This window comes from Halichoerus grypus, chromosome 10 (genome assembly GCF_964656455.1).
Source record: "Halichoerus grypus chromosome 10, mHalGry1.hap1.1, whole genome shotgun sequence".
Classification (NCBI taxonomy): Eukaryota; Metazoa; Chordata; class Mammalia; order Carnivora; family Phocidae; genus Halichoerus; species Halichoerus grypus.
This window is the reverse complement of record NC_135721.1, coordinates 103534485-103774217: the sequence shown is the minus strand read 5'-3', so window position 1 is coordinate 103774217 and position 239733 is coordinate 103534485. Positions and strand designations below refer to the sequence as shown.

Here is a 239733-nt window from a genome sequence, read left to right as displayed (position 1 = left end):
CAGTACAAAACAGGGGCACCTGGGTGGCTGAGTCAGCACCTGGTGGCTGAGTAGGTTAAGTGTCTGCCTTCAGCTCAGGTCATGATCCCAGGGTGCTGGGATCCACCTCCAAACCGGGCTCCTTGCTTGGCAGGAGTCTGCTTCTCCCTCTCACTCTGCCCCTCCTCCCACTTGTGCTGTCTCTCTTTCTGTCTCTTGCTCACACTCTCTCTCTTAAATAAATAAATAAAACTTTAAAAAAAAGCCAGTAAAAAACAGTCATATAATGGAAAAAATTGAACTGGATTATATTAAAATTACAAACTATTCATCAAAAAGCACCATGAAGAGAGTTAAAACATAACTTGCAGAAAGTACATTTGTAATATATATATCCAACAAGACTTTTTTTTATTTTAAGATTTATTTATTTATTTATTAGAGAGAGACAGAAAGAGCACAAGCTGGTGGGGGGGAGGGGCAGAGGGAGAAGGAGAAGAGCAGTCTCCCCAGGAAGAGGGAAGAGAGCAAGGAGTCTGACGTGAGACTCGATCCCAGGACCCCAAGATTATGACCTGAGCTAAGAGCAGATGCTTAACTGACTGAGCCAACCAGGCACCCCAAACAAAAGACCTTTATCTAGAATATATAAAGAACTCCTAAGAATCAACAAGAAAAAAGATGGTAATCTGTTAGAAATAGGCAACAGACCTGAACGGACACCTTACTAAAGGTAAATGGCCAATAAACATTTGAAAAGGTGCTTGGCTTCATTAGCCATGAGTGAAATGCAAATTAAAGCTACACACAAATCAAAATACACCAGCAAGGCTAAAATTAAAAAGACAGAAAATATCAAATGTTGGATAGGATGCGGAGCAACTAGAACTCTCACACTGTTAGTTGTGAGCCACCCTGGTTTTATCTGCTAATGCTGACTATAAGCATAATGCTCCATCAGTTTCATTCCAAGTTATATATCCAACAAAAATATGTACATATGTTCACCAAATGACGTGTACAAGAATGTTCTCAGTAACACTATTCATAATAGCCAAATACTGGATACAACTCAAATGCCCCTCAACAGAAGAATGGGTATATAAGTCGTGGTTTATTTAGACAATACAATTCAAAAATTGCAACAAGAATGAAATATTTACTACAAATTCACAAAACATGGATGAATCTCCCAAACATAATGACGAGTGAAAGAAGCTAGACACAGAGAGTCCTTACTGACTGTATGATTTCATTTATATAAAGCACAAAAAAAAAGGCAAAATGAATCCATGTGTTAGCAGTCAGAAGAATGGTTTGTTTCTTTTGGGAGGAGGTAGTGACTGGAGGGGGACACAACAGAGAAATGTCCTGTTTTTTGATCTGGGTGCTGGTTACATGTCTTTGTCCAACTTGTGAGTATTCACCAATTGTATATTGATGTGCACTTTTTTCAGTGTATGTTATAGTTCAATAAAGTGTACAACAAAACAAAAATACTGTCCAATCTTTTATTTTTTTTTTTAAAGATTTTATTTATTTATTTGACAGAGAGTGACACAGCGAGAGAGGGAACACAAGCAGGGGGAGTGGGAGAGGGAGAAGCAGGCTTCCCGCGGAGCAGGGAGCCTGACGTGGGGCTCGATCCCAGGACCCTGGGATCATGACCTGAGCTGAAGGCAGACGCTTAACGACTGAGCCACCCAGGTGCCCCTACTGTCCAATCTTTTAGAAGATTGTGGCTCAGAATGTAACTACGGTTATTCTATCTAATGGGTGTGTTCTTAAAACTGGTCGAGTTAATCAAATTTGGGTTATTTATTTTACATGCTCAAGTGGAAGCAGCCATCTAAAGTAAGGCTGAGGCCAATCTTTCAGTAAAATGAATCATGATTTTTGATGACATTTCAGAGTGCAAATGTTCTCAGAGTGAATCTTTTCTCAAGTCTCTTTTCATATTTTGATTCTCCAATCAATAGGTGCAAAATCAAGTTAAATGCTCTTCACTTGGGAGCCTAATTGTTTTAAGACCTTTTGAAGATTTCTCAATCATGACTCCACTTTTCAATATTTATTTCTAATAACTGCATTGGTCCAAGGTGACCAGAAATGTTCTTTTCAACTTCATAAATTATAAGAGCAGTTGGCGGCAGAAATTTAAATGTAGGCTGTATAAATATTGTCATGTCAAAGATATCAGAAATGTGAGAGGATTAACATGACATTCAATAATTTGAGAGAAAAAAAGCATTTCTAATACTGAATTGTTTGGACTTATATAAACTGTTACTGCTCTATTGTGATAGCCAAGTATTTTACTTTTCAAACATATACAGAAAGAGAGGTTATAGTATAATGGACCTCATGTACTCATCAAACAGTTTCAGCATTTATTAGCATAAGGTCCGTATTGTTTCATTCATACTCCACCTGCTGCCTCTTTCCCCTCACTAGATGATTTTAAAGCAAATCCCAGACATCATATTTTAACTGTAAAGGCTTCAGTAGAGACATACACACATCTTTTAAAGACTTAGATAAAGACCGTGATATCATTATCATATCTAAAATAAATTGACAAAAATTCTTTAATATCATCAAATAGTGAGTCAGTACTATAATTTTTCTTATTGTTTGGGATTATTTTTTTTCCAGTTAGCTGTTTTTGATTCAGGATCCAGTCAGGGCTCGTATACTGCATTTGATTACTGTATCTCTTAAGTGTCTTAATCAGTAGGCTCCCCATCCCCTTTATCTTTTTCCTCTGCCATTATTTGTTGAAGAAACAGGCTGCGACACCACAGCTTAACAGGTTGACTTTGGTATTATAATTCTGTGTGGATTCATATTTTCTGTTATTCAAATGTAGTTTCTTTGTAGAAGTAAGAAACCAATATTTCTATTAAATGCTATGTCTCACCAGAAGTCCACTATAAAATGGGATTTTACTGCTGTCCCATTAGTCAGTGGCTCTATCAGCAAATATTTATTAAGTGCTTACTATCTGTTATACATTGTGCTAAGCACATTACAAGCATTATTTCGCTCAATCCTCCCAGCCCTTCATGAGGTAGCTATGATTATTCCCATTTTACAGGCAAGGAGACTGAGGCACAGAGAGTTAAGTCATTTGTCCAGTGTCTCTTACTATCAAAACTGGGAGAAATGGGATTGCATTCAATTTGTTTAACATAAAATCCATGCTCTTAACAACGGCACCATTCTTAAGCTTTTAGAAAATATCCTTCATATTAGAAGATGTTAGTCTCCAGACTTGACTTCCATATTTTTCCAGTTGTTTCGTTGTACCCTTATTCTCCATTGTGTGGCTTGCAGGCCAGCAGGAGAAAGGCAGAATCTCAGACCTTCTGTTTCAGAATCACTGAGGGTGGGGCCCAGAGAACCTGTACCAAGTTCTCCAGGTGATTCTTAGGCCAGCCAAAGTTTGAGAGCCACTGCTATATGCTGTACCAGGTTGGTGGACAGGATGGCTACTTAATTCTTCTACCTACTACTCTGGGGCAGTTTAGAGAGACATAAAGAGAGTTGCAACTCTGGATTATGTCTTTGGATTTTATTACCAGAGAAAGTAATAAAAATAAATGCTTCTTTCTCTTTCTGAGAGCTTTTCCCTATTTATCTTTATTTCCGCTACCATTTTTCCATATATTGTTCCATTTTCTTCCTTTTTCCACCCCCCGCCCCCGAACTCTGTGAAGCTATTTTGTTAGTTTAGAACTCCAGAGTTCTTAGAAATACATACCCAGTGTGATGGATGTAGCATGAGAAGCCCCTTCTTCTACATGTTTTGTCTGAAGTTGGCATAGCAATCATCTCCAAGGCTCAGCCCAAATGGCATTTCCTGGGTGACCCTGCCTGGACTGCTTCCTTTTCTCAGACAAAATACAGTCTCGTTTCCTTTCTCCTGACAGCTGTCATACACACATACCCCACACCTTCACCAACACTTTTATCACAGGGGACTGTACCAGATGTTTAAGTGCCTGACCCTACCTTGACCGGTGCCTTTTGAGGGATGGCACTATCTTTGTCCCTTTTTCCTCTGTACTTTGTTCATCTGTCTAGCACACAGTAGGTATAATGATTTCTGCATGAATGCAGTGGGTCTGGGCTTCAGCATTCATGTAATGGGCTTACTCTCCATGATATAGGGGTAGGAGTGTGTATGTGTGTGCAGACACACAGGCAGTGGTAGAGAGAGAGAGAGAGAGAGAGAGATTGATAAATAAACCCAGGGAGGCAGCGTGATTTGAACATCGCAGCAACCAACCAGTCCAAATGCAGGTGAAGAGGTGGGAGACAGGAGTGGGCATTTCCTGCTGGTCAAGGCACTGTTAACCCTAAAAATAAAACTACCAGTTATTTTACCAGGAGAAGATGGGTTTATTTGGGAGTCACAGAGAATTGCAATCCACATAAGCAAGCTTCAACGAAACCATAGGCAAATCCAGCAAACAAAACAGAGGAATGTTATTTTATGAAGAAAGAGGAAGTCGGGAGGGGTTGTTTTGAATAAATGCCCATTGGAGAGAAGCCAGAGGAGTTCAGGTTGATGACGTTGTCATTGGCTGAGTTGCAGGGGTGGTCCATTTCTTGTAGGAGAGGCAATGTACATCTTTCCCTGTTGGGACCTGTAACTGACGACTCTTTCCTACTGAGATTCTTCTGTTAGAGGTCTGTAATTGACAATTCCTGTAGTTGACATTGAGCGATAAGGCTCCCCCTACCAGCCTCCCCTTCTAGCACCCCGATCCCGCTTTAGTCGTTTCCCTCTATTACTTTTCACAGCATTAAGTGTTGCAACCACTTTGGAAATACTTGATAAAAATTCTACCAGGAGAGGGGCACATGGGTGGCTCAGTTAGTTAAGCATCTGCTTTCGGCTCAGGTCATGATCTCAGGGTCCTGGGATCAAGCCCCATGTTATGTCAGGCTCCAGCCCCCGCCCCCATGTGTGTGTGCATCCTCGCTCTCTCAAATAAATAAATAAATAAAATCTTAAAAAACAATTCTACCAGCAGAGTTATTCTGCCCATTCCCTCCTGTCTCCTGTTTCTGTTTCTGAGTGGTCAAGTTTCACCCTATGGGGGGTTGGGGGAAGAGGGGACAGAGACCTGAAGAGTTCAAGATTTGACTCACTTCAAGATTTGAGCACAAGATTTCTTCTTCTTTTTTTAAATTTATGTTTATCCAACACAGAAAGGCTGTGTGGTTTTGTTTTTGTTTTTGTTTTTTGAGAGAGAGAGAGAGCCGGTGTGGGGGGCGGGAGGGGCAGAGGGAGAGAGAATCCCAAGCAGGCTCCACTCCCAGCATGGAGCTCAATGCAGGGCTTGATTCCACGACCCAGAGAACATGACCTGAACCAAAATCAAGAGTTGGACACTTAACGGACTGAACCACCCAGGCACCCCCAGCACAAGATTGTTTCTAACTCAGCAACTTATGCAAAACTCCTAGATTTGGGAAGCTTTACTCTAGCAAACGTATTTCCTATTGCCCTGAATCAACTTCTTTTTTTTTTTTTAAAGATTTTATTGATTTATTTGTCAGAGAGAGAGAGAGAGCACAAGCAGGGGGAGTGACAGGCAGTGACAGGCAGAGGGAGAAGCAAGCTCCCCACTGAGCAAGGAGCCTGATGTGGATCAACTTCTAAAAAATAATAGTTTATTATTATTATTATTATTATTATGAAAGTAATATACACTCACGTAACTGATTTTAGAAAAGCGGAAAAGTTGATAGGGCCATCCATAATTCCATTACCCAGAGAAAATCATAATTAATATTTCTTATGTAATTTTTGCCTTTGCAATTAGGAAGAAAATATTACAGAATGATTTAATTGAAGTATCATCTAAAATTTCCAATCTTTTATATATGTTTAAAATGTATGAAGTGCAGGGCACCTGGGTGGCTCAGTCGGTTAAGCATCTGCTTTCTACTCAGGTCATGATCCCAGGGTCCTGAGATTGAGCCCCACATTGGACTTCCTGTTCAACGGAGAGCCTGCTTCTCCCTCTCCCTCTGCTCCTCCCCCTGCTTGTACTTTCTCTCTGTCAAATAAATAAATAAAATCTTTTAAAAATAAAATGTATGAAGTGATATGGGAGTGTGCAGTGTTGCATAGGACTTCTAAATTCTTGATAACAGGAGAGTATGTATAATTCAACAAAATGAAAGCTGCTTGCTCTGTGGTTTAGTTGAAGTCAGAGAGTAGTCTCAGTCATTTCATAATTTGAAAGTCAGTATACATTTTAACTGAAAATATTGGTAAGTGACCATTTGGTCTAAATGTTTTCCTCTTTACAAAGTGTATTTTTCTGGAGATGCCTGTGTGGCTCAGTCAGTTAAGCTTCTTACTCTCAGTCAATCTTGGCTCAGGTCTTGGTCTTGGGGTTGTGAGTTCAGGTCCCGTGTTGGGCTCTGTGCTGGGCATGGAGCATACTTAAAAAAAAAAAAAAAAAGTATATTTTTCTAGAAGTAAACAATTTGTTCTTGTCTATAGAGTGGCATGTCAAAATCATCATAGTTATATTCATTTTGACATTAAATGTCCCTAAACATTATGCAATTTGGCAGGCAGGTCTTGACAGTCCTAGGTCCATCAAATGTTTTGCAGATTAATAATGATAGCTATGCTCTTCATCGATCAGCCTAGTTGACTGTATCCTGAATTCAGAGCCATACAATGGCTGTTTGACATACTTTTAGGTAAATTTATTTTTGTAGCAATTGGAAATATATATAAAAAAAGACAAAGTCTGTAGTTTCCACTTCACTGAAAATAAGAGCAATATTTATCTTAAGAGTAGTACTCATTACACTTTACATTATTCTATTTAGAAGGCAAGCTATTATTAACAGGAAGCAAAATGCTATTCACAGCACATGTTCCAGGGTCATCATTAACTGTGCAAGACTAGTGCTTTTCAGACATACGTTCCAATTTGGCTTGGTTATCCCTGCTATTTTCTAAAGCTTGCTTGATATATTTTAGGATGTAGATCTCAAACAGGAAAACCAAAAAGATCTTTCTTATTTGGAATTCCCAGGTCCATGTTATATCAGTAGTTTTTGGGAAAATCCATTTAAACAGTAAAACTTCATGTTTTGAAATTTTATAATAATGACAGTAGAGCCTACACCTTAAATCATTTTATATATGACTCATTTTCAATATAAATTCAAGCATTTGGGGACATTACCATAGGACATATATTTCTTGGTTCTATATGTCAAAAGGTATGTTTCTTTCTTTTTTTTTTTAGATTATTTATTTATTTATTTGACAGAGAGACACAGCGAGAGGGAACACAAGCTGGGGGAGTGGGAGAGGGAGAAGCAGGCTTCCCACAGAGCAGGGAGCCCAATATGGGGCTCGATCCCAGGACCCTGGGATCATGACCTGAGCCAAGGGCAGATGCTTAACGACTGAGCCACCCAGGCACCCCTTGAAGGGTATGTTTCATATTGACTAGCAAAGGGTACAAATCTGCAAAACAAAAGAAACTAAAAGAAGTTCTAACTATCCCTCTGACTATTCAAATTGTACTCTTAGTCCTAGCCAATGCAGTGAGGTCAGAAAAGGAAAGAAGGAACAAAACTGTTTTTATTTGCTGATAATATAACTGTTTAGCTCCAAAGGCCAAGGGATTCTGACTTATTAACTCTAATAACTGACTTATTAGAACTAGTAAGGGAGTTTAGTAAGGAAATTGAATAAATGTTCAACATACAAAAACCAATGCCCTTTCTATAGGTCAGTCATAATCAATTGAGAAATGTGACATAAAGATTCTGTTCACAGCAACAAAAAAACTTACAAAATATCTAGGAATAGGGGTACCTAGGTGGCTCAGTCGGTTAAACATCTGCCTTCTGCTCAGGTCATGATCCCCCGGTCCTGGTCCTGGGTTCTAGCCAGGGTAGGGATCCCTGCTCAGCCGGGAGTCTTCTTCTCCCTCCCCCTCTGCCCCTCCCCCCACCCCATTTGTGCTCTCTCTCTCTCTCTTTCTCAAATAAATAAATAAAATCTTTAAAGAAAATCTAGGGATAAATTCAACAAAAGAAACATGCAAGGCACATAATGAAACAAATTATAAAAGTATTAAAGAAATAAATAAGTCTAAGTATATATATATATATAATTTTTCAGGTTGAGCTGCCTAAATATTACATAGATGTCAATTATGTATAAATTATGAAATCCCAACTAAAGTCCCAAAGGATTTTCATGGACCTTATCAAGCTGATTTTAAAATTCTCCTGGATTCCAGAACCTAGAACAGTTCCTGACACATGGTAGGGTTGTAATAAATGTGTGGTGAAAGGGGCACCTGGGTAGCTCAGTCGGTTGAGCATCCAACTCTTGATTTTGGCTCAGGTCATGATCTCAGGATGGGATCAAGCCCCGGGTCAGGCTCTGTGCTTAGTCAGGCATCTGCTTCTATCCCTCTCCCTCTGTCCCTCCCTGCACTCGCTCTCTCTCTCTCTCAAATAAATAAATCTTTAAAAATAAATAAATAATGTGTGGTGTTTGAATAATCAGTGAATGAACAGCTTCAATAACTACTTATATGCAAATGACTCATATATTTGTATTTCTATCCCAAAGTCATCCTCGGAGCTCCAGACCTATATATCTTATTGTCTCCTTACTCTTTTCACTTGATTAGCAAGAAACCAATTTAAGACTCATTATGTTCAAAACATAATGTCCTATCCATCTTGCAAATCCTGTCCTCTACCAGTCATCAAGATGGGTAAACTAAAAGCAGGGAGGTATCTCTAACCATCCAACTGTCCATTTGTGATTATCTAAATCATCACAAATCCTGCTGAGTTTATCTGCTGAATTTTTCTTGAGTCCATCTGTATCTCTCATCTATAGTGCCACCACCATCTGCCATCATTTCTTCTTCATTCTGGTGAATAACTTCCTAACTAGTTTCTTCTCCTCAAACTCAGTACTTTTCCCTCTGCTGCCCTCCTACCTCAAAACAATGTCATGATTTTCATTGCTTTTAGGATTAATTCCAAGCTCTTCATCATGACTTACAAAGTTTGGCCTCGCCTGGCCTTCCATGATATTTGCCCTGACTCTAAGCTTTGGCCACAGTGACCTTTCAATTTTTGAAATATGTGATGTTCCCTCCTGCCACAGGGCCTTTGTATATGCTATTCTTTCTGCCTGGAATCATCTCATTTCTTCTTTATCCTAATTAACTCTACTTCTTAAGATCTCATCACAGTCATCTTTTTCTTAGGTAAGACCCTCCTGATTCCCATTACACTCTTATATCACTCTGCTACATAGCTCAAATTAAATTTACCCTTATGTGGATGATTTTCAGACTTCAAGCTTAATCAGAACAGGGACACTGTCTTTTTGTACTTGCTATGGTGTCCCTAGCTATGGTGCTAGGTCATGAATAAATGAATGGAAGAATGAGGCTAGATAGGCAAATAGGTGCACTATGGCTTGACGTGGTCAGCAATCAATAGCTCTTCATTGAATGAATGAGGAGAAACTTTATCTGGTTCTAAGTAATTAAGAATCATGGGTCAGAAAACCAACTGCAAGTGCTTTATATTTAATTTCACATTTTGAAATTGTTTCCACAGAAGAGTCCCAATATTTATGTCAATGCATTACAATGAAAATAAACCAGAAAGGATTCAAATATGAGAAGAGAGATTCATCCATGCAGATAATCAAGATTTAATTTATAATAAAAATGATGAAGATATTTCTTACGATGCTCAATTAAAAGCAAAAAAGAATATTTAAACAAGAACTTGAATTCATCTGTGTTGTAAAGATTTTGGTTTCATGTGCCATAAATATAAAGATAAAATTTTCCATATACTTCATCATCATGTAAGAGTAGCCTAATTTAATAAGATGTTCATGCATAGTAAATTCCTAAGTAAAATAAATAAGAATGGCTGATCGTTTATCTTGAAAAACTGATAGAGAAACTTTTGTCTTAGTTTTTAAAAGTTCTTTAATTTTGATGAGTAATTTGAGAATTTTCAAGTTGCTTATATAATCGTAAAATAGATTCATACTTATTTCACATATATTTATTAATTTCTTACAGCCCAAAACAATTTTTAATAAGAGTAAAGAGATGCAAAATAGCAGTTTTGATAATAGTTTAAGCACGACTGAGATCAAATATTAGTAATTTGTTGACACAAATTAAATGCATTTTTCTTAATTTCAGGGAATATTAATTCCTTTGCAATGAAATCACCTGCTCCATACTCATAGATATATCTGATACACTGATACAAAGTAAAATGTAGTACATTTCTCTATGTTTCTAGTGAACCAGGACTGTCAGGGAAGTTTAATAAATATGCCCATTGTGTAGTCCCTGACATAACCCAAGAGAATCATAAGATTATACCCAGTTAAGTTACTAAGCCTATATAAAGACTTCAAAATAAAGCAAAGGATTGAATATCCTTGTAACCACTCCATCCAACTTTTTAAATTTGTAATTTTGCCTTTTGTCAATTAAAATTTTAAATTTGTCAATTAATGGGTTTTGACAAATGTATAATGACATGTATCCACCAGTGCAGTATCGTACCAAGTAGATTCATTGCCCTAAAATCCACTGTGCTTTGCCTATTTATCCCTCCTTCCCCCCAATCTCTAGCAACTATTCATTTAAGTTTCCTCTGTATCTGTTCATGGCTTGAAAGCTCATTTCTTTTTAGCACTGAATAATATTCCATTGTCCTTCATCTACTGAAGGACATCTTGGACCCCTCCAAGATTTTTCCCCCCTTAGTTGAGACAGGACAGCTGGAGAGGGCTGGAGGTGTGTATTTCCCTTTCTCCACCTGGAAGGATAGAGGGGGCTGGAGTTTTTCCCTTCACTCAGGTAGGTTTGGCTCTAATAAAATCCCAGCAGGTTTGATAAAATAGACTGAAAATTAATAAAAGGAAACCTTGCTGGGAATGGAGTCCTCAGATCAGCAGGGGGAGCTCTCCCACCCCGCTACAGTTTGTCAATTGCAGCTCCAACGAGAAGAGATGTGCCTTCCAAGTCAATTCTACTTTAGCTGCTACTTTACTATCCCAGGAGGAGGAAGAAAGGTTCTTTTCCTCCCCTGGCAACAGCCCAGCCAATGAGAGTTGCCACAACTCAGCCAATGAAAAGCCACTATAGGGGCCCCTGGGTGGCTCAGTCGTTAAGCATCTGCCCTTGACTCAGGTCATGATCCTAGGGTCCTGGGGTGGAGCCCCGTGTCGGGCTCCCTGCTCAGCGGGGAGCCTGCTTCTCCCTCTCTCTCTGCTTTCTGCTCCCCCTGTTTGTGCTCTCCCTCTCTTTCAAATAAATAAATAAAATCTTAAGAAAAGAAAAGCCACTATATTTCGAACTCCGAGTTTACTCCAATGGACTTTTTGCTCATAACAGCCTTTGCAATTTCCCCCTGCCTATATAAAAGACCATTCCTTTGCTTTGTTGTGCTGTCTTGCCTGTGATTTTGCCTGGTTTTGGTGTGTAGCTTGCGTGTCCCAGAAGAATGCAATTCTCCACTATTCCCAGATAAGCCCATTTGTTAGTAAAATAACGGGCAGTTTTATTTTTAAGGTTAACAGGCTTTGGTAAAATAATTTCTCCTGAGGACAGGCCTTGTTAAGAAGAACCATTAATCCATGGTGCCTCTTCCCCTCTCCCGGTTGAAAACACAAGGGGATTTTTCTTCAATATTCAGTGTAAGTACCCAGTAGAGCTCTGGAATGGGGTGAGGGTTAAAACTCACAGAAGTATGACTTCCCCTGACTCGGTCCCCTTGGAGTTTTTAGTATTCAGACTTGTCCATATTGAGTGGACAGCAATTCAGTAATTACACTTCTGGTTCTCCCATCTTGGCACTCATTCCCACAATGGTTTCTGATTGTGGGTTTCTCCTCTGATAAATTGTGATTCTCTGTTTCTTTTTGTCTCCAGTTTTGGGGGTAGCTGTTTGCTCTGTGACCTCACTTTTCTGATGGACCGTGATTACTGGTGGTTTATAATAAATATATTTGGTTTTTGTCTCATGTCTGGCACAGAGCTCCTAAAACCCTTGGAATTTTCTAAATGATGAGAGCTAAGGTGTCTTTTGTTATGTTAATGAGATGACTTTGGGACTCTACCTCAGATGGGGGCTGGTTGCCAGGGGAACAAACCTAGAATATAAGTGTGGAACTTTCAGTCCCACCCTCTGACGTCCAGACTAGAGAAAGGAGCTGGAGGTTGAATCGTTTACCTCCTATCAATGATTTAATCAATCATGCCTATGTAATCCAAAAGGATGGAGTTCAGAGAACTTCCGGGTTAGAGAGCACATGGATTTGGGGATAGTAGAACACTCAGAGGGCATTGAAGCTCTGTGCCCTTTCCCCATACCTTGCCCTAAGCATCTCTCCATCTGGCTGTTCCTGAGTTATATGTTTTTATAATAAGCTAGTGATCTAATAAGTTTTTTGAGTTCTTTGAGCTGTTGTAGCAAATTAGTGAACGCAAGGAGGGATCATTGGAATCTTTGATCTGTAGCCGTAGGTGAGAAGCAAGGTGCTATCCTGGTTTTGCCAATGGCATCTTGAGTGGGTGGTGGTGGTGGGGGGTGTTCATCTAGAACTGAACCCTTCGCCTTTGGAATCTGATGCTATCCAGGTAGGTAGTGTCAGAATTGAGTTGAATTGTAGGACATGCTGCTGGTGTCCAGGGAATTGCTTGTTGTTGTGGGAACCTCTCCCTGACCAAAAACACACACATTGGGATTTGGTAAGCAGGACCACCTTTTACAGATCTAAAAATAGTTGTTGATTTGTAGTTTGTTCAGTTTTCTACTTGTTATTAGGATGTAGTGGTGACTTTGAAGCTCCTCACATATGGGATGAAAAATGGAAGTTGTAATATATTTTTAAAATGTTTAAATTCACTAATAATTAGGAACTTTAAGATAAAATAACCACAAGACAACAATTGGGAAAAACAAGAAACATAATACATATTACATATTATAGGGGAAGAGGTTATGGGAAATCGTATTCTCATGCATTGCTGGTGGAAAACAATTAGGCAGTATTTATTAAATGGTACACATTTTTTGTGACCTAATTCATTAGAATCATTAGAACCTCACACTTATAATGAAAACATAAGTAGGTTAGAATATGTGTACAAAGTCATTGGCTGAGGGTCCTCCGTCCACATACATACACACAGGAAAGGGTCAGGCATAATGATCTCCCAGGCATAATCTCCCTGGGAAGGTGGATTTTGTTTGGGTTTAGAGGAGTTCCCTGGAGAAAGGGTTAGCTATAAGCCCTCGGTAGCCAATTCACTCACAGCATTTAGGGATGGGTGCAAAAGGGACAACAACATCATCCACTACAACTTAGAAAATCATATTATGTGACCATGAAAATAATGAATTAGTTTCAGTTGACTTAGAGTCATTCCTGAAAAAGCAAAGTTACATTTTTGACAAAAGCAACTTATTTTTCTCTATATATTTGTATGTAAATTATGTGGGCATAGAGAACATCCAATGGGTAGTTTATATGTGATTCTTGGGGAAAGAGAATAAATGTGAAAATGATGCAGATAGTGATGCAGAATAGACGAGAATGTCAGGTGTAGGGTAATTTAAGGGAAAAGAGAATGCACTTTGATTATAATTAACAAAAAATAAATGGAGACATGGTTTGAACTATTTGGTGGTAAAACCTGGCCCTAGTGCTTCTGTCCCAGTTAGGCATACTTTGCTCTCTGTGCAGCCGTAATCTGGGGAAGGAAGATTTACATCTTGGCACATTTTTACCATCTGTAGTGAGTTGAATGGTGTTGCACCCAAAAGATAATGTCTAAGTTCTAGGCCACATACCTGTGAAGGTGATGTTATTTGAAAACAGGGTCTTTGCAGATGTAATTAACTTAAGGATCTTGGGATGAGATCATTCTGGATTGGGGGTGGGCCCTAAATCCAATGACTGGTTTCCTAATAAGAGAAAGGAGAGGGAGATTTGGGATACTGAGACAGAGAGTGGAAGGCCCTGTTTAGATGGAGGAAGAGATTGCAGGGATGTGTCTACAAACCATAGAATGCCAAGGATTGCCAACGGGCACCAGAAACTCGAAGAGGCAAGGAAAGATTGCCCTATAGAGCTCCTGTGGGCAGTGTAGCCCTGACAACACCTTGATTTCAGACTTCTAAGGCTCCAGAACAGTGAGAAAATGAATTTGTGTTGTTGTAGGCCACCAAGTTTGTGGTAATTTGTTATGGCAGCCCTAGCCAAGTCATACAGAGTCCATGTCATGGATACTTTGTCACAGAGTTAGATGGCATTAAAAGACAGAGACAATAGTTAATCTACTATTTTATATTATTCACAGTACATAGGTGTTTTGCTGCTGCTTATGCGTTATAAATCAATAGAAATGTGCAAAACTGTGCCATTGAGCTTGGGCCTGTGGAGCTGGTTAGAAAACTGAGACCATGAAGAAAGGCTATGCATTTGCTTTAAAAATGTACCTTTCTGATATGTACATATCTTTAATACTGTGTATGAGAAAATAAATATAAATATATATGGAAAGATGAATTTACTGATAGAAAACATGGAAGGCCTATTAAGAAAAATTTGACTACAGAAGGAAGACATTGGCCAACAATGTATACAAAGTGTTTACCTCATTAATAATTTTAAAAATACAAATTACTAAAAGGAGTCCATTTTCAGCTATTAAATTGGCAAAAAATAACTAGTGTTGGCCAAAGTTCAGGAGAATGAGCACTTCTACACACTGTGGTCAGAGTATATTGATGCAACATTTCTGGAAGACTTAAAAATTAAGACAATGTACATTAATGGTCTTTCCATTTCAAATAAATACTTGGGCCCAGAAATCTTAATTCTATTTATTTATCCTGAGGAAATAATCAGGATATGGGAAAAGGATATATATAAGATGTTCACTGAGGTTTTGCTTATATTGGTACAAAAATTAAAAACAGCCTAAAAGTATACTAATAAAAGCTCATTGACTAAATTATGGTAGAATCTCTACAATGGAAATTTCCTTAGGAATTAAAAATGCTGCAGTAGTAGAATATGTAGTGATTGTACATGTTTATGATGTTCATAACATATTAGGTAAAAGGACCAGATTATAAAACAACATACTATGTGATCACATTTTGGAAAAGTATATACAGAAAATAAACTGAAAAGATGCACATAAAATGTAAACAGTGGTTCTTTCTGGGTAGTAGGACTACACTGGACTTTATTTTCCTTCTGTGTGTGTCTTTCATACTTTCTTAATTTTCTATTACCACATAATGTTTATGAATGATTTGAATGATTATGAAATAATTTTATGCAATTGCTTTTTAAGAAAGAAAAATATTAAAAAAAAAAGTCTCACTGGCTAGGTGATCAGCTCCTTGAGGTCAGGGACTGTGAACAAATCTTTTTTTTAACCTCTAATACCACTGACTATTGTGTCTGGCAAACAAAAAGATGTCAATTAATACTTCTCAAAATGAAATCATAATACTTCAAACAAAACCTATAGGGCTAAAATAGGATGTTCATTATAAATATTTTCTCAGTGTGAGTTCTTTCTTTCTTTCTTTTTAAGATTTTTACTTATTTATTTGACAGAGACAGAGACAGAGAGAGCACCAGCAGGGGGAGCGGGAGAGGGAGAAGCAGACTCCCCGCTGAGCAAGGAGCCTGATGCGGGGCTCGATCCCGGGACCCTGAGATCATGACCTGAGCCGAAGGCAGACGCTTAACCAACTGAGCCACCCAGGCACCCTCAGTGTGATTTTTTAATAGGAAATTTTCAAGTTACTTCATTTCCCTCTAAAGTCACAATTTATTGCAGGTAATGGCATGGCACTGTTTCTAGTGCACCTAGTCTACTAATTATCTCTCCAGCAAAAGGACTGATCTATATATAGGAGTCGTTTTCAGGGGCTGCACCCTTTTTTATGAATATTACTATATTCTTAATAACAAAGTATATAAATTTTCTTGTAATCTAAAGATACAAGCTGACATTGGGTTTAGATACATTTGAATTCAAATTTTGTAGGTAAGGGGCAAAAATTTCCAAGGATTATGCCATAGGTACTAAGTGGAAACATTTAACTACATGATAAAAAAAATTATAAAGATGTCAGATGTTCAAACTTGCCTTTTCCTTCAGAGAGGCAGATTTATTTAAACAGCTGAAATAGGACCCTGTAAGAGATGTTTTGTCTCCTTGACTATTCCCCCAAGATTCTCAGAAAGGAATGAATAACCTAATTGGATGTTTGACAGGGCCTGTATTAATTATATAAGTGATTTTTGTACATGATGCTCTTACATAATAACCTGCATAGTTTATGTGACTGTAAACAATATTGTTTTATTTTAAAGTTATCCAAAGAACTGTTCACCAGTGTGATGAATACAGGATATGATGGATCTTACAGAGGTACTTAAGTTTACTATCATGTGAATGCCTAACTAGCTTTGATTATACAAACTAAATGAGCTCAAGGATACTATGATAATACAAGATACTAATAATATGTAATTTAAATATCCCGGGGAAAATACTTCACTGTTATGGCTGATTTAAAATATCTAATATGTAAAGATTTTTAAATATAGTACAAATGGAAGAATTAAGGAGTGGGGTGTTTATAAGACCAAGTAAGTATTTTGACTTGAAAGACTCTTTTCATTTGCTTTAGTTTTCCAATGTTTTCCTTGCTGCCAAAATCCTAACCTCTTTTGATTAATAAGATGCTAATCCTGTTGGACACTTATGGCTCAATAAACTTGAATGCTGCCCATCCTGTAAGTCCCATAAAAGCGAGCAGCTGTCACTGACTTCATGCTCTTGTGCATTATTCTCCCTTTCCTTTTCTGTAACTATCAGGGTTTCCTGTTCTGTCTCCTGAGGAACCTCGTAAGGCAATATTTAGACCTCAATTTTATTTTAAGTCACGCAACAGTGCCTGAGGCTTAACTTAGTTGCTGTTTTTTCTTTTCATTTATTTCTGTCAAAATGAGTTCCTCTGAAATTATTTTCATCAAGAATTTTCATCTCGGGGTGCCTGGGTGGCTCAGTTGGTTAAGTGCCCGACTCTTGATTTTGGCTCGGTTCATGGTCTCAGGGTCGTGGGATTCAGCCCCGTGTCAGCTCCACGCTCAATGGGGAGTCTGCTTGAGATTCTCTCCTTCTCCCCCTCCCCCCGCTCACTCATGCTCTCTCTAAATAAATAAAAAAATCTTAAAAGAATCTTAAAAAATCTTAAAAGAATTTTCATCTCATATGTTACCATCTGAGTTTGAATGATGATTTCCTTGAACTACTAAGGAAGTGGATTTTTTCTTTTCATTATTTACAGTATTTTCTACTAAGGATTGTACACAACTTCAGGAAATGACTTTATGACAATATTTCAACAAATTTATGACATATTAAAAAATGAGAGCCCTGATGTTTCACCAAGGTATGTAACTGAATTTTATGGCAGAGCCAAAAATGACAGAACTAAGGCTATCATGGGAAGTAGAAGTTCTTAACCTCTAGGGTCAACTAGAGAGATTCACCATGGCATCTTTTTGTAGAGTAACTTGGAAATGCAATAGAAGGCCAAAGAGACCCAGGAGAATTCTCGTATTTCCATCTGACTTCCTTCCTTCCTTCCCTTCTTTCCTTCCCTCCCTCCCTCTTTTTCTTTTTTCTTTTTCTTCTTTTTTTCTTTCTCTTTCTTCTTTTTCTTTTTCTTTCTTCCTTCCTTCCTACCTTCCTTCCTTCCTTTCTTTTTTCTGATTTATTTATTTATTTGGGAGGAGAGTGAGGGAGAGGGAGAGAGAATCTGAAGCTGACTCAGCACTGAGCACAGAGCCTCTCTCACAACTGTGAGATCATGACCTGAGCTGAAACCAAGAGTTGGATACTTAACTGAGCCACCCATGTGACACGCTTTCGTAAATGAACGTAAAAACCCCACTGGGAACGTGTATGATAAAGAACACTGCCTTTATGTTTGGAGGGGTGGTGGAAACGCAGAGGCATGGCATCCAGAATGCTTTTTCCCATTGTGTGACCAAGTTTTCAGTATGTAATTATAAAGAAGCATTTGCTCCTGCCTTTATTATGTCTATTGCTGCATAACAAATTACACCCAAAACTTGATTTAAGATTTATTATCTCACAGATTCTGTGGGTCAGGAATCAATCTGGGTTCTCTCCTTCAGGGCCTCTTGAGTGGCTGCCATGGCAGGGGCTACTGTTGAGGCTTTCACTAGGGAGGATATGCTTCTACAAACACTCTTGTGGTTATCAGTAGGATTCAGTTCCTTGTGGGCTGCTGGCTGGAAGCCTTTCACAGTCTCTTGCTATGTGGGCCTCTCAATAGGTGGTTTCCAACCTGGCAGGTGGCCTCCATCAGGGTGAGCAAGTGAGATCGAGAGAAGCCCATCTTTCTACAACATGACGTCCTGTCACTTCTGCTGTATACTCATTAAAAGCTAGTCATTATGTCCCATGCACACCGTAAGGGTGCACTACCAGGAAGTGAGATCAGGGAGCCATCTTAGAGGCTGCCCATCACATGCAAAATACATTCACATATTTCCCAGACTCCCAAAAGTCTCACTGCATTACAATATCAGCTTAAAGTCCAGAATCTTATCACTGAAATCAGGTCAGGGTGGGTGAGACTCCTCAGGTGTAATTCTTTAAGTACAGCTTCTGGAACTCCTCTCCATCTGTAGACCCAAGAAGCTAATGGGACAAGTCCACTCCCAACATACAATAATAAAGCAGGCATAGGAGAACTGCAATAAGACATTCCTGTTCACAAGGAGAAAATGGAGACTCAGAGGAGTCCCTACATCCAGCCCACCCACAAGGGGAGGGGATTGTGCAAGTCGTGAAAACCAGGAGTGGGAGGGGTCACTGGCGGCCATCTTAAAGGCTGCCTACCACACTGCCCTTCTATTTGACTCTAATAATAAAAGAAGTAAAATTTAAGAGCAGTATTTTATGAAGCATGAGGTGCAGCTGAGTTTTCAATATATAGTGCATTCCTGTGAGTTTATATTGCATTTTTTTCTTTGGCTCAGGGTAAAAATTGTTTTGCATTACAAGAATATTGGAGGAAATTGCTTAAAAATTCTGTCTCCTTCTATCATGGCTATAGATCTGATCACTGACTCTTACATTATTTAATTTTCCAAAAATGTTCAAAATGTTTTCCTAAGGTTTAATATAGCATCTGCTATAGCTCCATACTTATTCCTCAAGCTGCATTCTGTATTTCTTCTTCAATTTATCAATACATTGATTGCATTTGCATAACATTCAAATTACATTCCCTGGTGAAACATCAGTCTCTACTTTGAATATGAGAGCTGTTCTGGCTTCTTCTTTACACTACTGAGTGAACTAGAGAAGTAACTTTTCCACTTCTTTTCTCTATACTGCTTAGTTACTACATAAGTAATTTTTTCCCCTAATCACACATTTCTTTGAAATAACACAAATGAAGAACTGTGACACAAACTAGAAATTATAGGTAGGTCAGGTTCGACATCAGTTACTTAAGCCCTGAATGATAGTACCTCATGTAAAGAACATCAAAATTTTACTAAATGTGCAGTTTGAGTACTTCTCTTAATTGAGCAATATATGTTGGGTGCTTTGTGATACTTTAGAATCTAAACATGTATAAATACTACTAAAAGGTATCTATAATAAGCATATCCAAACCAGAGCATAGGTTAGGAAATTTTTATTTCTGTATATTCTTTAATGATGTCAAAATAATAACAAAAATTTAGAACAATATACAGTGGCATCTGTGGAAACCCTAAGATAACTATAATATCTTTAATAATAATGCTTCATAGTTTTAATATTCTATGGTATTTCTATTTAAAAATCAGACTTTTCCCCATTATATAAGTATCTCTATAATTTTATGAATAATCTATCCAAATATGCAGAACAGGCCTTTGGGAGAGAAAAAAAATACACTCAATATTTTTCTTAACTGACACCTGACTAGGTTTTTTGTTTGTTTGTTTGTAACATAAATATGCTATGCTATCAGTTTTTATCTTCAATGATATATGAAAGATCCAAAATCAAATTGGCTGTCTCCACAGCCACCTGCAGGCCACTAAGCTTAGCAGTAAAACAGTCCAAGGTCAGGTTGTTGGCTGAGCCCGTAGCCTCATGTGGAAGGCAAGTTTGTGGTGCAAAGAGATGCCGAGTAGTCTTCAAGAAAGACCAGTGGAGTTCTTCCTGGCTATTGTATAGTCCACAGCCACATCTTGAAAGCAAATCTGGCCAGTTAACAACAGAGGGAGACTCTGCCTGAGCGGACCAAAAGTGTCCATACTTCATGTCAGTAAGAACTTCACCTCCATCATGTTCTAAAGAGCCAGCGACAGATTCTAATGCACTGCAGAATGCTTCAGTGATTAATTGAAGTTCTGTTTGAGTACATCCATCATCTTTGAGAATGCTTTCTGGCTCGTTACAAGTCTAAAGAGTAATAAAACCATTGAAAACACATACAGAGCAATATTATAAAAATGTTTCTTAAAGATAAAACACTTGATCAGACGCTTATCATAATGTTACTATTTATGTTCAATTTCCTTAGGGGTTCAGCACAATGCTAATGGGCAAATATGGGTCAGCTGGCCAGGCTATTATCCCTTAATTGGGTTGGTTATAGTATAAATATATGCTAGTCATGTTATCAGAATAAATGAATCAGAGTAAACCCCATCATCCAGCTTACTCTGAATGACTGCCCAGTTGTGCCTCCTCAATATTTGAGGGACAAGGCATAATGCATATATCACAGGTTTTTATACACACAGGAGGAGGTTCCTGAAGGCTAACGTCCAAATACAGTACTTATTTATAGCTGGCAAAGTGTTTGAGATTTGTTTAAAATGAGAACACACATAATTATTAAGACAAAAGCCATTGAGGGACATGTGTAATTTTCACAGCAATGTTTTAAAAATAAGTAATTTCTTTAAATTAATGAAAAGGTAATATAATTTTAAACTTTTTTTTTGGTTCCACCATTCTAAAAAAGTTTCTCCTAGGGGCGCCTGGGTGGCTCAGTTAGTTAAACGTCTGCCTTCGGCTCAGGTCATGATCTCAGGGTCCTGGGATCGAGCCCCACGTAGGGCTCTTTGCTCGGTGGGGAGTCTCCTTCTCCCTCTGTGTTCTCTCTCTCTCCCAAATAAATGGAATATTTATAAATAAATAAAAATAAAAAAGTTTCTCCTAGCAATTTCACTATAGAAAAATAATATATTAGCAAGCTAATAACCGAATGATAGTTAAAACCCATATCCAAACTATTCCAAAGCAGTGGCTGCTTTTTTTTTTCTGCCCAGGAGGTGTGAACCAGATAAGACCATCTATGCTGCCTGTTCTTTTCCCATATTTTCAATGCTATATTGTTTCTTCAAAATCCTACTCATAAAACCTTCCTCCTCCAAAAAACTTTTCCAGTTTACTTAATTCCATTTGCAGACTATATTATTGTCATCAATACATGGGCACTCATTTTGTTTTTCAGAATGTACATTCTGATAACTTTTCATGAATGTGCTTTATCATCAAATAGATTTTAAATCATTTTGGGAAAAAGGGTGGGGCATATCTGTAAAAAAAACATTTACTCTTTCTCTAATCCTAGTCAGCCGCTGGAAGCTCTGCAGTCTCTCTCTCTCTCTTTCATTTTTAAAGTTCAATGCAGGGCTTGAACTCCCAACTCTGAGATCAAGACCTGCGCTGAGGTCAAGAGTCAGATGCTCAACTGACTGAGCCACTCAGGCGCTCCCTGCAGTCTCTTGATAACACTCCTGACTAACCAAAGAATCAGTTGCAAATATCTGGAAAACACATACTTTTTTGTATCCATTTTCAAAGAAAATAGGTCAGTATTTATGAAATAATCAGAACTATCATGCACTAAATTTATCTATTATCAGGAATATAGTTTCCTAAATGAACAAAAAAACATTCTATTTGATAGAACTTATAAATAGATACCAATTTAAAAATTATAATAGAATCTAATACTTGGAATGCATTATTAAATGAAACTAAGTCTTTTCTTGATAGTCCAGAAGGTACTGAAGTATTCTGTAGAAACTTAACACTTTCTTTTTTTTTTTTTTCAAGATTTTATTTATTTATTTGACAGAGAGAGATAGCGAGAGCAGGAACACAAGCAGGGGGAGTGGGAGAGGGAGGAGCAGGCCTCCTGCCAAGCAGGGAGCCTGATGTGGGACTCGATCCCAGGACCCTGGGATCATGACCTGAGCCAAAGGCAGACACTTAATGACTGAGCCACCCAGGCGCCTGAATCTTAACACTTTCATTATGACTATCAATTATGATCGTACCACAGCAGTTGAAATCTCTAATACAACTTCCATTAACAGAATGCTCATTTCAATATGCAATATTTCAACAATACTCAAAGAATGTGATCATTTGGTGAAAGGATGGATTAATAATAATCATGGTGATAAAGATATTACCTTATATTTGCAACTGTTATTTTCCTCAAGTGTTTTCAAATACAAAATTTGAGTTAGACTACTGAGAAATTAAGCATTAAAGGCTCCAGGGTCATGTTACCCTGGTTTGGTTTATTATCTCATAAAACAAATGTCGCTGAGAATTCAGATAATCTGAGCAGGTCCATCTAACCTACCTTGTGTCTGATATATGCTGCCAAATGAGTTTCAGTACAGCCGCCTCCCAACAAAACACTCGGTTCCTTGATTGTCAACTGCAAAACATGCAGTGCGGTTTGACATGTGAGCTAAAAAAGAGGTGAATCATCAGAATCAGACATTGACATCAGATTCACAAAGAAATATAACCATGTTTTCAAGGGAACTTAGATAGTAGACTCAAAGAGCTGGATTTTAATTGCAAAAGAACAAAGCTTGTGTTGCCAAGGTTGTAATGTAATGAATACATTTTGGAATAATAAAGATTAGAGATTAAAGAAAAATATTTTAGCCAGATGTTTGTTTCCAGGGACCAGATTAATATCACCTTTCATATGCACTTAGCTCTTCAAACTGAGATTCACAAATGGATGGCCTCAAAATAACTGGGTCAGCAAGGTTTGCTAGTATTTCTACTAAAAAAAATTATTTCAGTCTAAATAAATTAGCTGTATACATGGTATAGAATTCCTTGCAAGTTGCTATGGAAGTAGTAACAGCTACAACCCAGTAGTAATAAAAAGAAAAACATAGAGACCTTTCATATTTATCAAGGATATATCCTTGAGTATATATAATCTTTAAGTTCGTGACCAATACCATAGGTTATCACTTCTCTTAAATAAGTTGCACGTGTTATTGCTGGTAGAAGACAACAAACTCTATCAAGAGGTGGATGATGGGTATGGCTGGGGAATTCATTTTTCTCAGTGAATTATTCATACACATTAGCATCAAAGAGTACACAGTTCAAGTTAATTGCTAAAAAAAGTTCACATGTCAAGGACTTTTAGATTGCATGTAAATATCAGAAATAACTGGTAGTGCTCGCCGAGTCTACTGTAATATCACAGGCAAGTAAATCTGCTTACTTGGGACTTTAATTCTGTCAGTTTTGTTGTTTTTGCTTTCTAAATCACCTGGGAAAGTTATGAAAAACAAAATACATAGCTCACACAAATTCTATTGTGTCTGACTATTTAACCGCGGCCTCAGCCCCTAAATAATGGAATTCAGAGTCTGTGACCTACCTTCAGCTCATTCCAAGCAGTGTCGTTTCTGCTGCAGAGCAGCAAGCTGCAGATAGTTGCTTCATTAGGAATAAGATGAAGAAAATGTTTGAAGCCAAATTTTGCAGGGCACAAATCTTTCACGCTTCCATAACTACTAGGAGAGATTGAGCCTAGGGAACCAATAGGCTGTGTTCCTGTTTTTTAAAGTTTAGAAAACACAAAACATATGAGTAAAGATGGAACATCCAATCATTAAAACTGATTCCTAGCCAATATAAAAGTCCCACACGCATACACTTTAAAACATGAAATATAGAATAAGATGCTTCTAAAACCTATAAAATAAGTAGTATTCTGCTATTAAGATGATATAGAAATAAAGCAAAGCAGAGGTTCTTTTGGTTTACAGACTTTGAACATCTGTTAGGAGCTATTTTATACTCTCTAGAAAAAGGCTCACAAAAATGTGCATACATTTTCTGGGAGCTTAAAAAATTTGCAAGAACCCAGAAAATAATCACCGAACAATTAGACTTCTTTGAATATTCTTTCTTCTGAAGCCTCAGAGTAAGGAATACTTGAGTAATCTGAAATTTAAGGATTAAAAAAACAAAACAAAACACCTACAGGATGTGTTACTTCACTTGGTGGATGCAACAGAGAGGGTCTGGCTCTACCGCTTACGAGCCACTGGACATGAAGCAAGTCACTCATATCATTTAACTTTTCTGGGTGGGCCTCCCCATAGGAGAGTAAAATGGGGATAATAATGTCTGCTTCACAAATAAAGCAAATCAAATGTTCAATGCTCTGTATGCCATGACAAACTTCAAACACACCAGTGGCCCATGGACAATAACCCCACTACTTAATCCAGACCAATAAAGAGGAATTTTGTCTGAAAGAGGGAGAAAGGAGGTAATGTTAACCTAGATACACTAAGGAGGGTGGAAAACATAGTTTACCTAAGCCATGGGCTTGGTATAATTATTTTTTTCCCTTCCTTTTTATCTCAAAAGGTCACTGCTCCCAAGATCCAGGACTAAAGTTCTGGCTATTTATACCATGTTCTAGTTATACGTGGGATAAGTAAGAATTGTGGGGGTATAGAAACCCAGTGCCCACTTAAATTATTGTTTCTATGGCAAAATGTTTCACATCTTAATTTTTTTAGAGAGGGAGAGAGTGAATCTTAAGCAGGCTCCACGCCCAGCACAGAGCCTGATGTGGGGTTTGATCCCACAACCCCGAGATCATGACCTGAGCTGAATCCAAGAATTGGATGTGGATGCTCAACCGACTGAGCCACCCAGGCACCTGTTTCACACTTTTTTTTTTATTTTTGTTTATTTATTTATTTATTTTATTATGTTATATTAATCACTATACATGGTGGCATCACAATTCCGGACTTCCAGCTCTACTACAAAGCTGTCATCATCAAGACAGTATGGTACTGGCACAAAAACAGACACATAGATCAATGGACCAGAATAGAGAGCCCAGAAATGGACCCTCAACTATATGGTCAACTAATCTTTGACAAAGCAGGAAAGAATGTCCAATGGAAAAAAGTCTCTTCAACAAATGGTGTTGAGAAAATTGGACAGCCACATGCAGAAGAATGAAACTGGACCATTTCCTTACATCACACACAAAAATAGACTCCAAATGGTTGAAAGACCTAAATGTGAGACAGGAGTCCATCAAAATCCTAAAGGAGAACACAGGCAGCAACCTCCTATTTCACATTTTAAAAACTAAATAATCTGTAATACCCAAATATTCACAACTGGAAAAGTCATGAAAAACCAGTAAATATTTAAAACTATGGGTCTGATCCAGAACATCAACCACAAGAGTTCCATGGAACTATTTCATTATTTCATAATAATTTCCACTTTGACAATCATGGGACATAGAGACAGGGCAATAACCCAGATATTAGGTATTCAATATTGGCATATGTACTACTACTTTTTGATGATTTATAACAACACTAAAAATAGTGAACTTTAACAATGGCTTAAGTCTGATAAATGTTGCAATCAATCGGAATAGAATGACTGCTATGTTGTCAATGCAATTAAAAAGATATTGAAAGTGGCTCAAATCATGAACTCTTTACATTGTCATGTTTCTTTGGCTGTAATAGGTGAACATCAGCCTTATGTCTGATTTTAATTTGTAAAATACAGTGAATTTCTTGCCTGTTGCAATTCTGTATCTTACCAAATATTAGTCAGTTCAACAAACATTTTAGAACACCTACTGTGGACCAGGCCTGTTGTCAGTGCTAAATATAAAAGATAATCCTGATTCTCAAGGAGCTCAGCTGGAAATATCTGGGATATTTAAAGGTAGCGTGCATGTGTGCCTGCACACATTCACCCACCTACCCACCCCTAATTAGGAATTACTATTTAGGCAGTACAGTAGTGAAGTAGAGAAGTGAAGAAAATTTTAGCTGCAAAATTACCTTCTGAATATAATGTGATTTCTACTTGTAAAATTCAAGTAGAAGAATTTTGTGTAAAGTATGAAACACCTTAGGATTATGAGGCTGTTAAACTTCTCAGTACTCTAAGATGTTTGGGGGGTTAATGGTTTTAGATTATAATAGACCCTAGTCTTTTCTGGGGCTGGAAAATACATAGAAATTGCCATAATCACTCAAGTTTTAGGAAGCGAACAGTACAGGGTGTTTCTTAGAAGCCACCTTTGCTGGCAGAAATGATACACATGCTGCAAGGTTGGCAGCTTCTAAAATTTTTCAAGATGTTAACAGTGACGCACACCAAGAATGTCTCCACTCAAAAAAAGAGTGTGATTATTAACTGTAAGGGGCAAAAACTGAAGGTGCTTTTTACCTGTCACTTTACTCAGGGGTTCCATCAGAGCCACTCCAACTCTGTCTACAGCAATTACACGGTGCATACTGAGAAACTGTTTTAAAGATGGGTGTATAACTTTTTGGCACATGACAAGATCTACGTGATCACCAACTAGCTGCCTTCCTAGGTTAAGCAACTGCTCCAGGGCTGCATTTTCAAGAGAGACCCCGGAACTGACCACCACAGTTCCTTCTCCAGTATCAGAGAGATCTCCAGATAAAGAAGCACAAAAGAGTGCCACCTTGAAGGCATCTGATTTTTTGATAGGTAAGGTCTTCATCAGTTGAACTTCTGACATTTCAATAAGTATTCCAGGGAATACAGAAGAATCTAGAACTCTTTGACCTTTTAAAGGCACAATTATACTCTTTCCTAAAAGGAGGCGGTCTTTGGCGTTGTCTGGAATTGTAAGCAAAAAGGCTCTCAGAACCAAAGCACTGATGTGGTCTGTTTCCTCTCTGGTGAGCATACCAGCGGGTTTACTTGTTACTATACTGCGCACCAAACAAAGGAGGGTCTGAGGCCTGCTAAAGTCAACTAGAATTCGACAACCACAGGACTCGGACTTGAGGTAACTGGTGCAGAGGCGTAAAAGGTGCTGGTTTAATTTAATAACAGTGGTGGGTGTCAAGCCTGTTCTCTGAAGATTTTCAATCAGATTGCAGCAAAGAATGGCCGTGAATAAGCCACAGTCACTGAAACACGACACATGATTCTGCATGGATGTCGTCAGGATCTTTAAAATGGGGTGGGTGACGGGAAGGCTGGAGAGCAGGGCCGACGAATGTGAGGTGGTGCGCACATAGCCTCCAAGCCCGTTGTGCACCTGCTTCAGCCTCCCCGAAGGGCCATAGCTGGATGTCAGGACTCCTTTCAAGACACAAAGTGTGGCCCTGACTCTCTCACTTGTCAGTGGTTCACTTTTACACAATGATGGCTTTTTAGCTTCTAAACGAGACATCTTACTTCCGGTGGCAAGTGGTGAAGACAGTTTTTATTTTGTTAGACATATTTTTCTATTTACTTCATTGTCATGGGTCTTGACATTTAGAGAAAAAAATTATCCTTCAAGAATGAAAGTCTTGAATATGCAGCACTGTGGCTTTAAAATTAAATAGCTCCAGGCTTATGAAGATAACTAGCATGTAATGACTTAGTGACTATTAGTAATTCCAAATATTTATTTTTATTTCATTCTTCAGTACTCTGTTGTTTGCCTCTAGGTTGAGATTTTATAGATTGTTTTGCAGCCTTCTGTATAAAGTATGTTCCAAGATGGACACCTACGAAAGACACCCCAGCTACAAGAAGCCAGTTCTTTCTAATCCAGCTGGTGTTTTTCATCTCTTCTTTCAATATCAAGCTCAGACTCAAAGATGCTTCCTTCTATAAGAAATAAAGGAAAAACATTTTAGAGAAATAAGTCCAAAACATTTAATAGAATGCAGCTTAATATTTTGATGCTCTGCTCCCTCTTTAGGAAAAGGAATTACCAACTGGCACAAGCCTCCACAAAATGAGAAATGTAAATCCACTCAGACTAAACAGTCGTTCCTTTTTTCTTCAGTGAATCCCTCCAAGAAAAAGTACTGATATTTGAATGATTTTGGAATGCAGAACAACATAGCTAGAAAGCTTACAGTACAATTATTTGAATATGATATGCTTCTAGAAAAGAAATCCTACATTATAAAACTCATTATAAAATGCTGAGTCTTAAAAAAAAAAATCCCAAATGTTTTTATTCTCTTACATCAAGATTTAATGTTATGTTTTCTTCTGTAACTTTGGTTTACTTGGAAAGCGTAGATCTGAACAAAGATACATGTACATCAAATCCTGCTTAAAAATAATTATGAAATAAGAGAACTGTCAGTCTCCCTACTATAGACACACTCTGTATTGTATAGGCCATCTCTAGCTGTATAAATCTGCATAGCACATTGTCCCAAAGAATAAACCATGTTTTCAATGTTGGGCTAACTTCAATGTAATTTTCTATAGTTTTATTCTATCAATCAACGATTGTCAGTTTTAATGTCCTACAACTGAATCCTCTCCAAGACTTTGGTTAATGACAGTAAATACAAAAACCAGGGGATATGCTATTTGACAAAGAGAAAAATAGGATCTGATTTGCAATTTGATCTCAAAAGGTCTAAATACCATAAAATGTAACATGTGCTCTCCTACTAGCTTTCTTAACAAGGTTGTAAATAAATAGTGTGCCTTGGGGCATAAAATCCTGACACTTTAATAATGTGTGGAAAAAATAAAAAATCTCAGGTCATGGACCTTATCTGTTGAGGTTAGGTGCTTTGAAGGTGAAGGTCCAGCCAATTATTATTTTTAGGAATATGGTAATTATGCTAATTACTTGGACAGTATTCAGCACAAATAAAACTAAGTGGACTACCAGACCATAGTACTAACTGAAGTAGACTATGGCACAGTGTGATACAGACCAAAAAGGTGATAGAAGAAGTGCAAAGAAGAGGTGAACAGAGGGAGGGAATGTTATTCGAAGCGTTATTTTGGTTACCACTCCTCCCCATTTAAAGGACTGTAACCATGGCAACTGGGCCCAAATAAAGGGAAGGCAATGATGGCTAGTTTTCTCTCTGCAATAAAGCTATAGTCATCTTTTTTTTATAGGACGAGGAAAAAAATCTTTCATCTTATGCCAGGAACAGCCAAGGTACTTAAATGTTATTTCAATGGTTATTTTAGATTCAGGAAAATCTGTGACATACATTTAAATGAAATCTTAGTGAAGTGACTTCCATACATTATTTTACATGTTACAGCACACATCCACACAAACCACAAATCATAACAAACTGTGATCAAGAAGATGACTTCTCCAGTTAAAAAAAAAAAAAAAGCATTTTCAATACCTAACAGTGACATGCAACTTTTCAAAAGTGGAATGTTAAGTTGGCACCTCTAACAGTCTTGTGGTGGTGAGACCAGTAACTACATCTTTTGGCTAGTATCTCTATAAAATGAGAAAGGGAGAAATCATTGAAAGTGTTGGTGACTCCCAAATCATTTTTAGGATGTCAAAACTTGCCGACTTGTGGGTCTAGATCCGGACAAAACAAGGTACAATTGAAAGAAAAGAAATGAACCAAATACTGGGCTGGCTTACAGAATATGTTTGGAAGTGCCAGTTTAGATCTGTTAAGACTCTTTTTTCCTAACACTGTGACCCACAGTTCCAAAGGCTACCATCACATGAACGACTCTGACTTCCTGGATGCATAGGCCTGGCAGATGGGCTTTTGCAGTAATGGATAACCTAATTAAAATATTAGTAAAACTTACATGACTGTATTCTAAATTTAGACACACATTATAAATTATGATTTAAAAAACTATAAACCATAATTTTCTCCTAAAAGGAACCAGGTTTCCTTGGAGAAATGGCTGATTCTAGGTCTGAGGCAAGAAATACACAAGATGAGCTGACGACTTTTTTTGCCAAAAAATATACTTGGGTCATATCAAAGAGCACAGGAAAAAAACAGACACAGAAGTCAACTTGGAGGGCATCCAAGATGGTACAATTTGAGTCTTAAAAAGAATACTGATAGTAATACCTTGAGATAACTCAAATAATTTGCAAACTCATGAATTCATATTGTCATCAAACCCAAAAACCCTCATTGCTATTAGGGCACTAACTCACTTTTATAAAAACTGATAGAGGAAATAAAGCAGTTTTCTTGCTTTTCCTGATAAATGCATTTTGAGGGGTAACTGAATAGCTGATGAGGGGAAGTTGTTCTAGCTCATAAATGGAGAAGGAATGATAGAATTTGAACAGCATCATTTTGCAACCCCTAAGGAAATAATGGATTGGACCTTCATGGTGGTTGGCAAATTACAGTCCGTGGGCCACATCTTGCCCACCGCCTATTTTTGTAAATAAAGTCTTATTGGCTCATGCTCATGTATCATGTATGAATGCTTCTGTGCTACAACAGAAAGTTGAGTAGTTGAAATAAGAGACTGTATGGTCTGCAAAGCCTAAAATATTTACTATCTGGTCATTTATAGAAAAAAAGTTTCCAATGCCTAGATTAGAACAATGATCATAAATAATTTTTTTTAGAGAGTGTGTAGGGGTGAAGGGAGAGGGAGAGAGAGAGAGAGAGAATCCCAAGCAGGCTCCATGCCCATGACGGAACCTGTCACAGGGCTCAATCCCACAAACCTGAGATCATGACCTGAGCAGAAATCAAGAGTCAGACGCTTAACTGACTGAACCACCCAGGTGCCCAATCATAAATAAATTTCATAACAGATTTTATAATGGAGAGATCAGACTGATAATGCACTTAAATCTTAGCAACACTGAAAGTGGATCAGACATTAAATGTGAAACAATGTGATTCACTAGGATGTATACCACAGCACATACATGAAGTATTCTTTTTCAAGAAGAAAAAAAAGTAAATCAAAGCAGGCCTTCTGATCTAACTACCAGATTACAGGAGATATGGGAGAGCAAGAAACTTGTTAAAGGACAAAATAAGGACTCAATCAACCAAATTCAGAATGTGGGACATTCAAAAAGCAGACTGGGAGGGGAAATGTAGTGGTTGAAAAGATATATCTTTAAAATGCAATGTGTGGACCTTGTTTGGATTCCAATTCCAACAAACCACCACTAAAGGAGATTTTTTTATTTTTATTTTTATTTATTTATTTATTTATTTATTTATTTATTTATTTATTTATTTTAAAGATTTTATTTATTTATTTGAGAGAGAGAGAGAGCACATGAGAGGGGGGAGGGTCAGAGGGAGAAGCAGACTCCCCGCTGAGGAGGGAGCCCGATGCGGGACTCGATCCTGGGACTCCAGGATCATGACCTGAGCCGAAGGCAGTCGCTTAACCAACTGAGCCACCCAGGCGCCCTAAAGGAGATTTTTTTAAAAGATAAATTTGGAAATATGAACATGGCCCTGGGTATCCAATGATAGGAGTTACCATTAGTTTTTTCAGTGTGATAATGCACTTGTGATTGTGTGTGTATTTATCCTTAATGTTAAAAATACACATTGAAGCCTGGGATTTGCTTTAAAATACTGCAGTAATCAAAAAGGGGGTGGAGACAGAAGGATAGATAAAAGAAGATGGGCAAAATGTTGTTAAGTGTTAAAGCTGGGTGATGGATACTAGAGAGTTGAATATACTATCCTCTCTTTATTTTGGGGTATGTTTGCAATTTTCCATAATAAAAAGTAAAAATTATGGGGTGGCTCAGTTGGTTAAGCATCTGACTTGATTTCAGCTCAGGTCATGATCTCAGGGTCCTGAGAATGAGCCCCGCGTTGGGCTCCATGATCAGCAGGGAGTCTGCTTGTCTCCCTCTCCCCCTGCTTGCACCCTCTCTCTCTCTCCAAAATAAATAAATAAAGCTTTAAAAAAAGTAAAAATTAAAAAAATAATAAGGGACAAATAACAGTACATTCTTTTGATAGAATCAGTGTTTAACTCACTCTAAATCTGGTTTTAACATTTGCTCACCCCAAAGTTGTTCTAATATCTGTTTCTGCTTGCTTGATTGGCAGTGTTGGTCACTTAAGACTTCTAAATACTGCAGCACTGACATCCAAAATCTCTATTTTTACCTTAGTGTTTTAGAAAGATGCTTTCTTTTCTCAACTTTACTTTTTCTCTAGGAATACCTCAATAATATTCCTTGTATTTCTTTTCACAGAAGGAGAAACTACTTCCTTTCTTTTTTCAAAGTTTGGCTATAGCAGGGCCCCAAACTCTTATGAGAAGAATTAAAGGAAAAAAATGTCATAAGTAATATACCCACACACTATATCACACTATGTATGTATTCTCTCTCCCTCTCTCTACACACACACACACACCCACTCTCTCTAATGATCTCATTACAGTCTAGGAAAGCTAAAATCAAGCATCTAATAAACTCCTTAACTCTCTGCTCATGTGCACTAAAACTCCCTTTATGAACACAAATCTTACACAGAATGTCTTAGGGTTACTCTTTTACGTTATTAAGGTTCTGATATTTTACTATCTGGCTTTTTATTATTAAATAATTGTCTAATATTTTAAGCCATGCTCTTCCCTTTCTCTTTAAGAGCATTTAAAAATAAAATCTTGATTTAAAATAGTGTAATAAGAAATTATAATTTTATCATAAATCAAAATCATAGACCTCTTAAGAATGAGGAAAATCTTACTGAGGTCTTCTTTCTGTAAGAAGCAGGCCCTAAACTGACCTACCTTATGCCAAAATTTAAAGCATATTATTACTCACCACAAGGTCAAAATGGTATATTAAGGTAGAAAATGCTCCACAATTATAGGGTCACAGTTCTCTGTCTGGGGGCAGATGAGTTTCATAATTCAGAATTTCTGGGATTTTAGAAAAATAGTATAGTGTCTAGCACCCATTAATCAAACACAACAGTATTTCTGCAGTGAAACTAAATATTTCATATTGAGTGGAATAGACTGCAAACTGCCTCGTGTATTAAGGTCAAGTTTTGCTACCAAAGGAGTTATGACAAAATCTTTCGGATTTTGGAACTTTTGGATTTTGGAATTATAGTTAAGGGATTATAATCCTGAATTTTGTAACTATATTCTCTTATTTCAGTGACTCTCAAAAGTAACAAATTATTTTGAAGGTAAAATATTAGATACTAGGGGTGCCTGGGTGGCTCAGTCGGTTGCGTCTGTCTTTCAGGTCATGATCCCGGGGTCCTGGTATTGCACCCTGCATTGGGCTCTTCGCTCAGTGTGGAGTCTGCTGGAGGATTCTCTCTCTGCACCTCCCCCACTTATGCTCGCTCTCTCTCTGTCTCAAATAAATAAATAAAATTTAAAAAAATTAGATACTAAAAAAATAGATACTAAAGATGAAATACAATTAGTTTTATTTGCCTTGGGAAGAAACAGAACAATAATAACAAAGGAGAGAACTTTTGCAAGTTATAGATTTGTATGCTCTGGGATGGATTTATGGCAGGTAGACAACTGCTCTTTTGGACACACTCATGATCCTGGTGACATTGTTAATGAAAAGGACTGGACAAGTAATGGACTGTCCTCCTTTCATCCAAATGACTCTGCGAGGCAGCTGTCAAAGGTCTCTATAGAACAAACTTTTCTAGAAGCAACTGCAGAATAATATTGTGTCAGTGGGTCATAATAAAAACAACAGGTAACTTACCAACTTCAGCTTTTTCTTGCCAGAGCTCTAATTTTTAATTTTTTTAAAAAAGATTTTATTTATTTATTTATTTGTCAGAGAGAGAGAGCGCGCGCACAAGCACAAGCAGGGGGAGCAACAGGCTCAGTAAGAAGCAGGCTCCCAGCTGAGCAAGGAGCCTGATGTGGGACTCAGCCCCAGGATGCTGGGATCACGACCTGAGCTGAAGGCAGATGCTTAATCGACTGAGCCACCCAGGTGCCCCTATACTTTATTAAAGATTGTATTTCCCATTGTTGTAATATACCATTTGGTTAACCAGATTAAACTGAACTTACCTGAAGATTCCAAGCCTATTTCCCTTCGATGTGATTCTTCTCAGGACATTCAAGTGCTGGACTATCTGGTGCAGAAACATTGTCCTTATTAGGCATTTGGAAAACAGGGCTGCTCTTGATTCTGTGCCATCCCAAATGTATGAACCCAACTAAAGGTACCATAACAATCAGAACTTTGTAGTTTCTCCAGAAGTTCTGAAAGCTCATAGTACTTCAGCAACAGTGCACCTAGGAAAAGGCCAACAGGTAAAGAAGGTAAGAACAAAACAACTCCCTCAAGTTACATCTACGAACTGCCACAAGGAGAATATTGCACTCTAATAAAAGCTGACTATTAAACATTTTTGGGTGCAATACAGTGTGATATTCATTAACAAAAAAGGATATGTTGTAGGCTCAAAGGGACAGCAGGAAGTCAGGCTTCAGAAACTTATAAAGCAATACAAACCTTTAGTTAAAGATTGTTAAAGGGGCCACATCACCTGCTAGAAAAGCTATATAAATCTTTGGAAATGCTCATGCATAGATATCATTTTCTTTATATAATTAATTATATATTCTCTGAGCCACAGTAAAATTAATTTAAAAAATACATTTAGTCAGAATTTTAACAGAAGAATCAAATGGTAATCCTTAAATATGCAGTAAGAATTGAGATTCTGCATTCTGACATGTAAGTGATGGTGTTTCAACTGAGATTGGGACAGTCATGCATGGATTCCAGTTGTAACAGGTGAATATTGGCATGGACTCTGAGTTAGGATGAATTAATGCCATTTCTATTTATGTCCTGAAGCAAAGGATTTTAGTGTTTACACTTATTACCTTTTTTTTCCCTAAAGATTTTATTTATTTATTTATTTGACAGAGAGAGACACAGCGAGAGAGGGAACACAAGCAGGGGGAGTGGGAGAGGGAGAAGCAGGCTTCCCGCAGACTCTACCCTACAAGGTTTACTCTCTACCCAGTTTACATAGAGAAATTGGGGCTAGTAACCTGCCTGTAGTTATAAAGCTAGGTTGTATTAAAAAAGATTCCTTTCCTCTGTCTGGTCTGAAATGCATGGGATGTGGTCCAAGAAGTCTGTTTTTGATGATCTGTTGGGTTTGGGAACTCGAGTCTGGACAACCTCTAAAGACTAATTATGTATTTTTTAATTTAAGGGACGCTCATAAGGCTTTAGTGATTAGCTTATAGACTTGTGATGGTATGAATGGGCCCACTTTCAAAGTTCCTTTCTGAGCACAGAAAGATAATAAATACTGCTCCATCATCTATGGAATATACTAAGAATTAGGTTCAATAGCATATATATGAGTTTCAGTATCATGCAATCTATTATGTTACAATAATTTTGTATGAGGGGCTCCTGGTTGGCTCCGTCGCTGGGCGTCTGCCTTCGGCTCGGGTCGTGGTCCCGGAGTCCTGGGATCGAGCCCCGCATCGGGCTCCCTGCTCAGCGGGAAGTCTGCTTCTCCCTCTCCCACTCCCCCTGCTTGTGTTCCCTCTCTCACTGTGTCTCTCTCTGTCAAATAAATAAAATCTTTAAAAAAAAAAAAATTTTGTATGAATGCCACTAGAAAAATGTCTGAACAGAACTTTTACTTATTCTTTCCCTTTTAAGTCAAGATTAAAATCTACTGCTAATGAGTTAAACACCTTAACCATCTCAGTGTTCCATGTGTATGAGAAACAAACTGAGGGTTCTAGAGGGGAGGGGGGTGGGGGGATGGGTTAGCCTGGTGATGGGTATTAAAGAGGGCACATATTTAATGGAGCACTGGGTGTTATACGCAAACAATGAATCATGGAACACTACATCAAAATAAATAAATAAATAAATAAACAAACAAATAAATAAAAATATCATACAGCTTTGTGTATGTATATGATTAAAATTTATACAAATGTTAAAAAAAAATAAACAGGGGGGCACATGGGTGGTTCAGTCAGCTGAGCATCCGACTCTTGATTTCCGCTCAGGTCATGATCTCAGGGTCGTGAGATCAGCCCTGTGTAGGGCTCCCTGCTCAGTGGGGAGTCTGCTTGGGATTCTCTCTCTCCCTCCTTCTGCCCCCACTGCCCTGCTCTCACATGTGCTCTTTTTAAAATAAGTAAATCTTTAAAAAAAAAAAAAAAAACAGAAAGCTTAGAGTTATGCCTATGTACATATATCATTTCCAACATTAGAAACCATTTCTCCCACTGTCCAAATTCACGTTTTGTAAGGACTTTGTTGTAAAACTTAAACTACTAGATGGCCTACTTTGTAACTGAAGTATTTTTGCCTTTTTCCTGTTCTATTTTTTTTTTTTTTTTTTAAGATTTTATTTGTCAGAGCTCACATAAGCAGGAGTGGCAGAGGGAGAAGTGAACTCCCCGCTGAGCAGGGAGCCCGATGCAGGACTCAATCCCAGGACCCTGGGACCATACCTGAGGTGAAGGCAGACACCTAACCAACTGAGCCACCCAGGCATCCCGCCTTTTTCCTATTCTTTTTTTTTTTTTTTTTTTTAAGATTTATTTATTTATTTATTTGAGAGAGAGAGAATGAGAGAGCAAGCACATGAGAGGGGGGAGGGTCAGAGGGAGAAGCAGACTCCCTGCCGAGCAGGGAGCCCGATGCGGGACTCGATCCTGGGACTCCAGGATCATGACCTGAGCCGAAGGCAGTCGCTTAACCAACTGAGCCACCCAGGCGCCCCCGCCTTTTTCCTATTCTAAAGTGCTCTTGTATCCTATGACTTTTTGCAACCTTTAGGGACTGTACCTTTTATGGACATACTTATGTTCTATCTTTGGAGAAAGCCAATCACAATTAACTGTATCATTAACTTTCATTGTGAAGCCCACTGTACAAAATGCCTTTGAGATTTGAGGATACGCTAAAACCCTGGGTGATTTGGGAGTAATGAGGGAAGAACTATAGTAAGGATTACTTCATAGAGAGAAAGGACAGAGGCTATACCAGTTAACTGTCTTGTGTTGACTGATGTGACGTTTTTGTCCACAAAATACCTTCAATTAAAGGTTTTGAAGATACTGTCATTCATATCTAGTCTCATCAATACCTAAGGTGACTCCAACACCTTTGACACTCTCAACATGAGGTTATCAAGTCACATTACTTTTAATGGATGGCACCTCTTCTATTCACAGTTTACTTCTCCATGATCACTAACACAATTCAGTATTTGTCAGCTTTTTCCTGAATTATAAACTTCTGGGAAACAGCTTATAGAAAAGAGAATTGTTTGTATAAAAGAATAAAATAATAAAGTTGGGGTGAAGAACTCAATAACTAAAATGCAGAACAAATTAAACTATATAACAGCAATGTTTGGGAAATTGTTGTATAGAATATTCTTTCCATGTAGAACATAGTATGTGATGTGATGTATCGTGAACCTACTTTGGGAAGAGTTTTGGATTAGCATCAAGATAGCTTACACTAATGACTCTTCAGGTCATCCAAGGGTTAAGGACAAAGGAGGCATTCCATTTTATTTACATTGTGTTTAACAGTCTATTATTCATTTCCATTAGGATTACTTAAGGAACTATGCATCTTTTTCTACATTTAGGCTTAGTTAAATCTGGGAATTATTATCTGTTTTGGTTGAAAACTCATTATTGGCCATTATCACCGAGGTCCAGTAACAGACTTCCTGGTTAGTAAATGATGTAGACTGATCTAATGATTAATTGCTTTAATGTTTATGCAACACCTACATGTCCCCATTTCCTCAAATTCTCCATATCTCATATACTGATTTGGCTAATGGGAGTGAGAGGCAGGTAACTATTTTCCAATGATTATTCTGTTGTACTCTGAGATGCTTGGAAAATGATCAGGATCAGGATGATTCGGGCTTTTTACTATGTAAGATACTTTTAGAGTTCTCACATTTAATCCAAATAAAAACACTACCACACTGTATGTATAACAGTCCATCACCACCAAGCCGGATGGAACTAGCAATCTTTTAAAATGGTACAGTAACTTTAACCTCCTTCATTTCTTTCATTTAATAGCTTTCCAGCACATCACATGTATCCAATTGCATGAAAAACCAACTTCCCAAGACAAGACACATTAGACTTTACTAAATAAGGCTCATTAGTTTTAAGAAAAAGACAACATAGTTTTGAAATTTGACATTCCATGTGGTAGTGAGGTAATGTGTTCCTTATTTTGTTCACATCTTCTTGTGGAGCTTTAAAATAAAATCAAACATATTTTGGGGATACAATTTTAACACCTTTTCCCTTCTCAATTCTTTTGAGGGATTTTTTCAAAATGAAAATTAGCATCCTGCCATTTCTAATATAACATAGACTTGTTTTTCAAAGTTAGAAAATACAGAAATAAGGAAAAGAAAGCTAAAAATGTCTGTCATCTTTTTGGTTTTAACAAAAATGTGATGACAATTTACATGCTGTTTTATAATCTTTTCTTCCCCCAAGAATATAAGTCTTCATTATCATTTCTGATAGCTGCATAGTTTTTGATTGTATGGAGGTAAGCTAATCTGATAGATAGACATTTGAGATTTGTTCAATGTTAAATTTATTGCTAAATATGTTATGGCAACAAATATTCTTGTAAATATTCCAGAGTCCTTGTTTACAGTCCCTATATGCTGCTTCTCAGGATAATATAAAGAATTACCAGATTTCTTCATTAATTCATTTTCCAAATGAACTTATGAGGTTTTTAAAACCTTGACTTTTACAAAGGTTCATGGTGCTGAGCAGAAGGGATACGGAGATTCAATTTGGGAAATGGGAAATTAGGCTGAATACAACTTATCTTGAGATGGTCCTTCCCTCAAAACACTTGGCAAATCAGTCCAAGTGCGATGGAACTATTTTACTGACACCAGAGATTTCTGAGTCTGAAACAAAACAAGACGGCACTCAAAATGATCAGATTTGATGAGCAGTAACAGGTTGATCGCTAAAAATAAGTTAGTCCTTGCTGTTTATTCATTGAGCTTTTCAATTGTGCTTGGAGTAAAGCCGCAACAGAAATGAGAGCAGAATGATTTTTCCTTCTCCTTACCCCTCTTTGGTACCTGCAACTGCCTTTTTCTTATCTTTTCTGAATCTTCTTTAAACGCACTCCTAAACAAACAAAGAAGGTATGGGACTCTTGGAAAGATGAGAGAAAGGAAGAGAAATAAAATTACTAAGTTTAGGTCAAGTAAAACAGCATTTATAGTTTTATTCATTGAAATGCCTTCTGTTAAGTTTAAAATATGTTTAGAGGCAATCTTTTTTTTTTTTTTTAAAGATTTTATTTATTTGTCAGAGAGAGAACATGCACAAGAAGGGATAGCGACAGGCAGAGGGAGAAGCAGGCTCCCTGCTGAGCAAGGAGCCTGATAGGGGCCTCGATCCCAGGACCCTGGGATTATGACCCGAGCTGAAGGCAGATGCTCAACCAACTGAGCCACCCAGGCGTCCCTGTTTAGAGGCAATCTTAACACAGATTATGCTTTTATATACTCTCCTTTCAAAAATATGTATCTTGAATTATTCCAAAGGTTCCACATTTTTTATCTCATTTTGTTTTCATAGCAGTTTTATGAGGCCACTTTATAAATGAGGAAACACTAATAGATTGATTCCAAGATTATCGTCAGTTAATTGTGGTACTCAGCTTGGATTTTGGAGTCCTAAAAGTCTTGGCTGGTATTCTTTTAGGCTATTTTCGAAAGTCAAGAATTAGTGACCCAGCTTCGGCAGCAGAGTTAATCAGAATTTCCAGTGCATGATGATGGATGAGAAGAACATTCTGAGTGCATCGTGCACACCTGTAAGAGTCACTGAGGTCAACTATCCTAATGCATTAAGCCTGGCATGTTCTTCTGATTCTCATGTCAGGTATGTAAGAGGTTAACAGTGGTCTTGTGTCAACTTGTCCAAAATTAGAGTCTATATCCTCCAAATACACATCTGTGACCTACTAATAGTTGAGATTAGCTGCACTAATTTTAGTTTTCTTCAGCTCAGTTCTTAGAACAGAATGAATAGTAAGAGTTAATGAACAGAATGGGGAGAAGCTTGCTACATCTCCACCTTAATAAAATACTGTAATCTTCTGAGTACCTATAAATATAAAGGCCAAGAAAGGAAAACACTGAGATATATTACTTCAGACCACAAATATTGTTTAAAGTCAAGGCATTACTGTGTCTAAAGTAGCAACTTTCCCTCCCCCTAATTTGTATTACAGAAATTATTATCTCTTCAATTTCTACCACTAAGGCCTCTCACAGGCTTTTGTAGCTTGTTACATTCCAAGCTAAATGAAGGTTTCTAGGTGACAGAACTGGACAGTAAGGCAAAGGACAGAAAGGCAATTAAGCTTCCTACAAAATCCTAAACAGCCTAGCTCTAGATATCAGTTTACTCTTTCTATGTAGCATCATGTCAATTAAAATCATCAAGTTTTGTTACTGGCCATTACTAAATTAGGCCTACAACAACCTGGATGCAGGAAATATTCTGTAAAAGGTTATCATTTTGCCTACTGGGCTTGCTGGGCGCCATCTGCTGGTCTTTTGGACACAGTGTAAGGTAGATTTTTCTCAGGTTTTCAGTACTGCTCTGCTAAAAGTATTTGAAAAACAGCAATTTTTATAGACTTCCACTGAATGTAATTTAAACGTGAAGAGGACATTAGACAGAATGTTACACAATTAGCCCAGATCTTGTGACTGTGATTATGTGATGAAGTTTACTGAAGCTGTATAATGCCTTTTATGACAATGTTGGCTTAGATATTTGAGAATTCTTCATTTCTGAACTCCAATCTCTGATGCTAAAAATATCCTCAGTTTTTAATATGGCAGTTCAAATGCTGGCATTTTTTGTGTACACATTAGAAGGACTGTGTACTGTCTTCATGCTTATTCAACTGACTGGCATACTAGAAAGACCATCAGTTTCCTTTTTTCCCCTTTTTTATCTGTATCACCTAAAATAACACAGTTTTGCTGAATTTACATCTTGTAAAAACACACACATCAAATACAGTACTGTCGGCTCTTGAACTGAATGGATCATACCTGAGTTCTAAAGTTTCCATCTGCAAAATCCTACCACAATTCCCTCCCCTCCCTCAAGGTCGGCTTGACCTATACCCAGGAGCTATAGTGCTGACAGCACAGCTGGTCAGGAGTAGTCAAAAACACAGTGAAGGTCAACATAGTTATGTATAAGTATTTTGTGGTCTCTGCTACCTCTCCCATTACCGTGAATTCAACGTCTTTATGAATAAATAATATACTGAAAGCATCACAAGTTTTGTATGGGAGCTTTACTAATTGTCGACAGTCCAAAATGTGAACAGTGAATGAGTGATTAGGGGCTAATGAGGAAGAGAAAATCAGCTTACTGCAGGCTGTGGCTTATCAGAAAGGTTGTGGTGTTGTTTTACAGAGTTTAGACTTAAATGCATTCATGCATTCTCTTTTAAGTATACTTAATTTAAGTCTAAACTCTGTAAAACAACACTACAACCTTTCCATTCCCTTTCTGTTTTTACACCTGGCTGCCATTTGATGCTGAGGTTTGTGGGGGAAGGGGAGTGGGTATCATGCTGAAAGCCAGCTTGTTCCAGATTAAATGTGCAGTTAACTGGCCCCTTAGTGCTACAGCAATGACTATGTACCCCTAGTTAGCTCTGAATCCCTAAAAAGGTGATTTCTATCTTCATCATTTTCAAGAGCTCTATTTTACTCTTCACCTCTGTTTCTGCAGCTAACCGAATGTCCAGAAGAAATTATGGCTATTGGGTAGTAGCACCCTTAACTTCCTGTCTCACATGAAAAAACTGCTCCATCTCAGCTCTCATCTTAACCTCCTTCCCTGCTGTCTCTGAAGGGTTCTAACTCCACTATCCTTCTCTTACATCTCCCACCTCCCACTTATAACGGGTCTTTTTCCTCCACAAAACCTGACCATTTTTCCCCATTAAAAAGAACCAAAACAAGTTTCCTAAAGCAACTGCCCTTTCCCAGTCTCCCTTCCAGCTACTATACAATCGGATTCCTTTCAAATAATGAATCTTTTCCTAGAGTCACTTCCCACTTCCATTTTCAAACTCAACTAATCTGCTTTTGTTCTACTCTCCATGGAAACTGCTCTGACTGTGAAGATCACCTATCTCTCCCCTTACTTGATCTCTCAAGCATTTTGATGTGTTCCTGAAACTCCCTTAAGTACTTGGGACTCTCTGGTCTGTTCCTTGTCAGTCTCCTTTAATGGCCCCTTGGTTTCCATCCACCTATTCACCCTTATCAAAGATCTGTCCTTGGTCGTCTCTTCCCGTGTTCGTTCCCTGGGTGGTCTCATTCACATCCAAAGCTTCTATTACAGCACATCCATTAATGACGGCTGCACCTTCAACCCACATATCCAACTGCTACTGTTCACCTCTACCTGTACCCACAAACAGTCTAAACTCATTTCATATACATATGAATCCTCTTTCATTCCCAAACTGCTGTTCTACCTCTATTAACTGTTTCAGTTAAAAAAAAAAAAAAAAAAAAAGCATTACCCACCAAGCCTTTCAAGTCTGAATATAGTGGTCTCTGCCCTTTTCCTTGTATTCCTCATCAAATCAGTACCCCAGCCCTGACATTTGACATGACAATCTCAAATAACCTCTCCCCACAGTCACAGTCCAGACCCTCATCACTTCACATGACGTCCTTACTTATAATCCAGTGGCTCTCAAAGTGTGGTCCCCTTACCAGTAGCATTAGCATCATCAACTTATGAGAAATACAAATTCTTGGGCTGCCTCTGACCTACCAAGTCAGAAACTCTAAGGTGGGGTCCAGTAATCTGTGTTTTTTAAGTTAAAGTTAGAGAACCACTGCTCTAGTTTGCTCTTCACTAAATATACCCCACCCACTTAACAGCCATCTTGCAAAAAACCAAATGTGATTGTTTATGCTCTGCTTAGAAGCCATTCGTGATATTTTTGATTAGAAGGTGAAATCTAAATTTCTTAGTACAGCACAAGAGGCCCACCAGGATCTAGTCCTGGTTACCAGTTTTCAGAAGGTAAAGCACAGCAAATCATCTTAGTAAGAATGCACTGTCGTGTAGTGTCATTAAGGGGATGAACTGTGGAATCCTACTGCCTGAGCTTTCAATCTCCACCTCAGCACTTTACAACTAGCTGTGACTTTGGATGAGTCCCTTAACCTCACTCACTATGCCTCAGTTTCATCATCTGTAAAATGAGCGTAATAATGACTTCCATATCACAAGGTTGTTGTGAAGTTAGCACAGTACCTGGTACTTAGTCTGGACTCAGTGATTATTAGCTATTACTCTTGTTTTGGTTATTTCAAAAGGAATAGAGCCAATCTAAAGTATAGCAAGAAGAGGAGAGGACTGGAATACCTGCCCAGACTAAGGGAAGTGGTCCCCATAAAGGAGGCCCGTTTCTCTGGGCAGTTTCAGTTAGTCTAGATGTGAACAAAAATACCCCGATTCCCATGTAAGAGCTTGAGATCTCTAGGGTTACTTTGATTGGGGGGGAGGTGGATCTGTAATGATTCCAGGATGTTATAGGAAAGGTAAACTCCTACCAGTGAGAGCCGGGAAAGCTAATTGTGAAGGAAACAGGAAAACTCAGAGCAAAGCAGCAAAAACAGGGCTAGTAATTTTTTTCTTTGATAACAGTTAATAGAGTCCTAGTGGGCTCTATTTTCAGAAATGTTGGTTACTTTTTTTTTTAAAGATTTATTTATTTTTAGAGAGAGAGAGAGGGGGAGAGCGAGAGATAGCAAGCGTGGGGGGAGGGGTAGAGGGAGACAGAGTCTTAAGCAGACTCTGTGCTGAGCGCAGAGCCCGATGGGGAGCTCGATTTCATGACCCTGAGATCACAACCTGAGCCGAAACCAAGAGTCAGGCGCTTAACCCACTGAGCCACCCAGGAGCCCCCAGATATCTTTGTTACTTAACAGCAGAGGCTTTAAGTAATGATGGGAATCCAATTCTAACCACCCAAAATTAATTATAATTTTGGGCAAATCACTTCTCTCCTGCCTCAATTTAATAATTTGTAATATCAGCTATGTTATGAAGATCACTACATATATACTTATATATTTATTGCTTAGTACAGTGTCTAGTATGTGGGAAGCACTCAATATATGGCAACTATTACTATTGGAAGTATATTATCTTTAATACAAATTAACAGAAATAGGCACCTCTGGAGATTCCTGTCTGACCAAAGCAATTGTGTATTATCATCTAATACTTTAACTAATATTGGGTTATAATTTATAAAACTGAGGGATATTGTAAAGACAGATCCCAAAACAGTGTTTCTATCACTTAGGGTTTATCAATTTTCACTTCAAATATGTTCGAGATTAATTCTATTCAAATGTTTATACTTAGTGTCTACTAGGTGCTAGCAGGACATTAGGCTGGGTGGGGGCTGGGTGGGGGCTGGGGTGGGTGTGGTGGGACAACTAAGATGAATAAGGCATGATTCCTGTGCCCAAAGAGAATATAAGCTTAAGAAGAGAAAGGCAAAATCCAAATAACACATGATTAAATGCTGTATACGAGCAAAAAAAAAAAAAACAACACTGTAGAGATTAAAAGTCTTTACCAAGTTGACTAATTTTTCAAAACTTCTGGACTTCTCAGTTTCTCCTCTATCTTCCTCTGTTAGTCTCCATCTATTTTTATGTATCCATCTTTAGTTATAGTAGTCAGTATGTATAAAAACCAGTAACAGCCACCCACTGTAACAGAAGGTAGCAGCCATTTTTTTTGTTTCTCTGTTATATTCTCAGTGCATAGCAAAAAGTGGAGCATCTTCCTCCCCTTGTCTTACAGGGTGGCTCATTCTTGTGCTTCAGCTCTTAGTTCAGATGTCACCTACCCAGAGAGCCTTTCTCTGAGCACCCAGTCTATAAAGTTTCTTCCCTCTCCCACTCCCATTATTCCCTAACACATCCTGCCATTACCTTCAAAGCCCTACTGTTGTAGTGAATGCTGTGATGGGCCACCTTGATCCCCTTTAAGAATGAAAGGCTTATTTCCCCAGGTCTTGGGACTGCTGAGACAGCCCTCAGTTGTTAGTCCCCTTCCAGGACTGACCTGGCTGAAAACAGCAGAGGTCACACCGTCTTTTCAGGACAACAGGCATCCAACGACTGCCCATGTATAAAGGCCTGGCTCTTCCCTCCAACGTGGAACACCTCTGAAGGGACAAACCAACACCAGAGTTCCCTTGGGACTGCACTGCAGCTTAACTTTTTCTATCTGCCAATTCCTGCTTCCTTTATTCCTTGGTAAGATCCAAAAGAGTCCTTGCTAATAAATGTCCTGCCCACAAATCTCCTCCTTAAGAGTCTGCTACCCAGGGAATCCAACCTAGGATAATCTGGAAACATCCTGTTCATTATCAATGTACTTGTTTATTGTTTCTTCTCCCATCACTAGAATATAAGCTCCATGTGGTCAGGGACTATATCTGTCTTGGTCACTGCTGTATCTGCTAACTCAGCACAGTGTCACAAATATATATATGAATATAAATATAAATTGACAAGGTTAGTGAATGACTGAAACTGCCAGAATTGAGAGCCTCTGTAACAGTAACAGTATTTGGGCATGGTCCTATTCGGGGAAAAGATGAGTATGACCCAGGAGGTTTTCATCTCAAAAGGATTTCCATTCCCATAACGTCAAAAGTCCTGTGAGTCCTGCTTCTGCTTTCACACGGGGGGCACTAACCATGCTGTACAACAGTTCTGACGTCCAGTTCCACGTCAGAAAGTGGCCCTCACCCCCCAGACAGACACAGGCATACAGTGCCCTCTCCCTGCGAAAAAGTGACCGACGAATCACAGGTTCCAGCTAGCAGGTGGCAGCGCAGGTGCAATCGGTGCTTTCACTGTAACACCTTTTCCATCTCCTCCACGGTGTGGCGGCGCAGGTGGGAGAGGGAGGAGGGTCTACACCTGGAACTGTACCCACACTACTGGAAAACCTCCTAGCCATCCACATTCCTTCCCTCAACAAGCATTTACTGCCTATGGCTACGTTAAGGGTAGGTCTTTAGTTTTCCAAGGAGCCAGACTCCTCCTTGTCCCCGCCCCCAAATATCCTTCAACGAAGACACCAGTGACCTTCCTGAGAGGGGGCAGGGGGCACCAACAAGCCCACCTCCCTTCTCTTCGGCCAGGCAGAAAGCAGGTTTTCCCACCTGAGGTTCTAGCGCTCTCACCTGCCCACCAGCCGCTGAGTCTCCCTAGGCCGCCGCCACCAGCTAGCCCCATAGGCCGAGCCGCACGCAGCCGCCGCAGCCGGTCCTGCCAACCTGCGCTCGAAGCCTGGAGACAGAGCATGCGCAGCGCTGTGGTTGGCGCCAGCGCTGCTGAGAATCCGCTTTTCCGGGTTTTAGCGAGGTTCTCAGTCCAGAAAGCCTTTGCCAGAGACCGGAAAGAGCCGGGGGCGGAGCTTATTCAGCGTCAGTCTCAGCAAATGAGTTGAAACTAAAGAATTTAAATAATATGAAATGGACATGTTAGGGCACAGTATTTGCCTTACGGCGCGCGCTTAAGAGCTATTATTGAATGAATGACAAGGTAGTCAACGGTTCCCCGCAGCACTCAGATTTGACCAATCACAAGGCGCCTGATTTGTTGTTTGGCGCCAGTTCCCCGCCCTCTTTTACGCCTGCCTCCGAAACCAGGAAAAAAGGAATGGCTCATTACTACGTCCCTGGATCGGGTTGGAAAGTGGACATGCTCAGTGAGAGCTGGTCCTGGTCCCTTTCAGAGAGCTTTTGCCCACAGTCCTTCCGATGGGGGCATTTGGGAAGGTCGGGAGTCCTCCAACTCTTTAGCTTCACAAAGTGGGTAATTTTGGCACTATCTCCCCATCCTATTTCTTAGTTCGAGGACAAAACTTTTATTTTTCTGTAGCATTCGAAAGAATTATAAAGGAAGTTATGTGTATCGCTATTTCAAAGTTTGTCCAGCATTGTGAAAGCCACCTTTGCTTTCCGACCTTTTTTATACCTGATTCTTGGCGCTAGTAATTTTCCGGTATCAAGGTGCTCTGAACCACAGAAACGTTGGGTTTTAGTTTTCTTTTCTCTCGATCGCCTCCGCCGTCTAGCACTATGGGTAACCGTGATTCGTTACCTGCCAATCATATTCACGGCGTTCCTAGCGACTGAATAGCCGCCTTGGTCGCCATTTTTGTTTTGGGCTCTCCTTGAAAAATGGGCGGAGGCCATTTTTATTTGGGGTAGATTCCTTGCGCTATCCCGGCCCTTCACTCAGTGTTTCCCCGCCATCTTAAGTCCTGGTTTTGGCTTCAAGCCGACGGTGAGGCCGCTCAGATCGTCTTGTGTTTGGGCTGCGGCAGCGTTTTCCCCACGCACGGGGAGACCCTGGGAAAGGGGAAGTAAGGCCGAAGCTTGAATCCCCAAAGCGTCTGAAGGTGGGCTTGAGAGCCTGCTCCCTGTTTAGTCTGAGTTTCCTCAGCCAAGTACTACTCCACCAGTGACCCTGGACAGTAACAAAACTAATAAAAGCCCGAACCCAAACCCTGCCACCATCATAGGTAAGAACGTGGAACTCCTGACAACCTAAGATGTTCCTTCACTTGAACTGAACTATTTGCCCATCTCCTTTCCCACCCTCCGTGGGTTTTTTCTTTTGTTTTTTTAGCCTTTTCTGAATTCTTTTCCCTATGCTTCCACCTTTTTTCATTGTTTTCAAAGTGCTAAAGAGTTGTTAACATAAGCCTGCGGGAAATGGCATAAAAGTGGAAAGTATTGGTCTGGAGAATTTTTTGCTTTTGGGGGGGAAAATGGAGCACAATGAATGGGCCAGGTATTTGTATCAAACTGTGGCTGCCCACAACCATTTATACACAGTCTCTTCTCAGACGTTTTTAGGTTGTGACGTAAGTATGGATTGTGTTTGTATATACTGCCCATTCACTCATTTATTCATTGCATTTTTATTTATTTATTTTTAAAGATTTTATTTATTTGACAGAGAGAGACAGCGAGAGAGGCAACACAAGCGGGGGAGTGGGAGAGGGAGAAGCAGGCTTCTTGCTGAGCAGGGAGCAAGATGAGGGGCTCAATCCCAGACCCCCCCCCCCCCCCGCACTCATGGCCTGAGCCAAGGCAGAGGCTTAACCGACTGGGCCACCCAGTCGCCCCTATTCATTGCATTTATTGAGTAGCTAATGTATGCTAGGCCATAAGGATTCTGCAGTAAACCAAAACAAACAAACAAAAAAAACCCCTTTCAGTCTTGGAGTTTACATTCTATCTGACCTCAACAGCTACTAGGTTGGGGCAAGTAACAATATTCTGTGGTTCTTAGCACTGTTGGACTATGACAGGTATCCCCTTGCTTCTACCTTGATCTCCTCACCTTCCTTTTTTTTCTTTTTTTCCTGTACTAGGAAGAAGTTGTATTGACACTTATTTCTTGGGTCCTAGATGCCACCATATTTGTAGGCCAGGTGGCTAATTTTATGACCAATATTCAAGTTACTTAGGGTTGCTCAGTGCTGTCTACTGACCAGCATCACCTGGAAGCTTCTTAGAAACTTTAGTCTCAGATCCCATCTCAAGATACACTGAGGGGCGCCTGGGTGGCTCAGTCGTTCGTTAAGCATCTGCCTTCAGCTCAGGTCATGATCCCAGGGTCTTGGGATCGAGCCCCGCATCGGGCTCCCTGCTCAGCGGGAAGCCTGCTCCTCCCTCTCCCACTCCCCCTGCTTGTGTTCCCTCTCTCGCTGTGTCTCTCTCTGTCAAATAAATAAATAAAATCTTTAAAAAAAAAAAAAAAGATCCACTGAATCAGAATCTTTTCTAGGGAGTGCACCTTGAAATTCAAGGGGCATTAATTCAGGACATGAACTAAAGATACAGAATGCCTCTTTTCAACCTGTGTTTCTTAAACAGTTCACAATATATTGTCAGTTTATTCCATGTTTTACATGCGGTGGGCATATGACATGTTTTCCTGGGCTTTTATTTTTCTACTTTTATTTATTTATTTTTTTTAGAGAGAGTGGGAGGGAGGGGCCAAGGGAGAGATTGATCCCCAAGTCGGGCTCCACTGCTATGGAGCCCGACTTGGGGATCAATCTCTGGAGCCTGAGATCATGACCTGAGCCGAAACCGAGAGTCTGACGCTTAACCGACTGAGCCACCCAGGCGCCCCTTTCTTGTGCTTTTTATCCATCAACTTGATGTCAAGAAAACAATTTAGTGTTCTAAAAAATCGAGAATTTGTCAGTCTGGTATATTTTTATGTAACTGTTGTCACGGCAACACCTGTGTGCATATTTTTTCTCTGTGCATATTTTTACTTTTAATTTATTACAAGTTGAATTCAAAAGCCTGCATGTGTTCAACAGTTCAGTATTGACTTGGAAAACCTTGGGCCATGCTTTACCAAAGTTTTTTGTGGCATCTAGCTCTCTTCTGTCTTCCTCTAGTGAGAAATCTAATCATTTAAAAAAAAAGATTCCTGACCAGTATCTGCCGAGTTTTAGACCCTGTGGATGGAATTTAGGAACCAGTAAGGTTTTAGGAATTTAGGAATCAGTAAGTTGTCCAGCTTTTCTTGTTGTCCTTTTTCCACCTAGTAATTTGGAAAAGAATGAAGGTTGTGTTGTTTTTTTATTTAGCCTCATGTGAGTTTTTCAAAATGCAGCAAATACTGAAGTTTTGTGTAAGTATAGTATGTATTGCTTTTGATCTTCACATATTGTATCTTATATTGTGTGTGCCAGTAGAACACAGTCCGTAAGGAAATAAACTTCAGAGCCATATTCCCTGGGTTCAGATCCTAGCTCCTCCAGGTACTAGCTGTGTGACCTTGAACGGATTACTTAACTCTCTGTGCTTCCATCTTTTCATCTGTAAAATAGGGTTGATAAGAAGGTTAAATAAGTTAATAAAAGAAAAGTGCTTAAAACAATGCCTGGCGCGTGATCACACCTATGTACATATTAACCATTGTTTTTTGTTATTATAATTAAATCTTTGGGTTATTAAAGTTTTGTTCATTCATGAAAATCACTAAGGGAGAAGGTATTACAGTTCCATGACTTTAGGACATGTACCGGTTGGGAAGAGAGGCAGGTGGTCTAAATGTACTAGGAATACAGATTTTTTTTTAAAAATGGTCTTTTTCTTTTTAAATAGCCTTATTGAGGAATATAGACATATCTTGCTTTATTGTGCTTTGCAGATTTTTTTTTTTTTTTTTTTTTTTTACATATTGAAGGTTCAGGGCAACCCTGTGCTGAGCAAGTCTTTTGGTGCCATTTTTCTAACAGCATTTGCTTGCTTCATGTCTCTGTTATATTTTGGTAATTCTCACAGTATTTCAAACTTTCTCATTATATTTGTTATGGTGCTCTGTGATCAGTGATTTCAGCTTGCTGAAAGCTCAGGTGGAGGTTAACACTTTTTAGCAATAAGGTTTTTTTAATTAAGGTATATGCATTGTTTTTTTTTAAACATAATGCTGGGCCACATTTAATAGACTATATGGTAAAACTTAAACATCATTTTTTTTTTAAGGAATATAAAACTTTATTGACCATTGTTTACTAGTATTTACAATAAAGTAAACAGTATACAGATGGATAATATTCTGACTACAAAGTTACTGTTTTTCCTGGTTTCTGCTGAACCAGTAACTCAAATACTGAGAAGATTGAGACTACATGTCAGGAATAAGCTGGGGTAGGGACGCCTGGGTGGCTCAGTGGTTAAGCATCTGCCCTGGGCTCAGGTCATGATCCTGCGGTCCTCGGATCGGGCCCCACATCAGGCTCCCTGCTCAGCAGAGGAGTCTGCTTCTCCCTCTCCCTCTGCCCCTTCCCCGGCTGTGCCCGCTCTCTCTCTCTCTCACTCTCTCTTTCAAATAAATAAATAAAATCTAAAAAAAAAAAAAAAAAGAATAAGTTGGGATAAAGAAAAAACATGCAGGCCAAGAATTCAGATTATAGAAGTCTGTCCACCCGTTTATTCTAGCAGGTGCTAAATTGCCAGTATCTCTACCCATCTGATTATGATTAGGTTTCCATGAACGAAGTCTTAGCTATTCCATGAATCATGACCTTTTAGGCAGTACAGCACAGGGATTTCAACTTCTTGAAAAGGAATGGTTCACTAGAAGGAACCTTTCAATGTCCATTTAAGTTTGTCCATTTAAGTTTTGCTTACCTAATGTCTAGTTTTGTCATTTGAGTGGGGAGGTTGTTGGTGGCGATAAAATTTTCCTTTCAGGGATCTTGCAAATAAACTTGCATTTATATGACTATAGATATGGATATGTATTCTGATGTGGCTTATTTTAAATTGCCCAATTTAAATTGTTTACATAATATTTTAATTGTCCAATTAATTACAAAACGTGAAAGGTTAGGGCTTCAGGAAAAATTTCAATTTAATTTTAAATTATTTCGTTTTTTAAAATTTTTTTATTTTTAAAGATTTTATTTATTTACTTAGCACAGAGGGAGAGGGAGAAGCAGATCTCCCACTGATCAGGGAGCCCGATGCAGGGCTCAATCCCAGGATCATGACCTGAGCCCAAGGCAAACGCTTACCTGACTGAGCCACCCAGGCACCCCTTAAGTGTTTTATTTCTTAAGTTACTGAAAATGATAGTATCCCAGAAACACGGGTTTATCCATGGTTATAAAATGCTTCCCATTCAGTACACGTCGGTCCAGTACTTTTTCCACCACAAATTCTTCAGACTCTGCCTCTTCTACTTTTTTACTTTTTTCATTCTCTTTCCCATTTTTTGCAATGTAGTAGTCTTATTTGAGGCCATTTTTTTTATTGCAGACTTGCATAGCTATTATTCACTGCCTCTGAGCTGCTTCAGGTCCCTGGTCTTAAACATCACTTTTATATGCACTGGAGAACCAAAAATTCATGTGATTCACTTCATTGTGATAATTACTTTATTGTGGTGGTGTGGAGCTGAACCAGGAATATCACCATGTTATGTCTGTAACTGTCGTATAGTAAACTGCACATATTTAAAGTGTGTAGTTTGATGTGCTTGACATATATACGGGTAAAACCATCACCACAATCAAGGTACGTTCCCCCAAATGAACATATCCATATCCCCCAAATTTCCTTTTGCTGTTTTATAATCCCTCTTCCTGCTCTCTTCCAGGCAACCACTCATTTGCTCTCTGTCATGATAGATGTCACTGTAGATAAGTTTGCATTTCCTAGCTTATCTAAAAAGAATTTTACAGTACATGCTGTTTTTTGGTCGGAGTCCTGAGAGTCTGGTTTCTTTTCATGATTGAGAGCCTTCTTTGTTGGAAGTATCAGTAGTCATTTTTTTAATCGCTAGGTAGTATTCTCTTGCTAGATGTCCTGTAATTTGTTTATACATTCACTGGTTGAAGGACTCTGAGGTTGTTCTTATTTTCACAGTACTCCTTTTCACTGCTTTGTTCTTCAGCTTATTTAATTGGGAAAAAAGTCCAATTATTTGGTGTCCATGCCTTATATGTACACGGAAACCAGGAGTTGACAGTGGTAAAATGGGTATGTATTGGGATTTTTTTTACCTTTGCCTTTGTTAGTTTATGGATTAATGTTTTCTGAGTGAAACATGTTATGGCTTTTTAAAAATGCAAAATGCATTCGTTGACTTCTTAGTGGGCTGTAGCTCTTGATGTATACATGCCTAGTCATTTTGAGCTGTGTTAAATCTTTAAAGCCTACTATTTGTATATTACTTTTTGGAGACTGAAAACAGTAATGGATGCACACTAAGAAACCTACCCATCAGGCAACAAAGTAGAGATCTAAATGGAGAGTACTGCTCATTTAATGTTGGTGTAGGTACATTTCTAAAGTCTTGGCTTCTCTTATAGAAAAGCAGTGCCTCCTGGTTATTATGGTATTGACATTTTGTGCTTGAATATGTCAGAACTGGTAACTAAAATTGGATTTGACTTATGTTAGTTATAGGATAACATATAGAATATTGCTGTTATAATATCTTGGACATTTAAGTTCATGTGTGTCGCTGTTGGTTCTCTAGTTAGAAAAGTTTGGATTTTTTGTTTTGCAATTAAAAAATTATTTTAAAATTTGCATATGCTAAAATTCATTCTTTTTGGTATACGCTTTCATGAATTTTGACCAGTGCACTGAGTTTTGTAACCACGGTGTCAGTCAGAATGCAGGACAAGTTCATTATCTCCCCACCTCCCCCCACCCCCTGCCAAAATTCCTTCCTGCTGCTCCCTTAGTACTAACAGTTTCCCATCCCCGGCTTAGCAACCAAAGATCTGCACTCCATCTCTGTAGTTTTCATGAAAGTTGAAAGGATTAGATTTCAAGACAATTATGTTAATAATTATCAGAAGGTTTTTTTTGTACTGTGAAGGTGACTGGAAGACAGTTATCAGAGTGGGGCTTGAGGCTTGCAGTACGAAGTGAGTTGATTAGGTGCTCTTTGTGCCCTGCGATGTTGATAATGATTATGGTTAACAGAGACCAAGGAACTGATGTAGGAAAGATGTTAGAGATCGAAGCCAATGGCCAAGATAGAATTCTTGAGACGTCTTTGGTGCAAAAAGGTGACTATTACAGCACGGGGACAGGACCTGTGGGCAGGAAGAGCTGCACTGGTGTCATGAGGAGTGGCCTCATTATATACTTTCAAGTTGGGAGGGGGTTAGGGATAGTGTAAGCCTCTCAGGTATTTTGGAAGCAAGGTTTTCAGGATCCTGAGGGGGCTAGCTATTGTTAGGTAAAGGTCATTTATTACTGTTTAGTAAAAACTCAGTCATGAGACCCTTCAGATGTATATCAGTGGGTCATATGCTTGGGACTGCCCACGTGTGTATCTTGGGGCGTAGAGATAAAGGAAATTTCCAAAGGATTTTTTATATGTTAAAGGAGACTTACAGGGTCCTGAGACCTTATAAGGTCCCCCAATTAAGATTGCCAAAGTGGCAACATCAAGGCAGTTGCGTCTCTAGAGGAATGTCACTCTGCCTGTTTCAAGGACTTGTCAATGGCTGTAAGTATAAGGAAATTTCATAATTGTTCTTCTGCCTTTGTTTCCCACATCACCACCACTGATGTCTCAGCAGGTCTACCAAGTATTACCTATCAGATCTTACCTAGTTCTCGCAGGACCTCTAGATAGACACTCATTATTATCCCACTTCATAGATAAGAAAATGGGAGACTTAGAGGAATTGAATAGCTTGTCTGAGATCACTTGAAGAGGCAGGATTTGAACACATGTCTGTTTTACTAGAACCTGAAGGCTGTGACTGCCCCTGAGCAGGTGCCTGTATCTTTCTGACAAAGTATTAAATAAAAATTAGACTTTGCCTATTAGTGAAGCATCCCATGCCAGGATCAGTGAGGATTTTCTGTGTGCACAGCAGGAAGTGAGGGGCCCAGATCTTGGGCCAATTGGCTGGATTAAGGGCGTAGAGTGACTGAAAGGTAGGACCATTCCATGGAATTATTTTTGGTAGAGAATTTCAGTATTTGACCTACATTTGAAGACAAAAGGAAAAAAAGCCCTAATGTTTTTGTCACTTGCATTATCCTCCTTCCACTATTGGAGCTTCCCTGTTTGTTTTTTGTCTTGTTTTGTTTTCCTTTTTTACAAGCTGATTTTGGCATTCAAAATTACCATAGGAAGAATAGGAAAAGCTGATTCTTTCTTACAATGACAGTGCCTTCTTAAGCTTTATCTAAGTTGTCAACAGCAAGATCTTTGCTCATTTGTTAGTTTTCCTTGGTATTTTTGTTAAAGTTTGTGATTCCTTCTTTGATATTGATTTTTGGTTTTTGTGGGTTTTTTTTGTTAGATTGGGGCAGGGAATGAAATGATTTCTCATTCTTGAATTATGGTTGTTCCTTTAGGAGTCTTAGGGTCTTTATTGTTTTCTGTTTCTGCTCCCATAGTTAGCATAAGTTTTTTTTTTTTTTTAAGATGAAAAAGGAAGTATAATAATTTTCTTGATAAAGTTTGAAATCCAGCGATTAGAAACCTAAAGTTAATTTCTAGCCTTCGTAATCTGGAGTAGTTGCTTTGGCTATGACACAGGCCAGCAAATCTAAAAGGAAGACAGATGTGAACTTCAGAATGTCTTGGATTTTCCCACAGAATAATCTAGAAGGTCACTGACTTTCTTTATTAGCATTTATCTCTGCTTTGTATTTAAATGACAGGACAATCATGTGATAATGTTTAATCTACTTCCATTCCCTCCCAAAATTAATTTTCTTAAGGATCTTAGGATCTTTCCGTCTCTATGAAAGACATTAATGCACACATATTTTTGGTGGGGTCATACTCTATCAAAGTCTCCTCTTTGTGAAAAGAATGACTGTTTTCAGGCCAGAGAAAGTGCGCTCAAGAATGCAGAATAGAGGATGAGATGTTATTTGTAAGATTTATAATACACTTTAACTTCCCAGGCTACTTATGTAAATTATATGTTTCAGATATTTGGAAAATTGATCTTTCTGGAGATTGTCCTGAACTTCTTAAAATCAGGCAGTAAACTAAAAATTCTGCTGACCTTAGACTTCAACTGGAAGCTCTGACAGCAAGACTTTTTTTTCCCCAAAGATTTAATTAATTAATTTTTTTTTGAGAGAGAGAGCGAGCGAGAGAGAACGAGGTGGGGGGCGGAGAGGGAGAAGCAGGCTCCTCACTGAGCAGGGAGCCTGATGTGGGGCTCCATCCTAGGACCCTGGGATCATGACCTCTGAGCCGAAGCCAGATGCTTAACCAACTGAGCCACCCAGGTGCCCCTGATAGCAAGACTTTTTAACATAACACTTTAAACCCTGGGCGCTGAGCTTATTGCTCCCTCTTGAAAGCAACTTTAGGCCTAGGAAAATAGTTTTTTATAAGATGCATACTTGCTTTGTGTGTGTGTGTGTGTGCATGTTCATGATGATCAGTAAAGCAAGTCTAGAAAAACTTAAGGATGTTCCCAGATTTAAAATTGAACGAATACAGAGGCTAATATCTTTTCCATTCAAATGAATGTTAGAATGTCCGTATTTTAAAAATAAAAAAAAAATTACGCAGTGAAAAACTCACATTTATGGCCTACACTTCAACAGTACCTCTGATCTGTTGCCCATTATTTTCAAGAGGAAACACTTTGATCTTCTGTTTACAAGTTTATGTGTATTACAACTCATTCAACTTAGGCTGCATGATAGATTTAACTTAAGTGTTATTTATGTATTGAAATAGGTCCAGAGTGCTTTGACCTCTTTTTAAGAAAGCTTAATGTGGAATTTGAAATTTGGGGACAGTAAGGATTTATTAGATAAATAGGTATGAATCTAAAAAACAGAAGTCTGTAGCCCCGTATTTAGTACCATCAACAGGCACAAATCAGCAAACTTTTTTTTTTTTTAAGATTTTATTTATTTATCTGACAGAGGGAGAGTACAAGCAGGGGGAGCGGCAGGGAGAGGGAGAAGCAGGCTCCCGCTGAGCAGAGAGCCTGACGTGGGGCTCAATCCCAGGACGCTGGGATCATGAGCCGAAGGCAGATGCTTAACTGACTAAACCACCCAGGTGCCCCAAATCAGCAAACCTGTGCCATGCACCAGGTGTCAAAGAAGACAGGGATGGACCTTGTCCTCAAGACACATATAGTCAGAGGAGAGAGACTGAGGGCTGAAGTTACCTGTAATTCGCTGAGCTGAGCATGGGAGTAGTGATGGTGTGAGGTGCCCATGTGGCCCAGAGAAGAGAGTGATTCAGTCTGGAGATTTATAGAGGCCTCCAAGCAGCAGGTGGTGCCTGAGATGGGTTTCGGAGGATAGCTCCCCTTAAGAAGGAGAGGACATTCTCTAGGACTGCCTGTATGGGTGATGGTGGGGAGAGCTGGAGCTGCATGTTCAAGGACAGATGGTGGAGGTGGCTGTGTGGGGGTCGCTGAAGCTGCCGAGTTGCCTGAGCCGGGAGATGGAGGTGTGGGCGGAGGGCGTGTGAAGTGTGGGAGATCCCAGCCAACAGTTCTGATTGGAGGACTCCTGCTCAGTTACCTCCAGTTATGGCTTTGGGGATAGAGAAGTGCAAAGATGGAAACAGGAGGTACTTTAAAAGGCTCTGGTTGTGGGGAGCTTCAGGATAACCAGCTCTTTGGGGTCTGGGACTTTTGGCATCTCTAAGTAATGATTTTTCCTTCTCGTGGGAGGCAGATGGGTCCGTCTTTGACTTTCATCTGTTCGGTCCCAGGTGATGGGCTGTGTGCCTGAAGTAAGACAAGAGAGCAGAGTGTGTGCTTTCCCCAGATTCCCTGGTAAATGGTCTTTCTGTATTTAGACTTCATGCTTCTCAGCTTTTAAGAAAGAATAGTGAGAGACATACCCCTCACCTCCCCAAAGGAGGTAAGAGTTATGATTGGTTGTTGTGCAGTGGTTGTAAAGGCATAAATAATAGAAGGGATCAGGAAATTCTTCCAACTCCACTCCCCACCACCTTACCAGATCTGCAGACTTGGCTAGGAGACAGGGGCATCTTGCTCTGGGTACCGCCTCTGCCTATTTTTCTATTGGATTGTTTAATTTTGGACTGTCGTCCTTTGCTGGTTATATGTCTTATAAATTTCTTCTCCCAGTTTGTCAACCCCCCCCCATTTCTTTATGGTGTATTTTGATGAACAGAAGTTTTAATTTTTGTAAGCCTTTTATTTTGAAATAGAGATTCACCAGAAGTTGGCAAAAAAGGGGGGGGTCATCCTGTGTACCTTTCACTCAGTTCCCCCCCCATGAGTAGTATCTTGCATGCTTATAGAGCAACTATTAAAGCCAGAGAATTGACATTGGTACAATACATAGAGTTTATTACATTTAAGCAGTTTTACATGTATTTATTTAGTCCTGTGCCATTTTATCACATGTGTTTGTTCATGAAACCAACACCAACCACAATCAGGGTACGAACTCCACTGCCATAGGCTCCTTCCTGCTATCTGTTTACATAAAGCCACATACTCCTCCCCCATTCTTAATCCGTGGCAACCTTAATCTTTTATGCACTTCTATCATTTTGTTATTTCAAGAATGTTATATAAGTGGAATCGTGCATTGTATAACCTCTTAAGATTGGCTTTTTTCATTCAGCATAATTCCCTTGAGATCCCTCCAAGCTGTTACCTGTATCAACAGTTCATTCCCTTTTTTGCTGAGTAATACCCTATGGTATAGATATACCACCGTCTGTTTAACCATTCACCCATTGAAGGACATCTGGGTTGTTTCCAGTTTTGGGCTATTATGAATAAAGTTTGCCGTGAACATTTGTATACAGATTTTTATGTGAGCCTAGGTTTTCATTTCTCGGGGATAAACTCCCAAGAGTGAAATTTTTGAGTCATATGTTAAGTGCATACTTAGTTTTACAAGAAATCTACCTCTCTTCCATTGTGGCTGTATCACGTTTACAGTGCCACTGGCAAAGGGAAATCCATTTTCCCTGCGTCCTCATCAACATTTGGTGTTACCACTATTTTTTACTTGCCATTCTGGTAGATACGTAGTGATATCTCACTCGAGTTTTATTCGCATTTCTCTGATGGCTCATGGTATTGAGCATCTTTTCATGTGCTTGTTTATCATCTTTGGCGAGATGTCTGTTCATGTCTTTCACCCATTTTCTGACTGGATTGTATTTTTTTATTGGTGAGTTTTGAGAGTTCTTTATATGTTCTAGTTATAAGACTTTTGTTGGATATGTGAATTGCAGATATTTTCATCCAGTCTGTAGGGAAGTTTTAATTTTAATATGGCCAAATTTACCATTCTTTTTCTTTATGGTTTGCACTTTTTGTGTCCAGTTAAAAAACTCCTCCTTTACCCTGAGTTCTTGAAAACATTCTCTAAGAGGTTCTGTTTTTTTACATTTTAGTTTTTAGCCCATCTGTAATTGACTTTTGTGTGTTGTGTGAAATAGTGCTCCAATTTCATCTTTTTCCAAATGGATAAACAGTTGTTCAACCACAGTTTGTTGAATGAATAATCTCCTCATTTCCCACTGATCGGCAGTGCTGCTTCTGTCATCTATGTCCATAAGTGTGGAGGTTTGTTTTCTAGTCTGTGTGGTCTGTCCCCTTGGACTGTTTACCCCTTTGCCAGTACATATTATTTTATTTACTGTAGCATTGTAGTTTTGCTATATCTGGTAAGACAACCCCCCTCCTTTGTTTTTCTTCTCTTCTCCTTTACAAGTACCTTAGTCTTCTTTGCTCTCAGATTCCCTGTTCAGGATTGTGCTAAGAATTGCATTAAGTTACTGGGTGTTATACGCAAACAATGAATCATGGAACACTACATCAAAAACCAATGATGTAATGTATGGTGATTAACATAACATAATAAAATTAAAAAAAAAAAAAGAATTGTATTAAGTTAGAAGAGCAATTTGAGGAGGTCTTCCACATTTCCTGTTAAATTTGTTCTTAGGGACGCCTGGGTGGCTCAGTTGGTTAAGTGTCTGCCTTCATTCAGCTCAGGTCATGATCCCAGGGTCCTGGGATGGAGTTCTGCATCGGGCTCCTTGCCCAGCAGGGAGCCTGCTTTCTTCCTCTGTCTGCCGCTCCCCCCTGCTTGTGCTCTCTCTCTCTGACAAATAAATAAGTAAAATCTTTTAAAAAGATAAATTTATTCCTAGATATTTTATATTTGCCAATGCTAGTTTAAAAGATATTTTAAAATCGACATTTTCTACCTGTTTCAGAGAAATTGCTTTTAATGGTTTGTCATGAAGCATGTTTGCTATATTTTTTGTAGATGCTTTTTTATGATTAAGAAATTTCTTTTTTTAAGTTTGTTTATATATTTATTTACTTTTAATAATATAGTAATCTCTACACCCATTGTGGGGCTTGAACTCATGACCCCAAGATCAAGAGTTGCATGCTTTTCTGACTAAACCAGCCAGGTGCTCCACAATTAAGAAATTTCTTTTCTCAGATTTCTAATATTCTTTATTTTTTTCCTACCTCTATTAAAATGACCATGTCTTTTTTTTCCTACTTTAATTTTTTAGTATGGTGATTTTTCTAGTGTTAAACCAACCTTGCACTCCTCTGATAAACCTCACTTGGTTCTGGTGTATTTTTTAAATGTTGTTAGATTCAGATTGCTTCTATTTGTTTAGGTTTCTTGCCTATATGTTCATGTATAGAATTGGCTGTGATTTTCCTTTCCTGTACTGCCCTTGTCTGGTTTTGCTATCAGGGCTTCATATAATGAGTTGTTGGGGGCTGGGCAGGGTTCCCTCTTTTCTGGGGGGATTTGTAAACTGGTATTATTTGTTCCTTGAACTGCCGTTGGATTTTGGATCACAAATATTTAGAAATAGAAGAGACTTAAGAGTCCACCTCTGTAACATCCTAGGCCTACTGAGGCAGAAAGAATTAAATGCTGAGGCTCAAATCCAGAGGGCATGGTTCTTTGTACCATGACTCAGCCATTTCATCATTTCAGAAACCCTAAAGTTAATGTAATATCCATTTTATTACCTTCACACTGAAGTCCATGCAAATCCATATAAGAGAGGCTTGGAAAATACCCCATTAACCCGACACACTTGGTCTCTTAGGTTGCTAGCCTTATCTGATTAGGTTGCAGAACCTAGCGGGGAAAAGGAGCCTTGGAAGACAGGCACCCTGACAGCTCAAGGAAAGCCTAGAAGAGCTGGCGGGAACCGCGCTGGTTCCACTGTTGAGTAGCAGCTCCGAGGGGCATTAATCTGTATATTGCCCAGTGGGATGATGGGTGATCACTTTCTTCTGAATATCAAAGAAATATTCACCATGTGGTATTTTTTATGAAAGTCGTAAAGCTTCAATATGCTTTTTGGAAAATTTCCCTAAAAACAGCAAAAATAAAATGGTTGGGTGTTCCCCTGCTCCTATTATCCGGAATATTTCTTCATCCAGCAGACATTTCTTGAGCAGCCTCTAGGGTCAAGTAGTGCACTTAGGGGTGTTCACCTTTGAGAACCTGTTCCTACCAGGATGGATAAGAGTGCTTTTACCATATTTGGGAATTAGCAAACTGCTTCAGTTCACCAGTTAGTTCATTTCTAGCGCTTGTCCCTAATGATGTAAGGAAGCAAAAGAAATGTATCTTCCTTATCTAGAATGACTTCAGCAGATTTGCAGGCTCAGGGTCTATCCAGTTGGCTATCCAGATGTGTTTTGGGCTTTATGTTGGTGGGCTTTATTTTTTGTTTATGAAGATGTGTGCCATGTCACATAGCACAATGGTATATTAAATTCATTCAGACTGCATTTCCTCAGCTGTGGACTTCCTTCCTCTTCCATTAGCAGGAGAAAACCACCCATCACTCATGTAGCTTTATTTGAAATCTAACTCTGTTGGGATCTTGTGCCTTCGTGGTGGGAATGTGTGTGTTGGGGGGGGGGCGGAATGTGGAGGGAGGGAGGGTACACATACCTTGACAGTCCAGTTAACAATCGACCTTGGCAGTTCTGCAGTTGACAGATGGTCTTAGTTTGCCCTCAGCTGAGTTGACAAGACTCTTCTCTCGCCCTTGACTCTCAGCTGTGAGACCCTGACCTGGTCTGACAAGTATACTCTTTAGGGGAATAGAGGGCAGGGTTGAGAGTAGATAGTTTGTGAGTTCTCTCTTAGCCCTAAAATTGTGACTTTTTGAGCCTCCAAACATTGTGGAAACAAATGAAAAAATGATATACATTGAGAGGCAGAATGCCACATGATATTAAAATGGATTAAAAATAAGCAAAATGTAAAAATATCAAATAGGCAAAGGGAATTAAGAAAAAATATATGTGCAAAATGTATAATACAGTTCCTTTTCCCATGTGGCCTATTTTTACATTAGGGGACCATATTATGTAAAAATACATACTATTTGGTCCTAGATTCCTACAGATCATATTTTTGAGATTGAGCTTTGATGATACTTTTTGAAGAATCCCGTCCTTAAAAAATTGCTTTACTGATAGAAGTAAAAAGAAAAAAAAAGTGAGTACTTGAAGAAAGAATATTGGAACCTTATTGTGAGTTGAAAAATGTAACCTTCACTGTAATATGGCCCATAATCTAATGCAGATATGGTCTGAAAGCCTTGCTGCAGCCTCCAGTGTGGTCCACCTGTCCTTCGGGAAAGGAAGGACATGTGGGAAAACCAGTGTACAATTAAAAAATAATTTGATCACATGCTTCAGCTTGGTTGGGTACTTGCTGACAAAACTCTCTCTCCCTTTTCTCTATCAGCTGAAGCACTTAAGCACCCTCCAGTGAGGGATTCCCTAAATTCTTGGCAGAAGTTATTCAAACCTAATTTAGTAAATTTAAGGGGACCAATTTTGTTTTTATCAGGCTCAAATAACATAAAGATCTACCTAAAGTTTTCAGGGCAACCTTTACAAATGTTGTTTTCAAACACATGTTCCTGATTCTCTAGGAGCTTATTTTTTCCATTTACACCTATTTCTAAATGGGGTTACTAGGTGAATGACCTTCAGAATTTTTCTAAATCATATGTACTACATCATTCAGAGAATAGAAATGAATAATTAAAGTGATTTGGGGTTTGGATAAAGATGTTTTTGTCCATTAAAAAAAAAAAATAGCATCGGGTGCCTGGGTGGCTCAGTTGGTTAAGTGTCTGACTTTGGCTTGGGTCAGGATCCCAGCCGTTGTGAGACCAGGCCCCTTGTAGGGCTCTGCACTCAGCAGGGAGTCTGCTTCTCCCTCTCTCTGTGCCCCTCCCCCCGCTCGTGCTCTTTCTCAAATAAATAAAATCTTAAAAAAAATAGAATCAAAGGTTATCACATTTTGAAAAAAAAATCATCCGATTTTAAATCATCACCATTGACTAAGTAGTTGTTAACACTCCTCAAGGGCCTACTGTTTTATACAAGTTTCATCAGGGGTTTTCATATATCATTTTATTTAATCCTTTTGATAATTTTGAGTTAGGTATTACTATCCCTGTTTTTTAAATTAGTAATCTAGGACACAGAAATAAGTGTTTTTCTTGTAATGAAACCAAGTACGCTGAAACCGCACTGTCCATTATGGTAGCCACTGACCACAGGTGTCGAACACTTGACATGTGGCCAGTCCAAATTAAGATGTGCTGGAAACAGAAAATAACACACCTGATACACCTGACTTCAAAGACTAAGGTAAAACACTAAGAATGTAAATACTTTTGTAGTGATTACATGCTGAAATGATAATATGTTGGATTTATTAGGTTAAATAAAAATATTATTAAAATGAATATCCTCTGTTTCGGTTTACATTTTTATTAACTGCACCTGCTAGAAAATTGAAAACTACATCTCTGGCTTGCATTCTGTTTCTGTTGTACCGTGCTGCTCTAACATCCGTACACACATTGGAACGGGCAGATAGTTCCGTGTACGAGGCTTATGAGTTATGGCCTCCTTTTCACCTCATTCCTTCCTCCAGAGCAGCTCTCTTCACCTTGCTCTTCATGGTGGAGCCAAGTTTAGCATTTAACAGTTGGTTCCATATCACTAAATTACTTGCTGTATTTCTGCTTAACTATTAATCAGTTGCGGTGGTGGTTGTTACTGTTTTATATTGATTTTAGGCTTTGCTTCTGAAACATCCCCTTAGCATTCAAGGGAGCTCTCGCTCAGTTTAACCTCTATGCCCCTGCTGTATAATATGCACATACACATATATTCCCCATCCTCGTAATTTTGCTGTAAACGTAACATTGCTTAGGTCAAGATTCAGTGTTTGTTATCATAACTACACATGCTAGCCGTAACTGAGCTGTGTATGAAGTACTCTCTTTATTTTTGGCACAATTTTTATTTATCCTAGGATCAATAATTGCCTAGCTTTCCATGTTCCTGTCCTAATTCAATCTCAGATTCTCCACCAGTTGTCTAAAGTGAGTTTTGCATGCTCGCAGATGCTTTTGAGGATGCATCTCCTGGAGACGTTGAAACTGCTGTAGCGCCCACTCATGGTTCTCTCCTGGTCTAGCCCATGATCTCATGCAGGGATCTGCTTTCACCAGATCCTAGGATTTCCTCTGCCTTTTGCCTGTCTTGGCCTTCCTCTTTCCTGTATCTTCCTCTTTCTTGGTTAATTTCCTCATTTTGGTGAAGCACATCTTCAGTTAAGCTTCCTGAGAAAGGATGCATGGGACTTAAATTTTTTAAGACCTTGCATGTCTAAAAATGTCCCCTCCCCGTCATGTTTAAATGCAATTGGAGGTTGGAAACAATTTTCTTTAGAATTTTGAAGATACTTCTCTATTGTCTTTTAGTCTCCGGAGTTGCTTTGAGCCATTTGGAGCCAAACATTCACTGACCACCCCTTCCACCCACCTCCCACCCTTTTTTTAAAGATTTTTTTTTTAAATCTCCAATGCCTGATGTTTTACAGTGATATATGCCCTAATATGAGATGTTTCCATCCTAACTTTCATGTATGGGTCCTTTAATTTTTAATTAAATTTAATTTAATTGTACAGTCCTTTAACTTATTCTCTCTTATTTTTCATCTTTTTTATTTTTGCTGAAGTTTCTGAATGACTTCCTGAACTTGGTCCTCCAGCACTTCTGGTAGGTCTTTTTATTTCAGCTATCACTTTAATTTGTTGTTTTCTGAAAGTTTCTTATTTTTTGTTATTGTGTTTATTGCTTTATGGTTAAAATATCTCCTATCTCCCTGATAATAATGATAGTTTCTTAAAAAATGGTTTCCTGCTCCCTGCATAGTCTCAGTTTTGGCCAAGTAGTTTCTTTCCTGTTTGTTTTGTTTTCTTTCATGATAGAGTCTTTCCTTAGATGGCAGGTGATTCCTGGTTGTTTACTTGTATTCGAGAGTGGGGTATTAAAAAGATGGAAGGCAGTTGTCCATGCAGATGTGGGACTTGTGGGTGTTTGCTTCACTTTAGAACCATCCATCTAGGCTGTTTCCTTGGGGAATCCCTGATGTCAGTACTTCTAGATCCTACCTTTTAGGTTAGTCCAGTCCCTGAATGGTTTCAGTCTCATATTTGGAGAGGCTAGGCAGTGTAGAGGGGTGTATTAGACAAGGTTCTCCAGAGACCCAGAACCAATAGAAGGTATATATAATTATTATAGGAATAGGCTCATGCAGTTATAGAGACTGAGAAGTTCCATGATCTTCTGTCTGCCAGCTGGAGAACAAGGACAGCCCGTGTGTAATTCATTCTCAGTCCAAAGCCTGCGAACCAGGAGTGCTTAAGTCTGAGGGCAGGAGAATATGGGTGTCCCAACTCAGAGATCGCGAATTCACCCTTCCTGTACCTTTTGTTCTGTTTGGGCCCTCAGCGGATTGAATGATAACCACCCAGACTGGGGAGGGCCATTGGCCTTACTGAGTGCACCAATTCAAATCATGATTTCTTCCAGAAATACCCTCACAGATATGCCCAGAAATAATATCTTATTAGTTGTCTGGGCATCCCTTAGCTCAGATAAGTTGACACATAAAATTAACCATCATAAGGGACATGCGGGTTGGGGAAGATATCAATCAGTTTGTAAATGTTCCCTTAATTTTCTCTTTTTTCAGTAGGGTACCCCCTGCTTTATGCTGTGCCTGGTGTTTTCCAGACCAGAGATCCTCTGTCTTACTCTCTCCAAAAAATAATTCTCTACGTTTCTGCAAGGGTGAGAGAGGGCAGTTGACCTGGCTGAGCATAGTAAAGGGGAGTAGACTCTTGAACGATACAGGTTTGAACTGTGTGGGTCTACTTATACATGGATTTTTTTTTTTTTTTCGATAAATACAATACGGTCCTGGGGTGCCTAGGTGGCTCAGTCGGTTAAGCGTCTGCCTTCGGCTCAGGTCATGATCCCGGGGTCCTGGGATCAAGCCCCGCATCGGGCTCCCTGCTCAGCAGGGAAGCCCGCTTCTCCCTCTCCCTCTGCCTGCTGCTCCCCCCTGCTTGTGCTATCTCTCGCTATCAAATAAATAAAATCTTAAAAAAAAAAGTACTATAAATGTATTGTCTCATGATTTTTGGGGAGCAGAGGCAGAGGGAGAACGAGAATCTTAAGCAGCTCCATGCCCAGCGTGGAGCCCAACGTAGGGCTCAACCTCACAACCCTGAGATCATGACCTGAGCCAGAGCCAAGAGTCGGACACTTAACCATCTGAGCCACCCAGGCGCCCCAATGGTATTAACTCTTTAAATGTCTGATAGAATGCATCTGAGCCTGTGCTTTCCTTTGTTGGTGGTTTTTAAGTTGCTAATTCAATATTATATATATATTTCAATAATTTATATATATAAAAAAGTAGGCTCCACTCCCACCGAGCAGCCCAGCATGGGGCTTGAACCCATGACCCTGAGATCAAGAGTCAGATGCTTTACTGACTGAGCCCCCCAAGGCCCCCAGTATTTTATATATATATATATATATATATATATATATATATATATATTAAGGTTTTATTTATTTATTTGAGAGAGAGACAGACAGAGATAGTGAGAGAGAGCACGAGCAGGGAGAAGAGGGAGAAACAGGCTTCCCGCTGAGCTGGGAGCCTGATGCGGGGCTCAATCCCAGGATCCTGGGATCATGACCTGAGTCGAAGGCAGACGCTTAATGACTGAGCCACCCAGCCGCCCCAATATAATATTTTTTTTTTTTTTTTTAAAGATTTTATTTATTTATTCATGAGAGACAGAGAGAGAGAGACAGAGGCAGAGGGAGAAGCAGGCTCCCCGCGGAGCAGGGAGCCCGATGCGGGACTCGATCCCAGGACCCTGGGATCATGACCTGAGCCGAAGGCAGATGCTCAACCGACTGAGCCACCCAGGCGTCCCCCAATATAATATATTTTTAAGACTAGTTTTAAGTAAACATTTATCTTGCAAATACTGTTATTTGATTATTCAGCCAACCTTTCTCCTATATATTATCCAAATAGAGATTTTGATATACCTACTTGTAACTTTTTTTCTTCTATTTAAAGGTCTGTAATTACTCTGGAATCAGTAAGACATGGCGTCAAAGAAATTTGCCGTTAAAGTAAGTAGTGCTTAATAGTCTTTAAAATGGTTAATCATTTTCTAATATAACTGAGTTCTGTGTTCATTGACAGATGAACCTCTGAACTTGCCTTCTACTCTTTAAATTAGTGTCTTTACTGAAAACTTTAGGTGATTGAAGATTTGCATGTTAAGAATGGGGAAGAAAAAAATAGTTCATATGGTTATGGGAGTTTCTTGCTTCAAGTCTTCTGTAAGATGCCATTAGGTCATAACTTGGTCCTTAATGTTAAAAATTGTCATTCACATACGTATGTGCGTGACATGATTTTTGATAATGACAAAGCAGATAAAAATGAAGTAGGCAGCAAATGCTGCAGGTGGGTGAATGCCAGGAGAGAGGTCTCTTGTCCGGCTGCGCTCTTTTGTTTTCTTTTTATAAGTATCTCTTCTCTATCCCTTGATGGCTGAGGCTGAGACCTTCTCAGGTGTGGGGGGCTGGGAGAACTATGTGTGAAGGGTGGTGGGAAAGGAGAGGGGAAGAATTGATAAATAGTGGCTGTGAGGTGTCTGAGATGCCTTCACCTATGCTGGCTGTTGAGGACATTTTTTCTGTGCTAGTGTTATATTAAGTAGGTTCAAAACACCAAAACAGACAAATTACAGTAGTTAACCAGATCAGATACTACTTAATATTGTAGTTATATCTTATTTTTACCAAGTCCTGGATTTACAATGTATTTATAAATTTCATTGCTTATCCACGTGTTCTGTAGTATTTCTTTTTATGAGAGATTATAAGTGGTGAACTTTCATCATTTGTCTTTCTAAAAAATGTAGCTTTGTCTTAACTCTAGAAAGTTGGTTATAGAAGTCTAGGTTGAGCATTATTTTTCCTTGGCATTTGAAAGATATTTTCCATTGTCTTCTGGGATCTGTTATGGCAACTGAGAAACTCTGTAGTTATTGATTGATGTTTAAAACCACCTTAAAACTTAGTAGCTTAAAACACAAGCCATTTTTTTCTCTCTTGTGATTGTGTAGGTTGCCTGGTATCATTTGGGTCATTTCTCTTTTTGATGGTGGCCAGGGCTGCAATTATCTGGGACCCCAGTTCAGCTGGAACATCAAAGATGACATGCTCACACAGCTGTCCCTTGATACTCGCTGTGGTTGGGAGCTCACCTGGGGCTGGTGATTGTTGCCCGTCACTTCTCATTCACATGGCTGCTCTCTGTGGCTTGGGCTTCTCCTAGCGTGGTGGCTGAGTTTGAGGGATGGTGTCCCAGAGCAAGAGTTGCTAGAAGAAAGAAGAGAATTTGCCAGTTCTTTGAAGGGTTGGGCTCAGAAGTCTCACTTGGCATTTATACTACATTCTGCTGGTCAGAGCACTCAAAGGGCCCAGGCGAAGGGAAGCTGCAGCTTTTGATGTGAGAAGCAGCATGTGCCCACAGGGAAGCGAGGATTTATGGGGGGGGGGGTGGCACACATCTGTGGAGACTAGTAACTACAGAAGTCTCTCACCTGCCTCATTGTGATTTCTTTTTTTTTTTAGATTTTATTTATTTATTTGACAGAGAGAGACACAGCGAGAGAGGGAACACAAGCAGGGGGAGTGGGAGAGGGAGAAGCAGGCTTCCCGCAGAGCAGGGAGCCCGATGCGGGGCTCGATCCCAGGACCCTGGGATCATGACCTGAGCTGAAGGCAGACGCTTAACGACTGAGCCACCCAGGCGCCCCTGTGATTTCTTTCTTGGTTATCTTGGTTATCAACTTTTTTCTTTCCAGCTGCTTAAAATTTTGTTTTTGGCTTTGATGTTTTACAATTTCACTATGAAGCCTGAAGCCATAGACTTGTTTTTATTTATCTGGCTTGGGATGCAATGCACATCTTTATTTGAAAGATGCAAGTCTTTTATCAGTTTTGGAAAATCTCAACCATTTTCTCTTCAGGTACTGCCCTTTATCCTCTCTGTTCTCTTCTTCTGGAACTCTTATACTAAGTTTTCTGGGTAGTCTCATGTAATAGTTTCTTATGTGTTGCTAGGGTGATCTCAACTTGTCCAAGGTGGAGCCCCTGCAGGCTGTCTGTCTGCAGAGCTCTGCTAAAACTGGCAGTGGCCCAGTAGAGCAGACAGTTCTGGTCAACCGCAGATTTTGGACCCGAGGTGCCTGATTATGTCAGAGATGAGTCTCTTGATTTCTAGGCCATGCACACTGATGGGGCAGATTCTGCTACCTTATTGCCCCATCTCACAGCCGCACCAGCAACTTGGAACTTAGCTCCTCGATCGTGCCAGACAGGGGAGTTACTCCAACCATGAGTATCAAATTAGCAAGTTAGGGATACAGACAGCATTCTGACACATTATGTGGAAGATTGTGTGCATCATGTTGTGATTGTCTCTGTGCCTCTGATCACACAGGCAGGGGGCCAGTGCTTCCCAATCATGCAGCTTAAAAAGCACCACAACCCAAACATTGGGATCTCATTCTGAATGTCTGACATCCTTCCTGCCAGATTGTTTGTGCTGGCCTAGGGTATCATGGGCAGCAGGGAACCCGCACACCTGCCACCAGTGCTGACATCACGTGCCTTTTCTGACGAATGCTGCTCCAGTAGGCTTGTATGAGTGCCCCTTGGCCATTTGCCTTTTCTTGTTTCTCTTTATGTCTCTGTGTTGCATTCAGAGTGCTTTTTATTAGACCTCTTCCAGTTCGTTAACATCCTCTCATCTGGATTTAATTTGCTGTTTAATCTGTATTTAATCTACTCTTTAACTTGTTTATTTTTAGTGACTATATTTTTCAGCTGAGAATTTGTTTGGCTTATTTTTTTTTTAATTCAAATTCTACCAGTCCTTTTTTTATATACTTGCCCTATTTTTAAAATATGTTCCCATATCCTTTTATCTTCTTTATAATTTTAAAGTAATTTGTTTCATAGTGTCTTGTAGATTGTTCTATTATTTCCATTATTATTTAGTAAGTGTGGAATAAATTGGTGATTGAAATTGCTGGATTGTTCATGGGTGTAATTTTTAATTGTGTGCTCATTTTCAGTCACATCCTACACATGCATGCGTGCACATTCACGCGCATGTGTGCACACACACACGCACACACACTTTAGGGGAATTGAGCAGTTTCTAGTTTACTTCTGCTGGAGCCACTGGCATTTCAGTGGTTTTGGACCAGGCTTCACATTAATTTCATGGCTTGGGATTCCACCACCTTGTGGGTAGTATAGCTTTGCAAGCCACAATGGAGTCTGGTGCAAGGTTGGTGTTTTTAGTATTTTCTAGTATTTTCCTTGCTGTTCTCCTTTCCCTTCCTTCGTGCTAAAGCCCTGGATGGATGGCAAGCTTCCGTGTTGCTTCCCTTGGTCTGCAAGCAGTGATTTTTTTTTTTTTCTAGTTGCATTTTCATGAAGGTCACAGTTTATCAAGAGAATGAAGGAAAAAACTCTATAGAATAGTTCCTGCTCCAAGAAATTATGGACCTGTATGAACCATAGAGTATTACATGAGGACGTCTGCATATCCAGTACTTATTTATGTGTCACGCATTGTACAAAGAACTGAAGTTGAAGTTCTTTACAGCTCTGGGCTTAACTGGAATGAGTTCCTTCTGAACTCTTCTACCCCTTTTGGGCATTAGGATTCCAGCTCTCTGCTATCCTGGCTCCCACATATTCTGACTGCCAGGCTCAAACCTGCCATCAGGGTGATTTTTTTTCCTCCACTCTCCCCACTTTATTGAGATATAATTGACATATAACATTGTGTAAGGTTACGGTGATTTGATAAGCATATGTGGTGAAATGTTTACCACGATAAAGTTTTAACACATCCTTTACCTCACATAATTGTTGTTCTTATGGTGCAAACATTAAAGCTCTACTCTTGTAGCACCTTTCTAGGATACAATACAGTATTGTTAATTGTAGTCACCATGCTATACGTTAGATCCCCAGAACTTCCTCATCTTGTAACTGGAAGTTTATACCCTTCGACAAGCATCTTTCTCTTTTCCCCACCACTTAGCCCCTGGCAGCCACCATTCTATTCTATGAGCTTGATGTTTTTAGATTCCATATATACGTGAGATCATATGTATTTGTCTTTCTCTGACTTGTTTCACATAGTATAATGCCCTCAAAGTCTATGCATTTGTCACAAGCAGCAGGATTTCCTTTTTTTTAATGGCTAAATAATACTCCATTGTGTATTTTCACCACATTTCTTTATTCATTCATCCATCAGTGGACACTTAGGTTGTTTCCCTGTCTTGCCTATTGTGAATAATGCTGCAATGAACATGGGGTGCAGATGTCTCTTTGAGATAGTGACTTCATTTTCTTTGGATATATACCCAGAAATGGAATGGTTAGGTCACATTGTAGTTCAATTTTTAGTTTTTTGAGGAAGCTGCATACTGTTTTCCATAGTGGCTGCACCAGTTTATATTCCCACCAATCATGTACCAGCCAAGGTTCCACTTTCTCCACATCCTCACCAGCATTCCTTATCTCTTGCCTTTTTGATAGTAGTCATTCTAGCAGGGGTGAGGTGATATGGTTTTGATTTGCATTTCTAAAGGAGCGATTATTAGTACTGTTAGGGGTTTGTTTATTTAGGAGTCTTTCCAAACAGAGAACCCTCTTTTGGCTTTGATTTTTTTTTTTCCCTATAGTGTACTTGTTTTCTCTTTTATGGATTTTTTTTATGATTTTCTCCCTTATATTTTCTTTGAGCAAATTTGCTCTTCTCTGTCCAGTTTAAGGTGGGAGCTTAAATCATGGAATTTGAGCATTTCTTTTCTAATATATAAACACTTAAAGCTATAAATTTTTCTCTCTAAGCCTTTATTGCTTTAATTATATTCCTCTTGTTTTGTTAGAGATGAAGTTAAAGTAGAGATTTTGTTTGTCAAATAAACATATTTTCTAATTCTTGCTGTTATTTCATTTTTTTTCCTCTTTGAGTGAGAGAGAGAGATTGAGAGAGAGAGAGCAGAGGGTGAGTGAGAGAGAAAATCCTAAGCAGGCTCCATGCCCAGCATGGAGGCCAATGCAGGGGTTGATCTCATGACCCTGAGATCATGACCTGAGCTGAAACCAAGAGTCCCAATGCTTAAATGACTGAGCCACCCACATGCCCCTGTGATGACATTTTTGATCACTGGGTTATTGAAATGTATATTATATTGTTTCTAAGTATTTGGGAATTTTCTAATCATTTTGTTGTTTGGCATAATTCCTCTGTCTATTTTGGAAAGTGTGCCATAAGCACTTGAAAAATGTGATGGTTGTCAGGTGCATCTGTCATTTAGATCAGGTTTGTTAATTTTGTTGTAATAATCTAATTTTTTACTAGTTTGTAAATTAGTAATCTAATATTTACTAATAGTGTTTTTGTATTCTTTGGGTAAATACCTAGTAGTTGAATTACCAGATCATCTGGTAATTCTATTTTTAATTTTTTGAGGAACCTCCATACTGTTTTCCACAGTGGCTTTACTGGTTGCATTCCCACCAGCAGAGTACGAGGGTTCTTTTTTCTTCACATCCTTGCCAACACTTGTTGTTTCTTGTGTTTTGACTTTAGCCATTCTGACAGGTAAGGCAGAAGAGAGACATTCTCAGAGATGGAAAGTCTAGAAAAATTTCCTTCTAATGTACCCAATTTTAGGAAGAATGTGGTTTTCCAAAGTGAGAGAGTAAACAGAGAAGGAGTGAGTTATAGGGTCTGGGAAATATGGAATCTGGCAGGTGAGTGCCTGAGCAAATCCCATGGTGATCAGCACTGTGTCCTGCCTAGAAAGCAACCAGTCAGATTGGCACAGGACATAGGGTTTCATGAAAGATGTCTCCAACAGGAAATGAAAGGATGAAATACCTAATGTATTTGGAAGTAGAGAGGAGGTTTTCTTTGGTCTGTCAGAGAGTGTGGGAATGATTAGTGATAAGAATATGGGAAACTAAACAAAAGAAAAATGAAGCAACTCTTCCCATCTTGTGCAAGATTAGAAAGTAAGCATAGTACACTACATGGCTCAGCTTTGAACAGAGGGTACATTTCATATGTCATGAACTCCAGCTGTTGGAAGGCTGGAGAAGGAGATGTTTGGGTGATGGTTGTAAGCGTTGTCCTCATTTTCAGTAGAAAGCATGTGAAGCTGAAATAATAAGAAATTGGTAGTAATAACATAGTATTTAGAAACATGATAGTAAATACCAGATCAAATAGCTGAAGTTTTCAGTGTGGTTGCTCTTGGTGAGAGCTGAGGAGGGTGGTGACAGGATAGGGCAGAGGAGGCCTGTTTTTGATAAGGCATTTTAATCTCTGTGTATACATCAGTATATTAATCAGTAATTAAATGAGTAAAGTTTAAAAGGAATTAACTTTAGCAAATTTTCATGTAGATGCATGTAATTTTGGCTCTCTGGGTTGAAAAATACTTGGATAGAGCATGGTTTCTAAAGTAATAGAAAACCAGATGAAACCCAAATAGCTTGCCACTTGCATCTCCGTTGTTTATTCTGAGACTTTCCCTGGAATGGTATTAATTACCCATGCAAACAGCTTATCCTTCTTCAAATGCAGCAAAGTCTTTTGACCTTCCTGCTATAAGAGGGTTTTTTTTTTTTTTTAAACCGCTGTGTTCCTGTCCTTGAACTCTTTCTTATAATTGTCTCCTAGGCCAGAATTCCAGGAAATGGCAGCAGTGAATGAGATGACAGAGTCCTTGGAACCACAGCTTTCAGGGTCTCTTCACTTCTGGGTCACTACAACTTGTGGCAGGGAGATAAGTCCTACACTTCCATGACTCCTTTCTCAGTTGGGTGTAGTGGTGACAGCCAACACATGTGTCCCCAAGCCTCCTTCGTGATCTTAATTCTAGCTCTGCACCCACTCCAGAATTTTAGAATTTCCAAAATTATACATTGTTTAAGTTTTATTGGAACGGCAGCCGCTCCCATTTGTTTACATATTGTCTCTGGCTGCTTTTATACTACAGTGGCGGAGTTGAATAGTTGTAACAAAGACCTCATTGCCTGCAAAGTCTGAAATATCTGTCTATCTATATCAGTAAATCCTGGTTTAGGTGTATAAATCTCTCTCTTAAAGCACATCTCAATTCCTGCTAGCCACAATTCAAGTGTTCAGGAAGCACACATGGCTAGTAGCAGCTGTATTGGACCCCATGGGACTAAATCTGTGCATCCTTCTGTGCTCCTACCTGCTTGCCCCTTGTCAGAGTAAGCTTTCAGTGAAGTTACCTTGGGTTAAACTGGTTGCAAGGGTGGGTAAATTAGTAAGGCCAAGACAAGGCCGTTTCCTTTGCAAGTGGAACCAAGAAATAGACATGGACATAAACTGTATTAATCATGGACTTTTATCCATGTTTTGGTAAGAAGTTTTAGTTTTAGTAAGAAGATGTAAGTAAAGAAATAAATAAGAAAATAAATTTGAATAATAACTTATGGTCGAAAGTGTCAAATCAGTATATATGGTGTTTGCCTCTGAAAGTTTATGGGTCCATCCCCTGCTTTAAAGGTATTTTTAAAAGTATGTAATGCTGCCAGGTCTCACTCCCGATAATAATTACATTTTAGGATTTAAAATTTTCAGCTCTGGTTCCAGCAAAGCAGTACTTTGAAAGGTTCCTACCTCATTGTCTGTCTCTGTTTGTAGATCATTTCCTCTGCTTCCTGCATCTGTTTTCTTGGATTAGTTAGGTATTACACCAAAGTCTAGAATTCTTTTGGCTACAAAGCCTGCTCTGCTGCTTCCCCTCCCCCCAATCTACTTTATTGTGGGTGGGAAAATTTTTGTTGGGAGGGCCTGATTAATTAGAAGGGATTCCTGGCTTCCCTAGCAGTGGCAGCCTGGGAAGATTACAGAGCCTGGCTTAGTGACAGGCCAATCTGTATTTAAGGAAAAACTCGGACCAGACAGATTTCCCTGGAATGTGGATCTGGCTTTGTCTTCTTTCACAGAGAATGTGTAATGACCCCCTCCTCCTCCTTCCCACCCACTCCAGGAGACTTAAAGCTTTTACTTTTGCTGTTGATATTTGTCCACTCTTTATTCTGGGGAGGGTGGGGAGCTGGAGTTTTGGGGTAGGAAGACTGAATCATTTTCTGAATCTAAAGTAGTAAGTTTAAGATTTTATTAATGTTCAGGAGGAGAGGAGAGATTTTACCTTTTTTTTTTTTAATTTCCCTGCATCTTTACTATCGGTATTTTTCTTTCTACTCCTTTGTAGCTATTATAGTTTTATGTACTGCTCTGAATTTCAGTTAACCTTAGTCTCTGCATTCCTTAGAACAACCACAAAAAGAGAAATATGTCCAAGAATTGACAGTAATTTCCCCTTTGTAGTAAAAGTAAAAGTGAAGAGCAACGCTTTGAACTTCTAGAGAAAGAGAGAAAATTGAATAGCAAATGGGCTTTTGTCTTGCTGGCTTGCCTTAGTGAACCACTTCAATTCTGTGTCCTAGGTTTTTTAGTCTGCCTAAAGGGGAATGTGGTACTGACTCTGTCATCAACACTCATTTGAAAACTGATGCATTAACTTTATGTATGACATTAAAAAAAAAAAAAAGATTTATACAAATATTTTCATACCAGTTGAGTTCTAGGTAATGATTTTCTACATTTTAAGAATAAAACTGAAGTGTCCTAACAAATCACAGAAGTTTTAAATGGTTACATTCTTTATCAGAAATGAATTTGAGGGGCACCTGGGTGGCTCAGTTGTTAAGTGTCTGCCTTCAGCTCAGGTCATGATCCCAAGGTCCTGGGATCAAGCCCCGCATCAGGCTCCCTGCTCTGCGGGAAGCCTGCTTCTCCCTTGCCAGCTCCCCCTGCTTGTGTTCCCTCTCTGGCTGTCTCTCTTTCTGTCACATAAATAAAATCTTAAAAAAAAAAAAAAAAAGAATTTGAATGAGGAGTGTGTAACCTTTATCTCTGGGAATGTTTTTACAAAGGCATTTGTGTTTGTCTTTGTCTTTTTATCAAGGTAAAAAGAAGTATCTCTGTATTTCTTCTCCTGATACTTAAACTCTTCATCTTCCAGTTCCTCCTTAATTCTGTCTGTTCTTTGGGAGAGCTTTAAGTTTTCAAGACCTAGAGCCAATAGGAGTTTGCCTAGTGGTAGATGACATGTTCCAACTAAAATAGGCTGCTGTTTTTCCCCTGTTGCATATTATCTGTTTTATTACACTGGCCGTGCTGGAAACTGTAGTCAACTAAATGTGTCCTGACTACTTGATAGACTCCAGATCAAATTCACCAAGTTCACCAATGGTCACCCAATTCCCAATTAATTCTGCCTAAGGCTTAAAAAGCTCTTAGGTTCCTTCTCACTCAATAGGGCATTTGCTCTGAGTGTTGATGACTTTAAAACAAAGTTCTTGTTGGTTTTGAAATGAAACTTCCTTTTCCAAGTGTTCTGTCTGTCTTTCTGGCCAGACACCCAGTTTCTGGGCTTTCTTTTCCCAATCCCTTCCTGTGTGTATAAGCTCATGTATTCTTTTTTTGGATGATTAGAAAGTGCTTAAATACAGCCCTGGCTTCTCATCCTCTTTTCAATTTCAACTTTCCACCTGCCTCCATTAAATCTCTGCCTAAATTGATCCCTAAAACCTCAGACGAAGAATTCATTGTGTCATAGTTTTCTTCTAAACTGGCTTTTGCTTTGAATATCCGTGATGCTACCCTCACGCATCCAAGCATGTCAAATTATGATGTCTCCTTGTCCCGTATTCATGGTAACCTGTATAATGCATCTACCCTCTGCAGAGTGTCTTGGGCTTGCTGCTTCTGTCTTCCTTTCTTACAAATTCAGCCTTTATGATCCTTATGGTTTGTATTTCTTCATTAATCTCTGGACGATCCTATTCCTTTCCTGTCCTGCCATTCCAGTTTATCTAGATAAGTGCCAGGATACTGTTTTCTTAACACCATTTTCATCATGTTACTTCCTTAAGTGATCAGAGTAATTCCTTTTGTTTTAATCAGATCTGATCTGAACTCTCTGGCTAGATTTAAGGCACTCTGATAACTGTTCTCTCTTCCTCTTTAACTTTGACCCATGTTTTCATGTTGGAACTTGGGAACATGGCCCACCTATTCCTCTGCAGCTGATGCCTTTGCATTTCCTGCAGTGATCTAGCCTGTGGTTTTCTCTCTTCCTGTTCTCTTACCTTTTCTTCCTTAGTTTCTGTACAACAGCTTGTACCAGGCTTGATTAATGACTCACTTTTCCTTTGACACACAATCTAAACTTTTCTCACATCGATTATCCTTTTTTCCTTGGACTGCCATGTGCAGCTTATGTTTTCTATATGATCACCAATTTTTTATATAAATGTTTACACAGGGCTTTGACAACGTACTATCCCAGCCACATTCCCTAAGAAGAAGGACCTGTGCTTCTTTCGTATCCACACAGGCCTTGAGTAATCTGGAATATTTTTGAGGTGCTCAATATCCCCTCACTTTCCTTATTACGAAGATGAGAAGTTTCTTTCCTCATGGCTCATGGAGAACAGGGAAGTCATTGAGCTTAGAGTTATTTCTTACTGGTGTTTTTTCAGTTCCAGACAGGGAATGAATGTTGTAATCCTCAATTCGTAGTATATTTCTTTTCTTAAAAAAAAAATTTCATCTTGACCTATTTCTCTTTTTAGGAGTCCACAGTTCCACTTTGAAAATATTTTAAGTAATTCTTTTGAAATAGCCTCTGTCAATAGCCAAAATGACCATGTGTAGAGTTTGCTTCTGTAGGTCTTTTAGGAAAGTGAATTATTTCAGTATAATGTTAATTATTTGGACATTATTATATTTTATTTCAATTAGCACCTTAGCTTTAGTCCTTGATATTTTAATTTTTCCAACATACATACATGTGCTTTGTATGTTATAACTTATTCTAGTGTAAAAAATAGATCTCTGTTAGAGAACAGTAGACTCAGGATCTTTCACCAGATACAAGAACTGAGTAAGTTCCTTGGATTCTCTCTGAAGGCTGTAGAGGGCATCATTGTTCTGTGTTTCGTTAAGTACGTGTGTCTGCAGACGTTGTGATTCAAGGAAACACAGCAACTAAAATGCTTTTAAAATCGCTGGCTCATTTCTAAATTATCATGACATCCTAAATGCGGGTGTTTGTTTGCCTGGGAGCTGTGTGCATGCTCTCATCCGTAGCCTGTTATGCCTGTGGATATTTAGTTTGCTCTGTCTTATAATTGTCCTCACCAAGAAACAAACACCACCATTAATGGCAGCAGTAGAAACAATCACGACAACCCAAACTATCCAAAGTGGCCTTAGAGAAAACATTTGCAGAGTGACATAAGACGGCCTCTGGTGTGCTTCCTTTCCAGATTCAGGAACTGGAAGTGATGGGTTGAGAGTGAGGATCCCCCTTGTCCTTGGAAAGCTTTGGCAGCCCGGCCCAGCCCTGGTCCTAGCAGTAAAGGCTGGAGGGTTTGTTGGGAGTGGTACAAGTCCTTGAGGCCATGGTGTTACTACACTTACTGCTCTTCCTACTCACCTTCCTTATTGCTATCATCACTGTTCCTTTTGGGGCTGCGTGGTTGAGGAGGTGGGGTGGGGGACTAGAGAGCCTTCTTGCATTCTTCAATCCCTGGGAATTACATGCAGATGACATTCTGCTGAAATAGCTATGTGTGCAGCAGTCCAGTCAGCCAAATCATGGAAGGGTGTGCAGTGTTCGCTTACTGTCCTTTAAAAGTTTCTCTTGTAGTAATGTCTTGGAATACCCATGATTAAGTAATATAGGAAGCTAGGCCACTGCATATATCACTGTCGCATATGAGTAGCATGTGACAGTAACATTCTGATTTTAAAACTACAAAGAAACATCAAGTAATGAGTTTTTCATGGTGACCCTACATACTCACACAGGCATGTGCTGTATTTTGCAAGTGTGGTCTGAGATGAAAAAGAATGTTACACTATTTGTTTCACAAAGGTGTAGTGTCATTATAGATGCTGGCAAGGCATATGCCAGGCCTCATATCCCAGTTCCTCATTACCTGAAAGTTCACTATATATTATGGATGATTTTGAGGTCCTGTCTAGCCCTAAATTGCTGTGATTGGCTATATTCTATTCATGTTACTTTAAGTTCTTTTATAGTACTTCTTAAAATTTAGATCATCAGGTTTTTTTTTTATTTTTTTTTATTTTTTAAAAGATTTTATTTATTTATTTAATTGACAGAGAGAGAGAGAGAGACACAGCGAGAGAGGGAACACAAGTAGGGGGAGCGGGAGAGGGAGAAGCAGGCTTCCCACTGAGCAGGGAGCCCGATGCGGGTCTCGATTCCAGGACCCTGGGATCATGACCTGAGCCGAAGGCAGTCGCTCAACCAACTGAGCCACCCAGGCGTCCCGATCATCAGGTTTTTGAGGAGAGGATTCTAGAAGATGAAATTAGCATCGGACATTTAATCAGGTTTCCTGCATTCACATTATGGTTTCAGTTGTGAAAATTGGATGATTTGGGGCAAATCCTTTTACCTCTCTGGGTAACTTCATTTCTTCAACTCCAAGAGAGAATAATAGCACTATATGTTTGACAGGGTTTCTTATGAGTATCAGATTTATAATAAAAGACAATGCTGTCAAAGTGTTTGGGGAAAATAACATTTTATACATGTCATGGCCCTCAGTGATTATTTTATGGTGACAATTTATACAGTAATAGAGGGACTTGGTGTCAGCATCTCACTTGTTCCTGGTCTCATAATTCTTTGAGTGAGGACTAGTCTAGTTCTTTTCATATGGGAGGTGTCACTTAGCAAACTCTCATTTATGCTGACACGCAGGGCCCTGGGTTAGGCACCAGAGACACAGGCAGGGCTGATGATCGCCCTTTCCCTATCCTCAGGAGGATTTGCAATGAGAAATGAATGTGCCAAACTGTAAATAGTGGTAGGTTTGTGGAACACAGATATGCCAGAGTGCCCTGCTTAGTTGAGTTGTGAACAGATGAGTACAGTAGTACCCCTTTACCCATGGGGGGGTACATTCCAAGACCCCCAGTGGATGCATGAAACTGCAGGTAGTACTGAACCTTATATATACTATGTTCTTTACTCTACGTACATACCTATGATAAAGTTTAATTTATAAACTAGGCACAGTAAGAGAAACAACAACAATAATAAAATAGAACAGTTATAACAATATGCTATAATAAAAGTTATATAAATGTGTTCTCTCTCAGAATATCTTATTGTACTGCACTCATTCTTCTTGTGATGATGTGAGATAATAAAATGCCTACATAATGAGATGAAGTTAGGTGAATGACATAGCATTAAGCTACTATTGGGCTTAAGCTACTACGTATTGTCAAAAGGAGGATCATCTGCTTCCTGACCTTGGCTGACCGTGGGTAACTGAAACTGCATAAGGTGAAACTGCGGACAACTACTGTACAGTGATTTTGTTCAGATTTGTTGTGAATGGGTTGTTGTGGCAAGGCCATAGGTCAGTCCGTCGGTTTGGTATCCTATTTATGTGTCAGTTTACATGGTGGACTATAGTGGCAGGTGGCCAGGGCTAGAAGTCAAGGGGCTTAGATGTTAGTCCTTGCTATCCCTGACTACGGCCAGGTGAGTTCACTGTATCTATAGCTGTGTAACCAACCAGCCCCAAACTTCGTAATCCCATGGGTCAGAAAATCCAGCCGGGCAGTTTTTCTGCTTTACATGACATTGGCTGGCTCTCTTGGATGCAGTCAGATACCGACTTGGCTGGAAATCTCAAGAAGGCCTCGCTCACATGTTTGGTTTTCCTCCATGATGCCCCCTTTCTTTGTTCACAGGATGTCTCATCATTCAGTAGTCTAGCTTGAGCTCCCTTACACATGGCGGCTGGCTTCCCCAGAGAACATGGCAGTGGAAACTGCTAGGCTTCTTAGGGCTGTGTCTGGAAGTAGTAAACTGTTTCTTCCACCATATTTTATTGGTCAGCAGATCACAAGGTCAGGAGGAGAGGAAATAGGCTCTGTCTCTTTATAGGAGGAGCAGCAAACATATACAGAGGAGGTGAGGAATTGTTGATGGCCATCTTTGGAGATTTTTTACCAAAGTTCCCTTATCTATTAAATGAAGTGTTGAGTTAGGGAGTCTCTAAGGACATGCTCGCCCTACATTTTTATGATTCTATAAATTTTTATTTGAGGAATTTTTTGTGTATGTTATAGTGGAAAGAATTTGGTCTTTGGAGACAGAAAGGCGTGGATTTAAATCAGGACCTTAACATTGACCTGCACTTTTGAAAATGACTTACTCTTTTCTGAGCTTTTGTATTCATCTGTTAAATAGGGTTAGATGAATAGCATTAACATAAATTCCCTTCTGGGATAATTGTCCATCATAGCACAGAATCATCCCTCAGAATGTGTTAACATTCTCCTCTTTCTCTTCATGTTACCTGATATGGGCCTTTTTCAAAGTCAGTAGTAGTTGAAGACATTAATTGCAGGTCTTTTTGTTTAATTCTAAGAAGAAGATGTTCAGGTATTTAATCATGTTTTATGGGTGCTAGGATATTTTTGTGAGATCAGGAGCTCAGACAAGACTATTCAGTTTGTTTAGCCATGTTGGTGTTATGAATTATCCCTAGAACACCACTGCTATTTAGAAAACATGCTTAAAAATAACTAATTTGAAAATATATTTTGGCCTGTGAACAGCCGACTTATTTGGCATTTTTACTATCTTTTGTCTGGAAGAAAGGAAGGAACCATGTGGGGTGGCCAGCATTCTGTCTGGTGGTTTTGGACTGTGAGAGGACCTCGCCCACGGGCCAGGACTGATAGGTGAACTGGGACATGTACTTCCACCTCCATGTGAAATGGGTCCAAAAGCTCAGAGACTAAGGGGAGTAAGAGAAAAGAAAGATTATATTCTCTAAAGCACTGGTTCTCAAATTGTGTTCCTTGGACCAGCAGCATTAGCATCTCCTACACTAATGGCGCTGTGTATTTTTGTCATAGTGTTATTGTGAAGGTTAAATGAAATGATTAATACAGAGTGCTTAGCAAAGGTAATCACTTTAATAAATATTAGACATTATAATGATACCATCATCAAAAGTGGTAATCATTTTGATTAATTTTTTCTTCCGGGATGTTTCAGGCAGCAACTTATTTCGCACTTCTTAAAGCTGCCAGAGTTCTTATTAGTCCTTTTAAAAGCTTTGCAGATGGTCTGTCAGTCTAGCAGTATTTCATGTTGTTAAGTAAATGAAGACTTGTTTAAGCAATGTCTCAAGGTGCTTCTTACAAAAGCTCATAATTCTGAGGAAGATATTCCTCAGTCTAAAGTGATGTTGAGAAATCATATAACATAGTTATGCAAATAGGTTCAAAGCCCTAATGTTTGTGGGAGTCATTAATGCTGTTTAATGAGTCCCCAGGCAATGTCTGAACTCTGGAGTTTGCTTTTAAGAGCCATTCTCTCTCTAGATCTCCTTTCTTTCTTCATTTTAGATCTCGATGTCCTTAAACAAAAGTCTCTGTGGAGGTTTTTTGGTTTTTTTTTTTCCTTTTTTTTTTTTCCATTTGTGGTCACATAAGGATCATGGTTAACCCCAAAAGAAAGGCCAGCTAGGCTGTGGGGGCCTGGGTTGGGGCCTGGAGCCTCTACACCTCAGCCTGCTGCCTTATTCACTTCCTCTTTTCTCCCCCTTACCACTATGTTTAAGCCAGATCCCAAAGTGAAAAGCAGTTTATTTGTCTTTGGGGCTTGCTGATTCAGAGGCATGGGTGCTCTCTGGGCTGTCACTGTCTGACCGCTGAGCTGTCCACCATCCTTTGGCTGAGCTGTCAGCTTCCTTCTGGCGCCTCCTTCTAGGACTAGAAGTGATTGCTTTCCCCAAGGAAGCCTTGGGTTCAGGCCATGGCCAGTGATTGACAATTTTGCTTGTACTTGCTCGTCTTGGCTTGAGTGTTGGTGCTCATCCTCTTGTTTCTTGCCTTCTCTGGGCCAGCATGTAGAGTGGCTCATATAAAACTGCTGTTCCCTTGAAGGATGAGATACCAGGGGTCCCAGAGAGCATTCTGCTTAGGATTTTCAACAGTAGTCCCTGGAAGCACTCACTGTGTTCCATGGAAGGACCCAACTTCCCTGTCCCTGCTTCAGCTGAATGGCCCAGCTCCTATCAGTTTAATGTATTGAGGTTGTGCATAGAATTTAATGGGGAAGGGGAGGCATAAAACACATTGAAGGGCACTGATGTAGTCCAGCTCTTTCACAGAGGAGGTCAGAATCCCTGTGGAGTAGAAGATGAAGGTCTGAAAAGTTGCCCAAGAGAATTTTGTGCCCTATGAAGAGAGTAAGGACTATTGGACTGGTGGTAGTGAAGGTTCATTGGAAGAAGAAACAGACCTGGCAGACTGCCAGGGCTGAAAAAGAGTACTTTATGATAAGGGAGCAGAAATGTCTCAGAGTCCCCTAGCGTGAAGCTTCATGAAGGCCTGGAGACAGCTTTCGGCCACCCATGGCCCAGCGCCACCATGGGCCTTTCTTTGACAAGCAGGGCGCTGATCTCTGCATCTTCCTGTCATTCCGCCTCTGCTGGTATCTTTCTGTTCCCCTGTGCACATTATAGAACATGATGGCTCCTCGCCTCCCAAGTGTGATATATTTTACAACTTCTGAAGGTGAGCTTGGGTAGGTATCCACCTTTGCTCCAATGACTGTGGAACAGGGGCGGGGTCACTTAGTACATATGTGGCTGTCCATGCCTGTACTTACCCTAGGGCATGGCAGTTGTTAGAAAAAGGGGCACAGAGAACCTCAAAAGTTATGCAGTAGTACTTAGGGTTTAGAGACTTTACTATAAAGTTTCTCCTTGGCAATCCTATAGACAAGCTTTCTTACAGAACATAATAATGAGTACTTAAAGTTTGTAAGAGGCCTCAGGGGCATCCAGGAGGTAGCTGGAATAATCTGACCCTTGAGAAGTTTCTCTTGGTTACTGGGGATGAGGATGATCATAATTAGGGCTTTACTTACAGTTTGCAACTTGCTTTATTGTTGGGATGCATGTTGAGGTGTTTTAAGGTTGTTCCTATCCCACAGTGTTATATGTTATGGTAATTAAACCAAACTATTGCAGCAATCAAGAAAAGTATCAAAGAGGTTGTCGTTCCACTAATATTTCTGAATGTCTGCTCTACAGATGACATTGTGGGTCAGGAGAGGACCCAACCTTCAGTAGTGTGAATCTATCATTAAATCTTAAACTTCAGAGCACTGAATACATTCCAAAGACTCAGCTCTGAGTCTGCATATTTGATTTTGACTCAGCATTCCATTTGTACTTCCTCCAGTGTGTGAAACAACAAAAACTGAATTGTAGCTTTAGTATTTTTAATTGTCACCAAGTTATGTTGCTAGCCACTGTGCAAAGTCTTTTAACAGCTGATGAAATGCTTTTTTAAAGATGGCCTGATGGGATCAGATGTTGCTGCATCATTTCCAATGCTGCCCGAGTCTGTTTCACTTCCCACAATGACAGATTCTCCATCTGCCATGACAGTGCATTCCTGAGCTACTGCCCCCTCACTGGGTTGGTGACTAGAATGTTTATTTTTAGGAAAAATTAAAATTATCCAGAGAAGGGTGTCTTCTATAAAATTTACACGAATCAGCCCTTGACTACAGGAATCAGGGAGGATTTTGTGAGTGTGTAGACCTTAAAACACTTTTCATGGAAAATTTTAAAGCTACCAAAAGGGAGGAGTATAATGAACACTGATGTACCCATCACCCATCTTCAACATTGTGGACAATTTTAAATTAAGTAATACGCAAGTGGAAGATTTAAAAAAAAGTGAGCGGTACCATGTGACATTAACACTTGTGTGTTGAAACTCAATTTTCCAAATTTCAACACTGTTAATACTTTTTCACAAAATCAAAAGAGCCTTTGTTCTTTCCTTCAGTTTTCAGTTTAAATTCTAAGAAATATTATTACAAGTATATTAGTACAAGAGATCTTATTAGGGTGTTAATGTGGGTAGCCCATGACAAAAGCAGCCACTAAAATTGTTGATTTTGGTTGTCTAGTTTCTGAAAATACCAGTATTCCTCAGATTTCTGATTTTGCTTTGAAGGGAATTCTTATTGGAGTGTTGCACAATAGTGACATGGACCTCACTGCTTTTCCTACCTATGGGATCTTTGGTTTTTTTTTTTTTTGTTTGTTTGTTTGTTTTTTTTAAGATCTTTGAGATTTATTTGAGAGAGAGAGAAAGGGTGGGAAAAGGGGCTGAGGGAGAGAATCTTCAAGCAGATTCCCTGCTGAGTGCAGAGTCCCACTTGGGGCTTGATCTCATGACCCATGAGATCATGACCTGAGCCAAAACCAACTCAGACGCTCAACCAACTGAGCCATCCAGGCGTCCCCCTACCTATGGGATACTGATTCCTTTTCTCCAACATGGGGATAATGTGTCAACCTTCACAGCATTGTTACATAAAAAATGTCTAACCCAGTGCCTGGATATTAGTAAGCATTCACTAAGTAAGTCTTAGCTATTAGTAATCACATCAAAGACACACACAGCTGGGAAGCAGAGCAGTTCTAAGATTGTGTAGGCTCCTTCTTGCCCTCGTCAGGTATTTCATTTCCGCAGCTTAATGTGTGAAGCACGAGCGGGTTGTGGTGGTTTTATGGTTTTTTTTTTTTTTTTTTTTGTTACAGGCTCTCTTTTAAAAGCTGTTGTGACAGGAAAAGAGGGGTACTCACATTTACTGACTACCTATAATATGTTTGTCACATATTAACCTATTTAATTCTCACAACACTGCCAACTACGCTTTCCTGTTGACAGTCATGGAGGTAAAGGGCAGTGAGATTGAAGAATTGGCTCAGGTCGGAGGTCAGAATGTTGAAGGCAGGTTTCAAGCCTGGGATTTCTTAATGAAAGTTGTATGCTTTGATGAAGAGGGTAGAGACTGCTAGGTGCAGTCTTGTAAGCAATTGGTTTAGAATTGCCCTTGACTGGTAATAATATGACTTCTTATATGGATTATAATTTTTGGTGTTAATAACTATATTACTAACTTTTAGTAGCTGTATTAAAACCCCTATCTTGGGAAATAAGCAGGACAGATGCAGTTATTAAAGAGCCCCCGACTCTGGTTCTTTATTGATCACCCCTTCAAAAAAGTCTTTTCAGGAAAAAGATGCATTGAAGACCATGTTGGTCAAAGGTCAGTTTTGGACCCCACTCTCCTTAATGAACCAGGCCACTTCTGCCAAGCCCTTCTTCAGGTAGGCGCCCCTCTCAAGGGAGAGATTCTTGAGCTCCTTTGACTTACTAAATGGCTGGGGTGAGAGAGAGAGTGAAGAGGCACAGTGAGAGAGGGAAGAGGTCGGTCCTAGAGCAAAAGGCATGCTGCCTCCCTCCATAGTTAGGTAGAAGCAGAAGAAAACTGCCCGAGAGCTAGAATTCCAGTGACAAGCTGGTCAGTCCTCCCTGAACTAAAGCCTCTGCCTAGATCCTGAGCTAGTTTTGGGGAAGAAGTTAGGGAGACCTTGAGAAGTGGGTGGGCTCATTGAGCTCCTCCTAGATGCCAGCAGTGACTATAGCTTATTCCCAAGATGACAAACCTGGCTCTCAGGTTGGGGACAATCTGGGTAGTCAGCTGGTGTGGATGCAAAATAAAAATCAGTGTCCGATAACCTCTAGACTCTTTGTATACTTCTTTTTTCCCTTCGGAAAATAAAAAAAATCTTGAAATGCATAAAGAAGAAAAATTTTCTTATGCCCACCACTCAAATTTATATTCTATTACTGTTAACATCTTGCAGTATTAGCCTCTACGCTTTTATTTAAAAACAGACAGTAGACTTGTTTTATAAAAACTTGTTTTCTAAACAACAAAAAAAGACCCGTTTTCATTATGAAGAATTCAAACGTGGAAAAAAAAATCACTCCAGGGGTGCCTGGGTGGCTCAGTAGGTTAGGTATCTGCCTTTGACTCAGGTCATGGTCCCGGGGTCCTGGGATCAAGCGCAGCGTCAGGCTTCCTGCTCAGCGGGGAATCTGCTTCTTCCCCTGCCCCTCCCCTGCTCCTGCTCTCTCTCTCTCAAATGAATAAATAAAATCAATAAATAAAATCTTTAAAAAAAAAAAAATCACTCCAGATCTCTTGGAAACAACTCTTGTTAGCATTAGGTGAACGTCATTTCAGATGGATACTGTGGATATATCGTATGCACAGATAGAATGATTACAGCAAAACATAGAAACACTTTTGCTAAATATTAGGTATAATAGCTGTTACTTTAATTAGAAAATGTAATTTTACTTTAATAGTAGAAAAAAGCTGAATTGAAATGTAAGAAACTGTTGAACCTCAAATTTCTTCTCACATAGATTTTATTTCCTAAAGATATCCCTAAGATTAAAATAGCTTATAAATAAGCAGTTGGACTCATTTTTTTTTTTTTTTTCAGTCTTAGACCCCAGGGATTGACTGCTTGCTGTAAGAGAGGGCAACAGCATCTCACTCACCCTTTCTCCTCACCTCCCAATTTTTATTGTTATTTTTATGTGTTTCAGTTTTGTATTAATCACATTTTTGTCCTATACTATTCAGTATGGTAGCTGCTAACTGTGTGTGGCTATTTAATTTTCAACTTAAATTTACGTAAAATTAAAAATTGAATTCTTCAGTCTCACCACATTTCAGGTGCTCAGTAGCCACAGGTGGCCAGTGGGTTAGTGCAGGTATTGCAGAAAGTTCTGTTGGACAGCAGTTTCTCAAGAAGGGTTTGTTGGTGTGGCTTACTCCGAATTCTTTCATGTTTGAGAATTTCTCTTATTTGCCGAATGCTACCTTGGCTCATACTTTCTTTCCCTCAGAATCTTGTAGCAAAACTTTCACCAGTGTCTTCTGACATTGAATATTGCTGTGGAGAAGTGTAAAGCCAGCCCAGTATTTCCCCTATTATACCGATGACTTGTTTATTGTTCTCGGACACCTAAAAGATTTCATAAATATCTCTCAGTCTGGAATACTGTCACATCTTCTAAAAAAATTTTTTTTTCTGGAACATGTATTTTTTTGGTCTACAAATTCTGTTCATTCTTCATTCCAGAGAGATTCTTCTGTTGTCTCTTACCCAGTGTTGTCTCATATTCTTAGTTGTCTCATCTCTTGCCTGTTCCATTTCTTAAGTTGCCTACTTCAGGGATAGGTCCTCCTATTAAATTATTTTCATTTGCCTTCTGTATTTATTACTTTTCTCTATTTGTTTTAACGTCCTCGTTTTTTTTATATTTTAATCTGAAATGATTATACAAACCATATCACCATGATTGTCAGTAAATTAATTTTCAGCGTTATCAATTTCTTGTCTGTTTTCTTTTCACTTATTTATTCCATAATGATAGTGATTTTTTTTTAAGATTATTTATTTATTTATGAGAGAGAGAGTGCGTACGCACGCGCACAGGAGCGTGCACAAGTGGAGGGGAACGGCAGAAGGAGAAGCAGACTCCCAGCTCAGCAGGGAGCCCGGTGAGGGACTCGATCCCAGGATACTGGGATCATGACCTGAGTAGAAGGCAGACGCATAACCGACTGAGCCACCCCGGCGCCCAATGATACTGATTTTGATTCTTAATTTGTTTCTTTATTTTCCTTATGTTATCTATTCCTGTTCACCCAATTATCCCCCAATTTAGCAGCTTAAAACAATAAACATTGCTGACTCACAATTTCTAGGGATCAGGAATACAGGCATAGATTAGCTAGATAGATGCCTCTTGTGTAGGATGTCTCACAAGGCTTTAATCATTTGTCAGCTGGGACAGCAGTCTTCTCAAGGCTCAACTGGGGGAAAATCTGATTTCAAGGTCACTCGTGATATTGGCAGGATGTCTCAGGTGCTCACTAGCTATTAGCTGGAGACATCTGTTTCTCTACACATGAACCTCTCCAGAAGGCACCTCACAACATGGCAGCTGGGTTTCCTCAGAGGGAGCAAGAGAGGGTGCCCAAGATGGAAGCCACAACCTTTTTGTAACCTAACTTCAATGTGATACCACCTTATCACCTCTGCCACATTGTGTTTGTTAGAAGCAAGTCATTAAATCCAGCCCAAAGTCAAGGGAAAAGGGTTATAGAAGAGCGTGAAAACCGGTAGACAAGATTGTTGGGGGCCATCTTAGATGCTGCCTGTCATACCTTCTTTGCCATTTTATTCTGTTTTATCATCTGTCTTTGGGTTCTTGAGTTAATGAATTTTCTCCCTAACCCTGAGTTGCTTTGTTTCTTGAAGCAATTAGATACTCTTGTTTCTCACATTATGTTTCCTTTTAAGTTTGGCATATGCCTTTTGCACATTTGTTCCTTTTTTTATATTGTGCTTTTCATAGAAACCCAAAGCCATGCCATTTATTTCTGTCTCAGTTTTCTATTTCTCTATTCACACATTCTATTTGCTTTGATATAGTGTGAATGACTTTTTTATGTTCTTCCCTCTATCTGATGCCAGTTTGATTTCCCTTCAAACTAAAGTTTGAGGATTGGGTATTTTGGCCAGTCCATTTTTATAAAGCTGTAAAGGATGGTCTCTGGAGGAAGAAAGCTCAGTTGCAGTGAGAAGTTAATACCACTATACCTGGATCCTCCTCTCTTCTGAGGTTCTGTTAGAGGTCCTGTGCCAGAGTTCATTCCTTGTTGGGGAGGGGTGGGGCAGGGCTGGATCCTCTTCCATGAGGACGTACTGTTGTTACCTCTGCTTCCGAAAAGGCCGTTTCCCATATTTAATAGAAGGAAAGAAAAGCAGGTTTGCTGGAGTAAGCAGATGGGCTGAGGGAACATTTTGGGGTGATTACTCTAAAACTAAATTATGATGATGGTTGCACAACTATATAAATTTATTAAAACTTATCAAATTGGCAATTTAACACAGGTAAATTTTATGATATGCAAATTAAACCTAAAGAAAGCTGTTTTACAAAAGCATATTTGTTCAGTGTTCTTTTTTTTTGAGAATTAGAGGTAATAATTTTCGGGACGGTGATGACTCAGTAGTCCCAACCATTCATGTTTATTAGTTTAGTGGACATGTACTACCATGGATAAGTAAAACCAGGAAGATAGTTCTGTAATTATTATGGAATGAATTGGTTGTTTCTCTTTAGCTTCACTAGCAGACAACATGCTAGTTTGCTAGTATTGATTGGATGGTATGTAAATGAAAATGTCCTACCTAAATGTTGCAAAAATGCAAATTAGATTTTACTTATTTCCCAACTGTAAAAGAAACCAGTAGCAAAAAGGAAAAAAAAAAATTGAAGTAAAGCTTTCCTAAAAATATTCTATGATGAGCTGGCCTTTTATTTATGTAGAGTCAAGTAGAGTCAAATCTTGATCGTTTTAAGATTACAAAGATTGATATATTGTGGATAAGGAATTACAAAATAACCTACATTTCTTTTAGCAGGAGCTTTATTCACTTATCTAAAGTGTCTTTATTGGGGGCTTATTACTCTGGTGATCAGTTAGATGCAAAAAGGTACATGGCAGGCTTCCTACCGGTCAGCCTTCCAGCAAACAGATGGGTAAAGACTTATTTGTGCTTGTCACTGTTAGGTACTGGGACATACTAAAACCATGAGGTCCTTAAGGGAAGAGCTGTATCTTACGAATTCCTTTTTATATCTCTGATCCTTTGTATATTATAGGTGTTCTGTAAATATTTAATGCATGAGTGAATGAAAGAATAAGTAAGATGTACTGCTTCTCCTCCAGGAAAGTATATTCTGGTTAGGAGACTAAGCCACACACATGAAAAAGATAGCTGATAACACAAGGCCCCTTATGGATCCCAAGAGTTCACATTGTCCCAGTTGTGCCTGAGAAAGGTGAAGGGTGGTGGCTAGGAGTGCTTGGAAAAGCTGGGGGAGTTAGCGATAACCAAGTGGGTCCACCTGCATCCCTGAGTAAGAACAGAGAATATACTTGGGAAGGCTACATGCACAGGCTCCAAGGTAGAAATGAAGATAGATTTTGTGGGGACCTGGGAGACAGGACTGATTCTGGTTCTAGAGGAAAGAATTGGGAAAATCGAGTTGGATGGAAAGAGTGGCTGCAGTGCCCAGGGGCTTTTAAGGTTGGTTTTGTTTCATTGGGCGCTAGGGAGTCCATGGGTTCTTGAGCCAAGAAACAATTAGATTAAAATATATAAACTCACTCTTAAAGTTATTGATCAACCCTGTGGATTATTTGGCTCTTTTTTGCATCTCTTATGTGCAAGATGCTTATGGATTTAAGGTTCGTATATTTGGTTGTTGCATTTCCTTTTTTTTTCTGGCACCTTATGCAAACTCATTTTTTAATTTTCCTACATAGGGATTCTAAAGTAGTCTAATATAAACAAAAATATTTTATTTGAAACAGTGAGACAGAAATTCATTGAGGGTGTTGTGTGCAGGACATAAGTGAGGAGTTTGGACGTGAGGTACTACACAGGATGTTCAGACCATCATCAAGGGAATGATGAAATGCTTCTGGAGAGAAAGAGAAGGTGCTGCTTTGTCCTTGGGAGCCTGGGGCTAGAAGATGGGACCTGTGTGCTAGGCACTTTTCCTGTGTTTTCTTTTAGTTCTCACCACCTCCTGGTAAAAATTGTAATCCCTATATACAGAGGAGAAAGGAGGCTTAGGGGCTGATGTATATGGACATGAGAATCTCAGTCATAGGTCTGGATGAATTTGTTGCTAGCATGTTGATAGGAAAGGCAATCGGGTCTTATAAATAACTCAGTATTGTTACATCTCTCCTGGGATAATTGAGCAGGCAGAGGATATAACCAGGGCAGTCCAGTGTCCCTGTTTACAAAATGTTCACTCTAAGATAATTAATAGTCCTTTAAATGTTGCTTAGAATCAAGTTAGTTACCCTAAACACTCAACCCTAGCGTTTTTCGAAAGGTTTAAAAATTGCCCTTTGAAAGGATTTCTGGTCTGAAAAAGATTTCTCCTGTTGGAACAAAGTAATGCCCCAGAGTTTGCATTCAAAAGTACCACCACCACCACCACCGCCACCACCCCCTACATCCCATCTAATCCCACCCCGCTCTTACTGCTCTTATTTACTCAGACATTTTTTGGAACTGTAAAGACTTGTTAGATCTTGTGCAGTAAAACGTAATTCCCAATTTTCCAAGGCCAGCTGTAGATCAGGATTCTAAAGGCCTTAATGGAAAAGGGCGGGTATGTGTTTGTTAAGAGGCCATTTAGAGAAATCAGTTCCATGTAATTTTTAATACAGTTCTTTGGATAGACTTTGTTATGACTCACTGTTACAGATGTCATTAATTTATGATGGAAAATAGACAGTATGACAATTATCTTCAGACTCAAGAATACTTAGGCACCAGGGTGAGTGATGACTGAACAGAGACTGCTGTGAAATGCCACTGTCAGGACGCAGCCCTAAGCTGAAGGACGGGCCTGGACCTTGTTGCCTCTGACCCTGCTCAACGGGCCAGCTGCTCACCGTACAGATAGCCTGCGAGGCAGAAAGAAACCCAGGTCTGCTGGAAACCCAAGGCCCTCGAGGTGTCTTCTCACCAAAGGAAATTCCTCACGTGCATTTTCTTTCCTAGGCCGGCTGAGGTGTGTGAGATGGGCCGTCCTGGACAATGTGGGAGATCTTTCATCTGTTCTTCCTCTGTGGTCCTGTTTCCCTGGACTCCCCTCCTCTGAACAGCAGACATTTTAGATGCGGGCCGGCCTGGGGCAGAAGTAGTTCAGGCACTTTTGTGAGGGAGGATGTTAAAATACCTTGGTGAACATTTACTGACCAAATGGAATAAAGTTTTTCCCTCAGCTGGTTTTTGAATGTTTTATAGGCTTTGGCAAAATCATCTTACTGTGGCTGGGGGAAGTCCTGCCTGGATTTGCAAGTAGGGCCTGTCATCTCTGGACCCAGCAATGTGCAGTATGTGCCAGTAGCAGAGAGAATCTTAGAAATAAGAAAGGCTGCTGGCATGGAAGTGGGAGACCTGGGGTCCCCTCACGTCCTGAGTGGCGTTCTCTCATAGTCCTTGATATGTGTTGAATTATGTCCCCCCTGAAAGAGGTACGTTGAACTTCTAAGCCCCAGTACCTTAGAATATAACCTTATTTGGAAATAAGGTCTGTAAAGAGGTAATCAAGTTAAAATGATATCTTTAGGGTGGACCCTAAGCCAGTGTGACTGGTGTCCTTATAAAAAGAGGAAATTTGGGCACAGACGGGCGCAGAGGGAAGAAAGAGAACACCATCTACAAGCGGAGGAATGGGGGACATGGAATCTGTTCCATGCCAGGAGGGAGGCATGGAATAGATTCTCCCTCACAGCGCTCAGGAGGGGACCTACCTCGTGGCACCTTCATTTCAGACTTCTAGCCTCAAGAACCGTGAGACAATACATATTTGTTGTTTTAAGCCATCCACTTTTTGGTACTTTGATATGGCAGCCCCAGGAAATGAATACAGTCCTAACTGCCCCCCCCCCCCGCCCCTCCCCCAAAGCCACAAAACTTTGAGCGAGCCTGTCAACCTCCTGGACTTCTGCTTCCTTATTTGTCAAGTAGCAGCCTTGGAGTAGATGATGTCAGGACCTTCCTGCTCTGACATTTGATGATTAATACCTCAAAAAGTGTGCTCCATTTCCAGCAAAATAATAATTGTTATACTTCTTAGTATAGCTAAAACACGCAAAGAAGAAGTTTTTTTCAGTTCCCAATTTTGTTCTTTTCATTCAGGAGTCATTCTTGATACTTCCCTTAAGCCAAAAGATTGGGCAAGGCTGTCCCTTCCAAGTTGACAACTAAGCAAATGACAGCTTGTCTAGTCCAAATGTAATACGTAACCAAAGAACATGTCACTTGAAAGCATGAAGCTGTATTCTACTAGTTGGAAGCTAGCGTAGTTTGAAAGACATTTCATTGTTGGAAGTTAGTATATTTTGGATGACATTTCATTAACTTTTCTTCCTTACATCTGTCGGGTGATTTCTTTTAGACATCCACAGGCTTATTCTGTTTTTCCCCAAAGGAACCTGCCGCATAGATACAGGCCACTCAGGTATTTGCTAGAAGCCTCACCTTGGGGAACAATAGCGCAGCAAGCGCTTGAGTCTCACATGTGTCCAGAAGTTCTGCTTGGGGGCTTGGTCTCTTCTTGCTTGACTTGTCAATAGGTGAGAGTTGCGTCCACTGATGAAGCAAAATTATCACATTGTATTTGGTGCTGTCCTAAAGGAATGCAGTGAGGAGACAGTTGCCCACCTCTTCGAGAAATGTCTTTCCTCACAAAATCGGCAACTGAAACCTCTAAGACATGTTTGAAATAATGCTCCCTTTGGATCTTCTCTGTAGTTTACTTTTTTCCCTTAGTCCCTATATGATAGTGAATGTTTTTGTTTTTTTTTCTTTTTAATGTGCCTTAACCCTGTTAAGGAAAGATTAGTAATGTAAAATTATTTCCCCACTCTAAAGAAAAAATGTATTTGATTCAAGGTACAGAAAGGAAGTCTTTTAAAACAAGATTAATGTTTAATAGCACTTGCTCTCCTGTCTGAGGCTCTGTCATGTTCTTCCTATTTTCCTCAGAGCCCTTTTCTGTCTTCTAACTCTATTAGGATATTCCCTCTTCTCAATCTGTTAGGATTTAAAAGACCAGGGGATCAAGTTAGGCCTGGGGAAAGAATTTCAAAAGGGAATGGGCATAGCTATGGTGAGATATGACTGGGTGGGCCTTAATGGCTCTATTTTCTTTTGTACTCCTTAGTGAAAGGGGTAGAGAAATGATTAACTTGAGGACAGTTTCACTATATTCAGCCAAATTAAAGGCAATAATTTTATTCACATTTATTCACAAGCTTATCTGGTTTTTCAAGAATTACTGTGCTGTCTTCTGAAAGTGTTTTAACACGTGGTGTTATCATGGATGATGTCTCACTCTTGGCTCCAGTCTGATTGAAATTATCTTCTTTACTTAGTTCTACCCCACGCATTTATATCTATAGGTCAAAGCTCAGGGAAGGGCCTAAGAATGTCTTTAGCCTTAATAAGAGGCTCCAGTGAATCACCTGTATGGATTAGAAAGAACAACACACCTTAGAAAAATACCATCACTGTGAGAAGCCTTCGGAAAGAATTTCTACATGAACCTAAAAACATGGTGTGTTTTGAAAGGACATATTTTTAGTACTTAAAGTAGTGAAAATCTCTCTTTTTATTTTAAAGATTAAAACTTTCTCTGTATGTCTGTGTGTCAGTTGTTATGACTATAATTTTATTTTGTTTCTGAATAAAATATAATAATTAAAATCTTCCATTTCTGGCTCTGTGCCTGGTTCTTTCTCCATGCTGGGTCTAGGCCTCTTCACTGGCTTAAGCAGAGTAGCAGTGACAAAGGAGATGGTCAGCTAATTGGTGCATGTTGTTTTCTATAACATTTTTCTTGTGTCATATGTGGATTAAAAATAAATAAAACTGGTGAAGAGTCATAGTCTCATAGATTCTTTAGATTAAGATTCACAAATCTTTAGATTTAGATTAAGATTTAACATCACATTGTTGAGAATTTTACCAGCTCTTTAATTCCAGAGCCTTTTCTGGAGACCTAGTGTTTTGGCATTTTATTTCTCCCTTTGTGCTTTTTCCAAAGGACTCTGAAAGAATGGAAGGTCTGGAAACCCAACCACCGGTGTTGCTATTAGTTAATACAAGTTGAAAAGATTTGATGGGTCTGCAGTTTAAAATTATTGACCAAATAGCGACTTAGATTTTTTTTTTCATTGTTGTTTTGTTGTTTATTTTAAAGTGTCCCTGTCACTTTTCCTTCTCCCTGTGAGTATAGTTTCTCATGGTGAGAGTCCAGTTTGCATTCATTAATTTGATTTGAATGCTCTGATTCAGTGCCTCTCAACTTGTTTTCTGCTACAACACAGACGGCTTTCACATGCCTTCACACCCGCACAGGGGGGTATCCAGGGCTATGCAGAATTCAAGCAAGCTACTTGTAATTCCATCCCCTTTCTTTCCCATTCAGGACAGTACAGTGAAAAGCAAGTGAAAGAATGGTTTTATCGCATTGCTGTCAGTTGGCTCCACTTCTTAAAAAGCAAATGGTTACAAACTTTGGCACTCAATTATTGTCTTTCTTTAGTCATTTGTAGATTTGAACAATTCTTACTAACAATTTATTTGTATCTGACATACTTAGTAAAGCGGATAATGACATAAGCAACACCTTTGTACTCATTCTCCAATTTGAACATTTCATAACATTTTGCCAAATATAGGCAGTCTCTGTCAACTTCTCTTTAAGAATATGGAGTTAATAGTTTTATGTTCTCTATTTCTCCCTCAACTTCCCTATTTTTTTATATTATGATTTTATGCAGCTAAGATTGTTCATGTTTATCCCCTGTAATCATGTTTATGACATTGTTTGGTCTTAGTTCTTTGTGTAAATGGGTTTCATGCATAACACCCCTTCTTCCCCTTGACCATATCTTCTCCGTTTACCCCTCGGTGGCCAGAGTTACTCATGCAGAAGAATCTTTGAGAATGGCTCCTGGATACTATCTTCCCTGAGGGTTTTTGCTTTTTCCTTTTTGACATATGCCTTTCTGTTGTATGTATTCTGGACCAGCAACTCAGATGGGTCTCTTTCCTGCAGAGCTTTTGGACTTTGTCCCATTGTCTTCTCCATTAACCAATGTAGGGAAGCATTCAAATGATCACCTTGGGGTTTCCCCCTAATGACTGGATTTTTCTTTGTGCCCGAGTTCTATAACCTAAACATCTTTTAAGCAATTTACCTGTATCAGTCTTCCCCAAAACATGATATATCTTTTAGATCTGAAGATTTATTTCTTAATTTCAGAGGTGGTTTCTTCTATTACATCTTTAAACTTTTGTATTAGGTAATAGTTTGATACATACAGAAGAACATCTGTAATGTATTTGTAAACTATGAAGCACTAATTCAACAAAAATTCATGAACTCATCACCCAGCATCATAGGTAGTACAGTGCCAATATCATTGGGTTAAAAACATGACAGACACATTGGAATCTCCCTGTGTACCTCTCCTCAACCTGTAATTCTTAGGCCCGCCCAGAAATAATAATTAATATTTATTATTTGTATGCTTTCATGGCTTTTCTACAAGCGAACATGTCTATAAACAGCATATAATATTGATTTGTATGTTTTCAGACTTCATATAAATGGTATGCTGGGCATAGTATCCTGCAGTTTGCTTTTACCATCATTCTTAGGTCAGTGATACAACCACATTGGGACATGTAGCTCTAGTGAGGGATCTGCTGTGTAGTTTTGTTTTCTCTTTCATGACTATATGCCATTTTTCTGTTGAATGTTCAAGTTTTTTCTTTTTTTTTTTAAATCTTTATTTATTTATTTATTTATTTATTTTTTAAAGATTTTATCCATTTGACAGAGAGAGACACAGCGAGAGAGGGGACACAAGCACGGGCAGAGGGAGAGGGAGAAGCAGGCTCCCCGCCGAGCAGGGAGCCCGATGCGGGGCTCGATCCCAGGACCCTGGGATCATGACCCGAGCCGAAGGCAGACGCCCAACGACTGAGCCACCCAGGCGCCCCTCAAGTTTTTTCTAATGCTGTGCTATTCCCAACAGTTTGTGATACGCATGCTTGTGTATTTGAGGGAGTGGAGAGTTGTACGCAGGTGCTGGTTGCTCTAGGAAATGTGCCCAGGATGGAATTGCTGGACTGCAGGGAGCCGCTCATTCTTCACTAGACACTGCAAAGTGCTCTTCACACTGAAGTGCCAGTTTTCCCTACCACCGGCAATATTTGAGAATTTCCTCTTCCTCACATCCTTGGGAATTCTTGGTATTGCCAGAAGTTTTACTTTTACAGTCTCACGGGTATGAAATGATAATCTTACAGTTGATTTTTATTTCTTCTACACGTAGTCAGTTCATATCTTTTACTCATTTTTCTGCAGGATTATTTGTATTTATCTTTTGATATGATCTTTATCCTGTATACTGATCTTTTGTCATTTGTATGTATTGCAAATACTGATCTGTGACTTGCCTTTTTTACTTTGTCTCTGGTGTCTTTTGTGCAAGCCAAGTTTTAAATTGCAATATAGTTAGATTTATCAGTCTTTATGGTTTGTGTTTTTTAGGTCTGGTTTAAACTATCCATCTTTCAACCAAAATGTATCCTATATACAAAAATTTTAGAGTTTGTGTTTTCGTATTTAGGTCTTTAGTCCACCTGGTATTTGGTTTTGTGTACGACATCAGGTAGGTATCTACTTTTATTTAATTCCAGATGGAAAGCCAGTTGTCCCAGAAAAACTTATCCTTTCCCCACTGATCTGTAATGCTCTTCTGTCATACATTATGATCTAGTTATACATAGATGTATTTTTGTATTATTACGTTTGTCTCTTCATATGCCAGTGCCAACTTTTTTAAAAATTCAGATATAATTGACATATGACATTATATCACTTTCAAATGTACAACATGATTTGATAATGTATATATTGCAAAATGCTCATCATAAGAAGTCTAGTTAATATCTATCACCACACATAGTTACCAGATTTTTTCCTTGATGAGAACTTAAAAATTTTTTATTATTTATTTATCAATTAAGATTTTATTTATTTGAGAGAGAGAGAGAGAGAGTGTGAGCACGAGTGGTGGGGAGAGGCGGAGGGGGAAGCAGTCTCTCCACTGAGCAGAGAGCCTGAGGTGGGGCTCTATCTCAGGACCCTGGGATCATGACCTGAGCTAAAGGCAGACGCTGAACTGACTGAGCCACTCAGGATCCCCTAACTTTTTTTTTTTTTTTAAAGATTTCTTTATTAGAGAGACAGAGTGTGCGTGGTACACCTGTGTGCATGGGGGAGGGGCAAAGGGAGAGGGAGGGAGAAACTCAAGCAGACTCTATGCTCAGCGTGGAGCCCATGTGGGGCTTGATCCTATGACCCTGAGATCATGACCTGAGCTGAAACCAAGAGTTGGATGCTTAACTGACTATGCCACCCAGGCACCCTTTTTGATAAGAACTTTTAAGATGTACTCTCAGCAACTTTCAAATGTACAGAACAGTATTATTATTAACTAGAATCACCGTTGTACATTACATCCCTAAGACTTATTTTATAACTGGAAGTTTATACCTTTGACCACCTTTAATATCAACTGTTTTGATTCTAGAACTTTATAAATATTCCACTTTTTTTCATTTTCAAAATTGTCTACTCTGGGGCCTTTGATATTCCTTAAAAATTTAGGATTTTGATTCAAGTAACGTTGATTTAGTTCATCAGTTGGAAAGCATTGCCATCTTTATGATTCTGAGGCTTATCTTTGAACCAAGTCCAATCTGGCCTTATTCAAGGTCTTTTATTAGTAGTTTTATTTCTGGGCTTTTTGTTACTATGGTTGCTACTGCTACTATAAAAGAGATCTTTTAGTCTGTTTTGTTTTGTCATAGGTTATCACAAGGTTTAGGAGAATTCTTCATTTTTTATAGATTGATATTGAAACCACCAACCTTACTGAACTCTTTAATAGTTTCTCTGAGATTCTTTTTTTTTTTTTAATGTACATACTCATCATTTACAAATAAGTTCAGTTCTCTTTCATTTAATTCTATATGTCCATTTTCTATTTCTTGAATCGTTGCATTGGGTAGGACCTCTGGCACAATGATGAATAGATGTAGTCTGTGCTTGTGCCTGACGTGAAAGAATTTTGGTCTCAGTATCAAGAATAGCGTTTGTGTTAGGTCCAGATAGATACTGCTTTTCAGATCAAAGAAGTTTCCTACTGGTCTGGTTTGTAACCATGCTGTCTCATGAATGAGTGTTGGAATTTGTTGAAGATTGCTATAAAAGCATTTATTGAACTGATTATATTTTAATCTTTAGTCTTTTGATATGGTATATTTTATTAGTAGATATTCTGATTTTGTCGATAATATTATTCCTGGGATAAACTCTGCTTTGATTGGCCAGCGTTACGTTTTAGGATTATTATAACTATTTTAATAAATGAGCTTTATCTTCAGGATTTGTGGGTTTTTTTTTTTTTTTGGACTGTCTTTGTTATTAATCTCACTAAATGAGTTGAGTAGATCACCCCCTTTTTAATATTCTTTGGTGAGTTTGCTTAAGATTGGGATTATCTGTGTCTTGAAGACTTGGTAAAACTCTTGTCAAACTGCCTGGGTCTCGGTCTTTGGGGTGAAGGATGGATATGTAGATTTTTGATTATTGGCTTGTTTTCTTTATCACTTACTGATTTGCACACATTTTAGTATTTATTTTGAGTCCATTTAGGAGTTAATATTTTTCTAGAAAAACAGCCATTTCGTCCATATTTTCACATATATTGCCATAGAATTGAGTGATAGGTCTTTCTTTCTTTCTTTCTTTCTTTCTTTCTTTCTTTCTTTCTTTCTTTCTTTCTTCTTTCTTTTTTTCTGTCTTTCTTCCTTTCTTCCTCCCTCCCTCTCTTTCTCTCTCTCTTTCTCTCTCTTTTTCTTTCTTTCTTTCTCTCTCTCTCTACTTTTGGGGTGCCCAGGTGGCTGGTGGCTCATTTGGTTAAGCATCTGACTCATGATCTCAGCTCCCAGGTCTTGATCTCAGGGTCATAAGTTCAAGCCCTGCACTGGGCTCTGTGCTGGGTGTGGAACCTACTAAGAAAAAAAAAAATCTTAAAAAAAAAAATCCTGGGGCGCCTGGGTGGCTCAGCCGTTAAGCGTCTGCCTTCAGCTCAGGTCATGATCCCAGTGTCCTGGGATCGAGCCCCGCATCGGGCTCCCTGCTCTGTGGGAGGCCTGCTTCTCCCTCTCCCTCTGCCCCTGCTTGTGTTCCCTCTCTCGCTGTGTTTCTCTCTGTCAAATAAATAAATAAAATCTTAAAATCTTAAAAAAAAAAATGCTACTGTATTTAAGGTTCTATCAGTTTTTTATCCAATATTATTTATTTGTGCTATAGGTTTGCCTGCTTAATTTGGTTTTGTTAACAATAGTTGCTATTTTTTTTCATTTTCTGTTTAATTTCTACTTTCTTTATTCCTCTCACTTTTTCCCCCTTTTTCTGTCTTTTCCTCTTTTCTTTAGTTTGCTTTGTCTTAAATTGAAATTATTTTGGTTCCTTCTTGTGTCTTAGAAAATACACAAAAGGCTTTAAAATTACATCTATGTATCACTTTAACTGCATGTTATATTTTTTGATATGTAGTACTTTAATCATTGTTAATTTCTAAATATTTTTTACTTTTTTTATTGTTATTTCCTAATTCCTGATTTATTTAGGATTGTATCTTAAATATTTCAAACAAATAGTTTTAAAGAGCATTTATATTGTCATTTTCTAATTTAACTGCCTACATTACAATTAAGAGGATGTGGTCTGTATGATCGCATTTGTTGGACATTTGTTGAGGTTTCCTTTCTGATGTGGTACTTGTGCTGTTTTTGTAAATGTTCCATATATAATTGATAAGAATTAGCATTTGGCATTTATAAATGCAGGATTCTACTTAAATATCAGGTCAAGCTTATAAATTTTATTGCTCAAATATTCTGCCTGATTTCTCAGCTTCTGATAAGTATCTCTCACTGTGGTTATAGAGTGGTCATTTTCTCCTTACAATTTTGTCAGTTTTTGCTTCATATATCTTGAAGCTGTGTTGCTAGGTATAAACAAATTTGTAATTGTTCCATTACCCTACTGTATTTCTCTATTTTTATTATCAACTATTCTCCTTTAGTGATATTAATGTTTTTTCTCTGTGATAATATTTTGTTTGATATTGATATTTCTTCAGGTTTTGTTTTGGTTCAAATTTGCAAGATAATTGCTTTTCCAACTCTTTGCCTTTTTTCCTTTATAAGCAACAGATAGCTGTTTTTTTGTTTGCTTCATTATTTGCGTAGTATAATAATATGACCTCTTCATTGGTTACATTTATTGCAAATATTGATATATTTGGACTTATTATTTGGACTTATTTCAACGACAGTATCTTTTTGCTTACCATTTATTTATTTATTTTTAAAAGATTCTATTTATTTGAGAGAGAAAGAGAGTGAGCATGAGCTGGGGTTGGGGGGGGTGCGGGGGGAGGGTGGGTGGAGGGCAGAGGGAGAGGGAGAAGCAGGCTCCTGGCTGAGCAGGGAGCCCGATGTGGGGCTCCATCCCAGGACCCTGGGATCATGACCTGAGCTGAAGGTAGACGCTTAATGACTGAGCCACCCAGGCACCCCACCATTTATTTTCTTTATATTTTCCCCTTTCCTGCCTTCTGCCGGATTAATCAAAACTTTGTTTCCTTCCCTCTTGAAGTTCCTCTTCTGTTTTAGAATATATATATATACATATATATATATATATATATATATATATATATATAAAATCCTATTCTTATGGAGCTTATTCTTAATTCTTACTATATGGTTAAAATGATATTCAACTACAAGTTATAGGGCTCCTGCTTAGAAACAAACAAATAGGCATTATTTTTCTTACACAACACAAATCTGGAGGTGGGCTGGCCATCAGGGACTCAAGCTCCACCCAGCTTTCTGCTCCATCAACCAGAACTCTTGGCTTCTCCGCATTCTTGCTGCTTCACTGCTGCGGCTGGCGGCTGCATTTCCAGGCATCACATCCATCCATCAGGCAGCAAGAAATTGGGAAAGGGCAAATGGGTGAAGAAAGACGCACTTACCAAGGAGTGTCCCCCCCCTCTTTTTTTTGTTAGAAAAACAGAGGTTTTTCTTTTTTTTTTTTTTTTTAAGATTTTATTTATTTGACAGAGAGAGACACAGTGAGAGAGGGAACACAAGCAGGGGGAGTGGGAGAGGGAGAGAAGCAGGCTTCCCGCCGAGCATGGAGCCCGATGTGGGGCTTGATCCCAGGACCCTGGGACCATGACCCGAGCCGAAGGCAGTCGCTTAACGACTAAGCCACCCAGGTGCCCCAAAACAGAGGCTTTTCTGAGAGCACCAACCCAGAGACTTCCATTTCGTTGGCCAGAGTTGTGCCATGTAGCCTTCCATAGCCGGAAAGAGGTGGCGCCGAAACTGAGAATAGGCTTTGAGGTGAGGCCATCAGCAGTGTCTTCCACACATACTTTAATCTAAAATTTTCTGATAAACTCTTAAGTCTGCTGTAAGACTTTATGATAGCTTTTAAGCATCACAGCTTTCTTTTAATTCCTGATATTTTATGGTTTCACTACAGTGTGTCTAGGTGTGGATTTATCACTTTGTACTCAAAGGTATTTTCATCTGTTGAATCATTTCTTCAGTTTTGAACATTCTCCAGTATACTCTCTTCAGATGGTGAATTTCCACCATTCCCTCCTCTTTTCCTACCTGGAACCCTTATTCCAGACTTATAATTCATCTTCTATGACAGATGTGTTCTGTCATATGTACGTATTTCTCTCTTTCTCTTTCTCTCTGCTGTGTCCTGGGGAAATTCCCCAGCACTATCTGCCAGCTTACTAATTTTTTTTTTTTTTTTTGTCATCTCACTTCAGTCTAGACTTGATGCTGTCTAAAGATATTTCCTAAAGATATTTCAAAATATTTTCCAAGATTTCTAATTTGTTCTTTTGGTATTTTTCGTATCAGTTTCTTTTTTTTTCCCTTCCTGTATTTTTAATTTCTTAATATTTTTAATGAAAACTGTGCTTTAATTAATCTCTTTAAACTTCTCAAACATACTTATTTCTAAGTCTACTAGACTTTTCCAGAAAATCATTTTTCTTATTGACTTTGTTGTTCACCTTTCTTAACATTAGAATTCTTCATATACTTTGGAATTTGGGTTTGTCAGCTCCTTTTGAGTAGGTGGTGGGCATGGCTGCTCTTCTGCTGGTTTTTGGGTCTTTGATTTTCCTCTGTTAACCTCTGTATGAAGCCTTTATCTCAGTTCTTACATTTTCTTAAAAGCTCCTGGGAACCAGCTCTCTCTTCTCATGTCTCCGCCAGAATGGGGTCTAGAGCCAAATCCCAGGATATGTTTAATTAGTTCCAAAGCTCACATTTTTCATGTTTTTAAAATCTTTCAGATTAGGATACACAACATGCACCCACACATGCATTCATACATACAACCGAAAGTAGCACAAAACAATATTCAGCTTTTGTAATGTTTTAGGAATGGGTCTTCTTTTTAACATGTAGTAGTATACTTTGTTTTATTCAGTTCTGGAGTGTTCACTATACTCAGTTAAATAAAATACTGATTGTAAACCCATAGCTGATTTCAGGACCCGCGAATGGGTAATTGTTTGGAGAATAGTTTCTGCTGTATATGTGATAATTTCTAGGAAAGGTAACTATTGTGCTTTATCTTCCCAGTTGTATTACTGGCACAGGAAATATTGAAACATATTAAAACTATTACCTACAGACAAGAGAAACTTTTTGGTGACCCTGAAAATGCTGGAAGGTATTATTATACATGAGAACAAAGTAATTATTTACCCCTTTTCACAGAGTGTAGCATAAAATCTATTTGCTCTAAAATAAAAGCTATTAAAAAAACTTTAAAAATATCTTTAAAAATCAAAATGATAAAAGACAATTAAATGCTTCCATCGTAAACTATCACCTGGACTAAAAGAGTAAATATAGCTAACTGTGATGATTGCTGTGAAAGGTACAAGTAAACTCAATAACTGAATGCAAGGAAAGGTCATGTCAATGAGTATCTGTGGTTAAAACATGGTTATTGCACAATTCTTAGATGATTAATTTAAGAAACACATACCACTTCATCAGGAGACCAGAAGATTATTTAAAAATCCTGACCCTTTATTACTGTCTGAGTTCTGGGGATAGAAGGAGAGGAGAGAGCCTTGCATTTTTGATGTTCTGTGTCAGGATTCTGCATGTGGTTTTTTTACATGTGTGGCAAAAGAGGGACTTTTCTAAAGGTCTACCATTACATCCTTTGCCCCTCCCCATGCCCCAGGTATTCCTTTTGGGATTCTGTTTTGTAGCCAACTTTGTTTTCAGGGATAATGTTCTTGGTAAAGATGCTTCCAAACCCAGGCATCACATGCAGAATGTATGATGGGAGCGCAAGTCAAGGCCAGTTTTGTGAAGGGATAGAGCACCACAGTGCTCTAGAACCAGTCGGTCTGTTCCTGAGTTCATTTGGCCTGGGCTTCTATCTCCCCTGGCCTGATGATGTTTGATGAGATCAGCTGGTTGTTTTGTTTACATGAATAATACCTAAAAGTAAATCATGGAAGTTCTCCTATGAAGTGCTTGTGCAGCCACATGTATCTGCATCGATGGTGACTAAAATAGGTGAAGCTCTTGAAGTCACTATGTAACTAGAAACACTAGTGGTGGTGGCAGTGATAATGATGGCTAGCATGTATATGTGTGAGCCCTTTCATGCACATCCGTCAATGAACTAATAAGCATTTTACATGGACTATCTCATGTAAGAGCCACAACCACAGCTGTCTTGTGACCTTTCACCTTTTCTTCAGTTGGGAAATTGGGTGTGATGTTTAATTTTAGGTGTCAACCTGGCTAGGCCCTAGTGCCCAGTTTCTGGTCAAACACTAGTCTAGATGTTACTGTGTCAGTATCTTTTAGATGAGATTAATATTTAAGTCAGTAGACATTGAGTAGAGCAGATTACCCTCCATAATGTGGGTGGGTCTCATCCAGTCAATTTAGGGCCTTAGAAGAAAGGATTGAGGTCCTCCGGAGGACACAAGAATTCTACCTTCAGATTGCCTTGTGGACTCAGGCTTCCCACTTCAACTCAAACCTGGGTAACTAGACTGCCGGCATGCCCTGTATATTTTGGACTTGTCCGCCCCCACAGTTGTGTGAGCCAGTTTCTTAAAAACAAATCTCTCTCAGTACACACACATGTCCTATTCTGTTTCTCTGCAAAATCCTGACTAATACACTGAGATAGCCCCCGTGCCATCTCAAGTTATTTAATTCCAGAACCTATGCTCTTAACCAATGTAGAAGAATTTCCAGCATATACTGATGATTCAATTTAAATTTGAATTTTATTTGTTCTCCCCCTCGCCCCCCCATGGTCTATCCTCTCAAAAAATGTGATAGTAAGTAGAAGGAACTCGAGCTGAAAAAAAAAGGGGTGTCTTCCTCATAAATTGAGTCCACCTTCACTGAAGAGTTGCAAGTTGACTTGTTTGCTGTTGCCAAAGAGCTGGTAGACAGAGAAAAAGTGTTCATGTACCACAGCAAAATATCCTTCCTCCAGGACTGCAATTGCTAATACGTACTTCTCTGTCCACAGAAGTCTCCTGTTTTATCTGCTCTCCACAGTTCCCACTTAACTAGGTTCTTGAGACTGGCAGGCAAAGGCCTTCACCTGTCAAAGAGCTCAAGACTTACTGTATGGCCACAAAGAGATGGTGGTCATGCCAGATGGCAGGTTATACTTGCTTCTACTTACCCAGGTAAACAGACTTAAAAAGGTCTGATGTTGAAATGAGAATTGTTGTCACCATCAAGAAAAACTTATGTTCTAACGTATTTCTTTTCATTTTCTTCTGAGACACAGGTAACTTATTTAAAAAATTTAATAATTTAACAACATAATAATTTAATAATCATTTTAGAAAATGTACTTCTACCTTTCAGTGTTTTGACTGTCTATATAAAGATGTAATTAATGGGTACAGTGTATCAGAATTCTGATGAATAAGGTAGACCATTTCTCCTTAAATAAAGGTGGACATGATCGTTGATTTGCATGTAGTTTCACTAAGCAAAGAATGGCCAAATTTTTCACTGGGTCGTGCTGAGAGATCAGTTAATGATTTTTTTCATTACTCAGAAGGGGAGTTCACTGATTGTACCACATTGGCCAAGATTTGTAATCCTCCGCGCTAGCAAAGGTGTGGCTGTTGCTGCACGAGCCTCCTCCCTGGTCTCCCCTTGACTGTGCCCTTGCCCTCCATGTAGCAGCCAGAGTGATCCTGTTAAACACTTGTCAGATCACGTCACTCCCACGAAGTCAGAGCCCATGTCCTCAGAGCCCTGTGAGATCTGAGGGTTGCCTGTGTGCATGTGCATGCTTGCCCACATGTCCATTTGGTTTCAGCCTCATAGGCCTCCTTTTTATCCTTTGAAGGTTCCAGCCCACATCTTGTGGCCATTGCTTTTGCTACTCCTAGAATGCTGTCTAGAAGGCCCTTCTCCCAGATAGCTGCAGAGCGTATTCTCTGTCCTTGACCTTCTCTTTGAGGCCTTCCTCTACTCCGTTTAATCCAATACCGCCCCTGTTCCCAGCATTTCCTGTCCTTTCCTCTGCTTTATCCTTCTCTACTACTCAAATCCTTGTCTAATATTTTGGGTTTTTTTTTGAGGGGGGGGGGGTCTGTCTCCATTACAATGAAAACTCAGGCAGGGATTTTTACCTGATTTATTCACTGCTATATCCTAATGCCCCAGATAATGCCTGGTACATAGTAGGTGCTCAGTAAATATTTGGTGAATTTGCCAGTGTGTACAAGTAGCTCTTCAAAATGTGCATCTAGCTCTTTAGACTTGATTGTATGTACCACCTTTCTTGCTATTTGACCTTGGTGTTGGTGACTGTGACCTGGTTCTCTTTCTAATTACAGTGCCCTGGGCTGCCTTAGATATATGTTACGACTGTGGGGCACCACCATTATGGCCTACCCTGCTCTCTGTCCCCCTGCCTCCTGTTAACTTAGCAGGGTTCTCTCTGGGTGTCAATGGGGCCCTTCTATGTGCCAAGGTTTAGGTGGGGCCCTAGTATGTATATGTTGTAGTCCTCTTGGGAGCTCCTAGGTCTCCAGACCTGCTGTCCTCTAGAGCTTCCCAGGGGTAAAGTAGCTCCTGAGTCTCCTAACAGCTGGCAGGTGGCTGATGGGCAGATTTTAAAGATTTAAAAAAAATTTTTTTTATTTATTTGAGAGAGAGAGCACGTGCGCACTTGTGTGGGGAGAAGCAGAGGGAGAGGGACAAACAGATTCTGTGCTGAGTGTGGAGCCCGACGTGGAGCCCAATCCCATGACCCCGAGATCACGACCTGAGCTGAAATCAAGAGTCGGATGCTCAACCTAGGTGCCCCTAATAGGCAGATTTTAAATTTGGAGCCAGACATTGCCAGGGGCTGAGCTGCACCCCGGAGAAGTAGCTGCACATGCCCTTTTCTGTAAAACTGCTGTTGAGGCCAGCCTGCTGCCTCCTGGCACAGGAGTATCTGCTGTGTGTACCCTATGCTTTCACAAGCAGCTTTGCTTTCATTCGAAGGACATTCCATTCACAAATGTCCTGACTTTCTGTGAGAGAGAAACTGCTCTTTATATTAGTTTCCTGGAGCTGCTGTAACCAAGTATCACAAATTTGGTGCCTTAAAAACAACAATTTATTGTCTCACAGTCCTGGAGGCTGGAAGTCCAAAATCAAGGTGTCAGCAGGCCATGCTTTCTCTCTGAAGGCTCCACGGGAGGTTACTTCCTTAACTCTCCTAGTTTCTGGTGTTTGCTGGCAATTCTTGGCTTTCCTTGGCTTGTAGATACATCATTCTAATCCTTGCCTCCATCTTCACACAGCCCTCTTCTCTCTTTGTGTCTCTTTTTCTTCTTACAAGGACAGTGGTCTTATTGAATGAAAAGTCCACCCTACTAACCTCCTCTAACTTGATTACATCTGCAAAGACCCTGTTTCCAAATCAGATCACATTCACAGGTACTGGGAATTAGGACTTCAACATATCTTTTGGGGGGACACCGTTCAACCAATGAAGAAGGAGCAGCAACCAGGAAGAAAGCCTAGAAATGTTGTATGGGTGGAGAGCTGAGTCTTGGCAGCCTTGAGATTCTGTGAATATGTTTGCCTTTACTGTTGGCTTATCCTAGGACTGGGGTCTCTCATCTTCAGACCCTGGAGTGGGATTCAGTTAAGTATGTGTACCTTCTCTATTCTTTGGGTTCCAGGAGCCCTGGGAGAATGGACAGATTAACTGTGAATGGAGAATTCTCTGAAATGACAGGAAGAACCCCCTCCTGCAGGCATAGGCTGGTCCCTTGTAGGAGTTCCTGGACCTCTAGTGAGATAGATCTGGAAAGCTGCAGTAGGACAATGGACATGGTGGAGAGATGGTTAGAGCCTTTTGAATATAAAGAGCCCCTTCTCAAGTGCTCTCCCAGACTCTTTATGCTGCCCCTCCAAAGGTGTTCTTAGTGCTCCTTATTTTAATCATTGCTCTGTAGCATCGTGTAATAAGTGGGAGGCACCAAAGATGCTTGGCGGAGTTGGAGAGGCATATATCCACCATGGTCCTCTAATCTCGGCTCTGCATTTGGGGAAGTGTAACATTGGACTTACATTCGTCTCCTTTTAGTGCAGGAGACCCATTACCGGATGTGTGTGTGTAGGAGTCCCAGCAGTTAGAGAGGGGCCTCTCAGAGGCTTGTGGGATTTTCCTGGCCAGAAAGATGGTGGCTGCAATGGAGGGAGGCCAGTTAAATGGCCATGATCCACCGTCTGCAGGGAAGAGTGCAACACACACCCAGCAGGGCTTAGGTAGCTGGAAATGTGGCAGCTCCATACCCCCAGAGTGAATTTTAAAGTTGACTTATTTACACTGTTGTCCTAGCAACAGGAAAACTATTCTGACCTATAGCTGTAGAAGACTATAAAAGAAACTGTAGAAGGAAAAAAAAAGAATGCCAGGAAAAAGAAATCGTAACGAAGTACCAATCTTTCACTTATTCAGTCAACTGAGAATAACAGTTTGTGCCTTTGGCAGTCAAATGGGAAATGGCATTTCAGGTTGCAACATGAACCTGCTTACATTAAGTGATTTATTTTTTTGTTTAGATATAGTGTACTGAGAACCTTTTTCAAGTGGAGAGCTATTAAAAATGTGAGAACCGGCAGTCCTCCCTAACCTGAAGCATTTGGGGACCTAGAGGAATGATAAATGCAAACAGCCCAGAATCCAGAAACTGTCTTGAGCATTTTAAACCCTAGACTCTAGGAATGAGTGTCTTCAGTTAGTCAGATGTAGATAATTTTTCTTTCTGTGAGGTCTTTTTTCAGTTATATCTTGTCTGGACAGGGTGGAGCCCCGGCTCGAATTCTATTTCTAGCTTGAAGAAAGACTGAATTATTGTAGACCAAAGCCAGTACTACTTAGAAAACGGAAAGACAGAGGAGACAGGGCATGTCTTCTCGTTTGGCCGGGCTATGAACTTGGGGCCCCTCCTCTGTTGGGTGCTCTGTGCAGGCTGCACAAGGCCTCGGTTGCACCACTGGCCCAGCCTAAGTAACGCCTCTCATCTCCAGCGTATGAAGGTCCGTGCTTGGGAAGCTTTTCCTAGATCTTCCTACCGCTTGAGTCCGGGCTTCTTGTTAACACTGTGCTCAGCAGATTTGTATGTGATCGTGAGTAGAAATCTGTAGGCCAAAGACCTTATGAGCTATTTCCGTCCTCTCTCTCGTGCTCCTTCTCGCTCCGGATTTAATATAGATGTAGATGTTTTTCTGTATTATGTATATGCGGATACAACCCAGAGTTCTATCAAATTATTCTTCAAAAATATATTAAAATTACATTATTGGACACTCCCCTCTCCTTCCATTCCCCCACTACTCCCCACTTCTATTAACCTGCCCATTTATGAGTTAGTCCTTGCATAGTAACATCTTGATTCCCAATTTGGCTGTGGAACGACATCGCCTAGTTTGTTGCATGCTGCTCCACTTTGTATTCATGGTTATGATATTGAAACTTCAGGACCACACACAGATAGCAAAGTCTCTGGCCACTTAAGCATGTAAACAGTCTGGCTTTTTATAAAGTGGAAAAATATTTCTTGTGCACTATTTTAACATGATCAGCATGTTGAAACTTGCAACTGTGTCAACATTTCTTTGGCTGGAGAGAACAAACCTGGAGAGCCTCATGGTAACATATAAAATGCAAAGCTGGTTTGTTTACTACTGGGATTTGGGCAGCAATTACAGTCTGAAGTTGACTTCCAAACTTGGGATACAGAATAAGTGAAATAATTATTTTTGCATCATGATTATGCTAGTTAAAATAATGATTCCTTTTCAGATGGCTATGATTCTTCCAGGGAATTAGAGGAAAATGGGTAGCTAAATTCCCATGAAGTCCTTTTATAGAAAAACACCCATTAGACCTAGCCCGATAGTGTCTTCTTTTGTTTCAGATATTTCCTGAACACCTCAAATGTGTCAGACTCTTTTCTACATGCTGGGTGTGGGGATTAAACAGGACAAGCTGTTGCCGCATGGTGCTTGCTCTGGCTTTCTGACTCTCCTGCGGAACATAGTAAATAAGTAATCAGGTAAACAGGAAAGACGGTATTTGTGATTGCTCTGAAATGGGTTTGTTCAACATCAGATGTTTATTGAGGGCATTGTTGAGACACTTCAGATACGTCAGTGAACAAAATCAGTTTCTTCTCTGACAGGTCTTACGTTCTGGTGCAGGAGACAGGCAATAAGCAGTAACCCAAATGAATACATAGATTATATTGTGTGTTGGTAGGTAGTAAGTGCTGTCCAACAAGAAAAGTAGAACAAGGTAAAAGGCTTCAGGAGGGGAGGGGTTGGGAGTGGACAGGCTGCAATTTTATTTTATCTTTATTATTTTTTAAAGATTTTATTTTTTTATTTGACAGAGAGACACAGCAAGACACAGCGAGAGAGGGAACACAAGCAGGGGGAGTGGGAGAGGGAGAAGCAGGCTTCCCGCAGAGCAGGGAGCCCGATGCGGGGCTCGATCCCAGGACCCTGGGATCATGACCTGAGCCAAAGGCAGATGCTTAATGACTGAGCCACCCAGGCGCCCCCAGGCTGCAGTTTTAAATCGGTGATCCCAGAAAGCCTCACTGAGAAGGCTTGAGGAGGTGAGGGAGTTAGCTTCAGCGTGTCTGTCGGTAGAAAGTTCTAGGCCTGTGGGAGACCAGTGTGTTTGAGAATAGCAAGGAAGCCAGTGGGACTGGAGGGGAGTGAGCCAGACAAGGAGAGGAGGGGCTACGGACACATAACTAAGCGTTATCAGCATGAAAGCATGTAGGGAGGTGTGACAGTGACAGAGGTCATCGTGCTGCCCTGTGAAAGCAGGAGGTGGGGACATGGAGCAGGAGAGGAAAGAGGAGGCTTGGGTAAGGTCGTGTGGTCTAGGTGAGGGCTCTGGGTTTTACTCTGAGTGGAAACAGAGGTAGAAGGAGATGAGATAACCCCTTCTTCTTGTCTTCTAAGGTTTTAGAGAATGGAAAAAGCATGCAGCTAAAGCACAGAGAAGGATGGAGGCTTTGGAGGGCTGGGAACTGATCTGCTCTGTTCACTGTGTCCCCAGCTCGGTCCAGCCTAGCAGTTGCCAGGCCCTGCAAGGCAGGAGATACCTGAATGTATGGACACATGCACCAGTGATTTAGTGACATAACCTCCTGGGGGACAGAAACCCATCATCTTTTATTTTTTGAGATACTTGAAACACACATACACAAAATCCCAAGAATAATATAACAGTACTATTTATATACCAGTCACTCAGACTTTATAGCACTTAACATTTTGGCATAGTTGGTTTCAGCCTTTGTAAAATTAGTGTGTGTGTGTGTGTGTGTGTGTGTGTGTGTGTGTGTGTGTGTATGAAATTTCTTTTCAATACCAACTTCAGTTGCTTTCCCCACCCTAGAGGCAGCCATGTCGTGCGTCGGCCTAATAACTTTTTAGCAGATCTTCTGTTTTTGGTTTGTGTCTGGGGAAGGGGAAGGTGGAGAGGAGAGCCAGTGTTTTCTGAGAGGCCCATGGCAAGTGCTGTGGCTCAGCATTCCCCTGGCTGGAGTCAGCAGGAGTGTCTGTGTACGCAGACCCTGCTCTGGAACATCAGCCCAGCTCAGCAAGCACCCAGCTTGGGCTTACCATAGTATTAGGCATGATGCCAATATGGGCAGAGCGTGCAAGAGCCCAGCCCTGAAAATCCCTGCCTTTTACCAGCATCCCTTTAACACGGTATGTCCTGAATCAGTTTGCCCTGACTCCTGATACCCTTAGCAGATGAGGTGCTTAACATGGGTCATTCTCTCAGATAACTGAAACTTACCCCCTTTAAAATTTCGTTTTATTATTTTTTTAAAGATTTATTTATTTTAGAGAGAAAGAGCATGTGAGCCGGGGTAAGGGTAGAGAGAGAGGGAAGGGAGAGAACCTCGGCTGAGCACGGAGCCTGACTCAATCTCAGGAAGACCCAGGCCAAAACCAAGAGTGGGGGCTTAACCAGCTGAGCCACCCAGGCGCCCCTCCCTTCTTTATTTGAAACACTTTTGTTGGAAATTATCCTCAAATGTCTCACAGATTTAGATTTCCTTGTCTTCTCAAATGAAGTCTGTTAACCTTTGGTGTGAATTAACCAAGATCATACCTTTGAACACCTATAGCCATATCCATTAATGCTCGCAAGGGCCACGGACAGCTTGCTCCTACAGTAAGTGACCCCAAACTGCTTTGCTAGAACTCTTCTGCCTGCTTTTGTTAACTTGTGCAGCCTCCCTCTCCATCAGCCTCCAGTGCTCCCTTCTTGCTGTTGTCAGCCTGCCGCTAACTCTCCTTCAGTCCCACTTCTCCTTATTTCTGCGTTCCTGTCTGCTCTGGCCTGGGGAAGTAGATAACCAAATTAAGAGAATTCTGGGTCAGGCTAAGGAAGACTCCACGTGAGTGGCTCTCCACTGAGCTTGCTTTGGGCCTCAGGGGTTAACTCAGGGCGTCTGTTAGCCTTCGCAGTCTGACATCCTGATACTGGCCAGCAAACTTCTTTGGACACATGGTCTTTTCCAGACAGCTGATGCTCAGAGCAGGACATCCATCTGAGGCTCTGTAAGCATTCTGTACTTGCTCACCACAGTGGGTTCATTTTCCCCCTACTGTGCCACACCGGGGCTTTTCCTCTCCTTCCCTGAGTTTCTTCCCACAGTGTCTGACTGAGAGCTTGGGGCACAGGGCCTCACGGTAACGGCCATGATAGCCTCAAGTTGTAATTCAGCATTAGAGAAATCCAACTATAAGGTTGTTGAGGAAAGTCATTGTTGGGTCTGTAAAACTCATTCTCTTTTCTAAAGCCAGCCATTCAGTTCTAAAGGCAGCAGGGAACATTGAGATGATCTCATTCCAGCTCCCAGTTTTACAGCTGAAGAAACCAAAGCCCCAAATGAGAAATGACTTGACCAAGATCACCCAAGTCAATGGCCGCTGACTGAGGAGTGTTCCCACCATGGTATAGTCTGGCCACTGTCCTCATAGGTGCCCTGCTTTTGCTGCAATGTGTCTGAGCCCCCTGGCTGCCAAGTGGGAATGCCTTGGCAGCAATGTCAAATAGGTGGTCTTCTGTGCATCGTTTCGAAGGCTTGGTGGGATATCACCTCTGTGTGGACCAGATTTTCTACTGCTTAAAAAAAAAGTGGTTTGGAACCTATTCACTTTGTGTAGAAAGGTTTATCCAGAAAGATGTTCATTGTGGCATTATTTATAATAGTGAAAAGTTGGAGACAGCTGGTCTAGTGTTGAGCTGATGAATAAATTTTGAAATAGCTATATAAGTATGCAGCCATTTTTATGCAGCCATTAGAATTACATGTACCGAGTTGCTAATAGCAAGGACTGTGGCAAAGTCGCTGATCATTTTTGAGCCGGATGTTACAATATTAGGTCAAACAGGCAGAATTAAGGAAGAAAAAAAGTAGAAAAATTATATATACTGTGACCCTAACAATATAAAAGTTTAAAGAGAAAAAAGACTGGAGAGGAAATATTTCAAAATGAGGCTGCCTTTTTTTGTGAAGAGCTTTCTTTTTGTTACTTCCTTTCTGTACTTTGCAAAATTTCTAGAATGCCCATCTATTTTTATAAATTAAAAAATATTCTTTAATGGGATAGCAGGGGTGGGGAGGCAGAAGCAACTCTGGTTAGGGAGTCAAGGTGAGAAACCATATTTAAAGTTCCCTGGACACAATCGTGAGAAGCCGCGTGGCTCACGCAAGTGACACACAGCTGTTATGCTGTACGTACCCGGGGTGAACTTCTCTTATAATGTGATCCCTAAGGTAAGCTAGTTACATTGTTACTTAACCAAAGAAACTGTGATTTGTTTCAACACTAGAGGGAAGATAGAAAAAACTGGCCACATTGGATTGATTTCTATACAGACAGTACTAAACTTGTGTTTTATTTATTTTGTGTTTAAGATATTTTCAGGAGTAATTATTTATTTATTTATTTATTTATTTTTAAGATTTTATTTATTTATTTGACAGAGAGAGAGAGGACAAGCAGGGGGAGCAGCAGAGGGAGAAGCAGTCTTCCTGCTGAGCAGGGAGCCCGATGCGGGGCTCGATCCCAGGACCCCGGGATCATGACCTGAGCCGAAGGCAGACGCTTAACCGACTGAGCCACCCAGGCGCCCCGAGGAGTAATTTTTAATATAGTCATTTCTTGGTGAATTGAGAACCCAATCATCATATAAGCTGTGATTCTGCTCTATGTGCCTAAAAAATGAGGCCTTGAGGCCTTGCAATGTAATCTTTGCCCTTGCATGTTGCATTTATCAGGCTCTGAAATGAAGCCTGAGAGGGAAGGAGAACATGGATGAAGGGGTAGAGAAGCCAGGGGAAGAGAGGTTTGTTACCTTGTACCCCACATCACACCAGGCCAGCCCACCTCCCCAGTATTGGGGGAAGAGGGAGAAAATAGAGAGAGCTAATGTTTATTCACTAACTACTGTGTGCTAGATGGATAGTACCAGATTCTAGCAGATGCAGTCTCATTCAATCTTTCCTGCAACATTTTGAGGTAAGAATCATTATCCCCATTTTTCAGATAAGGCAACTGGGACTCAGCTAGCAGTTGGTAGAGTTGGAATTCATACCTAGGTCTGCATAGGTCAAAGCCCAAATCATTCCTTCGCCTTCTATAGCACCTTCAGGCAGCTCACACTGCAGGGAAGTCAGGAGAGAGCCCCTGGGGGTTCTGTTGTGGCAAGGTGGCCATTTGTTGCCAGGATGCACAGTAGTGAGGTGGTAGGGGGGCTGCCTGGTTCATTGTAGCCCCAGCCTACTGGACTCAGTGTCCACGTTGTTTGGCTAGGACGGCAGACATGGAACAGGGGTCCAGAAAGCTGCAACAGAGATTCAAACCCTCGTCTTCACCTCCTGCTGGCTTTCTAGAAACTGTAGAGAAGCAGAGGGGAAAGGATCTTCAAGGGGTCAGGACGGCTCTCCCAAGTGGCAGTGAGAGCATGACCATGGATGGGAGCTTGGGATGGAGAGGAGGAGGCACGTGCTGCTCCCGACGGTAAGTTGTTTTTGCTTCATTAGGGTTGAACTTCCTCTTTCCTTAAATCAAAGACTAACTACAAACCACTGATTGGTGTGTTTCCCATGACTGCTTTCAGATTGGATTTTTAGAGCTTTGACTCCACCTGCTGTGGTGGGTAAGCATGTACCTGAGGTCACTTGCTAGGAGACATGGTGCTAGGTCCTCCAGACCATCTCCTCCCTTCACTCCTCCTACCCCCACCCTTACCCCCTTTCCTTCTGCCTAGATCCCTGGTCATTTCTCACCAAGTCCCCAGCGCTGCTCCTGCCTGGGCTCTGGCACCCTTGTTCTCCCCAGCTGGTGAGCATCTCACTGTGGCACAGAGCTGCCTTCAGAGCTGCCCCCAGTGTTTCTCCTGCCTTGTTGCCTCCACACCTGGTTTCCAGGCAGCTTTGGGGTAGGGAAAACAGCCTGGAGTAAATGCCATCAGCTAGTCCATATATGATCTTGAACTTGACCCCTCAGAGTCCACTTTGCCATGCTGAGGAGTCCTACACACCCAGAAGGGTTGACATCAGGATTGTGTGAGGAAAAAATGTCTGAGAAAGGGCCTGGCGCTCCTCCTTCCCTGTCTCCCCACTTCATCCTCTTCCCACCCTGTCTGAGGATCCTAGCTCTGAAAAGCAGTCTGATAAAAAGTACAATGGGTTGGTGGACTGTGGTCTCCTTTAGCTGTGGGACATCGGCCAAGTCACTGGTCTTTTTTGAGTCTGGGAGTAGAACTACCCACCATCCTAGTTTTTTTTATCGTGGTTGTGCTTTATAAACTGTCAAGTACCACACAAAGGAGTAGCACTTGTTACACATTCCAGTGCCTGTCCAGCTGGGGGAGGGACTTGAGAAGGATGGCATGGAAGATTTGATAACCCGTGAAAAGATATTTCATACTTGTAATTCAAGAAGAAAACACGGACTGTGTGTATTCTCATAGTATGCTTACTTTTATCCACTTATCTACCCCCAACCTCATTGGCCTCTTCATAGTGTTTCAACTGTGATTTTCTGTAGTGAGCCCATGCTTTCTCCTACTCCTCTTTCTATTCCTCCATTTAAAAACACAAAACCAAAACCAAAAAAAAAAAAAAAAGGAAAGAAAAAAAGAAAACCCTTTTGATTTGTATTCCGGTCCTGAATTAATAACCCTCAATCCCCTTAGACTCACACTAAGGAGCGTGTGAGTCTGTACTCCTCGTGGCCACACTTACCTTTCATCCTGGGTAACTGGCAGCTGGGACTGCAGGCCTGTTACACAGCTGGCGCTCTTCCACCCACCATGATCCATGAGGAAGCCTCTGTTGGAGTTTGTCCACAAATGATAAGGCAGGCTGTGGTGAGAGGGAGCCTGGGCCTAGCCTCAGGTGCCTGGACCCAGCCAGAATTGGGCACAGTGTGCCTCTGTAGGATCCCGCCAGCCAAAACCATCAGGTCTGTTGTTTGGGAGTGGGCCACTTCCTGGGTTAATCCGTCAGCATCGTGGCATCCGTTAGTACCATATTCTTGCCCCTCCAGTCACCTTTCTGGTGAAATGGAACCAGCTTGCTTTCTTTGTTTGGAGTTGCTGGTGGTCCTTTAAAATGTCAAAAGTTTGCAGTACATTGTCCTCATAATCTGCCGACGTCTGTTTAATCTCTGTTGTGTCATAATTCCCTATCAGTGAGATGATATGTACTCATCTCTCAGGAACATATAAAACGTTCTTAAACATGGTCACAGAAAAAAACAACATTGAAGTAATTCAATACCAATTATTAATCTTCTACAGCCCCTCCCGCATTCTCTCTGTCATAGGGTCATGACCCCACTGGGGGCAGTGTCAGGGATTTTGAACTCTATGAAAGTGTCTGTTTATCTGCTTATCAGGCAGGCAGGAAAGTGGTAAAACTTCCCAATGTTGAGCTGAAATCTGCCTGTCTGAAACCTACCCCTGGTTGTTTTAATTTTGTCGACAGAATATGTCTACCACCTCTTCAACAAGAATAATAATACAAAAAATAATAAAACAATAATAATACAAATAATAAAAGCAACAGCAGCTGGACACTTTCCATCTCATTTGGTGCTCTCCACCAACCTTTGAAGAAGGTACTGTTAACACCCTAGTTTCGCAGATGAGCCTTGGAGGCGAGGACCTCAGTTAGGTGGCCACCCTCAAGAGCAGAGCACTGAGTCACCACATCGTGCTGGCTCCCACGCTTCATGACAGCTCTCCTTGTGTGCCAAGACCATAGTCCTATCCTTTCCAACCCCAAAGCTTTTCTTTTTGTATTTTAAATAGTTTTTTTTTAAAGATTTTATTTATTTGACAGAGAGGGGGAGGGAGAGATAAAGAGAGAGCACAAGTAGGGAGAGGGAGAAGCAGGCTCCCCACTGAGCAGAGCCTGATCCCAAGGACCCTGGGATCATGACCTGAGGCCGAAGGCAGACGCTTAACCGACTGAGCCACCCAGGCTCCCCTATATTTTAAATAATTAAGTTCCCTTGACCATTCCACATTTAATAATATTCCTAAACATGACACTCAAGTATTCCTACTTCTTTGGATCCTTTCTAGTTTGACAGAATCTTCTGAAAATTTGGTGCCCATGAGGAAGCTGTATTTTGATAAATTTTAGTTCATTTAAAATATGGAATTGCTATATAATAAGAATCCATGCTTATCATAAGAGAAGTAATTTGCTATTTTATTCTTGTCAAAGAATAGCACACAACTGTGTGCCTGTGGGCTTGGAAGGCAGTGTCTCTGAATTACTTGAACCTAGAACAGGGGTTGGCAAACTTTTTCTGTGAAGAGCGAGCTACTAAATATCTTAGGCTTTGCAAACCATCCCGTCTCTGCATCAACTTAACCCCACCCTTGTTGATGAAAGCAGACACTGACAATGTGTAAACAAACGAGAATGGTTGTGTTCTGGTAACACTTTATTTATAAAAAGCAACAGCTGGGTTTGGACCCTGAATCATCGTTTGCATTTAATGGGGTTTTCCTTGATGGTGAGAAAGTGTTTACAAGTGGGTGTTAAGTAGGACAGTCCTAGTTACTTTGGCATAATTATTAATAGCACCCTCTTTCAGTTTCAAGTGCCTTGGTCATAAATTAATATATTGTTGCCCTAGTATTATGTCACCTTAAGGTTATTAATGAGACTAAGATGAAATAGAAACTTTGGTTTCTCTCCTCCCTTCACTCGGTTGTTTTGTGTTACGTAGTCAGGACCTTACTGCATCAGGTGGCCTTTCCGTAGATTCTTACACTGTCCCATCCAGGAAGAGGGCCTGGCCGTGGGAGGAAGGAGGGAGGGAATACAGAGACCTCCCACAGGAATTTCTATAGCTCACCTTTTCTGCAATACTGCCTATGTGCTGGGCCCTGTACTGGGGCTACACAGGGACTGTGTTATGAGATATACCCTAATCTCATGAATTAAGTATGATTATTATCTTCACTTTACCGATAAGGAACCTAAAGCACAGAAGGTGAGGAAGTTTGCCCAGAATCACAAAGCTAGTAGTTGGATTTGGGTTCAGACCTGGACTGTGATCCCAGAACCTGAGTAAGCTCTGAGGCTGATCAAGTGTAAAAGTATTAAATCTAAGAAATCTAATAAATAAGTCAAATGCAAGCAGGACAAGATTGGGATCAGGTGAAACCATGCTCTTTTCCAAGGCAGAAGAGATGGCAGACATCACCTACCTTTTTCATTGTAGGTATAAATATCTTGAAGGTCAGTGAGTCTTAGGTGGGACTTTTCAGTAGGAGTAAAGGAATTACAACATCGTTAGGCCCTTTTGGTTGAAAGAAGCCTCAGGGCATTGTAGGGACTTGAGGCCAAAAGATGCCAGATGGACTAAGGACATCCTTGAACTTTAAGGGATGTAGAGTTTGATGGGTTAGGGGCTACTTTTGATTAGAGCTACCTCTGGCTGGCTGGCCAAAGGGTGAGAAGTCATGGCTTTGCTTATCACTTCCGCAGAGCAAAGAAGTCAGTGTTGAGCACAGCATCTGCCTGGGAATTAAGATGTGTGTTTCCTTAGGACACCTGTGGCTTCCAGCTGGAGGGGGAGTGGCACACACTGGTCTCTGGACTCATACAGGTTAGACCCCCATATTTCCAGCTCAGTGATTTAAAGAGAACACCAAGTTGTATATAATTTTCAAAGGGAGTTGCCTTCTTCAGATAAACCTGTGCCAAAAGGAAATCTTTAAAAATAATTCCCATCAACTCTTATTTCTGGGTGGTATTTTTTTGTACAGTTTCTAAAACAGTGACCCTAACCACCATGAGGACGGTCATTTGGAGCTTTTGCAAACTACTTACTCAGAAGTGCAAAGCAGGGTGCCTATAGGTTTGGTTACAGAACTCCTCCCGAGGGTGGGAGGTGAGAGTGGAAAACCAGTGGGTATACCTCCTGACCCCTGCTTTTTAACATGTATTCTTCGAGGTGTATTATAGTTGGTGTATTTTCCCAGACTTTCAGTGTTGCCCCAGGACAATTGTCTAAGTTCATTTTGGCATCAGGACAAATGAGAGGATGTTTCCTGTTTGCCTGACTCTTGTCCCAACTTCTTTCTCTGTTCTGTTAAGCTTTTGGCTAAGTTCTTTCCTCTTGTATTCCACATTTTAACTGATGTTAGGGCACCAAGTATAAAAATCTGCAAACAGTTAGCTTTCATGTTTGAGCATTCGGGTTGGAGCATACTAAAGTTAAAGTTCTCATAGCATGGAAAGATCACCCTCTGTATAATGCATTAAACATTTAATAACTGTACTAATAATCCCAAACACTTTTAATGGGCCACATGGGAGCCTTAATGTGGTAAAAATGTATTTCTTCACTGTCGAGTTAACTTGCATCAAATTGAGAGAAATTCCTCGAAGCAGCTTTGAGGAGTTGGAAGTTTATAAGCTTAGAAACAAATAGCATATTCAGAAAGTAATTTTTATGTAAAAAAGAAAAACCAATAGAAATTAAGTGGGTATTATTAACCTAGTGCTTTGTGCATTTCTTTGCAGTTTAAGACTTCTGAGGTTGGGGAGAGGTGTTCCACCAGTGTGGTACATCTGCTCTGTGTCAGGTTAAGTGATCATGAGTGCGGTTAGCGCGGCAAGACCTGTACGAGAACACAGGTCTCTCTGGCCCCGAGACCTTCCGCTTCGGTTGCAGAATATGGATTGTTTGAATTTGGCCCCTCTTGAAGTATTTTTAAAAATACAGGACTTTTGGAAGGAAAAGTCAGAGGCTGATGCATATATTGTGTTAAATTGAATTCACATTTATTTCTAAGTGGAAGCATTTTTTAAGAAATTGTTTTCTAGTGAAATAGGTGTGCATTTGACATGATCGAGCCTCAGAAAGGGTTGATTGATACAAGGACAAAGTCCAATAATGTAATTACTAATTTTATGTTGTTTTGGCTTATTTAAAATAGCCTTGGCTCCTGACTGCTAGTAAAATCCAGTCAAAACACTTATAATTATAATGTGCATAAATGAAGGACTTAGGAAACTGATATTTCTCAAGTGTTGGGAAGGAAATGATGTCTTCTGAATAAAATTCATGACATAAATGTAGCTTATCAGTTCACTAGCCTGAATATTATACTTGAATTTTTTTTAGCTTGAAGATTTTGTTGTTTACTTGAAAATGTCAGATATTTGCATATATCATCATCATTTTAGGTCTGTTTGCATGATCGGTATCAGAATATCGATGAGTTTGTTCTAGCCTTTATTGTAAGGGTGATAAAGTCTTTACACCTGATTTTGCTGTGTTGTTAGTTACCTGGGATCCATCTCTCTCTCTCTCTCACCCTTTGAGGCGATTTTTATCCACTCCAATATACCTGCCCTGGTAGCGCCTTCTTTGCCATGGTTAGGTGCACACACACACAAAATGTAGATGCTGACAAGTTTTTAATCTTTCAGGGGAGATTGAGTTTTTCACTTCAGAGAATATAATAGGCTGTTGACTATGGATGACAGATAAGGTAGATAATGTTACTGAGCAAAGCGGGGGGTTATGCCTGTGAGGCTTATAAATGGACTCTGGGGGCTGTTCCAGAGAGATCTCTGCATGTTGGCAGCATTCAGAATAGGACATTATGCTTTCTAAGACGTGTGTTTGTTTGCATGTGTCAGTTTTTGGATGTCTTACAACAGGTCAGGTTCTTGCTTAAATGGCCCTTCTCCATCAAGGTAGCTCTAATAGGGAGAAACCCAAAGCTCACCCCGCTGAAGACAGCCATGAGACAGACATCAAGCAGTAAGTTTGCTGCTTTGTTTTTTTAGAAGGAATTTGCTGGCATTAACTAAGAAAATCCTGGAGTGGCTTAGGTTGTCTCCATTGGCTTTTATTCATCTTTCCCTTTAACAGAATGAAAAATGTCTGGGCAGTTACAGCTTTGTTCTAAAGTGGCCCATAATTTTGTCTGTGTTTTACATCGCAGTGGATTCCTAAGACCAAATATGGGATTGCTTCTCTGAGAAGTCTCCGTTTCTTTCCCTTCATTCTATACAATATTTAATAGATTTATTTTGAGGTCAAGATTATCTTTTAGGTCAATGAGCAGCCTAAAACCTGATAGACTAATGGGTTTAGTAGAATGAACGTGGGAGGCGTGTGTTGTGTATGTCTACTCTGATCACTTTTAATTGTCAAGCCATTGCCTTTGAGAAAGCATTCATAAGAATTTGTGAAATTGTTTAAATCAGTCATTTCTCTCGACTCCATGCCATCATCTCTTACTGGTTCTTTGTTTTCATATAATACCACACAAAAAAGACTGCTTCTCTAATATCTGTTGTCTTATGGTCAGCGCCAAGCTGGGCACCACCAAAGGCCAGGTGTAATGTTGCACCCCTCAGTCTGGCTTGATGAGGGGAGATTCAGAGAGAGAGAGAGAAGGGGCCGGATTCAAGACTTAGGCCAGAACTTAATTTGAGGTAGGGATAAACAGGGTGTTCTAACAGAAACGATGTGTCAGTAAGTATCTTTCCATATATTAGAAGTCTAAAATGCCAACATTTATTGAAAGAAGTGTAGATGTAAAATGTTTGCTTTTAGGAAGTAGGTGTATCTTGTTGGTTAGAAGTTCAGGTTCTAGAGACAGATGGCCGAAGTGGACCTCCTGGCTCCCTTCGTACAGCTCCTTGATTGTAGGCCGCATACGAACCCACTGGCGTCTAATTTCTCACCAGTTATTCGGAGAGGGGGCGGTGGGTAATAGTCCCTGCTTCATAAGTCAGTAGAGGAATAAGTGAGGAGAGCATTCTGTACCAGTGCAATACCTGGACTCTAGGAAGCCTTAAATGTGTGCTGATCATGGAGGCCCTGTCTCTGGGGTTGCTGATAAGTGACCAGTGCTGGTGTTCGTGGACAAGGAATCTGGTTACAGCTTCGTCAGTTTACCATCAGTGTGATCCTGAGCAAATCTTTTTTTTTTTTTTTTAAGATTTTATTTATTTATTTGACAGAGAGAGCACAAGCAGGGGGAGTGGGAGAGGGAGAAGCAGGCTTCCCGCCGAGCAGGGAGCCCCATGTGGGGCTCGATCCCAGGACGCTGGGATCAAGACCTGAGCCAAAGGCAGACGCTTAACCATCTGAGCCACCCAGGTGCCCCCCTGAACAAATCTTTAACTTCTCTAGGCCTCAGTCGGTTTCTGCGTCTGTATAATAAGGGGTTTGATACCCAAGTTCCTACCAGAACAAAAATGTTATGTTTTTAAGGTGAAATTGTGTTTCTCCCCAAAGCAGACTGAGAATGAATAGTACTTTAATAATTAATAGTTCTGGGGTGGCTTGGCTGGGTGGTTCAGTCGTTAAGCGTCTGCCTTCAGCTCAGGTCATGATCCCAGGGTCCTGGGATCGAGCCCCGCATCGGGCTCCCTGCTCTGCGGGAAGCCTGCCTCTCCCTCTCCCACTCCCCCTGCTTGTGTTCCCTCTCTCGCTCTCTCTCTCTCTGCAAAAAATAAATAAAATCTTTAAAAATAATGATAATAATTAATAGTTCTATTTAGAAAATTAGATGTTCTGCTAGGAAGTCGCTTTTGCTAACTTTAGGAAAATGTTGATTAAATGGACATTGTAACTTTCCTGCTGGACATTGAGTCTTGTCTCTTCTGACAGATGACCGTTGTTTGATCTGTATTAGAGGCCTTTCTAATGAAGGCAGACGATGTCTGCCTAATGATGATTAATGCTAGTCGTGGAAAGGTAGTAATGAGTTTGATGTTCTTTCTTGCTTGGTGTTCTGAAAGTATCCTTTGTCTAGTTATTGCATTGGAGACATTTTTTAAAAGTCTGCTTTATTGAGGCATAATTTATACATAGTCAAATGTGCCCATTTAAGTATATGGCTGGATGAGTTTTGACAAATGTTTATATCTACATAATAACCAATGCTTTATAGACTTTTTTTTAAGAGTTATTTATTTGAGAGAGAGAGTGTGCATGCTAGCACATGGGGAGGGACAGGGGGAGAGAGAGAATCTTAAGCAGGCTCCAAACCCAGTGTAGACCCTGGTGTGGGGTTTGATCCCACGACCCTGAGATCATGACCTGAGCCGAAATCAAGAGTCAGACCCTTAACCGACTGAGCCACCCAGGTGCCCCTGCTTTATAGACTTTTAAAAACAGCTTTATTGAGATATAATTCACATACTACAAAATTCTATGAGAAGTGCATATAATTCAATGGCTTTTAGTATAATCACAGAATTATACAACCATTACCACAGTTTAATTTTAGAGTATTTTCATCACCCCAAAAAGAAACCCGTAACTATTAGCAATTACTTCTTATTTTTTTCCGCTACCTCCTGCCCTCACTCCTAGCCCTAGGCAACCATCAGTCTGCTTTTTTTTATAAATTTCCCTGTTTTGGACATTTCGTATAAACAGAACTGTACAACATGTGGTCTTTTGGGACTAGCTTCTTTTGCTTAGCAAATTGTTTTTAAGGTTCATCCATGTTGTACCATGTATCAGTACTTCATTCCTTTTTTTGTTTGACTAATATTCCATTGTATGGATATACCACCATTTATTTATCCATTCATCACTTAATGGACATTTGGGTTGTTTGCATTTTTGGCTGTTAGGAATAATGCCACCATAAACATTTGAGTTAAAGTTTTTGTGCACACTTGTATGTTTTCATTCTCTTGGGTGGAATTGCTGGCTCATATGGTAACTGTGTGTTTAACTTTTGGAGGAACTGTCAAACTTTTCCAAATAGGCTGTACCATTTTACATTCCCACACACAACGTAGGAGGGTTGCATCTTTCTGCACATCCTTGCCAATGCTTATTACTGTCTGTCTTCTTGATTATTGCCATTCCAGTGGTGTGAAGTGGTATCTTATTGTGGTTTTAATTTGCATTTCCTTCATGGCTAATGATGTTTTCAGGTACCTATTGGACATTTATTGATCTTGTTTGGAGAAATGTCTATTGAGATCTGCTCATTTTTAAATTGGGTCATCTTTTTATTGTTGAGTTGTAAGAATTCCTTATATATTCTGATTAGATACATGATTTGCAAATGCCATCTCCCATTCTGTGCATTGTCTCTTTGTTGATCATGTGCTTTGAAGCACAAAGGTTTTTAATTTTGACAAAGTCTAATTTACCTTTTTTCTTCATCACATGTGCTTTTGTTATCATATCGAAGAATCATTGTCTAACCAAGGTCATGGAGGGCTATGTCTATGTTTTGTTATAAGAGTTTCATGGTTTAGTTCTTAAATTTAGATCAATGATCCGTTTTGAGTTAATTTTTGCATATGGTTTGAGGAATGGGTCCAACTTCATGCTTTTGCATGTGGCTATTCAGTTGTCCCAACCCATCTGTATGAACATATGTTTTCTTTTCTTTCCTTTTTTAATTCTTTCCTCCATTTAATTGCCTTGACATCACATTATAGACTTCGAAAGAAAAACAGTAGTTGCCTGTCCCACCTCTCTCTTTACGCTATTCTCCCTAGAAGTGATCACTCTGAACTCTTAGATATTTCTTTTGGTTTTTACCTCCATATGTCTAAATAGCATGCTTACATGGCAATTGCTTTATAATTAAACTCAGTATATTTAATTTCGACACATTTTATAAAAATCCATAAAGTGTCTCATTATTTTGACAGTATTTTATGTTGTTATGACAGTGTTTACTGCTGAGCCACCTAGTATACTCTGACTACATTTCTTTTACTGTATCATTTCCATTTTCCTTGGAGTTAATTCCTGCCCCCACCATTTTCAATCCCCTGCCCTCTTCAGCAGTCAGGCTGATCTGTCCTTACCCACCAGCAGCTCTTTAAAGTGCCTGCCTTTCCAATTTTCCAAATGATCAGACCCAACAGATAATCTTTCTGTTCCATTCTTTCCCTTTGTCTTTCTGTCTTTTTTGTTCTGGGAGTCATCTGTCCTGGATTCCTCTCTCGCTCCATTCATTCCAGGCTGGTCATTCTCCAGGATTGCTGTCTTCCAGAGACTTCCTGTTGCTTTTTCTTTTAGGAGTTCCCTTCATTCTCCCCTGTCTTGGATGCCCTGCTTCCTAGCCTAGCATGAATATTTCTATCAGAGATCCTTTCTGTATAGTTGAGGTACCTGATGCCCAGATTAATGAAGTTCCTTATTAATATCCTTGAGCTAATTAGCTTCTCCCCCCTCCCCGCCCCTCCTCCTGGCTACTGAAAGTGAAATAAAGTCAATTAAAAATCCCAAGTCAAGAACAGCTCACTTACCTAGAAGGGCAGTCTTATTCACCAGAACTATAACTCTAAGAACCAAGAAGCTACCAGGAAAAGACCAGAAATGATGCCTCATCCCCAAATATGGCCATTGAAGCTCAAATACTTTCCTCACCATATCTCTCTTCTTTCAGGTCTGCTTCTCTTTTGCATGCAGTTCTAAAGTACTTGACTATTTGGCTTTCTAGGGTACAACAGATAATAAGTCAAAAAATTTAAAAATCAGGAGTGGAGGGAATGCTAGAGATAGACACACTGTGAACAGTAAGAAGTGCCAATTAGGTAAGGGAATAGATGGGGACAGTATTTTAAAAATCAGTATATAATTAGTAAAGAGTATGTACAGAGTATACATCATGTAACGTTATTACAGAAAGTCCTTTGACTGTCAGAATCACATGGAGATATCCCTTCATTATGGTGCTTCTCAGTGGCCTGCCTCCCCCCAACATCTTCCTTTCTGAGGTGCTAAACAGCTCCTTTGAGCTAGGCATTATGCCTGGTGTTCTTGATGAACACAAAGTGTAAGGAGTAAGTTTTAATTATCTGGAAAATAATTTTATATAGAATAATGCATTTGTCACAGTTACAAAAAGAAAGGATTATTACCTTATATCCTTATGAGAATAGATACTTGGTGGGCTCCAGACTTAAACTCCATTATCTGCTTTTGAAAACACATTATAATGACTATCTTTATAAGTGGCGTTTGTCACTAAAACTATTTGTGTTCAGTAAGTAAAAAAAAAGTGTATATACATATGTATGTATATATATTAGCATATCAGTGATTTTTTTTTTTTTTTTTGAGAGAGAGAGAGAGAGAACCTGCATGTGTGAGCAGTTGGGGGAGGGGCAGAGTGAGAGAGAGAACCCCAAGCAGGCTCCACGCCCAGCGCAGAGCCTGATGGAGGGCTCAACGCAGGGCTGGATCTCATGACCCTAAGATAATGACCCAAGCCGAAATCAAGAGTCTGATCCTTAACTCACTGAGCCACCCAGGCGCCCACATTAAATTTGTTTCTAATGATGAAGTTGCACTAAGCTAGTTGGTAGGAGGGGAGTTGATTGAATTCATTCAAATCACATTTCACTGATTTTCATGCTAATTGTTAGATTGGCTAAATTTATCTCCTTCTCTGTATGGGGACATAATGAAATGCTTTTGTATTTATTTCTCCATATTTATTGAGGTACAATTATATGGAGAGAGATTAATTATAGGATAAATAAGGTCATATTCCCTTCACCCTTTTAAATGTTATGTTAAACCATAATAACTGTTTCTAAAATGAGACTCTAAGCACCAGAGAAGGTGGGGACCATGACTGCTTCTTTGAATCATCCTCCCCAGCACCTGGCATGGTGCCTGACACCAAGGCACCCGGTGCTGCCTTATTGAATGAGTGAAAAATTATTGCAGGAGATGAGACATTGGACCTGTCTGCTGGAGGATGTATTATGTAAGTAGCTCATGTTAAGCTTTAAAATTATGAGCAGATTAGGAAATCTTTGTAAGAGTTATCTCCCATATAAACAGTAACTCACATTATCAGCTACAACTGAATTCTTTTTTGAATCTATTAAGTCCATTTTTTTAAAGGATGTGAACAATAGGTGAAGTATTTTTTATAAAATGAATCAGGAGGAGGGGGCAGTGAAGTTTGGTGGTTTGGTTTTGTTCCTGCCTGGCACGGGCCCGGGAGGGTTGGGCTGGCTGGTCCAGCACAGAGCCTGCAGGGCTGGCTGGGGGCCCCCCGGAGAGCCTTGAGATGGGAGATGTGGAGGAAGCAGAAAGGTCTGGCAGCAGGGGCAGCCTGGGCTCAGCCCCAGGCTGTGTGAGGGAAGTGAGCTGCAGGCCTCCTGGGGTTATTAGTAAAGTGGACCGGCTGTGTCCATTTGGCATTTATTACCTATTACAGGGATGGTGCACAGAACTCTGTGGCAGTGGGGGGGACTGTGTGGCATTTCTCAGATCAGCTCTTTGGGTTTCAGTGTGGTTCTTCTCGGGCTCGCATGCAGCCCCAGCATTTCCCAGTTCACAGGTTACAGATATGGCCAGGCGGGAGACACTCTGGACCACCTGCCTTGCCCTAGTTCCACATTGCTGAGAGACATGAAATGACTGTTCCATCAGCTATGGCCAGGCCTGGGGAGGAAGTCAGACATACCCAGGGCTCCACCCAGGGCTCCCGGGGGCCCGTTCAGTGCTGCCAAGAGGATGGTCCTCGGGAAGACATTTAATTGGAAATTCGGTTTACTATGCACATAAAAAAGTCTTTGATGTTTAAAATAATTAATATTTTTGTGAGTTGCTTTCAAGTTTTTACTTGACCTGAGGGGGGTGTGGGATGGTACTGGAGCCACAGACACATTAGGCAAGGTACGTATGTTCAGGAGACAACAGAGCAGTGTCGAGAAGAACTGGGCATCCACTGGTTACTTGCCATTTGATCTTTTCAGAGCCTTAGTTAACAGCTCTCCAAAATGAGGATGATGATTCGTGCTTGCCCATATTTTAAGATACTGTGCAGATTAGGCGACATTTTGCCCCAAACCCTCATCTTCTCTCACTCTCTATACTGTCCCCCGGTGTCTTAGTTTCCCAGCATCTGTTGTTTCACTGATGATATCAAGTAAGTACATCCAGCCTAAATCTCCAGGCGAGGCCTCTGCACCTAACATGCAGAAGCCTTATCTCCTGCCCTGCCTCTTGAGTGTTTCTGGAATATGCTCCCTTCTCCCTTCTTTCCGTTGCCATTGTCTTGCTTCCTGGCAGCACCTTCTATTGTCAGACTCTCTAGTGGCCACTTTGCCATTTCTCCCTTCTTGCAGCCACCCTGCCCCGTGGAGCCAGGGTGATCTTTGTGACTTATCTGTGTGGGTGTGTCCGTGTGTGAGCACATGCACGTGTGGGTACGTTCATACTGTATGATTAAAAGTCCTTAGCACATTATTTAAAATAGAAATAACGAAAGAAGGAGAATGAAAGAAAAGCTTTACATTCTTGTCCAGTCTACCTTTTATCCTTCAAGTGTGTTGTCTTGATAGTTGATGTATATATTTTTTATCCTTTTATATATGTTAATAGTTTCACATGTGAAACAGTACTGCAGGGACTTAAAAGTAGCAGGCCCCCAGCCCCCACTTCTCCTCATCTCGAAATCCTGTACCTCAGAAGATACTTCTTTTTAGCTGCTTATATTATAATTTCTTGATTTGCCAAATTTCAACATTATCTATGCACTCCTGTAGATGGGAACTGGCACTCTTACACCTCTTGCTTCCCACCGACCCACATAGAAACTTGCCCTGTGTCCTCCATAGTTGTATCACACTGTTTAGCTAAATCTCGCTTTGGTGTTTATATTATTGTAACTGTACAAGTATTTTCACTGCTGTACCTAACTATACCATGGATATTTTCTTAGTGTTAAAATACTTTGTGTTTCCTAGAATTTAGAGTTGCTTCTGTTTGTTAGTTACAGTTTTCTTTGTTTCAATCACTTTTTCTTCCCAAATTATCCAAATGAACTATAAAGTCCTTCCGAAGAATATTTTCCCATGATCAACCCTTTTGGGTAATATTATTGGTACATTTCTTTGTCTCTTCCCAGAGATGTTATCCTACTTTTTGTACTGGCTGCATTTGAGACTCAGTGTACAGGCACCATTCTCGATTTCTTCTCACCTCTGTCCTATGTTAGATCCTCTTTCTCTTCCCTTACTCTTTCCACTTTGTATTTGTTTGGTGGGACAAACTTCTAGTAAATTCCTGAATAAGGAATGTGGATGTAGGAGGTAAGGACTTGGGGTTTTGTGGTCAGTGCTTCTCTGTCAGCATCCCTGGAGCTGAGCATCCAAAGGGTCTCACTGTCCCCTGAAGTCCTCTCTCCCGCTCCTTGCTGGGCCCACGGGATGGTCCTCTTCATCGTTGCCTACACGTAGAGCCTCATCTTCTCCACTACATCCCCCTGCATGTTTTAGCATCACTGTGTCCTTTCACACCTCTACATTTGTTCATGCTGTTCCCTCAGGATGAAGGGCTTTTCTCCAATTGTCTACCTGTAGAAGTCTAGTGAGCATGCTAGATGTCAGTTCAGGTGATAAAAATATAATTGAGAAAGAACATTATTTCTACTTCTGTTTAGCAAAGCACAAAATGACAGTTCTCAAGCAGGCATATGGCAGCTGTTGGGTTAGGGTTTGTCAACTGCCTTAATCCTTTTTGGAATGAGCAGGGTAATCAGCAAATACAGTTAATACTGTTTCAGCATAGCAGGTGACTTTAGAAATGGTAAGCAAACTAACAAATGCTGGCTGTCTGAAATACATCTTCAAGATTGCCATTCAGGTATTGTTTCCATCAAATTATTTTTGATCTTCTGAGATAGTTTTAGTAGGCCTCTGTATTAGTTTCCTGGGCCGCCATAACACATTACTTTCACTTAGGTGACTTAAAACCGTAGAAGTTTATTCTCTCGCAGTTTGGGAAGCCAGATGTCTGAAATCAAGTCTGAAGTTGGCAGGGCCTTGCTGCCTCTGGAGGCTCTGGGGGAGAAACCGTGTTCCGCCTCTCCCAGCTTCCAGTGGGTGCTAGCTTCCTGGTTTTCTGACTGCATCCCTTGCTTTGTCTTTCCATCACCTCATTTGTGTGTTTGTCTTCTCTGTGTGTCTTTTGTAAGGACACTTGTGATTGGATTAGGGCCCATCCAGATAATCCAGGATGATCTCTTCATCTCAAGATCCTTAATAACACCTGCAAAGACCTTTTTTTCTAAATAGGGTAGCATTCGCAGGTTCTAGCAATTAGGACATGCACAGTGGGGGGGCCACCATGCAACCCAGTATGGCCTCTAAAGCACAGTGCCCTTTGAGATATGTCATCTCTGCTGATAAAACTGTTCTCTGGTCATAGTGATCACACATCAACCAGTATTTTCCTGGTTCATTCATTAATTCACAGATAAACATATCGTGAACCAGACCCTGTGCTAGGTGCTGGCTTTATAAAAGCCAACACAGACAAAATCCCGACCCTCCAGAAACCACGGTATTATCAGAAAGGCCAGCTTTCTCGTGAGGATTCTAATCTATTATTTGAGTACATTGTTGAATAACTATAGACATAGATTTGGAAATACAAAGGGAAATGCTGGCAAGTACAGTAGACACAAGTGGAAAGTGCAGAGAGGTTTAGTCAAAGGACTACTGTCATGTTTCACTAACCAGAGGTTGGTAGTGTGCATAGTGGTTTGATGATACAAACGTAAACTCTTCGGTAAAGCCAGGTGTTGAATCTGTCTACGGAATCCTCTGATTTTGTTTAATATGAGCCCTGTTAACTTCTTGCCCTAAAAATTTATTCTGTCCCCAAGGAAGATGTTTTTAACAAAGCAAATGGAACGTACCCTTCAGCCTTTGGAAATGCTTTATTGCTTTCCGTTGTTTTAGGGTACTTGCTTGTACTCGAAACTGTTTCTTTAGGGTATTCTTATAAGGCTCTCTTGGACTCAGTTAATAAGGAAGATAACTTATAAATCCAAAATTATCACTTCTATTAAAGGTTCTAATCCAAGATTTCTTAATAGTGCGGTGTGTTATAGACAAGTTGTTATCATGAATAAAGAACCTGAGTTTGTCAGTGATTTCTTTACTGGGGAAAAAAAAAAGAGATTGATACACATTTAAGGTTATCCATTAACATAATTACACCTTTTGCGTTACATTCTGCATTTTCATTTGGGGAAGAAAAGGTGGAGGGACAGCTGGTGCCTCTGTAATTGCACATCACAGCCAGCCTACCTTATCTGTGCACTCCTGGGAGTGGGTCACAAATGTCATCCTCTTTCTTGGATGTTCTAATTAAAAAACCAGAAATGAAAACAAAAACGTTGACAGACCTGGTGGTTCTACCTTCCCCAAATAATTGATCATTATGGGTATTTGAAACCATTTACCAGTTAGGAGTAGAATTAATTTTATTTTTAACTTTTGAAGCTAATTAAAAAATAGTTTTAAGTTCATAGAAGATAATTCAAAATGTGTTATTAAGAAATTCTCCAACATTGTACTGTTCTCACAATTTTTCTGAAGTTTGAAATTATATCAAAACGAAAGATGGGGTGCCTGGGTGGCTCATTCGGTTAAGCGTCGGACTCTTGGTTTCGGCTCAGGTCATGATCTCAGGGTCATGAGATCAAGCCCCCCCCTCAAATAAATAAACAAATAAAAATCTTTTTAAAAAAGAGCATCAAAGCAATTTTTAAAAGCTTTGTGCTTATTACAATAACTGGACCCTTCATGGGAACATGACATTAGTTTGACAAACATCATTTTCAAAACATAATTAATTTTCATGGTGTGATTAAATTATTCAAGTGGGATTTGTACCTTCCATAATCACTCATCCTCTTGCTCCTCTTTTTTCCTTTCCATCAGATACTCATGAGTCATAACAAATGCACCCGCTACCATTTATGAAGTAGAAAATAATTTTACTTACGTTACCTGGAAGAGTTAAGGGGATTGGGGCCTTAAGCTTCATTGGCCTTGCTGTATTTGTAGATTTTTCTTTTTCTTTTTTCTTTTCTTTAAACTCCTGGGAGTGTGTGTTACTCTAATAGACTAGGTCTTTGGACTGAGCTCTGGGTCTTTCTCCTTATGTATCAGGACAAGAGAAGAGGGCCTAGACTTGAAATGACAGATGTTGGCGGGGATGCGGAGAAAGGGGAACCCTCCTACACTGTTGGTGGGAATGCAAGCTGGTGCAGCCACTCTGGAAAACAGTATGGAGGTTCCTCAAAAAGTTGAAAATAGAGCTACCATATGATCCAGCAATTGCACTCCTGGGTATTTACCCCAAAGATACAAAAGTAGGGACCCGAAAGGCTACGTGCACCCCGATGTTTATAGCAGCAATGTCCACAATAGCCAAACTGTGGAAAGAGCCAAGATGTCCATCAACAGATGAATGGATAAAGAAGATGTGGTGTATATATACAATGGAATATTATGCAGCCATCAAAAGGAATGAGATCTTGCCATTTGCAACGACGTGGATGGAACTGGAGGGTATTATGCTGAGCGAAATAAGTCAATCAGAGAAAGACATGTATCATATGACCTCACTGATATGAGGAATTCTTAATCTCAGGAAACAAACTGAGGGTTGCTGGAGTGGGGGGTGGGGTGGGAGGGATGGGGTGACTGGGTGATGGACACTGGGGAGGGTATGTGTTCTGGTAAGCGCTGTGAATTGTGCAAGACTGTTGAATCTCAGATCTGTACCTCTGAAACAAATAATGCAATATATGTTAAGAAAGAAAAAAAGAAGAAGAATGTAGCAGGAGGGGAAGAATGAAGGGGGGGAAATCAGAGGGGGAGAAGAACCATGAGAGATGATGGACTCTGAAAAACAAACTGAGGGTTCTAGAGGGGAGGGGGTTGGGAGGATGGGTTAGCCTGGTGATGGGTATTGAGGAGGGCACATTCTGCATGGAGCACTGGGTGTTATGCACAAACAATGAATCATGGAACACTATATCTAAAACTAATGATGTAATGTATGGGGATTAACATAACAATAAAAAAAATTAAAAAAAAAAAAAAAAAAGAGGGCCTAGACTTGTCAGCCCCCATCCAAAGACCCAGAAGACAAACCCCTTGAGTCCACATGAAGACCCATGCCCAACCAGAGTCACTGGACATGTTTGACTGGTCATGTTCGATGTTTTTGCAGTTTGGGATTTTCCTTCTGAACATGGATGCAGACATCTCAGATACCCTCAAACTATGTGACCAAATGCAGCCTAGCTCAAAGTTAAGAGGCCATCAGTGACTCCTGGGGCTATCCCTTCATGTGCATGACTTACAAATGTGGTGGTATTAAATTTCATTTTGATCTGTGCAAGGAAAATATATGGTATTCATCAGTGATTTATTCAGATGGATTTCTGAGTCTTTTTGCTTTGTTTAGTATGGTGTCTAACAAAAAGTAGATTCAGGTATTGTCCACTGCTTTCCTTTTATTACAAGTCCAGTTTCAGGTGGAATATGGGGATATAATTTTCCTCTCATGGTGATAAGAGTTACTTAATTTTTATAATTTGATCTATATTTTGTTCTTTAGCCTTGTGGTAGAAGAAGATAAAATAAACGGCTCACCATTGGAAACTCATTCTCATCACTTTTTTTTTTTCAAATACTAGTTTTGTTAGAATTTCATATCACTAAGAAAGAAGGAACAGCAAAATCATTGAAAATTCAAGGATCCTATTCAAGGATTCAAGGACCCTGTTCCATAATTGCTGTCATGTGAAGTGTTCTTTTCAATTCTAGTCCACCTGGATAGAAACCAACTTAGGCCAAAATTAGCATTATCCTTGTTGCCAGGTTGAATTTCATGAGCGCAGGAAGCCTTTTCAGTCTCTACCCTCAGAAGAGACTCACTATGGCAGTTGTTTCTATTTCTCCACTGATAGAGAAGTCCAAGATGATGTGCAGCACCCAGAGCTGCCACTTATGGGACAGGAGTGGGGAGTCAACCAGAGGAGTTGGCACTATGAAGATTCTAGTTTTCTCTGCTGTAGCTTTGGCTGCCGAGCCAGTACTTGGCCATGGAATGTGGTGCTTACCGGAAGTTCTAGGAATCCATCTTGGGACCCTGTTATGAACAGGCTGACACTTCATTTAATATTGAAGGGAATCTACTTCATAGTAAAGACAAAAAAAAATGCTAAAAGCTTTGCAGGGGGATGAACAAAGACTGTTTTTGGAAACAAAAAGAGCATACAAAGGCTTTCTTATGTTACCTGCCCCAGAGTTAGGCAAAGCAGTCTCTGAGATACAGATTTGGAGTTTTGAAGCACAGTACTGTACTGGTTGGAACTGTTGTTTATTGGTTAGTCTTTATGTTTGTGGTATAAGTTTGTGTGTTCAGATGATTCAGTGAATCTTCGAGCTTTTTCCTTTGTGAGGTCTGTTTGCACATTTGGAAAGATCTGTGAACATGGTACCATTGGTGTTTTGTGGCTTTGCGCTTTTGATTTCCTTCTGAAGCTGCCACCATGACGTTAACCTTTGAAGAAGTTAAGAGTGTAGAAGAAAATGATTACCAGTGGTTAATAAGGTCCTGAAGTTTTAGGAGTTTGGGAAGAGTGCCCATTTCCATGAAGGAGTCTGAGAGCTCACGTGGGGAGAAGCTCCCTGGCCACATGTAAATTGAGAAAGAGATTTCAAAATCAGTTTTGATTAAAATGGGAATTTGAGCCTGTTGCTGAGAAGCAGCCATTTTCTATAAATTATTTATGGCATGAGCATAAGGGTTTGGTGTAGAGGCTGTAGGCCTTTTTCCGTTTCGCTTCAAGAACTGGTTTGATTATAAAGAGAAAATAATGAATTTTGGTATTGAAACAAATTTTTTAAAGGAGGTTTTAGTTCCTAAAGTGGAAAAATAAATGATTAGTAAACACTTTCACCAGTAATAACAACCAGTGTTGCAGCTGGATTTTAGGTAAAAATAGAGATGATGGAACCCTGTTGAACATACTTTATCATATTAGACACATATTGAGACATTTCTCATAGTGAGTACATCAGTGGCTTAAGGGGTATGTATTTGTAGAGTCCTCTGCTTATTAATACATATTTAGATTTATTCCTGGCTAACTAGGTTATAGCATATCTTTATGTTTAGACCGTACATGGAGAGCCCACTGAGCAATGTGACATGAGGGAGGAGGGTCCTAGGAGACAGGTTCTGGGCAGTAGCCCAGCTTCTTGTGGTGTTGACCCCTTTTCTGGGCTTGGACCTCTCCCCACACCTTGGCTGCTATCTTGCTGTGGGATCAGACCCTCATTCTCCACCTGCCGCCTGCTCTGCCTTTTCAGTGAAGTTCAGGTTCATTTGGGAAATTGGAAGTTTAGACTGACAGATACAGAAACGGTTTATGCTTGAAAAAATGAATGCTTGAAAAGATGGTGTATTCTCTGCTTTCATTGTACAGGGTTTGATATATATTTTACAGGTCACCATTGTATATTCTATGTCCTCTATGGTCTTATTTTTGCCTCTCTGATCTGGCATGGGCTGAAAGAAGTGGATTCAGTCTTCTATGACTTCTGTATTTCTCTTGCTGTTTTCAGGCATTTTATTTATTCAATAAATATTTAGTGCTTGCTTCCCATGTACCAGAACGGTTCTCAGCTGAATGAGACTGACACGTTCATGATCTTATGGAGGTGACATTTTAGGGGAAGACAGACATTGCACAAGACAAAACACAAGATAATTTCCGATACCAAGATGTGTGATGAAGAAAATAAAAGCTGTAGTTTGATGGCGAGTGACTAGAGGTGGCTCCAGTTTAAACAGGATGGCCAGGGGTGCCTGGGTGGCTCAGTTGATTGAACATTCGACTCTTGATCTCAGCTCAGGTCTTGATCTCAAGGTTATGAGTTCAAGCCCCGAGTTGGGCTCCACTCTGGGTGTGGAGCCTAGTTAAAAAAAAAAGGACTTAAATAGGATGGCCAGAGAGCCTCTCTGGAGGAGGAGCATTCCAGTTAAACAACCAAGTAAAAAGAGCTAGGTGCCTCCGCAGGGGTCTGGGAGAAGTGATTTCTCCAGAGGGAACGTCAGGAAGAGGCTTTGGGATGGAAACACAAATGGCATTTTAGAGGAACAGGTTTTGTAGCTTTTCCATCTGCATTTGTATGCTGTCTCTTACTAGGATTCTCAGGAGAGTTTTCATTTCTTTATAGCTTTTATTCTCTGTCATTATAAATGCCCTCCTTTGGTCCCATTTAATTCTCATTGCAGGCAATTAACAGTTTCTGACATTGCCTCCTGGAAGTTGTTAGGTTTTCATTTGCTGCCTTTATGTAACTCCTGGTCTTCTTGGAGTCATCCAGATGTTTCTCTGGTTGACTGCAGTGGTCTCCAAAGTTATGTGTGCACATGCCACTGTGAGGGGGCACTTAAGTAATCCACTGTGCTGTGGAAGAAATATGAGAACTTTTACCTGTATTTAGTTTGATTGACGTCAGCCCCCTCACGATGTGGATGCACCTGAAGGTCCTCTGGGAAGGTGACATGAGGGAGGGAAGGGCTCCCCTTGTGGAGGGCATGACTGTGGTTATCTTCAACCTGCTGGCTTACTCACATGGCTGGGATGCAGTGAGGTTGTTTCAGAAAATACAACCGGGGCGGATTGGTTAGCCTGGTGATGGGTATTAAGGAGGGCACGTACTGCATGGAGCACTGGGTGTTACACGAAAACAATGGATCATGGATCACCACATCAAAAACTAATGATGGGGTGCCTGGGTGGCTCAGTTGGTTCAGCGACTGCCTTCAGCTCAGGTCATGATCCTGGAGTCCCGGGATCGAGTCCCGCATCGGGCTCCCTGCTCAGCAGGGAGTCTGCTTCTCCCTCTGACCCTCCCCTCTCTCATGCTCTCTCTCTCTATCTCATTCTCTCTCTCAAATAAATAAATAAAATCTTTAAAAAAAAAAAAAAACTAATGATGTATTGTATGGTGGCTAACATAACATAATAAAATTAAAAAAAAAAAAAAAAAGAAAATACAACCAGTCTCCAGGCCCCACCTCATGCCACCCCCATTGATGTGGCATTTTGTGAAAATAACCAACGTTTTGAATAGGGGTTCACATCCTTTTAGTATCCCCCTGCCGCCACCAAGGTGGGTGGCTATACACAAGCTGAAATTTGTATTCAGAGATTTTAATCCATAATGGGTAGAAGCTGACCAAAAAAAATGGACTCTTATAAGCCACAAACAATATTTTTTTGTCAAGAGGGAGAAACTTCAATATTTCAAAACCTCATAAAAGATGGTATTTCAGAATACCTGCTTTTGATGAGGTATTTTGGCTCAGTTTGCTCCTTTGGCAGTGGTTTGCCAGGTAGACCTTCCTCCAGCCCTTTTCTGGGAGTGAGAGTCTTTGTGCATCTCAGCTAAGGGGTGATGATGATGGTGAGGGGGTGGAGGGCTTCTGCTCCCTGCCAGAGCGCATGGATCAGGTTTGAGCCTAGGAGGGTGGGGTGAACAGGGCCAGAAGCTGAGATCAGGAGAGGATTTGTAAGATTCTGGGCACCCTCAGGGTCACACTGGGACCCAGGAAGGAGAGCCTGGCCCAGAGTTGAGGAGTGGGGTACACTCATGCCTCCTTCCTTCCTTACTGCAGTGCACTCATGAACACCTTCTATGGGCCAGGCACTGCTAAACATCAGGGCTTTAATAACTAGCGAAAATAGATGCAGACCTCATCATCTCTTGGAAGAATCTGGTAGTCAGGTCAATGACACTGAAGCAGGAAAAATTGCTGTCTTGAACTGTTGTTTCAAAGAGAGGCACCTGATGCTGTTGGCAAGGTAAAGGGTGGGACGCCTGGTCTGGAGACCTCAAAAGGTTTCCCTGAGGAAGAGGCATTGAGCCAAGTCTGAATGAAGCCCCATTGGGAGCCCAGGGGGAGGTGGGTGCAGGCAGGGTCGGAGAGTGCCTTCCAGCAGAGCCAAGGTCCTATCTCTTTTGTTCTCTGCTCTGTGTTCAGCTCCTGGCACAGGGCTGGTGTCTGGTATGTGTTCAGTAAATAAAAATTAAGTGACTAAAGGCCAGCAGTGAGTGCAGAGACAGTGGATTGACATGAGGCTGGAGGAGTTGGCAGGAGCCAGACCTCAGAGACTTGTAGCTAAAGAGACCATATATATGGGTTGTTGTGGAAATCAGGACAAAAGCGGGGTGCTATTAATAGTTATGTTTGGATCCTAGGGCATAAAATGAGACTGACGGGCAAACTAGGATGTACGGTCAGCCTCTTATAAGCCACTATAAGGAATTTAGTCTTTTTTTTTTTTTTTTTTCCTGAGAGCTGAAGGCCTTTCAGAAGGTTTTCAGCTTGAGTGGAGGGGTGGAGGCAGGGCCAGACTTGATCACTCTGGCAACAGGCTGGTAGCAGGTTGAAGGTGAGCTGACTTAGGGGATCCTGGGAGACTGGTGCAGTTAAGGGCCAGGCTGGTAGGAGGGTAGTGGCTTGGCCTGGAGGCCGGGATGGTGGGGGTGGGGAAGGACACACGATGTGGTGAGGGGTTGCACGGGGCTGCTCAGGAAAGGGAGGCGACAGGGTCTCAGAGGTGGACAGATGGTGGGGGCTGCTGCCTGAGCCAGAACAGGGAAAAGGAGCAGGTCTGGGGGGAATGTATAGTTTTGGACAGGTGGAGAAGTCAAGGTATGAACTTAAGAACTTCCGTTCTTTGGCTTGTGAATTCCCAGCCTAGGAGGTAATAATGCAATTCCACCAGTGTTGCATGCATTCACGTCCCATCCCTCTTCAAAGTATCCCCAGCCCCTCCCACCCGTTCACTACTCGCTTCTGCCTGAAATCTGATGAACCAAAACCAAATCCTTTCCTTCGTTAGAGGTAGATGTGTTTAAAAAGCAAACACTGAGTTAAGCCTGCAAAGTAAAGTGAAGCGTTTGTGAGGGAGAGGAGGTTGGGTAATGCTTCGTTTAGAAAAGCTCGAAGACCCTGAGCTGGAAAAGGACTGCTGGAGGAGAAGAACTTGGAAACACTTGTGAGGCAGAAGAGGATCACAGAATTGAAACTCCACCAAAGGGGTCTGAGAAGCTCGGGTACTACAAGTGAACGTGAATCTGAATTTAGAATGGCTCTTACAGCACCTCTAAGTTGCAGGCTTCTAATGTACTATTTCTATAATATTTGCTGTTTGGAGATCTTTGACAGACCCTCTTGTTTTTGGAGTGGGAAGAGTTTTGTGGCTGGTATGAGCAGGGAGAGAGGATAACTTTAAAATGTGTTGGTTGGGTTGCAGTGAGCAGTAGTTCTCCATCATCGATTGGAAATACTGGAATGATTTGGTCTTGCAGCTGCCTGTTAATTCCTTCCAGAAAACGGAAAGGCAAAGGGGCTGGTCTTTGCCTGCGAGATACTTAGAAGCCAGCAGTTCTGCAAGCCATTTGCTGAGGTCTGACTCCCTTGGCAGGTGATGTCTGGACTGGAGGTGTGCCACAGCTTGGCGGCATGCCAGCGGGGCCACCATTGCCCTCTTCTGGTAAGGGGCTCCTGCTACAAATGTATGGAGCTGTACGGAGCAGGATAATTCAAGCTCGTTTTTCACTTTTGGTCAACTGTGCTTTGCCAGCTGGCATGAATCCCTCTAGTGAAATGAGTGTTTGGTTTGAAACGTTGTAACGTATACTCAGACCATGGAACTATGTGAGGGTCTAACCTTATTTACAGTTTTGGCTTGTGGGGGCTACCTTAGATATCCATATCATTTTCCACAGTTGGGCCACTTTCTCTTGGGCAAAAAAGATTCCTTTCGGCCTCTGCCTATGAAACCCTGTCTGACTGCTTCATTAGCTAACACATGTGTGAATTTGCATCATCGATAATGGCAGCAAATGCAAAGAACATGGTTTTAATAAAATTTTAGTATCTAATATCTCTGAAGCATTAGGGCACAGAACATTATAGGCCTGGGATAAACAATTCCTATTCAATAGGGGCTTTGTAGCATTTCTTGGTGACATATTTACAAAATTTATAATTTAGAGATGAGTTTATATTACATGGTAAAATTTAAGAATATATTAAAACAACTCCATTGGAAAGGGGCAATGAGAAGATGGGGTTACTGTGACAGTTTATGCCATAGCTAAAGGCCAGTTCCTCTTGTCCAACTGGTGCTTATTCTTCTCTAATGTGTCTTCGAGTGTCAACCTCTCTTTCCCTCCCCAACAGAAGGTGAGCGCTCAGATGAACTCAGTGGGCTTTGCTGTTTAAAGGAACCCTGTCGTGAATCCCTAGAATGGAAATATTATTTTGTGAGGCATTTAAGCATGTCCTTAGCACACTATCCCTTTTAAAATTTAGGTTTTTCAGTAAACCATTAAGAAGCTCTTTGGCATTTAAAATCTGAAGAGTATCACAAATAAAAGCTAGCTACCATACTTGTTTTGGTCACTGAGATCTAAACACATGGAGTTGATCTTTTTAAGCTGGAGCAATTTGATATTTACAGTTCTGTTGATCAGTGTAATTTTTCTAGGTATTCAGTAGTCACAGGACAGGCATGTAATAGTCACAATCTCGTTACGATATGAATGATGTGTTAGAAAAGTCCTTACGTACTACCCCATCCACCCCTATGCAAAGACCCCAATGCAGATTGCCTAAAATAAAAATAGTTAGATAACTGTCTCTGAAGAGAATGGGCAGTACTCATTTAGATTTTTATAAAATTAAGGATATAGTCTATTTCGAAAATATCTGTTCAAAATTCCTGTATTTGTCCTTTCTCATTTGTTTCTTTTTTTCTTTCTTTCTCTCATTCATTCATTCACTGGTTTAGGCTTTGTTAAAAGTTAATACTGATATAAGAATGCTTCATAGAGTGAGGGCAGTCTGTCAGTTGGTCAGGTGATGAATCATGGTATTGAATTGTTTTACCAAATTAAACCTTTAACCCTATATATTTAAAAAGCCCTTATTGACAAGGTCTGGCAAGGTCAAGGCTAAGAGGACCCTCTTCTAGACAGTTGGCAAGATGAGCAGCAGCCTCCACTCTCTCTTCTGGCTGGGCATTTTGTAGTACTTCTTTGACTCTGGACCATTCGCCCCTCTCTCTCTTCCTCCTCCTGGGTAGCCTCAGATCCCGGCAAATTCTCCAATGCCTGAGAGGTTAGCTGGCTTCATATAGTAATTTCTAGAGCAGGGTTTCTCTGCTTGGGCACTAATGACATATGGACCAGGTGATTCTTTGTTGTGGGCTATTCTGTGCATTATAGAATGTTTAGCAGCTTTTCTGTGCTCTCTCCCACTAGGTGCCAATTCTGACAACCCTAAATGTCTCCAGACATTGCACATTGGGGGTGGACAGGTGGTGGAAGATGGTGGTGATTTTGCCTAAGAACCACATATCTGGATTATTTTTTTTTTTTTTAAAGATTTTATTTATTTATTTGAGAGAGAGAGTGAGAGAGAGAGAGAGCACAAGAGGGGGAGCGGGAGAGGGAGAAGCAGACTCCCCGCTGAGCAGGGAGCCCGATGCGGGACTTGATCCCGGGACTCCAGGATCATGACCTGAGCTGAAGGCAGTCGCTTAACCAACTGAGCCACCTAGGCGCCCCTCACATATCTGGATTATGAATGATATATTCCTTCTTCTTTAGCCTTAAATACTTGGAGGTACACTTTACTGTCACACTTAATCAGTAGGTACTGATGTAGGACACACGGTGTATTTAAGCCAGAAGGTTTCTTAATTTGAGGAATTCAGGGTGGGAAATAGGTTTCCTGTTGAGGGCTAATGCCCAAGGCAGAGTTAATCAGGAGGTACATACCAAAAATAATTTGATTTAGCTTCTTCTCACCAAGAAAAATATTTAGTTCCCTTTTTTATTAAATTAGGAGCAGGCATCATAAAACTATTTCATAAGAATAACTCTAAACTTTATACTTGTCATTTTAAGGCAGAGATAATGAGGGAAGACTAGAAGCAGGCAAATGATGTGTAGAGATGAGGAAACAATCTGATTTGCAAAGAAGGAAAATGAATTTGAGGAGAAGAGAAAAGAGATTGAAGGAAGGAAGATGTTAGATGATTTTGAATGTTTAAGAATCATTATGTGCTATTCATCTTGTTGTAGGGTTCTCATTTCAAAATTTATTCATTCGTTACCCACAGTATTTTCAGGGGATTAACAGACTTACCAGTGTTCATAGATCTTCAGTTGCTGTAATTAGTAAATCTTCAGAGAATTCTTGGACAGAGAGAAAGAGAGAGAGAGAGAATGAATGTGTGGTTTGCTGGTACAAGAAGGATTATACTTTTGTTTGTGGGGGGAAAAAAAATGACTAGTGAAATATCACCACTAAGGGTAAGTGGAGTCAAGCAGATGCCAGGATCTGCCTCCCTGTCTATAGTTTGTGAGAGTGTGTGTAATCTCCAGATTTAAATAGTTCGAACGTGATCTTTTCAGCAGTGGTTCTCAACCCAGCTAGCTTACATCAGATAGGGAGCTTTTAAAATATAGTGGTACCCAGGCGCCATCTCAAGAGAATCTAATTTAATTGGTCTGGGGTAGAATTTGGACATAATCTTTAAAAATTCCCCAAGTGATTGTAAGGCGCTGCCAGGGTTGCAAACCCCTATTTCTAGGCCAGTGATTCTCAAAGTGTGGTCTCCGGACCAGCAGCATCAGCATCTCCATCACCCATGAGTCTGTTAGAAATGCCAATTCTTGGCCCCACCTCAAGCCTATGAAATCAGAAAACTCTGGGGGTGAGCCTTTGCAATCTGCATTTGTGATGCGCCCTCCTGGTGAATCGGATGCACGCTCAGGTTTAAGAGATGGTATTTCAGGCAATGGGTAGTGGTGCTTGGAAGACACCGAATCCTGAGACTCAAGTGTACATATATAATAGTGGTTGTTGGAAATACTACTGTAGAGTCAATGCTACTGTCTTCAGAGTTCAGTTGCCTCAGGAGACTTCACTCATCCAAGGAGGAATGCCTGGGAGCTGTAACTTTCCACTGAGAGCCTTCACAGGGCTTAATTGCTAATGTGTAGGTCGCAGCTGATACCGAGTTGTGCCTCCTACTTGTTCCAGCGAAGCTTTCAACCTCACTCTCAATATTCCTAATTAATGATCTTCAGCTTCTGAAGCCATTTCATCAGTGGGTCTCCTGTCCCAGCACGTTTCGCCTCTGAGTAGTCCTTGAAGAGGGTGTTATTCCCAGCAGTCAATTAGAAAAGGAAAGTAGAGGTGGCTCTAAAACAAGTCCTGTGACCAATTAACCACCTCCCTTTATTCCTCTTTGTAGTTCTTTAAAAATGGGTCAGGGGGAGAAAAAACTCGGGCTCTCACCAGCGGATCTCGCCTGTGTTTGTCTAACATTCTTCTATTGCACTTGGTATTTCAATTTCCTGCCTTAGGCATGAATTGGTTGAAAATTCCCTTTGAACTCATGCTCATTTTGTAGAAACTTGATGAAGTAGTGATGAGAGTGGTTAGGGGATTGTGTCCTGAGCTCTGAGAAGCAGAGCAGAGTAGGAAGGGAAATTCAGCACCAAACTTAAAAGGTTCATTCTTGGAGAAAGCCATGGGATTAGGAACGATTATTGTGGCCGCAATAATAATTTTAAGAATTCTCCTTGAATCTTGTTCTCTCATTGGATAAAACAGGGTCACAGTGAAAGGGGTGAGAGGTGAAGGGAAACTTAAACTTCTTAATCCTCTAATTGGCAGTAACAGTTTTTATTGCTTCATTTTCTGTTTACAAGGAAAACACCTTTACATAAAACAGTTCTATTGGATCAGCACCATCCTTGGTAAAGTTCATAGAAATTTCCCAGGTTAGTCCCTGTCGTTCCCTCACATGCTGTCCTGAGGAGGCTTCTGGAATTCCCTGCGGGATGGGAATCCCCTTGCATCACTGGGCACTTCCTAGTATGGGGTTCCCAATTTTGTTTGCTCTTTTGGTTTTATTCTCTCACTAAAGTAACAGAACCAGGATTTCTGAACAAGGAGTCACTTTAGGGAAGTATCTTTGCTGTCCAGTATGGTGGCCACTAGCTTACATGCAGCTATTCAAGATAATAAATTAATCACAAATAAACCAATTTAAATTAATAAGAATGAAATAAAAACCAAAATTGGCACTAGCCTCATTTCAGGCCTTCTTATGGCTTGTGACTTAAGGTATCAGACAGCACAGATAAAGAGCATTTCTAGGGTACCTGGCTGGCTCAATTGGAAGAGCATGTGACTCTTGATCTAGGGGTTGTAAGTTTGAGCCCTGTGTTGGGTGTAGAGATTACTTAAAAATAAAATCTGAAAAAAAAAAAAAAAAACATTGGGGCGCCTGGGTGGCTCAGTCGTTGGGCATCTGCCTTCGGCTCAGGTCATGACCCCAGCGTTCTGGGATCGAGCCCCGCATCGGGCTCCCTGCTCCACGGGAAGCCTGCTTCTCCCTCTCCCTCTGCCGCTCCCCCTGCTTGTGTTCCCTCTCTCACTGTGTCTCTCTCTGTCAAAAAAATAAATAAAATCTTAAAAAAAAAAAAAAAAAAGCATTTCAGTCACCAAAGAAAGTTTTTGGGCAGTGTTGGGCAGTTTTGTGACCCTCATTAGTTGGAATACTGAGACTGAGAACAAGGTATCATTATTTGTTAACTATTCCCTATTTGTTCATTAACTGCTGTTTGTCATTGTACTCTATTTTCTTCTCTTTGAATTTAATCCTAACAACATCTCTGTAGGAACCCTAACCCCCTAACCCCATTTTACAGACAAGGGGATGAAGATGCGGAGGCTGAAAAACTTGCCCCAGACCATATAATCATAGAAGGTGCAGCCAGTGTCAGGACACTCATCTGCCTGATTCTAAAGTCCAAGCTTTCTTTGTTAAAGTGGCCCTTTTTTAAAAAAAATATTTTATTTATTTATTTGTCAGAGGGACAGAGAGAGAGAGAGCACAAGCAGGGGGGATGGCAGGCAGAGGGAGAAGCAGGCTTCCTGCTGAGCAACGAGCCCTATGCGGGGCTCAATCCCAGGACCCTGGGATCATGACCTGAGCTGAAGGCAGACGCTTAACCGACTGAGCCACCCCGGCGTCCCTGTTAAAGTGTCTCATAAGAAGATAAGTTCTCTGGTTCTTGAGGTCAGTAAGCCCATATCTTTAGGGGTACACTAAAAAACTCCAAACCAGTGACCGATAGTGCTTTGGAGGGTTTAAGTGGCTAATTGATAAAATGGAGCAAGTCAGTAGCACGTCTTTTCTTGTGTGATTTTCATCACTCCTCACAATTAGACCAGTGACCTGTGATAACAGTTTATGCAGTTACCCATTTCATGTGCTTTATGCTTTGATCTCCTGGGTTGGGTGGTGAGCACACCTCTTCTCATGGCATATCATTTTCCCATCGGAAAGTCTTGCTAATGTGGTTTCTCTGCTCCCACCTGGTTCTCTATTTCTTAAGGCCCTAAAGAACTAAAAGGATTGTTTTTCCACCTTTAAAAGTCTTGTTAAGGAGTGCCTGGATGGCTCAGTTGGTTAAGCGTCTGCCTTTGGCTCAGGTCATTATCCCAGGGTCCTGGGATTGAGCCCTGTGTCAGGCTCCCTGCTCAGCGGGGAGTTGGCTTCTCCCTCTCCCTCTGCTGCTCCCCCTGCTTGTGCGCTCACTCTCTCTCTCTCTCTCTGTCAAATAAATAAATAAAATCTTTAAAAAAAATAAAAGTCCTGTTAATATTATTTCATCCTGGTTTTCCTTCTTTTTAAAAAAGTGATTCATTCTACTTTCTTCACTTGATCCTTATGTTTTTAAGTGCCATTCTTATTCTAATACAGTTTGTCTCAATATGTATGTTGAAACTAATTGAACACTAAATGCATAAAGCATAGCCATCATAATGTTTATTCTAGCTGCTACTGTTAAAGTAACCTAAAATGAAATTGCCATCATTGACTGCTACAGCATTATGCTGCCCACTCATAGAGCTGACTCTTGCTTAAGAGTACCTCTGTGCTCGGATGGTTGGTTTTTTGGAGCCAAAGGTTGGCCCTTACATATATCCTTGTTAAATTCCATTTAGTTAGATTGATCTAACTACTTACTTTAGCTCATCCTCATAACCCAATTTTAAGTGTCTCTGAGTCACAGAGATTCAGTTTTGGGTTTTTTTTGCCAGATCATTTTTGCTACCCCAAATATTCACTATTCCATCCCATGCAGTATCAGCCACCTTTTTTGTTGACACTGTATCTTCATACCTTCTTCCATGTCACTGCCAAGAAATTGGACCAAGACCAGGGTCAAGGAAAAAGCTTTTTATCATCTCCCTCCATGTTGTTCTTTAGCCATTCATGGCTCCAGTAGTTATGGCTGTTGAACTAGTTATGAATCCACCTAATCATTGTTTCTTCCACCTCTATTTTTTCTGGTTTTTCTTCACCAGCATTCATTTGTTCATTCAGAGATTCACTCATTAATATTTAGTGAGCTCTTTCTGTGTCCCAGGAAGGCCCTTTTGGAAGTAGAACTGGTAGGGTTTTGCTAACAGATTAGCTGTAGACTATGAGAGAAGAGCGGCATTAAAGATGACTCTACGGTTTTGGACCTGAACAACTGGGAGAACAGAGTTGCCATTTACCAAGCCAGCTTTAGCAATACCTGGTGGGAGCAGGTTTGAGGGTAAAATATCAATAGTTTGGTTTTGAGCTTGTTAGGCTATAGATGCCTGTTTGACATCCAAATGGACATGTTGAATGTATATATGTAGGGCTTGGGGGAGGTCTGGGCTGGAGCAGGAACTCTAGGTGTCTTCAGCATGTGAACTGAAACCTGGACACTGGTGAGGGTGTAGGTGGAGACAGGAGAGGTCTAAGGACTGAGCTCTGGTCAGTTTGGATTCAGTGTGATGGGGATGAGCCAGCAGAAGAGACTGAGAAACAGTGGCCAGGGAAGGAGGAGGAGAACCAGGAAAGCAGACTATCCCAGAAGTGAGGGTTTCCAGGGGCACGTGGAAGAACCACTTTCTTAGATGGCACTGAGAGGTCAAGTAACATGAGGACCAAGAACCGACCGTTGGACTTGGCTACATGAAGGTCATCGGTAATCTTAACAGAAGCCATTTTGGTGGAGTGGTTCAGGCAAAAGGACGTCTGGGAACCTTGTTAAAGAAGAGTATGAAGTTAGTTTTTCGTATTGGGTTTTCTTCCAGATCCCTCTGATCTGTTAGGGATTAAGTTTGTAGTTGCCAAATCTGTCTTTCTCCCCCTTCTGCAAATTGCAGTGTCATTTGCCTCTCTCTAGGAGCTCATTGCAACTGCAGTGCCCCCTCATCATCTCTGTGGCCGAGCCATGTACAGTGCCCATCCTTGAGCCCCGGGACAGCTTCCCTCCAAACCAGTGATCTAACTTCATTTAAAGGACTGAAGTGCCACTGTATCACCTCCCCCTCTTTGTGGGGCTTACAACCTCCTTCCTTTCTATTTCTGCCCAAGGCTCCATCTCAATCTGATAGATAGGTCATGTTTTCCCATTGGATTTCTGTCACCATCTTTATCATCCTAAGCCAGAGATGAGTTTTTAAGGTTCTCAGCAAGACATTATTGTATCTGTGGTTCTCAACCCTGGCTGCACATCACATTCACCTCTAGAAGGATTTTATGTTTTCTTTTTAAGGAAAATCATAATTTGAGTTTCTTACAACTTTAAGGGAATTATTTTATCATTGTGATAAAATGGTGATGTTCTTTACTTGTGAGTTTTAGAATTGTAATATTTTCACAGTTCTGGTGTGTTGCCTGCCACCTTCCATTCTTTTACATGGTGAAGCCTGATCGGACTTTTTTTTCCTTTTTATTGTAGCCTCCAAAAATGTCCTGTATCATCCTGAGAATGCCACAAATGGTCTTCAGGGAGACACAGTGACCTACAGCAGTGGTTCTTAAACTTGATCTTGCACCAGAATCACCTGGAAAACTTGTTTTTAAAACACAGGGTACCCCTAAAATTCCCAATTGGCTAGGTCTGAATTTGCATAGCAGACAAGCTCCAGGAGATTCTGATGCTCCTGGTATTTTGAGAGCCAAGGCTCTCTATCTAGGCTCCAGTGGGTAAATATCCTTAGGGTTGTGCACACAGATTGCTTTCCTGAACTGGCAGAACCAGGAGAATAAGTATGGCCAAGGGCAGAGATGAGGCTTGCGCTTGACTTGGTTGGGCCTCTCCGAAGCTCTAGTAAGCCTGAGCCGTGCAGAGGTGGAAGCTTTTCATGTGCCATAGGCCTCAGGAAGTCCTCGCTCTGAGCTTGTGTTTTGGTTTGCAGACATGTACTTGTATTCTTTGTGCCCTCCTGTCAAGGTTACATGTAGCCTTATCTTTGGCCTCTTTAAGCTGCCTTCGGAAGCACTACTTACCCTGACCCAGTTTAGAAGAGCAAATGTAGCCCCCTTTATCAACAATATTAATACCCCCACAAAAAGTTAAATGACAACTAGATTGAACAGAGAGTACATGCCATAGCTTCATCTGGCAAGTCCTTTGTTATATTTGAAAGTAGATGAGAGGATTCCAGAGGAAACATACGGATGTGGAGGATTCCTTACATTATTTTACATTTAACCAAATAAACAGAATTCTTTAAGTCACCCAGATTCACCACAGTATTCATCACTCTTTGTCCCCACACCAAGGAAGTTGGAAAATTGTGCCATCTATCTTGTATCTCCCTTCCTCTTTCAAGAAATTTCCCTCCAAGATTGACCACCCTGTAGAACAATCCACGAATTCTAGGCATTGATCACTAGAGGAATATTTACAGAGGTTTTCTTTTTTCATTCTGATTCATTTATAATTGGTGGCAAATTTCTTTAACTCAAAGGCTGCACTGCTTTTATTCTTCTTGAGGTTGAAGAATGTCAAGATTCTTCAGGGATATGAAAGAATATTTTCTAAGATGTTAATTTTTGAAGAGTTTAAAATCAAACCCACATTCCAAAGTTTCTTGATAACTCATATGCTAGTTAAAGTTGTGAGGGGAATTTGTGGGGACTGACGCCCCTATTGTTTATCAAATTCCATTTTCAGATTGCTAAAGTGGTTGGCCGTAGTTGGTCCTGAACACACTCCTGATGGTCTATGTGTTGCTAACTATGAATGTTGCGTTCTTTCCAGCCATTTAAGACTCTCTCAAGACAAGTTCCCTATAGACAAGCACATAATAATTTCTTTCAGGTTATCTTTTCATTTCACGTTCTCTGTTGCAGACATATATGAGAGGAGAGTTCATATTTTTAATCTGCTGTGATTACAAGCCATCTGTTCTTCTTCTAAGAAGCAGTGTGTGGCCAGAGTATAACTGAATGAAAGAATTATGAGGCATTTATTAGCTCTTAGTAGGAATAGGTGGAAACCTGTGCCCTGTTTGTAAATCTTACGTAACTGACAATTCAGAGTTCATTTAATATGCCCTGGAATTGGAAGCAAATTCTGCCTTGGGAGGGGGAGAAACCCCCAGAACAACCCATTGAGCTCTTTGTATGGCTGGAGCCGTGCTGAAGCTTTGCACCTGCATACCCTCATTTCATGTTCAGATACCATCTTAAGGTGTTTTCATTGCTCTTCCCATTTCCCATTGCAGGTGCTTCCTCTGGCCTGGGAGAATTGAGGTGCAGGGCAGGGGTTTAAAGTCAGGTCTGGCCTACCCCCCAATTCACGGTGCTCCTCGTTGCTGCACACAGTCCGCACACACCACAGGCCACTCCCCTGAGGAACAGTGGCCCGCCGGTTACATTTGAAAGAACAATTTCTTGAAAATCGTCAGGGAGAGTGTCTCAAGAAATGAAGTCAGTCTTTATCTTTCAAAAGGAGTGGCTGAGGGCTTATTCCTAACTGCACTTTTCCTGCCACAGTGGATTTTAGAGCCTGTGATTCAGCCCCAAATGCTACTTAAAAGTTCCAGTGGCATCTGTTAAATTTAAGCATTATTTTATAATATATACCACTTTAGTTGGCCTTGCTTTATTCCCAGCAGAGCTTTACTTCCCTTCCCAGATCTTACCCAGGAAGACTGTGAGCCACTGTATGAGCACTCTAGGCCAAAACCCCCAAACTCTTTCTTAGTAGGAGACCAGAGACAATTTACTGAAGGACATCAGCCTCTTACTGTATTTTACCTCCTTGTCATCAAACCCATTAGCTCTGCTTCTCCGTGTTCTTTCTCATTCCTTTGTGACTTGCTTCTCACCCATGTAGAATCTTTCCCCATGCATGACAATAAATCTGTTAAGAAAAACAAACAAGTGACTGGAAAGGTGTACATCCCTGACCTGTAGCCAAAAGTCCCACAACAGACACTGAACAGGAGACAGAAACTCCCTCCCCTTCTGATTCCTTTTCACTTGAGACAAGTCACTTCCTCCCCTGCATCCCATTCAGCCGGTAAAACTTGAGCTCAAAGGACTAGTCATCTGTTTGCAACCAACGAAGCCCCCACACGTTCCCGTTATGGGGTTTGAATTCACACAGTCCGCCAGGGTCTTACAGATTGTTCTGCCTGATTGGAAGGTGGGAAAATAACTGTGGCACGGAGGAGCGGGCATCACAGCCTGTTTTCTGGTGTGACACTATTCTATTCATAAATGAGTCAACTTAGTTGCAAGCCGTGAGTTTGATTCTGTGGTGTTTCTTATTCTGAGGACAGGGTGCAGGTAAGAGGGAGGTAATCCCTCCTAGACAGAGAACAAGGCAGACATTAAAGTAATTTTTATCATTGATGTATTTTTTTTTAATTCATTTAACAAGCACTCCTCACTGTCAGGCCCAGTTTGAGGCAGTGAGAGCCCAAGGGTAACAGAAAGCAGCTCCTCCCCACAGGCAGCCCCTGGGGGATGGATGTATGCAGCCATGTGTTTACAGCCTATGATGATTCCACAACGGAGTCATGAATAAAGTGCTGTGGCAGCAAACAGGAGCTTATTCCTGCCTGAAAGGTGTCAGAGAATGCTCAGGGGAAGGACTTGTTGGTTGCTAAGATTTTTCCTATTAACGCTGGCGTGGCCCGTAGCGAACTAATTCAGGACGAGACAGTGCGCCAGACTCAGTGTGGCTCTTTCGTAACCTATGCATTGGGGCAAACGTGTGCAAATAGAATCCAAACAATGGTGGTAAACCGAAACACCACCAGGAGGTGGGATCTTAAAGTGGAAGGCACTGGGGCATCATCAGAAGAGATTCGTGGCCTCGGACTTCCTGCGTGAGGCCCTTCTCCTGTTTGTCGTCAGAGGGCTTTCTCCAGGCCTTCTCTGTATGCTGTGATCTTGAATTCGGGCTGTGTCTCATTCTGTTACTAAGATTATAGTGTTCCTTCTACCTGGCCTGCCAGGTATTGCCAGGTTGGCAAGGCACCACACCAAACAAAACCTAGCCATGATCACTGGGGATCTTCGACAAGTGAAAGAGAGCAGAGCTCTTCAGTTTCTCGATGTTTCCAGAACACTGACTGGTAATCGTTTATGACTCTCTGGGTTGTCCTGAGAGTCAAATGCAATAAGGTACAGAAAGGGCTTCACACAGTATGTGGCACACAATCAATGCTCAAGGAATCTTAACTCTTGTTATTGCCAATTTGTTCACCCTTGAGTTTCTGCAGTTAGGTTAAGGAAACAGTGTATATCCAATGGAATGACTCTTTATTCTCTCCTTCCCTGACCTAACTGTCTGCTGGTTTATCGTATATGCCATCCTAAAGGTATGCTGCTTGCTTTTGTTGAATGTAAACTGCAAGCTTGGATTCCTTGGGCGAGTATTATAGTAAGGAGCAGGCCAAGGGGGTTAAATTGACAAAAGATTTGTGTCGACTTTTCTTCTGCTTTAACTCCGGGTAAGGATTGTTACTGTCCAGGGATCACTGTTCCTGCCCCCCAACCCCCACCCCACCTTCAGTGTGATTTACTGCCCTAGTGCTCTGCTGCTTTCTTTACTTTCCCCTTTCCTCCTGCCTTCTACCGAACTAGCCCTCCCACCCCACTCCTTCTGCAGTGGGGCTTTGCCACTACCCTGCTCTCTTACCCAAGAGGGCATCCCACACCGGCAGCTTCAGCATCTGAACTCTTTTAGTGCCTGGCTTCCAGGATGGAGTGAATCACTCTGCTCAGGGAAGGGAGCTGAGTGACTCTGTGCAGCATCCTTGGTTCAGTCCCGTGGCACTAATGGATAGACACGGCTGCCAATGCTCACTCTAGAGGGAATAGGTACAGTGGGGTGGGTCCAGGCTAGGCAGCCTTAAATGTGCCTCCACATGGGTTCTGGAAGCAGGTCCTTTGAAGTAATGCATGGCAGTGGGCTTTGGAGTATTCAGAGATTTGGATTTGATTCCTGGGTCTGTCACTTACTATGTCATACTGGACCAGTCCTTACCTTCTCAGATTCCACTTCCTTATCTATAAAATGTGAGTAACAGTTGTGTTCTTTCATAGGCTAGTGGTGAGGATTAAGTTGAATACTCTAAGTAAAGCTTAGCACAATGCCTAGAACATAGGTGCTCTGTAAACTGTGCTTTTTCTTTCAAAACCACATGACTTTTTAATTCCATGTTGTAACATACTGCAGTTTATTTTGATATGAAAATATTTAATATGTTCCTTAAAGCCTTTTAGTAAAGTTGTTACTCCAGGAAGAGAATTGACGTGTTGTTTTTTTGTTTCTGTTTTTTCATGAAAACCTTCAGGAGAAGTGTCTTTCTAGATTTAATATTTAGGAATGATCGAGTTATCTTCAGTACTGATTGATTCTCATCTTATGGACTCTGATTGGCTTTTTTTTTTTTTTTTTTTTTTTTTACATTGGAAACTAGCAAACTCAGAGCCAAATATTGCAGAGACCTATGACCATGGTGGGAATGTTGGACAGACCTACCGTTGGTTTCATTTTATGTTTCTACCCTTGTTTTTCTTATTTCCTCTATTTTTAGTCTTTGCCTTGTTAATCCAACCTGCCTTAAATCCTTGATGACAGGTGAGGATAAAATGCCAGTGACAGAACAGACCCATCTGGATGAGTTGCCTGTGGACAGCCCCATGGGCATGGTTGACACTACTCACATGCCTAGAGCATCATCTTTGCTCTTCCTCGTCCTACACCCAACCACATCCTCTTCTTTCTTTTTTGAGTTTCTCTCAAATCTACCCCTTTGTCTTCACCCATCACCTTCCATTGTCTCTTATTTGGGTTTTTGGGGTGACTTTAAACCTGTCTGCATGGTTCCATGATTTCTCCCCACCAGCGCACGCACCACACTCCTTACCTGAGAGAGCTCTCCAGCCTACAGGTCTTGTTTCTCCTTGGCCTGCCCAGTGGAACCCTCCTACCCTGTTGGCCTCATCTGCTGATGTTGCCCTCTTTCTGCTTACTGGACTCTTGTCCCCAGAGCATGCAAGCTGTTCAAGCCTTTTTCCTATGTGGGTGCTGTTTGTTTTTCTTTCTCTGCCTCTTGCCCTCTTCCTCAGGACTTAGCTGAGAGGTCATACCCCTCAGCCCTGGCCTCCCTAGAGCAGAGTTGTGGCCTGGCCACCTCTGGTCCTTGGTGTATGCTGTGGTTACACTTACCGCAGTGCTCTGTTGCTGCCTCAAGTTCTGGCCAGTACCCCTATGAAACTCAGCGGGTGTTGAAGGAATGAGTGAATGAGAGAGAGAGAGAATACACAGATCTCGCCGTTCTGAGCCTCCTTCTGAGATACCTACATGTGTGAGAAGTGTTAGCATTTCCACCTTTATTTTACACGTAGGGTAAAATTCGAAGATAAGATCTTCCACCCCTGGCAGTGAGTTTAGGGCAAAGTAATTGTAGGGTCCTTGTATTATTCCCTTTTTTCAAACTATAGAAAATGACTGCTTGCCACTGGTGACGGTGTAGTTGTTGCCACTCTAGAATAAGGAGGGAGGAAGTTGTTCTATAATGCATCAGTGTCCTGGGCTGAATTGGAACAGCCTTGTCCCCAGAATGGGCTCAGCGCCCTCACTTAGCAGATGAACCTGTGGTTTGCCCAAAATTCAGAGCGCATTTATCTTGTCTTCATTCACTCATTCCCTTCTTCCGTCTATTAAATATTAAGCACTTGCTCTGTTTCCTTCCCCTTGAGAAAGACTCTCCAGGCAGAGCAGTGGTGGCCTGGATGCTGGAGGGCAGGGCCAGGATGGTCTCACTGAAGATTAAAGCTGTCTATACGCACGCACGCACGCACGCACGCACGCACTTATTATGAGCTGGTCCTGTGCTGATTGCTGCAGTGTAGAGTCAAATGAGATTGGGACCCTGTCTGTCTATACCAAGGAGCTAACAGCCTAGCAGGGGCGGCCCCTACATAGACCAGCTGTTTAGTGCAGGAATAAATAAGCATGTGAAGCATATGCCTGACCCAGAGGAGGAAGTGATAAGACTATTCAGAAAAGCTCCACAGAGATGCCCATGCCCTTGCCTAGGGTTCAAGGATGCATAAAAGTTCACTAAACACATTGAGGTGCATTAGAAGCAGAGGGCAGAAGCAGCACGTATGTTAGAGATTGCTCTGATAGGGGCATTGAGAGTTCACGAGACACCAAGAGAAGCAGCCCTAATATTCCAAGTGGGAGATGATAGGAGCTGCAGAACAAGAGACGGGGCGGGGGCGAGGGTTAGCTCTTTAAGAAGTAAAATCCACAAGACTTGGTGACTGATGGTGGAGGGCTAGGGAAAGGGAGGAGTTAGGGTTGACTCCCAGGCTTTTGGCTGAAACCTCTGGGTGGAGGGGGTTAGAAGCTGGATCACACCCTGGCCTGTTGACTCACAACCCAGGGCATGGGATGCGAAGCTTCTAGTAGCCTTTGGTCTGTTAAAGAGATAACTTGGCCTGTGTAAAATGAGCAGCTCAGGCCTAAGAAAGAAGTGATGGTTAGTGTGTTCCTCCTTTCTGAAGAGAGCTGGACAGTTTATCTGCTGAGAGATGAAATTACCTCCTAATTAAGGAGAAGTGAAGGCTGTGCTTCTGGCAGCAGTAAGAGAACCCCCCGCCCAACGTCTGTTTACTCATGGGAGCAAAGCAGCAAAGCTTTGAGAGCAGGGAACTTTAGAAAGGCACAATCCTGATGCTTAGTGTGGGAGTTTGGAGAACTCAGAACTGCTGGCTGCAGAGGGAGAAGCCTGCTTTTGGCGGGGAGGGGGCAGACCGCATGTGTGCCCGGTGGTGGGGTCTGGCTGAAATCCAGGAAAGTTTGAACACCAGAGTAAGATTCCGTGATTTATTTAAAAAAAAAAAAAAAAAAAAAGGCATTCTAATTAGTCTGTTTATCATCAAACTTACACTGGGTTATTTGTGATCAAAGTTATGAAATGAGAAAATACAAAATTAGATGTTGCTGTTTAATTCTGTAGAAAGCTACTATTATATACTATTGATTCAGATTGTTCAAGCATCACTTTTTTTTTTTAATTTTAAAAGATATTTTTGCTAATAGAGAGGAGGTTGTAGAGAACTTGGTTTGAGGAGTCAGGATTAAACACTTGCAGGAAACCCAGTAAGATGTGCGTACGGCACATCCTGTTGCTTTGGAGAGGCTCTTGTTCTGCCATCTATGGAGCTTCAGCAGGTCTGTGGTAGAATTCAGAGGGTCAGTGAACTTGGATGGGAACAAAATTACATCTTTATTTTAACCAAATTCTAATCAATTTATTTTTTATTATAAGTTAAGTATTTATTTATTTTAAAGATTTATTTATTTTAGAGAGTGCGTGTGCATGCGTGTGCAAAGCTGGGGGAGAGGCAGAAGGAGAGGGAGAGAATCTCAAGCAGACTGTGCTGAGCATGGAGCCCGACACAGGCCTCAATCTCACAACCCTGAGATCATGACCAAGAGTTGGGCACTTAACTAACTGAGCCACCTAGGTGCCCTATAAGTTAAGTATTTAAAACACAGTAGTATTCGCAGTATGTGTCACCATTAGAATCATCTCTCTTTTCATATTATATTATAATTGTGGCACATATCTGAAGATATCATTTATGCTTACCACTACTTTGTATTTATGGTAGTTATTAGATCGACCACTATGTGAGAAGAGCCAGTGCCTTAATAAACAAGTGCATACATTACTAAATCACATACAAGTTTTTTTTTAATTTGGATAATCATACTTCAGTCAAATCATTTTTTTTTTTTTTTAGTCCTATGCATTGTGTTTCATGCATTTAAAAAACCTTATTCTTAGCCAATGTCATCAGCTTCACAGCTGCCCAAAGAGGTCCATGGCACACAAAAGGTTAATAACCCCTGGCTAAGATCATGTAGTTGTGGCATGTGACCTCCACCTGGTGGCAGCATACTCCTTAAAGGTTAAATCTATAATCAGCATTGTGAAGAAACTTTTAGGATAACAGTATACTTGGGTATGGTTTTCAAACAGTTTTGATCACAAATCCACAGTAAGAGGCTTTACATCATAAGTCATTATACTCATAAGTTTCACAAAACAAGACTTGACCTTACCATGTGACATACTGGTATTTTTTATTCTATTCAAATATTCCCTTTGATTCTCTTTCTTTACAATAAAATACTGGTTGTAACACAGTATACCGCAGTTCAGTGGGTTACACTCTACTGTTTGACATCGTAGGAGACCCTCTTTCACCATATTTCATGATTTTTTACCCGATGAACTTCACTTTGGTCTTCCCCGAAATACCCATACATTTTCAGGGACATAATACATTTTATATAACTGTCAGTAAATATAAATGTGCTTTTACACAGCTTTTAAAAAATTATTTATTAGTGATGTGTAATTTATATATGCTGAAATGAACTGAGCTTTAGCATATAACCCACCAAGATACAGAACATTCCCATTGCCACACCAAGTTCTTCTGTGCCTATTCTCATTCAGTTGCTCCCTAGATAATCACTATCTGATTGCCTTTTTTTTTTTTTTTAAAGATGTTTTTGTTATTTATTTGACAGAGACAGAGAGAGCACAAGCAGGGGGAGTGGCAGGCAGAGGGAGAGGGAGAAGCAGGCTCCCTGCTGAGCAGGGAGCCTGAATCGGGGCTTGATCCCAGGACCCTGGGATCATGACCTGAGCCGAAGGTGGATGCTTAACCGACTGAGCTCCCCAGGTGGCCCACTATCTGATTGCTTTGACCACAGATTAGTTTTGCTGCTCTAGAACTTTATATTAGTGGAATCATACAATAGGTATTCTTTTAGCTTGGCTTCTTTTGCTCAACATAAGGTGGAGATCAGGCCATGTTGAGTGTATCAGTAGTTTTGTGAGGAGCATTCCATTGAATGAATGTACCACACTTTGTTTATTCTCCTGTTGATGACTTGGGTTGTTTTCTGTCTTAGCTATTATAAATAAAACTTCGACTAACATTTGAGTACAAGTCTTTCTGTTCACATGTTTTTATCTTTCTTGGTAAATACCTAAAATGGAATTGTTGGCTTAGTCAGTAAATGAAATGTATGTTTAACTGTAGGAAACTGACCAACTGTTTGCCAGCGTTGTGGAACCATCTTACATTTCCACTAGCAATGTATGAAAGTTTGGATTGCTCCACATCCTTACCAACATATGGTGTGTCAGTCTTTTTAATTTTAGTCATTCTGGTAGGTACAGGGTTGTATCTCTTAGTGGTTTTAATTTGCATTTGTCCGATGACTGATGTTGAATACTTTTCCATGTGTTATTAGCTGTTTGTTTATCTTGTGAAGTATCTATTCAAGCTTGAGTTGTTTGTTTTCTTAATATCGACTTGTAGGAGTTCTTTATTTTGAATGCCACTCCTTTATGTCAGATACATGCATTTATGAATATTTTCTCTCAGCCTGTGACATACATATTCATTTTATTAATGAGCAAAGGTTTTCAATTTTGACAGAGTTCAATTTAATAATATTTTTCCTCTGTATTTTGTGCTTTGTGTGTCCTAAGAAATTTTTTTCTATTCTGTTTGGCAAGACAGTTTTGGTTTTTATGTGGAGGTCTATCATCCATATCAGATTAATTTTTGTGTATGGTATGATGTCAATGTCATGTTTTATTTTCTTCCCATATTTACGTTTGGTGTTCACAGGTCATTAGTTGAAAATACGTTCCTTTCACCATTGAATTATAGCACAGGATTTAAAAAGGGAAAAAAAAAAAACTATTTAGCCAAAGAAGTGCAGAAGTGACATTTTCCTACAGGCCATCACTGACCCTTTGGGCTTCGGAGACCGTCCCCAACCTGCAGTTTTGGTCTTCTATTCCTTTCTGAGTTAGCTCATCCACAGTTAGAGATTTTCAGAAATCACTCATAAGGTGTGAGTAGTTATAAGGCTACATTTTACAGGGTCTGTAGCTGTGCCACAGAGTGGCTAGCCACATATGGCTGTTTAAATTAAAGTTAAATACAGTTTAAAATTCAGCTTCTCAATCATAGTAGCCACATTTCATGTGCTCAGTAGCCACACGTGGTTATTGGCTACCCTGTTGTACAGTGACAGGAAGCAGGGTTTGGACAGTTTTATAGCATATTTTAATGAAACTAATTTAGTTTTGATAATTGTCATTCAGCATCTACCTTCCTGTCCTTGGTTCTTTTTTGTTTGTCCTCATTTCCATTTCTGTTCTAAGATGTGCTGTCCCAGCTATTCCTTTTGTCTGTCTAAAAATGCAATAGCTTATATCTGTTTTTTCCTACTTAGAAGAAAGACTTGCCCTGACTATCCACAGAACACTTCTTTTCTGGAGCCTACCCAGGACTGGCCTATTTGACTTCTTTCTATGTCTGATAGTCGTACAACTGCCACTGGATGTCTTGAGCAATCCCCTTTCAAGGTGTGGCCCAGAGAGATATTTTGTCTTTACTGTCATGACTAAAATATTAGCATTTCTACCCTAAATATTAAACTTGCAAAAACTAGTAGGTTTATGATGTGTATCCCTGCCCCATATGAAGGTTTCTGTCCACTAGGGAACTTTGTTGCCATTTCATCATGAGCAACCACATAGGAATTTGTGAGATTTTTCTCTGATTGTTTGCTGGGTGTGAGCTAACTCTGCCATTAATGTCTTTTTAGTGTGGGAATTTTGCTGTCCTGGTGGATCTTCACATACTGCCACAAGGTTCAAACAAAGATACCAGCTGGTTTTCTGAACAGAAGAAAGAGGTACCACAAAACTTTTCACTGTTTAAATGCAAGTTGCTGCTGCTAGAAGAAATATTAACTCTTTCCAGCTTTCATTTTTGTTAGTGGGCAAAAAATATTGAATTATATTTAACCCTTGAGAAACAGTTGTTATATTCCAATGACAGACATACACTTGCTTCTTTTTCCCCGAGAAAGTGATACATCTATATATTTCATAAGCTAAATTATTTAAACCAGGAATTTTCAACCTCTTTGTTTTGGGGGAAAGGGCTCATTATAGTTAAAACAGAAGACGATGGTCAAGTGAGAGTTCTAGGCAAGCAAGGATTTTAATCTGTTTGTAAAGGACAGACCAAGACCCTGAAGCAGGTGTGGGGTGAACACAATTCTGATCTTTCACACTTTGAAATCAAATTCTTATTTAATTCTTAAATTATCATCATCCACCTTTTTGTCTTCTACCATACTTTTTTTTTTTTTAAGATTTTATTTATTTATTTGACAGAGAGAGACACAGTGAGAGAGGGAACACAAACAGGGGGAGTGGGAGAGGGAAAAGCAGGCTTCCCGCGGAGCAGGGAGCCTGATGTGGGGCTCGATCCCAAGACCCTGGGATCATGACCTGAGCCAAAGGCAGACACTTAATGACTGAGCCACCCAGGCCCCCCTTGTACCATACTTTTCTTAACACGAGTCTTTGACGGCAAGTGTGGAGATGTTTGACTATATTCCTTCTCACTGAGGCCAGTCAGGGAGGAGGATGGCTGGATGGTCATGTGGCTGGGAGCCTGGTGTTTGATCTCCCTGGGCCTCAGTTTCCTTATCTGCAAATGAAAGAGTTCAACCAGAGGCCTCTGAGTCACTGCTAGCTCTCAGCTGCCCTGAGATTCCCACCCCAGTCTGCTGTGGCAGAAGGTTCTAGAGTGCATCTGGCTCTCCTCACGTGCTCTGCTTCCTTCTCCATGTCCTTGTACTAGAGAGCAGGGAGAGTGATAGTGAGGCAGTGGCTTTCAGATAACTTTCAGAATATTATAGCACTTTGTGTCCTCCGTGATACTCATCACAATAGCTTTTTAGAGCTAGAAATAAAAATAAGTTTTATTGAAAGGTAGTATATGGAGAAGAATCTAGTGATAGTGGCAACAAAACAAAGCAAAAAAAAAAAAAACCTTTACTGTGGTTATTGTTTTTAGTCAACTTTTGAAGACTACTAGAAAACAAAAACTCCCTCCAAGAAAATTTATAAGTAATACATTTTCAGCCACAAGGTACTAATACAATCAGGACTTGGCTGGGCAATATTGTACTTGATATCTAGTGGCCCACGGCTGGGAGAAGGCAGGCACAAGATTCAGAATAATGAGATTTATCATTCAGGTTAATAAATGGATTGTGCTCTTCAGGACTTAATATTTAGTAAGCCAGCATCTCCTACTATAACTCAACTCCATGGAATTCCAAATTTGGCTTACCCACACTCTGTTTCCCCAAAGTGACTAATGCTCACCTGAGGGGACCTCACCCCAAAAGTCTTCTGACTTGACTGACATTAACAGCATTCTAGAATCCACTGTTTTGGGCCCACCTTTTCCTCCATTCTCTCCCAGCTTACCACCTCAGCCTTTGCCCTTTCTTGTTGATATGTAGTCAGTTTTGCCAAGAGTCAGTTGCTTTGGAAGGCTTTAAAATAAAGCTATGAATGTGTGAATCACCTCCTAGGCAAAGCATGAGGCTAGATTTTTCCAGGGTGCCACACACAGCTGTTGCTGCCCCACCTAGTACTACGTCCGGGCAGCGAGGCATGACTTAGCAAAGGTGCTCAGTGCACGATTGGACCTGCAGAGCTTGGCTGCAGCGTTGGCTGCAAGAAGGCAGGTCATGCCAGCAAGCCAAGCTTCTCTCTCAAAGCCAAGTGGATGGTTTGCTGCTTATACTTGAAGTTGTTCCTTTAAAGTTTGTTCACTGACATTAAAATTGCTGAGAGAGAGAGACGGAGAAAGGAGAAAAACTAGTCAAGGAAAGGATATGACTCTAGCCTGTATTCAGTGTCTCAGTGCTTTCATCTTTTTTATTATTAGATCATTTCATGATTGGGATTTCATGAGCAATCAATTTGATTGCATTTTAGCAGATGCTTTAATATAGTGAAAGTCTTAAGAATGTCCAGTTCCTTTTCAGAAAAAGGAACTAATTGCATGTATTAAACCCAAGTTTATTTTGAGTCCAGCACGAGTAGTCTTTGTACCCAAGCAGGCAAACTCGAACTGTTTCATTTGTGAACTTGAGGAAGCAAGTGTGAACCCCTGTTAGTGTAGAAATACTGTATATATCTCTGTCCTCTTGGTCTTCGATTTCATCTTGGTCTTCTTATGTGCCCTTCTGGTGTAGCTGGGAATTTGTCTTTTCTTGCATTGCTCTGGTTCTGAAGAGAATGCTTCGCTAAGTGTGGTGTGGTCAGTTACTAGGGTATCTTGACCACACTGCACATGGTCTACCTTCCATTCGTCAAACCTGACTCACGGAAGGAAAGCCCCGTAACTATAGGGAGAAAGTTTGTGTTGTATGGGCCTTTGTTTTATTTTTGTCGTACTATTTTTAGTTCTAGCCTTATAGGGCATTTATGGCCAAATTTTAACAATCTCTGTTTCCATGTATGTCTTTCACATATTTTCTAGCTCAGTCATAGTTGAACCCTGCATGTGAAGCAAAATTCTTTAATTGTTAAAACAACAGTATGAGGCAAGGCTGCCTTTCTGTTGTGTGAACAATGCCAAAATGCTCAACTGTAAACGGATATCTCTGTATTCCACAAGGCACTGCATCTTTGGGCTGCAAAATGAGAGCAGAGAGAGGAGACCAGTGTTTACATTTTATGTAGATCACGTTTGTGAATTAAATCAAGGATTTTCAGTACTGTTGAGGAGTGTACGTATTAGCAATAAAAAACAAGTTTGGCGATCATTGCCCTTCAGAGCTACTTAGAATTTTGTTCTTGTTTTAATTTATGAAGATTCTAAGAGATCAACCTGAGATGGCATTGAAGAAACCAGTGAAACAGGTTTGAGTTGACCTCGGCAACTCCGAGCCTTCTGCAGAGGCTGGGACTTGGACCAGTTTCTTAATCTAAATTAAGAAATTTAGATTTGTGTGCCATTTTTCCCTTTCCCTGCAATGGCTACATGTCTCTAGTGGACAGTTTCTTCCTGTTGTGTGGTGGACTTTGAGAGTTTTGTTTTTCTTTTCATAAGTAACACTGATAAATAAAACAATAGACAACTCCAGAAATTTGCTAGTGGTGTGGTATGTTGACATTGAATTAAAACCATGTGTTTCTGTTGCCTAATAAATACTAATCTACTTTAGAGAAATATGAGAAGTTAAATTATTTTCACCATTAATTGGTGGATATAGTGCAGTTTTCACAAAAGCAAATGGGCATGTACAGTATCATCAAGAAGAGCGTGGAAGAAAATCACATTACTGGTTTCTAGTTCTCTCTTCAGCCCATCACTCAATACTGTTCTTTCTTCAGTAGATTTCTAAACCTGAGTCCAGAAACTAGTGAATGGTGGTGTTTAGGTTAAAAAAGGGTTTTTATTTGTTTGTTTGTTTTGGGGGGTGCCTGGGTGGCTCAGTCCATTAAGTGGCTGCCTTCTGCTCAGGTCATGATCCTGGGGTCCCGGGATTGAGCCCTGCATCAGGCTCCCTGCTTAGTAGAGAGCCTGCTCCTTCCCCTGCCCCTCACCCCACTCATGCTCTCTCTCTCTGTCAAATAAATAAATAAAATCTTTAAAAAAAAAAAAGGTTTTGAACCAAGTTTGAAAAATGGGAAATATTCGCATAAAAATGGGAAATATTCACATAAAAATCACTGTGGCTGTCTCCTCTTAAATCCGAAGAGCTGATGACCCTGTCCCTAGTATCCCTACATGACAACAGTCCACTGAAACCATTGGGGGGAGGGGACTGCCATCCCCAGTCTTGCCTGGCCACACACGGGGCACTTCACTGTTTTTATCTGCCTTTTAGAAATGTGAAACTGAGGCAGAGGGAAATGAAATGAATTTCTCGGGTCACAGAGTAAGCCAACATCATGGTTTTGAACAAACCTCAGGAGCAAACTTAAACCTGGCATGTTACCCTCGAGCACAGATAGCATTTTTTTCAGCTTTCACAGCTAAGTAAAAAAGCAAACAAAATAAAATGTTCAGTGTTGACTTTTTAATATGCACGATGTTGACTCTTTTTGCATTGCATTACATGAGAAAATTATATCTCATTTTTCAATTTACTTTAGGAAGTCTGTTTACTGTTAAAAGAAACCATTGATTCAAGAGTTAAGGAGTACTTGGAAGTTCGTAAACAGCACAGGCCATCAAATACAGAATTCACAAGATTCAGTCCCTTGACCTTAAAAGGTAGGCACTGAGTACTTTGATTTTGGATAAAATTTCTGCTTTGTAGAGATGGCAATTATGTTTGACTCTGACTGTCATGTTAGTACAGTGATACATTTAAAAACTATGTTCTAATGAGGATGCTTTGTTTGGGTAAAGAAAATTAACCAAAAAGCCCTGGAGGGCTTTTAATGGTAGGCAAAATATATAAAAATAGAAAATAAAACATTCCTAAGGAAACTGTAAATACTTTAAAGGAAATTTTTTTTTTTGACAAGTAGTCTTTCAAATAGATGTACATTAATGCTGACTTGATTTGGGGCTTTATGCTTTTTTAAATGCTTTCATATATGTCACCCTATTTCAGAGGTTCTCAACTGGGGGTGATGGGTCCCAGGGGACATTGGGTTGTTATCGGGGGAGCGGGAGGGGTGGCAGGGAGCTACTGGAATCTAGGGAGTAGAAGCCAGGGATGCCACTAAGTATCCTACAATGAACAGAAAAGCCCCCCACAACAAGGCATTATCTGGCCCAAAACGTCAAGGGCACTGAGGTTGAACTATCCTGCCCTATTTCCTAACAACACTTTGAGAATGGTGATGTCTGAGTTGTAGGTGATGAAGCTGAGGATCTACAAGATTAAGGGCTCACCCAAATTAAAGATCATCCTTTTTTTTTTTTTTTTTAAGATTTTATTTATTTATTTATTTATTTATTTGACAGAGAGAGAGAGAGATAGCAAGAGCAGGAACACAGCAGGGGGAGTGGGAGAGGGAGAAGCAGGCTCCCCACCAAGAAGGGAGCCCGATGTGGGGCTCGATCCCAGGACTCTGGGATCATGACCTGAGCTGAAGGCAGACGCTTAACGACTGAGCCACCCAGGCGCCCCTAAAAGATCATCTTTTTGAGGACAGAGATGATCTTGTTTATTTGGCATCTTCACACGCCCCCCTTCTTCTTACTTAGCCCAGTGCCAGATACACGGATTCAGTGACTTGTTGAAATAAAGCATACTTGGGTGACAAGTGGCAGAACTTGACCCCAGGCCCAGCTCTTCTGATTCCTAGTCCACTGTTCTTTCCACTCTGTCATTGTTGTGTTTTTAATTTTTTTTTAACTTTAAATCAGCATTTCATAACACTCTTTGTGGTACAAATAAGGTCAACCTTGTGTTAATCCTCAGAGGGCAGCACTGGGCAGCCTTGAACTAGGTTATGCTAGTGCAGCACCACCTTAGAGAAGAATTGTGTTAAGTAACCCCCTTTGAAGGCATACTTAATCTACAGTGTTCACCTGGGCACAGCTGATAAGTAGGCAGACAGATTAATTTAACCCAAACTGAAAGCCTTGAACAAATGGAATTTTCAGTCCAAACAATATTGTATTAGATGACGCTCTCTGGTATTTCACTTAGTAGTAGGATAAAGCTTGAGAAAAGCCAGAGGAGCTTGTATCTTTTGTACCCCAGCAGACCTGGCTAGTCTCATTTTCTAACTGGTACAAAAGGAGAAGGAACAGAGAAGGTTCTCAGACCTCCATTTCTGGTGTGGAGGTGGCGTGGTCAGTACTGATTCTCAGCTAGCCCTTCCGTTGGCTTCCTCTACTGCTGAGTGAAAAATGCTGAGTACTCAACTTCCCAACCTCTCTCACAGTTAGGGAAGATGTGTTGTGTGTTGTTCTGGCCCCAAGATGAAAATCAAAGTCTTTCTTGGGCTCATGTGGGCAAGAAGTTTGTTTTTATTTGAATGAATGAATGAATGAACAAACGAATTAATTTATAACAAGTTTGTTTTTAAACAGAAAAGTGATCTTTCTGTACATACAAAATTTTTTTAAAGATTTTTATTTATTTATTTATTTGACAGAGCGAGAGAGACACAGTGAGAGAGGGAACACAAGCAGGGGGAGTGGGAGAGGGAGAAGCAGGCTCCCCGCTGAGCAGGGAGCCCGATGCTGGGCTCGATCCCAGGACCCTGAGATCATGACCTGAGCCGAAGGCAGACGCTTAATGACTGAGCCACCCAGGCGCCCCTGTACATACAAATTTTTTTAAAAAAGATTTATTTATTTGAGAGCAAGAGTGCACACATGTGAGTTGGGGAGGGGTAGAGAGAGAGGAGAGAGAATCCCCAGTGGACTCTTGGCTAAGCTTGGAGTCCAGCTTGGGGCTTGATCCCACAACTCAAGACCTGAGCCGAATCTGAGAGTCTCACGCTTGACTGAGCCACCCAGGTGCCCCTATACATAGAATTTTATAGCCTTTTTTTTTCATATACGTAGAATTTTATAACCTTTTTTTTTTCACCTAACATAATATAAATCCTTTAAAAACATACACATCACCATTTTTTTAAATTGTTTTAATGTGGTAAACTATACATAAAATTGACCATTGTAACCATTTTCAAGTGTACAATTGAGTGGCATTAAGTACATTCACATTGTTGTGCAGTCATTATCACTTTCTATCTCCAGAATAGTCTCAAACTGGAACTCTTTACCCATTAAACAATACCTACCCATTACTCCCTTCCCTCGCCCCTGGTAACCACTATTCTGCTTTCTAATTTACTACTTGAGGTACCTCATATAATGGAATCATACAATATTTATCCTTTTGTTTCTGGCTTATTTCACTTAGCTTAATGTTCTCAAAGTTCATCCTTGTTACAGCATTTATCAGAATTTTCTTTTCTTTTTAATATTTTATTTATTTATTTGAGAGAGAGAATGAGAGAGAGAGAGCATGAGAGGGGCGAGGGTCAGAGGGAGAAGCAGACTCCCTGCTGAGCAGGGAGCCCGATGTGGGACTCGATCCCAGGACTCCAGGATCATGACCTGAGCCGAAGGCAGTCGCTTAACCAACTGAGCCACCCAGGCGCCCCAGAATTTTCTTTTTAAAGCTGAATAATACTCATACACACACACACACCACACACACACACACACACACACATTTTGTTTATTTGTTCATCTGTCATAGGATAGTTGGGTTGTTTCTACCATTTGGCTATTGTGAATAATGTTGCTATGAATATTTGTGTTCAGATATCTCTTTGAGTCTCTGCTTTTCACTTCTCTGGGTATATACTTAGAAGTAAAATTGCTGGATCATATGGTAATTGCTAGTTTGTTTATTTTTATTTTATTGAATTAATTTATTTTTTTGAGGAACTGCCATCCTTTTTTCTGGTGACTACACCATTTTACATTCTCACCAAGAATGGATCCCAGTTTCTCCATAATCTTGCCAATACTTATTTACTGTTGTTTTGATAATAGCTGTCCTAATAGATGTGAAGTATCTTATTGTGGTTTCAGTTTGTGTTTCCCTCATTTGTAGTGATTTTGACCATCTTTTCATGTGCTTATTGGCCATTTGTATATCTTCTTTGGAGAAATGTCTGTTTATGTCCTGGGCCCATTTTTTGGGTTGTTTGCTTTTGTTTTTGAGCTGTAGGAGTTCTTTTATATATTCTGGACATTAGTTTCTTATCACGTATATGATCTGCAAATATTTTCTCCTGTCATGGGTTGCCTTTTCACTCTCATCAGTGTCCTTTGATGTGGAAATGTTTTATTAAATTTTGATGTAGCCAGTTTATTATTTTGCTGCCTGTGCTTGATACTATATCCAGGAAATCTTTACTGAATCCAATGTCATGAAGCTTTTCCTGTTTTTTCTTCTAAGAGTTTTCTAGATTTAGCTCCTTTTAATTAGGTCTTTGATCCATCTTGAGTTAATTTTAAGGAAAGGGTCCAACTTCATTCTTTTGCATATGGATATTTAGTTGTCCCAGCACCATTTGTTGGAAAGTCTGTCCTTTCCCCCATTGAATGGTCTTGGCTCCCTTATTAAAAATCTTTGATCATAAATGTGAGGGTTTATTTCTGGACTCTCTGTTCTCACCCATTGTTCCGTATGTCTGTCTTTATGCCAGTGCCACACTGCTTTGGTTACCATAGCTTTGTAATAAGTTTTGAAATTAGGAAATGTGAGTCTTCAACTTTCTTAATGTTTTTCAAAATTCTTTTGGCCCTTTGGGGTTCCCATCACCACTTTTAATAAGACTGTGTAGTATTCCATTAAATATCCATACTCTGATTTATTGGTGGGACATTTAGGTTGCATTTAATATGTTCACTCTTGTAAATAATGGTACAGTGCATATCCTGATGGTGTACATGTTCGCACACAGCAACTCCTTTATAATGTTTTTAGTTTTAATGTTCATATTTTTATTAGTGTGTAAGAGGTCCTTAAGGATATGAATGCTTTGTATGTTTTATATGTTGTAAGTGATCTTTCTGAGTTCGTCATTTGCCTTTGACTTGGTTTATTTAACTGTAGAACCACAAACTAGGAGAAGCCTGTATTTGCTTCATGGAGCCTTCGGTGACCAGCCACTAGTGGGATAAATGCTAGGCTTCCCTGTAATGAGATAAGTAGTGTAGTCGATTACCAGAGGGAGGCAGGATGATACTAATGCACCATCTTGGTGTTCACTCAGCTGTGCTAAGTATCCTTCCTTGAAAGTAATCTTGGTGTGAAAGCAGTCTCTTCCTTTTCCTTCCTACTTCTGGTAACAGTTAACCTTTAATTGACCATATCTTTTGATGTTCATACCTTAGCCAGTCCCCTCCTCTGCTGCCACCAACCAGTCCCTGCCCCCGCCTCCCTTGCCTGCCGGGGCACCCACAGCAGCCCCCTGACTGGCTTTCTTGCGTCTGCTCTGGCTGATGCCTCTCCTGCTGTTAACACTTCAGTTAGTGTCATCCCTTAATAACACAGGTCTGATCTTGTGAACCTCTTCCCCAAGGCTCCCAGGTGCAAGCCAGGATCCTTGCAGTAGCTGCCTCTCCAGCCTCATCTTGTCCCACTTTTTCCTTCTTTCTTGCTGCAGTGATGGCAGCTTAATGCCTTTCTTCCAAAGCTCTTTTCTTCTGCTCATCTTGGGGGCCTCTGCCCATGTTGGAGCCCTGGTCTCCACCCTTTCCCTGTGCTCCTTCTGCTCTTTGCTCAAAATCACTCCTCACAGAAGCTTATCCCGGGGACCTGTCTCCTTGTCACTGGCCCACAAACATCCTGAACACCATTCGATTAACGTCCTTCTCTCCACAAATGTGTAAGTCACCTGAAGACAGGTTCCGCCTCTTTGATTACCATTGTGTCTCCAGCTTGGAGGACATTTCCTGCTTAGTAAATGTTTATACAGGTGATAAATTACACACATGGTTCTGTCTTTCCTCTCCCTAGTAAGGTCAAGGCCTACCATAACTTCTCCATCCTGCCTTGTCTCCTCCTGCTGCTCACTTCCCTGCTTCCCGCAAGCCTGCTTTCTTGATACCTCTGCCTTAACATTTACAGGTTTTGCCTTTGTCTGGAAAACTCCTATTTAACTTTTAAGATCCAACTCAATCAAATATTACTTCTCCAAAGTCTCCCTCAGTTTCTCTTCTTCTGGCACTCTACACTTTTAATATATTTGTCACATTGTATTATAATTGTGCTATAATTCGTTTACCTGCCTTTCTCCCACCCCTTCATTGGCAAGGACTGATTCTTTGCCACCCACAGAGCCTCTTTTCTTCTCCAAATTACATTACTGCTTAACTCTAGAACATAAACAGACAGCTCTGCTTCTGGTTGTAAGTGCTTAACCTCATACTAAACTGTTAATTTCCAAAAGGTAGGAAGACCATTGTTCATATATCTCTCCCACAAGGTTGCTTTCTATAAAGAGGTTCATCTTGCTCTAGGCTGTGCTTACCTGTAGGAACAAAGTGGACGTGCACAGTAGCATACTGTCGCCTTATATTGTTTATTAACAGCATCACTAAAATTGGAAACTGAATACATGTTTTTAGTCTTGCCTCAGAGCCAAAGACATCTCTCTACATTTATCTGACTGCCTGTTTTCAGCTGTTCCCATAATCTTACTTAAATGCCTTTTTCAAAAGTAATTTCAAAGCCACTAACCGTAAGGCCTTGCCTATTTCCTCCTCAGTATCCAGTTCTAAGTCTCATGTTCCCTGAAAATAGAGTTGTCCTTACTGTGTTGGTGGTTTGGATGAATGTGAGTGGTTTATGCTTTTGTGTAAAGCAGATATTCTCTCATTCGCATGAATTTCTTACCTTTTTCCATTTCCAGATCCATGTAACAAATAATGTGCCTCATCACAGTACAGATACTTAGCACATAAAACTGGCTGAGCTGAAGTCTCTGGGCTGGTAACTTTCCTGATTACTCCGATAAAAATATTATTCATGCTCTGAGTTTTCTTTTTTTTTTAAAGATTTTATTTATTCATTTGAAACACAGAGATACAGAGAAAGAGAGAGCATGAGTGGGGGGGAGACGGAGAGGGAGAAGCAGGCTCCCTGCTGAGCCAGGAGCCCGACATGGGGCTCGATCCCAGGACCCTGGAATCATGACCTGAGCCGAAGGCAGTCGCTTAACCATCTGAGCCACCCAGGTGCCCCCTGAGTTTTCTTTATGAAAAAATAACATAAAAGGTTCTGAGGCCATTTCCTTAATCTTACAATATAAAGGAATGCAAAGAGTATTCACATATTCAGTGAACAGCATAGCACAGACATTTGCTGATAGTTTCATCGTTTTAAAATCACCTGGGATGTTATTTCAATAGATTCAGTAAAAATTAGTGTTGTAAGAAAGTTTTTTAAAAGACTTAATTGTCATGGGGCACCTGGGTGGCACAGTCGGTTGGTTATGTGTCCAACTCTTGGTTTCAGCTCAAGTCATGATCTCAGGGTCCTGAGATTGAGCCCTGCATTGAGCTCCACACGCTTGGCATGGAGTCTGCTTGAGATTCTCTCTCCCTCTGCCCTGTACCCGCTGTGCTCTTACTCTCTGTCTCTTTCTCAAATAGATAAATAAATCTTAAAAAAAGAAAGGACTTAACTCAAATTTCTTGTCAATTCTGTCTCATTAATATTTACCCCTTTAACCTTGCCAGTACTAGGTGTTATCAGTGTTTTTAATTTTTCCCAGTCTAAAAGCCAAAAATCAGAAAGGAGATACTCTGCTTTTGATTTTTACCTTTTACTTTTTTATGGGTTTATTGACTGAACTGCCTATTTACAGCTGTTGCTCATCTTCATATTGGGTTGTTTGCCATTTTCTTAATTTTTTCTCTTTCCTATTGTCCCTTCTTGGTCAGAGCCTTCTTAATCAACTCTTGAATTACTACCACAGCCTCCTGATATTCCTTCCAATTTATCCACACCCCTGCTGCCAAAGTGGCCTTTTGAAAAGAAAACTGTGATAGTCTTCAGCTTAAAACCTTCTGTGGTCAGGAACCTTAGTTGCTTAATATCCTTTCATTTGGTTTCTGCTTGAGACTAGCAGAATGGGTCTGGCTCTTCAGCAGAGTGGATTAAAGATACTAGATAGCTCACAGGATCTACCTATGGGAGGGCTCTGAAGGTACATAGACAGCACAGCCTCAGCCGCAAGATGGGGACAGCTTTGGTACCTGCACCATTTCAGCTGTAGTCTTCTGTGCTCAGCACCCGGAGTCTGCCTCTGCCCCAGCCTGAAGAAGACTGACTGCCGGGCACATGGCCACAGCACCGTGCTGCTCCTTTTGAGCTCCTGCAAGGTGAAACTAGATCCCATGGCCATACCCTAGTTGCAGGTGAGCCAGGGAGGGCAGAAGGTTTGGCTTTTACCTTGGAAGGCAGCTATGCTCACCACTATACCACCAACGCATATTGGCTTTTACCTTGGGAAAGTGGGACGTTAAAATGTGGGAAGTTGCCAAAACGCAGGGAGGATGGTGAGAAGTTTTGGTGGGTGGACACAAGTTACAAAATAGCCTCTCAAGTTTTCTCTTGGCTGCCTTCTTCCACAAACTTCCAAACAACAACAGGCTTCTACCTAGTGACACAGCTGTCCCAACAGCAGAGGAAATAAGCCCAGCATCTCCTATGAGAGAGAGAGAAAGAGAGAGAGGGAACGCAAAGTCTCACACCCTAGCGCCAAGCCTAGGCTTTCTGAATGACGTTCATTCACAGCCCACATTTGTTAACTTATTGACTAAATTATGAAGTTAACTATTGCCAACATACCTTGAATAAAATAGTAAGGAAACGGCCAAAAAACTTAGTTAATCTATGAATATATACATCATGCAGCAAGGAAGACAGTGTGGGAGGATGCCAACATTCTGACTTTTGAAATGAGTAGTTGATATTTATATCTTCCCTCCTCTAACATTTATTTCATGGTCCCTTGGCTCTTAGCCAGTAACTCAGCTGATCAGGATCTTTACCTGGCAAGGCGATCCAAACCTTCGTTCCAGAGGGATTTGTGCCAGCAGTGGTCCTGCTTTTATGAGGTTGCCCACAGTTCTCATGAACTTTTAGCGCTGCAAATGTGCCACTTGGTAGAGCCCGTTATGTTCCCTGTGTTTTCTCCACTTGCCCCTATGGTGTCATCATGGCCAGCATTTCCACTCCCCTTTTGGTCTGTTTGTCTAATGGTGTCAAAAGCCTGAAGTAGTTATGTGGCACTTTGAACTTTCAGCCTGGGTCATTGTTATTCCCTCCGTTCCAGTCTTCCTTTGAATACTCATGAAACACAGTCATGAGGATGGAAAGCAAACTTTTGCTGAGGTGGTCACTTCCCACTTCCACTCCCTGGTTCCAGGAATTCTTGCCAAGGGGACACATATTGTTCTGCTGGTCACAGCATGTAATATGTCTTGTAGGACTTTACCCCTGCCCCACAAGATCCTGCCTTGCAGTTTGTATCACAACAGAATTTTCAGTAGACCCTTCTACCACTCTGTAAGGCCAGCTGCATTTGATCCTTGCTTGATTGCTTGTTAGGACCATTGCATTTTATGAGTGTACTGGCGTCTTTGTGAAATGAGTTTCTTGGTCAGAAGCACTATGGTGGTGATGGTGAATGAGGCCTTCAGTAAGTCCATGGATGATGTGGCTGGCAGAAACATGGCAGGCATAGAAATACATTCAAATCCTGAATAACCATTCCAGTGAAGATACTGTCTCCTCTGTGATGAAAGAGGTCTAATATAATAATCTACCCACAGCTGCTGACTATTGGCCCATCTCTTTGCAATTTGAGAGTTGGTAGGGAGACTCATATTAATTGCTGCTATTGGCAGATTTGGCATTTGCCAGGGCCCAGTGTTGGTGAGGTTGAGTCCATGTTGTTGAGCCCCAGGATTATATTCATCCTTGCCACCATGGCCACATGGCGTATCTGGGGAAAGAGGCCGGCCAGCATCCACAGGCAGATCATTTTGTTCAGCTCATTACAAGAATTTCTTAATGGAGCCTTTTGGAGAACATTCACATATAGATACAGATACTTTCACACACACTCTGTTTTTTTCCTCAAATGTCCTTGTCACCAGTCTGAGTTCTTGCCAATGAATAAATGAATACACACACACACACATGCATGCATACATGTATATATCAGGCTATCTTTGCTTATAGGCCAAATGGATCCAAAGTATATTCTTTGACATTTTGCTCATGGGACAGATTTTCTTTCTCCACCCCAGGTGAGGTTATATCATTGCATTCATTCACTTCTGGCTGATACTATCATGTTGGGCAGAGCCATTGATTAACCAGGCACAAATTTTTATCTGCTAGTAAACTGGTCACTGAAGCTTTCACCCTTTCAGGTCATTTATGTAGGTCAAAGAAACATGCAAACAAGTGTTTGTGCTTATTTCTTAGTAGTAAGAGTTACAGGGTGCAGAAACTTGAATGAACTCTTTGATGTGCCCAGAATGAATTCTTTGATTTCCAGGGATCAGTATTGCTTTTGTTTTTGTTTGTTTTCCAAAAGATTTATTTATTTATTTTGAGAGAGAGAGCGAGAGTGAGCAGGGGAGGAGAGGCAGAGGGAGAGAATCTAAAGCAGACTCCTCGCTGAGTGGGGAGTCCAACACGTGGCTCGATCTCATGACCCTGAGATCATGACCTGACCCAAAATCAAGAGTCGGATGCTTAACTGACAAGCACCCAGGCACCCCTGCTTTTGGTTTTGATGGGGAGAAGGAACTCCAGAGACTTTTTTTCTGGCCCTTCATTACTATATAGCACTTACTCCATGAGACACGGAGTCCAAGTTTAGGTTCTGTCAGTTGCAGGGTAAATCTATCCCAATTATGTACTCATCAACTGAAAAGACAAATACAGATTTTCATAGACCTACTGGGCCCTCTGTGAGATGAATTGAAAACAAGTTTCTACTTATCACACTCTGGTGGGTCACAGTGGCAGTCAGGAACCCCAAGAATTAACATTATCTCAGAGCCAGTGTCCAATCATTCTCAGAAGTTCTGGGTATTCCCTTTTCTCATTGTGCAGGTCCCCTAGGAGACAGGTGCACATCACAGATGGAAGATTTATGGTCCTGACTTGAGGGATGCCTGGCTCTCCATTCAAGGAGATATGGTTCTGAGAACTGAGTCAAATCTGGGGACTGGGTAGGAGTCTGTGGCTTTCCTTCAAGGTAGTCCAAGTCAGACCCCTGTTCACCAGACCTAGATTTTTTTTTTTCCTATTATATAGTGCATTATTTTGCTAGGGCTGCCATAAGAAAATACCACAGACTGGGTGGCATAAATAAATTTATTTTCTCACAGTTCTGGAGGCTCGGAAGTCTAAGCTCAAGGTATTAGCAGGGTTGGTTTCTTTTGAGGCCTCTCTTCTTGGCCTGTAGATGTGGCCATCTTCTTCCTGTGGCTTCACATGGTTTTCCTTCTATTTGTATCTGTGTCCTGATTTCTTCTTGTAATATGGACACCAGTCATACTGGATTTGGGCCCACTCTGATGACCTCATTTTAAGTTAATTACCTCTTTAAAGATCCTATATCCAAATACAGTCACATTCTAAGGTGCTAGGGATTAGGATTTCAACATACAAGTTTTGGAGAGACACAGTTCAACATATAATATACAGTTTAAGTAGGGCCCAAGTATGCTCTCCATTTTATTTTGAGTTATGGAGATATCTGTTAACCAATAAGCCAAAGATGTCTGTGGATTGAGCCACTGGCAGATTTCCTTCCAAGGTTACCACTGAGTAATCTTGGACCAAGCGACTTGACCAGCCATGGGCCTTAGTTGACCGCAAATTTTAGGCCACCCAGTTACCAGATGACGCACCCACTCTTGGGCTTTCGTGGTCTACAGACACCATGTCTGTCCTGGTCATTAGCCTTCTCAGCAACTATCTCTCACTCCCTGACCCTCATCCCCAATGTGGCTGCCTGCTCAGGAAGAGCCCTCAATAACAGTGTCCTCTCCATGTTGACTGCCCACCATTGTGCAGAGGGTTCTGGGGAACACAGGGCAATCACTTGGCACAGGCTGGCATTCTCACACAGATCACAGACAGCATACTGTCTGCTCTCTTGGCATCCTGTAGCTAGATGTGCATGACTAGGGTGCAGCTCAATGTACCTTATATCTGTATTCCAACAGAGGAACCCTGGTTCTCCCACTGACCAACCTTTTTATTGAGTAAGTATGAAAGTGACCTTGTGGGCATAGTGGTGGCACACATTTTAGTACCAGTTTCAGGCACCAAGCAGTCTGATTATTCAGAAGAATGCTGGGCAAGCCAACTGCCCAGTGCTTGTAGACCTTGCCAGCCCCGTAGCTGGACCCATGGGAAGCCACATTCAAGAGGAGCCCCTCTCCCACAGCGGGAGTGGAGTTACTGGTCCCAGGTAGCTTTGGCCAGGCAACCCTGGGAGAGCTTCTTTGGTCATTTATCAACTTGTCACTGTAGCCTAACTGACTGATAGGACCTAGAACATCATACCCTTGTCTCTGGGCCTTTGCATATGTTTCCCTTCTCTTCCTGCAGCTGTCTTCTCCTTCCCCCTTGCTGGGTCAGCTCCTCTTCCTCTTGCAGGTCTGTGCCCCAGTGTCCCTTCTCCTAAGGAGCTTTATCTGATTCTGGGCACCTTCTCTCTCAGGATGCTGCCCCCCTGCCCTTTCCCGGCTACCCGGTCCACCCTCAACAGTAGCAGCACTCACCATTCCAGCTGGTTCCTCGCATCCCAGAGAGACTTCATTTTCATTGAGGGCAGGGCTCTTGTGCTGTTGAGCTCCCAGTGCAGAGCCTGTCACTCAGGAGGAACACAAGCCCTGGAAGAAATAAAGGAATGAAGTAGAGTTTCTGTTCACCAGTCACGTGTTTATTTGGCAAAGCTTTGTGGCACACTTCCATTGCAACATCTCTTGCCCCTTCAACAAAAGGCAGAGGTGAAAGTGGTCTGTGAGTTAACAAATTATTAAATAGTTGTTCTCGTTTGGTTTTCAGAAAGTCAAAACCACATCCTACTCCAGTGTAAGATCAACTACAGTATCTCCTGGCTCTTTGGCACCGAGGGACTGAACCTACCCTTCCTCCAGCCCCTCCCTATCCCAGGTGTCTGTTAGTATTCTTACCCCGACTAGTTACCTGTTAGTGGGCTTCAGCCTGCTAGGTACCAGCCCTGTGCTGTGTCTCCTCCTTGCTAGCCGGCATTCTAAACCCTTGATCTGAAGACAAGAACCAAACTCAGGAGTTCAAGCAATTTGCCCAAGGTCACAAAGCTAGTAAGTGTCAGAGGCAGGGTGAAAATGCAGCTGTCTGATGTCTGGCCTGTCTTCACTGCTTCAGTATCCCCACCGAGAGAGAGAGAGAGAGAGAGAGAGAGAGGGAGAGAGAGTGTATGTGTGTGTGTGTGTTTTCTCTTTTAATAAAACTTTCCTCTAATCATGAAAAAAAAGCTGTCTTTCAGTTAACCATGTGAAAGCCAGGAGCAATGTTCTCCTTGAACTACCACGTGGATATCTTTGTTTTGGGTTTTATATCTCCTATTCTCTGATCACAAGGTGGAAAGGGAGACATAGACTCCAAAACAGAACTCATCTTTCAGCTCCAAGCACTTACCTCAGTGCATTGTCTAAATAGTAAGGGTTCCTACATTTTTGTGTTTGTGGAACAGTACATTTTTTTTTTTTATGCCTATTATTCCATTTTGTATAACCTTTTTCTTGCAGTTAACATCTAAGAAACCCAGTCCTTTGGAAAATGCCATAAAATAAATTAAATTTTCCTGGGTACTGTGGTTTCTGTCTGCCGTGGCTTTCTTTTTGGCTTCTAAGCTGAGCATGCCTCTAAAATCTTAGCTTAAATCTTTAGCCAATGCATGTAGCCGTCTGCTCATTCTTTTGTGGCATCCAAGGTATCTTCTGTGAATGTTCAGGGCTGAATTACCAGGCTTCCTCTCTCTTCATCGACACCCACGCAGTATTCTGTGGTGGGGCATATTACCACCATGTTAGGAAATCAGTGGGTGTTCACACCAGAGGAGAAAAAGATGAGAATCGCCAAAACAAGCAAGTTCTTCCTATTCTTCCCTCTGTCTGAGAAATGTTCCCCTCCTTTCCCCAACGCCCAGTGGGTGGTACCTGCCAAAGAAAGCTTTTTCTTGCTCTTCAGACACAGGCCTGATTGTGAGCCCTTCCCTCCAGCGGCCCCAGGAGTGCAAATTTGTATATGTGCTGTTTGTTTGGGTTTGTATTTATTTTCCCAGCCCATTGAAAACAGGGTCTTTTCCTATTTAAAATAAATTTTGGAAGTGAACCACTTTTCCCTTTGAGCCCAGCCCTTCCTCACCATGAACAGGCAGGCATTTTCCAAGAAGACAGTGCAAACTGGCCGCGAGACACCACATGAACAACAGTACGTCCACCAACCAACCAACCGTCAACCCTGAAAAAGCCCCCCTTGACAAACACAACTGACTGCCGCAGTCACTCCTGACGGTCATCAGCTGTCCCCGTGGAGTGCCAGCCTCTGCTGCTGGCTGTCCTGTGTCCCCGCCATGGCCGAGGACTGGGGCGGGGACACACAGGCAGCCATGGAGGGGTCCTCAGGCTTCCGCAGCCAGACGCGGACGGCTGGAAGGGGGAGAACCCGGCCCCTGTGTGGTTTTATAAACAGCAAAACAGCACAACACATTTTCAATTATCTACTGTTCTGGTAAATATTCTTAATATTTAGGCATTGTTTTTTTTTCTATTCACAGCCCTTTACAAATAGAAATGGATTTCCTTAGATTTGTCCCAGGGCACAGTGGAAACATGTGTTTTCTTTTTACACATGTGTTTAAATAGCTTTGCTTATTATTTACGTTTCTTCCCATAGTGTACTCAATCAAAACATTTTCTAGGCTTTCATCCACATGAGAAGCTTAAAAGGGCAATAATGAAAGCAAGTGTCTAGAAGCCCTCTGGTGAATGTGCCACAGTGTCAGCAGAGATTATTTTTCCAGGAAGGGGCAGGTTGCAGAACTTAAAAGTTTTTATACTTTCTACCCAAAGTGTGCTAAAACAGCATTGACAATACAAGATGCTTTGCATTCTCAAAAACTGGGGAGACTTTGCTAACCATTTATTGCAATAAACGAAAAGAAAACAAATCCTTAAACCTTGAAGGGGAATATTTCCACTTGTTACAGTCACCTGTCATGGAAATTGCCCGTTTCAGGGACTGATCTTTTGTTCACTTTTCAATTTTGCAAGAAATTAAAACACACAAACACCCCCCCCCCCACATACAAAGTTTCAGAAAAGGTTAGGATTCTTTCTGCCACACCAAGAGGTTGTCATACTTCAATTGGAACCACCTAGAAAACTTTGTCGATGGTGGCGTGAACCTTATGAGATCGATCCTACTGGCCTGTGAGTAAGCTGCTTCCATCTCTCCCACCCCACCCTTCTCCCTTAACCTCCTACCACGCACATCAGAAAGACAATGATTTTTCCCTCATAAAACAAAGTCTATGCCATTGCTTAGTTTCAAATTACAAAGCCAGTTCTGTTGGGGCTTCTATGGTGATGCAACTCCGTATTACTTTTGAGTCTGCTTGTTCACAGTTACATCTGGACTCAGTGCTCCCACATTTCTGCATATTCTGGAACTGGGGAGTTCAAAACAACTCTACTAAATCCCCTGGGACTCTTGGATTCCAGAAAGATCTTTGTCATCAAATGGAGGTTGCAAGGCCTTTTTTTTTTAAGCAGTTGGCCCAATTGACTGAGAGCCCTGCCCATTTACCAGCTCTGTGAGGAGTGATGATTTATTACCCGATATTCCAAAGACAAATCCCATTTGATGGTCAGGTAGAACTGGTTGGCACTCTGCCCTGCTGGGAGTGGGAGGAGAAGTAATGGAAGAGAAAGTCACTGGCCTTTAATGATAATGGGGTGAGATAAAAACCTTTCTTTTGGTGATCTCTTTTGTCACATTATCTCTAATGGTAACAACTAGATGGGAGGCCTGTAATTCTCTGGGTTCACCCAGTGAAAATTTTGATTTATCCCAGAATTTTGGGAATGTCCCCCCGTGTCACTGGCTTTCTGTTGTCCAGATGGCTTGGCTACTGCTTAGCATATGTATGTGCGTATGTGTTGGGGTGGGGGGTGTAGGGGGCGTGCAAGGATTGTGAGACTCCTGTAAGCTGTACTTTGTTTTGGCACATCCCAGATAAAGTCTTAAAAAGTGGCCACCTCTCCTGTGCTTGACAGATAATAATGAGGACAGCTCCTCTTCCCCACCCTCCCACCGCCACTCATAAAGCAGTGGCCTTTTCTCATAGGGGTTGCATATAATTTTTAATGTGTGGGATGACAAGGGATAGTGGAAACTATTTGCCTTGGCATGTACTGTTCATTTCTCAGGAGTTTTATGTGCATTACACTATAGCAATACCCTTCGGATGTCTGGGAAGTGCCCGGAGCATTTACCAGCTTGTCTGTTCCCTTTAAATTCTTTTCCTTTGGCCAGGCTCTCCAGTTACATGCCAAGATTTTAAAATTTGTAGTAATTGAGTTTCACATTGCTAATATTAATAGCCATTAGGAAGCTTGAGAGAGAAAATAGTAATTATCTAACAGATTAAATATCTGTAGGAGTCCCTTGATTTTGAAGGGAGCAGAGGACAAGTGAAGAGGCCCTAGAATAGGATAAGACATTGTGGTGTAACACTTTGGGACTGAGATTTGCTAACTAAATACCTTGGGAATGGTGGGGACTACAACCCAGATGATGATTAAAAACCAGAGCGCTTTCATTTTCAAATTCCCTAACATGGCACCCTAGTTACTCTAATTATTTAGAACAAAAGTAGGGGAATCTAAAGTTGTATTTTTTTTTTTTTGTAGTTACTATTTTCAGTTTACCACTTCAAGTGTTTGTAATCAAAATAATCATATTCTCACTGTAATAACTTCTGTGAACTGGGCAGGGAGTATCTGCTCCCTTTGGTAGAGTAGACATTTCTATTGTCTCTAAGTGAACCCGCCACAGATTTCTGAGGTAGGTATTTGTAAAGCACCATGAACCCCTGGGCTATTCCCAGGGAGTTGAGTAGAAGCATATTTAATAACTGCTCAGGTACACTTAATTGTGGAGCTTGTTTATATTTGTTGTTCTAACACAGTGCTGTTATTACTTAGAGCCTAAACTCCAATCAGATTCAAATTTACTTTAACTATTTGATCATGAACCATACAATCTAATGGGAAACTTGGCTTAACCTATTTTGTGAAATGTCTTGAGAACCAAATTAGCCATGTCTGTGTTAAGCAAAAACAAAACTAGGTCCACATAATCTGAAACATAAAAAATGAATGCCTAGAAGAGATGCTAGTTTTACCTTTGAGGCCAAGATCAAATTGCAGTTCTGGGGTCATAAATTCGTGTGTATGTGTACATAAATGTTTATGTTTTTGTATTTCTGTATGTCTTTAATAAATAATATAGATATTTATATACCCACAAATGTAAGTTCCTATTAAAGAAAATAAAAAGTTACAAGGCCTGAAAGGAGACACCAAAAATATGATTTCCTTACAAATATTTGCAGGAATTTTACTTAATTGCAACCAGAAGTCTGACCTGGAAGTGTAGTGTTTTGACCCCCGAGCTGTCTGGTTTCCTATTTGCGGTGTTTTGCTCTCCACTAACTGTGAGAAAATCTATTTTACACGGTTTTAACCCTGTATATTCTTAGAAACACTGAAGTAGAAATTATTCCCTTGGGGGAAAAGAAATTCTCATTATTTAAAGAATGACTTGTAAAGGTTTCTCTTAAATAGAAAACATTTTTGAAACACTTAGGAAATCTTTCTTCATAAGATATATTTGAAAATAAAACAGCTTCTGGGTTTCCTTTCAAGGTAATGTGAGCATTGTGTAAATTTATCCTTATTTTAGTAAAATACTAACTTGTTAATAGCAAAAGGGTAGAGTTTATAAATAGTTCATGTATGAGGAAACATTTTCATACTTTTTTTTTTCCTGTTTCCAGCTTCTTCAACCTTTTTTTTTTTTTTTTTTTTCTCTCTAGTATTTTAGAAAAGTAAAAATGAGGCTGAATAAACTCTGGGGATTTGGAGTAGTATATGGTATTCTAATGGGCTAAAAGACACCAATGAAATTTAATTAGGATAAGTGTGGGGCAAGGATGCCTACTCTTGGAAAATTATAGAATTCACATATCAAATACTTGTAGATGATGTTTGCTGAATCTAGTAAAACAGTGGGGAACATTTTTTTCTGTGTAGCCTCTTAGAATTTGCCAGCATGATCAACTAGTCATATACCCCATTTTAAAAGTCTCAGACATTTTCAGTTAGAGGAAAGCATCATTTTCCTAAGTATTTGATTTAGGGATTTAAGAATGAGGAACACTGGGGCGCCTGGGTGGCTCAGTCGTTAAGCGTCTGCCTTCAGCTCAGGTGATGATCCCAGGGTCCTGGGATCGAGTCCTGCATCGGGCTCCCTGCTTTGCGGGAAGCCTGCTTCTCCTTCTCCCCCTGCTTGTAATTCTCTCTCTCGCTGTGTCTCTCTCTGTCAAATAAATAAGTAAAATCTTTATTAAAAAAAAAAAAAAGAATGAGGAACACTGACAGTTCCCATCCATTTAGTTGAAGAGCATTTCATCCCATTCTTTTTTTGTTTATTTAATAACAGCTTTATTGAGATATAATTTACATACCATACAATTCACTCATTTAAAGTATACAATTCAGTGGTTTTTATTATTCACAAAGTTGTGGAACTGTCAACCAGAACCAGTTTTAGAACATTTTCATCACTCTATAAAGAAACTCTGTGCCCATTAGCAGCTACTTTCCATTTTTCCCAACACCCTTCCCACCCCCATCCCTAGGTAACCACCAATTTATATTCTGTCTCTACTGATTTGCCTACTCTGGATATTTCATATAAATGGAATCTTATAATATGTTGGTGTTCTTTGTAACTGGCTTTCACTTAGCATAATGTTTTCAAGGTTCATCCATGCTGTAAGCATTTATCGATAGTACTTCATTTCTTTCTGTTGCCAAATAATATTCCATCGTATAGATGTCTCACATTTTGTTTATCCATTCCTCAGTTGATTGACACTTGGGTTTGCACCATTTGGCTCTTGAGAATAATGCTACTATGAATATTTGTATAGGTCTTTGAGTGGAGTGTTTTTATTTCTCATGAGTATATATCTAAGAATGGAATTTCTGAGTAATTTTGTATCTCTGTGTTTAATATCTTGAAGAACTTCCAGACTGTTTTCCAAAGCAGCTGCACCATTTTATATTCCCACCGAAAGTGGACGAGGATTCCATTTTCTCCGCATTCTGGCCAACACTTGTTATTATCTGTCATCTTGTTTATAGCCATCCTTGTGGCTTTGTGATTTTGATGTCCATTTCCCTGATGGCTAGTGATGTTTACCCTCTATTCAAGTACTTACTTGCCATTTGTCTATTCAGATCCTTTGTCCATTTTTAAATTGAGGATTTTTTTTTTTTTTATTGAGTTGCAGGGGTTCTTTACATATTTTAGATATAAGTCCCTTATCAAATAGATGATGTGCAAAATTTTTCTCCTGTGGATTGTCTTTTCACTTTCTTGATGGTATCTTTGAAACACAAAAGTTTTTAATTTTGATAGTGTCTAATTTATTCAGGTTTTTTGTTTTGTTTTGTTGCTTCTGCTTTTTTTTTATTGTATCTAAGAAACCATTGCCTAATCCAAGGCCATGAAGATTTGTGCCTGTGTTTTTTTCTAAGACTTTTAACACTTTTGTAGTTTTAACTCTTACATTTATATCTTTGATCCATTTTGAGTTAGTTAATTTTATGTATTATGTGAGGTAGGCTCCAGCATTATTCTTTTGCACGTGGTTATCTAGTTGTCCCAAGTACCGTTTGTTGAAAAGACTATTCTATCCCAATTTAATTGTCTTGGCCCCCTTGTTGAAAATCAGTTGTCAGTAAATGTGAGGATTTATTTCTGGACTCTTGGTTCTATTTCTACATGTCTGTCCTTATGCCACTACCAAACTATTTTAATTAGCTTTGTAGTAAATGTTATTTTTTTCCCAAAAGGGTTAAAGCTGACATTTACTAATCAGGATCAAGAGTCTCTTTTAACCTAGTCAGTTTAAGCATCATTTTAAATTGTTATAAATAGGGAGCGCCTGTGTGGCTCAGTCGTTAAGCGTCTGCCTTCGGCTCAGGTCATGATCCCAGGGTCCTGGGATCGAGCCCCGTGTCGGGCTCCCTGCTCAGCGGGAAGCCTGCTTCTCCCTCTCCCACTCCCCCTGCTTGTGTTCCTGCTCTCACTGTGTCTCTCTCTGTCAAATAAATAAAATCTTTAAAAAAATAAAAATAAATTGTTATAAATACCTTATTTTTTTTTAAAGATTTATTTATTTATTTGACAGAGAGAGAGAGAACGAGCACAAGTGCACAAGCAGGGGGAGCAGCAGGCAGAGGGAGAGGGAGAAGCAGGCTTCCCGCGGAACAGAGAGCCAGGACCCTGGGATTATGACATGAGCCAAAGGCAGACACGCAACCAACTGAGCCACCCATGTGCCCTAAACACCTTATTTTTAATGAATTAATAAATTATTAATTGTGCCAAAGATTTCTTTTCTAGGATTTTTAGATTAAATCCTTCCACAAATTTATCAGCTTGAATTATTCCATTTTTTAATTTTTTTAAATTTTATTTTATTTTATTATATTAAAAAGATTTTATTTATTTGAGATAAAGAGAGAGCACGAGGAGGGGGGAGAGGAAAAGAGGAGGAGGGGGCAGAGGAAAAGAGAGAAGCAGGCTCTCTCTCCACTGAGCAGGGAGCCCGATGCAGGGCTCAATCTCAGGACCCTGGGATCATGACCTGAGCTGAAGGCAGATGTTTAACTGACTGAGCCACCCAGGCGTCCCTAATTATTCCATTTTAACCAAATCAGTGAAGAGAAAAATGATCCTCAGTATAGTCAAGGTCTTCATATTAATGGAATCACATAGTGAGCCATTAGTATTTGCAAGGTATAACTGGGGATGCTAATGGGTTGCAGTAACTCCTGTTAAAATCCTTTACTTTAGGTTGTAAAGCTGACCACATGTCAAGGTCCAAGCTCCTTTGCTTATCCCTCCCTGTCTCTCCCCTGTACCGCGTCTCTCCCTATCCTGTGCATCGAGAACTCTGAGCCTCCTCTACTTCCCAGGGTTCCCGGGAGCCAATGAAGAGTTGTCTGTGGTTGGATGCAGACGTGCCTGTGGGGTCCACCATTCTCCGTCCTTGGTGCCTGCAGACTCTGCTTAGATGTTTCCCTTCCTTGGGGATCGCCTTCCTTCCCATTTAGTTCATTACTCTCCTTTATTTAATGAGGCATACCCTTCCTTGGTCTCCCCGGCTCCCAGTGCATGTCTTTGTTGGAGCACTTATATTGTAACCAGCATCCTTTACCTGCTGTGTCTCTCCCTCTGACCTCAGTTGAGTCCCTCAGGAGCTGAGCAGTTTTCCTGGCCCACCCGGGGCTTCGCATAGTACTTGTGTATGGTAGGTACACAAGTAGCGTGATTGGGAAGACTCTGGTTTGATTATTTTTTTAGAGGAACACCTGGCTTTTGACAGGATGAAAAAAATGTAACCATTTTCTGTTCACACTAGTCCCTATAACTCCTCTACTGAGATCATTTTCAGTGTCGGAAAGAGTAAAATCTCCACTTTGTAGAGTGTCTCATTGTATGAAACTACTCCAGTTTGCTGCCATCCTGCTCCCTCAGTAGCAGCTTACCATTAGAGTGATATTTAGTTTATGTCATGTGACTAACATTTAATTTCCAGATAGAGATGTACAGCTCAGACTTGTTTAACAATGTTGCCTTACTTCCATTTCTAAGGAATTTTCTATTTTTTCTGAGCCCAGGGAAGTTTTTTTTCTAGAAAAACTGTATTTTCAGAAGAGAGCTGAGAAGGAAGAAAGACTTGCTCCAATGTGTGGGAAGGGGTTTCAGTGATGGGACTCAGCAGAGTGGAGGGGTGTAGGTGAAGGTAGACAGAGAAAGGCCCATGGAGCATCACTTGAGTAGACCACAGGGCAAGACTGGGGGAGCGGTGATGACGGGAGGTGTAGACGGGGCTGGTGTTGAGGAAAAGCCTAAGAAGAAGTGATAGAAGCTTCTTGTAGAACCTCAGTGGTGGGAGAGCCCGTGGAGAATTTGGGCCTCTGCGAAAAGATGGAGGCAAACATAGTATGCCAGTGAGGAGCACAAGGTCAGGGAAGGAAGTGGGAGGGGCGGTGCAGGGCACAAGACAGAAGGAAATGCACGACACAAGGGTACTGATGTCCTTGCTTAGGTGGGTATCACTTTGAAACTCACAGCCTGCTCCTGGGCCTCCCTGGGATCTCCAGGACTCCTTTCAGAGACTCCAAAGCACCGCAGGGTCCAATATTTTCAAATACCAAGTGCAAAGGCCTCCTACTGTAGGAACCTTCTACAAAAACGAAAGAAAGAGCGAAAGCTGCTATGAAAAGAAGGAAAAAGTGGCTGGAGACCATATCCGCTTCAGTCACGTGACCGAGAGCTGAGGAGCACGCTGAAAATGTTTGCTTTTGGAAGCTGGGAATAGAGGAAGAATCTGAAGAAGGGTGGTTCTGTGGGATGGAGATCCAGGAAGCTGGGAGGGTCTGGGATACCTGAAACATTAAGAGAGGCTTTTGTGGAGCCTCAGGGGCATTCAACAAAAGGAAAAATACACAGGTCGGGAGAGAGTGGGGTTTCTTGGTCTGCTCCTCGGGTGGTGGGGCTGGGCTGCAGGCAAGGTGTGGCTTCAGTCCTCTCCTGTGTATCTCTGACCAGATGCTTCTCCCAAGGCCATTAGAGCGTCAGCGCATTAGTTTCCTGCTCTTTCCCTCTCTGTTTCTGGTATTGCCTTGGTATTTCCATTTCTTTTGAGCTCCACTATGTGCTTAAGCATGTTTTTCTTCTACCCAAATTCTATATGTTTTTAGCAGGAGGATCTCCTTTATCTCTGCCAGATTCCCCAGATTCCGCTTAGGCATGTGCTCTTTTTACTGCAAGCCTCAATTTTTTTAAAGTATGGTGCATTTTTTACTCCATACTTAAGAGGCTGGTAATGTGGCTTGAGTCTGCAGAATGTATGTATCTGTATCTATACCTATATCTGTAATCAGTTATATTTTCAACTTGGACCACTAGTAGCTCAGGAACGAAGTTACTATTCCTGTTGTGAGGGCGATAGTGTGCTTACTTAAGGTTTAAGGAACAGCAGAGCTTTTTTTTTTTTTTTTTAAAGATTTTATTTATTTGATAGAGAGAGACACAGTGAAAGAGGGAACACAAGCAGGGGGAGTGGGAGAGGGAGAAGCAGGCTTCCTGCCAAGCAGGGAGCCTGATGCGGGGCTCGATCCCAGGACTCTGGGATCATGACCTGAGCCGAAGGCAGACACTTAACGACTGAGCCACCCAGGCGCCCCTGGAACATCAGAGCTTTACAGTCACCTATTAGTTAATTTTTGTTTGGGTTGCTTTTTAATTGTTACTTATAAAATTATTCTAAAGATTATGGTTATAATTCCTAACATACTAAAGAATGCTTTTGCATTTTTTATATAATGTTATTTTCAAAGTGAGCAAATTAGAAAAGCAAGCTTTAATTGTGACTATATGTTCTGAAACTTTGGAAGAAGGATGATATTAACACAAATATTTAAAAGAAAAAATGTGGGATGCCTGGGTGGCTCAGTAGGTTAGGCGTCTGCTTCGGCTCAGGTCATGATCCCAGGAACCTGGGATTGAGTCTTCCTGGGATTGAGTCCCGCCTTGCGTCCTTGCTCACTGGGGAGCCTACTTCTCCCTCTGCCTGCTCCTCCCCCGCTTGCGTGTGTGCTCTCTCTCTCAAATAAATAAAATCTTTAAAAAAATAAATAAATAAAAGAAAAAATGCATCATCTTTAAAGTTCTCGAATATTTTCATCAAACTACGGTGGTATTTTTAAATTTAAGTCTTCAGAAGAATTGTCACTTTCATTTTTAAACTTCTTAGAAATTTTAAATGCATACAACAATAGAATTATACTGAACCTCCTCTTATCCAGCATGCAGCATTACATTTTAAACATATGGGCAAATGTTATTTCATTTATCCTCCCACTTGCTTTTTCTTGTCCCCACTTCCAAACAGTTTTAAAGTAAATCCTGGATATCATATATTGTACACGTAAACAATTCAATATATACAGCTCTAAAAAATAAGAATTTTTTTTTTCTTTTTTAATGATCAGAGTGCCATTAAGGAAAAAAAAAATTCTTGATGTCATCAGATATATAGTCTGTCTTCAGATTTCTTTTTCTCTTCAATTCTTTTATAGTAGGGTTGTTCCACACATTCATTGCATTTGATTGATTCTCTTTACCTTAGGTGAATATTTCTGTGAACTTATGGGAACACCCTTCCCAAGTTTTTTTCTTGCTGTTTACTTATTGAAGAAACTAGGTCAAGTGTCCTCTGGAATTTCCCACATTTTGGGTTTGGCTGGCTGCATCTGCATGGTAATATTAACATATTCTTCCAGCCCCTGTATTTCCTGTAAACTGGTAGTTAGATCCACAGACTTGATGAGGTCAGATCCCTGTTGTTGTTGTTTCTTATGCAACAATACTTTGTGGTAGATGGGGTGTATTTCCTGTTGCCTCTCATTGGGAAGCACACATCTTGTTATATCTCTCAATTTCGTGTTAAGAACGTGTATATGATGAAGGTGGAGGTTCTGTTTTATGATTTTTTTATTAACAAGTGTTTCTGATTTTTTCATTTGATATTTATATTATCAGTAAATACTGTGTAAGCAAAACAAAATTAAAAAGTCCTCTTTACATATTCTTCTAAACTTGGCCTCATTTAGGCAGTTAAGATAAGAATATCAAGGTAGTGTTTCGGAAATAATAAAACCTGAGTCATTGCATACATCGTTAGTTCCTTTTTAATCTGAGTCTACGTGAGTTCTGATTTAGCTTCTTAATTACGATCATAAGTCATTGCATATCTATCACTTTAATTTTTACATATCAAAATGAAGTACATGTTAGGTGAACTCTAAGAACTTGGGGAAGATAAAAAATGAGAAGTATGTGATTTTTTTTTTTTCTGTGAAAAGGTAGATCATCTGGCAGTTAGAAAACAAAACAAAGGAGGCATGAGACTTGTTCTTTGAAATCCTCCAGAGATGCGATAATAATTGAGCTAATATGCATTGGCTTCTCATAAATTGCCTCAGTAGTTTGGGCCTTGAGTGCCTTAGAAATTAGCTTTCTCCCCATGCCTCTTCACTGTTGTTATAGTACTCCTACGGGAGGCCTATTTGTTTGTGTTTAAGGAGCTAGGATAATTTCTCCCTTACATTCACTTCCAGAACTTGCATTTGTTTTTGTCTTCCAAGAACTCTGTAAAGTACCACCATTACTCTAGCAAGACTCTTGCTACTAAGTTCATTATAACATATCAGAAAATCAACAAAATAAGATTTCGAGCAGTCACTTCCAAATCTGAGCTGTGCATCAGAATCCCCTGGAGCTCTTTAAACAGAGTACAGGTTTCTGGAACCCACACCAGATCTACATCAGATTCTTGGGTGCTGGGGATTCAGGAATCAATACAGGTGAGAAAGACCCCAGCCTTGGAACTCAGGTTCCCCAAGTGATTTACATATGGGTAGTGGGCTCATGACTGGGTATTGGAAAGATTCTAGACTAAGTTGGTGGTTATTTAAACTTCACAGTGGTTTATTTAATAATTGAAGATGGTAGGATTGATGATAAACTTTGAGAGTATTTATTGTTTTTACATGTGACTTAAGTGAATGCATCAAAAATTGGAAAAAGACCTAGTACGTTGTAGAATGAGATACAAATCCCAAATGACTGACAATACTGAGGGGAATGTTTGTTTGTTTGTTTTTCTTTGAGGGGAATGTTTGTTACAGACAAATGCTGAATAGAAAATATAGACCATAATATCGTAGGAGAAAGCCTACATAAACATTGTAGGAGAAAGCAGTTCACTGTGTGTCATCAAGGACAGAGCCACAAATCTGTGATGTAATGCCTATTACAAAAACTAGTAAATATGAAAACTTAGGTGAAATGGAAACAAATACTATTCTCAGTGTTGAAACATTAAAAATGTTCCTTTTATAATCAGGAGCCCCACAACGATTCCTACTAGCAGCAATATTCAGATTCCGGCCCAAACAGTAAGTCACAGAAGAAAAATACAGGTGAAAAAATAGGAAATAAAGAAAGAGTAAAAGTGTAATGAAAAGTCTAAGGGAAATATGGCAACTGATTATTAGAATTAATAAGAGGGTTTAATAGGTTTTTCAACTGCAGATCAACATACAAAAGTCAATTGCAATAGCAGATGATTTGAAAATTAAATTTTTAGGAAGTAATACGTATGATGGCAACAATAAAAAATAGGAAGTACCTCATGATAAACTTAATGAAGTATGGAAGAACATTACATAGAAAAATTTTAAACCTTATTGAAAGAGATTTTTAAAAGCCCTTAAAAATAGTTGGGGGGTCTGCCATGTCAGCTGTATAGGAAGTCCCATTTGTCTCCAAATGGATCGATAAATTCAGGGCCTTTCTAATCAAACTCCCAGCAGAATTTTTTCATGCAACTTGGCAAGCTACTACTAAAAGCCATATGAAACCATAAAGGAGCAGGAATAACTCCCAAGTACTCCAGAAGAAGACTAGAAACAGTGTTGAGGGTCAGGGAAAGAACTTGCCCTACTGGATATTAAGGTTTACTGTAAATAAAGCTCAGGTAGTTGATACAGTACATATTGATGATAAGTCAATGGAATAAAATAACTCTGAAAGAGAGGCCTGTATATGGCAGAGCTGGCACTGCAGATCAGTAGGAACCCTCTTCTATCGAATATTAAATTGTGAAAGAGTAAAAGTGGATTCCTGAGTGATACCACACCGAAAGTCAATTTACATAACATTGAGGTTTTTTTCAAAGAAAGAAAAATCAGGTTATAAAGCAGCATTTGTCATATGATTCCATTTTTGTAAAAAAAAAATATATATGTGTATGTATTTCTATATCTTGAAAGATCTGGAGGACATCAAAAGTCAAGGTAACAGAAGTAACTGTTTTTGAGTGGTCAGATTATTGGCAATTTAACTTTCTCCTTATACCTTTTTGTTTTTGTCTAGTTGTTTTTTTTTTTTTTAACACATTGAGTATACATCACTTTTAATTAGAAAAAAAATTTTTTCATTTGGAGGGTTTTTTTTTTCCTTAGCTATTCTTATTTGCTTATTCTTCTAGATTAATTTTAGAATTGGTTTTGGCAACTTCTAAACTGCCTCCTAACACACACACACACACACACACACACACACACAAATAATGTTTTCATTGTGATTTTGATTGGAATTTTCTGGTACGTAATAGGCACTCAGTACATGTTTGTTAAATAAATAAATATGGTCACAATTGGCATTTTTATAACAGTTAGCCCTTCCAACCCAGGAACATGGTATGTTACTCAGGCTTTTCAAGTCCTTTTTTAATAAATGTAAGTTTTGTGATTTTTAAAATACAGATCTCACACATTGACACGATTAATGATTTCTAAAATTGTACAGTCTTTTCACTTTCCCCCACGTTGAGTCAAACTGTTAGCTGTGTATCTTTAATGTCAGGACTTAGAAGTGTCAGAATGATTTAAAGGTAGATAAACATGTCCTGTGTAGTGAGGTTAAGGACCTGGGTTTATTTAGCTTAGAGTACATGACTAGATTGAAACTGACTACCTATCTCCAAGCATTTGGTAGCGGCCAGCGTTCTTTCAGCTCTGCCGAAAACAGAACACAAGAAAATGAACTTCAGCTACAGAGTGAAGAATTCAGAGTGAAGAATTTAGATTGCAGATTGCAGACTGGCAGTGCAAAGCTGAAGCCGCCCTCAGAAACACTGTATTTGGACTGCACAGTATATCTTCATTGCTAATTTAAAATTTGGGAGATTACACATAAAAATTTGGATATTCAGCTTTTCTGGAAAGGCCTAAAATCTGGTACCCCAGTGCCCTAATTCTCAGTGGCAGCTGAGGGTAACTCCTGTCTTCTGTAAACCAAGCATGCGCTTTCCTCAGTTTTCCACAGCCCACACTCAGCCCTTTTCATGTTACTCTCCCTCCCCTTAAAGCAGCTAAGTTTGCAACCTCAATTCAAATGGTAAAGGAAGAATCAAGTTGCACGTGGCTAGGTGTTGCATCTTCTCGTTTGGAATTTCGGTGTTGTTTTTAAAATATGATTTACATATGGTCCTGGCTAACAGGCAGGAAGTGAACTGAATGATCCTTCAAGGATGTTTCTTGTCCTGTGATCCTGCTGCGATCCTGTTAGAATAGTCCAGTGGTTCCTAAACTCTTTTTCTCATTGCACATGGTTGTAGAATCGCAGTGTTGGAATGGACCCCCCTGCGAGACCGGGAGGCCACAGAGGATATGCTTCATCTGGAGCTCATCCTACGCACAGGAAGTGTGAAAGTTGTTGCCGAGGGGCGAGCTTGAACGGCCAGCAGTTCAGACAACCGGCTACCTCACTGAGAAGCTTTCTTAAAAAATCTGTTTCCTTTATGCATAGTTATTTAAAGGTGAGGGAAGGGTTTTGTAGGGAACTTTGAGTTTTATAAGTACCCAGTTCTGTCATCCCCATTATTATGCGTGGTCTGGCAGAGTTACGATTGTGGGAACCATTGTTTTGAGTATCATTTCATCGGTGCTTACACATGATGTAGACATGGTTTTCATACCTAATGTTAAGGGCGTACTTTCATAAACCAAAAAGTGGGAAAGCAGTATAGGAAAGAAATTAGAAGCGATAATTTCTCAATTTGTTTTCTTCTAATTTTTGTCTGCCTGAGAAGCTTTCTCATTCAGTGGTAACATTCTCAGATGGATCCCATAGATAGTAAAATTAATAGCACATGGGGCCAGTGGTATTGCATACAAAGTCAATGAAGTGACAGGTAGAAAAAAAAAAATTTTTTTTTAAGTAAATTTGGCCTCAAGTAATAATTTTATTTGTAGGTTTTTTGTTTTTTTCCTGGAACTAACTAGTTTGCCCCATTTGTTTTGGCATCAAATAGACATAGCTTTATTGTGACTCAGAGTCCAGTACTGTCCTTATTTAAGGACGTGAAATGTTATCTCAAGGGATACTTTTTGGAGTCTCTAAATGTCTTGGGTAATAAGTGAAATTTTTAGCCCAGGACCAAATATTCCACTTACCCACCCAAATTGTTTCCCAATTGTGGTCTTAAACTAGGATCCTGTGTGTGTGTGTGTTCTTAAACTTATGGTAGGACTCTTGTTTTTTGGTTCCCACAGAACAACCCCCATCCTCAACCTCACCCATCACCAGCAATGGTGAAGATCACACTTCGACCTATAACATATTTCAAAGGGCCCCATCAGGGCTTCTCCAAAATCTCCATCTTATACCGAACCTCACGGTATGTTCAAAATGAAGGTATCACACTGTGCTTTGTCTACCCTTGGCCGTCTAATAAGGACAGGTGTAACTTTCTGAATGGACGGTTTCAGAAGTAATGAGTTATAACTTCATTTTTCCTGAACAAAATAGCTTTAAAATACACATATTCTTCATTTTTAAAATGCTTTATATGTTCCTGGTCTAGTCTGGCATAGAAGAAGACATTGTCAGTACTTGGTAGCTATCAGCCCCTTCCTTCCTACCCTCTTATTAAATCTCACCAAGTCTTCAAATGGAGAATGAGAGTTGACTCATAACCTCAGACTGGAAACAGTCACAAGTCTGAACTGGTCCTCAATGTGGAGCTGCTTCCAGGTCAGCATATAGTCATCTGATTGCCACCAAGTGCCCTTTCTTAAAACAAATATGAGACGACTATCCTACCTGCTTACCTTTGCTAAAATTTAAGTGTTTATAAATTTAAGATCCAATTTCTTTGAAATTAATCTTTAGGACTAAATCTTCAAGTCATCTGTGTTCCAGACTTTGAATTACATAATTATAACATTAGTTTGAACATGCTGTTTTCTGCAACACTTAAAGAAGCTATCAAAATTAATAAAGGGCTGGCATTATAAGAGAGCATACAGGTTGAAAATTTTAATTTAGGCAACTGAGGTTTTTTTTATTTTTAAAGTTCAAATCCTGAATGGGGAATCACTCTACAAGACAACTAGCCTGATCTCCTTAAAAGGTCAGAATTATGAATAAAAGAAAGGGAGAGATTATTTTAGATTACAGGAAATGTAAGAGACATAACCAAATGCAATGCATGAACTTTGTCTGGCTTCTAATTCAAGAGGAAAATCATTGATACACATTTTGGGGGTAGTTTGAGAAATTTGAATGTGGGCTGGTTATTTGATGGAGCAATAATGTCATGCTCAGTTGTGATCACAGTATCTTGGTGATATAGGAGAATGTCTTGTTATATGTGAGTCTGTGCTCACATATTTAGGAGTGAAGGGTCATGATGTCTAATTTATTCTGAAATGATTTACCAAGGGGCGCCTGGGTGGCTCAGTTGGTTAAGCGTCTGCCTTGGGCTCAGGTCATGATCCCAGGGTCCTGGGATCTAGTCCCACATCAGGCTCCCAGCTCAAGCGGGGAATCTGCTTCTCCCTCTCCCTCTGCTCCTCCCTGCAGCTTGTGCACTCTCTCTCTCTCTCTCTGTCAAATGAATAAAATCTTAAAAAAAAAAAAAGAAATGGTTTACCAAATAGGTATATGAAATATGACAAAATATTAACCATTACTGAGTCTAGATGGTGGGGTTTTGGGTGTTCATGGCACTATTTTTCTACTTTTCTGGATGTTTGACATTTTTCATGTTTGTGAGTGATGATGATGATAATAATGAAGAAGTCATCTTAGGGAGAGAGATACTGTGGGACAAAGTAGGTCTTCCTACTTTGAGGCTGCCTTGTGGTTTGGGAGAAGGCTTGGCTGGAGGAGAGCCATGCAGCGTTGGGTGGAGCCAGCTCTGAAGCAGCGCTTACCTGTCATGCAGTCCTGATGGCTCAGCAGGCCACTCAGAGGCATTTTCCCAGGATCCACGTGCTCTCAGAAGAGCTGTGGGAGAGGGCTCTGCCTTGTGATGCACTGTACCACAGGCTTCTCTTGGCAGCCTGGGGGAAGTTCACATCACCTTGGCTATGAGTCCCCTGGAAAACAAGTGAAGCTGATTAGTTTGACAGTAAAAGCTCCATGTTGGATATTTGTTCTCAGCGTCTTGGGACTACAAAATATAACAACCCCAATACACGAGCACTCCCTTAGAAAGCGTTACTCACTGGAGCATGGTACTACTTACAACTAATCTACTGCCCTGCTAAGCCAGGATGGAATTCATTCAACCCATATTTGATTTTTTGTTGTTGTTTTTCCCTTTCTATTCATGAAGTCTCTGAATTTCTAATAAAGCCATTTTGGAGCAGTTTATTTAGACAAAATATGGAATAAAATAGCAGAACTCAGGTTCGTTCTTAAAACATGAGCCACCCTTTCTTTCTCTCATAAATATCCCTGAGTCCCTTCCCCCCAGCCCCCTTTTTTCCCTAGAGACTTAATGCTCTTTGGTGAATGAGCAGGTGAGCCAGAAGAATGTTAATGTGGTAACAAATCATCATTTGGGGCCTCACTGGAGGTTGGGAGGTCTGTGCAAAGGTAGTAGAGCAGTAGCTCTTCACATACTACAGGACGCCAGCGGCTGCTTGGAGGCCCGGGGGCGGGGGGCGGGGGGGGTGGGAATGGACTCTTGCTGGTACTGCTCCTCGAGTGACATTAAGCAGTGCAGAAATATAAATTATTTCTAGAAATACACATACCTGAAGACTCCTGGTAGAAAGCTGATTCCACAACGAAACTGTCCTCCTCCTAACCCCAATCTCTTCCTGTGTCTAACGACAGTCTTCTTAGATTTAGGAGGACCACAATAACTGGCAAGAAAGCAGGCGGACTTAAATGTGATTTACAAGTGCTGCGGAGTCTTGGAATGCCATTGTCAGGTAGTTTTCAAGTGAAGAGATGCTCACTTTATGATTTCCATTTTGTCCCCCAACCCCAGTCTCCTCCTGATTCCAGTTCTGTGCTAACACCAGGGTTAGCAAGCTTGGAGCTTCGACGTGGGGAAGGGAAAAGAAAAGGGCCTCCTGGATTCTTTGCCAGGTTGTTATTTAGAGAATAGTGGAACTTTGCTTTAGCTCTGGATAAGTACAAAATCTCAGTGGCCGGCTGAACTCTGTGAGGAAAGTTAATTACATTAAAGAGCAAAGATAAGCATGTAGTCTTTATCACTGCCTGTTATCTATGGATAAATGAAATGTATCTCTGTAGCATTTCAAGTAAGTATATTTTAGTGGCAGTGATTTTCTCTGTTTATATATCAAAACTAGTTTGTCATAAGAACTGACACAGTATCTTTTGTGTTTAATCTCTCTTCAAATTCTCTTTAAACAATAAAGTTTCCTATGGCCAGTGGAATTTGGATTAAGCAGGTGCAAATCTTTTTTACATGTTAAACTTGCCATTTCTCTTGTAGATGCCATGGCAGGGGTGGGGGGTGGTTTTCCATTGAAATCATGACAAGTGGCCAGTTTAGGAATGATTCTCTTTAGCATAATCCTATCCTGGGGGTGGGAAGGATGGGGAAAAGGGTTCAATGAACTCAGTTCTCCTGATAATTTCAGTAATCACTTAGTTACAATTTTCTTTAGTCTGCTTTCTTTTTCTGTAGAGGAAGGTATCATATTGAGACTGTTGTTTAGCCTCCCAAGTAAGATTTTGTTATCATTCAAGGTATGTCCAGATACCGTGCTTCCTGAATTCAGAGCTGTAGCTTTCATAGTCAACTTCAGTTTTAGCCCCTTCCTAATAAAAACATTCTATTGCTGGAGATTTTGTACAGGGAGATTTTTGAAAATCTCAATCTTAGTCACCTAGAGCTGTAAGTATTAAGTATGATTCACCAGCAAACATTTTTAGATACTGCATTTAGTTATTGTTTTTCACACCTTTGGAAGACTGACTTTATAAATCATTACTTTGAAAATCACTGTAAAATTTTTCTGTGTGTATTTGTGAATTCCAAATTGTTAAGGACTCCTTTCTTACAACCTCCATCCTCCCCCCAAAGAAGTAAGACAAATAAACAGATGCGGAAGTCTCTTCCACTCTCAGTGACCTAAGGAATAAAGGATTTGTTTTAAAGCACTCAGAAAAATGCCAGTAGTGTGCATATTTTGTTTGACATTTTATGCAGAAGAAAGGCACATGATCAAAACGCAATCCGTTTCAGATGTGTTAGAAAAAATACATTTCATCTCTGTAAATCTGGAGATTATGCTATCATAGATGTCACTTTTATTTTGCAATCCTCATGACTAAAGCAGTTGTGCTGTCAAAGCTGTAGCTTGTGTAGACAGACGTCAAATCTGCAGTCACTGATGTTCTGGATCTTTCTACAGGAGTGTCAGAAGGTACTGAATGTAAAAATGGGAACTTTTTTTTTTTTTTTTAAGAATTTATTTATTTGAGAGAGAGAGAATGAGAGAGAGCATGATAGGGGAGAGGGTCAGAGGGAGAAGCAGACTCCCTGCCAAGCAGGGAGCCTGATGTGGGACTCGATCCTGGGACTCCGGGATCATGACCTGAGCCAAAGGCAGACGCTTAACGACTGAGCCACCCACGCATCCCATGGGAACTTCTTTACTTCTTTGTGGTATGTGTATATATATATATATATACACATACATATATATACACACACATATATATATAAAAGTTATTTCAGAACAATGATAATCATGGATTTTGAAGAGTCTGATAGTCCTGGAGACCACCTCTTATAACTCCTGACCCTTCCAATTTCATGGATATAATACTATCTCTGAGGTTGTCTTAGAACCTTAGAGAGATGCTTACCCCTCTTCCCCCAAAGAAGGGTAATCGCCCTTAATCTTTCCAGGAAGGTCATCAACAGAGTAGTTTACACCTGGAGGTGAGCTTGAAGGGAAGGAAGAGAGGAGGGAGGGAGGAAGGGAGAGAGGGAGAGAAGAAGGAACCATGCTGGTACTTTTTATGAAATTCTGTTGCTACCCTATGAGATGAATGGTAATGTCTCCATTTTCAGATGGAATGTACTCCTTTGTACCAGGCTTCTTTACTTAAAATTTTGTTTGTGAGACTTTTTTCTGATAGGGCCTGGAGTTGTAGTTTATTCATTTTTAGGGGCAACGTAGTATTTCACTGACTATGCCCCCTTCTCTTTAAATGTAAGTTTCTGATGTACATCTTTATAATTTGACATCTGTATACATTACGAAGTGATCACCATAGGTCTATTTATCATCCAGATAACATTCGGATAACCCTCTTCACCCTTTCACTGCCGCCCCCCCCCCGCCCCCTGTAACCACTAGTCTGTTGTTTTTGTTGTATTTTGTTTGTTCGTTTATTTGGTTTTCCACATATGAATGAAATCATATAGTATTTGTCTTTCTCTGCCTTACTTATTTCATTTAGTCTGATACCTTAAGGGTCCACCTGTATTGTCAAAAATGGCAAGATTTCATTCTTTTTTTTTTATGTTTGAGTAGTCCATTGTATAAATGTACCACATTCTCTTTATCCATCTATCGATGGACACCTAGGTTGTTTCCATATCTTGGCTATTATAAGTAATGCTGCAATAAACATAGGTGTGCATATATCTTTTCGAATTAGTGTTTTCATATTCTTTGGATAAATACCGCAGAGTAGAATATCAGGGTCATATGGTAGTTCTGTTCTTAATTTTTTGAGGCCACTATGGTTTTTTTTTCTTTCCTTTTTTTTTTTTTAAGATTTTATTTATTTTTTTGTCAGAGAGCACAAGCAGGGGAAGCGGCGGGCAGAGGAAGGTGCAGGCTCTCCACTGAGCAAGGACCCCAATGCGGGATTCCATCCCAGGACCCTGGGATCATGACCTCAGCCGAAGGCCTATGCTTAACCAACTGAGCCACCCAAGCGTCCCACTGTGTTTTTTTTTAGTGGGTACACGGATTTACATTCTCACAGTGCACAAAGGTTCCCTTCTTCACATCCTCACCAACACTTGTAATTTCTTATCTGTTTTTAAATAATCATTCTGACAGATGTTAGGTGTTTCTCATTGTGGTTTTGATTTGCATTTGCCTGTTAGTGGTGTTGAGCATCTTTTCATGTGCCTTTTGGCCATCTGTATGTCTTCTTTGGAGAAATGTTTATTCAAGTCTTCTGCCCCTCCCCCTTTTTGTAGAGGGGAGGGGGGAAGGGTAGGAGGGGCAGAAGGCGTAATGTATACAGATGTCAAATTATAAGCAGGTTCCATGCTCAGTGCAGAGCCCAACACAGGACTCGATCTCACAATCCTGAGATCATGACCTGAGCTGAAATCAAGAGTTGGATGCTTAACTGACTGAGCCACCCAGGTGCCTCTCTTCTGCCCATTTTTTAATCAGGTTGTTTGTTTTGTTGTTGTCATTGAGTTAAATGAATTTTGTATGTATTTTAGATATTAACCCCTTAATGGATATATAGTTTGCAAAAAAAAGAAAAAACAAAAAAAAAACTTCTCCTACTCAGTGCGTTGCCTGTTCATTTTTTTTGATGGTTCCTATGCTGGGTAGAAGCTTTTAAGTTTGATGGGGTCCAATTTGTGGACTCTCACTTTTGTTTCCCTTGTCTTTAGAATCACATCCACAAAGATGTTGCTAAGACTGATGTCAAGGAGTTTAACACTTACATTTTCTTCTAAGAATTTTATGGTTTCAGATCTTATATTCAAGTTTTTAATGCATTTTGAGTTAATTTTTGTGTATTATTATACACAAATTTGGTCTAGTTTTATTCTTTCACATATGGCTGTCCAGTTTTCCCAACATCATTCTTTTTTTTTTTTTTTTAAGATTTTATTTATTTATTTGAGAGAGAGAGAATGAGAGAGAAAGAGCACATGAGAGGGGGGAGGGTCAGAGGGAGAAGCAGACTCCCCGCTGAGCAGCGAGCCCAATGCGGGCGGGACTCGATCCTGGGACTCCAGGATCATGACCTGAGCTGAAGGCAGTCGCTTAACCAACTGAGCCACCCAGGCGCCCCCCAACATCATTCTTGAAGAGACTGCCGTTTCCCTATTGTATGTTCTGGGCTCATTTGTCATATATTAACTATCCATATATGTGTGGGTTTATTTCTGGGCTTTCTGTCTGTTTCATTGATCTGTGTGTCTGTCTTTGTATCCGTACCAAAATTTATTTACTACAGCTTTGCAGTAAGTTTAAAGTCAGGAAGTGTGATATCTCCAGCTTTGTTCTTCTTTCTCAAGATTGCTTGGGCTTTTCAAGATCTTTTGTGGTTCCATACAAATTTTAGAATTATTTGTTCTAGTTCTGTGAAATATGCCACTGGAAATTTGATAGGTATTGCATTGAATCTGTGGATTGTGTTGGGTAGTATAGACATTTTAAGAATATTAATTCTTCCCAGTCTGAGTATACAATATGTTTCCATTTATTTTTCTTCAGTGTCTTAAAGTTTCCAGTCTCCAGGTCATTCATCTCCTTGCTTAAATTTATTAGGAGGTATTTTATTCTTTTGTTAGTGCAACTGTAAATGGGATTGTTTTCTAAACTTCTCTTTCTAATGTTTTGTTATTAGTGTATAGAAATACTACAGGTTTCTGTGTATTGGTTTTGTACCCTGCAACTTGACTGAATTCATTTATTCTAACAGTGTTTTGTTTGTTTTTTGGTGGATTCTTTACAGTTTTCTATACATAGTATTATGTCATCTGCAAGTAGCGACAGTTTTACCTCTTTTCTGATATGAATGCCTTTTATTTCTTTTTCTTGCCTAATATTTGTGGTAGGACTTCTAATATTGCTTCTGAATAAAAGTGGTGAGAGTGGGCATCCTTGTCTTGTTCCTGATCTTAGAGCTTTCAGCTTTTCACCATTGAGTATGATGTTAGCTATAGGGTTGTCAAATAAGGCCTTTATTACATTGAAGTATATTTCCCCCATATCCACTTTGTTGGGAATTTTTATCATAAGTGGATGTTGAATTTTGTCAGATTTTTTTCCTGCATCTATTGAGATGATCATGTGATTTTTATCTTTCATTTTGTTAATGTGATGTACAGTATAGATTGATTTGCAGATACTGGACAATCCTGGCATCACTGGAATAAATCTCACTTGATCGTGGAATATGATTCTTTTAATGTATTGTTGGATATGTTTTGCGAATATTTGTTGTGGATTTTTGGATCTATGTTCATCAAGGATATTGGCTTTTAATTTTCTTTTTTTGCGGTGCCCTTGTCTGGTTTTGGTATCAGGGTAATGCTGGCCTTGTAAAATGTGATTGGAAGCTTTCTGTCCTCTTCAAATTTTGGAAGAGTTTGAAAAGGATAGGTGTTAAGTCTTTGAATGTTCAGTAGAATTCTCCAGTGAAGCCATCTGGTCCTGGACTTTTGTTGTTGGGAGGTTTTTGATTACTGTATCAATCTCCTTACTGGTCTGTTTAGATTTTGTATTTCTTTATTATTCAGTCTTGGAAGATTGTAGGTTTCTAGGAATTTATTCATTTCTTCTAGGTTGTCCAGTTTTTTGGCGTATCATTTTTCATAGTAGTCTCTCTACAATCCTTTGTATTTCTGTGGTATTGGTTGTAACTTCTCCTCTTTCTGATTTTATTTGAATTCTTTCTCTCTCTCTCTTTTTCTTGGTTAGTTTAGTTTCTTTTGTGTATTTACACAAAAGAATATTTTTTTTTCCTTGTGGTTACCATGAGGTTCACATTGAATATCATATGTAAGTAGCAGTTTGTTTTAGATTGATAGCAACTTAATTTTAAATACATTCCAAAGCTTTACCGTATTACTCCTCCCCCATGTTGTATATTTTTTGATGACACATCTTACATCTTTTTATTTTATGCCGCCCTTAACTAATTATTGTAATTTGAAGGAATTTTACAACCTTTTTCTTTTAACTTTCATGCTTGCTTTACAAGCACTTGTCCACTATCTTTGTTATATATTTTCCTTTTCCAGTAAGATTTTTTACTTTCATTCATATATATGTATATGTGAATATATATAATATATATTATGAATATATAATATAAATTAATTATAATCAAATATGTTTTTAATATTTTATAATCAAATGTATATATTTGGTTATAATTAATAGTGCCATTTCTATTTGGCTTAAAGAAGGCCCATTAGCATTTCTTGTAGGACCAGTTTAGTGGTGATGAATCCTTTACCTTTTGCTTATCTGGAAAGCTCTTAATCTGCCCTTCAATTTGGAATGATAACCTTACTGGGTAGAGAATTCTTGGTTGAATTCATTGAACAGATAAAGTAACTGAGCTACTTCAGGGATGGGAGACCATCCCAGCCAGGTGCTCTGGCCAGGCTAGAAGAGCTCAGATTGTAATGTTTACTCTTTCCTCTCAAGTGAATCCCTCTATTGATTCCTTCTATTCTTTCATTTGCTAAATAATTATTGAGCACCTACTATGTAGTAGGCACTCGGGAGGCTTGTGGGATTCACTGGCAAACAAGCTTGTAGTCCAATGATGTCTTCTTTCATTTTATAGGTTATGGCTTTCAAATCACAGCCTATTTCCTCAAGAGAGGGATACGCCTTCACTGTTTCGGGGCTTCACAGAGGACTGGTAAGAAACTGATTTCTTGAGTTGTCAGGCATTTTGCACTATTAACTTGCTCTAGAGAGGAATGAAAATTAAGGAACCAAGATTCCAACTTACTTCATTGCCTTTGTGAAATTGAAGTAGTAATTAAGAATATTTCTAAACATTTGTGATTTTTGTTTTGTTTGTTTTTTAATTTTCACTGATTTTGAGAACTGTGAGCTGAGCCACATTGTGCTTCACTCTCCTGCTGCGTCTCAGCACTTTCATTGAGCTTCCAGAGTGATTTGACAGGCAGTTAAACTATGAATCACTTCATCTTTGTCTGTGCACACCAAGTCCCTGGGATACAGAACAAGTGTGTACACGAGAAAATGCTTTCCCAGCCCAGAGCTGTCAGAGCCTTTCTTAGGTGTGTGACAAGGCCAGCTTCCCTCCTCATTTCCCCAAGTCAAGAAGTCCATTGGGGAAATGATGTCAAACACGTCCAGCCAACAACAATAAAGTCAGATGCTAATGACAATTCTCCAAGCTGATCTGAACATTGGAAAGAAAATCTAACTGAACTTCCTTGGATGATTTTAATATATAAGATATGAAACAGGGACTTTGAAAATAAACTGTACGGAGATTTGCTCTTGGAATCTTAACAATGATCTGCACTTTTTAAACTTCAAGTGTCACTCAAATATATTACTCTCTTAATGGGGCTTTCCACTTTGTTCAATTCTCTTAGTAAAATAAGCCAGTTATCCTTGTATCTGTCTGTTAAAATGAAGGCTAGCTACTCTGTATGGTAGAGATAGTTACTGCCTAAATCTTTACTTTATTTAAATATTAAAACAATAAAAATCTCAGTTATGACCTAAGCAAAGAAAAGGTATACAGAAGTTGCTTTCTGTTTATACAATACCTGGCCCCCAAATGTTCAAAATTGATCATTTTGGCATTCTTATTTTTCAGAGAAGAAATGGAAGGACAAATCAGAGGAATTATTGGATAGAACTGATTATTTTGAATTTGAATTCTGATCTACTGAGTTGTATTGCAATGTTAGGTTTTGGGCAGAGGGCAGATAATGAATTCTGTGGCTCAGTTCCCTCTTCCTGAAAGTGAGAAGCAGACTACTTACCACTTATTTCATTTAAGAATTGGGGTTGCCTGGGTGGCTCAGTTGGTTAAGAATCTGACTTTAGCTCAGGTCATGATCTTGGCGTCCTGGGATTGAGCCCTGTGTTGGGCTCTGCACTCAGTGGGGAATCTGCTTCTCCCTCTCCCTTTCCCTCTGCCCCACCCCCTACTCTTGCACGTAGGAACGCGCTCTCTGTCTCTCTATCTCTGTCTCTCTCATAAATAAATAAATAAAATCTTTTTTTTTTTTTTAAGAAATTTTAACAATTAATGAATAAGGGCGCACCTGGGCGGCTCAGTCAGTTAAGCTTCTGCCTTCAGCTCAGGTCATGATTCCAGAGTCCTGGGATCAGCCCTGCATCAGGCTCCCTGCTCACTGGGGAGCCTGCTTCTCCTTCTCCCTCTGTTGCTCCCCCTGCTTGTACTCTCTCTCTCCCTCCTCCCTCTGTCAAATAAATGACTAAATAACTAATCTTAAAAAAAAGAATTAATGAATAGATATTAATGACTTTTATTTATTTATCTTTGGGTTTTCAAAGTCTATCCCTAGTCTCCTAACCAGATAAACATCCATGAGAGGTCAGAGTTTCAACACACTCAGACTTCTGAAATGGGGAGGTCTAACAGGGGTAAGACCAGAATGACAGCTTAGGTCCCACTCAGGGAGGGCTTTGAAGTTTGCAGGTCTGTGGTAGATACTGAGGACCCAGGATGGGGTTTTGAGCAGGATAAGTGGAGCTGTTTTTTTTGTTTTTGTTTTTTTTTAGAACTGGTAACCTGCTTGCACTAAGTAGGATAAAATAGAATAGGGAAGAGTGATCACCAAGGACACAGCGGTGGTCTAGGGGAGAGGTTAAGGAGATGGCTATTACTAGAACATTAACTCATTAGGCCTTTGGTGTAATTTAACCTAGGCAGGTGGTATGGTGTTAACAGTGTTTAAGTTGTGTGTCTCTGTAATCAACACCTTCACGCTTGGCTCCTGAGTGTATCAGGCTAAGAGGCGTTATTACCTCAGTCAGCCCCTCACATTGTCATCCATTGTTGGAAATGAACAGTGTATGTAAAAGGCTTCACTTATCTGATTCATACCATCCCTATTTAGAAATATTGGTCATCTAAGAGGGAAGTTTTCACTTTTAGAAAAATGGCTTTGTGATATCAGTATGATACATGTGTATTATAAAAATATTAGAGCAATACAACCAAGTATAAAGAAGGGAGAAGATCCTCACCTGCCACCCAGAATATACACTATTAGCATCAGCTAAACATCACTCCAGAGATAGGTGGAGGCTGCGTAAGTGAACGTGGATGAATAGACAGACAGATGAGAGAGGAGGAAAGATACAGATGGCATTTACCACTTTGTATTCTTTTTTTCATTGAATGTTGGGGCATCTAGTTCTGTGATTCCTTCAGCCTTCTCCACCCGGAAGTCAGTGGTTTTGCTTTAAGAAGTTGTAATGATAGATTAGTGGACTGTAGTGTAATTGTATCATCTTTGCTATCGCATATTTTACTATTTCCTTATTATTTTTCCTATTAATGACACTGCTATTTTCATAGCCTGATTCAGATTGGGAATTTGCCCACCAGTTTAGGGGACTGATCTAAGACCAGTTGACCAAAGAGATGATAAGTAAAGTAATTAGTAAGAACGTCAACGAGTTTTCAGATTTTATCTCCTATTCTTCCTCTTCCTGTATAAATCTGCATACTCATTAGAGAACATTGATCCTGTTTCCCAAATGTGAGTTCTGGTCAAAGAACAGCAAACTGACACAGGGGGAGGGCTGCAAAGGCCCTTCCTGGGGGTTTCATGGGATATAATATAATGGTCCAGGGGCTCAGGTGGACCAATTTGCAACCTCCTGGGTGCTCCCCAGAGCTCTATGCTTGCTCCGCCCTGCTGATTGCAAACACTGAAAGGCAAGGAGGAGAAGAGACATGTGTCTGATACATACATGCTTATAACTATAACTGAAAAATCTGGGACCAAGCATTTCTCTGTTCATAGATTTTTGATGCCTTTAGTAACTTGATTTTCTTCATTTTGTGCAGAGCTCCGTGTATTTCCTGACAGATTTGTGGTCTGTGTAAGTCAGCTGTCATTCAGTCGTGATCTTTTGGCAAGTCAGAATGAAGAATTGGTATGTACAAAAACATTATATAAATAAATCTGCTTAAATGACAACTTACTGTAAAAATCGAAAAAAGTGTTGTCTTCAGTTATCATTTGGCTATCCATCATTCAGTGCATCTTTTAAGGGACCAAAAATGTCCTACCTATTGCATGATAATATTAACTGATGTGTTTTGGTTTGTTTGCTTTTATTTTTTTTTATCCTGAAGACCCCTTGAAAATTTAGTTTGATCAGCCTTATCTTTTCTACGTCAGTTTTAAATGGGAAAGCAACATATCACAAAAACTGTGATGGTGCTTATGATAATATTCAAATGAGATAAAGCAAAGTCTTTCAGTGAAATGAAGCAAAATCCACATGTTTCCACTGGAAGCTTTCATTGGGGTCAGTGGCTTTTGAATTTTATTCCATGGTGAATCACTGACATTTTCATGAGAATCAGTACTTTTCCCCAGTGTGTTGTTTCTTTGCTGATAGGGCTTGTTTTCGGTCTCTTTTCTCAGGCTTAGTCTCAAGCTTCATCAGGTCCTGTTTCATTTATGTTTCATTGGAGTTCTCAATGCAGTTAAATAGATACAAAAAACTCACCCATAATATTGTAGGTTACAGCTTTGTCTTGTAAGCTTAACATATATACTTGAGAGAGTCTACTTGGGTGTGTGTGTGTGTGTGTGTGTGTGTGTCTGTCTGTCTGTCTCTTGCTGCAGCCACAGTCCAATCTATCTGAACTTATCTGTGTGCAAACTTTTTTTCATATTTTTGGTTATATTAATTGAACTTTAACAAAGAGGAAAAAAATCTAGCAGACATGAAACCTGGACATGAAGTGTGACATGATTATTATGCTTCTAAAATAATTTATGGGAATATTAGATTACTCCTTATGTTTATTATTTTTTAATCCATATGAAATGTGAAATTTGGCCCACATGGTCTAAAACCAGCTTCTTACCTCATCTTAAATAAATGCATGGAGACTAGAAGGGTGAATAGGGACCTAGGAAAAGTAAAGAGCAGAGAAGCTTTTGTTTGGAGCAGATGAGCGCTTTGGAAAAGCCAGTGGGACCCTTATTTCTTCATCTATCAATTAAATGGCATAAATCAAGCAAATTTGGTAAAAAGTATTAAAAGTGTATTCTTTGAAATGTTCCCAGGATGTTAGAGTTGTCTTAGTAAATTAATAAATACTAAAGTAGTAATGCTGTTGGCAAACAACTATAATATAACTTAACTGATTCTCAGAGCAGTGAAGAAATTGATCTGTGGTTTAAGAAAACAATTAGCTATACCAGGAAGTGTCATTGCTTCAGATGGAATACAGAAGAAATTAAATCTTGTATGATATATAATATTAATACTTAATATCTTAAATTGTTAAGGGTGAATTAAAACATTTCAATACAAATGAAATATTATCCTCCTTAGGGGCACTGGTCTTTATACAGATCTGAGTTTTCTATAGCTGCTGTCATATAAATCCTATAATCTGGAGGACTTCCTAAATGTTAAGAATTTTCATTCTGAAGAGTTGACTAGTCTGAGCCTTTTACATAAGCCAGTTCAGTTTTCTTGTCTTCAGTATGTGGTTTTTTTTTTTTTTTAAGATTTTATTTATTTATTTGACAGAGATAGAAAGAGAGCACAAGTAGGCAGAGAGGCAGGCAGAGGGAGAGGGAGAAGCAGGCTCTCCGCTGAGCAGGGAGCCTGATGCGGGACTCGATCCCAGGACCCTGGGATCATGACCTGAGCCGAAGGCAGCCGCTTAACCAACTGAGTCACCCAGGCGCCCTTGTCTTCAGTATGTTCTGACTTCTAGTGATAACACTATCAGAGTTCATATCATGAGGGTCTTTCATTGTTTTCAGTGACTCTTTACATGTGCTCTGTCTCTGGCTCTTCAGCTGCTCTTCTTCCGCACCTCTGACTGTGCCTTCACATACACACACTTTCCCAGCCACGCACGCGGGAGTCAGCTAACACGTAGCACCACTAACCAGCTCCCTTGCTGGACACAGGCTCTGTGCACCCCTTTCTCCTTTCAGGCCTCCAGTCCACCACTTCCTTAAGCTTGTTGTCCCTAGAAACAGTGAAATATCCAGGCCTAGCAAAGGGTCCTCCTGCAAATTGCCCATCAAGCCAAAAACATGGTCCTTCCACTGCAGGTGCCTTGGAGCTTTCACCTCATTGATGTTTGACCTCTGCAGAGCCCAGCTGTCTCAGCCATTTGAGGCTCAATAAACCATCCTTCCTTCCCAGAATTGCCTTCTGTCTGAGAGAAGGCCTGCATACTCCTTGTTATATACTTCAAATGCCCAAAGCCAGTAATATCTGGCTTTTGTGTGCATATTCCTTGAACTTGTGGAAAGCTTTGAATTCTTTATCAGTTTACATTGATATTCACCAAAGGGCAGGATCCATCTCATTTCCATTGGTAGTTATTCTCTAGGAATGTCTGACTGGGCAAGGCCTGGGAAATTGGCTTCCTAAATAGCTGTATTGGAGGTGCGTTTTTGTCAATAAGCATCAGTGATTTTCCTGTAAATGTTTACTGAATTCGGTCTTCCATGGCCCCAGAAGTGACGGGGGAGTGAGCCCGTACGCAAACAACAGCCTGGGCGCCTCGCTTGTGCCTCGAGTAGCGGATTCCTTTTCCTCCTTCTCCTTTTTTTCTTTTTCTTTTTCCTTTTCCTTTTGGTTCCTCCATATCTAAATGACAGTTGGTTAGGAAATCTGGGAGTGCCTATTCAGAACTGCTCTGCCAGGGGGTCCTTTCAGCCTGTATAGAAGGAAGCCAGCTGCACTTAGCTCCCCGGTTCTTAAAGGTGGTTGCACAAAAGAACCGCTGTTCCAGATCGAGCAGTACAAAAGGGAGTAATCTCCCTCCTTTGGAGGGCAGAACGGTGCAGCCATGCCACCCCCTCACGCCCTCCCCAGCACCAGGGAGGTCTGTTACCCCAGCGTCGGCATTTCTGTCGCCCACCGAGGGGCGTTGTTGCAGGGAGATGCGCCGTGTTGCAATAGCTCTGCATCGAGTGCCCATGTGCCAGGGATGTGGGAATTGTGATGTGTACTTTGGGAAGAAAGGGCATTATTATGAGATGAGTCACTGTATTTTTCTTACTACAGTTTCTCATAAGAAATCTCGAGGCCCTTGTAGCCCCAGTGTTTGACCTATTGCTAGGAATGGAGCCAGGAAGTCTTTCCGAGGGTTTTTACCTTTTGTTTTGTTCTGTGGCGTTTGTTCTCCCTTACCTTTTTTCCCCGAGAAATATGAAAAGCATTAAGTAAATTTTGTTTGCACTCAGTTATATTCCATTTCAACAATATTGCCTTTCATATTTACAAACCCAGGTCCCTGTGTCGAAGCTGTTTTTTCCCTCAGATGTAAAGCTCTGGGGCTTTTGGGAAATTAAAAATTATTTATTATTTTCATTATTTCTTTATTAAAGTGAATAGCCAATTTTCACCAAAGTAATTACTTTACTAAGTAATAACTTTATTGTGTAAATAGAACTCTGTATATAGCTGGGGCATTTCAGGGTCAGCACAAAGCTATTATCTCAAAGAGCATTGGTTACAGGCACTCCTACCCTCTGGAGATCCTTCCCATCTGTTCTCACCATCACACTTGAACATAAGTTGCTGAGTGCTGGCTCTGTGCCAGGAGCTCTGGTAGGGAAAAAAAAAGAAAAAATAAGAAAGTGGAGCTTGTAGTCTGCCTTCAAGGAGCTTGTAGTCTGCCAGATCAGGGGTACTGAAGGTTACCCTGGTGACCTAAAAAAAAAAAATGTAATTCAAATAGAGCCTCCTTTTTTCTTAACAATGTATCCATTCTGCACCTTAATGGCACACTTGGATCCTCTGCTATTCGGAAGAAAGCCCCAAATTCTAAATCATTTTCTTACTTTTAAACCTAAGCTATAAGTCTGTGAAATGGCATGTAGCACACCAGGGCTGCCTGAAAGTGGGTATATAATTCAGATATTTGAGTTCTCTGCCTCATGCCTGCCCCATTCGGGTCGTGGCCAAGCTGTGGCAGTAGTCGTCAAGGTTCTGCAGACGCACCGGTCACCAGGCCCTATGCGCTAGGCCCTCGCTGTAGCATCAGCTCGGGGGACAATCACTGGCATGTACCGACGGGAGATACTGTTTAACACTAAACTGAACATGTGAGTCAAACTACTGTGTAATGACAAAGAATTCTGCTAGTTTATGAGTATAAAATTGAAATGAGAACGAGTCTAAAGAAGCAATAAACTGTGCTAGCCGAGATTATTTTTAGCTTGGCTGTCATAATTGAACCTCTGTGGGCCTTAACCCTCATCTCAGTCAAGGAGGGAGGGTATCAAATGATCTCAGAAATCCTTTCTCACACTGAATTTCTGTCCAAGGAAGCAGATGAAAATGTAGCTAAGTAACAACCGTCAAATAATTTTGTACAAAAGAGAACCTCACTTGTAGGTTTAAAAGTTGTGGTAAAAAAAATGGGGGGTAGAGCTACATTTTATTTTAGGAAAGATAAAAAGAATATATAAAGGGGGCGCCTGGGTGGCTCAGATGGTTAAGCGTCTGCCTTCGGCTCAGGTCATGATCCCAGGATCCTGGGATCGAGCCCCGCATCGGGCTCCTGGCTCAGCGGGGAGCCTGCTTCTCCCTCTCCCTCTGCCTCCTTCCCTGCTCATGCTCTCTCTCTCTCTCTGTATCTCTGTGTCTCAAATGAATGGATAAAATCTTTAAAAAAAAATATATATATATATATATAAAGAAACATTTCAGACCTTCTGTTTTTAGAAGAAATAAACTACTTAATAGTTAGACTATGCATTAACTTTGCACCCTTATTGACAATGTTTTATAAGGAAACTTCTGCTTAACTATAAATCAGATCATTCGAGAAAAGAACTCTTTTTTTGTATCAAAAAAATAAGTAGTGGATTTTTTTCTAAGTTTTTCATAATGTGTCATAAGCTTTTTAAGAATCCATTCTTCTCATCTTATTGTATTTCCTAAACAATGCTAGTGGTAAGTTCCTTGGAAGCCATTAACCAGAGATTCCTGTAGCCCTAGGAAAAGTTCCTTGATGGGGAAGATGTTGTTTCCATATTTCACATTTCCCACAGTGTTCTGAACTTAGTTTTTTACTTAATAACTGCTTACCAAAATTGTCCATGTTCATTGTACAGAAACTCTAGAATTCTTTGTTTACAAAGAAAGTAAAAATTATCTACAACTCCCAACCTAAAGACAGCCTCTCTTAATGACCTAGTCTGTACCCCTCCATACTTGATACTTGATAGCTGAGGTCACTATGTACTTATTTTAGCCAGTACCCACTCATTTGTGAATTGTGTGTTTGTGTCCATTTTCCTATTGGTATTTTTGTATTTCACGAACTCCTCTGACTGTTTAAAAACTTCTTACATAGTAAGGAAAGTTAACTTTTAGTGAATTTATCGTTTACCTTTCAATTATATGACGTTGCTGTGTGGTAGGTGTGTATGTCCTCATTTTTATGGTTTCCGTAATGATTTCTGCCTTTGATGATCTTGGTGTTTTAGTTCTCATAGTTGGACAAATATTTACTTATATTTTCTTATATTTTTGTGGAATTTGTTTTAGTTTGTAATGTGAGGTTTTTATTCTGTATATTGATCAGTGTTGTGATTAATTGTGGTTTTTGGGTTTAAGGGATAAACATGCTCAGTCTGCCTCTACTAATGGGGCTTCACTTTTGGGGTACACACAAGCAAGAGGCTTCTCCGGGGACCAGGTTCTCCTTGGCCCTGTAGTAGCAGGACTTCTCCAGTGCCCACCATCTTGCCTTCTGCCTCCCCAGGCTGACTGCCCTCTCCTCTTCCAGTCACCTGTGGCCAGTGCTAAGGGTCAGAACATGGTCACCAGACAGTTGAGGAACAGATTAGGGCCCACCCTCAACAGGGCCTACAGATGGGCTGTTTTCTTTGGGTTGAATTGGAAACTACGGTAGCCGTCACACACCAGCTCTTATATGGGCTGGCAGGTGCAGTGTCCTAGTGAAAATGCTGGTGGTGGGGATGAGATATTCTAGGTTGGTTTGGTCTGTCTAGGATAGTTTTTCTAGGCTGTGACAAAGAAGATAAAATTTTTTTTCTCAGGTGAAATCATTTTGTTGAAGATTAACTGTCCTTGGGGGGCCTGGGCAGCTCAGTTAGTTGAGCATCCAACTCTTAATTCAGCTCAGGTTGTGATCTCGGGGTCGTGGGATTGAGCCCCACGTTGGGCTCTGCGCTCTGCATAGAGTCTGCCTCAGATTCTTTCCTCCCTCCCTGCTCCTCCCCCTGCTGGCACTCTTTCTCTCTCTTTCTCTCTGAAGGAAATAAATTAATTTAAAAAAAAGATTAACTACTCTTCACTTATGTGTTACAGTAACCTGAGGTTTCATTCTCCTTTCCTAATAATAAAATTCTCCCCAATGATTAGCCAGCAGTATTTGTGAATGAGATGGTTCATGTTCCCCTGTCTCCAGGACCCCTAAGGAACCTGCCCTTTGGGCACCTGGGTGGCTCACTCATTTGAGCATCTGCCTTCAGCTCAGGCCATGATCCTGAAGTCCTGGGATCAAGCTCAGCATCTGGCTCCTTGCTCTGCAGAGAGCCTGCTTCTCTCCACCCCCTCCCCCAGCCACCTCTCCCCCCCACCCCACCCGCCTGCGAGTGCTCTCTCTTGCTATTTCTCTCAAATGAATAAAATCTTTAAGAAAAAAATAAAAAGGAACCTGCCCTTTGCTGAATTAGAATAAGATGGGCTGGATAAGCTGGAGTAGGACATATCAAAGTTTGACTAGTTTGATAGAATAAGTGAGAATAGGATGTCTCTGGGCCCTGTAATCCTTTGTGCTTGTTCTCCATAGTGCAGACTTAAAATCTTCCTTTGATGACCAGTTAGATGATAGATTCAATTAGGGAAAACAGGGCAGGGAATAGAACAAGTAGAAAAGAGATCAAACTTGAAATTAATAGACCTGGCTTTGACCACTGCCTCTCTCACTCCCTGGATGACCTTGGACAAGTCATTTGGCTTTTCAGAGTATTGGTCCCCTGTTTTGTTAAGCAGAGGTAAAAGTGATGCCTATTATACAAGCCTTCCCAAGTTTTACTAAGGATCAAGTGAGATAGTGAATATAAAAATGTCTTCTAGACTCAAAAGCACTTATCCAATATTATCATTATTGTTTCCATTCTTCCCTGAAGAGGAGTCAATTTAAATGTCATTAACACCAGATTAGCAAATTGCTATATATTTTACCCTGCCTGCTAGAAATGGGAATATCCATCTGCACATATTATTTTCCCAAGAAGCTCAGCACCCTCATTTTTTGTCTCCACTTGCCAGCCCAGCTTCATTTTGCAGCTATAAAAAGAGAGGTAAAAAAAGTTAAGTGATAAACTCCCATTTAGCCAGCAAGTCAGTGGTGAAGAGGGGATACAGTAAGAGCATAAACTGGTGACCTTCAGTGGGAGCTCTGTTAACCAACATCCAGAGGGGGAGGACGGGTAGAGACCACCAGCTAAAATGTCTTTCATTTCCAGCAGCTGCCCATAGACTCACAATGAGATACGGCTTTGGAGAAAGGGCCCAGTCTCTTCTCTGAGGTACATAGGAATTGGGAGTCCACAGACTTCTCAGGCCCACATTTGTAAAAGCTCATATGTTCATCTGAGCACCCACAGTGATAGCACAGAGTGACGTGCAAGTGGATTATGTTTAGAAAGTTCATTTAGTAAGCAGATGATTTAGAATTCAGTACTCATTTTCCCAAGGAAACCGTGTCATAAATGGGGTGAGGTTCCCAGACTAGTTCACAGAAGCTGTTACTGTCATGAGATGGGAGTCTTGGAAAGGGGGTCTTGCTGTCTGCATTCAAGAGAAATGGGAAGAGCTATTCCTTCTGCATCCCTGGGCAGAGGGCCAGCTCTGAGCACTCATAATTTTGAAATAAGACAGTCATCTGTGATGTCTTCTCTCTGGCTCTTCTGCCTCGTTCCCACTGGTGTCCAGAGGTACCATGGGCCCTCTTCTGGCCGGCCCTACCCCCTGCGTAGCTGGTTACACCTTTACACACCTGGCTCCTCTCCCATCCCATCCAGGCCCACACACTGAGCCACGGGAGATGTTAGGGGGAAAAAAATCACTAACCTGAATGAAGGGCTAGCAACCTTCCTGCAGGTGTTGGCATTTTTCAACCACAGATTCTGTGGGAGAAGGTATTTTAGAATAAGGAGACCCCTAAAGGTAGGGTATCTCGCCTGAGGTAGTCCCCATTAAGTTTCTCTCTATTTTTCACAGATATTTCCCTTCTGCTTTTAAACTGGGCACTATTAACCTGTGATTCATGAATTACCTGAAATTTAAAAAAAAAAAAAGTGGTTTTTTTTTTTTTAATAGTTTTCTAGTCAAAGTTAAATAGCTTTCATTCAGTCCTCAGAGTGGTCAGCGAACCCCCCCATCATTAAGAAGCACAGGTCCCAAACCTGCAAATTCTTTAAAGCGTCCAAGTTTCATCATGCTCATATGGCGCCAGAGACTCGACAGTGGGGCCTAGCGGTGCGTGGGACTTATTTTTAGGTTCTCAAGGGTTAGGTGAATGTAAACTGGAAAATCCCTGTGAAATGTGTACTTCCTGCAAAATAACTTCCTTGATTTTTTTCACTGATTTCATTTTCAGGTTAACATTCTTTGCAACTATTTATTGGTACTTCCCTAGATCTACATAAGACAGTTTCATAGTCATCAATTGAGAATAAAAGAAAACTTCAACTTTTTATTAAAAACAAAACAACAACAACAAAAACAAAAACCTAGAGTGTTTGCTACTGACCCAGGGAGCAGCAGCAAAGTACTTTCCCTTAGAGATTGGTCCTTTCATAGGAAGCAGAGCAAAGGAGGCCTTGGAAGAGGGACTTGGCCCAGAGAAACAGAGTGAAGCAAAAGGTTTGTCCCTCACTGTGGGAATTGGACAGATGACTTAGCCTCATAGGGCATCAGTTTCCTCATCTCTGAAATGGGGAAGGTCACGTCCTCCACTTGGGCGTCTCATGAGGACTCACTTGGTGCTGGTCCCTGTATTAACTGCTTTGTCTGTGGGATCTCAGTACAGATGTCTTCCATCCTTATCATCTTTAGAGAAAGTGACTTCAGTTTACAGTGGAATTCGTGAGATACCCTTTTCCCTTTCATTTGACCTCTTTTTGCTGCAGTTCCTTTGAGTCTATATATAGATATAGATACAAATATAGATATACATATAGATATTTATATGTAGTTTCTATACATTTTTTTAATTGTTCATTGCTACTCCATCCCACCTGTTTTACCCTTTTTACTTCCGTGACTTATTAATTACCAAATAATTTAAGAAAATATTAGAAGTGAAATTTGGGAAAGCGAGACCTCTTCCTCATTTTGAGACATGTGGCTTCTGTATGGTCACAGTGCATCATGGTCTAAGATTGTGGTCGTCAGAATTCGTGCTGTGCTGGAGCTGCTTTTCTGTAAGTGACTCGACATTCCCTAGCATGTCACATTTCAGAATGCTGATGCTCCTGAAAATCATTGGGCATCACACTAAAGTTCAAGAATAACTTCTCTGTCTGCCTTATCACAGAGTTATAAATAATCGAAAGTGGTCTAGGCTTATACTTTAAGTACTATTATTTGCTGCCCGAATAAGTTGATAATATATTACTTTTACTCTGCTTTTATTGTTTGCAAAAGACTTTTATTGTTTGTAGGGCGCTGTCACATACAATAACTTATTCAGTGCAACAAACCTGAGAAGAGATTGTATCAGTCTTGAACCTTTTAGTTTTCAAGCGACAGGAAGGCCAACTCAAAATGGCTTAACAAAAAAGGAAGGTTTTTGACCCATGTGCCTGTAAAGTCCAGACTTCAGGTATGGCTTGTTGATCAGAAGCACAAAGAATATCATCAGGGCTGTTTCTTCTGGCTCTGCCTTGCACAGTGTTGGCTTCATTCTTAAGCCTGTATGTGGTGGTTGGCTCTGGTAGCTCCAGGCCCATGGGAACAGAGAGCAGGCCTCTTCCCAGGCCACCTGCAACTCGTGCATTTCTTTGAGGCTCATGAATTCAGTACTCTGATTGGCCTGGACGGGGTCATGGGCCTGCTTCTGGAATCTGGTGTGGAGACAAGGCCTCTGTATTGCATGGACATTAGATGGGGACTAGAGACAAAAATCTGAGTATTATTTCCAGGAAATGAATGAGTGTCTACCATAGAAATATTCTTATTCCTCTTTTCTAGAAGAGGAAACTGATGTTCGGGGAAGATAAGTAGCTTGTCTAGATCTCACTGCAAGGAAGAGACCGGGTGGGGGCTAGACCCAAGGACTTCCAACTCAGCATCCTGTACTCTTTCTACAAGTAGCATCTCTGACTGTGATGGCAGATGCCCCACTGGGCACAGTGGCAAGCACTGCACAGAGGGCCAGGCCTTCTCCACTCAGTTCTGCCCCTAGCTAAAAGCACATTTCATCTCTCGGGTCTCATTGTTCTTGTCTGTCAAATAGGGACAATACCTGCCTGCCAAATAACTCAGTAAGGCTCCGATGAGATGTGGGGAAAAGTATAAGTTCTCTACAAATGCAAGGCAGCCTTGCCTGCTCACATACCCTTTATGGTTTCTGTAGGCACCAAGTTTTCTTTCACAATCGTGTCAAGAAAATGTGTTTAACACTTTCCAGTTTCTAAAGTGTGCCTCGTATAGCTCGCTGCATTTAAATTTTCCAAACAATCCTGAAGGACAGATGAGAAACCCACCAATCAGGGAGTTGGGAGATGGGCTCCGGGACAAGCAACCAAGGACTACCAGACCTTGGCTTCCATCTCCTGCTTCGTTCTGCTCCCCCCCTCTCATCCCAGGAGCATCAACCTGATTTGATCAACTTGGGAGTTATGTGATCACAAAGAATTCAGACACGGTAACATTTTGAATATGACCTAAAACTATGTGTCCTAATATTTTACTATAAGTTACCTACTTTTAAAATATTCTGGTTGGGTTATTAATTATTTTCATTTAGGAGTGACTAAAACAATCAGAGGAAACACGTACATAACCATAGGAGAATAGATCTCTAAAGAAGATAAAGCCTGAGAGCACCACATTACTACAGTAAGTCCTACTGTGAGAAAAACTTTAATGGCATTGAAAAGCTTTTTTTCCTGCCTTCTCCCTTTATTGCCTCATATCAGGCAGGATGTTCTGCAGTCCTGGAAACAAGAGTATGGTGGGATAGCTCCTGTCATCCCTTCTAAGTGTGGCTGGGAGGGCCCTGGGAGGACCCCACTGGGGGCCGTGCTGTGATGGCGGGGTGCACCCACGGGGCTCTTTGAGTGACCTGCAGTCTGGTCTCATGGTCCCAAGGACCTTCCTCGGCAGTTCCAGCCTGGGCTAATACTGATGTCCCAGGGCCTACAGCCTGCTGCTTGAAAGCTGAAGCAAGATTCTCCTGACAGAAGCCCCGTTTGTCAGATGAGTAGTGATACTGCCTTCCATGCTGTTTGTCCATGTCGAGTGAGGTCCCTGGAGTGTGGGAGTAACAATATTACCTGTTCACCAAGCTCTTCCGAGGGTGACATTGGTGAATAGTTGCAAAACTTCTGAAACAGTGCCTGACACCCAGGTGAAACTTGGCACACACTAGCAGATCACATCCTCCAAATATGCCCAGAATCATCACTGATGCTCCCTCCATTAACCACTCCCAATCCAGCTACCCCATTTCTGTGCTCCCGCTTACTGCAGAATCCTTCAAAAGTGACTGGCCCTGCACTGGCCCTGCATGACCACGTTTGGCCATGGAAATGGACCATTTGAAATGTGGCGAGTCAGGAATGATGTCCTATAAATGTCATATACATACCAGATTCCAAAGACTTGGTATAAAAATATAAAATATCTCGGGACGCCTGGGTGGCTCAGATGGTTAAGCATCTGCCTTCGGCTCAGGTCATGATCCCAGGGTCCCAGGATTGAGCCCCACATTGGGCTCTGTGCTCAGCAGGGAGCCTGTTCTCCCTCTCCCTCTGCCTGCCTGTCTGCCTACTTGTGATCTCTCTCTCTCTCTCTCTCTCAAATAAATAAATAAAATCTTTAAAAAAAAAATAAAATATCTCAACATTTTTATATTACATGTTGTAATAACATTTTATATATTGGGCTAAATAATATATGTTATTGAAATCTGATTTTGCCAGTTTTCTTTACTTTTTTAATGGTCTATAGAAAATTTAAAGTTACATGTACAGCACATGTTACATTCCTGCTGGAGACCCCTGGTCTCTACTATGTCTCCACTTCACTCTTGAACCCATCCATCCCAAACAGGCTTGGGTCCCAGCACTTCACCAAAAAGAGCCTTTGTCAAGTCGCCTTCCCCTGGTCAGTTCTCCCTCCTAACTGCTCAGCCACATTTGACGTGGTTGTCACTTTCAGTGAAACAGTTTGTTCCCTCATGATCTCCTTTCCTGAATCCTCCTTTTCTTGACTTCTTTTTTTCTCATCCAAACTCACCCTGTAGTGGAGTTATCCTGACTGATGACTTTATATACCATCTGCATGGACTTCCCAGCTTTGTGTCCGTAGCCCAGACCTCTCTCTTCCTGGAACCTGTATCTTAACTTCCTGCTCAACATCTCCATTTAGATAGCCAGGAGGACTCTTCAGGTTTACATATCTAAGGTTGATTTCTTGGTTCTACTTCCCCAGGCCTGTCCCTCCCCCAGTACTTCTGTGTTGGTAAAGGCTAACTTCCTTCACCCACTTATTTAAACCACAAATCTTGGAGTCATCCTTGACTTTTCTTCTGACCAACTATATCCAATCCATTGACACATTCCACTGGGCCTCCCTTCAAATTGTATTTCCAATCTAACCATTTCTTACCATCACCAGCTCCTGAAGACCCCTCGTCTCTGAGTGGACTATTGCAGTAGTCTCATTACTGGTCTCCCCACGTCCATCTGTCCCTCTACAGCACCCAGAGTGATCCTTTTAAAATGCCAAGTGACTTTTCCCCTTAGAACCTTCCAGAGGCACATCATTGTCCTTAGAATAAAATGTGCCATCCTTATGAAAGCCATATGTGATTTTCCCCCCTCACCACCACCAATACACACACACACCTGTTACCTGCCCTCCAAACCCCTCCCCTGGTTTGCTGTCCTGTTTTTTCTCCCCCCAGGCACACACCATCTACAGAGCCTGGGTGTTCATGCTTCTCCCTGTCTGAAATGCACTATGTTCACATGGCTCACCCTCCACTCAGATCTCTGGGTAAAGCTCATCTTCATACCTACTACAGCCTTCTCCCCTACCAACATATCTAAAACAGATACTTTGGACGTTTATTTCTCCTCATAACATCACAACCTTCTGACACATCATGTTTATTTGTTTCTTGTCTTCCCCATGAGATGGAGATTCCATGAGAGCAGGGATGTTTTCTGTGAGTCCACATCCTTTTCCACAAAGGCCTCAAAACAGTGTTCGGTACAGAGTTCAGTGTTGCCTGATGGGATGATTCTGCCGGACTCTGCTCAGTTATCAAGTCTGTCCATGCCCCATTAGAGTGGGCAGAAGTTCATTAACTCTACTGCATATCAGAATCACTGGGGAAATTGCTTAAAATGCATATGCTTTGACTCTACCCCCTGGAGATCCGAATGCAGTAGATCCTGGGGTAGAATCTGGAACATTTTTTAACAAGCTCCCCTGGTAATTTTGATGCCTGAGGTAACTGGACCATACTTTGCCAAACACTGCCTCAGTGGACCGGTTTACATTTGTTTATCTGTTGCTCTGTTCTGTCAAGTATTATTTCATGTATATCAGCAGTGCTTGAATCACCTGGGAACCTGAATATAGATCTCGTAGTCCCACCTTAGATCTGGTGAATCAGAACTTCCAGGAATGGGTCTTGGGAATCTATATTTTTTGAAAAGCTCCCTTGGTGACAGTCTTCCCAATAGCCTGTGGGAGCCTCAGCTGTGTTTTACAGGCTCCTTGAGGAGGTTATAAACTCAAGAGCAGGTGTTTCTTATGTCTTTTTAGGCCAACTTCTCTTCTCATCCCTCATTAATCCAACCGTGTTCTACTCAAAACTGATATTCAGTAAGTCACCATGTAGTGAACACCTTGATTTATCCACAGTTTCAATTTGCCTTTGTAACTTGAACATCAGCCAGTATTTCTAACTATATTTAAATCCAGCCCATTCTCTGATTAGAGGCAGGAAGCATGTCTTAGCTGCCTCGATAATTCTGGTGGGGATTCTCTTTGCAGTCTTTTCTATCCACAAATTTAAAATGTGTTTCCCAAGTCAGACCAGACAGCACTGAGGTAACATCACCGATCTTCATACTTAAACACTCACCCATTCAGCCTTCCTTTTGGACCTGTAGTAGGGCGCACATCCTTAGCCTCAGGGTGCATCCACTAGACTCCACAGCATCCCTGGGGATGGCAACAAGACCTGATCCCTTGCTGTGGGAGCTTTCCTGGGCTGCTCAATCTGCCAAGGAAGGTGTCCCCCTGGATTAGATTCCCTTTGGGGCCTGTGGCCCTGCCCTACTTCTTTTTGGTTTTGTCCTGGAACTATATATAGACACTCTTTATAGCTGGAAAGTTTAAAACTAAAATGAAAGCATTACCAAAAATTAAAAAGTAAATGGGTGGGGAGTGGACGGGGCAGGTGATGATACTTGCAGGATTTTATTCCTTGGCTAGACTCAGAGCTAGCCTCTAGGTTAAGAAGAATCACTGATGAAGGCCCAAAGAGAGCCCTTTGGTTAACCTATTTCTTTTTTTTTTTTTTTAGTGGTATTTTGAGATTTTGAGATTTTAAAAAAAAAGGTTTATTTTAGAGAGCAAGCAGGGGGAGGGGCCAAGGGAGAGGGAGAGAGAGAATCACATGCAGACTCCCCGCTGAGCACCGAGCCTGATGTGGGGCTCAGTCCCACGACCCTGGGATCATGACCTGAGCCAAAATCAAGAGTCAGATGCTTAACCGACTGAGCCACCCGGGCGCCCCTTGGTTAACCTCTTTCTTAAATAACTGAGTCCCCGTGAAGTGTGCACTCTGGACTTTGGATGGCCAACTGGTAACCTTTTTTAATATATTGAGTTCGTGTGTATTCTTTGCAGAAGATGTCTGGGTCATTATTCAAGGCAGAGTCTAAAAAGGAGTAGTGTCCTTTAGGTAAACACAAGAAGCACTTCCGAGCACCCACGGTCTGTACCTTAGAGTTTTGCCTCTGGATAAGCCACAGATTACATTTTGGTGCCAGATGCGAGAAGCCATTAGTAATCGGGACAACTCCCCTGGGAAATCCTGTTCCCAGTCCCTGTTCCAGAGGATCACTGCTTCCTCTGGAATATTTCTTTGGGGGGCTCTGGAGGCTGCGATTTAGTGACAAAGGGGAATGACTTGACCCTAGAAAAAGAAGAATGAGAGATTTCTAATGAGATCTGACAGTTCAAGGACTGAAGAAGGCATCTAAGCTTTTTTTTTTTTATTTTCCTGCCCACCCAGTCTTCATACAAATGTAAATATGCCTCCTTCAACAAATTGCCAAATGTGGTTTTAATTTGTAAGCAGGAGACCCTGCCTTGCCATTTTCTTTTCTTTTTCTCTCTTTTTTAAAACCGAAGTCACAGGTTTTGCCCTTTTTGAACTGGACATTTCCTTATGTCATTCCATCACATTTTCTGTTGTCCTTTTCCTTCCAAGGACATTTTCCCCCATTGTTTGTGATCAGAGGAATTTGGGATGAGAGTCAATTGTCATGTTTCTTAAAGAAGTTTTTGAAGTTCCCATAGGAAATACATAGTGCTCTTTAAACTGAATTTAAAAAATAAATAAATGAAGGCAGAGATTGGATCTAGTATGAGATTTGACGAGTGTCACTATCGCGGCATCATACTTTATGTGGTCTACGCAGTATCCATTGTTGTTATTTATGACCCTGTCTGCCTTCCATTGTGGACTTCTTCAAGCCTTGGGGAATTTACATCATTCCTAATAGCAAAAGGCTTTCTGGTTCCCACAGAGTTGTTCAAAGCCTGACTCATGCTCCTTATGTTAATTGTTCAGCTCTGAAAATACAGCACTTACAGGGTGTGGTCATAAGGGGAAAATCTACTGTACTTATAGGGCATGTTTAGAAGTGTTTCACACATAAATCTCAGTCTCTCTCATTTCTCCCTCTCTCCCTGTACCCCCCTCTCTCTCTCCCCCTTTCTTCCCCCTCCCCTCCATCTCTCTCTCTCTCTTATTTAACTTTAAAACTGTAGCTCTATTTAGTCGACTAGTAAGTCTTAAGGGGAGAAAGGGAGAAGCATCAAAATGCAGTATAATCCAATAAAACCTACAATATCCTGTTCACTAACTCTTAAAACTGACTTAGGTTATAACTGGATATGACTATGAGTGACATTGATCCAGGTCTGAAACCATAGGCGGGATTAGCGGGAGCTAAAGACTCATACTTGGGGCTGCAGGGTAGTGATTTCACAAAGGTCAGAGCACTGGCCTGTGGGGCACCCAAGCATCATACTGATGGCTGCTGTCTACCAGGCGTTCTGGGCCTGCCATTATTAAATTCCAATGTAAGTCTAAAGCAAGGGACCTACTGATAATTTCCCAAAATTGTTCCTTATGGCCTCAACATTTTACTGTGGAATTTGGTGGAGAATGGCACTTACTGTCCCAGGAAATGAGAAGAGTTAACACCTTGTCTGGATTATCTACTTAACAAAAAGGAAATGATTCCAAAACTATGAAATAGGTCAATGTTGGCAAAGATTGGGAGTTTTTGACATTTTATAAGTACTTCTATATGAAGCTTCCTTGGGAACATATAATGATAGATACACAGATAATCTCTGAATTATGTAAAAACTGTGGTAGTGCTGTTAGTTTAAGAAAAAACTCCCAGTTTTCTGGTAGCCAAGAATCACAAACTTCAGTTTTCAAAGTACCAGTATTCAAAGGCTTAACTCACTTATGTAGCCTTGAGTTTTGCAAAGGCCGCGTTCTGTATTTTTGTAAATAGAGAAAATGTGTGGAATTCTTAGGCTAATCGGGGTACAGACCATGGTGCCACCAGGTCTCTCTGGAAGATCAGAGCTCACACACATGCTGCTGCCTGGCACTGTGATTCTGGGCTTCAACACCTTGGGGCCACAAAGTTAGCAGATATTGGCCAAGAGTTCCCAGATGGTTTGGAACCAACATCCTTTCTCTTACAGTCTTGTATGTCTGTGGTGCAGATTAACGTATGAACTGCGTTGGGTAGGAGTCCAAAAAAAGTGACATTTGCCGAAGAGTTCTAGATTTAAAAAAATTAAAATAGCTTAACACTAAGTGGTTTCATCTAGTCTTCACAAAAATCCGTTCACTGGGGCATTCAGAGCAGAACTGTTTTTTCTCATGTTCAGCTAATAGATTTCTGGTTGAACCTTTGTTATCTTTTGGAGTAGACGGAAGGAGCTCTCCACGGAGCGTCTGATTATTTTGCTGAGTGTGCGGAGAGTTCACTTCCTCCCAGTGCAAGGCGCAAGAGAAATGCTCTGAAAGAAATGTAGGTCCGATAAGTTTTCTTTTCCTTCTTTTTGATTGTGTGTGTGTGTGTGTGTGTGTGTGTATGGATATGTGACATGAAATCTGGAACTCAACAGGAGTTCATGGAAATTAATCACAAAACCCCCTCTGGCACCGACCTTACCCTAAGTCCCATGCTTGCCCTTCTGCCTTTCTGACTGTCTCTTGCATTCTGGACAGTGGGGAGCGAGTCCTTGCTTCACAGGTGTGTTGCAAGGAGTAATTAATTACAAGTGCTTTGAAGATGAAAAGCACCTGTTTGGTGGTGTGTTTCATACAACTTTCCAAGTGACTACAGACCCATCTAAAAAAATATATTCCTTTGCTAAAATGCAGGTTCCGATTCTAATAATTATGATAATCCTCATGCCTCTGATTAGGAACAATAAGAACATGTGTGTGTGTGTGTGTGTGTGTGTGTGTGTGTGTGTTTGTGTGTTTCCAGACTAAAGCTTAGCCAAAGTAAATATTTCAGCTTCAGTGTTTTGAGTTTGGTGGTTTAAGAAATTTCTTGTTATTCACAAGCCTGCAAATCGGTGGTGAAGTTAAAGTCTCCAGTCTCTCAGTTATCCCCATGCCGCTCCTGCCCTGCCCCTCAAAGTAAATTTTACAATCAGACTGAAGTTTGCATTGCCTTTTGTGTGTGCTGTAGAAAAGGTGTGTGTATGTGCATATAAGCACATCCTTGTGTGCACACGTGCTCATACACACACACATGCGCGCACACATAGCCTGTGCTTTGGATGTATCTGATTATTTACTTCTGCGGTAATAAAAACAATATATCACATTTAGGCAATATTGACTCTTCACATCTGAAATGAACACCTCCCTGCCTTAGTTAAAATAGATCCATCATAACTCCAATATAACTACATTGCAAACCCAGTGATCAAGAAACAAAGCCTGTCTTCGTGTATCTTAATAACTAATCCTCGTGTGTTGGAAAATGTGATGGCTCTTGCTTGATCCAGTCTGAATTTAAACATAACACTAAGGGATTGTTCTAGATTTGCCAGGGAGGTAAGGGAGAAGGAAAGGTAGCACGTGCCTCCTTTTTGAGGTCTAAGAAACGTGACAAGGGGTATAGGAATTGGAGGGCAGCATGCCATTACAGCTTTACAAAACAAAACAAAATCTTTCTTTGTTTTAGTGCGAAAAGAACTGAAACAAAAAGCAGCGTTGTGAGCAAATCATGGAGCAGCAGGGACATTGTGGGAACTTCTAGTGACCCAGTGATGGCGGAGATAACGAGGAGGAGGGGTGACAGTTGGGCTTCAACCAGTCCCTCATCAGAGTCCACGGGACAAGCAAAAGATTACATAAAGGCAGCTGAGAGCCACTGGGGGCTTCCTGTTCAAAAGCTGGAAAATGTTCATCAGACCCAGCCAGAAGACGCTAGCAGCCAGCAAAAACCTCATTTCGGGGAGTGGTTAGAGACAGGGCTTCTAGGCAGGAGCCCTGTCTGTAGCTGTGAGTCAGCATCACCAGGTCCAAAACAAAGTCCACAAGGGGCCAGAACACAACAGAAACGCAGGAACCGCGGCTCTGCAGCAGACGTCGACCACCACAAGAGAGTTTCTCTTGGAAGTGATCGATTAGTCCCAAGAGAAATAATAGTGGAAAAAAGCAAAGCTGTCAGGGTTTTGCCAGCCTCAGAGCTGTCAGATCCGGGGTTACTTTTGAAACAAGGTTTGGCAAAAACGGCATCTAATGAAGAGTTGCATGTTTTGGAAAATCTCTCCTCCGGACATCTTACAAAAAATCAGCCAGGGCAGGCACAGCAAACCGGCTCAGCCACAAACAGTGAAAGATTATCTGCAATCCGGGGCAGCCCAACCAAGAAAAAAAGAAGTACGAAAGAGGCCACTAACTTACTAACGGGGATTGCAAACTTGTAGTTGGGTATATAATGGCTGAAGGTGCGGAAAGAGAGGGGTGTGTGTAGCTGCCCTGATGTTAAAGGAATTAGAATGATTATTTTGTATAGAAAATAGAGCTCCGTGTGAGGGTTAATTTTTAACGCATTCATCTGCAAGAGGCTATGTGCTTTTTCTAACAACATTGCTACTTTCTCATCATACTTTTCTGTCTTCAGAGCCATTCACCTTGTCAAGGATGACCCCATTCTTGAACGAACTGCATGAAGAAACCAGTCATGTGCCTTTGTGACTCATCACTGGGCAGACCATACAATGGGCCACATGAAGACAGTGCTGTATATAGGGGTACAATTTCTCCTCTTGTTCCTCAGCCTGAGTTGGGCAGAAGTGAAGGAACAGGCTAGTGGTCCTCAACATCTGGTTCTGGGCCCAGCATCACTGTCTGAAAATGTGTTAGAAATGCAGACCTTGGGCCCCACCCCAGATCTACTGAATGAGAAACTCTGGGCAATTCTGAAACATGCTCAAGTTTGAGAACTACTGGACTAATTGGAGACTCCCTAGTGTTTGTTCCCTCCAGCCTGGCTCCCATGGCCTCCAGCTCATCTGCCTGAGGCCCACATGTGGACAGGCACCCCCTCGTGCCCTCTCAGACTTGTAAAACACCTGGGTTCAGCATCTGAGCTGCTCTGTTCCTGGTTTCTCTACAGCATGGTGGCCACAGCACCCACAAAACTGTTACTTACCCTAAGAAGTGCTAGAAGTTTCTGGGTAATTTGGCTCAGCATTAGAAGAAGACAGTAGAGGGAGAGGCTTGCTCTCCCTTGTAGCCCAGGCGTGTCCCTGTCCCTGCCCTTGCCCCCACCTCTAAGATTTTGGTTAGGTTCAGGAAGGATTAGAACCCAAGGGGAACTCAGTGGCCAGAGTTTCCAGTTTCCCAGTTGGAAGGCGTCACAAACAGTTTGAATTTCAAAACAGGAGGCTTCCATTTGCAGTATCACCCGCTAATGTCTCCAGTGGGCTTGCTGAAATGTCACAGAGTGAATCATTGCAATGACTTATTTTGGATGACACCTACTAAAGATTTTCTTAACCCAATTTCATTCTAAAATAGGGGAAAAACCATATTCAAAGGCCACCCATCAAATACATTTTTTTTCTGTTCAACATTGTGTGGTCCTTTGAAGTAGCACCTCCCTAGTAACAAGGAAAATCAAGTATATTCCCAGAGTGTTGGAGTTAGCAGAAAAATAACCCAGAAAAAGCCCAATGAAATAAAAGAATATGGAAACAGACACAGTGTAGGTGGTTCAGAATGCTCAAAACTAATTGTGGTTTTGTTTCTCTAGCTCATTCTATACTTGCCTCTGACTTCTTTCCCACTTGAAGAGTAGGACTCCTTAAGAGGCAACCGTACTCCCTGACACCATTTTGGGTCATGAAGTTCAGTGTTGGTCACTACCCTTGGCCATGAACGTAGATGCTATTCTTTTGATGTTCCCCACACTGCCTGGACACCTGTCCCCTTCTCGTGGTCCCAGCCTCACCACCCCCACCACCCCCACCACCCCCACCAGGAACATGGCCTGCCCACCAGTGACCTTTCCTCTTCCCGCAGGTTTTTCCCTGCTCTTAGCTGATTCCAGTCAAAGCATTCTGTAGGAGAAGAGGGAGCCCAACAGAATACTACCCACAGTCGAGCAGATTGTATTCATCCATTTGGGGGTAGACTGCACAGAATGGAAATGCTCCACTGTGGGCCCCCTCTCTTGGAGTGACAACTGTTCTAGGTGTGCTCTTCACCGAAGTCAGGGGCAGAGTGTGTCACTGAATCTTCTTCAACAGAATTCTTGGAACAGTTTAAACAGAGGGGCCCAAAGAATAACCCAGGTGATCGGCCAAAAAACAATAAGCTCCCTAGAACAGAATCTCGAATAAAAAAGACAACCATTTCAGAACACTAGCTGTTAACCCAGCACTAGAAGGAGATGTTTGGAATGGAGGCGCCAGAGAAAAGCTATAAGTTGAAAAGTTTTTATTTCATTTATTAACCGGGGCCTGCACAGCGGGTAAAGCCAATCTTTGTGATTTAATGATTTTCTCTCAAGAACAGCCTTGGCTTTAGAGTTTGGTGTATTTGTGGAAATAACAATTACTGTGACCTCAAAGGGAAAATAGCACCTTTGGTTGTAGGTTGATAGGGTCTTTCTCACAGCCCACATGTACATGGGATTGTGACAGGATTAACGGAGGGAACAGCTCTCTGCTTCCGCACTGTGGCATGTGTCTGAGGAATTTTGCCTTTAAGCATTTTCTCCCACATGTCTGAAACACCCCCGGATCTCTTATTACTTGAGTAGTTGTGTGATTCTTTGGATGTTTGAAAGTACAAAGGGGAAAATGGCTGCCAGGTTTTATTGTTGCTTATTAGCTAGGAAATGCAGAGTTCTCCACGACTGGGAGTGGTATGTGTGTTGACATTCTTAATAATCTTATTAATTCCGCATCTGAAAATCTGAGAGCCTGTCAATATTCTTAGACAAAAAGAACAAATTCTTCAACCACTTAATAACCCAAACTCAATTTATATTCAAGTCCCTGTAATTCTGATGCTTGGGAGAAATGTGGATCCGATTCTGTTAATGTTACAACTTTGAACTCCCTAACTATCTCAGTGTCATGGCTTCTAAGTCACATCCATGTGCTTTCAGATGACTTTTTAATAGATTGATGTTGAGTGTTGTGTTTTTGTTGTTGTTGTTTAATGTCTATAAATAAATCTCTGAGAATAGTCAATGTGATTTTTCTTACACTTTTTTTTTTCTTTGCCACTGGAGGTTAACTGTTGTCCAGATATGCATGTAAATTGTTAAATGCAAAGGAGCAAACATTTGGGGAGAGAGGAGTGAGCGCTGTAGCTCTTTGGTTTATTTATGTTAAAGAAGTAAGAAAATGTATTTCACTTTATAAAAAGCAAGAATCATTAAAACCTCTGTAGTTTGATTTATGGAAAATATAGCTTATTTCTTATCTCAAGATATGTCTTAGGGATAACAGTGGGATCCCAGTTAATTGTTTGCTTCTGGTGTCATGTTTGGATTTTAGCATGAATTGTTTTGCATCGCACGGCCTTTGATTTTAGCAAGAGCTTGGTAAGGGCAAAGCACCTAAGGGAAGGAAACCTCTATGCCCAAGAGTCGGCCTGGGATCACAGTGCTGCCATTCCCAGTTTCCTTGAATGCCTTCTTGGCAGGCCCCACTGTCCTATTTCCACCGAATTTTAGTGAGTGGCCTTCCTTTTGAGGTAACAGATGCCTCTCCTAAGAGCCAAAATCCTCTCTTCAGCGTTCCATGACTTGAATATGGAACTCATTTCAATTTCTTCTTTTCTCTTATGAGGAAATTTCCATGCTCATTTTGTTAAGATTTGTTAAGACAATAGAGTTCATTCCTTGTTATTGAAACACTAATGAATTGAAACACGGTGGAGCAAGTGAAAAATCAAAATTACGCTGATTTCTGTTAAGTAATTTAAAATCTTCCTTAAGTAAATTAAGCATTATAAAATGAAGTTAATGCAGATAATTACTCAGGACAGAAGTCTAACTATATAGATCATTGGTATTGCAATTTAATGATATAGTTAAATTCTCAGAAATCTGCAGAACTCCTTCTAATTTGGTTTCTATATTTATTTAACAAGACAAGGAACAAATATATGTCAATGTGTGTGCTTAACAGAGGGGACTTGAGTGGATGAAATTATTACCTTTAATTGTGGAGAACTACTCAATACTGGACTTTAATCACATTCAAGTAAGTTTTATTGTGCAGCATAATATTACCATGTATTACATTATAATTGCTGTTAGAATTACTTATCAAAAATCTTGATTCTTAAATTAAACAAGAATCAATAAAACCATACGTATGTCCCCAAAGCATCTGATCAGGTGACCGTAGATGTGGATTTGACAGAACCCCAGAATAAGTTTCATTAGTCAAGTTAGGAAGCCAGACGCTGCAGTCATCACCAGGAGAGTTCTTTTTTCCCCATCACAGTTATCCTGTCTTTTGTTTTGTTTAAACTGTTTGAATAGTTGAACGTGTCTGAAAGTACATGGGTCAAAGTAGTATGTAGAGGAAACGAACCTGCTTTGTAAATAAAAAGTAAAATTGTTTAAAAAAATTAAATGAGTGTGTATCACTTTTCTCCAAAACAAGTGAGTTAGCCCCAAGGAATATACATCCAAAATGCCCTTTTCTGAACCTGTGATTTAAAATTATATTCTCTTAGAGATTTTTTCCTTCTTGAAGCAACTCTGAGGTTTTGAGCACTATGTTAAAATAATCCCAAGGAGCTCTGCTTCTGAACATTTAGGTCTAGAGAACCCTGTGTGGGGTGTTATGATTAAATTGGCCCATAAGATTCCGGGGTGGTCTTTACAATGCAGATATGTTCCCATTTCTTCCAGTTGTGAGCTAAGAGAGATCCCTCTTGGGAGAAGTTGAAGTATGCAACCTTGACTCCTTTCCAGAAAAATCTTGACATTTCCCAAGTGGATTCATTTCCATTTTCTAAGTGGATCTAGTCCTTGTTCACCACTGAATAAAGTCCTGGGCCAACTCTTTGTCTACACTGCCTGTTATGACGGGATCTCAGCCCCCTCTGATTGCTTGTATATGTATCTCCCCTTGGATCTGTACATAACCTTTCAGAGGCATTTCAATATGAGGTTGGGATAATACATTTGAAAAGCTTTGCGTGAAATGCTGAGAACGATGAAGCAAAGCGCCTTTCTTTGTGGTTTGCCCCTGCCGGCATGCTGGCTGGCCTGGCCCACGGGGAGGCTGACCTGCCCTGGGCCTGGGGTCTGGGCTGGGGATCCAGAGCCTGGAGATGGCGTAGTGCTCCAGGCTGCAAACCCTGGGTTCAGGCTGCCGCTTTGCCACTAATTGGTTTGTGTGTTTTGGGACAAGTCTCTTAACCTCCCGGGCCTCAGTTTCTTCCTTTGTCAAATAAAATTCTCTCTCCTATTTTAAGTGCCACACTGAAGGTAAACATACCACTCCCATGTGGTAATTTCTGTATCCATTTAAAAAACAGGTTCTTCCCACTGGCCGGCCGCACTTTGGAATTACCTGAGTAGTTTCTAGTTAAATCAGAATCCTTGAAATTTGGCCTGGGTATCAGCAGTTTTAAAAACGCTTCAAACACTGATTCTAATGAGAAGCCATAGTTAAAAATTGTTTTAAAATGTAGGGGGGTGGTGTGTGTGTTTAAATAGTGGATGTTAAAAGAGGCAGGGTGTGCTCAGAGCTGAGTGTCCTTTATAAGGGGGCGTGTAAGTCAGGAGTGTGCCTGCTTTTAAATGAATGAGAAACACTTTGCTGACAAGGTGTCAATAGGCGTACATTTTAATCACACACAGAGATGTTGTTTTCCCCTTCAGGCCCTCTATGTCAGTAATGCTGCTTTAGACCCAGCACATCAGAGCAGCTTCGTCTTTGCCAACACTGAGAAATTGTTGCCCTCATACAGAAGACGAGTTTTTAAAGCACCTAAATAATTGTCTAGGGTTTGCCTTTGATCCATGATCATTAATATCACTAATAAGCTCTCGAAAAGTGCGTGTGAATCTCAAGTTCACATTTGGCAGGGCAGTGGAAGAATGAACGCTTTTAAAATAGTTTGGCTCAGAAAGCACATCTGAAATAACCCTGTGGGAAAATCAGGAGAATTTCTCATCCTCCAAAGGATTACCTAGGATGAGATGCTGACCTTGTATTTTAAGTTCGGTTACATTTCTTAAAACCTCATTCATTACCCAGCCTGATTTATTTTAGTGGGCGAAGTAGGCTGTGGGAGGGGACTCCAGTGATGTACAGTGTTCTTGTTGGCCTTTTGTTTTCTCCGCAGTTCCCAAAAGATCATCACGTAAATATATTTCTTTAAAACACACATGCAGACCAGCTTCCTCACGAGATTTACTACAGCTTTTCTCTCAGAAATTAGAGCTGAGGATTCTCTCGTCTTCAGGCTTCTGAGGCGATCAAGCCCCAGAAGGCCGAGTGTGTGCGGGGTGAGCAGAGCGCTGACCTCTGCCGGGGAGAGGTCAGTTCAGCACACAAGACTCAAAAGGGAGGAAGAAAAAGCAACTCCTCAGCAGGGAGTTTGACTTGCTTTAGGGCAGAAGAGATTTTATAAATAAGTTCCCAGTCTCCCACGCCCTCTCACCGGCTCTTCTATTACTGGTCCTGTCTCCGCGCTTAGATATACACACACACACACACTCTCTCTCTCTCTGACGTGGGGACACAGACACACAGCTCTTACTTCCACTTGCTGCCTCACATGCCTCTCTCCACCTGCCCCGGGAACTGTGCGTTGCACTGCAGACCCTTCTCAGGAGGAGGCAGGTGATGGATTGACTGGGAATTTTTCTAAGCCCAGTGGCTCATAAGGCCTTTTCTCTTCCTCCTTAACAGGCTCAGCTGGTGAGAAGCATGCAGAAGGCTCTTTCCCAAACCACTGTGGGTGCCTGGGAGGATTAATACCAGCCCATCCATTCCTGTTGTCACAGGGAGAAGGTGGAATGGTGAATTAGGGCGACCTCCAGCCTTGATGTGGCAGACTGGGTGTTTGGGATGTGTCCCAGTAGGAGGAGCCTAGAAGGCCCTTTTGTAACAATGCCAGAATGAATCGAGGCTTGTGAAGCTACAGCACCGCTTTGATTTTTATGTTCCCCTTAAAATGCTTCCCTGGTGAGCCTTTTCCCAGTGTCTCTGCTTGGCACGGTGACCATCTAGAGCAGAGTGGTGACTGCATGGGCGGACCCTGGGACAGCTAGTAAAGTGTCCTCTGGTGGCTCCCCAGTGAAAAGTGCCCGTCAGTACGAAAGTACTTCTGGGAGAAGAGCTCTCCATGTCAAAGATTCAGGGGATCTGCTATTGGGGTTCTTGTTTTGATGCTAATTATCTCTAGCTAGAAGAACCTTCTGGATCTCAACTAAAATCTCTGTACAGGCTCAAAGACAAGAATACTGTCCATCTGTGAATATTCCACATCAAATTGGCTTTGTTTTCTCTTGAAGATAGTATTCCTCAACACCAGTTTATCAAATTGCATGTTCTGGATCCTGGTTGTAGAAATGATTTTGGCTCTTGTTCTGAAAGTTTATAAGGTCTAATTCTAGGCCCTGGTAACACTTTAGAAAAGTTCACTGAACTTAAGAGAAACCTAAACTTTCTGCCACTGGCTATGCGTGTTCACCTAAGCCAGCTGCCCCTCTGAGGGCAGGCTCAGGACAGAGCAGATGGTACAAGAGAAAGTTGGGCTTGATATTTAGCTCTGACTCAGTCCAGAGCAAACGGCCACTGCGCAGTGAGGACAGCCGAGGAGGGAACTTCCTTCTAGGGAAAGGCTGCTTGGTGGGAGGGGGCCGTTACCAAGTATTTCTGGGACGTCCAGTCCTCTGAAAACCTCATCAAGAAAATGAATCAAACATTATCACATAAGGAGAGAAAACTGACCCAAGACCATGTGTCCTGGAGTCCTGCAAGGCCAAGCACCTGGGCTTAACCTCATCTGGCTCTAACTGTGTGAAAGGGTAGGGAGGTTGGATATGGAAGACAGAACCATGTTCTCTTACTTTTAGAGGCTGTCGAGAGCTGTCTACACTGGCAGACCACACACTGTTGTAGAATTTAATTGGGAACCAAGTTTTTTTGTGGTCCTCTAGTTCATTCTTGTCTTTAATGCACTTTTCTTTCTGCTACACTGATAGATAGCAGGCACTGAACTGACTGGGGAAAAGCCGATGATTTGTGTAGCCAGGACCCGCACCACCACGTGATGGAGCCTGGGACAGCTCCCTTTGGAGGAGAACTTTGCCGTTGCTGTGTAACAACCATACATTTAGCAGCTTGCAACAGTGCAAATTGATTATCTCACAGGTTCTGATACTTTTTAGCTGGATCCTCTGCTCTGGGTCTCATGAGGCTCTGATCAGGGTGTCAGTCAGGCTGTATCTTCATCTGGAGGCTCAACTAGGGAAAGACCTACTCCCAAGCTCCCTTGGGTTTTTGGCAAAATTCAGTTCCTTGCCGTTTTAAGACTGTGGGCTCCATTGTCCTGTTGGGGATTGGCCGGGGGAATTCACTCAGCAACTGGAGGTCATTCTCAGGTCCTTGCCACAAAGCCTCCTCCATCTCAAGAATGAAGAAACGTCCCTTGTGCCGAATCTCTCACATTTTGTATCTCTGACTTCTCCTGTGACCAGCGAGAGAAAAAACTGCTTTTAAAGAGCTCCTGTGATTAGGTCAGCCCCACTTGGAAAATCTCCATAATTTAAGGCCAGCTAATTGGGGACTTTAATGACATCTGCAAAATCCCTTCACAGCAGTACTTGGATTAGTGTTTGATCAAATAACCAGGGCCCAGGAATCTCTGGGGGCCATCTTAGATTTCTGTCAACCTCCATATCCAACAACCTTTCCTTAGCTCTTCTCAGGCCCGGGGCCCAGTTAGTGGCGAGAACAGAGACTGTCACTGGAATCTAGCTGGATTCCTTAATCTTTTAGTGGACTCTATATCCTATCCCACAGAGCAGTGTTCTTTCTTCTTCCTGCAGCACTTTTCATGAATACGAACAGTGGCACACATTTATTATCACCGTTTCACGGATGAGGAAACTAAGATGCAAAGAATTTCAGAAACTTTCCAAAGTTAGTAAGTAGCAGAGCCTAGAATCCAGGTCTGTCCAACTCCCAAGGCCAGAAATTCTGCTGTTGGGCTGCAGCTGTGTGAGGTTAACACCGCACAGGCAAAAAACACCATGCCAGAAATCGGGAAGGAAGAGCTGTGATTGGAATCAAGGAAGTCTGGCTCCAGAGCATATGCCTTTGCCACTCACAGACAGCCTGGCTTTGCACACCGAGAAGGTGAAAGCAACAGGCCACCCATCAGGCCCACGTGCAGGCACAGCGCCCTGGAGGAAATGTTCAGGACCTCTTTTGCTGAGTGTTGTACCAAGAGCTCCCAGGAAACGCAGAAATTCTGGGGTCATGGCTGTGTGGGGAAAGCCCAAGGCTGTGGTGAGGCCTTGCCCACCCCCTTCGGGCCCCTTCCCACTCGCTTTCCTTTTGCTCACAGACACTTCTTCTGTAGTTTTGTGCAAACCTGTAGCTGTTTCACATTCGTGCTCTCCCTGTGTTGGGCCTTGATTCCATTTAAAAAACACTTCCACACACCAATCGGCAAAGCCAGAGAGAGCCCCCAGAGAGAGGATATCTGTTTGTTAACGTCCTGAACTTGGAGGGCTTACATTTTGGTCTCCAGGACAGGGTTTTTCCCAGTCATTCATTGTGGGTGCCTCAGCGCATGGGAAATTTTTGCGTAATATGTAGTTCTGTCCTACCCTGACACGACAAACAGGTTAAAGATGACTTGTGGGATATGTTCCTAATCCCTCCGTGGTGGGTGGGGAGAGCATGGGGGAGTAGGCTTTTTGGGGTGTTGGGTGGAGGAAGGAGAGCTGCCCACAGGCAGTGCCAGGAACTCCCAGATTTGCCTGGGCTGGCCCAGCTGCACGCTGGACGGGGCGAACTGCATCGCATTCAGGCTACTAGGATGTTAGTATTTTTCAATGCTCAGGTGATTTTTCCATGAATAACCTGGAAGAAGCTTGCCGGGCGAAGCAGGAGTGTTTAGGGAATGTGGGATGAAGCCGAATCACAGTTGGCATCACCTGACACTGGCCAGGACCCTCCCAACCCCCTTTCCTACACGGAGAGCAGTACCAACGCCCTGAGAGCTGTAAAGCGTGCGTGCCTGCCGTGCGCGTGCGCAGAAGAGTAGGCTGTAGTGAGTGGGGCTGTCGATTTCCTTTCTGAGCCTCTTTTCCTGCAGTCTTACGTTCTAGTTATGTGAAGCAGAAACTGAGAAGGAAATCTGAAGCTGCCCAAGAACAAAGGAACCACCTCCGAAGGGACGGGGCTTAGCCTTTGGTTCAGAAAATACCTGTTGCTGTCAGATTTATAAAGATGACACTTTCTAGGCAAAACCTGCAGGAGGCACCACTCAGATTGGGGACAGTGTCTCTGTGGCAGCTCTCTGCAGCCTCCCTTGAGGCTTTGCAGCCCCTTTTCGTTAATCACTGTTCTCGCAATTCTGTACCTTTGAAATTCACACCAAAGGCAGGATCGGGACATAAATCTGGCAAATTCCCAGAAACTGCAGCAACCCAAGCAGCAGGAGCCCGAGGTTCTAGTCCCGGCTGTTGCTAAACCTGTGTGGCCTTAGGCAAGTCAAGTCCTCCAACCTCTCTAGGCCTCAGTTTCCCCTCCAGAGCCTTTGACGGGTAAGGTCTCCAATTGCAACCCTGTCCAGGGAATCTTAAGACGGAGGCTTTTCAACTGCGCATGTCTCAGCCCTGATGAAATGAAGCAGCTCTGCACTCTTCAGGGGCAGAGTGGGAGCCAAGCCGTTCGGTTGCCTGAGTAGTCATTAGGAAGCCAGCTGTAAACTTGGATTCCCCTCGAGGACCACGGAGGAGCCCCACTGGCCCTGCCAGAAGAGCTTCTCTTTAAAACAAAGCTGTTACTTTCATGTTGCTGGCATCTGCTTTTGCTCTCGGGATAATTCAACCCTCAGGTGCCCTGATGTGGATACTGCAGGGGAAGGGGCGGGGGTGGGGTCCTGGAGGCAGCAGGCAGACCTCAGGTCCAGGTTCTTATTGGTTTAAGAGCCTTCACTCTCTAAGGTAATTTTCCCGACTTGCGCGTATCACAGGTTAATACCAGACCCATGCCTAATGATACATAATTTAAGACTTGTAAAAGCTGCCTGGGACTTGAAAGAAACACACTCTAAGCCAGGAAGGTTGTGCCCGGCATGCAAGAGCAAGTAACACAGGTGGAATTTATGTCCAAAGCAAGGGAGCCGCGCCCTTTTGACACACTCTCAAAGGGTGCCCTGCAGAGTGCCATGAGACCTGGGGCCCCGTGAGCATCACCCCCACTTGCCCTTACTTTTAACTACCATCGGAAGGCAGCTGTTCACAAAGGGAAATTCGTTATTTTTAATAGTCCCAGAAATATCTCATGGATTCGAAGTGATGCAACAAGATTGCCCTAATGGTTTCTAACCTTTGTTTTTAATACTTCTGGGGCCGGCACCCTATAGAACTGCTGCAGGGCACCCTTCTGCCTCCAGTAACCAAGCTGTCTGTTGGCATTGTTGGAGACTGACATAGCCCAGGCCGGGATGTTTAGCTGCTTGTGGGGTGGAAAAAAAAATGTTAAGAAAAATAATTGTTGTTTTTGCAAACTATCTATTTAAAAACAGAACCTCAGGAAGCAGATTTCTGTTCCAATGCTAGGATGAATCAGAGCTCACAAAGTATAAATACACATTAGCAGGAGGAGGCTTCCCATAACCCAGTGCTTGTGTGTCTTCCCAGACCAGGAACCTCTGAACTCCTGCTTCTCATTCCCAGTAGAGGCAAGGAGCCGCAGCCGAGGCGGAAATGATAGAACATTGCCCAGCCGAAGTTGCAAGCTTCTGTAGGTCCGTAGGACCCTTTTACTTTTTAAAGGCAACTGGCCTTTAGCTACACACTGGCTAACTTTTGGATGGACAGGTGTACACTGTTGAGGAAGGTGGGAAACCCATGCTCTTGTTCCTTGGGCTCTTGGGCACCTAAGAACTCTTACCAAATAAGTTAACTTTGACTCACTGACCCCTCAGATCAGCCAATAAACATGAAGCACTTAGACCACAACTTGCTCAAGGGGCAGTATAATTATTTTACTTAAAAATGATGTCAGGTGGCAATTTAGCAACAAACTGGCTTGCAGGCTACTTAATTCAGTTTAACAAGGAAGAAAAACATTGTAATTAATGAAGAGCTTATACTTTAGTACTTTAGTAGAGTTGTTCTTAAATTTTACTATCCATAAGCCAGAGAGGAAGGGGAGGGAGGTGAGAGCTTCTTGAAAATACAGATTCCCTGGCCTTGGACTCTTGGACCGGGCCTGGGAATCTGCATGGAGAGAAACCTGCTTCCAAGTTATGCTTCTGAGTGTTGCCCAGTCTCACTGGACTTGTCATCAATTAAAATAGAGCCACCCACCCCCTTTTCTGATTTTACATTGTCTAAGTCTGGAATCTCAGCACAGTCAGCTTCGAGTTAATTCCTTACTGGAGTTTCATGGTATGGTCTAATGCTAGGGTTCGAGTTGGTCAAGTTTCTGGACTAAAAATTCTTTCTCTTCCAGGGTCTGCTTAAAGAGGGCCCAGGACATTGATGGGGAATGGGAAAGGTATGGAGTCCCTTCTTTTCCACCTCGTCCCCAAGATAACCAGGGCTTCCTTGCCTGATTACCTCTACCTGGAGAAGGGGAAAACTGCCCTTTACGATTCAGGGCCTGGCTTTGAGCCATGCCTAGAGGAGCCTGATCTCTGCCTTCTCACTACTGAGAAGACTTCTTAAAACAACAAATGTGAATCTCAAGATCACTTCCCTCCTGAATAAAGAATTGCAGAGGCTCATTAAACTTTTTTTCGCTTGGCACAAAAGCACTTGGCAACTACCCAAGGAATTCTGGGGTCCTGAAGAATCCAAGTTCACAAACCACCGGAGCAAGATATTGCTTTGGGATGGTGTTTGAGTTGAGCACTGCTAAATCGGATGGTGTCCTGGCTCACTGGGTCTGTACCGGAGCACTTCTCCCTCCCTGTCACCCCACCTTGCAGAAACCAGCTGTCCACCGACAGAGATTAGGGACAGAAAGTACTGCTATACCAGAACAGGGAGATGTCATGGGAACCCAGACTCGCCGGTGTCCAGGTCCTCCGGGCTGCCTTCCCGGCAAGCCCAAACGAACTGCTCTGGATTCTGACTCCTCAGTGCTCTGCTAGGAAGCTAAGGATATTTTTAAAGCCCATTGCCCCTTCTTAAACAGACGCCCATCAGAGAACATAGTTCCTAGCCTGGTAGAAGAAAACTTTCCCAAGGAAGAAGAAAAACCTATGCAGACCAGAGG

General features: G+C 40.8%; 4 protein-coding genes across 4 annotated transcripts; 1 reads left to right on the top strand and 3 right to left on the bottom strand.

Annotated features, from left to right (window-relative positions):
- Positions 1-19803: 19803 nt before the first annotated feature.
- On the bottom strand, positions 19804-27672 carry MKKS (MKKS centrosomal shuttling protein). The gene is made up of 4 exons (XM_036072515.2): positions 26688-27672; positions 23836-24011; positions 22783-22893; positions 19804-20576 (listed from the first exon to the last, which is right to left on the bottom strand). Exons 1-4 carry the CDS (start codon positions 27670-27672, stop codon positions 20136-20138), a joined length of 1713 nt encoding a protein of 570 aa, XP_035928408.1. The 3' UTR covers positions 19804-20135.
- Positions 27673-27878: 206 nt separating this feature from the next.
- Positions 27879-28055, bottom strand: LOC144379256 (uncharacterized). Its single transcript, XM_078056936.1, has one exon. The coding sequence runs from the start codon at positions 28053-28055 to the stop codon at positions 27903-27905; it is 153 nt and encodes a 50-aa protein (XP_077913062.1). The 3' UTR covers positions 27879-27902.
- Positions 27879-46689, bottom strand: LOC144379255 (uncharacterized). Its single transcript, XM_078056935.1, has 3 exons — positions 46534-46689; positions 34254-34481; positions 27879-28097 (listed from the first exon to the last, which is right to left on the bottom strand). Exon 2 carries the CDS (start codon positions 34458-34460, stop codon positions 34269-34271), a length of 192 nt encoding a protein of 63 aa, XP_077913061.1. The 5' UTR covers positions 34461-34481; positions 46534-46689; the 3' UTR covers positions 27879-28097; positions 34254-34268.
- Positions 46690-47336: 647 nt separating this feature from the next.
- SLX4IP (SLX4 interacting protein) lies at positions 47337-229478 on the top strand. Its single transcript, XM_078056934.1, is given in 10 exon segments — positions 47337-47879; positions 64903-64943; positions 67333-67388; positions 161237-161326; positions 165606-165726; positions 203813-203890; positions 207062-207150; positions 224683-224783; positions 225957-226648; positions 226651-229478. Coding segments are annotated over 8 exon segments (1224 nt in total). The 5' UTR covers positions 47337-47879; positions 64903-64943; positions 67333-67361; the 3' UTR covers positions 226677-229478.
- Positions 229479-239733: the final 10255 nt, after the last annotated feature.

Bases quoted from the DNA above. Each gene is read 5' to 3' on its own strand.
- LOC144379255 (XM_078056935.1), bottom strand. From the start codon at position 34,460: ATGAGCTTTCAGAACTTCTGGAGAAACTACAAAGTTCTGATTGTTATG.
- LOC144379256 (XM_078056936.1), bottom strand. From the start codon at position 28,055: ATGAAAAACACCAGCTGGATTAGAAAGAACTGGCTTCTTGTAGCTGGG.
- MKKS (XM_036072515.2), bottom strand. From the start codon at position 27,672: ATGTCTCGTTTAGAAGCTAAAAAGCCATCATTGTGTAAAAGTGAACCA. The intron at 24,012-26,687 runs GTAAAAAGCACC...TTTAAAAAACAG, and splicing joins ACCCCTGAGTAAAGTGACAG to GAACACAGCCTATTGGTTCC. The intron at 20,577-22,782 runs GTAGGTTAGATG...ATTACTCTTTAG, and splicing joins CAGCATATATCAGACACAAG to ACTTGTAACGAGCCAGAAAG.